Source organism: Triturus cristatus, chromosome 12 (assembly GCF_964204655.1).
Source record: "Triturus cristatus chromosome 12, aTriCri1.1, whole genome shotgun sequence".
In the NCBI taxonomy this organism is placed as follows: Eukaryota; Metazoa; Chordata; class Amphibia; order Caudata; family Salamandridae; genus Triturus; species Triturus cristatus.
The window spans coordinates 639,799,326-640,087,683 of NC_140595.1; the positions used below are offsets into that span (position 1 = coordinate 639,799,326).

A 288,358-nucleotide genomic window follows, 5' to 3' on the forward strand; every position below is an offset into this window, starting at 1 on the left:
GTCACTTTTTTCTTGTAGGCCACATATTGCTCTTGCCCAGTGCGTAATTTAAATTGAGCCGCATCCAGGTGTTTATAGTTGGCAACAATTGGGTTGTAGTTGAAGGCAGTCTGAGTTTTTCTCAGTGGGGCAGTATGGTGTTCAGTGGGGGAGAGGATGTGGCACTATGGCCAGAGCTGCTGAATTTGAAACTGGGGAACCAGGTTCAGCCTTAATAACCAGTCGACCAGACCACTCTCCTGAGAGAGCACTATCTCATGCTAGACCTTAGAAGGCTTCGCAAGACATTAGAAGCCCCGGTGTCGTAGCACCAGCAGGGGGACCCTAGCATGACAAGTGTAGGTTAACCTTCAAGGCTTGTCCACCACTATTCCTACTGAAGTTCACCTCCAGTCTTGCGGGCAGGCCTATGAAGCAGCACACCCTAGAACAACAGTGACCCTGTCACTGAGATCACAGGACCCTTGAGAAGGGCCAGCTCCTGGGCGGTGCACCCGCACCAGGTGCTGACTTTAGGTGGAGGCATCATTTTTGCAAGTATATTATGGTTTTAAAAGCGCTTGCTGCCTCCTTCCTGGCCTCCAGCAATTTTCGGTAACAATAAAAATGTCATGATGACTAGAGAGAGATCGGAATTTTGTCTAATGGAAGATTTGACTCATGGAAAGGTAGCTCAGAGGGTTAATGTACCTGCTGCAAAGAACATGTACCATGCAGATCACAAAGTGCACATAATGTAAATAGGCCAGAGGGCTACTGCTTTTGTCAGAGAGATCCTTTTGTTACTTGCAGTTTATAAGTTAAAATCCTAACATAGAACAGTTAGCTATTAACTGTCATCTACTCCGCAGCAACACAAGTGACATTTTTTATTAACTTTTGATACGTTTGAGCTACAAACAATTTATTAGTTTAAATGGTCAGATCACGCTGCAGATCTTGCATTATGGGGCAAATATGGCAGAGCCATTATTATTTAGAAAACATTTGCAAACTAGGATTTTTAGCCATTCATGTTTGAACTGCTGTTTTGGAAAAGGGAGAAGTGCTGATGACAAACTCCATGGCTCGGAGACAAATGGCTTGTGCTTCCACATTTTATCGTATTTGGGGACATTCTGTGATTAGAAGCATATCCCACTTTGTGAATACATTTTACTGTCAATAACTCCTTATAACCTTAAATAATCATGTGTATCCATTGGTTGATAAAACTGGGCAGTGAAACCAAACAAATACAAAAAATTGGGATGTTTGCTCATTCTGGCCGCACCTCTGGCTCCGCCCACTGATCCAATCCTTGGGTTATTCCCGCCCTCTGATTCTCTGCCCAAAGTTCCCCTACTTTTTTCCCCCCACTTCGACCGCTGATATATCGTGTTGCTGGATAGTGGGAACACCACACCAGTACAAAGTACCATACCTATGATATTATAAATTCCAATAAACTGTTGACTAGCAGGTAGCCCACTGTATAACCTGATTTATGAGTCATTATTACACTGTTGTTAACAGGCCCATTTTGTAAATATTGGACCTACATTTACAAACGTTACTAAGGATTCTGTATGGTCCCGTTATTTGCCAACTGTGTCCACTAGCGGACTCGGAGCAGAGGAGGTCCATGCGGTATGTCGTGAGGGGGTGACACCATGAGTTACCCGCACCGGGTGACACCAACCCTAGTGACGCCACTGCCTGGAATGGGACCACCGCGAGTTCTATCCATAGAAATGGGATTGAGTGTTCAATTAGAAGAGAAGTAACACAGTAAGGATCAGCTCTAGTTGTGCCCGGAATCGTGAGTAGGGCCACGGTACGGCTTGTTTTGCACATGTACATTATTTGGAGGTAGTCAGTGTGACCTCTAGCGTGCTCCTTGCTACTCCTGGCACTTCCTTTGCGGCCCCTTGGCTCAGAGGGGGCAAATAACCACTCTGAGGCCAGGGGCCGCAAAGGAAGTGCTAGGAGTTGCAGGGAGCATGCTAGAGGTTACAGCTGTGACCCCTGACTACCTCCAAATGACGTCCATGGATTTGCACCACCTGTTTACAAAGCATACATCCATAACATTTATCTACAACCTTACTGACGCATAGTCCGTTTCCCAGCTTTCTAAATAGTGCTGTTCAAGTGTAATCTAATATTTCAATGGTATTAGTCTTCTCTGAATTGATGGCGAATGCAAGATGAGCGGCTTTGAGCTGTTCGGCGAGTGATTGCAGCGCCGTACTTATGCATAAAACATACATTCCACCAGCCGTAAGTGAATATATCATTAGCATTCAACTAACCTCACTGACGAAGGCAGCTGAGCAAAATGCCATAGTGTGGAGTCAGGGTTCATTAATTACACATGTTAAAAGGAGATGGAAATGTCAGTTAAGGGACAAATATATACACAGCTCTTCAGGCAGCTGTTTATAGATAATACAATCTGCCCAATTCTATAATTCCGTAAAACGCATAATCTCGAAAATAGGCAACAAAATCCATTTATATTCTGTACGCACAGGGGAGTTTGGGGGTAGCGATGTGTGCTGGGTTAGAGATCTGCAATACTGAGGGCGATAATCTCTGCTAGATAAGGGGTGGCGACGAGGCTTTAAGGACTGATCTGAATACTAGAATGAGGAAGTTTTGTAGGGAATTCTGGAGCACTGTGAGCTCGCTCACTTGGTGGCTATAAGGAGCAGTGGATGCGAATGTTGATGCTTGTACCAGATATCCATGGTGAAAGGACGGTGTTTTTTGGGTGATTGGAGGAAGCAGTGAGATGATATGCAGTAGATCAGTGCATTGGGGACTAGATCCAGCTCTAAAGTCTTTTCCAAAATAGAAGGCAAGGTGTGGGTGGATTTCAATGATCTTGAACAGAAGGGGGATGGGTAATAGAACTCCGTGGAAAGTAGATCAAAAACTGAATCATTCTAGAAGCAGTAGGTTGTAAATTACTTTTGTTTTTGGAAAGAAACGGCACTATGCGACATGTGAGTGAGTCTGTGATTTAGAGGAAGGCAGAGATTCAAGGGTCATTGGCACATAAGTAGTTATAGAAATCAAACTCAGGTTATTTCACAGAGCAAGACTGTTTATAGGGGACATGATGAGCGAGGCAAGGACATCAGATTATTGCCCACAATAAAGTAACCTTATACTTACTCTGAGGCACATAGGGGGTTCCCGACCCATTAACAACCGAGTAAATGGGCAAGTTTAATAAAGAGCCCAAAGTTGTAGGTGAATTTACAGTTTCTATAAGATGCCTATTTAAATAAGATACGACTTTTGTATTTTGTCATTTGCTGTGGTTCCTGCCACTCTTCTTTTGTAGTAACACCATTCTAAGTTTTTTAGAATAGTACTACCTCACATTGGGGACTGCCTCCTCAACATTTTCACTATTACTGGCACTCTTAACTTCCAACCAGCATCTGGACATGAAGAATCACTCCCATTTTACTTAGCTCAATGTGGTAAGACCAAGAAATGGGGTCCAACTCGGGGGCTAGGTCGACGTAAACGCTTTAACATGCTTCATAACTTCCACGTGAAAATCCCACATTAATATCACCCCAGGAAATCCTCATTCATATATCGTTCTTCCACTTAGGCTAATTGAGACTGTTTTACTCAATATAGTCTTCTGCAAGATGGGCACAGTCATATTGCCATACCTACTGACAGTCCACTGTTATGGGTAAATGATAGGCCTGGGTGAAATTGTAATTACGCCAGAGTAACTTCAGTAATTACGCATTACTCATGTGATGCGAAAGTACTGAAATTAGGTGATTACGCCAGCTTGGGTAATTAAGAGTAATTTGGGACAAAAATCCTACCGCAGGAGTACAGGAACAATGAGCTAACAGATAGGGAGTTATTCACGCCTTTTAGCGCTGTTTGAATTAAACTGTAATTTTCTCTGCATTTCCGAGTGCAGGCTTTCTCTTTACGCGGAGGAACTGGGCTTGATGTTGAAAGGCATATGCAGAAGCACCCCCTTGCCTGCACCACCGACAATTAGGATGCACGCCAGCACGCGCAGAATCTTGGAGGTATGGTAAGGCAGGCGATGCCCTCGAGCACTGAACCGGATGAACGTAGAAGAAAGGTGGAGGCAGAGTCAGGAGTTTGATGCTGGGAGCTGAAGGACTACCCTTGGGGGAGACTTGGTGGTCTGCAGTAAGACCATTCTCTCAAGAACTAGAGGTTGCTCGGAGCCAGGCCCTCTGTAGTCCATTTGGTCGAGCAGAGCAACTTTGAGTGGGAGACGATTTAGTGTCAACCGCTGTTTCTATGGGAAGACTTCTGAGGAAATGAGGCTTACATGAGGATTGACACTTGTATACTGGATGTTACCAGGATTAATGACTGCACTACAGACAAGTACAATACTGCATGAACTGCTGGGCAAATGCTGGTATCGTTTTTAGTTTGATGTATTTATTTCCGGACATGTCTGAAATATGGTGTTTTCAGTTGACAAAGGCTGATTGAGAAGCCGAAACGTGTCCTGTTTGTCTCATGCGTTGTTTGAATTAAACAGTAATTTTCGCAGAGTTTCCCATTGCAGGCTTTCTCTTTATGTGGAGGAACTGTGTATATGACCCAGTGGCAGTCTCCATTGGGTAGTTATATTTAAGTCTGCGTTTCCATAGGAAATGTCTTTTTTACTTTCGTACTAAGTTTGGCGCCATTTGATGAATCTTGTCAAAACTTTCCAAACAGGTTCTCTTTTTTGCCTAGTTTGTGCATAAATGTTTCAGGGTGATATTACAATTGGGGCTGAGAAAGAGGGGGGGGTCCCTGAATGCAAAACCCCCATGCATTTTCTGTAGGCTTTTTTTAACAGCGCTACCGCAAAAAATACTGAACAGAAGTACACCAAATTTGGCATGAAGCTAGATCTTGGTCCAAAAGCATGCTTTTTATTATTTGGTGTAAATTCATTCGGTAGCTTTTGAGAAATTAAGGATCAAAATGATTTATAACAGCATTATGATTGGCTGAGGGGGGCTTTTTTTTCTTGATCCTCCTTGCTTTCAGTGTAGTAAGAATCCTGTGAGAGGGAGGGCTCTGATTAGTTGGCTGCAACATGAAAGGAACTTCGTCAATACAGGACACTGAGGACGTAGAGCTTTGTCCTGAAAATTCTGTGAAAACAAGATATAAAGGGGCAGGGTAGGGATACCCTGCCTTCTAGCCCATGTGGGGGGGTTGGGGGTCCCAGAGGGATCTCCCAAGGCCAAAATAAAAAAACAGATGGGTTGTGCCACAATCGCTTAGTACTCCTGCAGTATCTCAGCAACATTATTTGGGGAAGCACTTTTGTGAGGACCGCCTTCTTGAGCAAATTTCGGCCCTGGGACCTCTTCCCACAGAGCACGCCATTTACATCAAAGGAGGGGTGCATAGCCATCCTTCATGAGTCTGTAAAGGCCCATGGGAGCCCATCCCCTGGGGTCGCAACATAAATATAAAGGGGAATGGGTGTGCAGCCATGTAAAAGACCCAGGGACCACATCCCCTGTGCCCAGTATCAATATTAAAGAGGAAGAGTTGCACAGCCTGTGTACCAGAGCTTCTTAAGACCCAGTGGAGCCCATGCCTCATGGCTGCCTCTACTGTGGTGTCCTGTGGAGCCCAACCACGGGCCACAGATGGCCTGCCCTCAAGAGCCCAGGTTTAAAACACTTGTCTGCTTCCTCCTGGTGGGAGACTTAAAAATGCTCCCCTCAGTTTGGAGCAAACATTTGTTTCCCTGTCCATGCTCTTGTGAGCAGGGTAGCTCAGATTGCTCCTGCTCGGCTGGAGAAGTGATAAATACTTTCTCCCGCCAGGCGGGGCCAATAGTGGCTCCTGATCCACCCAGGATGGATGCATGCAGAGAGGCAGAGGGGACACAGTGGCCCTGGGTTCCCCAACATACTGTCTGTAGGTGCCCTGAGTGGGCATCAGGGCACCCACCAAAGGGCCCTGTGGAAGGGGTGTCTGGGGTTCAGGGATGGAGCGGCATGTGTCCCCCCCCTTCCCATTAAATGTATGTTTTGGCACCCAGGGGATGGGGTCCCCGGGGACACTATTGTTTCAGGGAGGGGCCCGCATGCCTTCCCTTTAAATATATGCCTTGGCTCTGGGAAATTGTGTCTCTGGGGTCACTTTTGGCTCAAGGAGGAGGGCCAGGTGCCCCCTCTGCTTTAAAGAAAAGGCCCAGGGGATTGGGGTCCCCGGGTCCTAGAGGCTGGGGTATGGGGACCGTGCACCCCTCCCCATATTTAAAGAAAACGGCCCCAGGGCATGGGGTACCTGGAGCTCATAGAGGCTCAGGGATGGGCCTACATGCCCCCTTCATATAATTAAAGAAAACGGCTTGGGTGATGGGGTTCTTGTGCTCCTACAGGCTTGTGGAGGGGTTCTGTGATTCCCCCTCCCCAATATTGTTTTGTTTTAAAGAATTGCCTGCTCCCACCGGCATCTATGATGGGTGCTGGCATGAGGCCATGGGGGCTCTGGAGCTCCCCACACATCCTACCACCAAGGGAAAGGATCTGGGTATCCAGGGTGGACAGCTGGACACCCAAAATACATTTTAAAAATGAAGAATAAATGAGTGGCAGGAGCTGCTCCTTTATCATTCTCTGCTCCTAGGAAGGAGGGCCCTATAATGCCCAAGGACATTAAAAACATCATATGTTAATGCTTTCTGCACCCCTAGACAAGGCAGGGGCACCACCAATCATTTATTTTAATGTTGTGGTGTGCTGCAGGGAGTGCAGCAGTCCCCGACAACATTACAAAATAAACAGTAAGTCTCCTAATTCATTAAATTCATGACCCTAGGAGAACTTAACATGATTTCTAAAGCTCTCCGAGCTGGAGTGCAAGGCCCACGTGTAGTTATTTTTATGATTGCTTGGTGGGGGTGGAAAAAAATGTTAAAAGAAAACATTGGTTTCATTAAAAAAGAAAAATGTCTGTGTCTTTCTTTTTATATTTTCAGTCCATAAATTGCAAATATAACAATAATGTTAATAGATGGAGTCACTGACACATTGATTTTTTAATTAAAACTTTATAAAACATTTATATAACAATCACTATTATTAAGCAATGCAGTGTGTGATTTTTCGCTTTACTGGATTTCAGTGTTCCAATACTTGCAGACTGTGTTTCCAGTCATGTCACTGTTTTTAGAATCCAGTCCTTCTTTTCCCTGTGTCCTGTCCTGTTTCTAATGTTTCTTGCTCTAGTCTCCTTTTGTCCTCTCTTATGTCAGTCAGTCAGTCAAAAGTACTTTATTCGGCAGCCAAGAGCCATAAAAGTAAACATTTCAAAAAAGACACATTTCATTGAAAGGCATTTTATACATAAAAGCTTAGGTCACATAGAAATATTACAAATATCTGTACAGAGCAATAAAAGGGCTTCCGGCTTTACTGTTTCATCGATCACATATAGACATACAAAGAGTACAACATATAAAGTTCAACAGTGCTAGGCATTAGACTAAAGGCTATAAGCATTGTCTCATAAAGTGCACATTATAATAGTTTGAAAAAACGTGTTTGCACTAAGTGAGGGAACAAGGTGGCTACTGCGGTGGCAACTTTTTCCTATGTCTGATAGCCCCTATTCGAATGCTTGCTATCCCAAAGCAGACCATGGGGGAGGATAACATTTGAAGATAGAGCAGAGCCGGCCTGACTTGGACAAATTGGCAGTCTCTAAGTAATGGTAACATTTGTTTTCTGTGCAAAGAATCGTAGTAGATGCAGAAAAACATAAAATGAAGAGTATCCTGCTCTGAAAAATTATTACAGGGGCAGGGTTTTATTGAACCAGGTTTCGAGTAACCTTGGGGAAATGCCAGAAGCCAGGGGACCAGGTTCAAATAAAATCGTGTCAAAACAAAACCATGATATGCTTTGTTGACATAAGGTAAATATGGCTGCATCTGTGGACCCCAGCTCCATATGTCAAACCTTCTCACAGACGGTTTGGCTAATTCCATCTCCTCCCTAATCCCCTGCCGCTTGTCCAGAAACTGCTGTTTGAAGTCTCTGATAGCAGTCTTGCCCAGGGACCCGGGGCACAGGAACAGGTCAGGACAGCCGAGCCATCTAGTCTGTTCCATTATGTATTTCAACCAGGGAATGTGTAATGCACCCTCCAGTGCAATGCAATCAGTAATTATAAGTTGGTTTAAGTTTGGGGTCGGACTTGCGCAGATTCTATGCCAGCGCAACAGCAGGGTGACCGCAATCTGGTCTGAAATGTAACCCACCGCCAATTCTTCATGTAAGCTAAAAACAGGGGTTGCAGTCGGGACCGCAAGGAGTTTTCGCATAAAATGATTCTCTGCCGCCTGAATTCCTTTCACATCCTTGTAGCCCCAAATGTCGCACCTATACATAGCCATCGGGATACATTTTGCATTATAGACCATCAATAGTGCGTGAAGGGGCTTTGACCCCAATCTTTTAGCAAAACCCAAGGTGGCCCCTGCTGCTCTTGCCAAGATGTTCTTTTTAAGTAAACGTTGCTCATCGAAAAGTACCCCTAAGTATGGAAACGTGGACACTTTGGTTAATTCAGCCCCCTTACAATAAACCATGGCCTTAGCCGCCTTTTGGGGAGCTATGGTCATAGTGTGTGATTTCTTAAAATTTGTAGTTAAGTCTAACAAGTCCATAAAACCTATAAAACAATTTAAAAGTCGTTGAAGGTCCATTGCGGTTCTGGCCAGTAGAACCGCATCATCGGCATACAGGAGTGCAGGGATCATCTTGGAGCTAGCTCTGGGTATGTCTTTGCAAAGGATATTAGGGATCTCCCAATTTGTTAATATATAGCTTAAACAGCAAAGGGGCCAAAATGCACCCATGCGGGACCCCCCTTCTTACTTCCCAGGAGCCTGTCAGACTGCCATCTGCATTGTACCTTACCGCTGCCATGGTGTTTTCATGGGCAGTGTGCAAGAAAGAGACCAACTCCATGTCTAACCCCAGATTGCGTAACACCAACCACAATTTAGACCTATTAACATAATCAAATGCTGAGGTTAGGTCCATGAACTCTAGATGTAAAACTCCCATCTTGGTGGTGGTGTACTTCCCAATCACTAAATGCAGGTTAAGGCATTGGTCCAATGTCCCTTTCCCCTGCCTAAAGCCATACTGCAGATCGGAAATGATGTTAACCTGATCAAGCCAAACTGTTAGGCGATCCAATATTACTTTCCCCAAAATGTTAGCCGCTGAATCTAGGAGGGAGCTCTATCTATAGCAAGCGGGGTCATCCCGGGCGCCCTTTTTAAAAATGAGGATGATAACTGCCTTTGCCCATGATGAGGGAAAACCACAGGAGCAGGCTGCATTAAAAACATGAGTTCAATTCTTGGCCCAGACTTTGGGATCGGAATAATAGAGGTCTGCTGGTACGCCATCTGGTCCAGGCGCCTTTCCTACAGAAATTGAGGTAATAGCTTTATGAACCTCATCTATGCTGATATGGAGGGGGATTCTTGGTTGGCCAGAAGCTAGTTGTCTCACAGAATCTTCTAGATTTATGTCGCTATATATGTTACCAAAATGCTGGACCCAGAGCTCAGCAGGTATCGTACAGTCTCAGCTAGAGTTTGGCATAGCATAAAAAAAGGGCTGTTGAATACCGACCAGAATCTGGCGCTGTCAGCCAGGACACTGGCTTGGCTGAGCGTCTCCCAAGCCTGCTCCTTTATCTGCTTCTTCCTTTCCAGAACTGCAAGTTTATAGGCCTTCCTGCAGCTGCTAATTAATATTGCATCCGTTGGGTTTTGCATAAGGGCCTGCTTTAGTTCCTTATGGGCAAGTATTGTCAAACCAATTTTTAGGTTTTGGGCAACTAGTTCAAGTTTTAGAGGTTAAATTGGATGCTACCTGCTTAGTGATTTTGTCAAAAGTGTCTAGGATGGCTCTATCGTGTGGGACAGGATCCATACAGACTTGGAACTCCGGGGCATAGGTGGAATACAGATTGTCTAAGGAACTCTCCGGGATGATCCTTTCCCACTTCAGTCTCCGTGCTTGGTGTTTAGTACTGATGTTAGCATTAGAGATTTGACTCGCAACCCCCCCTTTTATGGCGGCCGAAATGGAGAGATCCAGTATTAGAGGATTATGATCACTGAGGCAGTTCCAAGCAACGCTTACATTTTTAACAGCCGGCACTAATAATGCAAATAACATGATGTGATCAATTATGCTAGAGCTACCACTGCCTGCATAGGTGGGGACCAGGACAGAGGCGTCTGTTTGCTGTAGGCATTGCAAATTATGGGCTGAAAGGAAACTTTCTAAAAAATGCCCAATGGTGTGTGTTCAAAATGATTTGATAGATCAAAACCATCCCCCTCCTCCAACGTGAGAGTACAGTTAAGACAACAATGATAGATATTAAAATCCCCTAAGATTAATGTGTCATGATAAGCTTGTCTTCCTTCCCCGTAACTCTCCACAAAAATCCTCTAAGGCTAATAGATGTTCAGTCTCGAGAGATCTGGCGAAGGAGTTTTAAAAATTAACCACTAACAGGGTGGGCAGATTCTTGCATGACAGTTCCACTGCTAGCACATGGGTGATCAACCATCAATCAGTTTGGCTTTGTAGGAAAGCTTAAGAGAAAACATTAAAAGAAGACCCCTCCTAGCTCTTCCCATGTTCGAGGGGATTGCATGTTTGCAAAATGTAATAAAACCATCCAAATAAAAACAATTGTTGGCCTCCCATGTTTCTTGTAAGGCAATAATGTGGTGTGTAGCAAGAAAGTGTTCCCAAAATATGTTGCCCCTCTTTGACCTGAGATCAGCTATATTTCAGGACAATACTTTCATGAGACGGTAAATGGGAATGGCTGAGGTAGAAATAGGATTGGAGGGATTATCCGACAGAGGTGGTAGTGTAGGAGCAGATACACATAGCTTTGTAGAAGCATTCAGTGACAACTTCTTGCCCTGGGTTTTTTCTGCTGCCGACGGTAGTCAATCATTTTTGGCAAGGTGGGGGCAGCTAGAGGTAGATAACAATTAGTCAGATATAATACTGAGTTCACATTTCTGTCTTGAATAGACTTGACCAATTTAAACCGCAACTGCCATTGGAGATTTGCTAGGGGTCGTTTAAAAGGATAAAAAGACTTTAAGGGGACTGTTCTGATTTTGGTCTTGGTGTCATCCTTAAATTGGCAACCTGCCTGTGCTTTAGCCTGTCGGGGATTCTTGAAATTAACAATTTTGCAAACTCCCTCAACGTTTTTCCTAGTCCCACAACCTATCCACCCCACTCCTCTGGCCATAATGATGTTGGAGGAAATCTTAGGACCGTTAATCACATTGTTATTACACCAGTGAGTGGTCTTATGGATGAGGTCCAAAGAAGTTTCCTTGGTGCTTGGTGTGAGTGTAGTGGAACCCCTAATAAAATAGCAACTAGAGGCGCTGATTGGGGGGAGGTGAAGTATACAATGGTTATCAGCCGTGTCTGTATTGGGGTGTGTGAAAGAGTGTATAGATGGTGGACCCTCAATGAAATTTTCCTGCCATTCCGTGAGGGCCACCAGAGATACAATGATCGGCTCCCCTAATGTGTGATTATTATGATTAGTGTGTAGTATTACTGGTTAAAGACACTGCCGCCGCTTCTTGGGTACTGCTCGCCTGGTGGTCTTGGGTCTCACCACCCAATGCCAGGCAAGGGTCCCCCTCCCCCCAGCTGCTATGACATGCCCTGGGGACAGTTATTATACATGGAGACAAAAGAATTAAGTTTCAGCTCGATCTCTTCCAGTTTTGAAAATATGGGTGCTAACAGATCTTTGGTCAAACTCTCTAGCCTTACAGCGAGATTGTCCAAATTACGGTCAGCTGGAGGTGGGGTTGTTTTTGAACGTGGGTATTTTCTCAATGCTCTCTTGCCACCAGTTCTCTTTCTTTTAGTGGGTGAGCAATCCGAGTCTTCACCCAATGTCAGGATGGCTGCAGGGGTGCAAATAGATGTTTCCACCTCCACCATTTGGCCTACTGTCGATGGGGGTGGAGACATAAGGGGGACCTTTCTCCTGCCAGATCCCTCATTGCCTTCATCATGTCTCCATCCCTTACAGATGCCAATGCTAATTTCTCGGACTCTTTGGCGAGCCTTTTTCCAGTTAGGGCTATCTCCTTCGTGATGACATTTGCTGCTATAGTTAAAAAGGAGTCTATGGTCCCAACTGGCCCAGCTACGTTGATTCCTAGCGAACCCCCTTGTCCGATGGCCAGTTTCCTTTTACCCATCACTAATCAGTCGGGAGATGCTTTTTCTGACCTACAAGATAACAGTCTCTTCAAGGATCAGATGGAGAACACAGGGGGCACTTCCTGAGTTAAGATAAAGGGGCTGGAAAATCTAAACCAGGAATAACACGGTCATAGGTCCCCATACAAAGGAAAGAACTTTATTCTTGCCCTTAAGGACTCACTCCAAACAAGAGCTGTAGCCTGGGGGTAGCCTGGTCCGTTAACGAGAGCCAAGAGACCTGGCTCAGCCCAGCCTCTTCCGGCTGCTGACGGGCGCAGATGGGCCCACCCTTGCCCCACTGCTTAGCCCGGGAACGCCTGCACGCGTCCCGTGCTGCGGGAGACCAGCTACGGCTTTGTGCACCTCCTGACGTGTCTGTTTGTGGCGTCAGCCGCGTTGGTGGCTGGAGGCTGTAGTCCCCTGGGCGCAGGTTGTGGCGGCATTTCTGGTTCTTCTCTTATGGTTGTGTTGACATCTTAATTGCTATTTATAAGGGTGTCAGGGAGACTCTGAGGTTTGGTGCCTCCTGGACAGAGATGCACCCACTGCTCTACTTCCCTAAGAACTGCGTGTCTTTCCGGACGGTGTGAGATTAAATGCTCCTTGTCTTTTTTAGAAGATCTTTTACCCTAACAGTGAGATCAGCTTCCAAGGAACATTAGAAACTATCATTTATGATAGTTTGTCTGCTGTATTTTCTGTTTGTCACTTCATATTTCCTTCTTATTTTTTGTTGTTCATTATATGCCCTGTTGGTCCTAGTTTTGTTGTGGCAAGAATGGCCTATCCAGGCTCCCAATCCTAGACTGTTCAAACCTGTGCCAGGCCTCACCTTCTGTCCTGACCTTCCCTCACCAGACCTTTAGGTACTCCCTTGTGTTTATTAAACTCGTCGTCCTCAATCCCTTTTGTCCCTACAGAGAGCAAACACTACCTTTTAGTTAACCTTGTCCCAGTCTCAGCATGGTCCCTGACATTCTATTCAAATCAGTAGCAGTAACACTGACCTTACCTTTTACATTTTTATGTTCAATCTTCTTTAAATCCTCTTTGACCTTTTTCGGAATCAGTCCCATTGAATCTTCATTACAGATTTGCCAGTAGTTCCAATGTCCCACATGCTTTAGTTGAAGCAATGCGATTATTCTCAACCAATAGCGAATAAGCTTTTATAGGCAGCATGACCATCTTACCCACACATGTCACCTCTTCTCTTCCATGGAACGGGGCACACTCTGTACTTCCCGGAAGGGACCTATTCTAAATCGTGCATCTGTATTAGCAGGGTTCTAACATCCACCACCATTGCTGCTTTTTCCCTTCTTCCTCAAAAGCTTCCATTAGCCTCTTATCCATCCTTCCTGTTGCCAGGTAATGTATAATACTTTACAAAAAATGAAGAGGGGGAACAGCACTGGGTCGAGAGGCACCCCTCATAGTCACTGGGCCTCCTTGTTTTGTGGCCTGTCTGCAATGTATTTTTATAGCAATGCTACTTTAACATTACCAAGTGAAGGATCAACTGTAATGTCTTTAGCGGTATAAACAGGAGAAGCTTTCCAGCAGGGCCTGCATACCTTAGCCTCCCATGCTGCTTTTTGGGTAGATAGGTTTACAATTTTCAAGATCTGAGTTTTGTTTTCCCTCTTTATTTGAAACTACTTTAAAATGGGTATGTCTCAGCCTATGCATTAAAAATAACTAAAATAACTGATATTGGACCAACTCTAGAAGCTCATGATAAGCCTGAGAACCTGCTGCTAAAGATCTCCAACATGAACTTCTAGAACGCCTAATTTTTGAGGCAAAGCGAAATAAAGAAAGTTATTTCATTCGAGTCATAAGATCTTTTACTCGGTACAGAACAATTCTAATGTTAAAACTGGTCTGTTATATGGACATTATTTACTGTTCTTTTGATAGATTTTGTATTCATTCATGTATCATAAGCTACTATAGTCATATTAACAAATCATGAGAAATGTTTGTCTTCTGCAACCCAATTTTATTTCTTCCATAATATTTGTATCCATCTGCTAGAAACCTTTTTAAACGTTTTTAAGCATTTTATCATACATTGGTCAGTATACAAATGGTAGGTTCCGTTTGTGGTGACATACAGCAGTACTTCTCTGCTTGTACAAGCATATATATTCACAAACCTCTTCCTTTTACCTTGATGCAAGAGTTTATTTGATGCAGTACTTCCTTCTTATGAGAGGTACTTGACTGTAACTGCATAGAAGAATTGATCTTGCACCAGCTGGTCAGTGTTGCAATTCCTTAACTATACAGGGGGCAATATAGTGAGATACCAATATCTCCCACCCCTCTAAACCAAGGTATTCTTTTCCAGGCCTTGATATTCCAACTGAACAAAATGCATATTCCTGCTGAACAAAAGGTCTTTCCATTGACCTGTGTATTGAATTGGGTACCATCCAAGGAACCAGAGAAGTACTTGTTCTTTTTCCGGTGACTGCAAAGAGATACATGTAATTATGGGAAGTGGACACTAATGCTTTGGTTTATTGGTAGATAACTCTACATCACCGGGAGTGCCAAGTTCCAGTCTAATACCGTCATTTTACAAAGAGTTGTATTCTGATTCTCTTGTCTGAATTATTTTATAAAAGGGAACCTAGACAGTAAGTAACATGTAAATTGACAGAAAAACTAAATAATAGAAATCAATTTTTAAGATGGCATGTAATTAAAAATTGAACCGGTTTAAAAACACATTTATAGAAATACACTGTGGATGGAAATAATAACAGAACAATATCATTCATTTTCTAAAGAGAGAGAAAAAATATGTGTTTCAAAAATCTAAACTATGAACCCTATTTAGAATCCTGGTTAGGGAGTATAGTTTTAATATTAAAGAAAAAGAAAAATGATGGGGAAAAGGGAGAGGGAAGCAGGGTAGGGAAAGGAGAAGGAATGAGAGTACGGAAGGAGCCTCCAAAAAACTGGAAAAAAGAGGTGCACGTGTGGAGAATAGATTAATTTTAAAAGTCATTGGAGGAAGCAGTTTGGGAAGGCCCCCTACACAAAAAAAAACAAGTGGGAGTGGGGAAGGAGGATTATGGGAGGGAGCAATAGCAGTGCAAAGAGGCAAGTGCCCTTGAGGAGAAGGGACACTCTTGGAACACCATTAAAAAAAAAAAAAGAAATGTCATCCAGTGACAGGATGAGGAAAGAGATAGGGGATGAAAGAAAAAAAATCTCTTCAAACTTGAAAGTAAACCAATCAAAAAAGGCTTTTTTTTACGATTAATTATATTTCTATCTTAAAAAATGTGAAAGATAATAAAAAAAATAGGCTTTCAGTGAATTGGTAAATGTCTTAATCTTGTACATTTTGGCTAAACAGTCTATGCCACATACAATGCAGACTACGACATGCAAAATGTGCTTTTGAAACTGAGATTGGCCTGGGACATTCTAAGGCACTGGTCTTCTGTGAGCCAGACCCTCTCCATTTTCAGTTCTTTCCTCACCAGATTGTACTTGATTCTTCTTTGCACACAACGACCTTTTGTACTATATGGCTCTGTCCCCCGCATAGGCTAAAGTAAAGACATTGAAGAATACCACATCGAGAATCTGTGGTGCATTTTTTCTATTGATAACTCAGATGGGGTGTTCATTTTCTAGACTATATTTAGGAGAAAATATTTATTTCAGATGAAATTTCTTACTATATTAGCCTGGTGCCACAGTCCAGTAGCCATGAAAAGCATGAAGTGCTAGCAATAAGAGGGCCAGATTACCTAACCAGTGTGGGTTATATAAAAGATACCAAATATTATTTTGCAGCATTTTTGGTGTTTTTGTAATACACAACAGACCAAACGGATTTTGCTTATGTCCACATAAATATTTATGCACTAGGGAAAACATAGAGAAAAACAGTTTGGAGAGAAATAATGCAGAAATGCTATCAATCAATCAAAGAGGATTTGTAAAGTGCTGCTTATCGCCTGTGAGGGTATCCTGACCCTGGCTATGATGCATCTGATGCTTACCAATCATTTTGCATGCATAATGTGGTATTTAATGAATAAAAAACAAAAATCCACCAACAACCTTTGTTAAAACAAATCAAGCAAACTGATTTCGCATTATTTATATTTCATATTTATTCTTGTAAAGGCGGAGAAGTAATTATTATGTAAACAGAGCTATATTTGATCAGTTCTAATCTGCTCCATTTTTTTCCCAATGATACACAAATCCTGATGTGATATGCCTTGGCATTCAATATTATTACGGCAGAAGCTATGCAGAAGCACATTGGCTCAGTTTTTGTACCTCTCATCCCTTTTGTTATATCCAAAGTCCCTGCAAAAAAAGAGGCATTATCTTAAATGCTTTCAAGTATATGGAAAATGGTGTTCTGATATAAAAACAAAAATGATCTTGTCCATGAAAATATACATACGATTGGCAAACTTTGTTCCACATTTTTTAAAGGGATTGAAGCTGTATGTGGTTGTTGTTACTTCACAAAATGGAGGATGAACCAACAGAATAAAGCAAAATACCACCATTGCACAAAGAAAACCAATTACAAGCTAAGGAAAGTTAAAAGAAAATGATGAAGAAGAGAAGCAAACTGTCATAGAATTAGAAAAGAACTACAAAGAACGTCCTTGGTGTGAACGTTGAATGTATGTCTCTCGTCATCTTCATAAAGTGATGCCCAGGAATGTGGTTGAAACTGAGGAGATGCAGGTTAATCCTTTCAAGAGAAGACCAAAGCATTGAAGGCCCTCTCCCTTCAGAACTGCCTAGGAGAGCACCCCTATTTACAAAAGTAGCCCCATGGAGCTTTGATAATCATAAAGCACCAACAAAAAAACACCAAGAGCTAAAACACCTGGAAAGCAAATGTATGCATTAAAAAGCATGGTGGGCATTAGGGATTGTTACCATATATCATTGTGCCATTACCACAAAGGTTTTAGTCATCACAGCAAAAGCGAACCCTTTTCTCACCCTTCTCCCCTTTTATACTATTGTTCTCAGTCAAGACATACAGTCCTTGGCAATATAGTAAACTTTCTTTGGTCTAAACTCATTCTTAAGTTTAGTGAAAGGGTTGCATGGAGAAAGGGTACCCCAACCGGCTTGGTTCGCTGAATTTTAATTCAGGTCATCCCTTTGTCCATCATTTATTTTCCTGCATAGAAGTACTTGTATGTGTCCTCTGATACCAAACTCTCTGTGTCATTAAAGGTGTCGCTTTCTCCTGAGACGTTTGCGTTTGCCATTCTGGTCAAGTGACTTTCTAAGCGTTCGTGTTCTCTTTTGAGCTCAGCGTAGCAGCATGAGAAGGTGTGGAAAATGGAGGTAGCAGGGAAGGCCATGATGAGTATTCCACTAAGAATGCTGCTCAGTGCCACCACTTGGCCTGGGATGCTCCGAGGCACCATGTCACCGTAGCCCACAGTTGTCATGGAGATGACTGCCCACCAATAGGAAGCCGGGACGCTGGTGAACTCTTGACACAATCCCATTTCATTTTCCGCTAGATGAACCAAGGGTGCAAAGAGGGTGACCGCAACGCACAGGAAGAGCAAAAGAAGGCCAAACTCACGAGTGCACCGTCGAACGGTGAGGCCCAAAGTCTGCAACCCCAGAGAATGCCGGGCCAATCGCATGACATACAAGATCCGCAGGGCACGCAGCACACGCAACACCAGCCCAACCTTCTCCAAGTACGAGTTGCTGCCCTGTTTCTCGTCCCCGGTGTGCTCATCTTCCACGATGAGCGAGATGTAGAAGGGTAGGATGGCTAAAGAGTCAATGATGTTGAGGGGGCTTTTGAAAAATTGGCATTTGCTCTTCGCCTGGACAAATCGAAGCAGGAATTCCAGAGAAAACCATGCCACGCAGATGGTCTCAATGATGAACATGTTATAGCACTTCTGAGAGCATTCACCCTGGATAACAAAAGAAAGAGAATACATATTATTGTCATACTGCTGTATTCATTTTATTACCAATCATGAAATATGACAATTTGTGTACATCTATTTCAGGATTTAGGTGGAGCAGCCTGCTTCCTGAAATGAATTAATGTTGACTTGACTGAATGCCATTAATGGCCATTATACTCAGTCTGCTCTGATGCTCAAAGGTTTTGCTGGGAACTGCTTTTAGGGTTTCTACACATATCAAATAAATCATGTCTCATCGCTGTACTTTTATCGATTAGCTTCATCAGTCTAATCATTTATTGCTGATTTGATATTGGGCCAACTTTATAAATGTCCTGAAGGTAAAACTAGATTACTTGAACGGAGATAGCCTATTGGCGAGCGCGGGAAACAAACTGGAAGATAAAACAAGCACTTGCAACCACATATAACAAACTGTTTAACAAGGGAATTCACTCTGTGCCAAATATTTAAATGCAATATTTAAATATACCCAGATTTATTTAAAGTTTTGAATAGTAATCAATGGTGTGATGCAGGATTGGGGGCTGGAACTCTGTAATGGGACGGGACGAATGTGCACTGCCCAGGCCTCTCTCCTCCCACAGACACCCAAAAGGATCCTGTTCCCTCATCATCCTGTCATTAGTTATCTTCCTTTTTAACATTATAGACTGGACATACCAGAGAGGTGTGCAAAATCTGAGTAATTGTGTGAATTTTTGGAGAATTTCTTAAAATTGAGCCCAATGCAAGGCTGACATTTAACGCTATTTTTAGCGCAGAATATGTCTTTGCATCCATTTTGGATGCGAGAATGCATTTTGCCCTAATAATAGCATTACATCACGCAAGATGTTGCTCCAGTGAAAGAATTTCTTTCAGAATCTACGGAAAAATAAGCGACGTAGCATAATGTCAAGCATTTTGCGTAATAAGCACAATGTGAAATTTCAGAAATTATGTAAGATTATGCTGGCGTAACGAAATTTCACCCAGGCCTAGACAATGTATGGTGTTAGAAGCCAGCAATGTTTTTTTTAACGTGCACACGAGGGTGTAACAATTATGGATAAGTTACACCAAAACAGTTCTTTTATTTTTATGATAGTGCGAACCGACTGGCTATCTATTGCCCATACCTGAATCACTGAAAGCTAAAAGGATTTCACGATCCCTGCCCCATGAAGTGGAGGGCATTGTTTGCATCAATTTAATGCTATTGAAATCCCAGTCTCTAAGCTGCATTGACTGTTCAGATGTTCCATGAGCTGCCATTCCTCTCCTTAACATGAGGAGAATTTTCCACTCAAAAGTGACCCTAGTAACAGCCATCCCCCAAAATATCCGTCGGCGCCATCAGGTATCAAATTGATAAATCAATCAATCACGTGTTTGTTAAGTGCGACTACTCACCCGTAAGGATCTCAAGGCGCCGGGGAGGAGGGGAGGTGCAGGTTCCAGTTCATCAAGGAGGGGGTCTGTTTTGAGGTTTCTCGTGAAGATGGAGAGTGATGTTGTCTGTCTGAGGTGGAGCGGTCGGGCGTTCCAGGCTCTGGCTGCGAGGAAGGAGAACGAGCAGCCTCCTGATCTGGTCTTTCTGGCATGAGGACCTACATACGAGGCGGAGGGTGTGGAAGCAGGAGGATGCGATGGAGTTGATCTGGTGGTCCAGTTTGAGCTCGGAGTCCAGGATGATTCCAAGGGTGCGTGCGTGGTCCGTGGGGGTGGGTGATCTTCCGAGGGCGGGGGGCCATCAGGTGTCATTCCAGGCGTCGGGGCGTGGGCCCATGATGAGTACTTCTGTTTTGTCAGTGTTGAGTTGTAGGCAGCTGCTATTCATCCATTTGGTGACAGCTTCAATGCCTTCTTGAAAGTTGTGTTTGGCTGCTTTGGGTTCGTTGGATAGAGAGAGGATGAGTTGGGTGTCGTCTGCATATGAAACAATGTTGAGTCCGTGAGTTCTGACAATGGGGGCGCTCAGAGTCATGTAGACGTTGAAGAGCGTGGGGCTGAGGGAGGACTCTGCAGGTGTTTGAAGTAGGGTCCGAGAGGAAGGGAGGGAGTCTGACCCGCTGGGTTCTGCCAGAGAGGAAAGAGTGGATCCAGTAGAGGAGCCTGTCCTGGATTCCTGCGTCGTGGAGTCTGCATATTAGGGTGCGGTAGGAGACTGTGTCGAAGGACGCTGAGAGGTTGAGGAGGATGAGGGCTACAGTTTCTTCTCTGACCAATAGGGAGCAGATGTCGTCTGTTGCGGCGAGGAGGGCGGTTTCTGTGCTGTGCTTTTTTCTGAAGCCGGATTGGGAGGAGTCGAAGATGTTGTGCTCTTCGATGAAGGTGGTAAGTTGGCTGTTGATGGCTTTCTCAATGACTTTCAATGGGAACGGGAGCAGGGAGATGAGTCTGTAGTTTTTGAGGTCGGTGAGGTCCGCCGAGGGCTTCTTCAGGAGGGGTTGATCTGGGCGTGTTTCCCGTCGTCGGGAAAGGAGGGGTTCACTAGGTAGCAGTTGATGGTGTGGCGAAGCATGGGTGCAATGGTGTTGGCAGCTCTGTTTAAGATGTGGTGGGGTCAGGGGGGGCACCGGAGTGGATTGACTTCATTGTCTTCAGTGTGTTTTCAGTGCTGAGGGCTTTCCAGCTGTCAATTGTTGGCTTCAGGGTGTCAGGGTGTCTGGTGAGGGTTCAGTGTGTTGTTTGTCTGCGTCAAAGTTGTCGTAAATGTTCTTGATTTTGTGGTGGAAGAAGGTGCTGAGTTTGTTGCAGAGGTCTTTTGAGGGAGGAATGTCAGTAGACTCGCTGGTGGGTTGGGCGAACTTGTTGATGATGCTGAAGAGTTCTTTGCTATTGTGCGTGTGTGTGGAGATTCTGTCTTTGACCGCTGTTTTTCTCGTATTTCTGATGAGTTGGTGGTGGGTGTTGGTGACGGCTCTGAAGTTATTGTGGGCTTCTGTGGATTTGGAGTTCCTCCAGTCCTTTTTGAGGCGGCGGCATGTGCGTCTGGACTCTGGAAGTTCAGTGGTAAACCATCTGGCTTTCTTGGCGTGTGTGTTGTTGTTCTTCTTGAGGGAGGCTATGGTGTAGGTGCTGTCGGAGATCCATCTGTGCAGAGTTCGGACTGCGGTGTTGGGGTCGTTGTCTTCCACGGTGGTTGGGGTGGAGTTGCCGAGTGAAGAGGTGAGCTGGTCATCGGTGATTTTGGTCCAGTTTCTTCGTGGGAGCAGGTGCTGGTGTCTGTGGACGGTGGGTTTTCTGAAGGTGAAGTGGATGCATCGGTGGTCTGTCCATTGGAGTTCGGTGGTTGGGCTGAAAGTGATGGAGTTTCCCCGAAGAGGGGGTCGAGGGTGTGTCCTGCTAAGTGTGTGGGTTCGGTCATGATATGGCGGAGACCAATGTTGTGGAAGTTGTCCAGGAGGGATGTGGTGTTGGGGTCTAGTTGGTTGTCGAGGTGGAAGTTGAGGTCTCCCAGCAGGGTGTAGTTGGTGGATGCGATGGCTTGCAGGGAGATGATGTCTGTGATGGAGTTGGTGAAAGGTCCGCAGGGTCCGGGGGGTCGGTAGAGGAGAGTTCCTCGGAGGCTGGTGGTAGTACTGACCTGTATCTTGAAGTGTAGGTGTTCCATCAGGTCTGTGGGCTCGTCAGGGAGTGTGCTCAGCCGGAGGGTGGATTTGTGGATGATGACGATTCCTCCTTCCGGGCGGGTGGGGCGGTCCTTCTGGGAGATCTTGTATCCTTGGGGAATGGCGATGTCCGGTCTCGAGGTGGTGTTGGTCCAGGTTTCGGTGAAGAATGCTACGCCCAGGGTGGTGCTGTTGAGGAGGTCCTAGATCTTGGTGGCGTGTTTGTGGAGTGATCAGACGTTGAGGAGGATGCATTGCAGGGCCTTCGGTTCGGCTGTATTCTTGCGGGCGGGTTGTGCTGGGTCCGTGTTCCTGGCGGTGCTGCAGGTGTTCAACATACAAAAACGAACTGGGGGTCAATAAAGAAGCACAATGGGAAATATACAGACTAATTGAAGGATATCAATTCTATCACCCTGCAGGTGTGCTGGCAGCGGTGACAGCTGAAGGGTCCATGGGTGTCGGCTGGTGATGCAAGCTTACAGTTGTTGTTGTGGCCTGGGTTGAGTGCCTGGAGTGCTGCTGGGTTGTAGCATTGGCGGTGCAGAGGTCCAGGGTTCCTGGCGCTGGTCAAGGGAAGACAAGCTTGCCTTTGCGCGCCAGCGGCATGCCCGCTGAGCACGGCCGCACAGTGGCGGCCATTAAGTAGGGATCGGGGAGGGCTGGACAGCTGGGAGGCGGGAGCGGGAAGGGGAACTGGCTCTTGCTGGTCGCGCTGGGGTGAGGGGCCGCTGGGGCAGCAGCGGCGGGAAAAACGGGGGAAAGCAAGCAATAAAAAGAAGAGGAAAAATGTAAAGAGTAAAAGGGTGAAAAAAGAAAAGAAAAAGATATAAAGAGTAAAATGTTGAGAAGAATTAAGGGTGAAATGGAGCTGAAAGCAGAAGAAAAGTGCTATAAAGAGTGAAAGGGTGAAAAAGCTAAAGGGTGAAAATGGATCAGAAAGGGGCAGAAAGCAGTACGAGAGAGAAAAGGAGTCAGAGGTCCACTGGACCACCAGGGATGAGGCGCAGGTATAACTTGCGGGTGGAGGAGGGCCAACAACACTACGGGAGTGCAGGGGCTTAGGAGAGGCCTCACTTAATGGTGGAGTTGCGAGGGTGGGAGAGCAATTTCACTGACAATGAGTCAGTGGTCTTGGTGCGGCCTTGCACTTCTAGTTTTGAGTAAATCATAGAACTACAGATGATTATCCTCTCCTAATGGTGCAAGGTGGGTTGAACCTCGTGCCATTGCTACATGATTAACTGGGTGAGCAGTAGGGGTGGGCAAAACTCATGGAGTTTCACTCTGCGGACTAATATAAAAACTCAGAGAGATTCGATGGAGTTCTGCCAAAGGTCAGAAAATATGCATGCTGTGCGGGTCGCGCTGCAATTTAGTGCCCATTGAGCGACCAGCGCTGAAAAATCAGTGTGAACAGCACAATACAATACGCAGGACTGCACATCCACTCGAGCTAATTTTATTGCCGCTTCAGTAGAAAATCTATTAGAGTGGCAGCAAATCTACTTCAGAAGCAGCCCTCTGACCATGGCTGCTTGTGACCGCTCGTTTTAGAAAATGGCACTAGGGGATGCCAAATCTCGCCTGCTCTCGTATTTCGGTAGCCATGTGGGGAAACATTTAGCCACATGGCAATTGTCAGAATTAGGCCCGAACACCATATTACAAGAGTAATGCGTAGTCATCAAATTCTGCCTATTCCATGGCCGGAATAAACATGCCGCTCACCGCTAGTTAGCAGCATCCCAAGTTAGCAGCATTCGAGACATACTGCAAATATGGAGATATATTGCATGAACAGCCTAGCTTGCAGCATTGACACATTGTATATGATGAGTGTGCGGTCAGCTTGCTAATATATTATGGCATAGCTAGATGCCATATTAAAGTGGAAGCCTGGTGGGGAAGGGCCATCACCAAGCTGGACCACAACATTGGCCCCAATAACGGCCAGTATACTATAGCCCATGCTCAGGAGTAGACATTTTGACCAGACTTGATTCAGATGTAGCTTGGTTCTTGACCTTATAGCATGCCTGTTTCCTTGTCAGATAATCACGCTTGCGGTTGCAGTGCCATACCTCATGTCAGTGAAATGGTGGTGAACATTTCAACAGTGGAAAAGGCTGGTAAGTGATAGAACCACTAAAGTTTCTATTGTAAGTCTACAAATTAAGGAGGGGCCTTTGAGATATCCAGGTTTGCCTTAACCAGGAACAAACCTCTTTTCAATGCCTAAATTTCTCCACTACTTGCACCCTATCAATGCTCCAATTTCTCCGCTGTCCACACTCCTTCACCACCCCCACTCTTCTGCTGCACAACTATTGCCATGATAGGATTACTCTACTCCACCAGATGCTTTCAGGGTGGTTTGTTGTGCTTAACAAATAACAATAATAATGCCCCCAAACCTAGAATACCTCCAATGCTTTTACTCCTTTTTTTCTTTACTTCTCCACCTCTCCACTATCATCTGTACTCCACTGATTCAACTACCCCCCCACTATTCCACTGCCATCAACTCCATTGCCATAAGACCTTGTTGTTAATTCCTCTACTGCCCTCATTCCTCCACTGTCTTCACTCTTCCACTGCCTCCATTCCGGCTGAACACCTGCTGCCTCCACCTTTACATTACTTCTAAACCCCTTCTTTCATTCTTGCCCTGCATCTGTCAGTACACTCCCACGCTACTACAGCTCCTCTAATTCCACTGTTCCCTAGCTTTACTCCTTCAATGACTTCATTACTCTAATTACCCTACTACTACAACAACTTTGTGCCTCTAGTACTTCCATTGATGTTTCTGCTGGGAGTCTTGAAAGCAAGAAAAGGGCCTCTCGGATATCCAGGTTTGCCACAGTCAGTGTCTCTGACTATTGCTTGCAGTTCTCCACTGCCTCCATTCTTGTGTTAGCTCAATTCATCTAATGCTTCTATATCTCCACTCCTCTGCTACTCACTCTATAAATTCCCCAGCTCTCAATACATCTTCGGATTAATACCCACCACAGGCAATTCAAAAATAGATGTTTTAGCCATGCTTTTAGTCCATTACTCAAATATTTTAATCTTTCGCTCTTGCTGAAGATGCATAATAGCGTCTAGAAACGCTTTCAGGGGGATTTGTTGCACCTAACACATAACAATAATAATAATACCTTCATTTTTTCACTTTCTTTAATGACCACCTCCCCAATCTTCATTTCTTCCACTGCTTCCACCCCTCCACTTCTTCTGCTCATTTACTGCCCCACCACCGGACTCTAGGCAGGTTGTGTGGTAGGATGTGTATCACAGGCAGATATAACTCTGAAGAGGTAGTGTGGGAGGAAATATAGCTCAGGCTCCCAGGACTCCAAATACGTGCTGTAGTAGGAGATATTACTCATGCTGAAGGGATTCCAAGCAGGTCATATGGTTGGAACTATATCTGAAGCTGCTGGGGGTCTGAGCAGGTGGTGTGGTAGGAGGTATAGCTCACTATATAAGGAATTGTAAGCAGGTGATATGGTTGGAACTATATCTGAGGCTGCTGGGGGTCTGAGCAGGTGGTGTGGGAGGAGGTATAGCTCAAGCCGCTAGGACTTTAAGGATGTGCTGTGGTAGGAGGTATAGCTCACTCTGAAGGGATTCCAAGCAGGTGATATGGTTGGAACTATATCTGAGGCTGCTGGGGGTCTGAGCAGGTGGTGTGGTAGGAGGTAAAGCTCAGGCTGCAAGGACTTTAAGGATGTGCTAAGGTAGGAGGTACAGCTCACTCTGAAGGGATTCCAAGCAGGTGATATGGTTGAAAATATATCTGAGGCTGCTGGGGGTCTGAGCATGTGTTGTGGTAGGAGGTATAGCTCGGCTGCTAGGACTCTAAAGATGTGCCGTGATAGGAGCTTTAGCTCACTCTGAAGGGATTCCGAGCAGGTGATATGGTTGGAACTGTATCTAGGGCTGCTGGGACTCTGAACTGGCAGTGGAATGGGCGGTGCAGCCCAGGCTTCTGGGACACTGAGCTGGTGTTGAGATGCGTGGTGTAGCTTTGGCTACTAGGATTCAATACATGGTGGAGTAGGGTAGAGATCAGGGTGTCGATATTCTGAACATGCCAAGGAGGAATCTAGAAGTCTTTGTGCTAAACAAGTGTTCTGTTGTATATAGTGAACCCACACCATCCACCTTATCTGGCCACTAAGTGATGACACTGGCTGTAGTGTGTTAGAGGAGTTTGCTGTGTTGGGCACTCATGCCATTTCTTCTGAAGACCGGCAAGTGAGAAGTCTCCGGGTGTACACACTGCTGTTTATGTTTGTTAAATGCCAAAGCCATAGGAACCTCGCTCCCATGAAAAATAAAATACATTTTGGGCGTTGTATACTTGTTTGCTAATTAATTATTACAGTAAATATATTTTGCCCCATTTTCTGCCTTTAAGCAAGATCGGCGTCCTTCAGTTTCAGAGGCATTTAGGACCTTGTTCTATATAGTTAAAATTAAATTTTCCTTCGTTTTTAAATAACCCTATTTGGTTCTGCCTATCTATTCTATACACAAGTCCTCAAGGACATTCTTTGTTGGCCGATAAAGAAGCACTGATCTTTAGAAAAATACCTATGTCACAATGTACCATGTATATAACTCTCCCCTCAGAGTTTCGGAACAAGCGCCATAGTTCCATAAGCATATCTGACATGGTGTGAGACTCTTTTTTGATGGTGTGTCTGGGCTAGAGTGTAAGTTTCCGTTATTTGGGATAAAATCCAATTGATACAAGTAGATCCGGTTGATGTTTGTATTTTTTATTCTTATTGATAGCTGTAAACGAAAAGGATGGCACAGCCAACACGTGTTTCGCCCCCTAATTGGCCGCCAGGCCTGGGGCTTCCTCAGGGCAGGTGTCCGGATAATTCAGTATTTTTAGCGAGGGTTTATAAACCCGAAGATTTCTCTGGTCACGGCTAATGCCAGGTGCTGCTGTTGTCCATGTTGTGGTGCACATGGACAACAGCAGCACCTGGCATTAGCCGTGACCAGAGAAATCTTCGGGTTTATAAACCCTCGCTAAAAATACTGAATTATCCGGACACCTGCCCTGAGGAAGCCCCAGGCCTGACGGCCAATTAGGGGGTGAAACACGTGTTGGCTGTGCCATCCTTTTCGTTTACAGCTATCAATAAGAATAAAAAATACAAACATCAACCGGATCTACTTGTATCAATTGGATTTTATCCCAAATAACGGAAACTTACACTCTAGCCCAGACACACCATCAAAAAACTCGTTTCAATTTAGGGGGAAAGGGGCATCTCCCCCTGTCTCTGGGCAAGAACCAGCACACGAAGGATTTTCGCTTATTAAACGATGAGTAAGGGATGAGGATTTCTTTCCCCTCGCATACATACAACATGGTGTGAGACTCTGCAGAAGGTTAAGTTTACACATATATAATACGCTTTAGAGCCTTCTGACCTATCATACTGATCGACATTGCGCTTGATGGTCAAGAAATTGAGGCCTAAGTATCACATTATGATTCATGCACTTTGTATAGCAGTGTGACTGTCTTTTGATCCTGATGAATGCCTTGAACAACATTGTCACTTGGGCAGAAACATGTTGATCATTAGATAGGGCATTTATTTTTGACCCTATACTCACTTGCATTTTAACTTACTACCACATAGGCAGGAAGAATAAAGTTGTTGCCCCTATGTAGATAGTTTTTAAGCATACTTTTCTTTTTCTTTTGTACTCTGCTCCTCCTTACCATATCGAGTTGGTAGAACCAACACGTGCTTTGCACTCCCGCTCCTCCCCTCTTGGGTAAAGTCGTAGCCCACACGGGGTACCTTGCGGTCCCCGTGTGTTGGAGGAACCCTATGATGAAGCATGTCACCCTCGGGTGAGTGAGGGTTTTCGTCCATAACCTGGTTATGCCTAGCTTCATGGTTTGCTCTTATTTCTTTTAGTAGCGCTACCCTATATGATGTGTGAGTAATATACAATGTACCATGTAGCAGCAGGGCAAACAATAGTTTACATTAAATGAAGCTGAATTCAAGAGATGGTTAAACAAGATCCCTGATCTATTAAACTGGAGCCTTTTACCAATATTATCCACACTATGCCTAAAAACTGAGAAGCGCTAAACCACAAGGTCAGCTATGAGCCAATTTGCCAACAACTTCACCATCTTCCCCTATACCAGATATCAATTTGGGGCAATCTACTCCTGAGGTGTGGTGCTAAACCAGATCAAGAGGGGAATAACATGACCCCCATGAAAATAGTAGTTCTGGTCGTTTTGTCTTTACTGCAGCTAATGAAATTGAATGTTTGTATTGGATTTTTAGTATAACAAATAACAACTAAAGACAAATAAAAAATAAAGAAAGAAAAATACACATCATCTCACAGATAAGTCATTCGGCCTAATGATCTCTTTCCACTTGCATCTACTCAAACCTGTATATAAAGTTTTACCATCAGCATGCCTCACTCCACTTCCAGTCTATCTTAACTGCCTTTGTTATCAGCATTTAGGGTCCGCATGTACAACATGCTTTAGTGGTCGCAAACTGAGAATCGGGCCGTTTGCGACCCTTAAAGAGTCGTTTTGCATGTACCAACCCTATTTTGTGAGTCAGTAATCTATTACCGTATTGCAAAATAGGATTTGCGAGTCGGTATTTGGAAGGGGCGTTTCAAGGGCGTCCCTTCCTAATAGGGAGTCGCAGGGGCATTTATAAATGTTTTGCGACTGGAATGCGGTCGGAAAACATTCATATTTTACCGACTCTGTGAAGAAGGTAGTAACTCATTCACAAATGGGAACAGGTCCCTAAGGGACCCCTTCTCCTTTGCGAATGTGGTCACCAACATTTTTTAAGAGCAGGCAGTGGTCCCATGAACCACCTCCTGCTGTTGAAAAAATGAAAAGGTAACTTTTCATTTTTTTTTTTTAATGCATCCTGTTTTTCTTTAAGGAAAATGGAATGCATTTCATTAAAAAAATTGCTTTATTTAAAAAGCAATCACAGACCTGGTAGTCTGCTGACCCCAGCAGGCCACCACATCTGTGATTACAGGTCATTCTAATTGCGACCTGCCTCAAGAATATTCATGAGGCAGGCAGCCGCGGTCCATGCAGGTAACAGCGGTGGGCAGTGGGGCTGGGTTGGGGGGGATTCCTACAGATGATAACAAGGGAAAAATAATTATTTATTTAATTTTCCCTTTTCATCGTCTGTCAAAATCCCCCTCAACCCGGCCCCACCGCCCCACCGCTGTTACCTGTACGGAACGCGGCTGGAGGCAGGTCAATTGTGACCCCATTAGGAATCACAAATAGTGTGAGACACTGTTGTACATCACATTTAGCGAGTTCTCAATTGCAAGTCACAAAAATTCGCAATTAGGAACTCGCAAAATGTTTCCTTCGTACATGTGGCCCTTAGATCTGCTTCCCTGCTTCTCATATATTCTTTACAAGAATCCCAGAAGTCTCTTGGGGGTGCCTTCGTATGTGCCAGTTTACAATAGTCTTCAATTTGTGCATTACAATATGCCATGTCTTTTAATAATACCTCCTTTATGGGCTTTTAGGTGCCATCATCACCACTCGCCTTTTGGCCAGCAGCAAAGCCACTGATACCAGTCTACGCATCGTGCCTAAGATTTGCACTGTAGATTGTAGTGAAGCCATTTCCAGGGTCGGCACAATATTCAGCTCTACCCTTTCTGTGACTGTCGTGAATACCACCGACCAATAAAAGACCATTTAATTGCAACTGCAGGCAATGCCTATAATTAAATCGCTTATCTTGAACTTGTGCGCACCAATATTTCCAAGTCGCATCTGTTATGGGTTTGGCTAATTTTATTATCTTGCATTCTTTTTTTTTTCTTGTAGTTTCATATAGCGCAAACTAGACCCGAAGGTATCAGGGCACTTTACATGAGCACCACTTGCATTACAGATGGGCACATTCATTTTTCTTTTTTTTTGTTAGGCATGAGGAGATTAAGTGATTTGCCCAGAATCACAGGATGCTGAGGGTCCCTGCTGAGATTTGAACCCAGTTCCACAGCTCCGAGGTCGACCGCTCAAGCCGCTAGGCCACATCCTCTCCAACAACAGGATATTTAACGAAAACAAATGATACATCAGAAGCCTTGATTATGAGTTTAGGTGTTATTTATTGCACATAATTAATAATGATACCACAAGGTACGTTAATTTTTGTGTGCAATAAATTACACCTATATCGAGTATGTAGGGAGTAACATGCAGATTTTCGAGTTTAACGCACCATACTCTGCATGTCATGGTAACTACAGCATGGTTTTCCTCTGTTACATTTTGGCAAGTTTGACCTGCTGAAATTTAAAAAAGGTTGAGGTATTTAATGTATCTGATATTTATCGGATGCACTAAGTAACAATCAACTCATAATTCCGACCCCAGTGCAAACAGGGGTTTACGCAGGGGTCGAAAATAACAACTCACTCATATCAAGCACATGAGCTGGAACTCATCTCCACACTTTTAAATGAAGTCTGCGAACAAGAACAACCCGATTCCAAAGAAAGGCAGGGGCACAGACCCTTTTAACTTAAACATAGAGAAACCTCATGTATATCCCTGCATGGCAAGGGAGATTTAAGCCTCAGTGTTTCGCAGTGTCCTCCCCTAGCACATCCGAAGGCCCTGCCACCCACTCCCACTGCAATCACACCCAGGATACCTTCCCTGAAACCTTTGCCAAGTAGGTTAGTGAAAATAGGAGTAATATGCTTAGACATTATCTTCTTGGATGCCCTCTCTGGTAACCCTTATTACCATCTACTGAAAGGCGCCTACAAAAGAGGCCTCAGATAAACAAGCATTTGTAATGCAAAATGTTTCGCATTTGCTAGAGTTAGAGCTATTGGCGTTGTAAGCAACAATGTCTTTTATCTATGTGTTTTGGTTTGGAGTGTAGAGGATGTATGTGGTGTAGAGTGGACTTATGTGGGTTGTATTAGAATTTTAGTTGTGGAATTGTGTGGGGTGAAATTACGTGGTGTGGAGTGTATTTGTGTAGTGGACTTATGTGACATGGTGAATAGAGGAGATGAAAGCTGCACAGAATAGATAGAAAGGAAGATATAGAGGGATAGGTACTTTGTGCAGGAAGTGGGGAATGAATTGGAGACAGAGGAGCAGAACAAATGAGTGAGAGTTGGAGAAAGAAGGGGAGAGCAGACCACAAACACATAAAGAGGGAGTGCCAGTGTACGCACAAGACACCCCAAGAACAGGAGGAGAGCGTGTAATTGAGGGACGGAAACTTTGAAAGTGCACGGAGAAGAAACTGCACTCGAAGACCTGAAGTCAACCACGTGAGAGAGGCTGGAAGAGTCTTGCCTTTGGAGCCTTGTGGCTTAGCCAATGGGTTTTAGCCATGCTGCTTAGCATCCCTGATCCTATGCAGCATGGCTAAAGATTGTGTTTTTTCAAACACTCTTTAGGGCTAGAATGGTGCCGTCATTTTGCAACTGTGCGCACCATCCATTCGCGCCTACAAAATTTACCAAGCGCATTTTTTATAGACCCGATTTGGCTCAGTAACTAAAATTAAAAAATGCCACGGAGGTCAGCAGACTAAAAATGGGGGTGGCAGGTGGAGGAAGGGTTATGCAACAGGGGGAACAGAAACAACATGGCCTCAGATTTCTTTCAAATTTAACAATTTCTACAAGTGCACTCTAACCACCAAACCCCTTACCCGAAAATGAGCTGAGCATCCCCAACCCTCTATAACTCATGTACACAGCTTGTGACAAGCTGCAGGATCAATGGCAAAGCTAAAGGTTGGCACAAAAAAAACTGACCATCATTTGTAGCATAAAAGGAATAAGAGCAAATGCTGCAATATTACCAAAACATCTGATCCAACCAAACAGCGTTGGAGTTTAAATAACATCTGCAGCCCATAGTGTACAGAAAGAATTACATAATGTAATGTTACTGTAAAAGAAAGAGAACTGATGCAACGCTATACAACTAACTTCCAGCTTAATATTGCAATGAGTAACCAAATGAGCACAATCAGTGGTCATGCTGACAGCACATCCGCAAAGATTATTAATTAGTCATGAAATCATCTTAAAGGAGGAAATTCAAAGTCAAATAGGGTTGGGTACATGACACAAGAACGGAGCAAAGCGTGAAAATGTACTCATACCTCCGAGGGGAGCAAGTAGGGGAGAACAAGGGGTGTCCGAAACGCCCATAATATGCTTTAGTGTAATTAAATGAAATTTCAGCAAAGGTACTCAAAAAAATCTGTGTTTTGCACTATATTTTAGTGAAAAATGCTTCCTCATGTCCATTTTTGGAGCAAGGACACATTTAGCATACAGCTGCCTGCATTCTTTTGTTCCCAGTAGATTTTTACTGTGAATTGCATGTAATTACATTAAGTGGCACAATGGCATAATTTCAGGAGTTTTGCGTAACAAGCGCAACATAAAATTCCCAAATTTACACGTTGTAATATACATTTTGCCTTGGCCTAGAGAAAATGAACCAATTATTAAACCTGACACCTCCTCTCGTCTTAAATTTGACAATATGTTCATAGAACAGACTGCAGGTTTGTGTGAGCTGCTTTGTTCATTTCTCAAATTTAGAAAACCACCTTGCTTACGGCATCACAGGCAAAAAAATAAGAGCGCCTTACATTTTTAGGTTTCGCCTACGCAGTGCGTATGTGCTGCATAGGAAAAAGACCTTTAGCAATCGCTTCACTTTTGCAGGCAAAAACCTGCACGCATTGCATTGCTTTCAATGGCAATGCGTGCACGTTTGGCGATTCCCGTGCGGGAGCGAGCTTTGGCGCCATGTGTTAGCAATTATGCTCGCAAGGGAAACACCTTCACTTTTGCCGACACTTTTTTACTTTTCGCGCGAGGCACGCGCGCTTGTATTATCATTCAGTGGCAGTGCAGGTTGTTCTTCCCTCTGCACAATGGAAATACAGGAATATCAGGGGCAGCGGTTCATTTGTATAGTGTTCTACGTCATCCTATTAATTTTTTATGTCCCTGATTGATCTCTGGGCCGCCGCCAGACCAGACTCATTAGACGAGGTGCTGCGCCAGCAGTTGTTTATTTACTGCCTAAGACGCTTGGTTGTGACGCAGCGTGGCGGCCTCATTTGACCCGGTGTGAACTGACTTCAGGTAAAGCATGGTGTGGTTTACCTGGCTTTCCCTTATCGAGAGGATCTGCATCAGCTCCCTGCAACACTTCAACTCCTACACCGAAGCTTTGAAGTCAATTTTCATTTCCCTAAGAAGCTGCAAAATAGCAGCGTAATTCACCCTGGGCCAAGAAGTAGGCTTTAAGTCGTAAGCAAAACATTTTAAGGAGTTGGCGGAACTTAACGTAAGAAGCAGTAACTTTGGAAACATGAGCGTTGAAAGAAAGAGCACCATCAGCGATAATGCCTATGTTTCATGAACATGGAGCACAGAGGGGTAAAGAGTCAACTGTACTAGATCACACCATTCAGGGCCCCAATGTGAAGATTTTCCACAGGTGAGGACTTTGATTTTAGAGGGGGTGAGGTGAAGAGAGTTGTCGTCCTTTCAAGATGTACACAAGCAGTCTCTGAAATGGAACTGCAGGCTACTTTTGTCTGCACCCAAATATAGGTAGACTTAGAAACATCTGCGACTGCTGAGAGACTCAGTCCAAATTGGTATTCTCTGTGTTGTCCGTCTTCGCTGTCAGTCGGCCAACTATCACTCAGACTTGGGACTCAGCATACTAGGCCGCACAGACAGTTTGAGAATGGGCGGAGGAGCCAGTCACGTGATACATCTTTGATGTTCACACTGGAGGGGGAGCCGCGGCCAGAGTGCTTGTCATTTAGCCCAGGCAGCGCCCCCCCAGGGACTCGCGACTAGCGAGGATTCAGCCGCCCGCACCATGGAGGAACTGGTGGTGGAGGTGCGGGTGTCCAACGGGGCCCTTTATAAGGTATAAGGGGCACGGCCCGCTTTCCCAACCCCATGCCCTACCATCTGTGTCAGGTGCCCGGCGCTCGCTCTCTCTCCCTGTGTTGCTCTGTCACCAAATAATTAGGTGTCTCCTACACATTAGCCAGGTGTGCGCAAAGTGTGCGCGCATGATTGTCAGTAAACTGTCTAGACCCTGCAGACCACAGCCCGAGCTTGCTTGCCTCACGCCTGCTGTCCAGCAGCGGACAGTGCTGAGAGGTGCACCTCAGGGCAGTATTATATGAAGGGTTTATTTTTTGGGGCGGGTTGAGTTGTGCATGCAGTTATTTACAGTCTATTTGGAGATGGTGAATTGACCATAGCATTGTCATTTTGGGGACTCGCCCTTGTACAGTTATATTTTGGTATGCGGTCCCACGCAGCCTTGAAATAGCGCATGTTGGAATAGTTTGTTTTTTGGAGAAAAATAAGTAATACGAGGGGTAATCTCCAAGGGCAGTAGTGTTGGTATGAGGGGTGTTGAGGGGAAGATGCACCTCTTGCACTGTATCTCTTTCACTGTTAAGAGACGTGAATGCACCACTGGGGAGTTTAGTGGGCTCACTCCCATAAGGCCCGGGCACCATGCTCACCTATACTGTGGGTGTAGCTATCTATGCACACTTTAACTGTTAAGATTTAAAAAAGTGGTTGATTAACACCCTATAAGCATTTAGGGAACTGCCCCCTTTTTGTTCAGAGTCAAGTTGGAACCTGAATTATTTTGAACTATTGGCATTAGAAATGGCAATGCCTTTTATATATGTGTTGGTTTTGAAAACACATATATAACAAGCATTGGAATAGCCAATAGGTCTCACCTTTGGTACTGTATAAGTGTTTAGCCATGCAACATTTGATGTTGTTGCACCAAGGATATTGTGCTGCATAACTAAATACTTATAAGGTCCCAAAGGCAAGACCTATTGGCTATGCCAATGCTTGTTGTATGGGTTATAAACTCATCTACACTTCTCGATTCAAAAATCAGTTTACCCCAAGTGAGAGATATGCATAGTCCAACTCTGCCATACAATTTAGATTCCCGGGAATCTTTGAAGTGTCACTGCTCCATGGATTGTACCAATTCAATTAATCCGTTGCACAGGGTCAATCCTTGATGGAACGAAGAGGACACACCCTAGATTTTGGTGACTTATGCAACTGTATGGAAATGCCCATGGCCAGAACCGATTGGAAGACTTGTGTTCTATATGAACAAGATAAAAATCCCTACACATTTTTCCTGTTGTAATATAGGTTGTGCTGTATCCTTCTGAGTTCATCGGTCGAAATATATAAAAGAAAAGACTGGTCGACTTTAATATAAACCGCAAACATAGGGAGCAAAGGGTATTTATGTTCTTTTAGAAAAATCCTAATTTCTCAATCTCCATATCAATTTAAATGTTTAAAAATCTCATTTTCCGAACACTCAGCTGAATCTTGAATGTCTAGACTTAACATTGTTTGCAAATCACGTGCCTTGGCAACTCCAGACAAGAGACCTCGATCTTCACCATCTTTTGATATTAAATGTAAATTGTAAATGCATCTCGAAAGGTGTATGAAAAGGGGATGTAGGTCTGTATGACTCAGGAAACAGTAGGTACCACATCACAAAGGAGTTATCAATCTATACACAGTAATACGGGCCACCTGTCCTTTCATAAAACTTAGAAAACCAGTTTGCATTTTGCAGCCACCGGATGAATCATTCTTTACCAGTGGAAGCACTAGACACTTTCACCTTGTACTGTAGTAGGTAGTCATAATTTACTAGCAATAAGATATAAGCAATCTTTTGCAAGTGGACAAGAATGTCATGGGTCTAAAAGAGTGTGGAACAACATGACAGAGCTGTGGGGCGGAGGAGGAAATGCAACAAGAAACTCCTTTGTAAATTAATCCCACCTACGATGAACCCAAAAAAGATATACTTTGTATTCGACAAAGTACAAGTGTTATACAAATACATTAGCAAACATTAAATGGCAGCCTTTCATACCCTAATGCACACACCTAGGTTTTTTTTTTTTAAACCAGCACAAACCATGGGTCATTGAGTGTACTGATGATTCATGGATACAATTCTGGAGACAAACTGTGACATCAGAGTGCTGATTCGTAATCAGCTCAGAGGTCTTCTGTGGGGTGCAGAGCAGCTGCTCTAAGTACAGTCCAGCACATCTGCTTTTTGATGTCACCAGGAGGATCATTTCCTTCTGAAATGCTAGGTGGATCGGCATTTATGGCAGATTACCGAGACAAGTTTAACTTTAAAATTACTAAAACACATAACCACTCAAAATCTGAGAAAGAAACATACCTCACCTGATAGTTAGAATCATGTTTAGGACACCAATAACCTCCACCTAGAAACTGAGGGGGATGTGTACAATGAAGTGGTAGAGCATGTGGTTAGCCTCCTTGGCTTAAAGACATGCTCGGAAACGCAAGGCTGCACCATATTTACAAGAATGTGGTGCAGCCTTGCGTTTCCCCTTGCGATGGCGCTAAGCTTAACAACTTAGCGCCAACGCAGGCACCCTTGCACCAGAGTACAAGGATGTCTGTGTGCAGGGGAGGATTGTTTATGTGTAGGAAGGTGTCCCTTCCTGCACATAAACAATCCTTAAATGCCATTTTGTATGAAAGTTACATAATGGCATTTTAAAAAAAGGTTTGTTCATGTACAGGAAGGGACACCTTCCTGTACATAAACAAACCATGGCATTTTGCTTTTTCCATGTGTGCTGCACAAGGCAGCACACATGGAAAAAGCAAAAAAGAGGAGAAATAATTCATTTCTCCTCATTTCGCCAACTTAAGACCAGGTGTTCCCAGGTCTTAATTTTGGCGGTGCCTCCTATATATGCAATACTTGTACATGGGGGCAGCGTCAAATACAATAGGTGTTGTGGTGGAATGCCCACCACAACACCCACTGCACGCTCCTTCCACGCTAAGTTAGCGAGAAAGGGTGCCTTATGTACAAGGCAGCGTTAAGCCACGTTAAGTGGCTTAAACTCCTGCCTTGTACATAAGGCAAGGCCCCTATCGCCACAGGAACGTCACAAAAAGTGCCGCTCCCGTGGCGATAGGGGCTTGTACATATGCCCCTGAATTCTTTGACAAGACTCTTACCTTATCTCTCTAAGATTTCGTCACCAAAGATTGGTGTAAAACCTACTGAAATGTGAAATCTTACAAAGGAGGCTCAACAATTGCCTACTATTAACCCGGCTTAACACTCTCCGACTGCATATAGCACTGAGAATGTATAGCCCAGTATATTAGGTAATCACTGGAATAGCTATCATAAGTAAGTGATGAATGAACTCCTTTAGCCAGTGATTTAAATATTAAAAAGATATACTATTGCATTCACTCATGTTTTGATGTGCAAATATACATTGTCTTCTCGACATTTTCTCAAGTAAAGCACTAACATCCCTTGAGTTAATGTCTGTGCTGCAAAAGAAAAAATACATAAACTGACATAATATTTAAAAAATAGAGAAAATAAACCTCAATTCATAAAGTACGGCTAGAAAGAGTTCCTGCAGTTGCGGGACACGAGATGTCTGGGATGGTCCACGTGAGAAGGCCTGACAGAGGGCACTGCTGACATAAAACTAAAACACCACATATCTCTGTGGTCCTTACACCTCTTCCTTGTTCTGTATGAGCTACGCTGCCACTTCCCCAGCAGGCGGTGAGTGAAGTATAAAACCAGGGGCCCCATTTGCTCTATACAATAAAACAGAGGCACGCTAGACAATACATAGTTAAAACAAGCATTTGCAATGCAATAGGTCTCACATTCTTTTGGAGTTAGAGCTATTGGCGTTGTAAATGACAATGTCTTTTACCCTTGTGTTATGGAGTGGATGTATGTGGTTTGAGTGGAATTATGTGGGTTCGATTGCAATTATGTGGTGTGGGGTGGGTTTGTGTAGTGGAAATATGTGGCATGGTGTGCAGTGGAATTATGTGTATAGGAATTATGTGGTATTGATTGTTTTTTAATATTACGCCAATGAAATAGACTCATTAGTTCTATGTGAATCCTTTTTTTTAATTGTAAGCAAACAAATAAGCTAAAGCATTATTTAAATGCGGCGACAGGATGGAGACAGACATGGTGTGAATACGGAAGGGGTGAAAACTGTTGCAGCAGGGTGCTAGAAGTCCTTTTGTGTAACTTAAGTCAAATGTTCACATATGTTAATAGATGTGGTGACAGGAACCTGTGTCACCAGATTTAATGTCTGTAGACGTACCTTCTTTTTTTGCAAAATGGAAAAGTACATCAGTAATCTTGTTTTTAAAACTATTATGGTATTTTAAAATAAAGTGTCCTGTACAAGGCAGCATGTTGCTTAACATCAATCAATTTGTTTGTATGCAAGTGTGTTTGCAATGACTGTGCTTTGTAAGTAAAACATAGCACTTGTCTGTTTATACCCCAAATGTGTTTATGTGTGTGAAAAGCACAGTGATGTACATTTTTTTTAAATTAACACCATCAAATTAGTGTATGTATATTTAAAGTTTGCACCAAATTTTTTTATGTGCTGAAAAATGTAGGGTTTTTGTGTGCAATTTATTTGCACATATTTCCCTTAACGTAATACAAAAATGTTAAACATGCCGCTTTGAAGATCAAAAGAGAAAGCTTTTTAGTAATTGTATTTCAATCTCGTAGTCCTTTAGAATTGAAATGTAGTGATAAGAGGGGTTTTATGTTTTTTTCATTATATTAAAGGTTTCAGCTATAAAGCGCGTGCCGCGCTGATCAAGTCAAGCAGAACATGAGCAATTGAAGGAAGTGCTCCGACTAGTGCCTATGCATTTCACACATCGCTGTCCATTTCCAAGCAATATAATCTTTGTTGTGTAAAACAAACATGATACTTGTATTTGAATTATGCATAAAGCAATAGAAAAAACCTAAATATAATCTTGGATATTAAAGCAGCCACTGTTTCCAAAACTGAACCCAGGGAAACAAATTCAGTTTCACAAACAACAAATTACATGTCCACATTTTTTCCTTGTTTATTGCTTACTAACAAATATTGTAAAACTTACCAAAACTACATATCACCAAGTTATCATGTGCAGACCTTATAAGCTATTTCTGCACACACTTCCTGTGTGACCTCTATAGAAGATTGACCCCTTTTCTTTTTAAAGTAAGTTTTCTAGTAAATGCATTTTAAACCCATAGTGCTTTTGAACTTTAATGAAAATTGAAGATGTGGCACACACGTTTTTATAACGCTAGAGTGAGAATTTAGCCTTTACTGAGCCTATAGTAGTATAATGAATTTCGTAGAGTCTCTCCCCTTCTTTGTCTGAAGCCCGCACCAGGATGATGTCACATATGGCCTAGGAAAGTAGAGAATCTGCCTGCTTCCTTTTGAAATGAGCCAGCTGGAACAGATGAGCCAAAAGATTAGCATGGCCATAAAGATTATTATCTCCTTTACTAGCTGCATTTTGTTTTGAAACAAAGTCATAGATTAAACAAGAGAGGAAGGACGGCAGCAATGACAGGAGGGAGGGGTATGAACGAGAAGGCAACTGATGGCCAGAGATGGCCAACTAAAAGAATCAATCTGTGATGTCCCGTGGGAGGGAACAACTGTCCAAATCTACCCCATTGGTCCCCTAAACCTTCTCCCTGTCAGCTTTGGTTGCCCAAACTGTGCCAGAGTAGCAAAACTAACTTGTACGAACTTTTCAAAAGTTTGCAAACTTTAAATTGACAATTGCTTGTTTGCGGTTGAATTAAAAAGTGATAAAATCTTCAGAAATATGTATCTCCTGAACCCTCCAGTGGATTTTGCTCATCAAGGACTCTAAGCATTCCTAAAAATATAATCGATTGTTATAAATAGGTGTTGTGTTTCTTTTGTGTTGTGTGGCTTCCTAATTTTGTTGTTTGGTATTGTTCAATGATTTACACTAAGTTCCGTTGTGCATGCCTTACTGCTTAAAGCCATATCTACCCAGGGTTCAGCTTAAGGTTGTCCAAATGAGCCTGACTGGACCCAAGACAGTTCTTATGAGTGTATTCCATGGCATGGCTACACAGTCATACCATATAATGCATCCAGATCCTCAAAGCTGCTTTCTTTTCAATGATTTTTACATCTACTGGATAACCCATCCAATGCATATGCATTAAGGATGATTGACAACATGGGCAGCCCTAACTTTGAACACAAATGCCCGACCCTGACTTTGCAGCCTACCCACAAAGCTGGTCACTGCCTGGAGCTCATCTTCTCCAAGATCCCAATTCTCATCAAATTAGATAACCTCCCTGGATCCTAGTTCGGACAAACCCATATAATTTTGTCCATTGAGGGTCAATTCAACATCAAGAAGGCCTCTTCTAATTGCAAATTGTCTCTTATTCCCTTTCATGTGTAACTTCCCAAACTCTTCCAGATATTATGTCGCTGCAGGACTGCTCAAAACCAGAAATACTAAGTCTGATGAAAATGAAAGATATCATTGACTAAGTGGTTGCCTGTGCTAAGTCAAGACCAAATAGTTCTCTGAATGACTCTACCTAATTAAATAACAATTAAAGTACACTGGAAAGGTAGCTGTGTTTTTCATTGACTCCACAGAGCCTAATACCAAAAGTATACAGAACAAGCAGTTCAGCCAAAGAATTCTTCTGAACTACACACAGTCAGCCCTTCCTTTAGCATTCATCAACTTTGTAAATATGATATATTACACTTTCAATATGAAATAACCATTCTTTTGGGTACCCTTACCATCATTTAACACCCTGCTGCTGTAAACCACCAATGAACTACCCTTGCCTTACCATCTTCTGTGAATAAAATGAGTCCAGGAAGTGGATGAAACTAGTCTCAGCAACAGCTAACATCTACTACCTATCCTAATGACACTGACAATGTAAGGCCATTAAACTCTGTTAATCACCCACCATGCCTTTTATTAGGAACTATGTTAATTAACACTTCTCCAGAACAAGAGAAAGTCCTCTTGTATTTCAGATAGCTTTTTCATTGAAGAAACCCAATTCTGTCAGAGAATACTTAAGCAACTACCTATTATTTGTCAGCCTATTCTACCATGCCAAGTTACTACACAGTGGTAAATAACTCAATTATTACCCATCTGGAACAGAACTTTCATATTAATTTACAGTCTGTGTTCTTGTGGTGAAGAATTGAGATATTCCTGATGAACATTTAAGAAGAACTGTTCACAGTACTAAACCATGGCCATGGATCCACCTTAATATATCAGTGGAATCCAACACTGTGACCCAAATATCTGCAAAAAAGAAACACTATTCAATCATGCACCTCTTTACAAATGTGTCCTCCCATGTAAAATTGGTTTCTTACCTTTCCACCTCAACCAATGTTCACTGTGCGATTCCATAAGAGTTGCCATTGTCATCACTAAAGTAAATTTCTATATCATGACCTTCTGAGGCATCTTTGATAGCTTCAATATGGTTTGCCCAAATGTATGCAGGCAACAGCTAAGTCTCATAAGACTATTGAAGGTATCAGGGGATCCTGACTAAGTCATGCATTGCATACCATTCTAAAGCTAGATGAATTAGGATGGTTTGTATCTTAAAACACCCAAGACTGAGGTCCTCCTAGTAGGCCAATGACACTCCATGTTTCTTCCATACAACTTGCCACTCTTCATAGGACATAAATATCCTTATAGCTTGAGAGTCACAATCAGTGCATAACAGCAACTCCCATTTTAGACATTTGTGTTCTTCTTTCACTGATATCACAGGGACGTGGAATGATAGGGCCTGATTTAGACTTTTGTAGAGGGTTACTCCATGACAAAAGTGATGGACATCCCGTCCACCTTATTACAAGTGCCATGAGAGATATGGCACTTGTAATAAGGTGGCTGGGATATCCTTTATGTTTGTGATGGAAATACCTGTCCGCCAAATTCTAAATCAGACCCTTAGCTTTTTGCTCGTTCACCCCAGTGAAATTACAGGACCTTAGAATCCAATTACATCAAATGAAGACCCCATGACATTTGACACCAATAGCATCCCAAGAAGTGACATCAATGAAGTTAAATCTAAAAACCTACAATTAGCAAAAGGTTAATACGATGGCAAAACAATTGCATTGTAAAATACTGGATTAACTCTTTTTTTGTCAAGGCTGCCAGAAGTAATGGAAAATCATTTCTGTAGCCAGTGTGTTGCTTAACACTTCTGAATATAATGTGGATGCAATAAGCGTCTCACTGAATGGCCACTAAATACAGGAAAAGACAAGGGGCATAAAAAACATCCAGCAGGCAGGAGGAATCAATTGGAAAATAATAAAGAAACTTAGCACTGTAGCCCCGGGCTGTAGTAGGTGAGGACTAGATCCAGCTAGAGAAAGATACCTGAAGATGTAACTGCCTGAAATCCTTTAGGAGAACAAGAGTCCTAAGGGCAGGGAAGAAGGAACAAAAGACCAGGAGGGAAAACCTGCCCCCACAGTTACTAGAGCGTTTATGATGCATGGTACTGATCATTCTAGCTTCTTATATAGGGAGAAAGCGAAAATGAAGACATATAAGAAGAATGAATTGGTGGGTGTCCCCACGTAACACCCATGGCATTTGGCACATTCCCAGATTTACAACATGTTGTAAACCTGGGAATGCATCAAAAGCCTACGCCTCCCCAAAGGTGGCATAAAAGTTGCTTTGTAAAGTGTCCCTTCCCCCACAAAAACAACCTGATTTCAATGCATACACACTTGCACCATGGTGAAAGAGGGCCTGTGTTGGTGCATGGCAGCCATTAGTGCTCCAGTGCTGTTAAAGAGGACAGGAATGCACAGTATCTCATAGGTATGGTGCAATCCTGCTCTTTTCTTTTGCCATAGGGCAGTGCAGCAGGAAGGCTTGAGGCAGTGCCCTGCGCCAAAATATTGTAAATGAGGGCCAAAGTTTTCAAGTTAGAGTTTGAGAGGATAGAAGAGATTTGCCCCAACACAGTCTTTTAACAGAATGTTTAGCAAAATGGACCAGTATCATTCAAGAACCTACCTATGTGTCAGCATGCATGAAGAAAGGTAGGAATCCAGCCTTTCCGACTCTGCACAAGTCACAAAGTTATGTACCTGCCACAGGAGAGTCAAAATGACCGAAGAGTTTACCCGCCTCAACCTCAAAACTCTGGCACCCACGGAAGACTAAACAGTCATCTAATAGGTGTGCAAGGTTTATGAGGAGGAAGGAGATTGGAATCATGAGAAATAACTGGTGATCTAACGTGGAACTCTTCCTGTACTGTGGGCACACCTGATTCTTCTCAAAATATGTTTCCCTAAACCACAGAACATTTTGAATTGATTTTCACTCATCAAATCCTACTCTTCCAGCACGGACATCAACACGAGTCCAAATGGAAGAATTCAAACTATTCACTCTAACCCGAACAGAGAACCCTACCACAACCCCAGAGTCATAAACAATGACAACCTCAAGAGAGTGAACACCATTCAGACCCCTCCCCCCATATTCCGGCTACACTCAAATGCATACTACTCAACTGTATGTCTGCCAACAAACACGCCTCTGAGATCTTCGACCTCATACAACATAATGATATAGATATCATTATCCTTACAGAAACTTGGCTCAACCCCTCGTCCACTCCGATTTTAGACCTCCTGCTGCCCCCCACCCATGACATAATTCGTCTGGACAGACTAAAGAAGCTGGGAGGTGGCCTAGCCTGTATACACCGAAGCACGCTCGCGGTCTCCCTATCAGAGTCCTCTTCGCCATTAACCTGTGAATACCTTTGCCTTAACATCTCCAGTAACAGACAGCTGGTTTGCAAACCACATACATTCTATCACCCCCGGGCGACAACCTCCCATTCATTGAACAATTAATGGAAATCATCTCTGATAATGTGGATTCAGTGCAGTCCCACATCTACCTTGGTGACTTTAACCTTCATTGGTCGAACCCTAATGACCAAGCCGTAGCGTGCCTCAATTCCTTCTTGAAGGATCACGATTTGGTTCAACATTGTGACCAGCCTACCCACAGTAAAGGGGAAACTCTTGATCTCATCATCTCCAAAAGACACACCATCACATTGGACTCCATCATACCCTGCGATTGGTCATCCATCACATCATTTCCTTCCATATCAACCTGGAGGTATCACAGAGTAAAGCTCAAACAACTAAACCAAAGATCTGGAAAAGAGACTTCAGAGAAATCAATACCATCGACCTAGCAACCCGATGTAAACATGCCCTCTCCCCTCAAGTGAACTTACACGAAGTCCATGAACTCACAGACTTCTATAACTCTTCCATTTCTAGTATCATGGACGATTTGGCTCCACTACAAAAAAAAATGTACCCACAAAAATATCTAAACCCTAGTTCAACGGCAACCTAAACTTGGAACGCCGCAAGCTAAGGGCCATCGAACGTTCCTGGAGATCCACTCCATCCACGGACCATCTAAAAATCCTTAGATCAGCTAGAAGCTCTTATAACAAACAAATCAAGGCAGCCAAGGCAGAATATTTCAGATCCCAACTTAACCAAGCGGCTAATCGACCCAAGAAATTGTTTGAACTGGTTAAACAACAATCTGTGGTAGCCCCGAACCAACCAGCCTCAGATGTCAATCCTCCCTCATGTGATGACCTGGCCGACTTTTTTACTTTGAAAACTAGACTTATTAACATTGATCTAGAAACTAGAAAGACTCTAATAACACCCAATGGCCCCCTGGCCTTACCAGACAAGGCTGCTCCTTGTAGAGGGGGTATCAAGCACAACGCTTCCTGGAACACCTTTACCACCCTAAATGAAAATGATATCAAAAAAGTTCTTCAGAGTATCAACCCATCTAATCATTTCAGTGACCCTTTATCACCCACCATCTTCAAAGCAATTAAGGATACAATCTCCCCCATCTGGACAAAGATCGTCAATGCATCTCTGTCACAAGGTACGATCCCAAAATGCCTAAAAGAGGCCCAGGTAACACCGATATTAAAAAAACCTACAGCAGACAGTACAGATCTTAACAACTTCCGCCCTATCTCATGCATCCCCACACTAGCCAAACTGTTGGAAAAATGCGTCCAGTCACAACTATGTGCACACATCGAAAAATTCCATCTCCTGGACCAACACCAATCTGGCTTTCGTAGTGGGCACAGCACTGAATCGGCTCTCACTCACCTGATGGATGACATCTTACTAATTCTAGATCGAAATGAATCCTGCCTCCTTATCCTACTCGACCTCTCCTCAGCTTTTGACACTGTCAATCACGACAACCTCCTAGTTGTCCTTGGGCAAAGGATGGGCCTCTCTGGTCAGGTGCTGCAATGGTTCTCGTCCTTCCTCCAACACAGGTACCAAAGAGTTAAGGCGAACCACTCTCTCTCCCAGCCATCCCCAGTTACCATGGGGGTTCCCCAAGGGTCCTCCTTATCACCCATTCTCTTCAATTTGTTCCTGGAACCATTAGCTAATGTACTAAAATCCATGGACATTCGCTTCCATATGTATGCAGACGACACCCAACTCTACCTGAAAATCTCCTCCCCCGATAACATCACTTCACTCGATTCCACCCTGCTGACTACTCAAAATTGGCTAAGTGAGAGCCACCTCCTGCTAAACACCTCCAAAACAGAATTCCTCCTCATTTTTCCCCCGAAACACACTATGAATATTGACCTCTGGTTGAACCAACTCACAGATTTCAAATACTCCCCCCACACTATTGACTCAAATAAATCTTTAGGAATCACCCTGGACAAACATCTGAATATGAAGACTCATATTAGCAATGTGTGCAAGGGAGCTAACCATCTTCTAAGAACACTCAGGAATCTCAAACCTTTCCTACCTCAAGCAGATTTCAAGCAAGTGGTCCAAGCGCTTGTATTACCAAGGCTTGACTATGGCAGTGCCACACTTTGTGGCCTCCCCAAATACACTTTGGCCCCTCTAAAGGCATCATTGAACGCTGCGGCCAGATTGATAACGGGCACCAAGCGAAATGCCCTCATCTCCCCGGTCCTAAAATATCTAAACTGGCTGCCCTACGAAGCTAGAATTCAACTAAAGATTGCCTGCTTAGCGCACCAAGCCCTCCACTTCAAAACCCCCATCTACCTTGCGCAAAAGCTAGAACTATGCGGAGGGGTTAGACCGTCGAGGAGTGCAAAGTCCCTCCTCTTAAAACCCCAGATCTTCCGCAAAAAGAGAACATGCCAACCAGCCTTCTCGGGATCTGCACCAAAAATTTGGAACTCTCTTCCACCACAAATCCGTAGAATCTCCTCCAAGGTTGCTTTCAAACGGGAAGTAAAAAGATTCCTCATGAATAAGTTCTTACCTTAACAAAAGGAACGATTGTCAGCTCTAATGGCTCCGGACATACTACAATATTGGTGGTCAATCTTGTATTTTACTATTGTAGTTGCTCCCCTTGTCACTATATTTCAGCGAACCACCCTTCCTCGCATATCCCAGGTTTATAATTGTTCTTTTATTTGTGCACTATTTGATTCAATGCCAATGTCTATTCCGTTTTTGACTCATGTACTGATTTGTTTCCCTCAAACTGTAAAGCACTCTGATATCCTTCGGGATCAAGTTCGCAATATATAAAACTTTATAAATAAATACATAAATCTACACAACTATTGTCTAGTGGCCTATTCACTGGATGATAGGTCTATGTTTACTCTTTGAACTAACTTGAGTCAAAGAACCCTTCAGCCCAATGGTCATTACAAGTTGCACGTGGTAAACTGTTTTTGGAGAAAATCAACAATTTCAAATTATTTCAAAATATCAGCTCAAAATTACCAACACAGCTACAAATGTTTGTTATTTTCACATTTTTACTCAGTCACAAACATTACATTTTATATTACTCAATATTCTAAAAAACAAAGGATATCCCTGTTTGTTGCTCACACATTTTCCAAAAGCAATGTCCTTTCAATCAAACATCAAAGTTTTACTCATTCACAAATATTATATTTTATATGATTCAATACTCCAAAAAAGCTAAGGGTATCATATTAGTTGGTCACACTTTTCCCAAAACAATGTTATTTCAATTAAACCTCTGTATTACCCAAGAAGGTAACCTATCCTTTGACATCTTTCAAATCAATCTGGAAAACCTAATGATCATGAACTCCATGCTCCAGCATTCCTCGCTGAGATGCACAATCTTGAGCGGGAGTGTGATGAGAATGAAACATTTGAGTCTGCACCACCTTTTGTTTACACTCTGATGTACTAATATCAGTTATGTCAGAACTCTCTTAAGTCTCATGCAAAAATGGAGATACAATAGACAAAGAGTCTAAATTCGAAGGTAGCATTTGTTGTTCCCTCACCATTGAGGATCCAAGGTTTCTGGGAGAACAATTAGTCCCATGTTGAAATCAGCAGTTAAGGCAAACTTTTAGGGAATCCTTTTCACTCAGTATCATTGCCATAATGTTCCATATGTGACCATTCTTTTATTCTGGACCCCAACCCATGGATGCGCGGGAAAGACCAAGCTCTTCTCACCCCAATCAGGAGCAACACAACACCTAGACTCGGACGCAACTGCCACCAGGAGTTTGCCTGCGGCCTTGCTGATCATATGGCACGACATTCACTTAAACCGGTTATTTTACTTGCCATGCCAAGTGCATCTTCGTTCATCTAAGTACAGCAATTGTATTTAACTATAGCCTTGCATGCTCAGACACAGCCTTACATGACCAAAGGCAACCACAAATGCCCAAGTACAAACTATATATGTATTATGCAAACTTCTACTTTCATAAATTGCCTCAAATTCCCAGGCACAGCTTGGCATGTTAGATTATAGTCTCAAATGCCCAGGCACAGTCTCATATGTTATCAGTGCCATATATTTAAATACAACTTAATGTGCCTGAGACAGCTTTATTTTTTTTCTCCTAATCATCTGCAGGTTCTGTGGTACTTTTGTCTTGAAAAAGTACTCATATGATCCCAGTGAACCTACAAATGTCAGGCTATTCTCCACTTCATCTTATCCTGAAAAGCTTGTATAGTTTATTGTCTATATAGAGTCTAATGGCTTCATGAATCAATACCCACCATATTTTGAAATGGCAGTCAGGATATGTTTTCTATTTTTTTCTAGAAACACAGAGGTCAATTTTCTAGATACTATGGAACCAACGACTCAGTCGATGTGCCAACCCAAATCAGAAAACCAATTGTACTTCAAACACGCCACAAACCACTGAGCAATTTTATTTGAGCAATATGTGTTTCAGGTAATGATCAATCCAACGAGATATTATAAGGATAGTTAGTGGAATCCAAAACCCTCTGTCATTAAGGAATTAAACTTTGAAGAATAAGAGAACACAAGGGATACATTTAAAAAAAAGTATTTAAAAAAATCTAAATTATAGTCTAGTGCACACAATTTGAATTGTACCCACAATGAAAACAAATAAAATGGTAGTAGCAATGTGATTGCTGTTATAATTTGATAGCAATCCTACACTCATTTTGCTACTTCTATGTGGTAATTCTGATTCTAGGACAGCAGACAATAAAACCTATTACAAGTTTCAGAGATGGTAAACAACTGCACACCTATTTGAACAATACAGTTTATGTTCAATGCAAGTTCCACTATTTTCATCTCACAAGGCCATCTCCACTGATAAGTCAGTAAGTGAAGGCAATGTGCTTCCCATCTCTGTAGTCTTCAACTGGAACCAGAGATATAATTCTGTACAGCCTGTCGCAGTGTTGCTTGGAGTGAAGATTCCCCAATTCCCTTCACTCTTCGTGCTCGGTTCTTTAACTTATTTTAATTCTGTGAGACTATATTTTTTTTAATAACAATAAACTAGGTAGATAATTGTCAATCTTCAAGTAACTCTACAAAATCCAAATGAAAAACTGTAAAATAAAGCAGTCACCGTTTAGATTAAATACTGTGAATATATTCACATAAATTTGATTATCAAGTAGCAGAAATAATAGCAGAATAATAATATAATCTGTATTAATCACATGCATTCACTTATGATTGATTGACTAGCACATGCAACTCAAGCAAGGGAATGGCATACACAGAAAAGATGTAATATTCATGACATCCCTGGAATGGTAAGAAAAATACACACAATCAATATATTTGTAGGTTAATATAGAGCATTATGCACAATGTTGAATGAAGGAAGTAAGGCGATTATTTTCATTTTCGAATTATTGTCGCTGCGTACAAAAATGACCACACCATCTTCTCCCCTTATGCGGTAAATCATAACCCTCGATGGCCCAACATGCTGGAAATACCTAACATCCAAAATGAAGAAAAAGGCTGACATGGCATGCATTACATTAACTTAATTAACATTTTATTATAATAAAAAAGAAATGTTTACTTACCTAATAGCTGCAGCACGTTCTCAATGTTCTCCAGAGGTCCACTCCCACAGCCAACTCCGTAACCAATCCCGACGCTGCTCTCATGCTGTTAATAATGTTGAGCAGCATGAGAGAAGCTTCAGAAGAGGTTAGAGCGGGTTGGCTCCATGCTCCCTCAAGCACAGGGAGTTTGTGTCTGCTCTCCACCTAGCTAAGGGGTTTGAATTGCGCATGTTGGGCTGGCCGTCGCATGACAGTTGGCCAAACCAACAGGAGCAATTCAAACTGGAGTTGCCACCCATCCTCCCTGCCAATCACTAGCAATGGCCCATTCGCCCCGCCCTCACACTCAGCTTGGGCTGCAACGTAAAACATTAAATGTTAACAAAATCATTCTATTACCATTTTATTTTTCACTCTTTCTGCACTCGCAGCTTGGTGGGCGACGCTCCTCAGTCCTTATAGAGGGACCACCGCTAGCTTTTTCAAAGACTTCCATGGAGCTAAAACAGTCGCTGCCCCTGCAATCCTAGAACCGCAAACAGCGAGAGTGAAAGGGTTGCGCAGTAAATTACCTTTATAAATGACGTCCAAGCCCCTTCACCAGCACTACACGGTAGCTGTGTACAGAGGCGTAACACAGGCCCCCGCAGCCCCCGCGGTGCGGGGAGGCCCAAGATCCAGGGGGGCCCCTCGGCACTGCACTCTGGCCAGAGAGCTCCTGATTGAGCCTAGAGGGGGCCCCTCTTCGTACCGTGCAGGGAGGTCCCCTCAATTTTCGTTAGGCCAGTGTCTGTGTACATAATTTCAACAGTTCGACACATCCCAATTGTAATCAAATGGACTAGCCAGAAAAGAGTAGTAATGCCAGTGTGTTTGAAGTGGATATTGTAGCTGGTGTTGATTTGCTGTTCAGACTCCAGGACATCAGCTACTAAATTAGAAGCTTTTGCTTGGTTGAATATATATACACAAAATAATCTATAACATTGAAAAGTGTGCCTTTGAGATGCAAATGTGTGTGTGTTTTCAGATCTCATATACTGATGTTTTAGTAGAAAAATGGTTACATTTCCAAAATATATTTAAAGCTAAAATTTGAGTGATACATTTTGTGGTTTTGGTGAGACCTATTACTAATATAATTAGCTTGGTGTAGTAGCATTTAGCTATGACTGTCATGTATGACCCATGTAGAGGCATTACAAATTGATACAGCCTTTTTTTACATTGCAGCTGGCAACCCTGCATGATGCACTGAGGGACCCACTGATGGTAATGCTGCCTAGGGTGGCCACTAATGCAATATTGTTTGAGGGAGTCACTTTACACCACTAATAATATTAGCATATCTGATTGGTTTTTTAATTAACATATATAGGTTGGAGATTCCTGCTCCAGGAAATCCCTCTGACGCTGAGCGACCCTACAGCAACAAAAACATACCGAAATTCCATCTCGCTGACTGTGAGCAGTGATCTATTATTGTAGATTTTTAATTTGTATACTAACTCATCAATAAGTAACATGGGATGAGAGCCAATTCACCATGTCTTCATTTTTGTTGCTTTCATTCGGGGCAACTTATAAATCGCAGCAGCTGAGCAATGACCACATCAGCTTTAATGCCTTCATTTATATGCAAATTGCAGTAAAATAGCTGTTGTAATGCAATGCGCTCAGTCTCGTCGACATATACGTCCCACTGATGCAGGGGAAGCAGCTGCAGACTTACATTACCAGAGCCCCTCCAGCGTTCAAGAAGTAAGCTAAGGCTGTGAAAATATAAATTAATTCAGCTTCGACATACTGTTCACCCCAACATAGGAAGGATTTAACCGAGTCAATTCCTGGGATTGATTATCTCTTCTACATCATTTAAGATCAGAAATTTAGGGCATTTCAATGTATAGTAATGCAATGATGCTAAATATATGTTCGGGTTTATTATACAAATGAATAAGGGGCGGGTTGTGGATAGGAGTGATGGTGTGGTGGAGAACTCGGAATGTGGTGGGTGGCAATACCCCAGTCTAATAGAACTTAAGGGACACATTTAAGTGTGCAAATCCAACCTTCCAATTGGGGTACGGGATGACAAAGATTTAAAAAATGAGGCTAAATGGTCTATTTTAGAGTACAGTTTTTGAAAGTAGTTGTCTACAGAGCCAAAGGTTTTATATGTATTTCTGAAAGGTGCACCCATGAAATATTCCAATAATCGGTGTGTATTTTCTGTAAAATATTACAGGCAGGCCAAATAACAGAAGTCTTCAATATGACACTGCTGCTATCATAAAAAAAATAAAAATTAATGAAGCAATTTAGGGGCTCATTACGATGTTGGGTCGAAAGCCTCCGCCTGAAACCGTCCCAATTTCAGGACCGACCGGCTTGCGATCGGCAGTTCCACCCGCCAGATTACGATGCGACAGAACACTCTTCGGCCGGTTCCCATTGTTTCCTAACACAGGCTCCTATGGTGAAATGGGGTGTGTGTGGAAAACCCTGCACCCTGTGGCAGGCACCCATGGTGCATGCCACACAGTGCATTGTTTTGCAGGGGGTACCTTAGGTACCCCTTTGGCCAGCAATCGTAGGGCGCCAGGGTCAGGGGGGCCCTGCCAGGGGCCCCCAAAGTCAGTTTCCAACAGCCTTTCAGTACCAGACAGGCCGACGCAGAAAGACTGTAGGAAAGCAACATCATAATCCCAACGGCAGAAATGCCATCCATAGGGGCTTACGGTGCGGTTCTGACCAACAGGAATACTCCGCAAATCGGTTGGAACCGAGTCGGAATGACTGGCCTGTTGACATTCCGACCACAAACATCGTAATCGGGTGGACGGACTGTAAACCGACCGAGTAAGATGGAAGGGCTCTGACGCGGTTGCGAAGATTCCGACTGTTGGCTGGCGGCTCTCCGCCCGCCATCAAAATGAGCCCCTTAATTTCTTTCTGCCACTTGTTTTGATTTTCCCATTTGACTCCTTTCCAATAGAACCTTGGTCATGTAATGTGATTTTCAATCTTCTTGGAAGTGGTTGAATGCGACAATGAAATGTTACTTAGATATCACAGTTTCTGTTAATAGGCAGCAGAGCTATTCATTGGGTGGCACAGACAGCACAGTAACCACTAGCAGTCTGGGGAGCACACAGATAGATGGCTGCTTTTACACCAAATGTAGTAGCTCAGGTCTCAGGCAGCTATTGTAAAAAGAGATAGTAATTAGAGTTTGGCAAAGTTATTAACATTGGCCATGAAGTATGGAAGCTTGCAAAGGTGGGAGAAGATTCTTCAGTTTGCACAAGGTAAAGTTTTCTTTGTGCCCACACCAAGTCCTTGCAGCTGGAGGCTTTAGTCAAGAAGAGCGTGACATCCAGCAAAATAAAATCAGGGTTCAGGCAGCCAACGGAGAAGGCTACTTGCTATAGCTCAGGGCTGTCCTTAGCCGTGAACGACAATTAGTAAACCAGCCACTGCTAAGTAGGAACACATTGAAGTCAGAACCAAAAGTCCCACACATTGGGCATTTCCAGCGGCATGCTAAGATCAGTGCACAGCTGCTTAAGAAATGTTTTCAGCTGTTGAGCATGGCTCTCTTTCTTTCCCTTTTTAGATATTGTCTAAGGTGATTGTTGTTGTAAGTCAATTACCATAGACCTATTGCCTACAATATAGTACATAGCGATGGCCTCAAATCTGCCACTTGTTCATGATTTGAGGTCTTAATTATCTATCTCAATTCCATGCTCCTTATTCAATGCCCTTTCCCACTATTCTTGTGTTTGTCGCATCCCTTGAGCATTTCTTCTTTGCTTTGCTTCTGATTGGCTGAGTTGTATTCTTCGACTGCTGATTTGAGGGAATAATGTATTAATTTGTATTCAGTATTAGGGGCCGATTACGATGTTGTCTGGAAACTCTTCTGACAGAATTGGTTTAGAAATCGTTTCTGACCGAATCGGGTTCTGCGATTCCAACCTTACGATTACGATGCTTCAGGACATTGTTTGGTTGGACTCTCATTGACTTCAATGGGAGCCTGTGTTCCGAGTGAGAACACAGGCTCCAGACTCCCATTGACAAAAGGGGTGGTTGGGGAAAACCTTGCACCCTGTGGTGGGCACTCCATGGTGCCTGTCACACTGTGCTCCGATCCGTGTCGGAAAGGCTGTCCAAATATGACATCCTAATCGCTCGGCTGGAAACATGGTTTGCAGACCGATACGATTCGACCTCGACCGGCTCGGTTAGGCCGACTGCCTTTCGGAACCAGGTCAGACAGTCAGAACGCTTTCCAGCCATCATAATCGGTCGTTTGGAAAAGTGTCAGAGTCGGTCGAAAGGCGGGTTTCGAATTGGTTTCAGACAAATCGAATGCCATTTTTTAACCTTTCCGAATGACATCGTAATCGAACCCCATGATGGGAGCACATGTTGCTCTCTCACCTGTCTGTGTCTTCTCCCAATCATTCTTGGATCCTTGCTCTCTTTTTTTGCATTTGACTCCCCCCCCCCACTCACACTTTTGTTTTTATTTTAAATTATTTTTTCTTCCTCTAAGGGTTCTCGTGCTTATTTTCCTGCTTGTTTGTTGCTCCTGAAAGTTTCTTCACCCCCACCTAATGCAAACTGCTTCCCATTTACACATTTGTATTTATTCATTGTTTTTCGAGCTGCAAAGTTCTCCATAACCACTGGCTTTTCATTTTGATCGTAATCACATTTTATTTTTACTTAAACATTCTGAAATGGACATCAGTCCTCTTGGAACAGCAAAATATAAAAGCAGAAATGGCTATTTGTGCATCACGTATGTGCACACACAGTATCTATCTTGTAATGGCTATTTTGGAATGGTAAAGAAAAATAAATATAATGTGTGCTGGAAAGCCAACAGGGCAGGCTTTAGCGCTAGTGGCGCCCAGTGCGATTATCATTTTTTGTGCCCCCCCCCTTGACCTCCTCCTCGGATTCCCTCACTACCACTGGGCAAATGTGCCCCTTACCTCTCCATAGCCCTTTTGTCACATATATTTCATTCATTTTAAAACACTGGCAAAGGCTGGCTTTACTAATAAGAATGTATATCTACCCAAATTAACCCTTTTTAGCAATATTAGGAATAGATAATGAAAGACTATTTTATACAGTTTGCGTGCAGCTCTTTGATGACAGTTCATAACAGTATATTCGGGATGTATCTTATGCACTGCAGTAACACAAGCATCTCTGTGACAAAAGGAGTAATCCACTCAGCTATCTATTCAAAATACAGATTTTTGATCTGCACGGTACGTGTTCTTAGCAGGAGGTATTTAACCCTCTGTCCTACTTTATGCCACTAGACAAAATCTCTGATCTCTCTCTTTAACAGAAACATTAATAACAAGAGTTATCTTGACATTTTTATTGCTGCTTAAAAGCTGGATGCACAAGGAACTCTGCAGAAGGTTTTTTGAAATCGTAAGTTATTGCTAAGCAGAGCGTCCCCCCACTCCACCCCCCCAGGTCCGCGCCTCCTCCCCAGGTCCACGTCCAGTGCGGCCGCACCAGTTGTACTGCCCTAAAGCAGGCCCTAAAAGCCAATGCAAAGAAGAATTGGCAAAGCTAATAGGTCTGCACTTTTCTTTCAAATGCAAGACCTGTTGGCTTTGCCAATCCTTGTTTATTTTCACTAGGTTTACATTTTGCGTAACTAGGAACGTTTTTAAAACATTCACAGAGTTCTTAGTTGCTTATAAATGCCACTTCACAAATCCACAACTAATAATGTCATAAAAAGCTATCACTAGGTATGATGAAATGCCTCTAGACGATTCATAAAATTGTCATTGCAAATAAGTGCCCACTGGCTTCAAGAAAATTATGTTACAAATAATCGCCCCCATACTCAGTAAGTTCTATCACTGAAATAAAAGCATTACAATATTATTGAAATGCAGATCTTTTGGTCCTAAAGCACAGCTTTTCATATTTTCAAACTATACCATAGTTACAATACCTCCTTGCGATTTTTAGTAATTAAACTCATGGTCTCCAAACACTTGCCTGCACTTTCTGCAAATACACCGATTTTGCCCTCAAATATTAACGCACAATTTTTGTGAGGTAAACCCTTTTCCATCAAGAAAATCGTGCCATCTTCTGAAATGGCATTCTTTCATCAAAAAAGATATTTTTTATTTTTAGTAAATAAACTAAGGTTCCTAAAACATTTGTGTTGTGTTATGTAACGTGCTATTTCTAGAGCGTGTGTGCACCCTGAGGGGTTTCATGGCACTCTAAGGACGAGGGCAGCAGACCTCAAACGTATTCAAGCGGACAGATATTGAGAGAAGAGCCATCGATTAAGTATTTACAGAACGAAAGCAAATCTTCAGGTGTTTTTTATGAGAAAGTATTCCAGCAAGTGGGAGATAACACAAAAAGAGCACCCCACATGAACTGTTCGTAAAAACGAGGCTCACTCAGGATGTCCAATTCCTCACAGTGGAGAATATGGGCCAGAAAATTACTTACTGGTCATTATTGCAGAAAGAGGGTAGCAGAACCAAACAGCTGTTAAAGAAACCTACAGACACTTTACAAGAGCTGCTGGCCTCTAAAGTGAGCCAGCTCAGGGATCTTAGAAGCGGATGGTATGGCAGACACTATGGGGTCGATTATGATGTCGGTCGTAAAGGCTTTACGACCGACATTGTTGGTTTCAATTCTGACCAGCTTTAAGCCGTCTGGATTACTATGCACGCTTTCCGGCAGGGTTTCCATGCCGGCCTTTCCGACATGGGAACACTGTAAGAAAGCGTGTTTGGGGGCCCCTAGCAGGACCCCCTTTCCCTTGCGGCCTCCGGTTGGGGTCCGAGGGGGCACCTATCTGCCCCCCTGTTAATCCTTGCACCTTGTGGCAGGCACCTAAGAGGTGCACGGATTAACACAATCTCTCATTTCTCTATGGGAGCTTGTGTTACGGCCAGTTTATGGATGTAACACAAGCTCCTATGGAGAAATGGAAGAATGCGAATGCACCATCATAATTAGGCGGTCGGGAACGCCGACCGGAGGTCTGTCAGTCCTCTTTCCGCCATGGTGTCGGTCGGAGGAAACTCCAACTGACATCATAATAAGCCCACAGGTGATCCCAGAAAAAATCTGCTAACATTTTCAGAAGAATCTGGACCCACCTTGTGCTTCACTTGGAAGAGTCCAAAAGGATTAAAAGTGGCCAGAATATCATGAATAAAAGTAATTGCAATCCTTACGGAACGTCCTTCCTCCAAGATGATATCTACTACTTTGAGAACTCTCTGAGTAAACTGAATGGGAGAAATCTGGACAGTCATGGAAGTGAAGAATATTAGGGCATTCCGAATGAGGTTCTTTATGTGCGCTATAAGCATCTCGATGCATGTGCAAGGTGACTTTAGTTCACCTCTGTTGTTCTATTGATTGCGATTGGAGATAGAGTATGGGGCTGGTTTTTGCCCTGGGTGTAGTTATTTTCAAAAAAGTTAATGTGAGCTCTTGAGTATGTGCTTCACTGTTCCAAGTGATTTCCTTATAAATGTTCCCCTTGTTAGGTCTCGCCTGACCCAGCGCATGTGCTGGTCTGGCGAGACTTATTGAGAGGGCTCCAAAAAGTGCTACCAGGCCAGCCTAGAGCTACAGTGCATGTGCGCGGGCGCGCGCGCCGCGTTTTACCGCGATTACTTTCACTTTCGGCCGCACGGCCGCTTTGATGTTTGATCGCGATCACTTTCACTTTCACGGCCGCTTTGCATAGCCAATAGGTCTTGCTTTTGAGACCTTATAAGTATTTAGTTACGCAATTGTTGCATGGCTAAACACTTATAAGGTCCCAAAGGTGAGACCTATTGGCTATGCCAATGCTTGGTTTTTCAATATCGTCTAGGTGGATCTTTTAGTTGGAAATTCCTAACACAGAATACATAACCAATGACAAAGTAGTCAGGCTAGTCCACTGGTGATATCACAAATTCAGTGAGCATATCATTGGGGAGAGAGCAACAACTAGGTCCTACGTATGCATGGGTTCATTTAACAATGATCGAAGTTTGTTAGTGTCTAAGTGCCGAATCAATTTAGGAGTGCAGTATGAAGATTATAATTGGCCTGTATCATCACTTTCCAGGCCACAGCACAGGAAGTTATGTTGTTGAGAAAAGTCAATAAATGGCCTACTAGCTACTAATCAAAAATAAAGCCATGGGATTATATGTAGTAGGTGGAAATTACCACATTTTCCATGGTATTTCCCTGCATTTTTGCCTTTTTTAACTGAATCTGTTTTTGTTGTCAATATTTCCCTGCTCACATTACTCCTGCTAACCAGTGGGAAAGTGTTTGTGGTCTCTCTTCTAATCATGGCAAAACTAGATATAACTAATTTGCTTATAAATCCCTAGTATATGGTACTACATGTACTTAGGGACTGTAAATCAAATGTTATAAGTAAGCTGTAGCATTCATTGACAACCCACTAAAGTTGCACTGTAAAACGTGTCCTCAGGCCTGCACTTGCAGCCTGTGTGTGCAGTTTTAAGCTGCCATTTTGACCTGGCAAAGTAAACGTTTTGCCAGGCCTACACCTTCCTCTTTAATACTCATTGGTCACCCCTATGGAAGGTCCAAAATGACCATAAGACAGGTTGCTGGGTATTTAAAAAGCCAAACATGTATATTTAATGTTTTACATGTCTTGGCAGTGAAAAACCTCCAAAGTCATTTTTCACTGTAGCAAGGCTGCCTCTCCCATATGAAAACTCTGAGTTACATTATAACAATTTAGAATGCTTAATTTTAATTTGGGAGCAGCTAGCAGAGCAGCTACATTTAAATAGTTATTTAGAATCCAACTTATTGATAAATTCGACTTTTATACTACTCTTATTTTAAATTACACCTTTAGAAAGTTGTCATTTTCCTGCCTAATTCAAGGTGCCTTTTTGCCAGTGTCCAGTGTCACCTGACTGATGAATGGCTTACCAGATGGTAGATTACCAGATGGTAGACACAAGGCTTGGGTGTGGAGATGTGTTTCCAGCCTACATCAGAGTGGTCTGGCCCTTCCTTAGCTAAAGAGAGTGCCTACTCTGTCACTGGCAGATGTAGCTCACAATTAGGCCTGCTTCCCTTTTTCTTCCTATTCAACTTGGCTCCAAACACAGTAGGAGGGGGGAGCTGCCGAAAAACTGGTTTGGATTGACCACAAAAGATGGTTTGCTTATTTCTATAGCTACACCTCTGGGTGGGCAGAGAGCTCTGGTCAGGGGAAGATATGTTCTGTCATGCTGAATTTAGGTAGAGTGGGGTAGGGAGACTCCTGCAAACCTTTAGCCCATTGGTTAGGGAGTGAGCAGGAGTTTCCCCCACCCACAGGCAGGAAACTGGGCATAAACGTGGCACTCCCATTATCTTCTTCAGATCACTTCTGGACCTGTAGAAGAACATAAAAGGACTGGACCTGCTATCTGTGACTTGCAAAGAGACTTAAAGACTGGACCTGCTCTCCCTCTTGTAGCCAGGACAAAGAAGTGAACTCCAAGGGTCATAACCTGGCCTCCTATTATGTTGCAAGGACACAACAAGTTCTAAGAGGCCTTTTCCTTGTACACCCAGCTGATCAGTTCCAATTCGACCTGCCCAGGATCCTGCTACTAGCATCTGCTGGAGTGAGTCTTGAGTCCCAAAATGCTCTTCGCATGGTTGGGGTCCTTGGTTGGTGTCAATGTGTAGTCCTCCTGATGCTTCCTGGAACCTGGGACATAGAAACATTTGTCATCTTTTGCTCTGAGAACTGACGCAGTGCCAGGACCTACCTGCCAAAGCGATCCAACAAATGTACATTACTGCTGGGCCAAGGATTCAGGTTGCTCCTGCTACGTTCATCTCCACATTCATCACTGCATCTCCGATCAGGAGATTGTGTGCTATTCTTTTGCTCTTGGAGTACGTTGGCCTCAATCACTGGCTGAACTTCTTTTAATTCTTATACCTACATAGAAGCATTCAACCAGTGCCTCATTGGGTCCAACTATGGGACATCCATGCCTCTTTGACTGGGTCATTTTGCCAATAGTCGGAAGTTAATTACTCTGCTAACCAAGCACACCATTGAACAAATTCACTTTGTTCGTACCCCTGGTTGCTGCACATTCTGTCATCTGATTAACAGATGAGACCACTTTAAACACACAGCCATCCCAGGTTCATCTTAGTCCTGATGAGACCCTAGTATCTGAAACGTCATCGACAAACTTAAAAGACAGACCTGACCTTTGTATAGGTGACACATTGAGAATTCTACTCTGTGTTTATTATTATATCAAAATTATTTGACTGTCTTACTTATACAATAACAAATCAAATCAAATCAGGTGTTTGTTAAGCGCGACTACTCACCCGTAAGGGTCTCAAGTATAGATTTTCACAACTGACAACTGTGTTCTTATTGGTTTTGTTTTTCTCACACTTGAGGTTCTTCTTTTTTTTCTTCTTTTTTCAATTTTTTTTATTATCACAAATGTATTTACCAATGCTTAGATTGTTCATTGTTGTTCAAATTAAATTAAATTGGATTCAGCTGAATATAATGTAACTACATATATTGGCTGTTTTTTTTCTTTTTAATCAAATGTATGTATGGATTATTTCTAGACAGAATTTTACCTGTCGCATAATAGAAATATAAAATGTTGGTATGGAGTGAATCTACACAGAAAATTCTCTGTCATCCTTTTTTGCTTGTTCCATGTGAACACCTTTACCTTCTTCTCCACAGCAGCAAATTCGATCCAGCAGGACCTCGCGGAGAAGGTGTTCAGCCTTATACAGCCCTCTTTGCTACAGCCCTGCCCTTCTTGAACAATCCAAGCTCAAAAAAGGTGACTAAGTCCAAAGGTAGAAATCTTGCCTGGATGAAGGTGAGAAAAGTATACAGCCAGCGAGGTACCTAAGCTGAACTTGAAATTCAAATTTCTCCCTTCCTTCAAAGCTTTCCTGCTGAAAGACAATGGCTTTACCGAGATCTCCTCCAGCGACTATCCGACAACATAGAGCACTCTCCAGCTGCACCCTGCTACGTTACCCAGCAGAGGATTTTTGACTTCTTTCCGAGAGAATAAGTCTGAAAGTAAACCTTTTCACTGGGATGAGCTAGTCCCTTTATCCAGCCCATTCTCCATCGCGGTTGAACTTAAAACTTACCTTTGACCTAGTCACATCCAATCAGATGACCATGGTTGGTGCTTAATGCTTTTTGGCACTATTCTGGACCTTAAACTTTAAAATATAAATAACTCTGGTTCTACTTAATGGATGCTTGTTGTTTTGGTGTCATTTTATGTATTAATATTTATTCTATTTTTCTGATTTGGTTTGTGATTTTTATTGTTTTGTAAGTTTAGTTTATTACTGTTTGAGCGATACATGAATACATTTAACATTGCTTCTAGGTTAAGCCTGACTGCTTTTGGACCAAGCTACCAGAGGGTTAAGCACAGGTTTATTTATAGACTTTTGTGGTTTACTATGACAGGGATTATGATTATTATTTGAGATGGCTTCTCACCCCCAACTCAACTAATAGTCCAATTTCTTACAGTAGCTATAGGGTCCATGAATGATTAACATTTTACCATTATTTGCAGAAGAGTCTTAAACAAAGTACCCAATGAGTTCTCTTTGAGAATGGTAGTTACATTGCTGTCTTTAGTACTGGGGACTGGAGATTCTAAAGCCAGGAGCATATATTCCAAGATGACCCACCCAGACCACTAGGTGGGACATGTTTCTATGATATAAGTAATATCAACAGAATACTCTTATAGATGTTTGCACACTGTTCAACTCTGTTTTACTAATGAATGGCCAATTATATACTTGAGAAAGGGACTGTGGTTCTCCACAAGACTATGAGTGGACAGGCATGTAAGTAAACAGGATAATTTTACCTGTTGGAGAAAGAAGTCGGTGAAGATGAATGAATATGCTGATTGGGAACTGGCTGAGAGTGACCCTCACATAACCATACACCTCCACACATCACACATGCCAGGCATGACACCAGATGGCATAAATATTCAACATCTTGCTAACTATGTCCACAATTAGTACAGTGATGGGAACAGCTGCAATATTTCAGGTTCATCAACCCATTGAGGGGAAGTGTCAGACCTCATCTTCTTATTGTCAATGTGTTATTTTTCAGATTTGCTATCCAACAAAGAGAGGAGGTTAGGAACTTGAGAGGACTGTGCCCATGTCGAAGACATGGACATACAACATTGTTCAGGTAAACGTAATGACCCTGCGTTACCTCAATTCTTAAATACACACATGTTGAAGGGGAGACACAGACACAGAACACATTACGCTGCACACATGCAGAGGGCTTGCAGGAGGCAGATTAGTCAATGACAATGGCAGAAGTGGTGGGTCACCACCAGTCATACCCTAATGGGTCTGGTATCACTGAAAGGAGAGAAAGAGTGGGAGAAGGAGAGGGAGAGAGAACAAGAGAGGGAAGGAAACTATGAATAAAACAAAGATTGACACAGAGGGGGTGAAGGATAGGTAATGTATAGGTAGAGGGGTAAATGGAGAGTCACTGAGAGGTTTCAAGATGTCAAATTATTTCTAAATAGAATAAAAATACTTATGTTATTTGGCTTTCAATTATAGACAACCATTTTGAGAGGCCTTCTTCGCAAGAGATATTGAGTGGAGTAGAAATTAAAAAAAATATCCAAATACATTTCCAACCACAATTAAACTCTTTGAAGCTCAGGCTAGCACAAAAAACAGCCTGTGAATTATCATCATCAACCTCAATGAAGCAGCAGAACTGACGTCAAAGTCATGATATTTTTAGGTCTCGCTGAGCCCAGCGCATTCGCGCTGGCTCGGAGAGACATTTTGTATGTGAGTTTTCAAAGTGCTGCTGGCTGGCCTAGCGCTTGCGTTCACGCGACCGTGCACGCGCGAGCCGCTAGCCTTCAGCAGCACTTTGAAAACTCGTGTGTCATCGCGATCACTTTCGATTTCACAGCGATCGCGATGACGCACGTTTTCAATGCTTGTTTACAGAGCAGCACTGTCAATGTTCAGTTTCCTTTCGCTGGAATTCATGATGTGTTGTTTCAGAGAACAATTTCTTTTCTAATTAGTTTACCATGCCAAGGCTTTTCTTCAGGTATGGCAACGCGCCTTTCTTTTGTCAGGGACATCGAGGCTTGCTTTCAGTTCAAACACACTTTCACTGTCAGCGCGGTGCTCTTGAAACGGGCGCTGCGCTTTGCACTCCGCGATGGTTCTGTGTCCCTTCACCCTGTGGTGTATGTCTTCCCCGCAGCTCATGGCAAACTCTGAGCACCGGCGTAGCAGCATTTTAACCCCCTGCTGGTGTCCCAGGTAAGTATGGGAAGTTTACGTGATTTGCCCAAAGTGACACAGTATGTTAAGCCGATGCCACGACTCAAACTTGGGTATGCTATATTAAAGTCGGTAGCTCCCGGTATGCAGCGGGGATAACTCAGAGTCCACAGCTCCAGCTGCTACTCTGATACAGTGTAATATTTAGAACAGCACCACACGGCCTTGACACATATGTGAGCCGGACATGATGACTCGCACACTGAGATAGCCAAGGCGGGACTTCTTTCTACTGCTGCCGGCGGCGCGCTTCAGTTTATCATTAGAAAGTTGCAGGCTGCATTCATTGGCAATGGCAGCGCTGCTTGTGCGTGTGCACATTACATTAAATGCAGATGCCGTGACCCGTAGACCCACTGGCTGCTGAATGAACCGCGGGAGTCACTGCCGCCTTGAGGCTGACCATCACGGAATTGTTTGCCGGCCTCGCTAAGTGAGTCAGTTCCTGGTGATAACATTCTCTTTTAAATTAATAGAGGAGTCACAATAATCATCTTCAGCTGCCTGCAGGAACGTGCCAGACAGCGACGCGTGATACTAATCTATGCAGCATGGGCGAAGTTGTAAACACAGTTTTCAGAGCCTTTGTGTAGGTTTGATAAAAACCTTACATCTTGGCAACAATTGCAAATATTTCCACTTTTTTATTTCTCTTACAAAGTTATGACTTTTACGACAATTTAAATGGCACATTTACTCGGTTACCATTAGCAAATCGATCCGGTGCTCATGTCAAACTCCAAGTGCCTGCATAGCACCATTTTAACCCCCTGCTGGTGTCTCACGTCAGTATGGGAAGATGACATGATTTACCCAGAATCACACAGTATGTGGAGCTAACGCCGATACTCGGACTTGGTTACCCGGTTTTCAAAGTCGGCAGCTCTGGTACCACTGGTCTGTTATTCACGTTACTCCCACGCAGCAATGCTACAGCATAGGGCAATTGGACAAACATCCCACCTATGCCATTGCCTCCCTTCACTTTAAGTACCAATATTTTGCTAGAGTATATTATGCTCCCTGCCTTAGAAGTCGTTGTAATGTAATACAAATACAAGTAGTTCCCTTCTTTTTATTTTCAATGCCTTTTTAATTTCTTTGATTCTTCGTATTTTCTGTTTTATTGCCCTCACTCGTATATCTCAGCTGTACTTTAATGCTCGTAGCAGTCCTGGCAGCTTCTTTTCCCCTTCTCTCCTCCTTTCGCTTTTCCTGTTGGTCCCGGCATCTTCTCTGCCCCTCTCCCCTCCCCCTATGATGGAAGTCACAACAGAGTCTCTGCATTCTTTCTTTATTACACATGTTAAAGCTGCAGGTTGCACCATTGTAAATCCACCTACAGTTTGCACTGACAATCTATGCAACGTTTTAATTTTTAAATGTATTTCGTGATGTTGTAGTCCCCCAGCCTCTTAGCTTGTCTCCTCCCTGCTCTCACCCTCCCTTCCACTGAGTAGAAAACAGCCCTGCTCCTGACAGAACTTTCTTATAGTATGAAAGAATGTTAGTTAATTTATATACCTAATACAATGTTGCAACATAAATATAGCCAATTTAGAAATTGTGTTCGGTAATCTTGTGCTATTTATATAGTATTATACAATATTGTTTTTTTTCTTTGTTGTTTTGGAGTTTTATATAGCACAAACTCGACCCGAAGGTAACAAAACACTTTACATGAACCCCGAGTTTTATAGAGCGCAAACTCGACCCGAAGGTAACAAAACGCTTTACATGAGCCCCGAGTTTTATAGAGCGCAAACTCGACCCGAAGGTAACAAAACGCTTTACATGAGCCCCGAGTTTTATAGAGCGCAAACTCGACCCGAAGGTAACAAAACGCTTTACATGAGCCCCGAGTTTTATATAGCACAAACTCGACCCGAAGGTAACAAAACGCTTTACATGAGCCCCGAGTTTTATATAGCGCAAACTCGACCCGAAGGTAACAAAACGCTTTACATGAGCCCCGAGTTTTATGTAGCGCAAACTCGACCCGAAGGTAACAAAACGCTTTACATGAGCCCCGAGTTTTATGTAGCGCAAACTCGACCCGAAGGTAACAAAACGCTTTACATGAGCCCCGAGTTTTATGTAGCGCAAACTCGACCCGAAGGTAACAAAACGCTTTACATGAGCCCCGAGTTTTATGTAGCGCAAACTCGACCCGAAGGTAACAAAACGCTTTACATGAGCCCCGAGTTTTATAGAGCGCCAACTCGACCCGAAGGTAACAAAACGCTTTACATGAGCCCCGAGTTTTATGTAGCGCAAACTCGACCCGAAGGTAACAAAACGCTTTACATGAGCCCCGAGTTTTATGTAGCGCAAACTCGACCCGAAGGTAACAAAACGCTTTACATGAGCCCCGAGTTTTATATAGCGCAAACTCGACCCGAAGGTAACAAAACGCTTTACATGAGCCCCGAGTTTTATGTAGCGCAAACTCGACCCGAAGGTAACAAAACGCTTTACATGAGCCCCGAGTTTTATAGAGCGCAAACTCGACCCGAAGGTAACAAAACGCTTTACATGAGCCCCGAGTTTTATATAGCGCAAACTCGACCAGAAGGTAACAAAACGCTTTACATGAGCCCCGAGTTTTATAGAGCGCAAACTCGACCCGAAGGTAACAAAACGCTTAACATGAGCACCGGTTGCATTTTTGTTTTACTAGAAGTGTTTCCCAGCATTTTTATTGACAGCTGCCTATGTGTGCCTGCAAACGAATGAATACTGGAATTTGTTAGTTGTATGAGAATTGACACAAAGAAAGGCCTCTGGATTTGATCAAATATGTTTTGAAATATTTATAGAATAACTTTTACTACTGGATAGGCTTTGCACTGCACTGGTATGCAGACGTGGTTCAGACAGTCTGGAGAGGGCCTTTGACATAAAGAGGGAAGGTATGTTTACATGACAGACAGAGGCCTTGGCATCTGCAAGTCTGTTTTTAGGAGCTGTATGTGTTGCCAGAAGTATGCCTGAAGCATAGCTTAGATTCACTTCATGGAAATCAACAAAGTGACTATACATGCTTTCCTCACTCAGAAGTAACCTGCAATTATCTCAGGGTCTGTGTAAATCTCAGCAGTGTTGGCTCAGCCTTTAATCCTTTGGATGCTGATAACTTGAATAGGGTGTAGATGCAAACTATTCTCAAAGACAGTACATTTGTGGTGGTGTCGATGAAAGAACACAAGTATTGCAGATCTGCTCTGTGTCCCAGAAGGCCTGCTTTAAGTTAAGGACCGGCGCAATACATTTAAGAGGAAACAGACAAGGCATTTTACATCCCTCTTCGCAGCAGGTGAGGGGCGTCCTCCAGGAGTCAGTACAGTCCTTGTACCCCTCCTTGATGTCCTACCCACAGCCCCTTACCCTCATGCGCACAGCCCCCCTCGGGCAAGAGGCTCAGTTTGACAGTTCAGCCTCAGCTGAGAGCAACAACAGAGGCCAGGGAGTGACCTAACAAACGACACAACAGCAGGAGGATGTGGGAGGGGAGGGGACAACAGGCAATCAGGCCGAAATTTAGAGCTTGGATGTAAACAGATACCCTGCTCTCCAGAGACCACGCAGGGATCCCGGAAGAGAGAGAAAGTACGTAGGAGAGTCATCTGCCACAACATTACAGAGGGTAGGGGTGCTACCCAAACATGGGGCCGCAGGGTGTGCTCTAACGCTATCTCGTGCCCTCTCCTGCCACCGCCTCTTCTCTTATTTAAGGAATTCATGGAGCGTGCCACATGCTCAACGGGTTTTATATTGTGTTATTGACAAGGTCGTGGGGCGCACAGGGCCTACCGGATGCAGGTGTGTCTTCAGAAAGCCACATGTGGGCTGGGACTTTCAGCAGAGAAAGGTGAGGCATGAATGTCACTAGAACATCAGAGACAGGCAGGTACACCCCTCCTGACCTGCACTGCCAGGCAACCTGGCAGTACTAAACAAACACAAAATGATCAGCATTTCTTACTGCTCGAAAAGTGCTTTTGATGCCTCATCAAGGGTACCGAGAGCTATATAAATGCAAACCCCTCCCTCTTCTATCCCTCCACTATCCTTTTCAACCCAAATAACAGACTTGCATGTCCACTGCTCAAATTCATTTAATTTTTCCCTATAAAAACTCACCACTAATCCTTGTTGGGTTCCATAGTAATGTGCTACTCGCCGAAAAGCGCTTTGACACCACGTCAAGGGTAGTAAGCACTATATAAATACAATTACAATTACACTGGGACCGATCCACAAAAGGATTCATGATTGCAGGAAGTAGTGCAATCAGAGTACTCTTTTACATACTCTTTACCTACTCCAAGCATTGGCATAGCCAATAGGTCTTGCTTTTTGGACCCTTTAAGTATTTAGTTATGCAGCAGAATATCCTTGGTGCAACAATATCAACTGTTGCATGGCTAAACACTTATAAGGTCCCAAAAGCGAGACCTATTGGCTATGCCAATGCTTGTTAATTTTGCTAGTTGCTTCACAACATGCCAGCTGGAGCAGTTATATGTCAGCGACTGCTCATTATGCCAATGTCCTATCATTAACTAGGCTGCTCTGCTTCTCAACTTGTTGCCACATTGTGCTAAGGGACTTCTGAATGTGCATGTGTGCTACCAATCACAGGCCAGGGTACAACTGACGGAGCTATGGTGGTCATGCCGTATCATATGCCAAGAAATTACTCAATATACCCACTTAACTCAGCTGGTCAACAGGCCCAGGCAAAAACTTTTTGGTATTTATCAATAGGAAGATAGGCTGAGTAGATCTGGGCAACAATTGAAATACTCTTATTTTTTGTGTGCACACATTCTTTTAAGAGGACATTCACAATACTCATTGAGGTGGATATGCCAAGAGCACACACGTGACATCCATATGTATGGCGGCCATTATCAGAATGGAAAGTTGACCTTGATATAAAATGAATAGTCAGGGCAGCCAATTTAAAAAACGTACCAGCCACCCAGAAGATAAAGCTAATAAGTGGTGACACAGAGTTGACCTACTCTAGAAGGTTGACCATGTTCCAAAAAGACCACCAAGCAGCACTGGTACAGAAAAAGCACAGCGCAGAAAAAACTCAAATAGGGCAGCCCTGTTAGAGTTGTGCTTTCACCAAAAGATCCAGAAAAGTAATACACTGATTCCCAGACACGAAAAGCTACACAGTGAGGGATCAAGAGTGCAGGAAATACAGGCAGTAAACAGAATTAATAAAAAACAAACAAACAATGCAGCATTCATTTTAAAATGTCACAAAAATGTTCACATGTCCCTAGGACACAATTTGGATTCCAGGTGGGCTGATTACATGAAGTAATTTGAAGCATTTAAAAACATGATAAAATAAACAAAGAACAAACACATTTCATGTACCATGAAAAATGTAGTGGAGCTTGGCCACCTAGGTGTTTTTTACAGGCATGAATGGCATTTTAATGTTCTGGTCAGTATTAAAATTACAAAAATTACCCAAAACAATATTTTTGCGTTTTCACTACATACTTAATACAGTAAAAATAAGAAGAAAGCACTTTAAAACGTGTTCTAGAGCTGCCTTAATGACCCCTGACTGACAATGAAAGAAAGCACAGACAGAAAAGGAAGTGTTCAAAATGAATATAGATGAGTTTTTCTAAAGTTGTGTTTATGTATTGTTTCTGGGCCTTTGCATAATCTTAAAAAGTGAAAAAAATGAGTGGTATTATTCTCTGGAAAATCTAGAAATTCCCCACTAGAGATACATTAACATAGCAATACTTGAGAAAGGCACTCAATCATAATATGGATGTCTCAGTCTCTTCATTATGTTGAGTTGCTATCTGCTAGAATGGTTTACCTTTACTGTTTTCTTTTTCAAAGAATTGTATATGTTTATTTATTTTTAAATTTGTAAATATATATATATATATGACGAAATGGTGTGTATGCAAATTGCCTCTGACGAAGGAGCGTGATGCTCTGAAACGCGTAGGGCAGGATGACTGAAATTTTCAGATTAAGATGTCTGTTTCTTTGGAATAAATGGTTGGAAAAATCACTGACTTGTTGGAGTGGCGTCCTTTAATGCAGGACACAGTTGGGAGGATATATATATATATATATATATATATATATATATATATATATATATATATATATCACAACAACTCCTCCAGCGAGCGAAGAAGCAGAGGCCACAGCGGGGAATCTGGTGGAAGCTCTTTATTTGATGTACAGGCATAATGCTTTTCTGCCGCATATCGGCCTTCCTCAGATGCCATCAATGTTTCTGGAGACTCCTTCACCCGTTTAAAATCACCCTGCCACTGTTCCATTGGATGGAAATCGCCACACCCCCTTGTAAGGTATCTGCTCACTGCTTGTAGTTCATGGGAACTACAAGCCCCAGAGTTCATTGCCCAGGTAAGTGCTGCACCGGGTGTGTCCGTATGGATTTGCGATGTGCGGGAAGGTCACGGTGTAAATAAAGTCAATATTCAGTAAGTAAGATCACTCAGTGCTTCCTCCAGTCCCCAAACATTCCAGCCCCCCAGAAACAGATGTCAGCCAGGCAGGGGTCAGGAAGACAATGCATTCTGATCCTCCGTGTAATCACGGACCGTGTTGCAGCCGCCCTGGATTCCATCGTGTAGAGAGGCGGGCCCCAGGCTATTTCAATACCTATGGATGTCTCAGTCCCTTCATTATGTAGATGTAGATGGTGATTGAGTTGCTATCTGCTAGAATGGTTTACTTTTACTGTTTTCTTTTTCAAAGAATTGTATATGTTTATTTATTTTTAAATTTGTATATATATATTTCATATAGTTCATTATCTTTATTTTAATCCACCATTAAGCCTCCGCCTGCGAGTCAAACCAACGCGTTTCAGCCACAAAGGCCTTGCTCACGGTTGGAGGACTGTTACCCATAATGCATTATTTATACTTTTACCCAATGTAGCCCACAATTAGGCATCCTGGGAAATGTAGTGTCAACAATTACAATCAATAAGAAAATCCTAATTTTCACAGACAATTCTACCTTATCTGATTACTATTAAGCATTGTACAGCAATACGTGCTGCAAACATATTGCGTAAGTACGCAGTATTATGCTGTTACCATTACAACCCTCAAACCACACTTGGTGCCACCAAATTATGCAATTTAGCCATTAAATTGTTTTGTAACTCTGTAAATCACAGGTATTAGTTCACACTACCATGAATGTATTCCCAAGTCTAGTGACCTTGTACGCCAATGAATGCCATCGACAGCTGTAGATCATCATAACATAGATAATGAGAAGCCTCATATGTATCTAGTATACGCATCTAATGGTAATCCAAAAGCAACCTGGCGTCAAATAGTTTGTTAAGATACGGATTTTCAATAAAATCAAGTGTAGTCCAAATTAAGCTGTTTATCTACCTTCTATAATAAGTGTGCAGCACACAGAATTGGCTAAGAGGTTTGCAAAGTTGTAAATATAAATAAAAAAGAAAAGAACGAGAAAAAAGGAAAAGCAAAGCGTGATATCAAGTAGATGCATAACAACATCCGTAGTTTCTCAATGATATGATCATAAAACCAGCCTAGCACGTATGACCAAGAATTACATAACAACAATTATAGATGGACATGAAGTTCCTCATCATTATTAAGCCCCCAAGGCTTCTTGGTTCGTAGTTTAACAATGTATCTGGACTCTAGTTGTCTTAGTTTTAACTTTCTATCTCCTGCCCTTTCATTGGGTGGGATAGTGTCCAGACCAAAAAATTCCATGCCTCTCCAGTCATTATTTTGACATAGCGCCATGTGTCTCGCTGTAGCATTGTTCATATCCTTGTTTTTTTATTGCACGGATGTGTTCAAGAATCCGTTTCTTCAACATACACACAGTCGAGCCAATGTATCTTTTTCCACATGTGCACTGTGTGATATAGACCATGAATTGTGTCGTACAGGTAATTCTGTGATTGATTTTAATACAACCCCTTCGTAGTCAACATACTCCATTTTGTTCAAAGCAACTTTACATGCCTTGCATTTATTACATTTTTTTGAACCCCAGTTGTTTGTCATCCAGCCAACATGTTTTTGTTTTTGTTTGATAATGGCTTTGGACAAGGGTATCCTGTAACAAAGACACTTTCCTATATGTTACCTGCGGTCTATCACCAATCATGCTGCCGATGTCCTGATCATTGCTCAAAAGATGCCAGTATTTTTGCACAATTTTGGTAATACGCGGGCTCTCTTTACTGTAAGTGAGAATGAGTCTCAGCATCTCACTGCCAGATGCAATTAGATCTTTCTGTTTGTCAACTTTTGGAATTAGGGTGTCCGTCCTAGTCACTGTTGCAATCTTTTTCAGACTTTTGTTCAAATCTCTGCATATGTATCCCCTCTTGTGTAGCCTTTGTGCACTCTGTAATTTTAATATTATCATCTTCATCTTTTGAGCAATTCCTTCTTATTCGTATGAACTCTCCAAACGGAATGCTGTTTTTGAGGGACTTCGGATGGAAACTGGTGCCATGAAGGATGCTATTCGTTGCCGTTGGTTTCCTGAATAGCGTGGTTTGAATCTGTCCCTGGCCTATATAGACTGTTGTATCCAGGAAATTGATGGCGGTCTTGTTGGTAGAACAGGTGAATGCCAGTCCGATGTTATTGTGGTTCAGTTTATTGAAATAGGACAAAAATTCCTCTTTTTCACCGTTCCAAATGACGAATAAATCGTCAATGTAACGTGACCACAATATGATTTTGTCCAAATCTTCTTGGTTTTTAGCACCCCAGGCAATTTCCTTCTCCCACCACCCCATAGTGAGATTAGCGTAGTTCAGTGAGAAGGAAAAGCCCATGGCAGTCCCATAGTGCTGTTTGTATAGTTCTCGATCAAACAAGAAGATGTTATTATTGAGACATAGCTCAATCATAGTGAGTAGCATGGCCGAGTTTTGTAGATCTTTGAAGTTTCATTGTTTGAGAAAGTATGCACATGCTTGCAGTCCAATCATATTTTGGATCGAAGTATACAGCAATACAACCATCAATTGTAGCCATGGTGTAATTGTCATTCCAAGATGTATGTGCCAGGATCCATAAGATATTGCCAGTGTCTTTCAAATATGAAATGAGATTTTGAACCATTGGTGCCAAGAAGTAATCCACATATACAGACACATTTTCATATAGTGAATCACATGTGGATACGCTGGGGCGTCCGGGAGGGTTGAGTAGTGTTTTGTGAATCTTCGGAGGAAAATAAATTGTTTGTATTGTGGGATGTACCTTCCTCAGAAATTTGAATTCAGTTTCACTTATTAGAACCCCATCTCTCCATGCCACAGGATTCTTCTCCAATTCCAATTTCATCCCATTGCTTGGATTGTCTTGTAATTTTAAATATTTGGTTGTATCCCCCAATTGTCTATGGGCTTCTGTTACATAGTCTAGCCGATTTTGTATGACTATGTTGCCACCTTTGTCTGCGGGTTTGATAATTATTTCACTATTGTCCATTAGTGTCTTCATTGCAGTGTGTTCCTTTGTAGAAAGATTTTGTCTTTTTCCAGGATTGCATATCTTTTGTAAATTGTCTAACTCATGCATTACTGCCTCTGAGAATTGGTCAATCTTATTACCTAGTGATAATTGTGGACAATATTTCGATTTGTTTTTAAACCCACTTGGTGTATGGCTTTTTGTGTCTATACCCAGTTCGTTTAACACTTGGCTTTCAGTGGTAGTATTGTTAATTATAGATTGTACATCAAATCAAATAAATTCTTAAGGTCCAGAATCTGTTCCACAGTTAATTTGGGCAATTGATGTGAGCTTTTGTTAAATTCAATTTTCTCACGTATTTTTATATCTCGAGTTTGGTGCTCGTGTAATCAAAATGTCTCTCCGAACAAAACATCAGGCCTTTATTGAGGAGTTGTTCTTCCTCTGTCAGAGCATGGTTAGACAAATTATATATATGTATATCTATATTCACAAAAAAAACAAAGGTTGAAGATAAGACATAGTTCTGAAAACTTTACTTATTTTGCTATACAAACCAAACTTAAACTACACAAACTTTAGACATTCTAAAAAGTCAAATTATTATGTCATACTTATAACTCTCATTTATACCATGATATTATGACCATGTCATGAGTGATGTAATATGTGAGGTCATAAGCAGTGCATTGCGGGAACATAAGTTCTAGTTAGCTCAGGTAACTATAGCTGCTGAATTTCACTGGTTTTGTAAGAGTAAAATATGAGCCTAACTATAACATCACTGTAACCTTTGGTTTTTTGGGTGACTTTCTAAGGTTTTTTAAATGTTATTTCCTAACTATAATGTCCCTGTAACCTTTGTTTTTTTCAGTGAATTTCTAAGGTTATTTAATTTCAATTTCCTAACTATAACATCCCTGTAACCTTTGTTTTTTTCTAGGACTAGAAGTAAAATACCGCTCCACTCACGCTGTTTGCAGAATTCAGCAAATCCACATTCCACGGAGAATGTGGAGTTACTGATAAACTCTGCACTCCACAACGGTGCAGATTTTTTTTCTGTTAGCATGACGTCACGTAACGTTATTTTGCACATGCGGGGAGCGTGACGAGACATAATGGCCACTCTCCAGCAGCCTGGCAACCCTCAGCAGCCAAGGGGAGTTCATCCCCCAACCAGTAGTGCACCAGGAGGCCCCTTTGCAAAGTGGTTGAGACAAGAGGCGGGCCCCTGATGACGTGTAAGCAATCCCGCTCTGGGGGTCTTACTTGTCGCAGCAATAGAGGTTCTTGGCCCACAACGACAATCAGCAGCCAAGGGGAGTTCATCCCACAACCAGTAGTGCACCAGGAGGCCCCTTTGCCGAGTCGTTGAGAAAGGGGGCAGAGCCTTTAAAGACCTCTCAGCAATCCCACAGCGGGGGACTTACTTGCCACAACAATAGAGGTTCTTGGCCCCCAACGACATTCAGCAGCCAAGGGCAGTTCAACCCCCAACCATTAGTGGGCCAGGAGGCCCCTTTGCTGAGTGGATGAGAAAGGGGGTAGGGCCTCCGATGATGTCTCAGCAATCCTGGTGCGGGGGACTTCCTTGTTGCAAGAATAGGGGTTCTTGGCCCCCAACAACCCTCAGCAGCCAAGGGGAGTTCATCCCATAGCCAGTAGTACATCAGGAGGCTCCTGTGCCGAGTGGTTGAGAAAGGGGGCAGGGAACATGATGATGTCTCAGCAATCTGGCTGTGGTGGACTTTCTTGCTCCAACATTTAGAGTTCTTGGCCCCCATCACCCCTCAGCAGCCAATGGGAGTAGTGTGCCATGAGGCCCCTTTTCAGAGTGGTTGAGAAAGGGTGACGGGCCATTACCAAATAGGGGAGGGACCTTCCTTCTTGGGCCAGTTTTGGCCCCAGGAGCCCATCCCCCATTTGGTAATGGCCGGGCCAGTGGCCATTTGTCCTGGGGGCCCGCACTTCATTTTTTTCTGCAGGAGCAGCAGATCCTACGCGACTCCTGCCAAAAATAAAAAATGCTTTGTTTGACCTGTGGGACCTCCTAAAAGGGCATAGGCGGTCAGGGTATTCCTACCCTGCCCCCTTCACTTTTTTTTTACTTTTTGGGGGATGGCAGCCAAAACTTCCTGGTTGAAGTGTTGGCAGCCAATCAGATTTGAGCATGGGGACTGTTAAACCCTTGGAGGATCCGAGTCCCTAGATATACATTTGTTTTTTTATTTCTCCAAAACTACTGACCAGATTTACACCAAATACCAAAGGCCTCTCTTTCAGCACCAAGAGCTAGCTTTGTGCCACGTTTGGTGTAATTCCATTGAGCGGTTCGTGCTGTTGTCTTGTTCAAAATTCCCTATGGAAATTAACATTGGAAAAACACTTTTTTTGATCCCCCCCCCCCCCTTTTTAAGACTCCAAAATTCCCCATGGAAATTGACATTGGAAAAACACTTTTTTCGACCCCTCCTTTTTCTCAGGCCTCGCTTGATAGATCACCCTGAAATGTGCCATGCACAAGACTTACTATGGCACTTTTTCTTTTTATTTTGTGAAGATTCGTCAAGCAGTGCCAAAGATATAGGCAAGTCAAAAAATGCTTTTCCTATGGAAACATGGTTATATATGTGTGTGTGAGTGTGTGTGTGTGTATGTGTGTGTGTATATACACATATATATACACAATATATATATATATGTATGTATATATATATTCACTGAAAAAACCATAGGTTTCACACACGTTATAGTTAGGAATTAGCATTTAAAAAACCTTGCAAATTCACTGAAAAAACCATAGGTTTCACACAAGTTATAGTTAGCTGTACATTTCACTCGTAAAAAACCAATGAAATTCCCCCGTTATAGTTAGTGCACGCAACTATAACTCACGCGACCGCAATCCTCTGCTGATGCTAATACTGTATTTAGACACTTATTTGCCCATGTCTTCTTCCATTAAATTTTAGCTATACATATATTACAAATATTTTTTTTTCATAAAGACACATATGTCACCAGCAGAGGATTGCGGTCGCGTGAGTTATAGTTGCGTGCACTAACTATAACGGGGGAATTTCATTGGTTTTTTACGAGTGAAATGTACAGCTAACTATAACTTGTGTGAAACCTATGGTTTTTTCAGTGAATTTGCAAGGTTTTTTAAATGCTAATTCCTAACTATAACGTGTGTGAAACCTATGGTTTTTTCAGTGAATTTGTACGGTTTTTTAAATGCTAAGTTACTTTACGCTATTCGTGGCGTGCGCGCCCAGTTAACGCAGTTCGTTCAGTGCACGCACGGTGCGCTTCGCGCACCGCGCGCCCACTTTACACAGTTAGTGCCGTGCACGCACGGTGGTCACGCGGTGCGCCGCGTGCCCACGTTATGCGGGATGGGCCATGTACGCACGATGCGCTTCGCGCACCGTGCGCACATGGGGGACATATTATGCGCATCGTTGTGAAATGTATTCTTTATTAATTTCACAGGTGAAATTTGCCATGCACAAATGGTGCCCTGCCGGCACCATTTGCACACGGGGTGGGGAGAGTGTGGATAATTTTTTTTTTTTTTTAATTTTTTCCGTACGCGTACGGTAAGCGTAATCGGCGATCTTTCAAAAAAAAAAAAATGTTTTTTTTGGCCTTGGGGGTTGTTTGGGGAGCCCTATATCAATGCTGGGTGGTTATGATCTCAATATACTGCCCCTTTAGACATTTTTTGGCTTTATTTTTGCTGCCCCACTCAGAGTGCGAGAGAGAAAATGGCGGCCGCCGCTTCCTGGTTTCGACCGATTCGAATGGTTACTTAGATCTAACAGCCAATCAGAATCGCGCTCGCGCACGTCACCGTACGCGTACGGTAAGCGCACCGTAAGCGCACCGTAAGCGCACCGTAAGCTGGCTCAGATATATATATTGATTTAAAGGCTATTTTCTCAGAATCTACTGAACAGATTTACACCAAACCTACAAAAGGCACTTCCTTGACCTGTAGACTACCTCTCTGCCAAATTTCAAGGAACTCTGTTCAGCCGTTCGGGCTGTAGCTGTGTCTAAAAGTCCTATGGAAAAATGCATGGGAAAAACGCGTTTTGGGACCCCCCTTTTATCTCAGCCCCTGCTTGACGAATCCCCCCGAGACTTTCAGGGTAGGAGCGGAGTGCAGCGCCCCACCAATTTTGAAAATTTCGCGAGGATTCGTCGACCGGCGCCAAAGTTATTCAAAATAGAATGTTGCGGTTTTCCTATGGTAAGAGGGTCCTAACTATAACTACCTACTGGCGACCGCCAGTAGGTAATATATATATATATATATATATTTATATGTATATATATTTCCAAAAGAAAACACATGCCAATTCCGTGCCGTGCCAGGCCCAACCCGTCGTGCTTCCATGGAATGGGCAGAGTAGCTCCTTTCTATGAACACTCAACACCAACACAGACACACTAAAACTGCTCACCTCAAATGTGTTTTTCTAGCAGAGTTTTTAAGCATAGGATTAGCACAGAACATCCATGCTGAGTTAGAAAATTGACAAAGTCATTTGCCATTTTTTTAGCAAAGACTTTAAGCATAGGATCAGTTAGTGCCTTTGACGCCTAGCTGAAAAATTGCAAAAGCCTTTTACAACTCCAGGCACAGTATTACAGACTTGGATTGGTAAAATACCATCCAAGCCAACCTAGAATGAATAAAAACAGTCCCTGATATTTGTAATTTTCTTTTATTAGAGCTCATCAGAGAGACATAGGTATGTCCAGACACAAAGGAGCACCCAGTATAACCGAAAGCAATACCCTTTAAATCTTTGAGTCACATAAATTATGCAAAAAAGGAAGTGGGGAATTCTGGTAGTTCTAATGTTTCAGGTGGAAAGCAACTCCACCAACACACTAAAACTGCTTGCCTCAAAGGTCTGTTTTTCTAGCACTGCTTTTATTATGCCATGATTTGTGCCTGTGGCCATGAGGGCAAAAAAACGATTCCTAGAGTGGATGCATTCATCCACTAAGTCACCAAACCCTTCTGGGCTTCAAAGCACTCTGAAGTAGTTTCCAGTATTAATGAAGAGGTTGGCATTGCTGAACCTTGATTCTCCTAAATGAGTCACACAGAGACTTCTTTGGAAATCCTCCTATAATGTCTAGTTTGTCCAAAGCATAAGACGGCACTATACCAACCCAGTCTACCCTTCCACCAAAGAAGCAGTGGAACTACTTCACCACATGAAAGACTTGGATCATCCACAGGTTTCTGCTTCCTGTCTGTTTATTACTGGGGAGCAAACTAAATCATGGGGCACAACGAGTAAAGCCTCAATGTCTGGACACACTTGAGTTTAGGCGGCCAATTTCATGGTATTGTGGAGTGTGCAAAGTAGTACTTCTGTAATACTGTTTTAGGTACTCTTTTATGACTTTGTGCATGGTATTATAACATTTAAGATGGGAAGTAAATAACAATATTCAGCAATATTCATATGCAGTTAGTACAAATGAAAAGGTCTGGCCCCTCTTTGCACTTTTACTAAGCGGGAGTTGAACAATTAGGGCCAATTCACAAACTCATGTAGGAGTACATAAAAAAGTGCCTCTATAGTACTACTTCCCGTAGTCAGAAATGTTTTTGTGAATCTGCCTTAGGTGTCTGAACCTCTGGGAACACCTCTGCACTTGGCATGGCTCCATCTGCCTTATTTTCAAGGAGTCTAAACATCACCATTTTGCAGTAGAGAACAGGGTGGCAGGTTTGGACAAAAATTGGTTTATATGAGGCAGACTTTCTACAGTAAGTTGCATTAACTGGTAATAACAGGATAGGTTAAAATGCACATTCCCTATGACAAACATTATTGACTCTCTCCAAGGTGAACAAGAATGAGTCACCTATTTCACCTCTCCCATATCCTGTTAACAATATGCTGACAGAAGTTTAGTTGAGAAGCATGTATCAAACATTGCAAACTGCATTAGGAAGAATTTGATTGATGGTGCCATTCTCAAGATTCTAATATATTCACGAAATGGGACGTATGAATGAATCAATGAATGAGTGCATAACTGATAGCACAAAGGAATTTTAATATTGTACTATGTGTATATTGAAAACCAATCACCTCTAGAATTTGAGGTCACGTTTGCCCAAAAAATGTACCTTCACTCCAATAGAAAGGCACATACATTTGGAGTAAATTTTCAGGATTTGGGAATTCCCACGGAATTCCATAGGTATTAATGCGAGGCTACGACTGTAACAGCTTTCCAGCAGTGCTTACAATGATAAGATATGACCCGCGCGTACACGTGTATGTGTGCAAGATGTGAATCGTGAATACTTTACACAAGTATATTTGCACTTGATAACTTTTCCCTTTTTCTCCAAGGGAAACATTTTTCCATATGGAGAATCCCCTTCCTTTACACACCATCAGATTCTCTTTGTGTTCCTTCCTTTTTCTCTCCATCGAAAGAGAGTAACTCCTACCCTTGACAGGAGTGAATCTCTTCGTGTAACCAGGTAGACAATGAGCAGCACAAAAGTTTGTGTTTATCCACTTTCCATGGCATTCCCTACTCGTGAATGTCTACATACAATCCAGAAGTGCAGTTACATGTGAGTTTATCCATTTACGACTGTCTCATGTTTTGTGAACTGCACAACATAATTTGCATCTGTAAGTCCTTTTTTGAGCGTACATAAGGTGTGCGACGGCTTTGTGGCTCTGATTGATGGCTTGAACTATTTTATAGTGCTTTGGCAGTTGTCAGACACGTGTGGAATGCGACCACGTCTGTGAAGGTACAAATTAAGACAGAAACAAAATCCGCACACAGATGCCATTCTTCAGCACTCTAACCCCCTTCACCCTTTCCGCTTTTATCTGTCTCTGACATTTCATTACAATCTGGAGACATATCCCACCTACAATGCAGATCCTGAAAGAATGGAATTTCATTCCTTAGTGCTTCAGCAGAGAACTGCAGGCAGATAAGGTCTGCATGCAAGTAGAGCTCTTGAACTGTAGATAAGGCTAAGTGTCACCCAGGGAGATTAAATAGAATAAAACCGATAAAGTTATCTTCCAGTGCTATTCTTTGGAGCTACAGCATGTCTGCTACAAAAAAGTATCCTACCCGCCATTTATTGCAAGAGACCATGGGCCAAATGTACGCACATTGGATTCGCTAAAAGTGGTTGCAGTTTGTGCACCGACTTTGACCAAATTCAACGGTATGTTGTGGACCGGCCTATGTACCAATGGGTGGGTTGCAATTCGGCCTACCTCATGAATATTAATAAGGTAGGTTGCAAATTGCGACCGACTACGATTCGCTGTCATCACAGCGATGTTAGCCTACTGGGGTCAGCAGACCACCATGTCTGTGATTACTTTTAAATAAAGCTATTTTTAGGTCTCGCCTGACCCAGCGCATGTGCTGGTCTGGCAAGACTTATTGAGAGGGCTCCAAAAAGTGCTACCAGGCCAGCCTGGAGCTACAGTGCATGGGCGCGGGCGCGCGCGCCGTGCTTGGCCGCGATTACCTTCACTTTCGCGGCCTCACGGCCGCTTTGATGTTTGATCGCGATCACTTTCACTTTCGCGGCCGCACGGCCGCTTTGCATAGCGAATAGGTCTCGCTTTTGGGACCTTATAAGTATTTAGTTATGCAACTGTTGCATGGCTAAACACTTATAAGGTCCCAAAGGCGAGACCTATTGGCTATGCCAATGCTTGTTTTTATTGCAGCCTGTTTTCCTTAAAGGGGAATGTGATGCATTTATTAAAAAAAAAAAAGTTTGTTAAACATTTTTTTAAAGTATGCAATGGTCTCAGACAGGGCCAGACAGGCGTTTCAGTAGGATGGCAGTCTGGGGGCCGATTTCACTATTGTGGGTGCCGGTTTTTTGCTTGCGTCCTGCCAGCCACATTCCAACTTGCAGCCCCAAATAAATGATGCAAAAACAAATGATTTCAAAGCATGCTTAAAGCATACTGTAAAACCATTTGAAAGACGGTGAAAGGCGATTATGCGCCAAGGCTGGATATCTACAATTTATAACAACACAGTTCCCTTTAATTCTCTTTCTCAGGTGCCAATCCAACTCACCCTTGTGACAATAAGGAGCATGTTTTCATAATTCGAGATATTGAAGTTAAATGTCTAAAGAGCCCAAGACACACCTTATTTGATATTTCTCAGTTGACTCTATAGCAGAAGACGCCGGCACAGGAACATTTGCAAAGACAGCCACATAAAGCATGCTACAGGAGGTAGGTTAAAGCACAGTGGTTATAACTCTATAATCTTGCTTATAAGGTACCTCCCTGCGACTCACACCCCGAGCAGGGTGCTCATGCCTCCCAGGTGTGAATGAGATGGCACAGCATTGATGTAGAGCAGAGACACGGGTCATGAGTGGGGCAGTAGGGTTCCTAATGGCCGGGTTTGCCTCCATCCGTGGTGCCATCAGGATTACAATTTGCTTCTCCAGGCCCCCAAAGCTCTACAAGAGGGCTTACACAGGACTCAATTATGGTTTTCAGCTTTGAAAAAAACATATCCAAGTTAGGGTCACATTTTCTGGCTCTGTTAACCTCGAATGTACCAGTCTGATGGAGGTTCATCAAGCGGCTCGATGGGTGCTCCACCTGGGCTTGCGATTATCTTGATCTTTTCTTCATTTTGGTAGCAGGACCAGAATCTGTGTGGTTTGAACATTCGAAAGCAATCGACTCAGGTTCAAGGACTGGGTGGGCAATACCTATTATCCCATCAGCTGTCCTTCTCCCTCAGTTTATAGCTAGTGACACATTGCGAAACAGGGACAGAGGCATTTATTCCAGGCCGAACTCTATAGAGATAACTCCCACCACCTGGGGCCAGAGAGGTGCTACTTTAAGGCTCACTGGTCAGTCTAGTGAAGGCTCTTTCATCTTTACCCTTTATAAAGAGGATCATGAGGTAGAAGGTAGAGGGTTTATAGTTATGAATTCCAACTAATATACAAAGCCAAATTTGATTGACTAATCAAAGCAGTCCTAGAGGCTGGATCTAACAAGTGAAAGTTGAGCTAACAGTACCTTGAGGTTATGGTCTCACCGATTCAAGATGAGTGGTCCAATCTCCTTTTGTCTCTGACGGGTGACTGATGCACACAGGGCCAGTGTTGGCCAATCTGCAGCGCCAAGAGCATCCTGCATGCGCCCCGCTCAGGGGAGATGCAACTCCTTTTCAAGTGCCCAGCAGAGAGTCCCACCTCCAGGCAGCCGATCATGCCCCTCATCTTTGTGGGCGATAAAGTCAAATCCTCAGCAAAAAGGGAGAGAGTCCCATGTGGTGGAAGGGGGACATAAAGCCTTTTATTGAACTCAGCATATAATCTTGCCTCTAGGCAACAGCTGAATCCCCACAGGATTTTTGCCAATGAAGTCCAAGCCTCAGGGTTATCTTTGTGGTTTACTGATATTTTGTAGCTGTAAGTGTTGCTTCCTGCAGGAGCACCAGCGCTCAGCCACGGCCAGAGTACTTGCATCAGTTCTGGTTACAAATGCAGCTCCAGCTTCAGACAATTCCAAAAATGTCTCACTAATCGCCAGGCGGCCAATGCTGAATGCTCAGTTCATGTGGCCATTTTTGAACTCAAAAATCCTTTGGAGGTAAATTGTTGCATGACGAAAAGCGTCCAATAGGAACAATGCAGGTCTTTCGACATGTCACAGCGAATCAGGTAAACAACCTAGAGCTAGAGATCCCTCTATACTCTCAGTGGAGTAGAGCTGTGGGAGTCTCCCACAGCTCTACTCACTCTGACACTGCTCCTCTTTCGATCCCCTTCTCACTGGGTGCAATACTCTTTTGTTCACTAGATCTTTTGCTTCCTTCAGACAGTTTTTTGCGAGCAATGAACAAAGGTGGCAGTTAAAAAACTTCACTTTACTCACTCTTATGTAGGTGAGATTGTTAGAATCCTTGTCATGCATATAAATGATGAACAGGTAGCGCTGAGGTGTTTGGAAGAGTTTATTGCAGAAAATCCATCTCTGGGATTATTCCCAGGGTCAGGAGTGCACATTTCTGCACGGGAATTCACTGGGAAGTTGGTGTGCGTGCACAGATATAAATATTTTTCTGCTCCGAGCGGTTCTTCCTTGTCACCAGGGTTTCTCAGGCGCCGGTATTGCCCACGGCTCTCGCTCTTTGATACGTGACGTAGCCGCTTTTTTTTTTAACCTTTGGCGGAAGCAGGAAGCAGAAGAAGTTGCAGTGTTTCTTCCGGCACAGCGATGGCGGATCGGAGCGCGGGAGAAGACTGGCCTCAACGGCCACCGGAGGAAACCGGAGCAGAAGGTGGGGGACCAGGGGGCGATGGTCCCACTAGAAGACGAAGCAGCAACGCAGGGACCAGCCCGGAGCAGATAATGGGCATGGGAGGAGTGCTTCTACGTGGGTTCATTGAAGACCGTGTGGAGAGGACCTGCAGTAAGGAAAAGGTCAGCCAGGCAAAGCAAGAGCTGGGAGGAAATGAGATGACCATTGATCCCTCCATTAAGCGCCTGATCGAGTGTCTACGCAAAATCGGCGATGAGCTAGACGGGAACATGGAGCTGCAGAGAACGATCGATCAGGTGCCAACCAACTCTCCCAGAAAGGTTTTCTTCCAGGTTGCCTGTCAGATGTTTGCAGATGGGTCTTTCAACTGGGGGCGTGTGGTAGCACTCTTTTACTTTGCCTGCAAACTGGTCCAAAAGGCTCTCCTCTCCAATGTTCCAGAGCTGATCCGCACTATTTTCAACTGGACCATGGATTATCTACGCGATAACTTGCTAGAGTGGATTCGGGATCAGGGAGGATGGGAGAGTCTGTTTGGTACACCAACGTGGCAGACCCTTGGCATCTTTGTAGCTGGAGTACTGACGGCCTCCCTCACCTTCTGGAAGTTTTCTTAGGATTGTGTGAAAGCATTAACCTAGCACATCCCAAAGTGGACGCTGAGCTTCCTTTGCTAATGCCGGACTGTGCTGATCGGGCACTTCTGTTCATCATCAATTGCAAATGGCCCTGTGAATTCTTCATACTTTTACACAAATTCCTTGTGCCTTTTTTAAGAAGAAAATATGAAAGACATTTTTGTTTTTTAATTACTGTTTCAATTTGTTTACTTGAACAAATCCTTTTCTTGATATAAATATTTGTATCCAGTGGACCTGGTTGGATGTTTACTCCAGTCAAGGGCAGGATTATATCATCACCAGGTTGCGTATGAGCCATTAACATCACCAGCATGAAAGCATCACTATGAACCATGTTAGACCCTGACTTTAGATTGTACCAGCATCTCTGTGCCTTCTTGATCATTCTTCGTGTACCTTACACTAACTATACATCACTTCCTCCACTCCCCTTTTGACTCCTATTCGATTTTTCGGTGCAGGCGGCAAGATGGGAGGGAATCTTGTCTGTCTTCTTCTAAGTGGCTTCTGCTCCTGAATGGGGAGTAGGCATGATTGGTGTCTGGCCAGGCCAAGTGACCTTAGACTCTGCATCATGTACACTTGTGACTGCATGAGGTCAGATTTAGCCTAGCAGGAAAGGTCAATGGGAGGAGCATGGATTTTGGATATGTGTAGATAAATAATTCCGTTATGGCCACCTTAGTTTCGGTTTATATTTCATCTGAGTACCAGCTTAGATGAAAGGTTTTTGCCTCAAACATTCTGGCTCTTATTTAGATCTTTGGTGGCAATAACCCCGCACAAACTTCTGGAAAAGTTCCTTACGGGGTAAAGTTTAAGAGGAGGGAATGACAGTAAGTTATGCACCTGTGCGGCTGATGTTTCTCAGTTGAAGTGACCACCTCTGCAGTCAGATGAGCCCAGTGAACATTTCTGGTAAAAGAAAAAAACCCAGAAATTTCTGCCTCTGCTCGTCTAGTTTTCTCCTCTATGTGTGGGACTGCAAAAGTATTCCCAAAACGAAGGATACAATGTCAGTGCCCACAAATCTAGTGTTCATACCATGCTGGGGACGGTGGGTGCGCTGCACCGTTGAGGCAGCACTATGAATTTCAATGAACGTCTACCAAACTTCAACAAAGGAGTATTAATTTAATTTATTTTGCATTTTTCTATAGAACCCGCTACCAAGTGTTGTGTGGGCTTTACTTTAAAACATAACTGTGGAGAACTAATGTCTCAAATGTGATTGAATGTGTTCGTTTGCATTAAAAATAACAGGTATACGATTCTTTAGACTGTTTTAGTCTTACTAAAAAACAAAAAAACAAGCTGAGCTCTAAAAATAAACATTATATGTTACAATAGACTGACAATGCACAAAGGTTTAGGCAAAACAGTTTTGTTAGAAAATAGAAGGCGGAGGGAGCAGAAAGGAAAGATCGAGTGGAGGATAGTGGTAGCATATTTTAATATAGACAAGGAAGGGAACTGGGGTATGCAGTTAAGCAGAGAGCGAAGGCTCCAACAGTATTATTGGACTGAATTAAGAGAAGCAGCCGACTGAAGGGCGAGAAAGGTGGTGGCAGAGGCAAGTTACTCGGACGGGCATAGTTACAGATCAGCTACCCTAGCTCAAGGGGTAAAATCACCAACATTTGTAGGTCTCATCGAAAGACAACATTTAGCTGTCTTTGGTCGAATACTTATTGTTGGACATGGCCCTTGCTGCAGGGTTACCTTCCTCCTACTCTTTTTCTGACCTTTTTTGTTGGCTTTGGGACTCTGGGCAATTGACCACTGCTAATCAGGGCTAAAGTGTGTACGCTTTCTACTTTAAACATGCTAACATTGTCTTATCCACAATTGGCATATTTAATTTACTTGTAAGTCCCTAGTCAAGTGCACTGTTTGTGCCCAGGGCCAGTAAATTAAATGCTATTAGTGGTCCTGCAGCACTGATTGTGCAACCCACTCAGTAGCCCTTTGAACATGGATTAGGCCTGACATTACAGAGCCTTTGTGTGCCGTTTTAAACTGTCATTTCGATCTGGCTAGTTAACCTGCTTGTCAAGCCAAACCATTCCGTTGTATTACATGTAAGTCACCCCTAAGGTAGGACCTATGTAGCCCCATGGTCAGGGTGCGGTATATTTAATATGCAAGACATGTACTTTTGAGCTTTATATGTTCTCGTAGTGAAAGACTGCTAAATTCATTTACAACTACTACAAGGCCTATCTCTCCCATAGGTTAACATGAGGATTGCCTTAAAACATCTTTTAAGTGTAATTTCTCATTGGAAGCAGATAGAAAATTGGAGTTTGGTGTCTCTGAACTCACCCTTTAAAAACACCTGTTTAAGTAAAGTTGTTTTTTAAATTGCAGGTTTGAAAATGCCACTTTTAGAAAGTTAGCATTTTCTTACTTTAACCATTCTGTGCCTCTGCCTGTCTCTGAATACACGTCTAGGTTAGAGTGACAGATGGGCTTTGTGCTTTCCCTATAGACAGTCACACAAAGACAGCTGGGGTATGAAATTTGCATCTTGATGGCCCATCCCCAGGCTGATGAGCCTTCCTGAGGTAGATTGGGAGGGAAGAGCTGACACTTACGCCTGAATAGAGCCGTGCCTGTCCCCACACAAAGAGTTGCATACACCCCTGTGGTGTGTTTGGAGCGAGGGCAGGAAAGGCAGGGACCTTGTGGTCTTCGAAGGCCTCTTTAATGTCTCTCCCACTTCAAAGACACATTTGTGTATAAGTACTGGACCCTGACACCATTAAATCAGAACTTTGCTGGAATCAAGGGCATTCTGCCTGGAAGAAGAGCTGCGTCCTGCAGAAGGGACTGCCACTTTGCTGCTTGCTCTGCTGTGTTAGCTTGCTGCCGGCTAATTGCTGTACTGTAGGAGGGACTGCCACTTTGCAACTGGCTCTGATGTGTTGGCCTGCTACCTGCTGCTCCCTGCTGGGAGTAAGAGGGAGTGGACCGGCTCTCTACATCTTTGAACCCAGGATTCACCAAGGTCTTTCTGACTTGCCTCCTGTTCTTCTGAAGTCTCAGGGACACAAAAGACTTCTTGCAACTTCCTGGTGCTGCACAACTCTGCCATCTGTGAATCCTACCCTTGCCTGAGGTGTTCCCTCGAGTCCTCGGACTCAGAAGTGGGGTTTTCAGCTGTTTTGACAGCGATCCAATCGCTGAAGCCACTGAACGATGACATCGCAGCCTGACATCGACGCAGCATCTGTGTATCGAAAAAGGGTTCAACACTGGACCTTCCATCGAACTTTGGATTTGCACCCGTCCCTCATGTCCTCAAGTAACCTTGTGACTTCTAAGCACTGTTTTCATATTTAATGTTTAAAAACTCATATCTCGACTTCTATATATTGGACTTTTGTAGTTTTCATCTTGCTTCAATCAGATAAATATTCTGTATTTTTCTAAACTGCAATAGAGTCTTTTTGTGGTGTTTTCATTGAGTGAATTTAATTAAAGTGTGCACAAATACTTTACACATTGCCTCCTAAATTAAGGCTGACTCCTCTGTGCCAAGCTGCCAGAGGATGAGCACAGGTTAATTTAGGGTGTGTATCTGACTTACCCTGACTAGAGTGGTGGTCCCTACTTGGACAGAGTGCATACCTCTGGCAACTAGAGCCCCTATTTCTAACACGAATTATGTATGTTATCAATACTTACAGTGAGCTTTGGGCCACTCCATTGCTTACCATTGGTTGGCTTTCCTGTTACTCCTGTTTGACTGCTTCCTATTCTATGGCATTTCTTCCTCTACTTGTGTTTGTCCCTCCCTTGGAACACAGCTTCTTTACCATCCTTTAGATAATTTTCATCATTTCACAATTCACATCAGGCAACAACTTTTTTCTTTTTCTTCAAGCAACTAGTTTTTTTTTGCTTAGCACACCGTAGGTATGTATGTGTTTTCTTATTCGATCCTCAATATTGTATTTCCCCCTCATATCGCTGCATCATACACTCATTGTTTTGCTCCCAACCATTCTTAGGTCATCCGTAAAAGCACATTCACATGTATATTTTTCCAGGTTTTAATAAAGAGCAGTTTTTATAGGGTGACTTTCTCTTGCCTTCTGTGTGTTGTATGGAAGCCCAGGTTTTTCAACTCAAAGGCAGTATTTATGGTACATGAGAGGGGTGGGCTACTGAACTCATTCAGCCTGTATCTGTGGCAGAATGATTACTTACAATGACTGGATAGGAGATTTCTCTTGTCCCAGACTGCCATAAATATTCTCCCTGGACTGCTGCAGAGACCAAATTGCAAGAGGATGTGTTACAGTTCAGGGTCTTGTGGAACATAAATGGCAAGCATTTTCTTTTACATTCTGACACTTCCTCAGACAGTTGCTTTTTTAGATACTCAGAGTTCCCAGAATGAAATATGTAAAATAAAGATTGAATTCAATTTTAATTTTTGAGATACCATAAATTATACAAATAATCCAATTGCCAGCACACCAATCACTCAATAAAACAATGTCACATGCTCATTGTAATTAATTCATTTGTTGATTGCTCCAAATATTCAACATGCAGCCAGCCAACAAATGTATTGTCACAGTCTCTGTATACTGTTTGCCTTCACCAGGGCTGTAAAACTAGAATCAGTATTCTCCAAGGTGGGATTAAACTGTACATTTCCTAGGAAGTTCATAATGGTGACAGTGGATAGTTTGATCTCCTTTTCATTTACTTCTTTTCTTGCTTTCACCCTTTAGATGTTTCAAGTAAATCAGGTGTCTGTACACCTTTCAGTAAGTGGTCATGCTCTCAGTTTCTTTCCGGTTTTGTTTTATTTTGTTTTTCTGGAGTGTCCATAGCTTTCAGCTTGTTTTCAATTTTGTTTTCTTTCCACAGATACACCAGGATTCTCCTTAATGGCGAGGCAATAACTAGGGGTGGGTGATAAATTCCACTCCGCTGATGGAGTTCGCAGAGTTTTGCCTAGTCTGCTGTATGCTTGTAAAATGTGGAGTACTGACAAAACTATGCCAAATGTTGCATGATGGAGGTTTTTCTCACACACAGCGTGCCAACTGTAAGTTGGCGAATGCGGGTGAGAATTGGCATCCCCGAGTGTGATTTTCAGGTCCTAGGAGAGCACCTGGTGATATTTTCCCAACACAGGCGGTCGTCACCATTCATGGTGGGAAAGCTGCCACTCAAGCAGATAGTCTACCAGAGCGGCAGGAAAACCAACTTGAGAATCAGCACCCTCTGGCTCGCCCTGTGGTGCGGTTCACATTGATTTTTCAGCATGGAGCAAGCTGCTAGCACTAACAATCAGCACAAGCAGCATGACATGCTGATTGTCATCCATCTGCGGAACTCCACGTAATCTCGCAGTGTTTTCATGTACTTCCGCCCACCCCTAGCAATAACTTCAACTTCTAGCCCTTAATAGATAAGAAGGCAATTTCTTTTAGTTCACTTCTAAGATCCCCTTCCTGAAATCAAGTTAATGTGGAGCTCGAAGGCTCGTGATCAAAACAATTTATTTTTCCCGTGAAGGAAAGCTTCTTATGGTGAACATGCTAAATCGATTCATTTGCAAAAGTTTTCTGCAGCTGTACATTCAAGGAAAACACGTATTGAACTATAGATTCACTGGGTGTTTACCCAAGGCCTCATTTCAGTAGCAGAGGTGTTCCTGAGAACAGAAAGTTTCAACTGATAAGTGCCTCATGCTGTGCTATGAAAATATCGAATTTAAAGTAATTTATTTAAAGTAGCAAAATAGTTAGAAATAGTATATTATTAAATAGTTTTAATTAGTTCTTTATTTACATATCTATCCTATCTATCTATCTATCTATCTATCTATCTATCTATCTATCTATCTATCTATGTAATATATCTATTAAATATGCCACCAACAACTGAACAGAATGAACTTAATTTAAACTATTAACCTTAAAGTAAAACATTAATGTTAACATAACAAATTAAATGAAGATAGGAATGTTACAGTGCCACTGTTTTTACTAAGAACACAAGCCCCTCTAGCTACATAACCGCCCTCCCAGCCTTAGAATTTAGGGGTACATAGGACCAAGTGAAGGCCACTCAATCACACTTAATTCTCCCTTCCTGACCCTCCATATGTATCTGAACGCAAGAGGTTACCTCTGGGGAAAACTTTGCAAGTCCACCTCCTGTGAACATGAACTTACTGTCCTGGAACATTGCTGTGCTCAAATCTATTCTTGCTGATCTTGATTGGGGAGACTTTATAGACTCTTTTGACATTTGCATATTTCAAAAGACATGGTGCACAGCTCCTGTATTTAGAACAGGGTTCACTAATTTCTCATACAATGCTTTAATCTTGGGGAAGGAGTGCCGTGCTGGTGGGCTCACTATCTGGGTTAAAACCACGCTTACTTGTGAAATATTAACCCTACCCTTGACTTCACCTGACAGTTTAGGGCTAAAATTGGTTCCCTCTAATACATTTTCAATGTTAATACCAGAACTGGGGACCACCACAAGAAATTATTAATTGATTTTATAATACAAATATTTTAGAGGAGTACCTCTCGGATATCCTGCCGGGTGGATCGACCATTGACACGGGTAAGTTCAATGTCACTTACAAACCTAATGATTGTGAAGGTTATTGTATCTCACAGGATGAGGGTAAGGCACGAGGAATCCCCCAATTAGGCCTAGAGCCATTGAAAAATGTTTCCACTCTGGCAAGTTTTTACTAGGCCTTAGAGCGTGTAATGGTAGGTCCCCCTCAGATGTGGGGGGCAAGCATACCTTCAAGTGCTATAATTCCACTAGCAGAATCAATTATATATTTGTCTTCCAGAACTTATGGCCACTTGCACAGGACATGATGATTATCCCCAAGACAGACAGTGACCACAGTGCTCTGCATCTGGAGATGAGAGCTGTCCTCCTCACTAAGGGTGATTGCTCCCTATCTAAGCAGCAGGGGGATCTTGCCCTTACCAACAAAATGTGGGCCTTAAAATGGTCCACTGATTCTTGCCACCCCACTACTATGGTCAAGATATATGTGAAGGTCGGTGACACTATTGAACTCATGATTGAATCAGATCGTGAAGGTGACACCCCAGTGGATTGTCTAAAACTCCATGACAATATCCTCAATAAATAGGGCGTCCACTTGTTCAAAGAATATAAAGGACCTCCCAAGGGAGGGAAAAAGCACCCTGGGTTCACTAAACAATATAGCCTAGCAAAGTCTATAGTTGTAACTCTATCAAATATAAGAATAGTGACTTAATAATAAAAGCTAGAAGGAAGTATGAACAACAACAAAAAAAAGCAAGATCAGCCTGGGAGTCTGATGTGTGGGATGAACCTTGTCACCGCAGCGAGGACTAGAGACACAAAATCCTTTTGGAACATCCTAGCTAATTGCAGACAATCTGCCACAACCTATGTTGATTATTTCAAGCAGACAAAAACATGGGACAACCCTTTTGAGAAACTTTATTCCGATAAGGAAACACACCCAATTGATATCTCCAATCTGAAGCAGCCAACTCCTAGGAACAGCAAATTGCTCTCACATTTTCTCTTGGTGAGTCGCTTGAGGCCGTAGCTGTTCCACTGACATTGTGGGTTCGACACTTAGGGTGGACACTTGTGCAGGATACATAAATCCTTCTTCATTGATAGATTTGCCGGGTACAACTACTTTTAAATCAGCACTATCCAGAATAAGAAAGAACCCCTCTAATTTACTTAATGGGATGCTCTTGCTCATCCTGGTCTGTAGGGGTGGAAAAAGGCTAGTCCATCAACTAAATAGTTGTATAATCTGGAAGTAAGCGCAGGAGTTTTCAACATCATCAGGCTCTCAATTATCTTACTTTTACTCTTGTCTAGTACACCTGGATTCTGCTAGCCAACGATTATTAGTTAAACTGCGCTTCCGGAGTTGTGTGTGCAATGATGTCTGTCTGTTGCGGGTGCCAGATGCCGGAATAAACAAAAACCTCACACGCAAGTAACAGAACATCCAGAACGCCGCCGCAAGACAGATCCTCAACCTGCCAAGACACTGCCACATCTCCCAGAACCTGCGCACACTCCACTGGCTTCCTATCGAAGCTTGAGTCACCTTCAAGATACTCACCCACGCTCACAAGGCCCTCCACAACACCGGACCAGCATACCTGAACAACCGACTCAACTTCCACGCACCACAAAGGACCCTACGATCAGCCCAGCTCTCCTATTCCGTGGTCCCCTGCACCAGAAAGACGAGATCAGGCGACCACTCCTTCTCCTTCCTCGCGGACAGAGCCTGGAATGCCTCCCACTCCACCTCAGACAGACAACATCTCTCCCCATCTTCACAAGAAACCTCAAAACCTGGCTCCTCGACAGATCCCCTCCTTGATGGACTGGAACCTGCAAAACCCCCCTCCCCCAGCGCCTTGAGACCCTCACAGGTGAGTAGTAGCGCTTAACAAACATGTGAAACACGTGATTGAAACACGTGATTGAGATGTGTAGATTCTGTGTTTATGCTGGGTATGCACATTGTGTAAAATAGCATCTGCTGTGTGTGGGCCATCAACATCATAACAAAAGAAGTAATATTACTTAAGCTTCAAAGGTTTTGATCTCTTGACATCACTGAAAGTGACAACATATGGCCTTTGGACGTATTGCCACTTACTAGTGAATGAAGTGTGGGAAAGAAAATAATTAAATCCTACAATAAATGGTGAACTAATAATAATTTAAAGGTCTAAGACAAGCAGATAAAACGCAGGCATAGAAATGATAAACAAAAGCATACAGTGGCCACCCCTAACTGACCATGCTGTGCTCACTTATTGTGCTGCAGAATGGTTGATCATTAGTTCCCGGCTGGTTCCTGGGGGAGGAGGGTGATGCCAAGAATGCAATTTTCACTGCTACATCAGTGGCACAGTAAAATACGACAACTCAGAAAGGTGTCTATCTCTGGAGCATACATGGTTCTAGGGAACCCGGAGTTGTCTCAACAGTGACCTCTGGCGAGCACAGAGCAGAACTGCCCTGTTCGCAGTAGCACGTGCCACGTGTGTTGTTTGCGTAGGGATTATGAATGAAAAGGCCTTTTGTAGCAAGATGCAAAGCATTTCAAGCCTCTTCTGTGTAACGCGGAGAGGAAGCCCGCCTCCTCTAATAGAAGCGCCTAATCCCAGATTAAACACCTCCGTTCACCCTTTTTCATATTTTGTCTGTATTGTTTTGCTGTTCTGTCTTGATGCTTGCGATTCTGTGCACATCTGGTGCTTGGAAGTCTGTTTTCCCTGGCCGTAGGCAAACAACACATCAATACATATAATATGTGCATACTAATACTCTCCTCCTGTGATAGCCCCCTCAGGCGCCTACACTCTTTCTTTGAGAGACTAAAAGAATATGCAATGTTCAGACATACCGTGGACCTCTGGGGAGCTCTGTATGTTTCTGCGAGGTTGGCGGGTTTCTGATTTGTTTTCCCTTCTGTGTGCTTGCTGCATTTGTTGCTACTATGCTTTTATCCAGTGCATATCCATAGACTGATCATGGAAGCCAGGAGTTAATGACAAGGAACCCCAGCTCACTTGTTTGGCTTCGTCCAGTGGCACTCACGCACCTGTGAAAGAGGCAGGTTTCCTCTACAGAAACCGAGAGGCCCTCATCACCCTGGTGCTTCTGAAAGGCTGGCAGGGATCTGCCAAAGCCAATCAACTAGTAAGCAGAGCCTGCCGTATGACTGACTCTGCACCAGCCCTACCGATCTGTCAGCAAATCTAATGGATATTTATGATTGCTCATTTGCTTCCATCACTCTGACTTCATATGGATCTGCCTAAAATATAACAGAAAAATGCTGTAACTTTGTGCATTCTAAAAATCTGGGATTCTCTTCCGATGTCTACTCAAAAGATCTCTTCCCACTCAGTAGTATATAAAACTATTCACCTCTGCTAATTGTCATCTGGAAACACTTAGAGAAGCACGGGATACCTCTGTGAGGTCCCTCCCTCCCTACCTCCCTCCCCCCTCCCTCCCTCCCTCCCTTCCTTCCTCCCTCCCTCCCTCCCTCCCTCCCTTCCTTCCTTCCTTCCTTCCTTCCTTCCTTCCTTCCTTCCTTCCTTCCTTCCTTCCTTCCTCCCTCCCTCCCTCCCTCCCTCCCTCCCTCCCTTCCTCCCTCCCTCCCTCCCTCCCTTCCTTCCTTCCTTCCTTCCTTCCTTCCTTCCTTCCTTCCTTCCTTCCTTCCTTCCTTCCTTCCTTCCTTCCTTCCTTCCTTCCTTCCTTCCTTCCTTCCTTCCTTCCTTCCTTCCTTCCTTCCTCCCTCCCTCCCTCCCTTCCTTCCTCCCTCCCTTCCTTCCTTCCTTCCTTCCTTCCTTCCTTCCTCACCTTTCCTGAAAGAATACACCTTTTATTCCCAATGTCAGTCTTTCTTTAGGGTTAAATAATTGAACATAAGCCGGCAATATGAAAAACATAACCATCTATGCATTATGCCAAATATTACCAACATGAAATATGAGTATTCACTGTGCCACTGGATCTAAGCTACACCCAACTGAAGAGCCCCAGTCAGGGTGAATCGGGTCTTGGTTTGCTTGTGTTCCAGTTCAAGGATGACCCAGCCTAGCAGTTTGGGCTGGACTGTTCGTTCCTATTGGAGCAGGGTCAAGACTGATTTGCATACGGCTGGGTCCAAACTGAGGTAGCATGGTGGGCAAAAGAATTATGGGTTGGAATGCTACCCCGAGTGATTGCCAGTGCTTAGACTTATTGTAAGCGTTCCTCCCTTACCTTTTGTGTGTGAGAAAGGGCAAGGTCTATCCAGGATTGGTAGTAATGTACCTGAAGATAACCCCATATATTACAATTCTGGGTCTATGGGGTCTACCCGGCAGGTGTGATGGTAGAACCGAGGAATATCAAAAAGATATCCAATGAATGACCAGAAGAACCACAGTAGTGGGTCTATAAGGACATTAGAGCAAAGATGGTTGTGAGAAGTTGGCCTGGCATATGCTGGTCACTAGTTATAGTGGCCACCTTGCACCAGTCCAATTCGACTCTTATGGTAGATAGGTTTAAGACAACCTTTTAAAGAAAGCTATCCTAGTGGTAGCTGTGGAGAGCAGCCTTCAGGCTAAGTCTCTGAGGAATGTAAAGCAGCTTGTTTTACCTTATAATCTTTTGAATTACCAAATGAAAGGACACCACACAGGTATATATATCAAATATATATGTATTTATTTCTAGACATAGTCTACTAATCTCTTTATGAGATTAGAAGCCAGGAACACATTCAAATATCAACGTTTCACAATAAGTTAAGCACAAATATGGCTGGGGCCCTAGGGGCGTACCAGACCATATACTAAAAAAGAGGTTTAGGAAAGTCGACTTGCAGAATGACAAGGCCTAGGGCCTGTAGAATCGCTGGGGCTTCATTAATGCAGTAAAAGCAGGTAAGTAACAGACCCACGGGAGACGCATGCAGTGTGAGAACACAGCTGCTGGTTCCCTATTGATTACAATGGAGCAAGTCGCGGTTAGATTTTTAAAGTTTTAGGGTACTTCGAGGAAGTCTACAAGCAAGCCACTTACAAGGTAAGTAATTCGAGGGCCAACACACACTAGGGCACTGGAGTGCACGAGTTACCTCACCCAGGGAAGCCGGGTGCATAGGTGTCTTTTGGTGTCGGGTCGCGTCACTGTTTTCTATGGAGACCAAAGAAGATTTGCTGCTTGCGAAGACTGAAGAAGTGTCCGGTGGAATCCAAGGCTGGATTCAAGATGTAGAAGACCTGAAAATTGAAGGGACAGTGTTCACAGTCACTTGCCAGTGACCCGGGGCCAGGAAGATGGATGCCCACGGATGTCGGGTGATTTCAGGTGATCAAGGGTGTTTTGACTCTTTGCTCATGAGGTCCAGGAGAGATCGATGATGACCAGCAGCTGGATTCGGAGTGTCCTACAACGTCTGCAGCTGACTGCGTTATCGGCAATCGGATTGGAGCCAACAAGCCTTGGCAACAGCAAGTCTTGTGGAAAGTGAATTTAGTCAATGGTGCAGACCAGCAAGGTCTGAGGGACTCACCCAGCAAGGGTAAGTGAGGGCAGGCCTGGAAAAACCAGGGGAGCCCTATGTTTTGTTCAGAAAATCTTCGGGGGACCCACAAGCCAATGGGCAAGGGATCGCAAAGATGCCTCTTGAGGAAATGCTTCACAGGAACCCACGGTCACTCAGTGAAGGGATGCCTCTGATTTTCGCTACACAACCTGCTGGAGGCTTGGGCCACAAATGGTCCAAAGCACAAGTTCGTAGAACGTTGTGAAGGGGTTGAACTCGATAATAGTGCACGGTTCCCAGGTATTGCAGTTGCTCGTCACTCGTGGAGTCCACTCACCTCAGCTTTGCTGGGGATTCACAATGGCTATCGAGAAGTTAGGAAATATACTTCCAGGGCTGCAGGGACTTCGGACTCCAGCGGGAGCAGGAAAGTTTGTGACCGTTGATTCAAGTTTTGGTGCCTGCCAAGCAGGAGAGTCACTCCTTGACTCCAAGGGATATTCTTCTGTCTTCCAAAGGTAGAGGAACGTCGAAGGAGCAGGATTCTTCTTGTAAAGCGTCATCCAGGGCTATCTACTTTGCAATGGCAAGGTTTCCTATCTTATACTGACGATAGGGGAGGGACTAGCTCTATGATCACTCCTCTGGGAGGGTCATGGTAGGGGGTGGTTATATCCACTTCCCTTTGTCCAGTTTTGCGCCAGAACAGGGACAGGTAGCCCCTGAACCAGTTTGAGCTGGCATATGCACAGAGGAGCCTACAGCTCCCCCAGTGCAGGACTTCAAAGCACTCTAGGAGTGCACCCACCCAGCCCCAATACACTAAATCCTGTCTGGAAGGTAGTGACACCTCCCTATGACAGGATGCCTATTGTTGGGTGAGTTTCAGTCAGCAGCAGGAGGGCAGCCCAGTGTCTGTGCTGGTGGCATCCATTTTGTGATGCCAGGGCTCTTTCAGATTTCTACCCTGTTACCACAGTAGGCACATGTTGTCCCCTCTAGAAGGGTGGGATCATGCTCCCACATCATGGACTGATGTGGGGGTGTGATTCCAAGTTGTTTGACACCAAACACAACATGTTTTGATGCAGTCATTCCAAAGTTAGCATTTATAATGCACTTAAGAGTATATGGTTTAACCGCATCCACAAACAGCCACCGAGAATAGACTCTGCAAGCTGCAGAGGGGCCCTGCTCACACAGAGACACCCCCTCACATTGTAAACCAAGCACCCTGCCCTCAGGATTGATAGGGCCTGCCTTAGGGGTGACTGATAGGTTTATATGTGTGTGTATGGTGAGATAAAGAAATCTATACCTCAGTGAGGAGTGCTAACACTACCTCACCCAGGCTGCAGTAGCAGGCCTGTGGTGTCAGATTTAGTCTGCTTCCCAGGGGTTGCATAATGCCTGCTTCAGCCCCTGATAGGCCTGTGAAGTACCTATGCCCTTGGTACCTAGGGTACCATATACTAGGGGCTCATAAGGTACCACAGTATCCAATCACTAGTGCATCTAAGATGCACACCAAGTCGTTTAGAGAGAACAGAGAGACTGGGGCCCTGATTAGCAGGGACCCAGCCAGACTATAGCCAGAAACCAGTGTATACATCAGAAAAAAAGTGAGGGCGACATAAGTGCAGATCCTACTCTCCTACAATGGTGCAACCCAAAAATGAACTATAGGCACCAAAATAGTAGATCTATGTTGTCAACGCAGAAGTGGATATTGTATAACCTAAGGATAAGCACAGGCACTGTAGTAGTAGGAGGTGATGGCGTGATAGAAGTATGGGATCTGGCCTCAGGACCTTTCCAGGCACTAACATGCCCAAATAGGGAAGAAGCTACCTGGGTTGGACACATTGGGGAGAAGTTAAGTATGGATGTGGTTGTTAAGAGCAAGATTTAGTGGAAGGCAGCAACCAAGTCTGGTCACAAGACCCCAGAGGCCAAATGGGGGCAAAACACTAACAGGCTGTTTTGCCATGAAGGGGCACTGCACAAAGACCCAGAACGCCCAGAATGATAAACAAAGGCCCCATATGGCCTTAGAGACAGCCAGCTGTGCATAGCCTTCAATTAAACAAGCATAGGAGCATAGTCTAAATTCCAGAAAAATGTAGCAACATCCTATATTCATTGATAAAATTAAGTATAGAGGGGTGACCTTAGCCCATTGAGAGGACCTCATGCTTCATCCTTGGCTGTCCTTGGGACGCTTTGTGGAGGTCCAGGGGCAATTCTCTCCTGAATGACAGACACAAACAGCTGTGCACCTACTGACTCATTGCAGCTGTAGCGGTCAGGACATGAATGTGTGGAACTTAAGACCGGTGCCCTGAGGGCCATCATTAAACGAATCGCATTTTCCTAATAAGCTTCCGTCATGAGGCTGCAAGTATCTTACCCAGCATGAAGCTAATGGGCACTGGTGAACACTCTGAGTGAGAAAGTATGCTTTTAGCCCTTGCGGTCTCCCGATATTTGCATATTGCTCAGGCCTTAAGGAGGAAGGTCATTCTTAATTCCAAAGTATGAAAGAGCTCGACAAATATTACCATTGTCAATGCACTACACACACCCCTCTTAGTGTAAATATATGAATTTCCCAGATTGGTGAAAACTGCATTTGCCCAATTCTATATTTGGTTACCTTGCCACTTGATCAACACATTCCTCTAGGTGTAGTTCCTCTACTTTTATTGCTAACATATATGACCTTTTATTCTGTTTTATAACTGGGTAATTGTTTAATGATGTTTTGGTGATTTTTTTAACTGTCTCAATTTTACTGTGTTTAAGAGTATTCTTGTTATATTCTTATGATGTGTTTTATGGCCGGAAATAAACGAAAAAGTGAAGTATGCTTTATTCTTGCATTTCAGACTTTGAAAGGTAGAGTGTAGAGCTGTGTTGATCTGCCCCCCATAGGGATAAAACAGCTACATTTCAAAGACATGCTCATGCGCTCCCTGAGCGATTATTTCCCATCATAATCCAGTAGCAATTATTAAGCAATACATATATTTTGCCGCTGTTTTAGTCTAACAGCTGGAAAAGGTGCAACAGTGATTCATCGTGAGACTTTTGCAGACCGAAGGCCATGCGACATTTTTAACATTCATGAAACTTGGGAGCTCAAATTCAGCAGCACGCATGGTAAAAAATACCTCTTGGTTTGTGCCGAAAGCCATTCACAATACCGTGCCAAAAGTGAATGAGATTTTAGCAATCATTGTTTGTTTTATATGAGATGGCACACCCACTCCTCCAGCGGGCAGTCTCTTCTAAAAGCTTGTACTTAAAACTACAAGAATTTATAACCACACTTCCCACCAACAAAACCAACCAAATAACAGGAATGACCTTTGGATTTTTGTTGGAGCAGTAGGTGGGATATAGAATGTGGAAAAAGAATGTGGAAAGATAAAGCTTAATACTGGTTTGGTTCAGTTTGCATGAATTTCTGCAGCAGACACAGTGTCTCTGTCCCTGCATGTGCAAAAATATCACTTGTAGCGTCCTTACCTGAGGGATGAATTTAAAGCAGTTTAAAGGTTAATGTGCTAAACCTACCTTGCCATGTTCCTTGTTATGAATGTACAGAGCAGCCCAATGTATTAAGTTGCATTTCTCATGTTTCTGTCCAATGAAAATCATTTAGAGTAGGTGGTTTTGAAATTAGCGGTTTGATTGGTTTCTGTGTAAATTACAATTTAGTACCACCTCTCTACATGATGGCATGCCTTGAAACTGTGTGCTGTCTTTGTCCAAAGCATTATAAATGATCTGCATATCATTATGATTTTTGCTTTCAACATTTTAGACATTTTGACTAAGACATTCAGACATTTTAGATTTTAGAAATTTTTACATTTTGCTTTGCAGTATTGTACATTTTAGAAGTTCCTTTTTTAGGTCTCGCCTGACCCAGCGCAAGATATGTTTGACAAACTAAGCAGCAACAATTATGTGCGAACATAATAAGACATTTAAATGTTCCTAGAGTGTAAGGTTTAATTAAGGCAGAAGTCATGAACCTATCAAACTGAAAAAATCCAATGCAACATTCAAGATGAGCAAGATATGTACAAATTATCTCAACTGACATTAATTGTATGTAAATTTGCTTTGTATCTACCCATTGTGGAATCTTTAAAACACGACTTTTCTGTTTGGTGTGTAGACAAGCCCAGGTATGTATTACCATTAGAATTAAAATGAAAATCAGGAAAGTAAACATGAAAAATTTGCACTCTTTCAATTAATGAGAATAAAAATGATCGTTAGCATTGTTAATATTCTTCACTATTCTTTAAATGCGTACTCTAAGTTTACATTTCTTATAGCCTCGCAACCATGATTTATTTTACCTTTGGGCATGTATGTGTATATATATATATATATATATATCCAATTATAGGTACATTTCTTTTACGAAATAAACATCCAGCACTCCAGGTTAAATCTGGGCACTCGGTCTTTATTTAGCGAACGAGGTGTCACATCTACGCGTTTCAGCAGACTCACGCTGCCTTGTTCACGATGTTTGAGCGCCATTTTTTTGTCAGTAAAATACACAGCAATTGGTGAACAACATCAAAGAGGGACTCAACATATTGTACCACAAGCTCCACTTATTGCACTTTGGCCGCCATTTCTCAACATGTTAATCCTCGTTTCTTTAACACGTTTTTTGAACATTACACAAATTCCTCTCTTCTCTTGATATTCTTTTCAAGGTTATATTTAAGAGTATTACTTCTCTATAAATTTAAAAGAAAAAGAAAAGAAAGGAGGAATATTTTACAACACCCCAATGACTAAGACTTTTTCTATATAGCAGGAATACCCTCCTTGCATACATTTTTAATAGTCAATCATGATCGGATGTATCTATATATGCCTATGAAAATTCAAATTTTAAAATGCAAGTGCAAATATTATTTGTTTTTATCATTCATATTCGGCAAGTGCCTACTTCATTTTGGTGCAAAAATTGGCAATTTAAAGTGCAAGTGCAATTGTGCAAATTGTGCAAAATATCCCCACTCTACCATGTACCGATTGTTAATATATATAACATACCATGGTTTTCTACTATTAAAACAAAACCAGGAATTTATACATTTTATAGAAAAATTAAATAAGCAGAACAATTTTCCTAATGATAAATATCATCACAAATTTAAAGTGCAAGTGCTTATATAAACTTAGGCAGTTATCAGATATAAATGCCTATTTACTTCCTTCAACCCGGCACAATTAAATAAAACAAATAGGGATTGTTGTCATACATACATGCATATTTACAAATATTTAGACCACAAAAATAAAGTGCTTTTTTCAGTAGAGCAATTAATTGTGTCGAGTTCACCTCTATACTGATAAATATTCACCATTAAAAACAAAAAACAAAAAAAGGCAGGAAAAACCATATCCTCAATGGTTTACCTCATGTGCAGTTTCCTATTATCTATTTCTCTTCAAGTATTTCAAGACAGACACGTATAGAGATCCTCATCTACGTTTAGCCCCTGTGGTTCTTTGAAGTTAAATTCTAGAATAAAGTACGTTTCTAGTCTCCTTAATTCCTTTTCCCTGTCCCCTCCTCTTTTTTTTCTGGGGACTTCAGCTATACAGGAATACTGCAAAAACACAGGGTTACTCTGGTGATGGGTCTCAAAGTGTCGTGCTATTGGATATGTTCTGTCTTGGTTTACGATTGCCCTCCTATGTTGTAAAATTCGTTTATATACAGGGAGAGTTGTATCACAAAGAAGGTTAGCCAAGCCCGGTTTCAGAGCAGTTCAAGCCACTTTATTCCCATCTGCCACTTAACACCTTACGCGTTTCGGCGTTGTTACGCCTTGATCACAGGTAGGTAACATTTAGGTAATTGCAAGTGCTCCATTTGCATCATGTGACTTTCAGCAGGCACTACAGGTTCCACAATGCATTAATGTTGGTTGTACACACATTGGCAATATAGTGTTTTGCTTAATAGCGTTTTCAGCGGTAGTTGCACTGTTTCAAAATAGCATGTGGAATAAAATATCTGAGTGCACAATAAAAAATGTTTCCAAAGTGGCAGCAAATATTTTCGAAATCGCAAGATGCTCGAAAACTGTCCAAGTGAGGTGTGCCCTCACTCATCTCCCTTTCACAACTCTACCACCAACAAATACCACGGCAGTCCTGTTCGGTCTGGTGTAGAGTGAGCGGGTCATGCCCCCAAAGGTGTTAGCAGCACCACAAAAGGAATCTCCAAGCTGGGGGAGCCCAACCCTGCAGGGCGGCTTTGGCGGCACCTGGGAATGGAGAATCACGTCCTGAACATCACAAAGAAGATTAGCCAAGCTAAAAAATATATTCTGGCTTAAGGTCATGCGTTTCGATGGTCTCAGCTGTCTTTTTCACAACAATATATATATAGCACTAAAGTAAGAATTAGGTAATTTGCCTGAGGAAGAACATTTGTTTGATCTCAGGGCAAGGCTGAAAATCAGTCCAGTAAAGAGGTGTTCATGCCCCATGACAATTACAGTGTTAAGTGGACATTGTCACTCCATAATTATTGCCAAATATATATGAGTTAAAAATCATGATAGTACAGGGAAATATATAGTAAGTAAGTAAGAAAGTGATATGCTTTTTGAGTGCACAATTGCCGAGGCGTCTTGGCGCTATAGCAGGACAGGAGGAATACCTTACTTCTGCTTAATAAATAGCCACGTCTTCAGCAGCTTCCTGAATCGTGGTCTGGACGGTTGAAGTCTGATCTCATCTGGTAATTCATTCCATAATCTGGACGCATGGTATGACAGGCTCCTACCCCCCCTTCTTGCTCATTCTGGGTACCTGGACTAGACCTTTGTTGGCTGACCTAAGATTGTGCCTAGGAGTGTACTGATGAAATAGTTTCTGTAAATCAGTTGCTCCTCCACCAAACTTGGCTTTATGTACCAAACATGGATTACCAAAGGACTTGATATTCTCATTCCGAACAAATAGACTAAAGGACGTTCTACTCCATCTAATCCATGGTATGACGAGAACTTAAAAACATTGAGAAAAAAATGCAAAAGAGCGGAACGCCAATGGAGGAAAGAATACAAGGACGAGGACAAAAACTCTTATCTGACCTCACTCAAAATATATCACAAAGCTATACGCACTGCCCGCGCTTCCTTCTATGCCAAGGAAATTGATTCCAGTTCTAACCCCACAAAAACAATTTTTAAATTAGTCCAAAAGCTACAAACCGGGGGCAACCCTGCCTCGATTATTGCCTCCACCCAACAGTGCGAAGACCTCGCTACATTCTTTACTGACAAGGTGAGGAAAATGTATAATTCCTTTTCACCAAACTCCTCCACCTACACCAGCCCCCCTAACTGTCCCTTTAAGGGATCCAGGCTTACACATCTGCCAGCTATCTCTCATGATGATCTAGCTAAATTTTGTAGAAGGGTGAAATCGGGCGCCCCCTCTGACCCCATGAGACCAGCTTATTTTTTAGGAGCCCTAGATTTCTTTCTCCCCTCACTGGCCACACTTCTCAATCTTTCCTTTTCATCGGCCACAGTACCCACCTGCTGGAAACAAGCATGGGTAAAGCCTAATATTAAAAAACCCACCCTAGATCCCACTAAATCGGAGAACTACAGGCCCGTATCACTCCTCCCTTGGGTATCCAAACTGGCAGAGACCCACGCTAATACAGTACTCATGAACCACCTAGCAGAAAATAACATCTTAGACCCCTCCCAACATGGGTTTAGGCCTGGGCACAGTACGGAGTCTGCCCTCCTTTCCACCACTGAACACCTCCGGAAGATTATGGACTCCGGTCAGAGTGCTGCGCTGATACTACTCGATCTCAGCGCAGCCTTCGACACGGTCTCTCATAATATCCTTCTAAGCCGTTTGGAAAGTTTTGGAATACAAGAACTGGCACTGGAGTGGTTCCGATCATTCCTTACGGGCAGGTCCTTCCGTGTGTCTGCCCCCCCATTTATCTCCCAACCTCAGACTATAAGCCAGGGAGTCCCGCAGGGGTCTTCCCTCAGTCCATCCCTTTTTAATCTGTACATGCAGCCCCTTGCGGCAGTAGCCAGGGAATGGGGTCTCACGCTGGTGTCGTACGCCGACGACACACAGCTGGTTATCACCTTGACAGAGGTGCCCTCCACTTCCGCCACAAGATTTAGGGATGGACTGGCCGCAGTCGCCAACTGGATGACAGCAAACTGTTTACAACTTAATGCAGGGAAAACCGAAGTGCTACTCCTAGGCAAGAACTCCAGCTGCTGGAATGACCACTGGTGGCCCCCCCTGTTGGGCCCCACACCCCCTCCTAAATCTTCGGTCAAAAACTTGGGTGTATGGCTCGACTTTGCACTGAACTACCAGAATCACACAAAAAAGTAGCGGCTACTTGCATCGGGTTGCTGAGAAGCCTTAATCCTATTCTAGGCTTCTTCGACCACAAAACACGGCAGCTCATTGCCCAATCTACCATCCTGGCTAGATTGGACTATGCAAGCGTCCTACTCTTGGGCGCCAATAAAGCCGAGACAATCAGGTTCCAGCGAATACAGAACGCTGCGGCCAGAGCAATAATAGGCCTCCCTAGAAGGTGTTCGGCTAGAGCCACAATACACAGACTCCACTGGCTTCCTGTAGAAGCCCGCATCCAATTTAAAGCCTTGACCACGGCGTTCAAAATCCTGAAAATGGATGGCCCTGAACTCCTCCGCCCGCTGTTAACACCGTACACCCCCCAACGCCATCTACGCTCTACGGGGCAGCACTTAGTAGTGGTCCCCCGCACGAAATTCTGCCGCATTGGGGGCCGCTCCTTCAGACTGCTAGGAGCAAAACTGTGGAACTCTCTTCCCCTCCACATCCGTTGCCTCGACAACCTAGCCGCCTTTCGCAAAGCAATCAAAACCCACCTCTTCCCACCCCTATAAACCTTCTCCCCCCCCCCCACAGGTCATGCTATGGTTCTTAGCGCCGGGACGCCCCGTTGCTGGGGCAGCTGTCGCGCTCAACAAACCCTTAACATAACATAACATAACACAAAGCTTTAAACTTGATTTGCTTTCGCACCTGCAACCAGTGAAAAGTTTTAATGCTGCCAGTTATATGATAATACTGTGGAATGTTTAACAACATTCTTGCTGCAGCATTTTGTATGGATTGTAGTTTGGACAATTGGCGTTTGTTTATGCCCATAAAGAGGGCATTACAATAGCCAATCCTTGAGAGAATCAAAGCGACCACAACTGATATTGGTAGTTCTAGGGGGATAAAAGGAAAGATTTTCCATAGTACTTTTAGCTGGAAGAAGCAAGCAGATGTGACCTGGTTAATTTGTGCTAGGAAACTAAGTTGGTCGTCCAACAGGATTCCCAAGTTCCTGCCTTTTCCTGCGGGTACAGGACAGTTCCCTGCCTCTGCCGGCCACCATACCTGGTTCCAGAGAGGTGACCCAGCCCCAAACCCCATCATTTCAGTTTTCCTGTATTTAGCTTGAGATAGTTCTGGTGCATCCAGTCCATGATATGTTTTAAACAGCCATGGAATTTCCGAGCAATGGTGTCCGCATTTGAGGAGATGAAAATGACAAGTTGGGTGTCATGAGCGTATGACACCAAACAGAACCCATATCCTCTGGGAAGCTCAGCCAGGGGCGCCACATAGATTATGAAAAGTGTTGGGGGCAGAGCCGACCCCTGGGGAACTCCACAGGGGAGGGAAAACCTATCTGATTGATGCTTATCCCAGTACACCCTTTGTTCCCTATCCATAGAGAATGAGGCCAGAAGGCTAAAAGCCATCTCATTAATACCTATTGCCTTCAGCCTTTGAATCAGTACCTGATGGTTCACGGTATCAAATGCGGCTGAAAGGTCAAGTAGGATTAGGATGGCCTTTCCTTCACTGTCTAGCTGCCTGCGTATTTCCTCTGTGGCCATAATTAAGGGTGATTCGGTGGAGTGGTGTTGTCTAAAACCATGCTGAGAGTGGTCTAAGATGTTATTAAGCTTGAGATAGCCCATTAAGTCTAGATTCATAGATTTTTCCAGTATTTTTGCTGCTAGCGGTAGACAAGATATGGGTCGATAGTTTTCAAGCAAATGGGGGTCCAGGGATGGTTTCTTTAAAGATTGGCCTGATACATGCCTTCTTCCAGGAAGTAGGGAAGATTCCTGAACTCATGAGATTGATTATGAGTGGGGCAAGTTGGTTACTAATTTTATTCAAGACCAAATGTATGATAGCTGGCAGTCAAGCGTCTGTTGGGGACCTGGATTTTGCTGCTAGTAACAGATCATTTGTTCTGTCCATGGATAGAGGGGTAAACCTGCTCAGCTGATTTGACGTGGCAGGCCAAGCTAGACTGGCTGACTCTGGCATGCTAGTACTGCAAGGGCTTGGACGTTTTCCTACCAGTTCATCATAGATCAGTTATATTTTTGTCTGGAAGAAGCTAGCTATCTTGTCACAGAAACTCTGGTCTGGGACAAATTGATTTTCTTGGTTTAGAATATGGCATCATTAAAACACAGAAATATCAACAAAAACATATTTTTCAAATACAGAACTTTTTACCTCAAATATACTATATTGCAATATGAAATTATTATGGGAATACATCAACAAGCAGTAAATATGTTTATGTAAAGTATTACAATTTTGTATTTTATCAAACTGATAGCAAAATGTATTCTCAAGCTTATTATGTCAGGGGCACATACTGAATTCTTGAATCATATTAGATTCTGAATAAAAGTGATGTCTTATGAGGCACAAACAAACTCAAGCCTGCAGTTCTCCTCAACAGATTTACAGAAGGCTAACAAATTATTTTTCAGATTTTCCTCCTGGAAACCAGCACCATCATTGCATGGACTGCTGTAATCCTGATTCAGGCGATAAAAAAAAGTCTGTGCCTGAATCGAGATTGATGTGCAAAATCCAGACTTGATGTTTTTTCTCCAAACACATTTCGGAAGGTCAAATCTGCTGGCAATTAGGTAGGGATAAACACATATGAATTTCACAATCACAAAAGAAGGGAAAATATGCAGTATTAGTGCACCGTCCTTCATTCTAACCTGTAGGACTTGGAATCATGTAGGAATACTGCACCATGAAACCAACTGTTTGGTGTCATTAATTGCACAGATGTTTTTTCTGCATCAGTCTATTTTGGCTCTAAAATGAGTGCCTATGTGCCTAAACAGAATGTCAGACCCAACATGACAGACTGTAAATTAAACATAGCATGCACATGGAACAAAAGCTATCCAGCAAAGAATGCAATTACAACAGGCATTTCTCATCACAATCTAGTAACAAAGTTGTAAGCAATTTGCTATGCTCCTAAACTTGTCCCAAGAAAAATTCAAAGAGAAGAAACTGCTGCATAGAAACTCCCTGAACATTCAATTTAGCAAGTAAATATCAAAGAAATCCAAGGACATTAAAAACAAGAAACGCAAGGACAACCATCTACTTCAGGGTTGTTTTATTTGGAGGAGAGACATACGTTAGAGTGATAGGCACTGTGTTTTGAGAAAAAGGACAAATAGCAAAAAAGGCATTACATAATCGAATGAGAATCTTGTAATAAACCCATCAGGTTACACACCATCAGCTTATGAGGGGAGAGTGTTTCAAAACGATACAATGTTGCATTTATTATATAAAGTGCCAATGTTGAAATCGATTGTCCAGACAAGCAAAGCTCAAATGAAGGGTTATGAGAATTGTATTAGATAAAAATAATTCAAGTCACCAGTACCAGCACACTTTGTATAAATGAAGCATGATATTAAATAAATATGTTTCAAATCATAGTGATTGTTTAAAAAAATGATAACCGGGTTATAACTAAGAACAAAGGCTATCACATAGAGTATCCTACTGCATCAGGAAATTAATAATTCTGTATCAGAATGGGCTTAAATACTGGAAAGATATAAATGTTCTTTTGATGAAACTAAAATATAGGGAATTCAAAGACTTGACTTGGAAAGAAACAGTTGTAGGGCCATGTGGGAGGTTTTTTGAGAAAGTTTGATCATTATGGTTGAGACATAGGGTTAATGATGTCTTGCCATCGTTGGAATGGGTTGGTTCATAAAAACAGATACAATTTGTTCAATAAGTGGTTGGGATTTAGGTTATAGTAGTAACTAAAACCAAATGGAGGCTAGTATTATTTGAGATTTATACAGACACACAAACACATTTTTAACTGCCTTCTTAACTTTTTCTTTCTGTATGCAAATATATCTGTACTTTATTGCTCCGGAACTAACAGCAAAAACACAAAATACATTGATCTTTATCTTGTAAAAAGGATATATTCAATATTACAGGGAAGATTGACAGAAATAACTTAACAAGAGTAATCTAAATTCAAAAACAATGTCCACAAATTGGATTAAAGGTTTATACATTTCTTTTTTGACTGCAGGATTCTCCAAATTTATGGTATATCTGATTGAATGCCTATGCAACAAATGGTATATAGGGAGTACCATCTCTACTATAAAAAAGAAAACCCATAAGAGAATCACTATACCTCCACTTGTAGTACAACCAAACATTTTACAAATATGCAACAATTGTGTTTGTACAGCTATGACATATTTGGGGATTGATTGTGTAAATAAAATCCCAAGAGTTGGGAACAGTGCTCTATCCCTCTGACAAGATGACCGTCTGATTGTTACAGAAGAAATTAATTATCTTTAAAGAGGCCTACCATGTCACATGCAGATTTGGCTATACCATGGGCCTGACCCCTCTTTACTCCTGTAAAATCAGTGGGAGGTGAGCTGCCCTCAGAACTTGTTTCAAGTAACCACAGAGAATGGGTTTCTCATTTCCCTGGCGACACCTCTATGCAGGGGAAGAAAGATTCTGCTATCTTGGTTGTAGGTAGAAAGGGGCACTGTGGGATTGTTGGCAGAAGGACACACAGGGACTGCTGCAAAATTAGGAAGAGTTACCCCTTGGAACTTTTTTCCTATTCGTTAGGGAGGGCCTGGAGTCACCCCCGCCCACAGGTTAGTGCCAGGTATCAATGTGGCATCCCTGGGCACCCTCTCCAAAACACTATTGGACCTGTAGAAGACAGAAGAAGGACTGCAATGGTATCTCCATCAATAGAATATTAGAATGTTAAGACTACACTAAGGAGACCATTCACAAATACGTTTATGAGTATGTGTAGCAGTACTACTCTAGTAGTAGTTCACATGCGTATAAATGCACTTCACATATCGGTTCAAATAAATGTCTATACCAGTCCTATTTCTGATGTGTGGAATTCTCAGCAGAGAGTGTGTTGAAATAGGCACATGTAGTCATACATTTTAGGTACATATGAAACAGGAGCAAAGGAGAGTGTCTGTTGCTGTCTGATACAGACAGAAACATGTTTCTGTTCTATTCTGTGAGGTGACCACTAAGGGCTGGCACTGCTCGCACTTGTACCCAGGGCTAACAACTGGGCTCCAAGAGTCAAGTGGCTGACCTCCTGTTAAGCTACAGGGAAACACAAGCTGCAAGAAGCCCACATTCCTTTAAGGGCTCAGCTGCCCAGTTTGAACTGGACCTGCCCTGGACCCAGCTGGTGGCTTTTGTTGGAGTGAGTCCTGACCTCCAATCTCAGTTCCAGAGGTCCTAGAGCCCTTGGCTGGTGTCAAAGTGCACTCTTCCTGCCTAACCCTAACATCTAGGCCTTAGAAAGCTGTTGCTAAATCTTTCTCCGGAGATCCGTCATGGGACTGGGACCAGGCTGCCAGCCAATCCACCAGGAGTGCATTACTGGTGGGCCTGACTTATCCTCTCCTCGGCTCGACTCAGCAGCAAATCTTATTCAGTGGATCAAACGTTAACAAGCATCCAATGACATTGAACCCTCTTTGGCTATGGCCTGCAGCCTTGTCCCACTTAGGAAATCTAACTTTCTGAAATGAGTCTAAATCCAAAGGTAGAAATCTTCACCAGGCCCAATGCGGAGCAGCATCCAATCGATGTTGACAACATCCTGGCTAAAAGTCTGGACTTTACCTGCTCAGAAATGTTTGCGCCTTGGTCGATGGCTTCACTGAGACCTCATAATTTTTCAACCTGTCATTGATAAGCTCATCTTTGGATCTAGCCTGCATCCTTGCCCCACTTAGAACGCTCCCTACCTAAAAGATTATCTAGATCTGAAAGTAACTCTTTGACGGGGACCAACCTAATTCTAGTACCTGATTATTGTGTTGTGTTTTCAAATTTTTAACTAGTTTGGTACTCCTAAATGTTTTACACATTTTCTCAAGTTAAATCTGTCTGCTCTCTGCCGTAGCACCCAGGGATTTAGCTCAGGTTTAAATCCCTGAAATCCTTACTGAACCTAACAATAATAGTGACATTATTACTTATGCATATACTGATATATAGATGGAGTGTCATGCAGGGTAGTGTATATTTTCTCACCAAAGTGGTTATATCTGTCATGAGAAGAGCAGACCTGTGAGAAAAACAATGCAGAAGATAATTCACAACTGCCAGTCAATGCTGTAAGAATTCTGCATTACATAGAGCACTCAGAATCCCCATCAAAGTGGGGTACACTCTCAGTGCCAACAAAGTGCTCTTGCTTCTGTACTCAGGTTTATACCCCAGATGGTACGGGGATACTTAATTTATCTTCTCTGAAGGCCAGGGCCGGACTGGGAACCCAAAGCAGCTTAGGCAAGTTTTTTCGGACCAACACCGTACAGTGCGTAGCAAGGGAGCAAGCCTGACTACTGCTAGGGGGAGGGGGGTTGGTGGGGTTCTCCCCCTATGAACATTTTGGAGAAAGAAAGGCCAAAACGGTGCATTTTGCAATACATTTTTCATTACATATTTATTTGTATTAACTTTAAGAGCATAATAAATGATGACCTTAAAGATCACCAGGATACCCAGTAATACCTACCCATAGACATTCTTACAGAGAACACCAAAAATAGACAAAAGAGAGTGGTGAATCAGAGAACACAAGGTAAAAATCAAACTAGCCACTGTACAGTGCATACCCAGGCCAGAAAGCATGGAGATGTTACACATAAATATCCAGGCCACTGAGGCCAAAAACTGTGGAAATGTCACACATACGCACCCAAGCCTGTAAGCATAAAAATGTAACACGTAAGCACCCAGGCCAGATACGTGGAAATGTCACACAAAAGCACTCATGCCAGTAAGTGTGGAAATTTCATACAGAAGCATCAAGGATAGAAACCGTGGAAAAGTCACAAAGAAGTACACAGGCCAGAAAGTGTGGAAATGTCACACAGAAGCACCCAGGCCACAAAACTTGTAAATGTCACACATAAGCACCCATGCCAGAAATTGTGGAAATGTCACACAGAATACATATGCACCCAATCTAGAAAGCATGGTAATGCCACATATAAGTACCCAGGCCAGAAAGCATAGAAATGCCACACATAAGTACCCAGGCCAGAAAGCATGGAAATGCCACACAGGGCACCCAGGTCAGAAAGCATGAAAATGTCATACAAAGGCACCCAGGGGCCAGTTGCACTGCAACAATTTTCAGTGTGTGGGCGCTGCCATCAATCTTATATCACTAAAGACATAGGATTGTGAAAAATCCAAGCATCACACAAAGAACAAGCATAGCAAATGAACATCGCCTATTCTGGCGGAGGTAGTTAGTGTGTGGTGTGTAGGCAGTGCAGCATTTTGAAGACCACTGTTGCAAATATATTACAAAAGCATGCTGTGGTAGTACTGTCATTTACAGACAGGATATTTTCCATTGAAATGGGCAAAAACTCCCACTGACGTGACGTTTTGCTGTTAAAACTATGTGGCATTCAAGCTATAATGTGTGGAAATTGCGCATCAGAAAACATATATAATTACACACCACCAAGTAAGTGTCTTGATTTATTTGATCCAATTAAAATCATTGTTTTCATCACACTTCAAAATTACAAAATCATGTGCTTCACCTTTCTAACTGCTGATATACTTTGAAATATTTGTGCAATTCCTTTACAGATATTTCCTTTTACAAAATCCTCTAACTGTGCAGCCACATAAATTAAAGTAAACCACTCCCCATTTAAAAAGAATAAACAGCAATTTGTCAGATGACATAGCCTGACACTTGATGGTCTTTGAATGCACCATCAAGTGCTGCACCCCTACTTCCAGCCACTGGCATAACGAACATTGAGGGGGCCTCCCTGCATGGTACGAAGAGGGGCCCCCTCCGGGCTCAATCATGAGCTCTCCGGCCAAAGTGCAGTGCCGAGGGGGCCCCCTGGAGCTTGCCCCCCCCCGCACCACGGGGGCTGCGGGGGCCTGTGTTACGCCCCTGCTTCCAGCGCCTATGACCCAGGCCAGAAAGCATGGAAACGGCACAAATTAAGGTCGGACAATGCAAACTTAGCAGCTATACTCATGCTCACCACCACCTGCTCGTGACTCCCTCTATCCTCATGGCTCGACACTGGAGAAAGCCCAACACAGTCTCTCTCCAGCCTGTCTGTCACTACACAAAAGCCTGAAGAAAAGTGAAACACAGTGCCGGTCCAAAACTCGAGCAGGCGTTGGGGAAGAGGGTACAGAGGGGATGGAAGGGAGGGGCACCTGCATATCGCAGCAGAACCACTGGGGAGTCGGGCACGCATTTACATATTATTTAATGCTTATGCGCTGGGCTACACGGAGCATAAGTTGAAATTTGCAAATGTGTGCCAAGGTGACAGTGAGGGCCAATGGCGTAGCAAGGTCAGGTGGTACCCGGTGCGGAAATTTTCTGGTCACCCCCCGGCTTGACAACATGGCAAAAATGTGTGTTTAACACATTAACACATTTTTTGCCATTTTGTCAAGGGGGGGAGGGAGGAGATGGGGGGGGGGGGGTGACAAGTGTCATTGGGGTGACAAAATAGCAAAAATGTGTGTTTAAAACACATTTGTCATTTTGTCACCCCCTCAGTGATGACAACTGGGGCGGCACGCACCCACCGCACCCCCCTTCCTACGCCCCTGGTGAGGGCAGGGCAGATCAACCGGCACCAGGGCTGTCCGATTTGTAGTGCCTTTGAATTACTAGATTGAATGATTGCCGGGGTGGGGTAGGGAGGGGCTGGTTGTAATATATTTTTTTACAAAAGCAGAGCAGACTTATCCAACACGTGTGAAGTGTGAGCGCGATGAGCCTGCGATGCTACACTCTGCTTGCTGCTGGGCCGGCCGGCCGGGAGGGAGAAGAAGAGCCTGACAGCATCATGGGCTTGGTGCAGAGTGCAGACTGTCCCGGTGGCCTTCTGATGTTGTTACTGGGGGCCGAGTTTGCTAAACAAATTGGCCCCCAGTTACAAAACCAGCCACGTATGACAAAACTGCTTCCCGGGAGAATTGCCCGGTGCCCGGCATCACCAGTCAGGCCCTGCTGACGGCCTGACTCCATTTTAATAGCCTTTTTCATTGAGTTAAATGTCACACTTAATGGTCGACCTGTTACTCTGGATATGGTGATTGATCTCAGTGCTTAATTAGTAAAATATTAAGTGCCAGGGCTCTGACCAGGAGGCCACTGCAGCTTGCACCACCCATCGCCCTTGTCATCGCTGCGAAAACAACTACTAACCATCTCTCTTGCATGTAAATGCAACAGTTCAGATTATTCCAGGTCCCCAAAGCTAAAGGAATGGCTGGGGACGCAGGTATTAGCAATTTTAATGTATACTGTAATCCTTAACTACCGTTGTTACGCTTATGTCTAAATTCGATGAGCAGCGCCACCATGTGGTAGACTGTTCCAAGTATGGTGTTGACAATAAGGTGCCGGTGCCGAACACCGGAAACCAATTAAGTGCCGGTGCTGAGCACCGGAAAGCACCGCCTCAAATTAAGCACTGGCTGATCTACTACCTTGTCTGGCGAAGTCAGCTGAGGAACATGGAAGAACCGATGACACAGCTCAAGGTATCTAAATCGATGGAATATTAGAAGTTTAGCCTACTTTAAGGGGACGTTTCACAAATACTTTTATGAGTATGTTTAGCAGTACTACTCTAGTAGTACTTCACATACTCATAAATGCAGCTCACATACAGGTGTAGATACAAGTCTATACCAGTTCTATCTCTCATGTGCTGAAGTCTATGCAGAGAGTGCATTGAACTAGGCACGCGTAGTCCTACATTTTAGGTACATACGTGACAGGAGCAAAGGAGAGTGGCCCCGTGGTTCTCAGATTCGCTACAGACCATGAAATCGAACTGTAAAAAATTGGAGAGAATATGGCGGAAGGGTTACAGTCCGACCGATAAAGAAAAATACAAAAACAGCCTCTCTATTTATAAAAATCAAATACATGAGGCAAAAAAAATATATTTTACGGCGCAAATTGAGTTGGCGAGTTCATCTTCCAGAGAACTGTTCAAAACTTTAACCAAGCTCACGATCCCAGTTGAACCGATTTCTGCAACCAGTTCTGACCTTTGTGAGACCTTGGCCACTTTTTTCCAGAATAAGGTGGCGGGGATTTTTTCATCCTTTTCCGAAGTCTACAAAGAGGCGGGAGAGGCAGTTTTGAGGACGAAGGTTGGGTTAGCAGAGCCGCAGGATAAACTAAGGGGCTTTAGTCCGTTACAATCAGAGGAGGTTAAGGGTTTACTGATGGCGGCCCGCTCTGGAGCCCCCAGTGATCCATGCCCGGTGGCGGTTCTTCAGAGCTGTCCAGAGGTTATTGCCACCACACTCACTCCACTGTTTAACTCTATCATAGAGTCAGGTAGCTATCCCAGGAGGTGGAAGGCGGCTTCCATTTTACCATTAATAAAAAAAAACACTCTGGATAAGTGTGACCCGAATAGCTATAGGCCTATTTCGCGGCTCCCACTACCAGCAAAATTATTAGAGAAGGCCATAAACAAGCAACTTACCTCTTTCTTGGAAAGATCTAAGGCCCTCGATCCCACACAGTTTGGGTTTCGTGCTGGCCACAGCACGGAACTTGCCCTGATTAAGGCAACGGAGGAGATCAGAGTGGCGGTGGATCAAGGGGGTGAGGTGGTCCTGATTCTGCTAGATCTGTCGGCGACTGGCTATGGCCGGGGTGGAAGGCACTACCTGGAACCTCCTTAAGTCTTTTATGGCCGACAGATCCCAGACTATAGAATTGGGAGCAGAGGGAACTCAATCAATCAATCAATCAATCATAGGCATTTGTATAGCGCACTGCTCACCCGGAGGGTCTCAAGGCGCTGGGGGGGGGGGGGGGGGGGGGAACGCTACTGCTCGAACAGCCAGGTCTTGAGTTGCTTCCTGAAGGCGAGATGGTCTTGCGTTGTCCGGAGGTGGATGGGGAGGGAGTTCCATGTCTTGGCTGCCAGGTAGGAGAAGGATCTTCCTCCGGCGGTGGCTCTGCGGATGCGGGGGACGGTGGCAAGAGCGAGGCTGGCGGAGCGGAGCTGGCGGGTGGGCTTGTGGAAGGTCAGGCGGCTGTTGAGGAACTTGGGGCCCAGGTCGTGGAGGGCCTTGTGTGCGTGGGTGAGGAGTCGGAACGTGATTCTTTTGTTGACGGGGAGCCAGTGCAGGTCTCTCAGGTGTCCGGAGATGTGGCTGTGTCGGGGGATGTCCAGGATGAGTCGTGCTGAGGCGTTCTGGATCCGTTGGAGTTTCTTCTGGAGTTTGGCGGCGGGCCGGCGTAGAGGGCGGTCCCGTAGTCCAGCCGACTGGTGACGAGGGCCTGGGTGACCGTCTTCCTGGTCTCGGTGGGGATCCACCGGAAGATCTTTCGAAGCATGCGCAGGGTGTTGAAGCATGAAGACGAGACGGCGTTGACTTGTCTGGTCATCGAGAGGGAGGAGTCCAGGATGAAGCCTAGTTTGCGTGCGTGGTCCGTTGGCTTGGGGGTGGCTCCCAGGGCGGGGGGCCACCAGGAGTCGTCCCAGGCAGAGGGTGATGATCCCAGGATGAGGACCTCTGTCTTGTCTGAGTTCAGTTTCAGGCGGCTGTTCTTCATCCATTCGGCGACGTCTTTCATCCCTTCGTGTAGGCTGGCTCTGGCGGCGTCCGGGTCGCTGGTGAGGGAGAGGATCAGCTGGGTGTCGTCGGCGTAGGTGATGATCTTGAGGTTGTGTTGACGTGCGATGGTTGCGAGGGGGCTCATGTAGACGTTGAAGAGGGTGGGGCTGAGCGATGACCCTTGTGGAACGCCGCAGATGACTTCGGTGGCCGCTGACCGGAACGGGGGGAGGCGGACTCTCTGGGTTCTTCCGGTGAGGAATGAGGTGATCCACTCCAGGGCCTTCTCCTGGATGCCGGTGTTGTTCAGGCGCTGTACCAGGGTGCGGTGGCAGACAGTGTCGAACGCTGCGGAGAGGTCCAGGAGGATGAGGGCCGCAGTTTCCCCGTTGTCCATTAGGGATCTGATGTCGTCTGTGGCTGCGATGAGGGCGGTCTCCGTGCTGTGGTTGGCTCGGAAGCCGGATTGCGATTGGTCGAGGGATCCGTTGGTCTCGAGGAAGGCAGCTAGCTGTCTGTTGACGGTCTTCTCGATGACTTTGGCAGGAAACGGGAGGAGCGAGATGGGGCGGTAGTTCTTGAGGTCGGAGGGGTCTGCAGTTGGTTTCTTCAGCAGGGCACTGATCTCGGCGTGTTTCCAGCACTCCGGGAAGGTGGCGGTGTTGAAGGAGGCGTTGATGATGTCGTGGAGGTGGGGTGCGATGATGTGGTCGGCCGTGTTGAAGATGTGGTGTGGGCAGGGGTCCGTAGGGGATCCGGAGTGGATGGTGTTCATTGTGCGTGTTGTGTCTTCGGTGCTGACTGGGGTCAAGGTGCGGAGGGTGGCGGTGGGGGGCATCGGTTCGGTGGTGGGGTTCGTGGTTGGTGGGCCGAACTAAACCTTTTCCCCTTCCCTGTGGGGTCCCGCAAGGTTCATCCCTGAGCCCCACTCTTTTTAACGTTTATGTGAGTCCTTTGGGAGCCTTGATTAGATCGTATGGACTCCAACTCACCTCGTACGCAGATGACACGCAGATTGTGTTATCAGTACAAAGAGGGTCCCAAGTGGATCTGCCAGCAAGGTGTCATGACTGTCTTCAAGGTATCGCGAGCTGGATGGCTGCTAATTGCCTCAAACTAAATGCTGGAAAGACCGAGGTAATGATATTCGGAAATAATCCCAACATCTGGACCACAGATACGTGGCCCGATGCGTTGGGGAAGGCACCAGTGCCCACACCCAAAACTAGGAATCTGGGGGTGATTATGGACCAGAAACTGGACTTTGGAAGCCAGGTCAGTGGAGTGGTCTCGTCCTGCTTTCATATCCTCAGGATACTGAGGAAAGTTAAAGCATTGCTTCCCACGGATGGCTTCCGGCTAGCAGTGTCGGCTCTCATCCTGTCGCGTCTTGACTACTGTAACAGTCTGTACCTCAACTTGCAAAAGAAACATCTGTACAGACTGCAGTTGGTGCAGAACGCGGCAGCAAGACTGGTGACAGGCACACCTAAGCATGTCTCAATCCGAGAAGGAATGAGGAAACTTCATTGGCTTCCAATACAGAGACGCTCCCAATTTAAGGCCTTGTGTACGGTTTTCAAGGCATTGAAAGGCACTGGCCCAGAGTTTTTGAAGGCTTGTTTCAAGCGGTATGTGCCGGGGAAGGCACTGCACTCTATGGAGGGCAATCTAGTGGTGGTGCCTAGGACAAAAAAGGCCAGCTGGGGAGGAAAGCTGTTTTCCTATGGTGCAGCCACCGCATGGAACTGTTTACCAGCACACGTTAGGAAAACGGAGGAACTTTTCTCTTTCAGGAAGGGCTTGAAGACCTGATTGTTCAGGGATTAGACCCTCGTTCTCCAGGGATGCTCAGTTTCTTAGCGCCAGGACACCCTCGGGTATAAGTGCGCTTTATAAGCTCCTAATAATAATAAATAATAATAATAATTTAGCATGCAAATATCATTAAAAAGTGGAGGGAGAAAGAAAGAAATGAGGGCAGATGGAGGTACATGTAAATACAAAGCACACTAAAAAAGGTAATTAACCTGCAATTCACAAAAGTTATAACCACATCTACTCCAGTAGCTGCTCAGGCCAAACAGGCTCAAACCTACTCTATATAGTCAAAATACAAAGCCCTATTTATATAACACACAGCTACGTCAGCATGATAGGGGCATGTCACACTATTACTTCTTTATCTTCATGAGACAGGGTTTGATATCTAATCATATACCTCCCAGGTGTGTCTATTTGATAAACAAATACAAAATTACAAAGCAGGCCCAGTGGCGATTGAGGTGACTTTATCACTCAATGATTTTAAAATGATGGCTTGCTGGTAGGATTCCACATGGCAACTATCCGGTCCAGTGCATTCCTGAGGTGGAATTTGGTCCCCTTGCCCTGATGAAATTGCCACAAAATTATTTGCAATGAAACATGTCATCTGTTCAGGTTAAAATGGTCTAAATACAACACTCTTGTTTTAAATGAGTACGGACACACCAAAAATGAAAGATAGGTGTTCTGTATTTCCGTAACTCAATTTTAACCTTGTGGGAGTATCACAGTTAGGGAAGCATAACTACTTGGGTGTCTGGTTCACTGACACTTCCAAACCTACCGCCCACATTGCCTCTGTGAAAAAGAAAGGTGCAGCTATTATATAGTGTATATCGTCTGAACACAGAATTAAAATTGCCTCTGCAGCCCCTATACTTAGAAATATGAATGCGACTCTCCTTCCCGCACTACAATATGGTCATCAGGCATTTCCCGGGGCCTGTGCTACTAGCCTTGAACAAGGACAGTGTACAGGCTATAAGAAAATATTTCAACTGTCTCAGTACATCCGCAGGACAAGACTGATTGGAATTTGGGTTGCTGAGACAAACCTTAGCATGTGAGTCAGATATAGTGAAATATTACATCCGGGTCCTCAAAGTGCCAACCATCTCGCTTAAAGCCTTCCTGAAAGGTATATTTGAGACCCGGGGCAACCTCTGGCACTGCAAACACAAAAAGCCATCACCGCCATCCAAATCGAAGAGTCAAAATTATAATCAGACGACGTCTCCTACATGGCCTAGAAAAGGGTAATTAATAGGCAATTGAAGAAAATCTAGAACCACCAGGATATAGCATTCCTAAAGACTTCTGCTATCCTGCTTTCCTTGAACAACTTGTGCCTAGTAGGGAAGCCACAACCATACTTATCAGAAGCCATCAACTACTAGGCCTACCAGTGGCTGACTTCAATCCAGCACAGGTTCATCAAGGTGAGAGAGGGGAATACAGGCTATGCAACTTTAGACGTGAATCATGGCTGTATCTTCTGTGTTTCTGCCCCAAGCTCAATCTACCTGACTCAGGCGGTTCATACCTGTCTGGAGGCATCATCATTATGTTTCACTCAATCTGATGTCAAAAAGGCACTAGAGACAACATCTCTGCCTTCCTCACTTGGATCAACAGCCTCGACCCATACCTCAACTTCACAGCCAACAGCTCGGTTTCTGAAATCCCCTTTCTGGACCTCCTGATCACAAGAAAACCAAATAGACTGCTTACTACCACCTATAAAAAACCCACAGACAGCCACTGCCCCTTACTATATCAGAGCTTCCATTCAAAAGCGCTCAGGGAAAATCTTCCCTATGGGCAGTTTCTGCGCATACGCAGAAATTGCAGCAATATGGATGGATATGGAAACAGTCGTCTGAACTGAGCACCAATTTAGCACAGAGACAAAACCCAGCAAATCAAAAAGAAACGCCCAAAAAAGAGCCCAAAATACCAACAGACAGGCCCTCCTTGAAACCCAAACCAAACCGAAGACCGACCTGCTGACTTGTGTCACTACCTACACCCCAGAATCCAACATGATCAAGAAAGTGATCAACAAACACTGGAAAATCCTACACATAGGGGAGCAAACATTTAGCAAACCCAGGTTCGCCTTTAAGCGCGCAGCAAACATCAAGGACTTGCCCATCAATACAAGACCTAGGAAGCACACTTCACCCCCTAATACACTCTGGGATTTAACACCCATTACGGGTCACTACCCCTGTGGGCAATGTGTTGTATGTCCATTAACAAAAGCGACCAAAACCATCACACTGACCGACACATGGATATGGAAACAAAACAAACACACCAATTGTAACACTTGCAATTGTATTATTTGATCACATGTCCCTGTCAGCGCCAGTACATTGGCATGACAATAGACCTAGTAAAAACAAGGATTACGGAACATAGGAGTAACATCGGATGTAAAAAAAACCAAGATGTGTACTCACTATGCAGAAGCAAACCATACCCCAACGACCTTTGCTGGACCATTTTGTAATCCTGCAAAAACATCACAATAGACGCACTGTTCAGAAAAGAACAACTCTTGGTTTTCAAATTATCATCTCATATCAGGGGGCTTAATGACGATATCCCCTGGGTAGAACTCAACCGCTAAATCCAGTGTATTTAGGGCCCCCTCCACCTACGCCCTTTACTGATACTAGGCGAACTGCCCACATTTTTGGTAGGGTATTTAATAGCAAACACACACGCGCATTCCCCAGACACTACCAACCTTAGTTTCTCGACGAAACTGGACAAATCCCACACACTGACTCCTGCGCTGAGAACGCCCTCGGATTGTCCCTTCCTCAAAGATCTTGGAAGTGCCCCCCCACTAGCACTCAGGTGTCATATTTATTACGTGCCTGATACGAGCCTCTTAAAACATGTAAGCTCTCATGTCCATTAGACACTGTGGCAATACACACCACTCACTCACCCCAATGGCCCAGGAAGACAGCTTGGTACAAATAGGCGACAGTGGCCACCAGAAAACAACTCCAATTCTCTATGAGTACTTTAACACTTGAGATTCCACATCAGGCATACAATTGTGGGGATATCTGTCCGCCGCATTCCACATATACTTAATAAAGTTTTATTCCACCCAACCAACATGGCAGTGTAGGTTAGCGTTCTAGCCTTTGGACGCTCGCTCGAGCTCAAATACGTGGATCCCGGAAGTAGCAGTCACGGGGCCCAGAGCAAGGGTAGGATCACCGCTAGTTGCCTTCCACCCAGCCGTGAGTATACGCTGCCGCCGCATTGGACATTTCCGGTAAGACCTGTAACTAATTGGTTTTAAATCGGATTACTCCATTTCCGTTACAGCATCAGAGCAACAACGTGCTCTTTATTCCCTCGTCAAGCCTTAGACTTCTATACTAGGGGTGAGTAGCCATGAATAGCGACTACTTTCACGTTGGTGCGCCAAGCTGAGGCTGTCACCAAACATCTCTGCCAATAAGTGTGCAATGCATGTGTATGCAGTATACATATAGATAATTTTTAAGAATGTCTAAACCCTTCGAACCATCACGAACCTATGAAATGTGTATTTTTAACCGAGTGTACTTTTAACCGAGTGTATGCCTCCTGTGTACCAGATCCTGTACTCACAAGGATCGCTACTTAGTATACAATTGAGCTCATTGACTTACAATGGCTTCCCTAGCATCACCTCTAGGTCACGAGTGTGTCGAGTATGCTAACCGAACGTATATCATTGTCGCGTTCAGTTTTTTCCACAACGATTGCCAATTAGCGTGCATATGAGCAATATGACGAACTGGGTCTTCCTCAGCTTCCTCAGTATGCCACACGTGTGTGTCCTAGTATGAGTGTGCAGCATTTTTAAGCTTGTGAAACTCGGCGAGCCAGAACTCTCTGGCTAGCACACTACCAATTAAACAGTTACCAATGGTTTTCTAACCGAGTGCGTGGGACCGCCTTTATTTGCTCGGTCTGCGGCATGGCATGTACATGAATCTAACGACGAATCGCATGTTGTCTGTAGTGGGTTTTACTGCTCAAATATGCACCAATTTAAACATCAAATAACTCACGAGCCTCTAACTGAGCATGCGTCTCTGGGGCTCTATATCCTGACCGCCACCGAGTATACACCCAAACTACACGACGTACAATCTAAGTGGCCAGCACCATTCACCACTAGGGGAATTATCACCGTAATCATTGGTGTTTATAAGCGGCACAATGCGACTATGCCTCCACTATACAAGCACTCACATGCTATCAAGTACCACTATCCGTGCATGCTTAGGACCCATCACTACTTAGCCAGGTGTTAGGTCTTATACTCAAAAGTGATACCCCCTGTTCATTCAGGTTTTAACCACCATTGTTGTTGTTTGTTTCTCCCCTTGCCTCCCCCTACAGGTCTCCAACTGCCCAGTATAGGTCTACTAGGGCTCCAGTCTATTGTGTCTGGTTACCATACTATACTTAGGGAACCAGACCTCTAGTAGTGCACCATCCACTCACTTAGCTCCTGATGAAGTGCCACACGACTCATTAGAAGCAATAAGGGCACAAAACATGTCGACCCATCACATAGCGAAAGCCCTCTAGGAACATTGCATCCATGTAGTGCGTCCACATATATTTTAACTAAGCTGGAACTTCCTGAACCATTAAAATTATTTCTGAACAGGGCTGCTCCAGACTTATTTTAATACCCACTACCTGTGCACTACACTATCCTTGCCCTCTTACCCCTCTAACCTTTATGATTGGGAGTGGCACTTTGAGTGAGGGAGTCAAGTTTTCCAAGACTCTATTTGGGCACGTTGTGTTGTGTTGGTGGCAATCTGCTAGCCCCAAAACACATTGGCATGGTATCTTTCTTTTGAAAATACTTCACTATTTAACACAGCCCACATATGGTCATTGAGTTGTATGTCACAAGTAATGGCAGAAATGCCCTATAATAATGAAGTGGAATGCCTTGGTCTTTTATCGTGAATCGATCACTATCGTCCTATGAATTCCAATTTTCTCTGCTAAACCTGTGGGGATCCGAACTTGTGACTAGTACAACACTGCACGTCTCACCAGCAAGCTTTTTACTCCCTTAGCCAGCCTTGCTCCACTTATTTAGCTAAAATTCTCTACTTGTGGCTCTGGCCTTTGCTTTTTATTGTACATGTGTCTGAACTTTTAGTATGTTCTGGTCTATTTGTCTCCCCTTTCCATCAATGACGCTGTTTGCACTGCTCCTCTGATTCTTGATCTACATGTGCATCATGGCTTGAACATAAGGTTGGTGAGCAATACTGATACTGGGGGACATATTTATGAGATGCTTGCATCACGTTTGCATCACACAAAGTGGTACATGTTTGAAGCAAGCCTCTAGGTCAGATTTATAAAGCCATGCAGAGCCACATTGTGTGGCTTTGAATGTCTTCATAAATCTGAAGTAAGGTAAGGCAGCGCAAATCACTGTGTTGCCTCATTCTGCACAAGGGAGGCGTTCCATGGGCTTTGCGGGGGGTGTTCCCACACAAATCCCATGGTTTTTGACGAATTCCCAAATTTACCAAACCTGTTAAACCTGGGAATGCGCCAAAAAGAAAGATACGTCTTCCCAGGTGAGACGTAACGAGGAGAAATATCTTTATTTCTCCTCGTTTTTTCCTCTTTCTGTGTGTGCTGCATTCTGCAGCACAACTATGGATTGTTTTTGTGCAGCAAGGTGCACCTTCCTGCACAAAAACAATCCTGCCTACAACACAGGCCCCGCCTGCATTGGCGCTCGGCTGCCGAAACTGCAGGACGGGGAGAAAGGATGCATTTAAGCAATACTGAGCATTCCTGTCCTTTACCAGCCCTGCACCAATATTTTCATAAATATGACCCTAGATTGGTATGTTTTGCTTATCACTTTAATTATTTCTTCTTAAGATCTTTAAAGTATCACTTCTTATAGATTATTTTTATCAACATGGTTTCTGCGTGCTTCATCTGGAACCGTCGTTGAGAATTCCATAGAGTAGTTCCAGTACTTATGAACTAACTATGCGCCGCAAAAGTTCACCTTCACTGTAGCCTCAGTGCAGCAAAGTATTTCCAAACATCTCCCTTGCGGCATTCCTTTGGAGACATATATACTTTCCACACTCTTGGTTATTTTCTCACGAATCTCCTTATTCCCTCATACAATGTTTTGGGCACTCGTTTGCTCATCTGCTACATTAGTTGCCCTATGACTTTTAATGTCATTTGAAAGAGGTCTGTTGCATGTATCTTCATGGAGATAAGGGTCCAGAGTTGACTACCATCCTTTTAATCTTCGGGTGCTATTATTGTCTTTTATCAGTAAGGACTGTGTATTATCATTTTCCTTATCCTATGTATGAATCAAAGGCTTGAACCAGCTTGATTCTTAAATTGTCTCTCCACTAGGATCTAATTGATCTAGCAGTGGGTTGGGTTGACGTTAAAATGGCCATCTCTTTTTCTATTCGTTTATACTTTAGTTTTGCGATACTTCAATCTTTTACTAAAAGATATCTACTAGGGAATGGGAGTCTTACACATTCTGTCCTTTCAAAGATGGCGGACCCATGGGAAGGTTGCAGCGTGCATCAGAGTATGGTGGCCATGGCACATTCCGTACTCTGCCACTATTTCCCTTTCCAGAGTGGGGACTACGGTAGACAAATGGCTACGGGAGGAGGTTTGCCTGCTACGTTACTATCTAAGACGGTGGCTCCTTAACACAAAGCTAAATGTGTTCCCATGCTGCAAAATGCCCAAATCTGCTTTCGCTTCGTCTCCCTGGCCACCATGCAAAGTGAGAGTGAGGCATACAGAGCAGTTCTCATCCACTTGACTAGATGGGCACAGCACAAATGAGACACAATGATGCACTTCCCAACTAAGGAGGTGGTAAAGGGATTCATTCAAGGATTCGTCAGGTGATAAAGGTTGTCAAGCACCTACGCCACCAGTTTTCATAGATAGGGACTAAACTTGGTAGTCCACTTTGTTATTAATGCCGTCTCTGACACATCTGTAACTTTACTTCTGGGAAAGCGTGTCTCCTACCCTGAGTCCCTGCGCTGCTTTACCCTAGAATTTTTACTGGAAAGGCATTCGAAAGGTTTGTTTTCCCACAAAGTTTTGTGGGAGCTCCCACATTTGCATAGGCAACGTTCCTGCACCCCACTACACCCAGGTTCCCATTCCTGGGAGTCACAGCTGCAGAATTGAGTAGCCAAATGCCAGAGATCCTTATTCTGTGAAACAAGGATGCCAATTGTACTTTTTGAACACATACATTTTTCCAATGTACCCACAATGTTTTAGTATTCGGATTCAGAGACAGAATCATTAAAAATAGGTTTAAGATATTTCCCAACAAACAAAAGTTAATTATTAATTCAATATACATTAAAAATGACTATTACCTGCCTCCCAAACCATTCTTACAGCTCTGGGGGCATGGAATAGTCTCAATTGTCACACGTGTAGGAGCGTGATGTTTAGTGGTTGTGCTATTACTATCATTGGCAGCATGGCAGGGGCAATGTGTGGTGCAAGTTGCGGTGGCCTCCTGACAAGAGCCCTGGCACTTATTTTTTTTTTACAAACTAGGCACTGTTGGCTACCCACTGACTGGTGGGGTTGCCTGGGCAGCCGGCAGGCGTGGCCAGGGGAACTAAATAGGGGGCAACCTTACCTGTCGTCCTCCTTGCTTCATGAAGGACCCTGATGGACACTGGCACCTCACATTCCCAGCACCATCTGAGTGGTCCCCTCGTTCAACATAAAGGGTGGAAAAGGAGTTGTGCGTAGCTTCTAAACAGGTGGACAGCCTTGGCATCGGTTTTAAGCGCAGGTGAATCCAGGAGGGAATTGGTCTTCAGCTAATGTCCCAACCCGGGGCAGGGGTGCACAATATCTAGAGCAGGGCTGGTGACGCCTGCTACAGCAAGTGTCTATAGCCTTACATACCGCTACCCCAGTAGATGTTGCAGGGATGGGTGGGACCAGGCATGGCCTGGGCCCATCCCCCAATGGTGGCCAGTGGGTTTTCCCTTTTCGGTGACCCTGACATGGTGATTCTTGAGAGACAAGTCTTACGCTAGACCGAACTTCCTCTATCCTGAGGGACCAAAGGGGGTTTGCATTGTTAGTACATCGAATGGGACAACCCACTAGGGCGGAGGAGCGTCGCCCCACTGCTTTCTCCCAGTGCGAGAAGCAGCAACATAAAATGGTAATAGCTACCATTTTATGTTTCTGCTTCTCGCACTGTGAGAAAGCAGAACAGAAGGGTTTGGTTGCGGGCGGGTGGGTGCGCGCGGCTGCTCTGAGAGTAGGGGAGGAGTGATGTGCCCACTCCTGAGGGCGCAATGTCTGTTTGGTCAGCCCTCTGGGGCCACCCAAACCAGTCATGCGCACTCTGCTCATTATCCATGCAGGCTGCAATGCAGCCTACATGGCGAAAATGGCCTCCCCGTAAGCCCCTGGCTGGGTGGTGCGCCCATCAATCACAACGCTGCCATTGCAGCATTGTGATTGGCTTGGGGAGGGAGGCTGCCTGGCGCCGAGCAGGACTGGCGGCGAGAAAACGCAGGACCCGGCCGGCGGACAGGTATGTTTTTCTTTATTAATATATTAACCCCCCCTTCCTCCCCTCGTGACCCCCTGCACCCCCACCTGCGATTAATGCCGGCTGTGACAGGATACCACTGAAGATGTGACCTTAGGGGTGGCCAAACATGATTCTGAGAACGGAATGTATGCAGTAATTAAGATTGCATTCGTTGCTGGCAATGTTGTTACTTTGAAATTAATGTAAATATTTCCCTTTATTGCTCTATATGGCTATGATATATCCAATGTCGTTATGTCATGTTTATGACAGATAATAAATATGGCCTGAGAATTGCATAATTTGTCTAATGCATAAATGGTGTGGTCTATTGGGTCATTTTGGTGAGTAAAAGTGTGCAATGTTACTATTCAGGTTCCAGTGGGATATGACCGGTCTCAATGCGGCCCCGCACCTCTCTCTGTTATATCAGTTGAGAACCCGTGTTCGCTGCTTGAACAGAGAACATTGGTTGAGTTTTTATAGCAGAACCACAGCATCCAGAGCGTTGCTCTACATTTAAACCCTGGTATCAGCAGTGGCACTCACTGCCAGTTGCAGAGCTTAAGGTGCACAGCCTGGCAGGGATGCGTGATTTTATTTTGCGAAATTTGAACCAACACTACTTGAAATTTTTGCAATGTCACCTAGGAAAATTGAATGCAAAAGTCACACGTGTGGCCTACATGCAAATGGCTTCGGAAGAGAATGTCTCCGGAGAGACATCTTTCCCTCAGGCCTTTCTCCAATTGAGGAAACTGTGTGAAATGTCACACCTGCAAAAGTTTTTGAATTTTGTATAATGTAAAAGTATGGAACCGGAGAAGGGTCAAACAGACATCTAGGAAGATGCATAAAGACCTGACAAATGCTGAACCAAACTTTCTCCGGTGCCACAGCATTCTGGTGCTCCCTTCCAGTAGAACTAAGAACTTAACTTACACCCTTGACTAATAACAATAAGCTTACCTCTTCCAGTCATATCTGAATGATCATACCCCCCAAAGGGCATGGAGTCTAGTTCAAAAAGATACTGTTCTAACATGGTTTAACTTCACTGTTGTTTTTCTTGTTTGTGTCTTTTTCCGGAGGATGTATGTCCGGATATTGTTGACAAAACTATCATCTGAAATGAGTATAGGGGTCTAAATATCGTTTAGAAAAATATGGCTCTATTAGGTTTAGATATTCCAATATTGCCTCCAATGTGTAATATTTTTCTAAACATTATTTAGTACATAACATTTTGTTAGATGAAAGCAACAATATTCTAGCACTATAGAATTCCATTTTATTGTAAATCACTCTCATACCTTATGATGCAAGAGTGATTTATAAAACCATTAAATAAGTGCACAATTTTCTGAAGGCATTTTAAAAACATATAATTAAAGTAAAAGGGCATGGTACTTTTTCTGGCAGGTCGTTGCCATTATTTATTTATAGGCAATTTCTTTAAAAATATACGCGTGCTTAACACATAGTTGGATCCATGCACTAGTTAAACACATTATTTTAAGGTTGTCATGGAAACGTCCATAAGTTGTATGCAGATGGTATTTGGCAGAGCATAGCACTTATTTCACCGAATTAATTTAGAGCCTCCTCACTGCAGAACTTTGCGATAATACAAATAACTGTCTTAAAACCCATCGGATCTTAAAAAGCATCGCCAAAGCAAATCCGTTTGACTTTTTTGTATAGTGAAAGTTTATATCAAACTTTACTAACGCATTGCACGTGTACAGCAGCGTAAGCAGCAGTGCAAGCTTCCTTGAAGCACAGAATAGTAAAGTTGGCAAACAATTTGTTGCACCACTAAAGATGCTTTCTGCACAGCACCAAACATCCTCAGAGATCAAATATATTTTCATAGAAACCTCCATAGATATACCTTGAACACTGAAGACCATCCTGTACCCTCAGGGGCAGCTTCTCCGTTAGGCTGGGTTGAGAGTAGGTGCAGGGCTCCAGTGCATTGTGGAGCGCCAAGACAGGCCTTCCCTCCAATCAGAGCGCTGCTCTCATGCTGTGAGCAGCGCCAGTATTTGTCAAGGGAGTTTGCTGGGACCTGCTTTGCAGTTGTGACGAGGTCTGGAGCAAGGAGGTCCTGTCGTTCGATAAGTGTTATTTTTATCATTTTTTTTTCTTTTTTCGCGCGTACATGCTCACCTCCCAATGTAGATGCCAGCTGCCACTGTGTACTCTATGTCTTCATTTAGACACAACAATTTACCATTACCTAAACACATTTTGGAGAACGTATCTAGAATGCCATTTCCAGTCCTCTTGAGTCACATCTGGAGTATTTATTTTAGTGCATGGGGAGGTGGGACAGTTGCTGGAGTGGAAACAAAGACTTGCTTAAGTGCTCTGGTACAGGGGAGGACCATGCCCAAGGACTAAGGAAGGCCTGCTCTTCTTGCAACAGTTCTCTGTAGCTCTCACCACCTCCGTCTTTGGCTTATGCTGCTCTCCATGGAGCGTGAATTGTCTGATTAGCTGCTATCTCTCAATGGGCTGACACTGTCCACCTCTTTCTTTCTTTTACTGTGTGGAGCTTGTTCTGGCTCCTCTCCCTGCTGCACTATTGGAAGCAGTAACATTATGTTCTGCTGTATCTTAATGGTTGCCATTGTCAATGGCAACCTCTCTCCATGGCTTCAGCTGCCCTCATAGGCCAGCCATCAAAATGTACACTCCATCCATCCCTGCATTGTTCCAGCTGGTTGGGGGAGTGAAACTCTGCTTAAATTGGAACCACAATCCTTGTTTGGGTGAGGCACAAGCAAACCCCAAATTATCCTGTGCTCAGCCCTCTGGTAGCTTGGCACAGAGCTGTCTGGCTTAACTTAGAGGCAATGTGTAAAGTATTTATGCAGCACTTCAGACAGTAATACATTGAAAATACAACAGAAGAAAAACCCCACACCAACTTGGAAACAAAGAGTACATGTTAAGAAATACATCAAGACACAAACAACAAAATTACAATCAGTAGCCCTGGAGATATGCAATTTTAAAGATTTAAGTGAAAATAGTGCTAAAAAGCACAAAAAATCTAACTGTGGATATCTGGTCACGCTAGACCAGGACAAAGTCACAAATTAAGGCTGACTGTGAGCGAGCGCTGGCCAGCTACTGGGAAGCAGTTATGACTGCTGAACAAGAGTACCTTAAATCCTGGTTGCGAAGAGCTGCGGAGTCCCACGTCCAGGATGCGTCATGCAGCCAAGGCGATGCAAGGTCCTGGGCAGAGATGCAACACGCAGAGTCAGTTCTGTGAAGCTGCATCAAGGAGGTTGTCAAAGAAGGGGCTTGCAATGCTAAGTCCTGCATCAAGGATGCGTTGTGAACCAGCTGGTTCTGAAGAAGCTGTGGGGCTTGCGATGCTGAGTCCTACATTGTTGTTGAGAATGCTGTGGATGAGAGGCTTGAAATGCGAGGGCCTGCGTTGAGGATGCGTAGTACAGTGGCAGTTCTGAGGAGGCTATAGGCTAGGAGGGCAATTCGAAGACCTTCCTTCAGAAAAGTCCATGCAGCTGAGGAGATGCACCAGTTCTGCTGGATCCACCGATGGGCTAGCAGAGCACTTTCAGGCCCACTTCCAAGGGCCAAGTACTAGGGTGGCACCATTTGGCAGGGAAGGACTCACAGATGACAGAGTCCAAGTGCTAGGTTCAAGGTTCTTCGTAGCCTGTTATGTTCCTGAGGCTTCTATCAGGAGGCCAGCCAAATAGCAGTTGGAGTCACTCTGGGGTCCTGGGTTTAAATATGCAGGTCCATTCCTTCTCACCCAGGCAGGAGGGCAGCAGGGCAGAAGGTTAGCACAAAATTGGAGCAGTCCTACAGAGCAACAGTCCAACAGTGTGGCAATCCGCTTAGCAGCACAGCACTTCTTCCTGGCAGAGCCCAGAGGTCCAGTACTGAAGAGTTGGGTGCAAGGGCCCAACATTTATACCTGGTGCCCATGTTGAAATGGAGAAAGCTTCTAGAGGTTTCAACCCAGTGAGGTATCAGGCATCCCTTTCCTCCCTGTCCTGGCCCCTGCTTGTCTCGGGTCACGATAGACTATTGAAAAAACCTTTGTGAGAGTGATGAGGCAGAATCTTTGTGAGGTAGGTGACAGCTCCTCCCCCTCGTTAACTCAGACTGGCCCATCCTACCATCATCAAACTTCCCTTTGCCTCACTGAGAGATATACACAAAGACCAATTGCCAGCTACACCCAGTCATGTAACCCAGGGTCAGTCTGCGAGCACCAAATGGTTAGGACTCTTTCTAAAAGTGCCATTTTCTGAATTGTGATTAATATTCCAGCTTCACAATTAAAGATGACTTTTCATTACAATTTTGTAGACACCAAACTCCACCTGTCTACCTGCTCCCAATTGAAAGATACAGTTTATTAAATGTACTAAGGTAACTCCCATGTTATCCCATGTGAGAAGTAGGCCTTGCGGTAGTGTGTAACAAACGTAGGATTTTTTTACTACCAGGATATGTTTAACTCAAAAGAAAATTTCCTACTTTTTAACTATACTGTACCCTGCCCTCTGGGTTGTTCACGACTTACACCAGGAGTGACTTATATGTATTTAAAAGCAAGGTTTGTGCCTGGCAAAGGTTTATTTTGCCAGGTTGAAATGGCAGTTTAAAAGTGCACACACAGGCTGCAATGGCAGGTCTGAGACCTGTTTAAAGGGTTACTTAAGTGGGTGGCAGACCCACTAGTAGAATTTAATAGACCTGGGCACATTTAGTACATCATTACCAGGGACGTCCATGCAAATTAAATAGGCCAATTGGGTGTAAGCCAATTCTACCATGCTTAAAGGTGAGAGCGCAAGCACTAGATAGTAGTGGTAAAGTGTGCAGAGTGCTAAAGCCAGCAAACATGAAGTCAGCAAAGCAGGAGGGTTGAAGGCAAAAAGTTAGGGGAGAATCACGCTAAGGATGCCAGATCTAAAACTGTGCCATTCAAGGAACCTCTCCCAGCCAGAATTCCTCATAGAAGTGTGTGTTCATTGGTAACCAGTATTCATTTCCATTGTTCAGTGATAGAATTGATCCACTTCCAATCTTGTGAAGCATCTATTTGCCTGAAAACTTTGCTTCTATGTCACAAACGAAAACTATACAAAATCATGAAGGAGTGGAGGGTGCATAACTGCCAGGATCATCACACAAAAGAAAAGGCGTGAGACAAACCCTGAATTCAGCCACGGGAAAGAATGACTAAAGAATCCCCAGTAAGTGCCAGGATGCAATTGTAGAACAGTCCGTGGTACATCACCTGTCCCACAGCCCTAATGGATGTAGAGTCCAAATGTGCATATCATATCCGACACATTAGTACTTTCCACATTGCAGCAATCGTTCACCAGTGAGTGTCACCTGGAAGCTGGAGGAGACTTCGAACAACAATCAAGATGCACCCATATTGGCACACATAGCTGTCCAACAGGACATGACTGTGTCACTGCTATACTGAAGACAATACATTACATCAAACTCGATTAAGTACACTGAGCATTATTACACCCATTGGTGTAGTAGAAGGAAAGCCAACTTCTTGACCTGTGTTTGTGGCCTCAAGAGAGGCCACAACATGATGCATCTGGGAGATGACCCCAAGAAAAACACGCACAAAGAAAAAGAAGACAATAAACAATACATCTAAACCTTGCTTTTCCCATCTGACAATAAAGGGCTCAGACAACACAACACCCCTGGGACTTCACCAGCAATTCACAATGTGCATTGTCTGGAGAAGATGAAAAACATATGAGCAGAATCAGAACAAAAGGGATATTTTTTAGTTATTGGAAATGTTATTCTGGGGAAGGATTTAATAATTAATGAGAGGGGATGTTCTAATGGAATTGCATATGCACAGTTGTCTTAATCATTTGGGAGTTGAACTTGCAGGAGGGTTTGCTGTGCCTCACATCTGCTAACAAACCCAATGTCCCCATCTGTGCCAATAACACTAGTGTAATTTTGCTAAAAAAGATAACGTTTACACTAGTATGGTGTGAACCACCTCACAGCCCATAGATGGTTTTGGATATTTGGTCAGCTGCATGTGCTCAAATGAGTGATCCGTCAGTACTTGGTACTTCAGTTTATTGTCACAAAACGTGAGCCTTGAAGCAAGTAGTTTTGAGTCGACTTTGTGGCCCTGCAACCTGACAATTATTGGTGTATGTAGTGATTGTGTTTAGAGATGTTAGCAGGGATGGATTGAGAACAAACTGTAGCCCTGTCAATAATGTTAAAACCAGCTCCACTCCCTTCTGCCCTTCTCTCTCACTGTCTTCCCATCCATGCTCTGTCTCTCTCCTCCCTAGCTCGCTGTTCGGTTTTCATCCTCACATCGCATGCATGTATTACGACCGACCGGGAGGCACAGCCGACCCTAGAGGGAAGGTGGCTAACACCCCCTGTGGGCGGCAGAAACTGGCCCGGCAGCAGCAGGGCGCGAGAGCGCGTCAGAGGAAAGGGTCAGCAAATGACCAGGGGAGTTTGGATTCAAAGGACCCAATCAAGAAGGAGGGGCGTGGCCATATTTCGACTATCAAACAAAGTATAGTGGCATAAGAAAACCGGACAGTGACACTCAAGGAGCTTGTTAGAAGAGAAGCCTCTCTCTTGTGGTGTAGCTTTTGCTGATCGGAGGCAGTGTCATGTTTGCGGGCGCTGGAAGTGCGAGAGTGTGTGTGTGTGTCTGTGTGTGTGTTTGAGAGAGAGAGTGTGTGTGCATGTATGTGTGGGTATGTGTGTGTGTGTTTGTGAGTGTGTTTCTGGGGAGGCGTAATCACAGCTCTTAGGAAGATTTAGTGCCGGCCTCAATGTGGCTGACTGCAGCCCACACAGTGGGCCATCCAAAAAGGGCGGCCCCCTTAGTGCCAATTAGGCACAACCATCACCCCTCTAGTTGTGGGACTCGGGGAGGAGTCTCTCTGCACGATGCGCTAGTCAATCAATCAATCAATCAGGGGAATTGTAAGCGTGATACTCACCCGTGGGGGTTTCAAGGTGCTGGGGGGGAGGTCTGCTGGTATTGCTTAGCCGAAGAACCAGGTCTTGAGGGTCTTTCTGAAGGTGTTCAGGGAGGGGGCGCGTCTGAGGTCTGCAGGTAGCTCGTTCCATATCTTGGCTGGGATTTGGGAGAAGGATCTCCCGCCTGCTCTGGCTCTGTGGATGCGCATGGTTCCGGCTAGTGTGAGATTGGAGGAACGGAGGCTTCTTTTGGGTACGTGGAAGTTGACTCTGTCGTCAAGGTATTTGGATCAGTTGTTGTGTAGGCATTTGTAGGCGTGGGTGAGGATTTTGAAGGTGATTCTTTTCTTTACGGGGGAGCCAGTGGAGTCTTCATAGATGTTGGCTGATGTGTTCTCGTCGGGGGATGCCAAGGATGAGTCTGGCTGCGGTGTTCTGTATGGTCTGGAGTTTGCCAAGTAGGGACTTGGTGATGCCTGCGTAGAGTGCGTTTGCATATTCCAGTCTGCGGGTGATGAGTGCGTGAGTGACTGTCTTCCATGATTTCGGGGGAATCCATTTGAAGGTCTTGCGAAGTATGCTGAGGGTGTTGAAGCAGCTGGATGTGACTGCGTTGACCTGTCGGTTCATGGTGAGTGATGAGTCGAGGATGATACCCAGGTTCTTGGAGTGGTCTGCGGGGTGGGTGGGCTCCTGAGGGCAGTTGGCCACCAGGTGTTGTCCCATGCTGAAGGGGTGGTTCCAAGGACGACAACTTCTGTCTTCTCGGCGTTGAGTTTCAGGCAGCTGTTTGTCATCCAGTCAGCGACTTCTTGCATTTCTTTCTGGAAATTGAATTTGGTGGTGGTGGGGTCTCGGATGAGGGAGAGGATGAGCTGGGTGTCGTCGGTGTAGGATATGATGCTGAGGCCATGTTTTCGTACGATGGTTGCTAGCGGGCAGATGGGCTCAGTGATGATCCTTGTGGGACTCCGCATGTGGCTTCCATGGGGTCGGAGAGGAAGGGAGGTAGTCTGACTCTCTGGCTTCTTCCGGTGAGGAACAATCGTATCCAGTACAGGAATGTTCCTTGTATGCCGGAGTCGTGTGGTCTGCTGATTAGTGTGCGGTGAGAGACGGTGTCGAAGCCTGCTGATAGGTCGAATAGGATGAGGGCTGCTCAGTGTTCTTGATCCAGGAGGGTGCGGATGTCGTCTGTGTCGGCGAGTAGGGCAGTCTCTGTGCTGTGGTTGCTTCGGAATCCGGATTGAGAAGGGTCGAGGATGGAGTTGTGTTCAATGAACCGTGTTAGTTCTCTGTTGACCAGTTTCTCTGCAACTTTGGCTGCAAAGGGGAGGAGCAAGATGGGTCGGTAGTTTTTGAGGTCGGTGGGGTCCGCTGTTGGTTTCTTGAGTAGCGGCCTGATTTCTGCCCGTTTCCAGACGTCCGGGAAGGTGCCTGTTTTGAAGGTGGTGTTTATGATGCATTCCAGTTTGGGTGCGATGGAGGCCGCGGCTCTGTGGTAGATGTGAGGAGGGCAGGGGTCGGTGGGAGCCCCCGAGTGGATGCCTTTCATGGCTGAGGCGGTGTCTTCGGTCGTAAGGGGTGTCCAGCTGAAGATGGTTGGTTTGTTGTTGTCTGAGGGGGGCGGGGGGGAGGCTGCGGTGTCTGGAGGATGGCCTGTAAAATTGTCGTAGAGGGTTTTGATCTTGTGGTGGAAGTAGGTTCCGAGCTTGTTGCAGAGGTCTTGGGAGGGGGTGATGTCTGTGACTTCACTGCGTGGGTTGGTGAATTCCTGGATGACGCTGAAGAGTTCCTTGGAATTGGTGGAGTTAGCGAGGATTTTGTTGTGGTTGAAGTTCCTTTTGGTGGTTCTGATTTGGTTGTGGTAGTCTGCCATGGCGATCTTGTAGGCGTCGTAGTTTTAGGCTGTCTTGGTGTTTCTCCAGGCATCTGAATTGAATTGAATTGAATTGAATTGAAAAGACATTTCTAAAGCGCATGGCTACCCAAAAGCATCCCAGCGCTAATGCGACCCTTAAAGCAGGTAGAGAATTTAAGGAAACAAAAAGGTCTTTAAAAGCTTGCGAAAGATGAGATAGTTCGATTCACAACGAATCGACAACGGCAAGTTGTTCCACAGTTTAGCAGCATTGTACACAAAACGGCGTCCTCCGCTGCGTGCTCTCTTTATTATCGGGACTATAGCTAGCTGCTTTTTGTCAGATCTAAGTGACCTGGCCGGGCGATAGGGCTGAATAAGAGATCTGATAATGGGGGGACCTTTATCAGAAAGGGCTTTATTAGTGATACACAGTGCCTTGAAATGAACTCTTTGGGAGATCGGCAGCCAATGGAGCGCTGAAAGCGACGGTTTAGCTGAGATGCGCTTAGAAGAGTTAGTACGTAACCGTGCTGCACAATTTTGAATGACCTGGAGCCTTTTAATAGCTGACAGGGGGGCTCCTAGATAGGGATCATTAGCATAGTCCAGGCGAGAAAGGATGAGTGCCTGGACCAATACTCTTCTCACAGTTAGTGGGGGCAGGGGGAGGATCTTTCTGAGCATTCTTAATATTCCATATCAGCTGGCGGCTACCTTACTAGCCTGCTTCTTAAAGTCCAGGTTATGGTCTACCCACACTCCAAGACTCTTAATTTCCGCTTTGGGAGTGGGCGGGAGACCAAGACAGTTGGGCCAGGAAGAGGCTATTGTACAAGGGGAATGATTTCCTAAAAACATAAGTTCAGTCTTATCCCCGTTGAGCTTTAAATAAGAGTTATCCATCCATCTGGAAACTTTTTGCAAGCATAAAGCCAGATTAGGAGCTAAATTGTCCTCTTGACTAAGAGATACCACTAACTGGGTGACAGGAGAGGATACCTCCCTAGTGGATCCCTGCTTGGGGATCTCCTCAAGAAGACGATCCCCAAGCAGGGCTCTACCACTAGACACCAGGCAGGGGGGAGAGGCCGCTTGGGCAAGGGCCTTTGCTCCCCCCAAAATAATTTGGGCAAATTGAGTCCTTCTGCCCCCCCCCCCCCAGCAGGGGGCAGGAAGCACACCAGATATCAGGGATTACTTTTTAAATTGTATTTAGGGTTGAGGGCTCCCCAAAATGTTTGTCAGTGCACTCCCAACACCCTCCACAAACATTCTGCCCCCCTTAGGAGCCCACTAGACACCAGGAATTTTTTATTGTATTTTTTATAAAAGAGGGGTGGGACTGCCCACAAAGGACAGGACCATGCCCCCACCCAAATATATTTGGGAACAGTCTTTCTACACCCCTGGAGGGCAGATGGGAGCAGTAGCCCCCAATCTGACCCCTGAGTGAGGCAGAAAGCACACTAGATACCAGGGATTTTTTTTAAAAGTATTTAGGGGTAGTGTCTGGCCTAAATGGACATACCAATGCCCCTCCCAACACCCTCCACAGACTTTCTGCCAACAAGGGGTATTATCCCCAATCTGCCCCAGGGAAATTTTTTAATATATAAAAGTGAGGAGGGAGTTGCCCGCAAGACCATGCCCCCACCCAAATATATTTTTATCGGGAGACCTGGGAGAATGCTGGGTGGTAGGAAATGTGTGTCAGTCCGGTGATCCCACAACTTTCCTACACAGACACGTGAGAAAATTTGATTTTTTTCAGCGAAATTTGAGGTTTGCAGGGGATTCTGGGTAGAAAATCATTGGGAGATCCATGCAAGCCACACATCCCTGGACTCCCTTGAGTGTCTAGTTTTCAGAAATGTGTGGGTTTTTTAGGTTTCCCTCGATGGCAGCCGAGCCCGGGACCAAAAACGCAGGTGCCCCGCTTGCAAAACCAAGTCGATTTATGATAGGTAATTTTGATGTCTCCACAATACGTTTTGGGCATTTGTTTGTCTCAGGTAAGGGTGGGCGACAATTTCCATTCCGCTCGTGGAAATTTCGAAAATTTCTGCGCGGAACACGAAAATGTCGAAACTTCCGCGATCCGCGAGGGAACAGAAATTGTCGCCAAGGCAGGTGTGCTGCTGTCTCCCCATATCTACCATCAACAATTTGCTGTCATCCTTGATGAAGCTCTGTGCATCCAGGAGTTTCTCGAGCGCAATCCCCGTGTAGTTCCTGACACCAGGAGGTTCTGTCTCCTCATCTGCTGCTCTGATCCGTCTCTGGCCCTTTATAAACAAGAGGCACGTGAACTGCATGGAAGCCCTGCGCGTTTGGCCCCGCCCCACACACCAGTGGTGTGCAACGTCTTACCGCCCTTTCCCCCACTATGATGGACAGCTCACTCGAGGGACCCCGGCGCCCGTTGGCGCGGTGGCAACGTTACAGACACACATTGTCGCTGTAGACAACTCTTCTGGCCCTTCACGCAGCTGTAGTGTAGGAAAAGCACATACATTTACCCAACAAGGTAACACTTACTGATTAGCCAGTAGAAAGTACTCCAGTTGAGTAGAGGTATTGCACAAAACGGTGGCATCTTCTTGGGTAAATATGCAGGGCAGGATTAATTCTGGCACGATGCTCCTGTCACAAAAATTAAACCGCAACAGGAAGCACTTTTATTTGACCTTCAACTCGGGCACCTGCTTTATTTATATCTGTAAGTTTTACAGATATAATTATAAATAAAGCAGGCGCCCGAGTTGAAGGTCAAATTCAGTAACGCATTAATCAGCACACCAAAATCTCGCGTGATCGCGGAGATTTTTTGCCTTTTAGCGATATTTTGCGAAAGGCACTTTCGCTAATTCCGCCCACCCTTAGTCTCAGTGACTTGGGCCACCCACACACGTGAGGGACCATTTTTATCAGTACACCTGGGGGAATGCTGGGTGGTGGGAAATTTGAGTCAGGCCAGTGATCCCACAACTGTACCTCACAGAAACATGAGACGAATGTGAATTTTTAAGCTAGATGTGAGGTTTTGCAGGGGATTCTGGGTAGGAAAATGTTCGAGGATCCATGCAAGCCAAACCTCCCTGGAGTCTCCCTGGTGTCTAGTTTTCAGAAATGTGTGGGTTTGGTAGGTTTCCCTAGATGGCCGCCGAGCACGGGGCCAAAAACCCAGATGACCCCCATGCAAAACCAGGTTGTTTTGTGATAGGCAATTTTGATGTCGCCTCACTATGTTTTGTGCCCTTGCCTGTCGCGGGTAATTGGGTCTCCCACACGAGTGAGGCATCGTTTTTATCGGGAGACCCAGGGGAACGCTGGGTGGTAGGAAATTTGTGTCAGCCCGGTGATGCCACAACTTTCCCACACAAAAACGTGTGAAAAAGTGATTTTTTTCAGCTAAAATTGAGGTTTGCAGGGGATTCTGGGTAAGGAAACGTTGGGGGATCCACGCAAGCCATACCTCTCTAGAATCCCCTGGGTGTCTAGTTTTCAGAAATGTGTATGTTTGGTAGGTTTCCCTAGGTACCGGCAGAGCTAGGGTTAAAAAACTACAGCTAGCACTTTGCCAAAAAAGGGTAATTTTTCACTGCGAAATTGATGTGTGTCCACGTTGCATTTTGCGCCGTTTTCTGTCGCGGGCACTAGGCCGACCCACACAAGTGAGGTACCATTTTACTTGGAAGGCTTTGGGGAACGTGGGGTGGGTAGAAATTTGTGAATCCACTCAGATTCCAGAACTTTCCACCACAGAAATGTGGGGAAAAGGTGTTTTTTTTGGACAATTTTTTAGGTTTGCAAGGGATTCTGGGTAACAGAACCTGGTGGGAGGCAGTCAAGTCACCACATCCTAGATTCTCCTGGGTGTCTAGTTTTAAAAAATGTATAGGTTTGCTAGGCTTCCCTAGGTGCCGGCAGAGCTATGGTTAAAAAACTATAGCTAGGCACTTTGCCCAAAAAGGGTAATTTTTCACTGCGAAACTGAGGTGTGTCCACGTTGCGCCGTTTCCTGTCGCAGGCACTAGGCCAACCCACTCAAGTGAAGTACCAATTTTCCCAGAAGACTTTGGGGAATGCGGGGTGGGTGGAAGTTTGTGGATCCATGCAGATTCCAGAACTTTCCACCACAGAAATGTGGGGAAAATGTGTTTTTTTAATAATGTTTTAGGTTCGCAAGGGATTCTGGGTAACAGAACCTGGTGGGAGGCAGTCAAGTCACCCCATCCTGGATTCCCCTAGGTGTCTAGTTTTCAAAAATGTATAGGCTCACTAGGTTTCCCTAGGTGCTGGATAAACTAAGGTTCAAAATCCACAGCTAGGCGCATTGACGAAAAAAGTGTTAGTTTTCACAGGAAAAATGTGATGTGTCCATGTTGCATTTTGGGACGTTTCCTGTCAGGGGCACTAGACCTACCCACACAAGTGAGGTATCATGTTTATCAGGAGACCTAGGGGAATGTTGGGTGGTGGGAATTTTTTGTCTGCCCAGTGATCCCAGAACTTTTCCACACAGAAACATGAGAAAAATGTGATTATTTCAGCTACACTTGATATTTGCAGGGGAATCTGGGTAGGACATCGTTGGGGGATCCACGCAAGCCATAGCTTCCTAGATTCCCCTGGGTGTCTTGTTTTCATAAATGTCTGGGTTTAGTAAGGTTCCCTAGGTGCCGGCTGAGTTAGGGGTCAAAATCTACAGCTAGGCATATTGCAAAAAAAGGGTCAGTTTTCACTTGAAAAATGTGATGTGTCCATGTTGCGTTTTGAGCTGTTTCCTGTCGTGGGCACTAGACCTACCCACACAAGTGAGGTACCATTTTTATCAGGAGACTTTGGGGAATGCAGGGTGGGTGGAAGTTTGTGGATCCACGCAGATTCCAAAACTTTCCATCACAGAAATATGACAAAAATGTTTTGTTTTTACAAAGTTTGAGGTTTGCAAGGGATTCTGGGTAACAGAACCTGGTGACAGCCACACTAGTCACCCCATCCTGGAATCCACTGTATGTCTAGTTTTCAAAAATGTATAGGTTTGCCAGGTTTCCCGAGGTGACGGATAACCTACGGATCAAATTCCACAGCTAAGCGCATTGCCAAAAAAAGTGTGAGTTTTCACAGGAAAAATGAGATGTGTCCAGATTGCATTTTTGGCCGTTTCCTGTCGGGGGCACTAGACCTACCCACACAGTGAGGTACCATGTTTATCAGGAGACCTGGGGGAATGCTGGGTGGTGGGAAATTTGTGTCTGCCCAGTGATCCTACAACTTTCCCACACAGAAACATGAGAAAAGTGTTATTTTTTTTCAGCTATATTTGAAGTTTGCAGGGGATTCCAGGTAGGACATCGCTGGGGGATCCATGCAAGCCATAGCTTCCTGAATTCCCCTGGGTGTCTAGTTTTCAGAAATGTCTGGGTTTAGTAGGTTTCCCTATATGGCTGCCCAGCCCGGGGCCAAAACCCCAGGTGACCCCCCTTGCAAAACCAGTTTGTTTTGTGATTAGTTATTGTGATGTCTTCACAATACGTTTTGGGCACTTCCTTGCCACGTACTGTGGAAATATGGATTTTTCTGATCAGTTATGTCCCCTATCTTGGACCCCAACGGTTTCATGTATAAATCACAAGTACATGTATGTTCCCTCCAGTTCCAGTTATGAAGACGCAAACACATGTGCGTCCACCGTCAACACGTCCTCTTTCAGATCCGCCATGAATGGGCCGGATATTCCATTCCTAAGTACGAAAGGCCACCGGCTTTATATGGTTCACTTATGCTATTTTACAGTCCAGGCAAGTAGGCCCTGATTCTGTCATCAAGCTTTTCTTGCCTTCTGCCTCTGAAAGCTCCAGTCTGAGCCTGCATCTGTGACCATGAACTTTGTCTCATTCCCTGCGCGGCTCACGGTGCCTGACATCAGCTTGTTGCCTGCCAAAAACTGTATTTCACCTTCGAAATTATCTGCTCCGCTCCCTGCCCAATGCATTCCTGTCTAGTAGTTTAAGTAAACATTCTTCCAGCTACCGAGCAAAGGCCCGGCTTCTCTGTCTTTATGCAAGTAATTCATAGCCCTATTATTATGGAAGACTTCTGCCCTCGCATCTAGTGTAGACACTTAGACGCTTGTACACGCACTAACAGTCAGTATAGTCAGTATAGAATAAGATTCTACTCTAAGAGACCTCTCTTTTAGATAACATAGTTCTTTAAACATAGGATGTTAGATATGATTTGGGATTAGGTTGACTTGACCCTCCAGACATCTGTCGCCACATGTAGAGTTAAAATGTCAAATCCCCTTCACCCTCTAGTCGCACGTCAATCATACGTCATGCTGCTGCGCGCGCATTTCTGCCAAGTATTTCTGCTGACATTGCGAAATTCTTTCATGGAACCACCCTATTATGACATCATACCTGATGACGTTCTTTAATTACACCCAGTTACGCCCACTTTTGCTACGCATGTATGTTCTATCTCTACTATCAATTGTTACGCCTCCTGCATTTGCTTCACTGTAATGCCTATTGTATAAAAGTGATTACTTATCAATAAAGTATGTACTTCACTTCCTGAACCTCCGTGGTGATGGAACCTGGAGTCCACGATTTCGAAATCGTCCATTGGAATAAAGCCCATTCTTAACCTCTAATATCACGGATTGTGCCTCTTATTTTACTGAGCTATTTTTATTATTTTTCTGTATCAAATTAAGTCCCGGTAATTAAATTATTTACCACATGAATGGCGCCCGAACAGGGACACTTTCTCATCTCACGCGCCGGCGGTGCGTTGCAGGCCCGGTCTCCTGCCACAGCTGGACGGACAACAACGCGTACCAGCAGGATTTCCTGTATCTCCCTCCGGTCAAGCGGGGGCGACTGAGGCTGCGATCAACACCCAGACGAGGCGGTGAGAAGTGCGAAGTATCCCGACCAGAGCCTAGCTGAGAGAGCAAGATCCGAGGTATACAGAGGCCCACCAAGTTCCGAAGTTCCGAGGTTTCCGATGTTCCGAAGTTTCCGAAGTTTTCGAGTCCAGTCCAGTCCAGTTCAGTTCAGTTCCGTTCCGAGGCCTTCCGTTCCGAGCTACCCGGTGAGTACCATTACTGGGGAGGCGTTCTGGCGTGCACATAAGTTGTGCCGGTCCAGACGGGTTTGGGTACACAAATCCGGTCTGCACTGTTTTAGCAGTGTATCTGTACTGTTTAGCAGTATATCTAGTATATCAAGTATATAAATTCAGAATAATTCAGTTAATGCCGAGGATTATGTTTTGTGATAAAGTTTTCTTAGATCGTCATCATCATTGTTGCTCATTTAAAACGTTAAATGTTAAATGTGTTAATACGTCCTGCATATTGTGGTATGAATGACTGTTCATTATTGTGTTTTATTGTATTAAGTTTGTTCAAGACCAAGTATCAGATCAGTTCTCAATATGCCGCTCTTTTCGAAACTAAGACAGATCACAACTAGAAAAGGGGTACTTGAAGAAGCTGTTCCCATTCCTCCTAGGGACACTCCAGGGTACTTCATGTATCATAAACATGGCCTAGACGCCATATTATTTCTTGATCTATGGGTAGACTACACTAAGGAATTACCAGAAAGTCAGAGGTGGCCCGCAGCTGGGACCTGGGATGCAGATTGCATCGTGAAAGTAGAGGAAAAATTATGGAAAAGGAAAGCCAGACAGTCACAGAAAGACGCCATTGAATTATGGCGTAAAGAATCGTATAGACGTACAGAAAAAGCACGTAGACAGGAAGAGAGGAGTAAGGAAAATTCAAATAAAGTCCGAGAAAATCTATTAATTGAAGAAGGTACACGAGTGAAATCAGAACAAGTAGACAGACAAAGAAATGCCCTTATGAATGGTATGTATCCCCTTCTGGCCGAAGGATTACCTAAGGCTACTCCGGAGATACCAAAAGACTTGCCACCCCCATTGTTCCCAATAAAAATGCATCCTAAGGGGCATCCTAGAACAGCAGAAGATGTTTTTCTTTCCTCATATTTAGATGACGCAGCTCCCGAGTATGCTAACCCCGCCCCACATAGACCGTCTGCCGGGGAGGTTCAACGCCAAGATCCTGTATCTGTATCCTTACAGCATCAAATCCTGACACAAGTTCCGGCAAGCACATCTGTTTTCACATCTGTTCCTACAGCTGCTTCTACAGCTGTGTCCACACCTATAGTTGCTGTATCGCGTTCAACGAATCCTTTCACGTCCGATACCCCAGACGGGGCTACCGGAGGTGCTACCAACATTTTTTCTACGCCACCCAGAATAAATAAACTTACTTTTCAAGAATCAGCACATCCACGTACCCCCAAACTCATAAATTCCCGCACGCTTAAGGAACTTCTTGTAGATTGTAGATATGACCCTGTGCCCGGAAAAGAGGACGAAATGATCCTGGCATCATTACGTATCAGACGAGCTGCGGTGTATTTAGGAAAGCTACCAGGAATGACTATGCATCTAGACAATATATATCATTGTGTCCAAACAGGGCGAGATTCTGAATGTATTAACAGAGCTATGGAATACCAGAAAGTGGAGATACAGGGGGAACTGTTACGTTTTCTCATAAATTGTGTAATCAGAAATCAAGACCGACCGGGGGTAGATCCGGAAATAATGCAAACCCTTACCAGATGGAGCCAGAATATATCAGAAGGGAGACATGATAGGCAAAAATGTATAATAGCCATGTGCCGAAAGATCCGTAAAGAAATAGAACGCCTACACGAAGAGAGATTAGCGGTAGACGAGTTTGAACAAAATGAGGAGGAGGAAGGATCAGGACTGCCCACAGGACAGTCAGAAACCATAGCCTATGTAGGTAAAGGAAGATCTTGTAATAGTACTAGATGTTTCACTGACCCGATACGTCCGATATGTCCAGATAATAACAGGAATTTCCAAACACCTATAATAAATATAAGGTCCCCCGAGCATTCGTTCCAAGCCGCTGACAAATTACTCCGAGAACGAAGGGGTTATCATTTACTCGATTCTATGGATGAACAAGAATTAGCCAGGTCAGCCGTTCATTGGGTTGACAGTCCCGGAAAATATGGTGATGATACAGTAGCACACACATTTTTGAACCTCACCCCAGATGAACAGCGTTTAGCTGGGATTTATATGATTCAACAACTTCTTATACTTTATAAAAGCCAACATTCCGATCCTGGTCCTTTACCTGATATATTGACTGAATTACTCACGAATAGATGGAGAGGTTCAGGTACTAAGTTAATTAGAGAAATACTAGAATCAAGAAAGCAGTACATTCTTTTTGTATGCCCAGAACATGTCCCACTGCCCATCAAGGAAAGAACGACGTATTACATGGACAGACAGAATCCCTTACGAGAAGTACACCCAATAAAGGGCGAGGACAATCAGTTTAAACGTGTATATGTATATACGCCCATATCGAAAATAGAATTGTTAGAAATGAAGAAAGTAGTACCCAGTCATGACAAAGACCCAGCGGGTTTCCACCGAGAAATTAAAGACATGTTACTCATGGGAGAGTATACCTATCCCGACATTATGACAATATTAAAGGTATTAATGCCTGCTGGCATTTATGAAAAACTCAAGGAAAAAGAGTGGGAGGTGGGAGACCAAAAGATAGAATGGACAGCATTAGAAGCAGAAGAAAAGGCCCGAACTGCAGGAGCAGGGCTTGGGGATAAAACTAAAGCACTACCAGGTTTACTAGTACAGGTACTGCCACGTTTATTAACCACGAAAAAGGAAGACTGGGGTGCAATCTCAGCCTGTAAACAAAAGCAAGATGAAGACACTAGTGATTTCTATGCCCGATTCGAAAAATGTTTTGGTATAAATAGTGGTATAAAAGCAAGTAGCGAGTCATACCCACATCTGTTTGTGACAAAATTAGTTGAAAATTCCTTGCCCCAGGTGAAGAATAGAGTATTAAAATTCGAGAGTACCTGGCAAGGTAATACCCCATCACAAATGTTACAAATGTTACAGTACCATTACAATAGAATTAGAGAGGAACAAGAACATGAGCAGAGACGCATGAAAGACACAAAAATGAAAATGCTAGTCTCCCAGACAGTTCCAGCTGAAGGTCATAAAAAGGGTACGACACAGTCCGGTGATTCAGCAGGACCTGTAAAAGGGACATGCAACTATTGTAAACAACCGGGTCATTACATACACGATTGCCCAGTCTTGAAGCGTAATATCGCCACAGGTAAAACACAAGAAAGACCACGGCCACCTAGACAGGATCAGAATGAACAAGGAGCACCGCAGCATGCCCAGTCCATGCCAGCTCCACAACAGTCTATACAGTTTGTGCCAGCTGCACCAGCGCTGCCTGTTGCTGCCACACAAACCACGACACGACAGCTGTACCAGACCGCACAGTATGACTATCCTGATTATCAACGATACGCATGAACTAGCCTAGAGAGGGAAGTTGACTTACCCCTTATCGAGGTCCCTGTAGACCAAGAAGGACCTTATGTACATAGTGAACTATTAGGCCAAGATAGAAATTTTTTACTTGATACAGGGGCAAGCCGAACAACTATAAAACGTAGTGAAGTTCCAGGGGCACCCCTCTCAGGCTCACAGAATATTTCCCTTGGTTTTTCAGGAAAACCTATTGTTAATGAAGTATCACAGCCTCTTCCACTTACGATAGGACCCTTGACCCGAACTACAGATTTATTGCTTACTAAATCATGTCCAGAAAACTTGTTAGGTATAAAAACACTGAAAGCTCTAGGAGCTATAATATGTTGTTCTCCGGAAGGAGTAAGATTGTTTTTACGTGATTTCAAAGGTCACTATGTGTCTCGAGACATGGATCCCCGACTGCAGACTTTACCTACACATTTATGGGCACAAGGCCCTACTGATGTGGGTTGCATGAATATTACACCATATCGAGTCACACTAAAGGCAGGAGTGGTACTACCACGAATGCGACAATACAAGTTACCACCAGATGCTGTAGTGGCTTTACTGCAAATTATTGACGAGCTCATTGTCCAAGGAGTGGTTGTGGAAACAGACTCCAATGTATGTAATTCCCCGATAATTCCGATTCTTAAACGAACAGATCCAAAGGCCCCGCCAGTATATCGATTGGTTATTGATCTGCGCGAATTGAACAAATGCATTGTGCCACAATTCCCTGTGGTCCCAGATATCTCGTCATTGCTGACAGCTATTGATTCCGAAGCAACATTCTTTACTGTAATTGATCTCAAGAATGCCTTTTTCAGCGTCCCAATAGATCCGGAAAGCCAATACTTGTTCGGATTTAGTTTAAATGGACGTAGTTTTAAATTCACACGCGCACCTCAAGGATTTACAGAAAGCCCCAGCATCTATAGCCAAGCACTGAAACGAGAACTCGACAGTATCCACATGCCAGTCAACACTGCCCTGCTTCAATATGTCGATGATCTGCTGATCACCGCTAGAAACGAACCTGAATGTGAGAAAGCATCACTGACGGTATTACAATTTTTGGCCGAAAAGGGGCACAAGGTGTCCCCTTCTAAGCTGCAATTTTGTGTCCAGCGAGTTGTTTACCTTGGTCACTCGCTGTCCAAAGAGGGAAGGCAGCTTACACCAGATCGCATCCAGCTAATTGCAAATATGCCAATACCCAAGACACAAAAGGAGGTGCGGGCTTTCATAGGCCTCACTTCATATTGTAGGCAGTGGATCCCTCAGTATGCATTTCTAGCAAAACCACTCATTCAATTGACAACACAGGAGGCAGCCACATCGACTGTTCTCCCTTGGACTCAGGAACATGCACAAGCTTTTGAAGGCCTAAAGAAAGCCTTATGCCAAGCACCTGTTTTAGCAACACCATGTTACAATAAACAGTTTACACTTTTTGTTACAGAACGTGAAGGTACTGCCTTGTCTGTACTCACACAGGAACAAGCAGGATCACACAAACCATGTGCTTATTTTTCTAGTACATTAGATCCCGTAGCTCAGGCTTTGCCTGCATGTCTAAAATCAGTGGCAGCAACAGCTTTAGCAATCAGACAAAGCGATGCCATAGTATTAGGACATCCATTGACAGTACAAGTACCACATGCAGTAGAGGTTCTCTTGAACCGCACACAAACACAACACTTGACTATAGCACGACTCACCGGTTACGAATTAACATTGTTTCAGCCACATATAGAAATCAGACGTTGTAGTACATTGAATCCTGCCACACTGTTACCTGTAAATGGAACAGACCCACTTGCACATGATTGTATTGAAGTTATCACTATCACGACTAAACCTAGACAAGACTTGACAGACGTCCCATTGTCAGATCCAGACCTGACGTTGTATGTAGATGGTTCATGTATGAGAACAAGTACAGGAGAGTTAGTGGCCGCGTATGCAGTCACAACAGATACTGAAGTCATTGAAACAAATCGTATTAATACATTGTCAGCTCAAGCAGCAGAGCTCATCGCTCTGACACAAGCCTGTATTCAAGCCACAAATAAAAAAGTCAACATATACACTGATTCACGTTATGCATTCGGAGTTGTACATGACTTCGGCGTGCTGTGGCGAGAGAGAGGTTATTTAACTTCTCACGGTGCCCACATTCAGCACGGACCCCTCATTCATGCCTTATTAGATGCAATACATCTACCCACTGCAATATCAATTATGAAATGTAAAGCTCATACGAAAGTTACTGATATCATTTCTCAAGGCAATGATCTAGCTGACAGAACAGCTAAACAGACTGCTCAAACTCAAACATCCGACATGACAAAGACAATAGTCCCGACACCAACACATTGTATGACGATTAAGGATCCCGCTCTTGACGTAATTGACATACAGACACATGCTACTCCAGACGAAATAAAGAAATGGACTGAATTAGGAGGGATCCAAACGGATCAAGGATGGATGACGAAGGAAAAATCTGTGTGGTTCCTTCCTGATTCAATGGTCCAAGTCGTTATTAACACTGTACATAGTCCAGCACATCTAGGAGAAAAAGCTATGCTAGACAGCATCCAACACATTTGGTTCAACAAACATTTACGAGCAGCAGCTAAACAAAAAGTCCGTACCTGTATGATCTGTTGTCAGTTTAACCCAGGAAAAAGCATTCCCGTAGAACAGGGTGGATTTCAGCCTCCTGATCACCCTTTTGAAGTCCTCCAGATGGATTATATCCAGATGGAACGATGTCGAGGATTCAAATATGTTCTCGTAGTTGTCTGTGCTCTTTCCCGTTGGACAGAGGCATACCCGGTTTCAGATTACACTGCCCCGACTACTGCCAAACAGTTAGTTCGAGAATTCTTCCCACGGTACGGTTTACCACGTGTTGTCTACTCAGATAACGGCCAGCCGTTTTCCTCCGAACTAATGAAACACGTTTCACTCTTGTTAGGCTATCAGTGGAGATTCCACTGTGTCCGACACCCCGAGGCAGCAGGTCTCGTGGAACGACATAATCAAACTCTGAAAATTAGATTGTCTAAAATATGTAGAGAGAAAGGTGTCGACTGGGTAGTAGCCTTACCCGTTGCACTCTTTTACATGAGAATGGTAGCGCACTCTCGAACAGGGCTATCTCCGTATGAGGTGATCTTTGGCAGACCACCAAATATGTGGGGGACGCCTATACCACGCAAAATAACTGATATTGACTGTAATATGCTGACAGATTACTTGGCTTCCTTGATGTCTGCACTACAATCTTGTCGTTCACAGGTAGCTGCAGCTTTTCCCGACAACACTGAGGTGAAACCCCATGACGTAATTCCAGGAGATTTGGTCTTAGTGAGGAACTTTGATCGGAAGTCTCAGCTGGATCCTAGGTGGAGGTCGCCTCAGCTGGTATTGCTAACGACGAGGACAGCCGTAAAGATCGAAGGGCGAAAAGGCTGGATACATTCAAGTCATATCAAGAAATTTCATGGACTACCATCAGATGTAAACGACACACCTTGCGTGTCTTCCCCGAGTGACTCTAAACTTCCTTTGGTTGAATTGAATAGTCGTGAACTATATAAACTAAAACTCAGGTCTAACCAGTCAGGCAATTTGATTGTTTAAGTCCTCTCCAAGGTGAAGCGGTCGAATTTGTCTCTGACATGTATCCCTTAGACCTGTACAGAGAAAGAAACAAAAGGATAAAGCTGAAACGACATGCGTACTGTAAATCACTGCGTAGTCATTGCACAGTGACGTTATTAATTCTGTTTTTCCTAAGTCTTTTAATAATTACTGCAAGTATATTGTTGCACATATACTATCCTATTTCTAGACATGTTTATAATGTTACTGCTGAACATTCTTTTAGTGAATTACCTCCGCATGAATTGTCATATAGATTTGCGCTGCGCAATAACACTTTTATTAGTATGTTACATCATTCCCATCAGGTTAGCAATGCTACAAATTGTTGGATATGTGGCCGACTCCCTCCCTATCAGAATTATAAAGGAATTCTACCTCTCTTTCCATACCCGTTCACACACAACGGCTCCTGTGGAGCATGGTTTAGTTTAATTAATTCCCAAGATTCGAACTCCGCAGTTTATCAAGACAACGGGGTATGGGGAAATCTGAACTTAGTTTTACTTAAAGTCTGCCACCCCAACAAGGAGGGACTTCCCAAAAGAACAGGAACTGATCTAGAAAATGAAGTATATGGATTAGGTAATTTTACGCTTAATCTCTTACTCTTGAATGTCGAATCCGAAGCTACTCCAATTTTGCCCGCCATGTCAGTATTTCCAGTAAAAGGTGAATTATGTATAAGAAAGAATGGCTCCATACACATGGGCCATAGTAAATGCACCACTGTAATAAAATTCAGTGATCAAGGCAAGTCTACATTTAGAGCTTCTCGTCATTCCTACTTTATATGTGGTCAGACGGCATATATACGTCTACCTCTAGATTGGGATGGTACCTGCTACATCGGATTCCTTCTGCCACCTGTTTTTCTAGCTCCTCCTGATTATCACAGAAATACTCATTTAGTACACAATAGAGAAAGGAGAGATCTCCCAATAGTCGGTTACACTGAAACAGCATGGGAAAAATACACAGATTTCAATAAAGGTCTCTTTCCCTATATAGGTACCGTTACTAATAGTAAGCTGATACGTAGATTAACTAGAACCCTTGAAGCAGTAGTGAACGAAACTATTTCCGCCTTAGGCAATTTAACAGAAGAGCAGTCTGCTATGCGGATTGTTGTGCTTCAAAATCGTCTTGTCCTTGACGTCATCCTGGCCGATAGGGGCGGAGCTTGTAGGGTCATCGGATCAAGTTGTTGCATTTTCATACCAGAAAATTCGCCATCTGTATATAAAGCCATAACTCGCCTTCATAAGATTGTAAGCCAGATACACCAGAGTCCAGGCACCTGGACTTGGTCCGGTTGGTTTTGGAGTGTATTATCTACCTTTGGATGGAAGGTCCTATCCTTCCTAGGTATTGGCTTTCTCATACTATTCAGTTGCTGCTTATGCCTACAATGTGGACCAGCGATCTGTGGTCTGTGTGCCACATCGTGTATTCCACCACCAAGATTTCGTTCATCCCAGAAGAAAAAAGAAGAACAAATGATGCTATATGAACAGATCAATGGATTGATGAAGATTGATATCTCTTGACGGGCAAGTAGGGGACAAGGAGGGAATGTGGAAATATGGATTTTTCTGATCAGTTATGTCCCCTATCTTGGACCCCAACGGTTTCATGTATAAATCACAAGTACATGTATGTTCCCTCCAGTTCCAGTTATGAAGACGCAAACACATGTGCGTCCACCGTCAACACGTCCTCTTTCAGATCCGCCATGAATGGGCCGGATATTCCATTCCTAAGTACGAAAGGCCACCGGCTTTATATGGTTCACTTATGCTATTTTACAGTCCAGGCAAGTAGGCCCTGATTCTGTCATCAAGCTTTTCTTGCCTTCTGCCTCTGAAAGCTCCAGTCTGAGCCTGCATCTGTGACCATGAACTTTGTCTCATTCCCTGCGCGGCTCACGGTGCCTGACATCAGCTTGTTGCCTGCCAAAAACTGTATTTCACCTTCGAAATTATCTGCTCCGCTCCCTGCCCAATGCATTCCTGTCTAGTAGTTTAAGTAAACATTCTTCCAGCTACCGAGCAAAGGCCCGGCTTCTCTGTCTTTATGCAAGTAATTCATAGCCCTATTATTATGGAAGACTTCTGCCCTCGCATCTAGTGTAGACACTTAGACGCTTGTACACGCACTAACAGTCAGTATAGTCAGTATAGAATAAGATTCTACTCTAAGAGACCTCTCTTTTAGATAACATAGTTCTTTAAACATAGGATGTTAGATATGATTTGGGATTAGGTTGACTTGACCCTCCAGACATCTGTCGCCACATGTAGAGTTAAAATGTCAAATCCCCTTCACCCTCTAGTCGCACGTCAATCATACGTCATGCTGCTGCGCGCGCATTTCTGCCAAGTATTTCTGCTGACATTGCGAAATTCTTTCATGGAACCACCCTATTATGACATCATACCTGATGACGTTCTTTAATTACACCCAGTTACGCCCACTTTTGCTACGCATGTATGTTCTATCTCTACTATCAATTGTTACGCCTCCTGCATTTGCTTCACTGTAATGCCTATTGTATAAAAGTGATTACTTATCAATAAAGTATGTACTTCACTTCCTGAACCTCCGTGGTGATGGAACCTGGAGTCCACGATTTCGAAATCGTCCATTGGAATAAAGCCCATTCTTAACCTCTAATATCACGGATTTTGCCTCTTATTTTACTGAGCTATTTTTATTATTTTTCTGTATCAAATTAAGTCCCGGTAATTAAATTATTTACCACAGTACACTTGGCCCACCCACACAAGTAACGTACCATTTTTATCAGGAGACTTTGGGGAATGCTGGGTGGGTGGGAGTTTGTGGATCCACGCAGATTCCAGAACTTTCCGTCACAGAAATGTGAGGAATAAGTGGTTTTTTTTTACAAAGTTTGAGGTTTGCAAGGGATTCTGGGTAACAGAACATGGCGAGAGCCACACAAGTCACCCCATCATGGATTTCCCTGGGTGTCTACTTTGCACAAATGTATAGGTTTGATAGGTTTCCCTAGGTGCCAGCTGAGTTAGGGTTCAAAATCTACAGCGAGGCATATTGTAAAAAAGGGTCTGTTTTCACTGGAAAAATGTAATGTGTCCACGTTGCGTTTCGGGCCGTTTCCTGCCATGGGCACTACACCTACCCACAGAAGGGAGGTACCAATTTTATAAGGAGACTTAGGGGAATGAGGGGTGGGTAGAAGTTTGTTGATCCACACAGATTTCAGAACTTTCCATCACAGAAATGAGAGGAAAATATGTTTTTTTGAGAAGGTTTGAGGTTTGCCAGGGATTGTGGGTAACAGAACTTGGTTAGAGCCACACAAGTCACCCCAACCTGGATTCCCCTGGGTGTTTAGTTCTCAAAAATGTATTGGTTTGCTAGGATTCCCTAGGTGCCAGCTGAGCTAGGGTTCAAAATCCAGAGCTAGGCACATTGCAAAAATAGGGTCAGTTTTCAGTGGAAGAATGTGATGTGTCCACATTGCAATTTGAGCTGTTTCCTGTCGCGGCCACTAGGCCTACCCACACACGTGAGGTACCATTTTTATCAGGAGCCTTTGGAGAATGCTGGGTATGTGCAAATTTGTGGATCCATGCAGATTCCAGAACATTCCATCAGAGAAATATGAAGAAAATGTGTTTTTTGCCAAAAAATGTGATCTTTCAACGTTGCGTTTTGGGACGTTTCCTGTCGCGGGCTCTAGGACTAACCACACAAGCAAGGTACCATTTTTAACAAGAGATTTAGAGGAACACAGAATAGTAGAACAAGTGTTATTATCAATTAAATTCCAAATGTAAGACAATTTGTTAAAAAAATAAGCCATTTTGTAAAATGACCTCTATTTCACATGCTTGTGTGGGTGCTCACAATTTTGGAGACGTGCAAATAACCACTGCTTCTAAACTCTATATTTTGTTCCGATTTCAGTAATATATAGATTTCCTTGGTACCTATTTTTCACTCTATATATTTTACCAAATGAATTGCTGTATACCCGGTACGCAATGAAAAAACATTGCAAGATGCTGCTCAGTAATTGGCTCTGGGTTCCACGGGTTCTAGGTGAACCAGCAAGACCTATATATCCCCACAACCAGAAGGTTCCAGTGTATGTAATGGTATATTGCTTAAAAACTCTGTCATACTTGGAAGACGCTACAGGTGAAACCGTTGGCACAATGGCTGTTTTTTTTAACTCAATTTCAATAATTTTCATTTTCAATTGTTAGTTTCTATACAAAAAATCATTGAAGGATATACACAAATGACCCCTTGCTGAATTCAGAATTTTGGCTAAGTTTCAGAAATGTATAGCTTTCCGGGATCCATTATTGCTTTCACACCCATTTCTACCACTAACTGGAATGAGGTTGAAAGCACAAAAAATAGCAAAAATAGGCTATGTCCCATTAAAATGCTAAAACTGTGTACAAAAGTTTGCCTCTCCCTGAAAGCTGAGCAGATAGTGATTTTAGTAACCCTGGGCGTAGTGGGGCTACGTGGAGCATCGTGTAGTGTGGCCAAATCTACGCACACTTGCGCGCTCCGTGTAGCCCCACTACGCTCCGCCCGCCTCCCGCCCGCCCTCATTTTAAAATAATTTAAAGTATTTTAAAGTAAGAGAAAATGCCTTACCTGCGGTGCGGCGTCCCGGGGCTCCCTCTTCCTGGTTCAGCGGCAACTTCTTCTCACAAATGCGCATGTGCGGACGCCCTAGCATGCGCATTTCTCATGGACCCACGCAGGGCCCGTTGAGAAATTACCTTGGATGGAGCAAAGAGTCAATGCTGAGGGCTCAATGTGGTGATATTTTCCATGCAGTCGGGTCGCATCGTCGAGCTTCGTTGAAGCGAAATCAATGTGTCTTCGTTGAGCCACACAGAGCGTCATTATTGAGAACGCACAGGGTATGGAATCGCTGTTATTAGCCAGCGTCGAAGGGCAATGCAGTGGAATTTCTCATACAGTTGATGCAATGCGGTATTTGATGAAAATTGCTACAGAACCCATTTCTGAGGCCCAGAGCTTGGAGGGGGCATCTCAGGCAAGGGTAGGATTTACAGAAGGCAGAGTCCAGCACCACCATTGGAATTGTAGGAAGTATTTTGTGTCCCTGAGACTTCAGAAAACAGGAGGCAAGGAATCAAGCCCTTGGAGATCATTTGGAGGGAAGGCAGAGTCCTTCCAGCAGAGTCAGGGAGCAACAGGCAGCAGGGCAACAAGCAGGAAAGCAGTCCTTCCAGAAAAGCAATCCATTTGAGTCCTTTAAGCAGCACAGCAGTCCTTCTGACAGAGGTTCAGTTCAAGATCCAGAAGGGGTTGACTTCAAAGCAGCTGTCTGAAGTACAAAAGACTCTCTTTCAACCCAGTCTGGTCTGCCTGGCTATCTGTCGGGGTAAATCAGTGCTTTGTGTGTGGACAAGACACTACCTATTGAAGTGTAAGTGTCAGCCCCTCCTATTTCTCCTTCCCAGTAGGACCCATCAGAATACAGATGAGTGCTCATAATGAAAATGACCCTCACCTTCCTGTGTTTTTTGCTGTCTGGAGGGAATGCACAAAGCGTGGCTGTCACCCACCCCAGAAGTGTATTGGAGACAGATTGTCTCCAATTCACGTCTGGGGTGAGAAATGTCCACTTTCTAAAAGTGGCATTTCTAAAACAGTAATGTTAATTTAACTTCATCAGTAAGGAGGATTTATCATAACTGTTCCAAAGATATGAAACATGCTAAATCTACTCCTCTCTGATCAGGAATTACAGCTTAAAAGTGTGTTAAGGAATTCCCAATGCTAGCCTATAAGAAGAGTAGGCATCTCTGTAGTGAAAAACAAAATAGGCTGTTTTTCATTACCATTATATGTAAAACATTAAAGGACATGTCCTACCTTTTACGTACATAGCACCCTGCCATTAGGGCTACCTAGGGCCTACCTTAGGGGTGACATTATATTTAATAAAAGAGGAGTTTAAGGCATGGCAAGTAGTTTTAATTGTCACGTTGAAGTGACAGTAACCTTCATACATGCACTGCATTGGCAGGCCTAAGACAGGTTTGAAAGGCTACTTCTGTGGGTGGCACAATCAGTGCTGCAGCCCACTAGTAGCATTTATTGTACAGGCTCTAGGTATATAGTATACCACATTACAAGGAACTTACAAGTAAATAAAATAGGCCAATCGGGTATACACCAATTACACACATGTATAGGGAAGAAACACATGCACTTTAGCACTGATTAACAGTTGCAAAGTGCTCAGAGTTCTAAAGCCAACAAAACGAGTTCAACAAAAAGACAAAAAGTCAAAAAGTTTGAGAGTGAACCTTCAGAGAGGGCAATTTTCCCATAGACACATATTCTATCACTTTCGTTTCTTTCAATGGCATGGCAGTTTCTGGCTGTGCTGTTTTTTTATCAGTGTCCATATGTTTATACTGACAAAGGTTATTTCCCTTTTGAGAGGGTTTTATCAGTTATTATAGGTTTAAACCTAAAACAGGCTATCCTACTCATAGAACAGCTGTGCTAATAAGTAATCTTTGGCTAGTATCCTGTGGTTCAAACTGAAAAAAGTATCTTAGTCAATCCTGGATGTCTGGGCATGCACTGCCAGTCTCAGCAATGCCTCTAAAAGTATTTGGAATATACAGATACAATTTTATTTAGCCTTTGGTGTTTTATAGAAAATAAAATGTCTAAAAGGACACATATGCTCTGTGCCCCACTGAGGTCTCTGGCCTTGAACCTCTACATGTACATGGAACTCCTTGTGACTTGAAATATCCTTATAATGCACAGACGGGAGTAATGTATTCCGTATATTGTGTCAAAAATGAATACATGACTGTTAGACTGTACCAAATTACGTATAGAACTTTTGAACATGCCATCTTTCTGTGCCCTTATCTCTCCTGCCTTCCCTTTCTTCCTCCCATCTTCCTCCATTATGCATTTTCCTTTCCTGCAGTTTGATTCATATCACCCCGGTCCGGTTTCTCTCTTTTTCATCTAGTTTTTCATATCACTTCTCTCTCTTGCCCTCTCTCTCATCCATGCTCATGAACTCTTTCTTTGTTCTCTTATCTCTTTCCTGTCTCCATTTTCTGGTTATCTTTCTTTTCTTCCTGTCTTTTATTACTTGTTTCTTTCCCCTGTTTCTCCAATCTTTCTCTCTCATGCACACTTTCTCTCTTGCTTCTCCAACTTAACTGTCTACAAATATACCTTTCTCTTTCTAATGTTTATCACTTTCACTCTCTCTCTGTTGTTTCTCTGCAGCAGTCTCCTCCTCCCTCATATTCTCTTTCGCTTTATTGTCATCTTTACTCTCTCCCTGTCTTCTCTCATCCTACCGCCTCTGCTGTATAGCTCTTCTTTCTCTTATACCTTGGTCATCTAAGGGTCTGCCTTCACGCGTAAGTGACAGCAGGAAACAGAGGAACACTTGTTCCTTCGGACCTATCTCTTTAGTACTTCCTTTTCAGAAACAGCAATGCTGTTGTGCACACCATCACACATACACTGCAAATGTAGCTGAGGACCCTCTTTGTCATGATAAAACCTGCCCAACATTTCAGGAGCAATTGGGGCTTATGTCAGGCCTCTGCAAAGTGATGAAAAAGCAGATGACTGGATCAAAAGAGGGGAGGGATCTATAAGTGAAGAAACACAGAGCAAGAATGTATGTGTTGTGTAGTGAATCTAGTGCAGGTTGGAGCAGTGCAGATGTCAGTCAACCAATCAAACAGCTAGGAAAGACATTGGTTAATATAAAGCTACTGGCAAACAGAAAGCAACCTAAGGGGAAGCCTGTGAGGCACAGTTCAATAATATAGTCTATGTCGACTTTTGCTGGTATGTTTCAAGCAATGTGAAGTCTTTGCAGCTACTGGTGGCATGGATGAGTTTGGCTAGCCTAGCAGAAAGGTTCCCCCATGGAGGACAGCATTAAAACTTTGTGTGGAATGTGTCCCTCTGAGTGAGTGCTACGTGATCATTCAGTGATTTACAGTGAGTGCTATGTGATCATTCAGTGATTCCAAAGTGTGGCCCCATCTTCTCCTGAGCCTGTCACCCTAACAGAATAATTACTTTCAGAGTCATGGGGCCAGCTCAGCTAGATGCCTGAGCAGGGCCATGTGATTATTACTATTATTATTAATACGTCTTCTAAAGCACACAGCTACAACAAGGGCTTTCCCAGCGATAGACCCAGGAAAAAGCAAACCAAAAAAGAGCCCCAGTGCTAAACCAGCCAGGTCTTCAATACCTTGCAAAACTCAGTAAGGGAAAAGCAGCTTTGCAATGTTTCAGGCAGGTTATTCCATACCTTTGGGCCAAGATAAGAGAAAGACCTTCCCCCATGCATGTTAGATGAATTCTTGGCACCTTGCAAAGGGACTGGTTGAACAACTGGGGTGGCTGTGAAGGCTGGTAATATGCCACCAGCTCTTGGGTGTATTTTGGGGCCATACAAAATCTAGCCTTGTGCATATAGAAAAATAAAATCCCATGCACACCTTAGCTCGGTAAATGCTCTGTTAGCCAAAGTCTCTTTCGTCCAATTAGTGTTAAGCAGATATGATGGACACAAATGTTCTTCCAATTATTTAATCTTTACGAACACAACCAGCAACATGTGTTTCGTCACACTGGGAAGCATCCTGTGACTTTTTCAGGGCTGTCAGAAAAGCATCGGTGTCAGAAGAGATCACTCCGCCGGTGATAATTCCAACCCTCTTGTGGAGACCCTGGCTCACATGGATTGTCATGTTTTAAATTATGCCGAGGATACCCAACTCCTTATCCGGCTTAGCAACTCCCGTCAGGCTCAGGAGTCGGCCAAAAAGCTGCTCAGATTAACAGTGAACTGGATGACGGCCAATTCACTGAAAATAAATGACGATAAAACCGAAGTGCTCGTCATTCCAACTAGTAATAGCCCCTGGTGTGATCTTTTCTGGCCTCCGGAACTAGGTACCGCTCCGGCAGCAGTACCGGTTGTAAAAAGCCTGGGTTTGAAAATTGACTCTGAGTTATCTATGTCCAGCCAGGTCACCACGGTGGTTGGAGCCTGTATAGGACTACTAAGGCAGCTACGAAAACTTGCTCCTCTCCTATCAGCATCTTCATTACAGTCAATTGTCTCCACTACCGTCATCTCTAGGTTGGATTATGGGAATGCCCTCTACATCGGCCTTTCCCAGAAACTTATCAGGAGATTGCGGGTGATGCAGAATGATGCGGCTAGGCTTATTTTCAGACTTCCTAGAAAGACACGTGCTACTCCTCTGTTACATAAACTACACTGGCTCACTATAAAAAAAAGAGCTCAATTTAAGGGCCTATGCATTGCCCAGAAGGCAATCTACGGCCAGGCACCTCGGTATATAAAAGATCGCCTAGAGAAATATGTTCCTAGTCGGACACTGCGCTCACCTGAGGCCTGCTGTTTAGCTTCCCCCCGGCACACTACTAAATCTAAAGGGGGTAGAGCATTCTCGGTTCTGCAGATTTGGAATAAATTACCTGAGTACCTAGGTAGGGAACCGGTTCTCCTCACTTTTAGGAAACAATTAAAAACGTTCCTATTTAGAGAGGTGTTAACCACAGTGTAATTTTTCTGCCACCACTGCTGACTTTCCATCTGCCCTAGTGACTTGCTCACTTTCTCTATAAGCGCTTAGAGACCTGAAGGTGATTTTGCGCTATATAAAAGGCATATAACATAACATAACATAACCCGGCTGGTCTGGTGGGGATAGGATAGTTGGATAAAACCTCTAGGTGGTGTGTAATCAAAGACAGAAGTTCCGGAATGCCGGAGACCTCTGAACTGAGGAGCGGAACAAACAAGAGAAAAAGTCCGCTTGTTAATAGTAGTACGACGGGTTCGTCGTAGGAGAAGTTCTTAAGCGGATGCGCCTCAGAACACTGACAGGCACTGGTTCACCTCTGCTCTGGAAGTAGCCTTGTGCATATAGTACAAGGTTTTGAAGTGTATGCATTTCTCCATGGCAGCCAGTGGAGTTCAAGGAGTAAATTTGATAATGATGCATACTTGGGGAGGCAGAAAAGTAGCCTGGCAGCCGCTGTTTGGCTTACTTGAATGCACTGAACTCAGCCCCCAAGAATAGATTGTTCCCATAGTCTATTCTTGACAAGATGAATGCTTAAATAACTGTTTTTGGGCTACAGAAGGTGTTTTATCAATGATCTTTTTTATTTATCTCGGTACAGCAAAACAGGCAGCTGCAATTTTGGCCACTTGCAGCTTCATAGACATTTTTTGAAGCTCAAAAAGAGGCGGGTCACAACCCCAGGCAGTCCTGCTCAGGAAAAAAAAATCTCGCTACACCCAGACCTTTTGTCCACTGTCTGGAAGCAATCCACATCTCATCACAGGGAAGTCATTAACATTCATGTGATACTGAACACTGGCAGAAAGGCACATTTGGCTTAGGCAGAAAAATTACAACTTTCTAAAAGTGACATTTTCAAAATAGTAATATAAAATATGACTTGGCCATTAAGTTGTATTTTAAATTAATATTAAAATGAGTCCTTGAATTACTTTTGTAGCTACTTCCAAATTTAACGGAAGCATTTTATGTTATTATAATGCAACCCAGTGCTTTTCTGTGGAGCATTCTTAAAAAACGACTTTGAAGGGTTTCACTGCCAAGACATGTAAAAAATAAAGTATGCATGTCCAAATTTTAAACACCATGCACCTTACCTAATGGGCATTTAGGGCCTATCGTAGGGGTAACTTTGAAGTATTAAAAAGGAAGGTTTAGGCCTGGCAAAAAAGTTTATTTTGTCAGGTCAAATTGGTAGTTTTAAAACTGCTGTCCCAGGCTCCAGGGACACACCTGGAGACATGTTTGGATTGTCACTTTAATGGAGGCACAATATGTGCTGCAGCCCACTAGTGATACTTAACTTACAGGCCCTGCATAATCTTTGAAACATATACTTGGGACTTATGAGTAGGTTAAATATGTCAATTAGCGAGGGGCATGGCCAAGCAGCGGACCGCGATGGCCGACTAATTCATCTGCTCCGTTACCCATGTCTCCCCTGCATCTATCCGTCAATATAATCCGAAGTTTAAAGGAAGCAAACTGCGGCGGAAGGTAAGCGGGATCGCAGTCGGTAACTCCCGTGCTCCGACAATCCTGCTAGCGGCCGTTGCAAGCCCATTGCAGATTGGGCCTGTGGAAACGTTGCAGTAGGGACCTGGAGTGTCACTAGTGGCTGGAGGAGGAGCCAGTAAGGGCAGATCGCTGCAGCGGCGAGTCCCGGGGCCAGAGTCGCGACCCACGCAGAGTCTGAATCGGCGAGAGGTGACGTCTGGCAGCCCTCCCTGACGACGGAGTGACGAGTAGAGGGACCCGGTCCTACACGAGCAGCGAATGAGATAAGTTCACACAATGCTGTGAAGGCGCAATCACAGATAGACGGTGAGAGGGAAGGGGTACTGCTCAAGAGTGACTTTTCGGGAGTGATTGTTGCCCCCGTCGGAGGCCCCACCCCCACGTTGCCGCTCCTGTACTCGGAGAACTGAGGAGTTGATCTGGGGTGGAAGTGGCCCTCCTGCCCTGACATGGCCTTGTGGCAAGCCTGCTAGGGTGGTGTCCCTCTATGCGCACAGCATTGTGGGGTAACGAAGTTACCAAAATTCGTTTTAGTTAAACCAAAGTTCATTTATTCATGGTTGAAAAGTTGAAATTCATTATTCCATATGACAAATTATGGCATGTTGAGTCAACAAAGGTACTGATGGATATCCTCTATGCATTTCGGGTAAAAACCCTTCGTCAGGAGGAATCCTGTAAACAGAAACAGGAGAAAAAGTTGCATATCCCCTAATCGGGTTTGTATTCCATTGAAATTAAAATGTTAAAAATGTAGAAAATGAGAAAAATATGTATCCCAGATATCAAGCTCCGAAAAAGTGCACAACGGAACAGTGTTAGAAAGAACTACGCAAACCATATTGGAAATTACACCCGAGTGACCCGGTGTTTTTCTGAAAATTTACCGCGTGTGACTCAAGTAGCAAAACAAATACAATGATAGCAGCGTATTAGTTGACTACGTTAAAAGTTGTGAAAGACGTGTACTAAATTTACCGCGTGTGACTCAAGTAGAAAAACAAATACAATGATAGCAGCGTATTAGTTGACTACGTTAAAAGTTGTGAAAGACGTGTACTAAAGTCAGGTGAAATCGTCATGCCGGTGTATAAAATAAGGGCGTGTCAAAGAATAGAACCTCATACCAAGAATCGGTACAGGGCAAGAAAGTTACCTCAGTTCACCCGTTCATGTGAGCATATCCAAAGTGCTCTGGTCCGAAGAACCATTGTTGAGCATGTGGCCGGGTTAAGAGTGTGTTTGGTAAACAGAGAAAGGAGACTCTGATATTGGCGGCCATCTTAGAATGGTCAAAAAACACTTGAATAATGATTCGAAAAAAATGACTCGGGAAGTTGGTGGAAAGTAACCAAGGTAAAATGTGAATAAAGAAAAGTGTGTGGAAGGGTGAAAATAATAAAGTTATTTTTTTAAGAAACGTGAAAAACGTAGAGAAAATATGGGTGAAAGATAGATGTAAAAAACAATTTAAATGTGAAAACGTGAAAAACGATGAACAATTTAGAAATGAATTTGATGATACAGATAAGTGTAAACTTTAGGGCATTCTGACAGACATCAATACAAAGTTAAATAAAGCAACCCAGTTCGAGACGATCATTGAGTCCAAGGGGTACCATGGAGTTCATTTTATAAATCCAAAAAGTCTCTCTTTGGATCAGAAATTTTCTGTTGTCACATCCTTCCCTTAGCGGGACCGTTTCACACACTAAGAAACGTAATTGACTGACGTTGTGTTTATGTTCGTTGAAATGTACAGCTACTGTCGAGTTCAGGTTGTTGTTACGGATATTACTTTTGTGTTCGTTTAATCGAGTTTTCATTTTCCTTTCAGTTTTGCCAATGTAAGGCAGGCCGCATGGGCACTTCAGCATGTAAACAACGTTTTTGGAATCACAGGTTGCAGATACGAAAAGTTTTATGTTGTATCCTTTGGTTGGATGTTGTATGTTCGTGCCTGTGATGATGTTGTTGCAATTCCCGCAATTATAACAAGGTCTGGTACCCTTGTATTCAGAAAAAGGCTGTGAGGAGCTAGTTGATTTCAATACCTCCATGAAGTTTTTACTCCTTTCATAGGCGAACAGAGGTTGCTGCGAAAAGATGTGATTGAAGTCAGATTCCATTTGTAGTAGGGGCCAATGTTTGAGAATGGATTTCCTGATGTTATAACTTTCTGTTGAGAATTTTGTGACCATAACCATTCTCGTGGCTGTGTCTGAGGCTGTAGGTTGTTTATCCAACAACGTTCCCCTTTCTTTGTTAGATGATTTGACGATGGCTGTTGACAGTATTTGTGATGGATAACCTCGTTTAGCAAAGCGTTGTTCCATTTCCAAAGTTTGTTGGGTTAGTTGTTGTGGTTCAGAAATGATTCTCTTTATCCTGAGAAATTGGGAAAAAGGTAAGTGTCGTTTCAGAGAAGGTTGATGAAAACTCGAATAGTGAAGTAAATTGTTTCTGTCAGTGTCTTTCCTGAAGAGTGTGGTTTGAATGTGATGATCCACAATGTAGATGTGAACATCTAAAAAATTAATGTCCGTTTGACTGATGGTGGAAGTGAACTTGAGTCGATCATTGATGGTGTTGAGATTCGTGATCGCTTCAGACAATGTGGTTTTTGAACCTCTCCAAATTAAAAAAATATCATCGATGTAACGGACAAACAATAACAAATGATTCTCCCATGGTGTGGTATGCAAGATATGATCCAACTCGAATTTGTGCATAAACAGGTTGGCGTAGCAAGGTGCTGCGCAATTTCCCATGGATGTTCCATTCAATTGGAGGAAGTATTGGTTATTGTAACAAAAGTAGCTGTGATAAAGTGTGAAGTGTAGTAACTCCATTAGAAAAACCTGTAAATCAGGGGAAATTTGTGATTGTAAAATGAAATGTTCCGTGGCTTCTAACCCCAAGTCATGAGGAATTGAGGTATAGAGGGAAGTAACATCAATCGTGCATAGATACATGTCTGTATCCCACGAGATGTTGAACTTGTTATAATTGCGGGAATTGCAACAACATCATCACAGGCACGAACATACAACATCCAACCAAAGGATACAACATAAAACTTTTCGTATCTGCAACCTGTGATTCCAAAAACGTTGTTTACATGCTGAAGTGCCCATGCGGCCTGCCTTACATTGGCAAAACTGAAAGGAAAATGAAAACTCGATTAAACGAACACAAAAGTAATATCCGTAACAACAACCTGAACTCGACAGTAGCTGTACATTTCAACGAACATAAACACAACGTCAGTCAATTACGTTTCTTAGTGTGTGAAACGGTCCCGCTAAGGGAAGGATGTGACAACAGAAAATTTCTGATCCAAAGAGAGACTTTTTGGATTTATAAAATGAACTCCATGGTACCCCTTGGACTCAATGATCGTCTCGAACTGGGTTGCTTTATTTAACTTTGTATTGATGTCTGTCAGAATGCCCTAAAGTTTACACTTATCTGTATCATCAAATTCATTTCTAAATTGTTCATCGTTTTTCACGTTTTCACATTTAAATTGTTTTTTACATCTATCTTTCACCCATATTTTCTCTACGTTTTTCACGTTTCTTAAAAAAATAACTTTATTATTTTCACCCTTCCACACACTTTTCTTTATTCACATTTTACCTTGGTTACTTTCCACCAACTTCCCGAGTCATTTTTTTCGAATCATTATTCAAGTGTTTTTTGACCATTCTAAGATGGCCGCCAATATCAGAGTCTCCTTTCTCTGTTTACCAAACACACTCTTAACCCGGCCACATGCTCAACAATGGTTCTTCGGACCAGAGCACTTTGGATATGCTCACATGAACGGGTGAACTGAGGTAACTTTCTTGCCCTGTACCGATTCTTGGTATGAGGTTCTATTCTTTGACACGCCCTTATTTTATACACCGGCATGACGATTTCACCTGACTTTAGTACACGTCTTTCACAACTTTTAACGTAGTCAACTAATACGCTGCTATCATTGTATTTGTTTTTCTACTTGAGTCACACGCGGTAAATTTAGTACACGTCTTTCACAACTTTTAACGTAGTCAACTAATACGCTGCTATCATTGTATTTGTTTTGCTACTTGAGTCACACGCGGTAAATTTTCAGAAAAACACCGGGTCACTCGGGTGTAATTTCCAATATGGTTTGCGTAGTTCTTTCTAACACTGTTCCGTTGTGCACTTTTTCGGAGCTTGATATCTGGGATACATATTTTTCTCATTTTCTACATTTTTAACATTTTAATTTCAATGGAATACAAACCCGATTAGGGGATATGCAACTTTTTCTCCTGTTTCTGTTTACAGGATTCCTCCTGACGAAGGGTTTTTACCCGAAATGCATAGAGGATATCCATCAGTACCTTTGTTGACTCAACATGCCATAATTTGTCATATGGAATAATGAATTTCAACTTTTCAACCATGAATAAATGAACTTTGGTTTAACTAAAACGAATTTTGGTAACTTCGTTACCCCACAATGCTGTGCGCATAGAGGGACACCACCCTAGCAGGGATAGTGCAACTCTCGTTATTTCTTCGACCTTGGTTCAGGGGTCGCTCCTCTAGCAGCACGCCGCTACTCGAGTAAACTCAATACACATCAGAGATTAAAAGGGAGTGCGCGATATTTCAACACTTGTCTTTCTGCATCGCTCAACCACTATCGCAGCACCCATGGCTTATCAAGACATTACCAACCTCACGGACAAACGCGCCGAAACATTTGCATTCGGCGATGAAGAAACACAGAGGATCTACTCTTTAATAGGAGACATTGAAGCTACCCCCTCTGGCACAGGCACCATACAAAGCAACATCAAGCAACTCCTTTATTTAACAAAACGTGAAATCAACCAGCGTTTACATGCGAGCACAATGATTCAATACCACCGAGCGCAACGCATTCCGAGAGGCTTACGGATCTCCCTCAAACCATCCTTGTGTAAAAATGATCCTAAATTTGTAGACAGATGGTATGGTATCCTGAACAAGTGTTCCTTGGATCTTATATTGTTGATCATCGAAGAATTATCCAATATCTTGGAAGATCTAAACACAGAGATCACCCAACTCAAGAATGAATTAGCCACTAAAATGTCGTCAGATGATTTATCTCAGACTCTCAAGGACATCAATGACCAATTAGAGAAGCACAAGCAAGAAGTCAATGAGAGGAAACTCAGGAAGTTCCGACGGGACACAATTGATTATAAACTCGGGGAAGTTTATAACTGGGCGGAAGTATACGCCAGGAGAAGACAATTTAAACCACCCTTCAGAACATCTGATACTGACACATCACCGGCCACCAGTGATTCCGATACCACTCGCCGTAAACCGAAGAGTTTCCCACAAAAGGATCAACCTCAATCTCAAACCATTTCAGACACTGAGATCCCAACGACTTCAACTTCTACTTCTTTACCCTCTGCGGTTCCTTTTTTAGGGATAGGCCAAAAAGACCCCGGAGATCCAGGAGGGGCAAAAAAAGCAATTCCACCTTTGGACAAAAGAACGACAAGGAGCCAGCGATAAATGATAGAGACAACTTAGTCATCAACATTTCTTCAACGGTTCTCAATAAATCTCAAATACGCTTGTTACAAAAGGGGTCTTCATTCGTACCAACATACTCCAGCAACCCCATGGAAGCCGATGTAAGTCTATTCAAATTCATGCGGAAACTCAGACTGAGACATTTTTTTGACAATGTTCTTATTGAGCCGCTGTTTAAAACAGAAAATACCTTGAAAGGTCTTACGTCTAAGAGTACCTATGTAGCCCCAGTAAGCCACAAAATTCTTGATACCTTTGAGACTTTGGTGAAGCAAGATCTTCAGTCAGTTTTTAAACATCGTAAACCCAAACATGCAAACTTCACATCGAAGGATAAATCTCTGCTTAAACAACTGGCTGATAATCCCAACATAACCTTCCTTGATGCTGACAAAGGAGGGGCACTTGTTGTCATGGATACCACACACTACTCTCGGAAACTGGATGAACATGTGTTAGACTCTAACACCTATTCAAAACTTGATCACAATCCCACAATGACCATCTTACAAGTATTACAGAATCTTGTGGATAAAGCAGTCCTATCGGGCACCATTGGTGAGACAGAAAAGAAATTCCTTATTTCTAAATTTCCTAGAAGTCCATCCTTACGGATGTTACCGAAGATCCACAAAAATATAGTGGATCCTCCTATGCGGCCCATCGTATCAACGAGGGGCTCACTTCACGAACCAGTTGGCAAATACCTGGACAGACATCTCCAACCTCTCGTACAGTCCATGTCTACCTATGTCAAAGACACTACAGATTTTTTGAACATTCTTCTTAAGTTCAACATCTCGTGGGATACAGACATGTATCTATGCACGATTGATGTTACTTCCCTCTATACCTCAATTCCTCATGACTTGGGGTTAGAAGCCACGGAACATTTCATTTTACAATCACAAATTTCCCCTGATTTACAGGTTTTTCTAATGGAGTTACTACACTTCACACTTTATCACAGCTACTTTTGTTACAATAACCAATACTTCCTCCAATTGAATGGAACATCCATGGGAAATTGCGCAGCACCTTGCTACGCCAACCTGTTTATGCACAAATTCGAGTTGGATCATATCTTGCATACCACACCATGGGAGAATCATTTGTTATTGTTTGTCCGTTACATCGATGATATTTTTTTAATTTGGAGAGGTTCAAAAACCACATTGTCTGAAGCGATCACGAATCTCAACACCATCAATGATCGACTCAAGTTCACTTCCACCATCAGTCAAACGGACATTAATTTTTTAGATGTTCACATCTACATTGTGGATCATCACATTCAAACCACACTCTTCAGGAAAGACACTGACAGAAACAATTTACTTCACTATTCGAGTTTTCATCAACCTTCTCTGAAACGACACTTACCTTTTTCCCAATTTCTCAGGATAAAGAGAATCATTTCTGAACCACAACAACTAACCCAACAAACTTTGGAAATGGAACAACGCTTTGCTAAACGAGGTTATCCATCACAAATACTGTCAACAGCCATCGTCAAATCATCTAACAAAGAAAGGGGAACGTTGTTGGATAAACAACCTACAGCCTCAGACACAGCCACGAGAATGGTTATGGTCACAAAATTCTCAACAGAAAGTTATAACATCAGGAAATCCATTCTCAAACATTGGCCCCTACTACAAATGGAATCTGACTTCAATCACATCTTTTCGCAGCAACCTCTGTTCGCCTATGAAAGGAGTAAAAACTTCATGGAGGTATTGAAATCAACTAGCTCCTCACAGCCTTTTTCTGAATACAAGGGTACCAGACCTTGTTATAATTGCGGGAATTGCAACAACATCATCACAGGCACGAACATACAACATCCAACCAAAGGATACAACATAAAACTTTTCGTATCTGCAACCTGTGATTCCAAAAACGTTGTTTACATGCTGAAGTGCCCATGCGGCCTGCCTTACATTGGCAAAACTGAAAGGAAAATGAAAACTCGATTAAACGAACACAAAAGTAATATCCGTAACAACAACCTGAACTCGACAGTAGCTGTACATTTCAACGAACATAAACACAACGTCAGTCAATTACGTTTCTTAGTGTGTGAAACGGTCCCGCTAAGGGAAGGATGTGACAACAGAAAATTTCTGATCCAAAGAGAGACTTTTTGGATTTATAAAATGAACTCCATGGTACCCCTTGGACTCAATGATCGTCTCGAACTGGGTTGCTTTATTTAACTTTGTATTGATGTCTGTCAGAATGCCCTAAAGTTTACACTTATCTGTATCATCAAATTCATTTCTAAATTGTTCATCGTTTTTCACGTTTTCACATTTAAATTGTTTTTTACATCTATCTTTCACCCATATTTTCTCTACGTTTTTCACGTTTCTTAAAAAAATAACTTTATTATTTTCACCCTTCCACACACTTTTCTTTATTCACATTTTACCTTGGTTACTTTCCACCAACTTCCCGAGTCATTTTTTTCGAATCATTATTCAAGTGTTTTTTGACCATTCTAAGATGGCCGCCAATATCAGAGTCTCCTTTCTCTGTTTACCAAACACACTCTTAACCCGGCCACATGCTCAACAATGGTTCTTCGGACCAGAGCACTTTGGATATGCTCACATGAACGGGTGAACTGAGGTAACTTTCTTGCCCTGTACCGATTCTTGGTATGAGGTTCTATTCTTTGACACGCCCTTATTTTATACACCGGCATGACGATTTCACCTGACTTTAGTACACGTCTTTCACAACTTTTAACGTAGTCAACTAATACGCTGCTATCATTGTATTTGTTTTTCTACTTGAGTCACACGCGGTAAATTTAGTACACGTCTTTCACAACTTTTAACGTAGTCAACTAATACGCTGCTATCATTGTATTTGTTTTGCTACTTGAGTCACACGCGGTAAATTTTCAGAAAAACACCGGGTCACTCGGGTGTAATTTCCAATATGGTTTGCGTAGTTCTTTCTAACACTGTTCCGTTGTGCACTTTTTCGGAGCTTGATATCTGGGATACATATTTTTCTCATTTTCTACATTTTTAACATTTTAATTTCAATGGAATACAAACCCGATTAGGGGATATGCAACTTTTTCTCCTGTTTCTGTTTACAGGATTCCTCCTGACGAAGGGTTTTTACCCGAAATGCATAGAGGATATCCATCAGTACCTTTGTTGACTCAACATGCCATAATTTGTCATATGGAATAATGAATTTCAACTTTTCAACCATGAATAAATGAACTTTGGTTTAACTAAAACGAATTTTGGTAACTTCGTTACCCCACAATGCTGTGCGCATAGAGGGACACCACCCTAGCAGGGATAGTGCAACTCTCGTTATTTCTTCGACCTTGGTTCAGGGGTCGCTCCTCTAGCAGCACGCCGCTACTCGAGTAAACTCAATACACATCAGAGATTAAAAGGGAGTGCGCGATATTTCAACACTTGTCTTGTGGCAAGCCTGAAATACCCCACCATAATAAGCTGAATCGGGGCGAACTTCGCCATATACCCAGGGGTGCATGATCTGGGCTGTACGACCACCACCAGCCGCACAGAGTGAACGGAGCTACACCAGTCACGGAAACCAACGGTGGCTCCGGAGCAGAACTGTGAGTACACCCCACCATCTTGGGTCCCACTCGCCAGACAGCAACGCTGGCTTGCAGCGTCCAGAACCTAAGTTGCACCCGCTTTCTCCCAATCCCCAGGGACCACCGTGACCTGCTCTGCACTTTATGAGTCACGGGCAGATATAATAAAGGACAGGGTCAAGCCCACTGGGTCAAAGGGCTCCAAGAATGTCCAGACCAATAGACTTGACTGCTACACCTTTTCCAAAGAATCGCCCCAAGACCCTAACACCAGGAGTAAATCAGTGATCGACGCTGCGGGTGACTGTCCATATTTGACCCTTAAGGCTGTCATGGCAGCTATCACTGGCATAAAGACCTCCCTAGAGCACAAGATGGACACCCTCTCTATCAATGTCAATCTAATTTGTGCTGATCTTACGAAATTGAACGAAAAGGTCAAGCAGGTTGAAATCACAACGACAACCCTGGTTGGAGACGTCTCACAGGCTCAAAGTGACATTCAGGACCTTCAATCTTTCCGTAAATTCACCACACTCAAGTTGGATGATTAGGAAGGGCGACTCCGACGTAATAACCTATGCATTTTGGGTGTGCCGGAGAAAGCGGAGGGGCAGGCGCCGGATTTATTCATGGAAGACCTCATCCTCAAGCACCTGCAGCCCAAAGGCCTCAGTACGTTCTTTGTCGTCAAAAGGGCACATAGGGTTCCAAGCCAGGGGTCCCTCCATGCCCCATTTTGGCACGAGTCCTCAACTTCAGGGATAGAGATGTCATCCTATGAACTGCTAGAGCAGCGCCGCCACTCCACTTTGACAACGCTGTCATCACCTTCTTCCCAAACTTTACACAAATGGTACAGAAACAGAGGAGATCCTTTATGTTGGTGAAGAAGACTCTCCGGGAAAGGGGGTTTAAATATGCAATGCTCTTCCCGGCGTGCCTTCGCGTGGAGTCTGAGGGGCGAGCCTGGTTTTTCAAGCATCCAGAGGCGGCATCAATGGCTGGAGAGCCGGGTGCATAGTCTCGCCGCCGACCGCCGTGACAGCGATGACCCGGCCTCCCGCTCACGGGACTGAGTGAACATGACCTGCAAACTGACATCCAAGGACATGCGGGACATCATGGGACTAAGATTCAGGTATTGGTGATCGATGGTCATTTCTGGTCGACTGAAAGATCTTCTCTGAGGCCAGCTACCTGACACGTTTTCTAAGAATAGCACTTCTTTTGAAGACAACAGTACGAACTTTGTATAGGGGAGCACAGGGGACCGGGACAAGGCGCCCCACATTTTTCTACCTTTAGTTCTTTGCTAGGGCGACAGGCACTCAGCTAGTTCTTAATGGGCAGTTCCACGTCCTCAGTGCAGGTAAGCAGGGAGGGGGATTGTTGGGAAGGGGAATGTTGTTTGTTTAATGTTTTTGTTTTTGTTTTTGCATTGACAGTTCATTTAGACCTCGGTATGGAGGTCACGGACATCTATACTAGGGATCATGTGTGCGCAGTGGGACAAGAATGTTAAAATATTAAGTTGGAATGTCAACGGGCTGGGGGATAAGATTAAACGAATTGCTGCTCTCCAGCATATTAAGAGACTCACCCCCGATATCGTCATGCTCCAAGAAATGCACCTGGTTGGGAACTCTTGTAAAGCGATGCATTGATGGGGCTACACGCTGATTGCGCACGCGGGATTTACATCTAGCTCGCGAGGTGTGGGCATTATGATGAAGAAATCGTTTCCACTCACAGTATACTCCATGTGGTCAGATGATAGAGGCAGATACATTGGAATCACAGGTACATGGGAGGGGCTTACAAGCCACCACTTTCAAAGATCTTAGCTCTATTCTGTTGGCGCTACCGGATGGATTGCTGGTACTTGGGGGTGACTTAAATTCCGTAGTTTCTGGCATGTTAGATCACCCCCCCCCCCTCCCCCCCCTGGGAACTACGGTTGCCGGATTTTGGGGAGGCCATGGGATTAGTAGATGGGTGGAGAACATACAACCCAGATAAAATATAGCATACATTCCACTCCGGTGCCCACAACAGTCTCTCCAGTTTAAATTACATTATTCTCCCCACATCCAGGAAGTCAGACACTTAGCCAGGGGCATCTCCGACCATTCTCCTTTATGGGTGCATTTAGTCCTCAGCACTACACAGGTGGGGAGAATTGCCCCCATCAACCCGTGGTATTTACGTGTCCCAACAGTTCGCACTGCTCTGACTAAATCCATAGAGAATTATTTTACTAAAAATGTGGGGTCTGTGACTTCTTCTCAAATTCCCTGGGAAGCTTTTAAGTCAGTGATTCGAGGGCAAGCCTTATCATTGATTTCTGTGATTTCTGTGATGAAAAAGGACAGACAGAAGGATATTTCCCATGCAGATGCGAAGATTTATCGATTAGAACAAGCGCTAGGAACCAACATCACCGAAACGCTCCATACACTCCGCCTTAAAAAAGATTACTACAGGGAGTTAGTGATGGACAGTGCCAAAACGCAGGAGAGAGACAAGCTGGGTAGGATCTACGATCTGGGCGATAAGGCAGGGAAACTGATTGCCTGGCTGGATAAAACGGAATGGGTTAGCAGACTGGTCCCTGAGCTTGAGAGCGCAGGACAGACTTCCATAACGGACCCACAGGATATTGTCAATCAATTTGAGAACACTTCCACACCATCTACAATTCCGTAGCACCTGATAATGAGGAAGACTCGGCCAAACTCTTGAGAGATATTTCTCTCCAAACACTTTCAGTGACTGACCGTAACGTCCTAGATAGTGTATTGACAGCAGACGAAATAGCGCTTGTGATACGCTCGCTAAACTCCGGTAAGGCATTGGGTCCCAATGGCATTCCCACTGAGCTTTACAAGCTTAAACCCGATAAGCTGGCCCCATATTTAAAGACCATGTTTGAGGAAAGTCGAGAGCAGGGTTTATTGCCGTTAGACCAGAGAATAGCCACTATAGTTACCATCCACAAGGAAGGTAAACCCAAAACTGACTGTGCATCTTATTGCCCTATTTCTCTCCTCAATGCGGAACCCAAGCCAAGCTTCTAGCTAACCGATTAATAAAAGTGATAGGGGCTTGGTACACCCAGATCAATCTGGCTTTATGCCACATAGAAATACAGCGCTAAACCTACGTAGGGTCCATGGTGTGCTGGGTAGAGCAGTCACCATTCAAGAGCAAGCTATGATTGTTTCCCAGGATGCCACCATGGCATTCAATAGTATTGAGTGGCCCTATCTCTTTTCAGTACTCGCAAAGATGGGATTCGGTCTGGGCTTTATACAATGGATACGCCTCCTTTAAACCAAGCCTCTGGCACAAGTAGTAGTCAATAATAAGAAATCGGACACATTTCAACTTAGTCGAGGTACCCGGCAGGGGTGCCCTCTTTCACCTCTACTGTTTGCATTGGCCCTGGAACCCCTTGCGGCATGGATCCGGAGAGATCCAGTTATCCGCGGTCTATGCTGGTCTCCTTACTGGGAAGATTGTATTTCCCTCTATGCTGACAACATACTGCTATACCTGGCCTCCCCCAGCAGATCCCTGATTGCAGTCCTTGACATCCTGGCTATTTTTGGCAGATACTCTGGGTTCAGTGTCAATAGGCAGAAGTCTCTCCTCTATGTCCTTAGAGGAGACCCACCCTTGCCCCCGCGACATTGTCCAATACAAATTGCTACAGATGGTTTTAAATATTTGGGAATTTTCATCTCCCTAGACCATACACTCCGATAAACCCGTAATCTTGTTCCACCACTACAGCGGCTCAAACGAGACATTGCCGGCTGGAAAACGCTTCCACTCTCAATGTTGGGCAAAGCTGCTCTTTTTAAAATGATGTCGCTGCCCCGATTCCTATATGCGTTACAGAATGCGTCAGATCCAGTCCTAAACTCATACTTTAGAGAAATCGAAGGGCTCCAGCGGGATTTGTTATGGGACGGGAAACCACGCATCGCCCTCCACAAACTTACACTCAATTGGTATGATGGCTGGGGCCATCAACCTGCCTGATATCAAGAAATACTATTGGGCAGCCTATCTTGCAGCCATCAACCACGGCATTTATGGCCGCCCGGATAATCCCGGATATAACATGGACAAATGGCTCCTTCCTGGGGGGATCTATAACCGAGTGCTTTATTCCAAGTCAGGCCGTTATCCACTTACAGGACCTACTAAACATTCGGTTGATGTCTGGCATGTAGCTAACAGATCACTGAGTTGGGGGCAGAAACCAACACTTGTTACACCTTTGTGGGATTCCCAAATACTGGGTGACTTATGGAAATCAAAGGGGTTTGATAAATGGGAACTCATTGGGATCTCGCGTATTAGGGACCTTTGGGAAAAGGGAAAGGTGAAACCCTTTGTCGCTCTTCAACAACAACACAAACTGGCTGATTCAGAATGTTTTCGATACACTCAGGTTAGACACGCATTTCACTCGTTTCTGCCGTGGGGTTCCTCCCCTCCGAAGGCATCCCGGCTGGAGGATAGGATACTTGATGGTCATCTGCCAGAAAGAACTATATCTCTAATTTATAAAAATTGATTAATAACATGGATCATGGATAACCCCCTCAAAACACTGCGGGAAAAATAGGTCAGAGATGATGTTGAAATGGACGGTGAGGACTGGCAGGAGGCGGTGTCCTCCACTAGAATAGTTGCAATTCCAGCACGCCTTAGATTAGTGCAACTCAAAATCCTTCATAGAGTTTACATTACAGGACCACAACTGTTACACATGGGAGTGACCAGGGGGGGACTGTAGAAGGGGATGCACACAGTTAGGCACATTTATTCATATAATTTGGGAATGTGAGCACATTCAATCCTACTGGCGGAAGGTGCACAATGTATTTAAGGAGGTACTAGTAATCACTCTCTGACCGAAGGCCCGCAGATGCCTCCTGAATATCTGGGAACTGACAGATTTAAATTGTCACCTAACGCAATAGGCTACACTTGGGCTGATGGTAGCCAAACGGAATATTGCGCAGCTCTGGGGAGCGGCACATGCACCTAAGATTACAGACTGGGAAAAAGACCTCGACTGGTGCATGTACAGGGAAAAACAGTCTACATAGCTCAGGGTTGCCCCCAAAAGTGGTCTAAAATCTGGCGCCCATGGAACACATACCGAGGGAATATATGTGATCCACTTCGTGGCATCGAGGACAGTGATGCCCCTACGCCGTAACGTCCACTGGAAAGTAATGTTGTATTTGTAATCACTGTCTATCTCCACTGTGTACACACATGCTTAATCCGGATGTATTAAATATTTTATGTCGATGGTTGTTAATAAAAATAATTTAAAAAAAGAAAATGTGGAATCTAACCTGAGGATTCAACTTTCCGAAATAAAACCAAACATTGAAAAGTTAGTCGCCGAGACGCAGCACTAACCTTCCATTTAAAATGTTCAGATTTTTGCATATTTTTACATTATAAAATAATAACATCTTTAGTAATTTGAAAAAACAAAAAAAAACAAATGTCAACTGCAGTATAGTCAATTTAAACATGTTTTAGGATTCAGAGTACATGCTCTGGTTATCAGTGTCCCAGGGTGCAAAGTCAAGAAACCAGCAGCATTACTCCAAAACAAATGGGGGTGAATGGTCAAAAAGAGGCATTTTCTTGTATCCTATCAAATACTATATTGCTAAATTTATTTTTGCTGATTAAATGATGCACTTGCAGCAGCAGAAGTCTTTCATTTGAGTCATGAGGAAACAAACCTCATTGGATATTAAATACATGCTTCTCTTCCCTGCCAAACTAAAAAAAATCATTCTGGATACGTTTTTTTCTGTGGACCAAAGGTAGACCTGAAAAGTGTCTGCATACTGGTATTTCACCAGACAGATACTCAATTGTAAAGAAATGGTAATAGAAGGCACACAAATCTGCAATAGGCATAGTAAATAGTCACGAATAAAGATCACAATCTCAGAGGATGAGATGCTTGAGGCTGTGTTCGTGAGCAGGACCTTCAATAGTGTCATATTACAAGAGGAAGAAGGAAGAAGCAAGGAATGAGTGAGTAAAGACTGAGGAGAAGTTATATTTATCTGCCTCTGAATTTAATTTGCAGGCGAGTGGTCAATTATGTGACATCAGGGAAACTTAAGAAGAGCATAGGAAATACTGAAGTGTGTAATCAAAAGGATTTCTTTCTTTCTTTCTTTCTTCTTTCTTTCTTTTAGGCTGGGCACAACTGGACCTTAGGAAAATGGTAGTCTTTGGGTAGCTGTATGCTACTCTTCTTACTGGTTGTGTGTTAGTAAGTAAGGTCATCGTGAGTATTTTTAGTCTTCAACTCCACAGTTGATGAAATTGGTATAAGTTTAATCAAAGAAATGCATTCTGTATTTGTTAGTATAAGTTTTCTTTGCAGGGTGTGAGCCCTGCTAAAGTGCAACCACAATCCTTATCAGGGTGAGGCACAAGACAGCCTTAAATTAACTTGTGCTCAATCCTCTGGTAGTTTGGCACAGAGAAGTCAGGCTTAACTTAGAGACAATGTGTAAAGTATTTGTGCAACACTTCAAACAGAAATAAAGTGAAACCACCACTCAAAAAGGATCCCACACCAAGTTAGAGAAATAAAACAAGACCAAAGTGATAACATCCAATCAGTAGACACAGAGATATGAAATTTTAAAGATTTTAGTTAATAGAGTGCCAAAATGCATAAAGTGCCAACTCCGGATATTTGGTCGGTCCAGACCGGGACAAAGTCACAAGTTCAGGCTGACCACGAGGGAGTACAGGCCAGCTGCAGGGACACAGTTAGGCCTGCTGATCAAAGTATTTTAAATCTTGGTTTGTGGTCCATTGTGAGGTTAGGATACACCAAACTTGAACTGTTTACCTGTTCCCCTTTGGAAATTACACTTATAAACTTTAATTAGTATCCTATGGGAGAGGCAGGCCTTGCAGTAATAAAAAATTCATTAAAGAGTTTTTCACTACAGAGACATGTAAAGTAAGCTTAAAAGTACATCTTTCTTTTTAAGTACATTGAACCCTGCACTCTGAGCTGTCTAGGGCCTACTCCAGGGGTGACTTATATGTTTTAAAAAAGAATTTTTGGGCCTGGCAAACTATTTATTTTCGAAAACGATCTGGTGCACCGTCACTCACCACCCAAGATGCCCAGCAACACAAAATAAGAGTAAAGTTTTATCTGAGTAATCTATAGTAATCTATGTTTAATCCACATAGTTTAATATTTCAAAATTCATACAGAGGCTACATGATTCTGAACTTAAAATGCAAATGAAACGGGCGATCCAGGTTTCTTTCTACAGCATGTCGGAATTAATTTTTCATCCTGAGTAACCAAGATGATGTACCCAATGCATTTTGGGTAGATCGCCATTGATCAGGGGTAACAACAATGTACAAAGAAACCTATCAGGAACCATCAGTATTCTCATGACCATAACCATGCATAAAGAATTAAACAACTGTGTCATGCAATTCTTCAAAATAATGTGCAAACCCACCACCAAAACATTCTATAAACAATTGCATTTGTGCTTAATTCAACACCAGAAGATTATTTTAGGAACAACAAAACCTGAATAGTGCACAAGATTTCAGCAGCGGCCGCCATAGGCAAAAGGTGGTGTGACGGGTGGGGTCATGCAGGAAGCGTCGCGTGGGGGGTGGTTGGGAATAGAAATAAAATTAAAATAAAACTTACCTTCAGCTGCCGCCCACCTTCAGCGTCGTGCCGCTTCTCCTCCTCTTCCTGGGTGAGGTCCCAGCAGCCCCTAGGACTGACTCTCATCCAATCCCTGTGCTGCAGAGCAGTGTGCGGATTGATCTGAGCAGGCAAGAAAGACATACTGCTCAGACCAGGCAGTCTGTGTGGTTTGTACAGCCTCGCTGCTCAATGCAGCTCGGCTGGAGAAAACCTTAGTGCGCATGTATGTTTTGATCGGCATGAGACGGCCGGCCAAAACACATATGTGCACTTAGGGAGTGGAGTGCAAGTAGCATTCCTACTCCCCCCTCCTTGCCTTTGGCCTCGCCCCTCCCAACACTGCTGGCTAAGAGCCAGCAAATGTAAGTTAAAACAATGCAAGAAAATCGTTTTAATTTACATTTGCTGTATCTAAGCCAGGCAGTGGGGCAACGCTCCTCCGCCATTGCACACCGTGACTCCAAAACTGGAAGTATGTCCCACGCTAACCAACACCATGTAAAAGCCAATATGAAAAAAAAAAATGTCCAGACATAACCAAAATTAAACTCATGGTGTAGACAGAAATGTGAACGGTGTCTGCTATGATACGAAGGCCAATGTATCACGACCGGCGGTATAACCGCCAATGTATTTTCCAAAGAGCAACCGAAGTTTGTGCAGACAGGCTGATCATCGATAAAGTATATAAAAAAGAAATATGTAACCCACATTATCAAAACATGCTGTGCACCCCATGCTTTGCTTAAAAATAATAACAATGTAATCTTCAAACCATCCTCGGGATAAAAAATATTAACTCATTGTCAATATTCCATGCAAGTAAAACCAAATGATTGTAAACAATTAACAGCACAATCACAATAAACAGTATGTGGTAACACATATTGAACAATACTTGTTTAAATGTTTTTTGTTTTTTTAAAGTAACATAAACATAAAAACATGATATTTCATGAATGTTTATTCATTGTTTGAACAGTGTGAACACCTCCTAATAATGGAATTTACACAGTGCGGTATTCCCGAGTGGCCTCCCAAATGATGTTTTCCTGTTTATTTAATCCTGAGTATCAGAGTGAACCTGTCACAAAGAGGGACATCCATTTTATTTTGATAAAAAGTTTATTTTGCCAGGTCAAAATGGCAATTTAAAACAATTGCAGGCCAGAGACATATTTAAAGTTCTACGTGGGTGGGTGACACAGTCAGTGCTGCAGGCCCACAAGTAGCATTTAATTGACAGGTCCTTGGCACAGGTAGTGGCATTTTACTAGGAACTTACAAGTAAATTAAATATGGCAATTGGGTGTAAGCCAATTCTACCATGTCTTAAGGAGAGAGCATAAGCCCTTTAGACCTGGTTAGCAGTGGTAAAGTGTGCAGAGTCCTAAAACCAGCAAAAACAAAGTCAGCTAACAGGAGGTTGAAGTAAAACAAATTAGAGGGTGAACTGCACTAAGGATGCCAGGTCTAACAGTGTGCATTATTCGTAAAATGTCTAGGATGGGTGTTTTTGAGGTAATGATGTATATGGTCAATATTTTTGGAACTGGTCAAGTAGCTGTATTGCTCATAGGAAATCAGAGGGGGATAGGGGTGGACGAGGGACAACAAGGGGTGCACTGAAAGAAACTGACCCAAATACCAGTTTTAAACCTAAAGGGACCCTTAGATATATAAGTTAGGGAGCATCCAATATAAAAAAAAAAGCTTATGTGTATTAATAGTTCAAGGTATATTGGTATTGGGAGCTCATTAAATGGTGCAGGCCAACCTTCCTAATCAACTGTTACTCTTGTTATGTCCGAGTGAGTGAATACCTATGCGGTGGGTTCCCTGGAAGTACTGGCAGGTGGCGCCAGAAGCAGTAAGGAAGTCAACGCCTTTAAACAGATATCTATTCTGTATCCTGAATCTTTGTGCACCTGGAACTAAGATAATGAATAATATTTTCTGCAGAGGCCAAGGACTTCAGTGTCTATATTGATAAGGCATACCATGCATGACCCACATACGGCACCAAGACAAAACAAGCATTGACATACCCAATGGGTCTGGCCTTAGAAATGTGTTTGGTCTATTGTTTTAATGTAATTGAAAGGGAATGAACGTGCATGTACCTTTAAAGTTATTTATTAGTAAATTTGAAGTTTTGAAAGAAATACAATGCATACAGATTTGCACAAATATGTTTTAGCAGTTGTAATCTTTGTAAATTTATACCAACAACTCTGTCAATTGTAAAATTATAATGTTAATGTTTTTAGCTACAACTTTATAAGCTTGAATAGCCCGGTAAGTGAAATGAATATATGTGAGTTGTTTCAAAGACGTGTAAATAAGACAAAAGAAAGATACATATTGGTCAAAATGTGTCCTTGGCATGCTAAATAATAGGATAGCAAACACAAGGAGATGACGGACGGAGCGCTGAAACTTTTCAGCCACTCACCCCCAGTCACAGATCTGGGTTGAATCCATCATCGTTGTTTAGCTCACCTCACCACCCCAGTTCAGACCCTGCCATATGCACATCAGTCCTGACCCTATTCCTCATAGGAATAGTCCAGCCCTATTACATACAAAGAGGAGTAGAGAGAAATGAACTCAGTGGTGGCACGTGCTAAGTGTGAAAATACTGCCCTCACTCACAAAGTTGTGACATGCTTCATCATTGGACTTGCTCCGGTACACCCCTGCACAGACCAACGCCTGGGGTGGAGCAAAAGGGAGGGGAAGACAATACAAAAGACGTAAAATATACAAATATTGCTTTGCTAAAGTATAATGGGATCACCGAAAGAAAAAGTGCAGTGAAAGTTAAAACTAGCTCAGAGGTATCACTATGTGAAATTTTATTCCTGGACCCTCCAGCCAGGGCTAAAAACGTGAAGGATGGTGGTGACAGGAAAGAATTAGGAATTCCTACACCCCTCCTTACTTCAAAATTGTTGACATGTTTCTGCCGTGCTCGTGGTGCCTGCAGTGTAGCGTCACGCCGGCATTCTTCAGGACCTTTCTGATCCCAGTAGTGTTTATTCTCCCTTGATACCAGGATATGGTACCCCTAGGAACCAGTTGTTCCCACCAGGAGGGTATCCCCATATAACACACTCTTGTTGTACTGTAGAGGATCATACAGACAGGGAGACACATTACTTATGCGTCAACTATTGCCATTATTCACACTATGCTGTTTATCTACTTGCTTGCACCACCATGAATAATGTATCTGGCCAAGGTCGGCCTCTATAAATTGTATGCATACCCAAACTCAGATTTGGTAGTTGTACATAGTTGGACTAGTGTCCATTTACTGTCAGCTCAACTCATTCACACTTGTAAGACAGAATGCTCAACTCACCGAGTTTCACAAATATTATGCTAAAACTGGCGAGAAAGAAGGGGGAGACCCCCTGTAGTCACACTCTGGGGGAGACAAATAAAAACAAGGCGAGCAAATGGTCAGAAGTAGTTCATTAAAATGCAATTGTGAAGCGGATCTTTCAGGTGGATATCTTTCAAGGTTTTTTAAGAAGAGATCCCCAAGACCCTCGTGAACTAGAGGGAATCCGCCTGAATTTAGAGCGTCGTACTATTCATATAGTCCAGCCCTAACTGCCAAGCCAGGTCTTCCCTGGACGGTAAACAAGCATCCTGGGACTGGTTTCGGGGTTACACCCCTCATCAGCCAGGCTAGCTTGAATCCAGTGGCAAAGTGAGCAAGGGACCCACGTCTTGTCATACCTTACCAACTTAGGGCGAACAAAGCAAACACAAGGAGATGACGGACGAAGCGCTGAAACTTTTCAGACACTCACCCCCAGTCACAGATCTGGTTTGAATCCATCATCGTTCTTTAGCGCACTTCACCACCCAAGTTCAGACCCAGCCATATGCACTGGGTTGATTGTTTGACATTCTGCAGCATTCTGTCCATCAATTGTTCTTTTTGCTTTTGTCACCCTGAGTGGAGTGGGTATGCCCAGATATGGGTCCTGTGCTCTGCATGCCACTGGAGTCAAGCAAGCCTGGCTGATGAGGGGTGATGCCCCGCAACCGGTCCCAGGATGCTTGTTTCTAGTCCAGGGATGGCCTGTTTATCTTTATCCACATACACACTGCAAATGTAAAAGGAGCACAAGCTCTAGAAATTCACCTTCAGCATAGAAATGCGGAAATAATAAATAGTGGTGATTGGTAAACAATTTAACTTTCTGCACACATAATACATGGTCACTTCAGAAAAGCAGTTATGGTGTCTAAGCATATTCAAAATTGAAGCATAGTAACATTTTGGCTTACAAAACTTAAATAAAATAATACCAGAACCTAGATGAGAATGGTAAAAATACACACTGCGTACATTATCAGAATGTGAATTTCAACATATAACGCATTGTGTATTATTGAGACGGTGTGAAGGGATATAAAAAAATATGGATATTTGCTTCAAAGTCAATAGATTGATTACAGTATTATATGGTTTTTGAAGGTAGCACAATAATCATGATGGATGAGCAGTACCATACCGCTTCAGCCTTGTGAGCACCACTGGAAGTAATGCACATAAAACATTCATTCAATGTATTCCTATCACTTCCAGTAAAGTCTTGAAATGTTTGTGAGTTGAAGATGTCAATACATTGAAGCAGGGAAAGCTATTGACAAACACTAAAGCATTGCGCTTTCTAGTCTGTGGACAATGTTGGTAACCATCCAGATAAAATATAAATCCAGGTTCTTGTAAGCATTAACGGCTGAGGGACACCGCCAGGAATCGAAGCCCTATAACCGATATTAGAAACAGAAACTAAGAAAGGATGCATCATTGCACTAAACTACTATAAGATATGCTTGGTTAGGTGTGCATTGAAGTTGTTAACTTGATGATGCAGGAAAGATGTTTAAAACAATGCGTTCTGAATTGTGAATGCACTCGAACAGAGGCGACTCCTCCGCTATAGTGGAGGAGCGTGCACCCCCCTCCCGAGCCAGTAACTTCAAAAATGTAAAAAAAAGATAATAAAACAAGTTTGTTATTGTTTTATTTTTCAACTTCTAAGTACTGCATTCCTGGGGGCGGTGCCATCGCAGGGGTACGTCGGGAGAGGGAGTGGTGGGCAGCACTGCTATCAGTGTGCATGTGGGTTTGGCCGGCCGTCTCAGGCTGGCCAAACCCTCATGCGCACTGAGCTGTCTCCAACCCAGCTGTGTTACCGGATTGGGGAAAGCAGGCACAGGCTCCCAGCCTCCCTGGGAGCCCAAATCATCAGTGCTCAGGACAATCCTGAAGCTGCTCTCATGCATGAGAGCAGCTTCAGGATTCGCTGCAGAGGGAGGCTCTGACTGCAGAGGAGACACGAGTGGAGCAGAAGACCGGCGATGCGACGGGCTGTAGGCTGCAGGTAAGTTCTTTTTTTCTCTTTCTTTCTTGGTCCTCCCCTCCGCCCCAACCCCTGCTCCCATCCCGCCCCGCCACTCTGCCCTAAAGCCAGCTGCTACTGCCCTTGAGGGTCATTCACATAAAATGTAAAGGTCTTCAAAACATTTTCAGTACTAAATTTAGATGTACAATTAAACAACTGGTATAAAACAAAATAAATAAAAACAAAGTCTCAGATGGCTGTAAAAATACATGGATAGGGGAGAAATAATAAAGGAAGTGTGGGGCCTTACCTGTTACAGTTGTCACCGCTGCATTAAACGTTGCAAATATTTACACTCGTACATAACCTTAAGCAACACAAATAAAAGATGACAAACGTGACATTACAGAAACCTATAGAGAAGGTATAAAACCATTTAAATGAACTATAATGCAGGAACCATCCGCAATAATAGAAAATAAAAACCAGAGAAAAACATTGTAAGATACTTAGTTATCTAAAGCTCTTTAATAGCATTGGTGTTCGACCCTGAGATTTCAAGCTCAAGCAGTTGGGTAATGGCTGCCCTCTCCCATCTGTGCTGCTGGAAGAGGAAAACAACATAGTGTTTCTACTTATCTAAAATACTTTAACAGCATTAGTGCCATGTGTGTGCATCTGAAAGTTCAATACAATTATAACAGCTGTGTGAAGGACAAGTACTTTTTTGTGGAAGTACAAAACTTCCATCCAATCAAAGCATGTGCAACCTGGCTCCCAACATCTGGTCGGCGCTCCCAAGCCCCTCTCAAGTAATGCTCACATAATTGTCTGGTGACAGTTCCACTGTCTAGGCAGACTATAATGAGCAAAACTGTGTGGTGGCCAAAGACAATTTAGTGGAAGTGATAGAGATCAGGGTACCTAAAATAAACCCACTTCCACGGATAGAGTAATTTCACAGTTACACGCACATACATTCATCATACGCTAGGACCCATTTCACTAACATACGCTCAAATACTCTACCAGCATAAGACCTGTGGGAAGAAAACCCTGCATCTATATCTAGGACGATAGGACCTGATTATAGTGGTTATCCTTAATCATACTCTATACAATCTATACAACAATGATCAAAATGTACACAATAATTGACAAGAAAGAATATTCAACACCATGTTTAAAAGTTATATTGCTTTATCTAAAATTAGTCAAAGTAAATCAGAATAAATCATTTCTCATAGTTACCTATTCTAACTAAGTGTCAGAACGGGTCAGGACCAGTCTCTCGGCAAAGTCTCTCAGGACAAAGTCCTCAGCATCGATCCTCAGCAACGCAAGTTCACGCGGCAAAGGTAAAATGGCAAGTGGCAAAAACCCTCCCTAAGCTAACAATTCTTATAATGAAAAATACAATGGAAACACACATAAAGTTGGCGAAATAAACTGTATCACTGAGCAGAGCGAGAAGGAAGGGATGTAACATTGCTACATCTGAAAATCTTCGCTCAGGAAAAGTCACAAGACGTGAACTACGGAACAGGAACCAAGAAACTATCAAAGTATCCAACTTGTACAACTTCCCTCGGCAGCCAGGCCACAGTTCATTGTCTGTTTCTGAAGCTCCTTTGTTTGCCAAGGACGTTCCATTTCTTTTGGAGATCCTCCAAACTGCTGATGTCCTCATGGAAAAATACAATAAGGACCACGGTCAGTTGTCTTCGACCTTTTTCCAGCAGGGGTCTCTCTTGCCACATCACAGAATATGCCACAGCCAGGCTTCGAAATACTGTCAGCTCGGCTAAGGCCTTCATAGGCCACAATAGACCATTCTTAATTAAAGAGACAAAATAAACGTTACTACAGCATAATGATTAAACAGTGTTAACCCCACTAATACCCTTATGTGTATGTATTTATCTAGCTTTGCGACATGAAAAGCATTAATTCAGACAGCGTTTTTGTGCTTAAAATAAATAGCACACAGCAACGTTTAGACATGAAAACTTGCACGTTATTATTAGGACAGAAACAGCACAAATAAGCTAAACCCTCGTGTAACTTTCTCTTATGTTAGGACAAACGGGTTGATCAGTAAAACACACTTGCACAAAGACAAATAGTTAATTGTTAATTATTAATAAATTAATAAAACGCATAGACATGCCAGAGCTTCAAAAGCCCATGAATTTTCTAAAAGAAAACTCTGCTCCAGCAATCCCCCCTTTGGTGATTTTATCACCAAATAAACCCCCCAAAAAAAATTAGTGAAAATTTAGTCCCATTTTAGGAAAATCAGAAATGTCTTTTCCCCTTACACAACATTAAACACTAGTCACTCTTTCATCATCTCTCTTTGTCTCTAAATAAACACTCTCCCTCAATTCTTCTAGTTCAATTTCTTGAGGTTCTCTTTTCAACTTCTTATTTTTCTTTTCCTTATTCAATTTCTTTCTCCCTCCCCTGTTTTTACAACACACACACACCAATCTTATTATTAACAAAGCAACAATTATACAAGACAAAGGAAACAATATTCTACCTATAACAGTACTACCTATTTTTGCAATAAAATCCTTAACAGCTATCATTTTATTAGCTATTTTAGTCCACAAACTCCCAGCTTCAAGTGGTACTAATTCTTCATGTAAATCAGTAATATTTTTGATATAGACCTTCAGGTCTTTACTTTCGTCAGGAATGTAAGTGCAACAATGTTGAACTTTCAAAATTCCACAAACTCCACCCTCCTTGGCCAATAGAATATCAAGGGCAAGTCGATTTTGCATAGACATGGCACGTACGGCACTTAATTCCGTATTTACCAAAAGAAACCCTCCTGCGGTATTTGTCGATAAGCGATCAACCACTGTGGACAGTTTCCGAATTCCATAAGCATTTAAAGAAATTCCCACTGCTGGAATCAAAACCCCAAAAATATCACCCACAATTTCAGACCAAGTTTCTCTCTTAAAACGTGTTAATAAGTTAATATCTTCTACATCTCTTATTTTATCTGTATGAAAAATCTTAGGAAAAACCAGGCCCACATAACACGTGCCATACCAATGATCAGGCAACTTGTAATAAGCCTTGTTCCCACAAACATAGTACACTCCTGGAAAAATCGTATCTTCTCCACCTCTGAAACCCCAACCTGTCGCAATGAAGTATGTATCATGGCACTCACTAGTTCCCACAAAATATGTATCATATTGGGATCTCCTTCTGGTAATGCAAAGTTTACCCTTCTGCGGTGCATCTAGAGCTAAAGTTGGACTAGCCCCATTCTTCAATTCTTTTCCCATCTCAATGTCCCAAATTGTCTCACTCACTTCATATTTTTCCCCTTTCTCATGCATGTTCATTCTCCTTTCTTCTACCATATCCAGGAAAGCTCTCTCCTCTTTTTTCAAACTGCAAGTTAAATTATTCTTAAAAATGTAATCTAATGTTAATCCTTTTTCTTCAATAAAAATCTCACCAAAAGTGTTAGCTTCTTTAGCTGGATTCAGCTCTTTGTTCATTGGCAAGTGCCCAAAAATACTATCTCTGTTAGACATCTCATAATCTACTTTCCCTAACAAATAAAAAACACTACTTAAAATACTACAAGAAATACCATATGTAGCTGGTAAATGGTGATAAGTAACACCCTCTGAAACAGATGCAGGTAATTGCATACAGACGTAGCAATCCCTTACTTCCATTGTCTTCACATATTCATATAACAGTTTAGAAAAAACATTACTAGAAAAATTATTAATTGACCTATCTTTGTGTATGTAATTACTACTTCTAATTGGAACTACTTTTTGTGAATTCTTCTCTATATTTGTCACATTTTCTATATTCATTCCAAACTCTACTCTAAAAGTAACTAATAAGATTAAAACACCCCATAGAAGCATTAATAATCCAGTACAACAGCAGCACATTCTGCACCACCTCTTAAAGAAGGCACATCTATTACTATTATCCTCTATGTTAGCCATTTTAGTTTAGCCTCTACTACTCCACTACTGTTTGAACTTCTTCAATTCTTCAGCAACTCTTCAGCTTTCAGTTTATCCAAATGATTTTTCCGTTCACTTGATCCAAGTGAATCCTTCTTTCACTCAGTTTGGATATTTGTCATTCTTCACTTCAATTTCTTCAACATCAAATTGTATCAGATCTCCAACGTCGGAATCCTCAGTACTCGACTCTTCTCCAATGTCAGTCAAGAGTACTTTCAGAATTTCACCAGTATCTTCCTCAACCACTTTTCTCAAGACCACTTCCGGATTATCTCGAGTCACTGTTTCTTCTTTTCCTTCTTCAGACAGTGTCACATAAGACCATTCCGGTGATCTGTACTTTTGGTTGGGTCTTTTAACTCTTCTTATTTCTACTGGTTCTTTTGATTTCTTTGATTCTTCTTCTTCAGCCTTTGAAGTTTGACTTGATATTTCATTTACTTGTTCAGCTTTCGATGAATTTGCTCTTATTACTCTGTATCTCACTCTTTTAACTCGGTTGTTAGGCCAACGATCTCCTTTCACAACCTTTTTCGGCCTTAATTCTTTAACACTCTTTTCTCCAATCGAAGTTCTCTTTCTCAGAACTCGACCCTCTGTTTGTTCATCCTCATCATCTGTTTCAAGTGCCTCTTGTTTCCGTTTCCCAGTAGCTTTTCTCTTCTCCACAGATTTTTTCACCACTGTTTGAGACTTCCCTACTTCTGTCCCTCCTCGGGTCTCCAACACGCAATCTTCTTGCTGTCTACTTGTCCCTTCACCTAGCTCCTCATCAATGTTCCCTACACCTCCTCGGGGGTCTTCCGCAATCTGTCCCTCTCTATCTTCTTCTGACCCTGTTTCTTCAAGAATAATCTCAAGTGGTTCTTCAATCTCCTCCTCTTCTGATTCAGGAGTAATCTCTGTGTGATTTCTTTTTTCTTTTCTTTTCCCTCCACTGCTACTTGAAACTTCAGGCTCTTTAACAGAATCTGATCTTTTCTCTGATACTCGCAGTGATTCTCTTGAAGCTCTCTGTGCTTCTTTTCTCACTGATTCCGTATCATCAGTATCTTCATCATCGCTGGAATCTGACTCTTCAAAATACTCTTTACCAGTTCCTTCTTTTGGGTTTGGAACTCTCAGAGTATGACTTGCATGTACCCAGTGCTTCACTCCAGCACACTTTACTGCAGTCGTTGTAGTCAGAATAACTTGTCTTGGCCTTCCCCACCTTGGAATCAAGCAATTTCTTCTCCTGTGAACTTTTATCCTCACCCAATCTCCTGGACTCAGATCATGGGCTTGCTTCTTCTCAAGTGTGGTAGCTTCTTCTCCAACCTGGTGAAACACAGAATGAACTGCGTCAGCCAGGCCTTTACAGTAATCCAAAATCATGTCATCAGTTATTGACACCAATTTATTCACAGGCACGAATGCATGGCGCATAGCACGTCCCATGATTATTTCATGCGGGCTCAAACCAGTAGTTCTATCTGGAGTAGATCTCATTGTCATCAGAACTAGAGGCAAAACATCTGGCCATTTCATGCCAGTGGCTAAACACATCTTTCCAATTCTATTCTTGATTGTGCCATTAATCTGCTCAACCACACCAGAAGCCTCTGGTCGGTATGCACAATGTAGCTTCTGCTGTATTTTCAATGCTTCACAAATTAAACCTATGAGTTCATTTTGAAAGTGTCTACCTCTGTCAGACTCAACTGTAACTGGAAACCCGTACCTAGGAATCAACTCCCTCAACAGTAATTTTGCCACTGTTAATCCATCATTTCTTCTAGTCGGGTAAGCTTCCACCCACCTTGAAAACAAACAGACTACCACTAGAACATACCTCAGTCTGTTCACTTGGGGCATTTCAATGAAATCAATCTGCATTCTTGTAAAAGGACCTCCTTCTCTGCCAATTGTTCCCAGACTCACCACTGTCTTTTTCCCAGTGTTAAATTGCTGACAAATTAAACACCTTTGACAGATGCTCTCTGCAATTGTCCTGAACTTTGCATTGTACCAGGTCTGCTTGAACGACCTTACCATCGCGTCCCTCCCCAGATGTCCCTGGCCATGATACATCCTCGCCATTGACGACAAGATAGAATTAGGCATCACTGGTCTGCCATCTCTGTAGACCCATACATGGTCTGTTTCTCTTGGAGCACATCCTGCTTTAACCCAATCTTGTTTCTCTTCTTCTCCTGCCTCATCTTGTAACTGCTTTACCTCATCCCACGTTTCTAGGACATTAGTAAACATCACAGAAAGAAAAGACATTTCCTCTATTCTGTCCCGATTAATTGACTGATTTGTCTTAGCACAATACTGCGCAACATCATTGGCGTACCTGTTACCAACAGTAATAAAATCATCCCCTGGACCATGGGCAGCACATTTTACAACTGCTAACTCCTTAGGCAGCTGTATCGCCTCAAGCAATTTTCCAATCAATTCAGCATTCTTTATCGGGGTTCCACCCGATGTCAAGAAACCTCTTTGCAGCCACAACTGGCCAAAGTCATGCACCACTCCAAATCCATACTGACTATCAGTCAACACGGTTGTTCTCAAATCTTTCCCAATCTCACAAGCTTTTGTCAATGCAACTAATTCAGCAACTTGCGCAGATTTCACTCCTTTCAATGGTGATGCTTCCATGACCTCTGAAACTTTGCACACTGCATATGCTGCACATAGCACACCATCATCATTCCTCAGGCATGATCCATCCACAAACAACACATGGTCATTCTCAGGTAAGGGAATATCCCTTATGTCTGGTCTCGGTTTTGTACAGTACTCAAGCACATCCAAACAATCATGATCATCTTCCATCTTTATACCCACATTTTCAATATCCGGCAAGAGTGTTGCTGGATTCACATTCACACATCTCTCAAGAGTCACATTTGAAGCTCCCAGAATCACTTTTTTGTACTTAGTCAGCCGACTATGTGACATATGCTGAGTTCTGCTTCTTGTCAAAAGAATTGCCACATTGTGAGGTACGAATACCCTTACAGGATATCCCATTATTATCCCCTCACTCTGTTCCAGGCTTCTGCATGTTGCAGCCACAGATTTTAGACAACCTGGTAAACCCACAGCTACAGGGTCAAGTGTCGATGAGAAGTATGCAATAGGCCTTCTCAATTGTCCATGTTTCTGGATTAACACTGAAAGTGCACATCCATTTCTCTCACTGCAGTACAATTCGAATTCTTTCTCATAGTCAGGCATACCCAAAGCTGGAGCCTCACACATTTTACTTTTGAGCTCTTCAAATGCTGCCAATTGTTCTGCATCCAGATCTAATGGATCTTTCATTTCACTTTTCGTCAGTTTAATCAATGGCTTTGCTATCAGGGAAAAATTAATTATCCACTGACGACAATATCCCACCATACCCAGGAACATTCTCACTTCTCTCTGGGTTTTTGGAGCTTTCATTTCTCTGATTATTCTGATCCTGTCAGTAGTCACTTTTCTCAGACCTTTTTCAATATTGTGTCCAAGATAATGAACCTCTTTCTTGCAAAATTGCAATTTGGCTGGAGATACCTTTAACCCTCCATCTGCCAGATGATTCAATAAAGCTATGGTATCTACTTCACAAGCTTCACGTGTCTTTGATGCCACCAGTAGGTCATCAATATACTGCACTAACACTGAGTTTTCGGGCATAATCAAACTCTCCAACGATTTTTTCAATAACTGATTGAATATCGAAGGACTTTCTGTATACCCCTGTGGGATTCGACACCATGCTAAGATACGCTGGCCAAACCTAAATGCAAAAATCGGCTGGCTGTCATGATGTAATGGAATTGAAAAGACCGCATGACACAAATCAATCACTGTATACCACTCAGCATCATGTGGAATTTGATACAGAATCACTGATGGATTTGGCACAATGGGACAACATGCCACCACAATTTGATTAACTTTTCTCAGATCTTGCACAATCCTAAATTTGCCATTGGGCTTTTTCAGTCCCATTATCGGTGAATTACACGGACTACTCAGTAGTTCTCTCAAAACTCCTTGCTGAATCATTTTCTCAATTATAGGAGTTATCCCTTCAATTATTTCTGGTGTCATTTTGTACTGAGGAATGTTAGGATATGTAATTCCCTCTTTCACTGCAATTTTCACTGGATCTACATTATTCATCAATCCCACATCCTCTCCTGTAAAATCCCAAACTGCTCTTTTCACTGTGTCTCTCAGCTCTTGAGGCAAATCCTCCGGATTAAACACAGCAAATGCACCAATTAACTCACTTTCTCTATTTTCTAGAGTCATTCGGTACAAAACATCATCATCTGGTGTCTCAAAAGCTATTCCATCTGGTGTACAAAAAATTGTGCAGTTCATTTTACACAATAAGTCCCTACCTAACAGGTTCACTGGACTCGTATCACAGACAATAAATCTGTGCATGTCTGAAAATTTCCCTATCTGTACTCTTACTGGTTCAGTAAGACGTGTTCTGATTTGTGTATTGGCTACACCAACTACTTGGATTGCTTCATCCGAGAGAGGAAGATTTCTAACATCTGTTGACCTGACAGTTGATCTTGTCGCACCTGTGTCTACCAAAAAAGTAACACTCTCCTCATTTATTTTCCCATCCACAAATGGTCCTGCCTGGTCTATTTCTAGAGTTGCACCAAGTATGCACTCTTCTTCCTCTCTTCTGCACCGTCAATAATCACCCTCAGACTCACTCCCTTCACTCTTTAACAAGTACTGCTGTACTTTGTTAGAACGTCTTGGTTTGTTTACCTGCTCATCATTGAAGAATCCCGAGTCCTGATTGTACTTTTGTACCCCTCTATTCTGCGGCAAGGGCGGTTTTGGCTCCTGACTCTGTTGTCTCACAACTTTCTGTTGTTGCTGTTGATTATTCCCTTCATTCTGGTTCTGCACCTGTTGATTTAAGGATTTACCCTCATTATTCACTAATGGTGGATTAGGACATTCAGATCTCCAATGTCCCAGCTGGCCACAGTTGTGACAAGGGAACTTCTTTTTGGCTTCCTCAAGACTTCCTTTCCCCTTTCCTGCATATCTGGGTCTATTTCCTGCATTATTTCCTGGATTATTCGCCTGTTCTACTAACTGTGCTTCCTGTCTTTCTGCAACTTTTACCTGTGCCCACATTGCTTTCTCTTTCAGCTTTCTTTGTTTTGCTTCAATTTCATCACTGAAGTATTTTGCATGTCTCAGGATCTCATCTACTTTTTTACTCTGCCAATCCACTGTGTGCTCACGAATTCTCTCACCAATTTCAGGTCTTAAACCATATACAAATCTGTATACAAAATGACTCAAATCCTTGTCACCCAGGTGTTCATCTCCACTGAATTGTTTAAAAGCCAGTATCAGCCTTTCGTAAAAAGCATGAACTGATTCTTTTGCTTCCTGTTGTGTTCGATCTATCTTAACCCAGTCTGTCTCTTTTGGAGGAACTTTACTCTTCAGGTATACCATCACCTGATCATACTTCCTCATCACTTCTGGATCTGGTGCCCCTGTTCTTGGATCTCTTGGATATTCCTCAGTAGGCCAACTCACAACTATTTTACACTCAGTCCACAAGTCTGCTGGAACAATTATATCAAACAGACTATTCAGGTCAACCCACAGCACTTTTGACAATTTCACAAACCTATCTACCTGCCTATACCACTCGACGGGCTTTTCTCTCAATCGAGGGAAATCATTCGTAAATGATAAAATATCCTGTCTGGTCCATGGAACATGTACATATCCTCCTCCAGGTATTTCTCTCATGGGATAATTCTCCACTGGTTTCTCCTTTTCTCTCACTGGAAATGCCGAATAAGTTGTTCTATCTTCAGATTCCTCTCTTTTCTTATACCACCTATCCTTCCACTTTTCTACATCACCCCATCTTCGCAATAATGCCACCATTTCTTTAATCTGTCCTGTTCTACCAGAAGTATTCAAATGTTCAATGTCTTTCTCTGTGAAATCCATCCTGTAAGTTTTCTGCAAAACCTTTACTTTATCAATGTCAACTCCTTCCTCATTTGCTATTGCTCTTAGTCTATCATGAGTATTTCTTGCTCTCCATGTTATGCTCTTGCACATAAACATTAATTCACCATCATGATGACTCTTCAGAATTTCTGTTGGAACTGTTCCTGTCACAAGCTCTTCTAATTCTATACGTAACTTAACCACATCAATAACTTGTGAATCCTTATCCTTTTTCTGAAGAACCTTCATCCAATCATTCAAATCATCAACTGTTATTTCAGCAGTTTTTCTCACTGGAACCACTTTTTTCTGCGGTTCTAAAATTGGCATCCCTGAACAACTCGGTTCACTAACATCCAATAGTTCACTACATGTGTCATGTCTTGTTTGTCTCAGGTCACTTCTTTCTGTTCTTTTATCTGAATCTCCTGAAGGACCAACTGAATTTGTCAGATTATTCCCAACATATGGAATCACTAGTCCATTCTCACCTGTTCTCTGTTTGTCAAACACAGGCATAACTGGACCTATTGTTACAGGCACCGTAACAGCTTCCAGATTCTTCGTTAACTCCCTAATTTTCTCAGTCAGTTCTGTTGTCGTTTTTGCTAATTTTCTAGCATTTTCCTCACTACTTCGATTTTCTCTTTCCCTGAAAGAACTACTACTTCTTGATTCAGGTGTCATTTTTTCTTTCTCAACTGTATCTCTTATCGGAGAAACAACTGGTGTACTCTCATCTGGTTCTGGTCTATATGGAGGTGGTCTCTTGTAAATCATGTCATTTAAGACCTCATCCTCATACTTTCCATATCTTCTCATATCTGACTCAGGAACCCTTTCTACAGAAGGAGCAGAAACTTCAACTGTTCTCATTGGATATAATCCCTCTGTCATACTAGCATCTCGCCATCTTTTCATCCGATCATGATGTGTTTCACGATCATGTCTCCTCCCAAACATGTATCTGTAATACCCTCCAGATCTCTGCTTTTCTCGGTCATGAACTTCCTCTTCCCATTCCACTAAAGCCTCGAACTGTGTAGGTCTTGGCTTCGGGTCTAAGCATAACATCTTTTCCCGTAAATTTCTCAACACGGCCAAATTAAATGAACCATGTTCTGGAAATGCTAAAACACCATCTTCTTTAGTATACCTAACCCAATTTTGCAACCATATACAGGTATGTAATCCATATTTCGCAGCCATGAAGGATGCAGGTGTTTTCGCTGGAGGTAGCAATTCACCCTCTCTTGTTTTAACCTCTTTATCCTTGCTAAACTACTTCTTAACTTTTCCAAAGAAGGTCTTCTTCTTTTTCTCTTCTTGGTAATACATTTTAGCGCTTACTAAAACCCTCTACTATACAATACGAGTTTTCAACCAATAGCAGCGCGACTCACACTAACGCACCAATCCTGGAGCGTCTACGTCACTAAACAGCTCTTCCAATCCCTGCGCGACTCACACTAACGCACCAATCCTAGCGCGAACCTTTTCTGATCCACTATCCAATCAGAGCGCGGACCTTCTGACGTCAACAGTCGCTGCAGTCTCTGTCTCCTGTCTCTGTCACTCGTCTACCCAAAAAACTCTCAGTAGACTTCGTGTCAAGATTTCTACAAAATCTATTAGTTACAACATAAAAACATCTCCATTGTCTGCTTCGCTAACCACAGGATAGTAAAATGAGAGTCTATTTCTCAAGAATCAACAAACTTACATACATCTCATAACTGTTTCCTCTAGAACGTATCCAAAGAGTCTTACAATTAATAAATGTATATGCATTCACGCACATTCATACAAGAAAAATATAGTACATGCACACAGAATCCTGCTTCCCGAGAACAGCGCACAATCTGTCCCACTACAGAATTATAACTCACAACAACTAAGCAGCTTACCTCTGCCCAGTTCCTCAAACAAGCTTAGAGAATACCTATTACTCCTCCCGCAATAAGCTTTAACGGCAATCCTTACGGATCCCTGGGACTTAAGACCAGAGTTTCACAGATAACCTTCACTACGATACACACTCCTTATATACCAGAAATATATCTAATAGTAACATACGACGATGTCACTGATTCCGAACCCAGACAATGTGAACACGCAACTTCAATTGTCACACGTAATTCCTTACAATCCCGTCTTTCCCGAGAGCAGCATATACTTCCCTCTGCCCTACTACGGAACTGCTACAACAGCTTCCAAATTCCAGAAGCACTACATTTAACTCAACATGACGACTCCAACATATAGTATTAGTACATATACCAATATCATCAAAAATAAATCAATAATCAATAAGCTAATATACAAGCAATCTTATCTTATCAGATCAAGACAACCATCTATAACCATCCTCTGCTACCAGAGAAATTGATAGAGATCAGGGTACCTAAAATAAACCCACTTCCACGGATAGAGTAATTTCACAGTTACACGCACATACATTCATCATACGCTAGGACCCATTTCACTAACATACGCTCAAATACTCTACCAGCATAAGACCTGTGGGAAGAAAACCCTGCATCTATATCTAGGACGATAGGACCTGATTATAGTGGTTATCCTTAATCATACTCTATACAATCTATACAACAATGATCAAAATGTACACAATAATTGACAAGAAAGAATATTCAACACCATGTTTAAAAGTTATATTGCTTTATCTAAAATTAGTCAAAGTAAATCAGAATAAATCATTTCTCATAGTTACCTATTCTAACTAAGTGTCAGAACGGGTCAGGACCAGTCTCTCGGCAAAGTCTCTCAGGACAAAGTCCTCAGCATCGATCCTCAGCAACGCAAGTTCACGCGGCAAAGGTAAAATGGCAAGTGGCAAAAACCCTCCCTAAGCTAACAATTCTTATAATGAAAAATACAATGGAAACACACATAAAGTTGGCGAAATAAACTGTATCACTGAGCAGAGCGAGAAGGAAGGGATGTAACATTGCTACATCTGAAAATCTTCGCTCAGGAAAAGTCACAAGACGTGAACTACGGAACAGGAACCAAGAAACTATCAAAGTATCCAACTTGTACAACTTCCCTCGGCAGCCAGGCCACAGTTCATTGTCTGTTTCTGAAGCTCCTTTGTTTGCCAAGGACGTTCCATTTCTTTTGGAGATCCTCCAAACTGCTGATGTCCTCATGGAAAAATACAATAAGGACCACGGTCAGTTGTCTTCGACCTTTTTCCAGCAGGGGTCTCTCTTGCCACATCACAGAATATGCCACAGCCAGGCTTCGAAATACTGTCAGCTCGGCTAAGGCCTTCATAGGCCACAATAGACCATTCTTAATTAAAGAGACAAAATAAACGTTACTACAGCATAATGATTAAACAGTGTTAACCCCACTAATACCCTTATGTGTATGTATTTATCTAGCTTTGCGACATGAAAAGCATTAATTCAGACAGCGTTTTTGTGCTTAAAATAAATAGCACACAGCAACGTTTAAACATGAAAACTTGCACGTTATTATTAGGACAGAAACAGCACAAATAAGCTAAACCCTCGTGTAACTTTCTCTTATGTTAGGACAAACGGGTTGATCAGTAAAACACACTTGCACAAAGACAAATAGTTAATTGTTAATTATTAATAAATTAATAAAACGCATAGACATGCCAGAGCTTCAAAAGCCCATGAATTTTCTAAAAGAAAACTCTGCTCCAGCAGAAGCACCCAACTACTACCCAATCAAAACATGTACTCCTGGCTCCCAACAAGTGGCTAGAGCCAAAGTCCTTCTCCCGGTTTAAAAAAGAGCTCTTTAAACGCATCAATAATGTCATCTCCAACCTTCGCCTTGAACAACCAAAATGGGATATTATCTTGACAGGCGATTTCAATGCCAATCTTCTGCATTGCCCGGAAGAAGAGGATCACATCATTATAGCAAATGAGCAGTGGGGCGTAGAACCCAAGGAGATTCCACTTGTAAAGAAGACGGATATAGCTGGCAGGCACTTGATGTGGGACCTTGAGCATATCGGGTTAAGGGTGTTAAATGGAAGATACATGTAAGATAAACCACCTTCTACAACCTACATAGGTCACGGAACAAGTTCAATTTTGGACTACACCATAGTCACACTACCCTTGCTAAGATTGATAAAAAAAATCAAATAATCAGTTCATTAGATAGTGACCATTCAATGCAGCATATTGAAATAAAACTGACTCCTTCTAGGTACCAACAAGTACAAACAATGGTAGGCGAAGTATCTACAATCAATCTGACGCGATTGAGGTGGACAAGTACCACTCTGCCACAAATAGCGCTGGATGCCAAGAAGGAACTCCAATCCCTAGTCTTAGATAAAGATCTGTGTTCTGAAACTTGGACTGATTACCTAAATAAGTTACCTAGGACAAGTATCAATACTAAAAAGAAGGCTAACTCAACACACAGTGCTGCCTTTTCAAAAGCCACACTTACTTTGAGAAGACGCTTGCGGAAATCCACAAGACGAGCACAAGGCCAAAAGGCAAATTCCAGTTCTTGGCAGGAAGTTCGAAGAATAAGGAAACTCTATAAGAAGCTAATCTGGACGGAGAAAAAACATCAAGCCAATGTGTTTTGGACTAAACTTTTGTATAACATGAAAAAATCTGATACCAGGGCCTTTTGGTTGCAAGTCAACTCTCTGAGTAGATCAGCACAAGTTATAAGTATGACCAGCATAACCGAAAGTGCATGGGTCCAACACATAGCCGAGACCTTTTCAATAAGATCAATCTTGCAGCTGCCAGCAGTAACCTCAAGCATAGTGGCCTTGAAAGACATGCCTTGTGACTGGCCAAACGAGTACAAAATCCAACAGGAAAGTCTAGACCAATCATCGCGGATAAGCGAAGAACTTCAAATATCACAAATAATCAGAAGAAGTAGGCAAGACAGCGCGCCAGGACCGAATGGCATCCCGCAGGCAATTTACAAGGAGGACCCACAATACTGGGCTGGTAAACTTAACCACCTGTTCCGATCTATAAACAACACATGTCAGCTCCCAGAAAGTTGAAGGGGAGCAATTATTAATCCAATTTACAAAGGTGGAGATCGCAAAAACCCGGCCAATTACCGGTTGATAGCTCTCATTGATGCAGAAGCTAAATACTATGCATCCCTAGTATTAGCGGATCTTGCAAAATGGTCTGAAACCAATAAAAAAATCCCGATAAACCAGACAGGGTTTCGCCGCAGAACTGGCACGATGGCAAACATAATGGCCTTGAGCCTAATTGCGGAAGAAAGTTTACAAAATCACCAAGCACTTTATGCCTGTTTTGTAGACTTCAAGGCGGCCTTTGACCGTGTTAGCAGGCACTTACTCTGGTATAAACTGAAGCAGCAGGGCCTGCCAGACTCAATCTTAATTCCAATCATTGACCTGCACACTAACACCTGGATGCAGGTAAAGATTGACAACGGCCAGCGGCTAACTCGAAAGATCAGCACCCTTGATGGTTTAAAACAAGGCTGCGTGCTGGCACCCCATCTCTTCAACTTATTTATGGCTGATTTAACATTAAACTTGGATCAGATCAACGCTCATCCACCACGGCTAGGTCACCTGCGTGTTACACATCTATCCTATGCCGATGATGTGGTTTTACTCAGCCAGACAAAAATTGGTTTACAACGTCTATTGCAAGAACTGACCAGATACACAAAATCTAATTTATTAGAAATAAACAGTAAGAAGACAAAGATCATGGTTATAACTCGCAGTCATAAAGCGTCACCAGCATTCGCAATAGATAAGAGCAAATTGGAAGTGGTGGAAAGTTATAAGTATCTGGGGGTACAACTAGACAAGCGCCTAAATTTCGTAACGCATTTGAATGCCATCGAAAAGAAGGGGACTGCCTTGTTACACGCTTTCAGCAATTTAGCAACTAAACTCAAAGGCCCTATGTTCAATCCGCTCTTAAACGTAATGAAAGCAAAGTGATTGCCAACAATATCTTACGGGAGCGTATTACATCACGGGATGAGTGCACAGCTTATAGAAAAAATGCAAACAAAAATCTACAAGCGTGTATTTGGTTTGCCAATTAATGCATCACCCGCACAAGTGCGGCTTGAATTTGGCCTGCAAACACAAGTTCTGCTAAAACAATACGAGACTGTCAAATTTTGGTACGATGTCTGGATGAACCAGGACCCAGAGATTTATCGTGCCATGTGGGAAGCAATTCACAATAGTCCTAATTCCCAGTATGCCAAATTTTTTAAACCTCTTTAGAAACAACAGAATTGGCCCCACTTTGGGAAACCAGGCTTTCGGTATCATTGTTTAAACAAATAGCAAAGAAGGCGGCCAGCAGGCATTCGTTACTTAAGGATAAGTCATCCCTGAGTCATCGTGAACATGCCTGGATGACAATACAATCATATAAAAAGCTGGTTCCAGCAGCATAGTTACAACTTGCCTTTTCAGCATATAACAAATCTAGATATCTTACATTGAGACTGGGTAACTTACCAACAAATTTTGATCAACCAAAATGGCGGATGCAAGAAAATAAAGGGTGCGAACTGTGTGGAGCAAGAAAACAGGACTTAATTCATCTGATCTGCATCTGTCCTGCCATGAATTTGGAACGTCGGAGAAGACTAAAGGTGAAGTTCAATGAAATTGGAGTACGTACTTGTCGGTCCGCTATTATACAAATACTGTGTTCTGTGGGCCCCCAACTAATTTGCAGAGTAGTCCAATTCATAACTAATTTTGAGAAAAAGAGAGGAACCTTGGTAAAGTCCTAATCACCATCATGAACTTGTACATTAAACATGAATGCACTTCCTGTCCCAGACACAGCAATTTTTTAAAGCACGAGACTAATTTTTATATACATTTTATGACTCATTACCTGTTTATTTGCTGTTTAATGTTCATCTTCTGTCTTTTAAACTCAGGTATTTTAAATATTTGTAATGGTTTTTATTAACTGTACAATAAAGCTTATTATTATTATTCTCCCGGTTATGATTGTCAAATCACTGCACTGTCAAGCCAGACCATAAAAAACAGGCTTCAGCAACAGTGACTTATGAGCTGAAGCCAGCTTCCAATAAACCAGAGATCAGTGAAAACAGTGAAGGAACAACTATGAAGCAGATATAAGACCATAGCATCAAATGAAGATATCCAATGGGAGAAGAATACCATCAAGAACCCTGGGGGAAGAGAAAAAACTAGAAGAAGAAGCTAGACCACTATGAGCCCAATGAGTGAAGGGGAAGTATTCCCTGCAGGGAAGAAAATACCCACAGAGGAGGCAATTCAACTGTGCCTTTGGAAATAGTCACCCTTACAGTAGTTCTGCACTTGACAGAATTAACAGCACTAATGGGCTCTTGGTATATTTTCAATAATGAAGTGTTGATTGTGTCAAACTCCTTCTAGCTACTGAGGCTCCAGGGAAAGGATCTGGATGCTCCAGTTTGTATTTACAAGTGGGATCAGAGAAGACCCAAACTGAGTGTGTGTTTGAGATCATTGACAGGTGTGCATGCGATCTCTAGATATCTCACTGTTTCCTTCATATGTTAATATCACCGTTTTCCCCTGAATTCAAAGTCAGAATTATGTAAAGAGACAATGCCGAGTGAAAATGTAATTACGCTGGAGTAATCGGAGTAATTTCGGTAATTCCATGTCAATCTTTGATGCAGATTTACCAATAATAACACGATTATGCCCACTCGCGTAATTAAGAGTGATCTGGAGGAATAAATCCTAATGCAAGAGTACATTTAGAGAGCGCGAGTGGACGCTCCTGCTGCGGTATTCCATCTTTCAGACCATAAAATGCATCCTTGCACACATTTTCAACATAAGGGTGCATTTCGCACTAAGAAACTAGAGCTAAATGCCGGGATTAATTAGGGGAAAATCCTTCCCCAAGAGTACATTTAGCGATTGCTAGCAGCTGCTCGTGCTGCTAATCATATTCTGTTGCATTTCGTGCTATTGTGTAGCTCAAAATGCATCCTCACATCCATTTTCCTCACGCTAAATGCTGAATTAATCTTCTTGCATAATTCCGTGTAATCTTACTGAATTTTTAGGTAATACTGCGTGATTTCGCTACATGGAATTATGCGAGTTACGCGCACACCTGATAAGAGACTCCAAACACTCGAACACAGCAAAAGATGACCAATCAATAGAAAAAGTCCCATAGATCTCCATTAGTTAGGCCTTCAGTTACATGCTTACAGTGGGACAGGCGTATGAAGCGCAGCTCAGAATCAATCCATCTGTAGTCATAAATCTGTTCCTTTGTTCTGAATTTAAACTGCACTTTCAGTAGAATAGTTCAAACAGAAACATTTCGCATTTTATTTAACCACATGTTTAATGTACTTGTAAGATGTCCTTAGTTTAGTAGGAGGCAGCATTTCCCGTTGATCAAAAGCTGCATTTCAGACAGGATGAGATAGGGTTAGTGCTTAATTTGAGCAAGTGGTTGCAGGTGCCCCCCCGCACATGTTAGCACTCATTATTGGGACCGGCACTTATTTCTCCTCAACAGACTTTGTTGCAGAGCAAGGGATAGAAAATCACAAAAGGACGAAAGGAGGAGGGAGGAAAAAACAAAAAACAGTGACAAAGAGAAAAGAAGGGGGTGAAAAAAGAACCCACAAGAGTGAGAGAAAGAGACATGAAGTGTAGAGTGGTGGAAGAAAGAGGCATGAGGTGGAATCCAGACTACACAGCCTTGATATTTGGCAATCCCAACATAATTCAGCCCATCTGTGAGTCTCACAGAAAAACTTTGAGCACCGGTACTTATTTTACAAATTAAGGGTTGCTGGCACTGCTCTTTTATGGGAAAATAGCTGAGCCAGAGTCTGACACTTAGCGAGAGCCAGGATATGGACATGGTTGCCTCACCCCCTATAACGATTAGAAGTATATGTCCTAGCCAGTTTGGCTCTCGAGCAGCTTAGTGCATAGGAGTAACTGCAAAGAAGTGAGTTTCTGACTTTCTTTGTGAATCAGGCCCACGGTGCATGAATGAGAAGGTAAGGTAATGTAACCCTGCCAGTTTGAAGCCCACACTTTGAGTAGCACCCATCCAAGGCTTGTAGTCCAATGAAGACAAGCATTGGCATAACCAATAGGTCTCGCCTTTGGGACCTTATAAGTGTTTAGCCATGCAACAGTTAATGTTGTTGCAGTAAGGATATTGTGCTGCATAACTAAATACTTATAAGGTCCCATAGGTGAGACCTATAGGCTATGCCAATGCTTGATGCTGTGGTGGCCCGAGTGATGCTGTGGTGGTGCTTGCGTTCATACAAACGTACTTCTTTTACCACGGAGTTCCGTGGGGCGGTAAGGCGGGCGGGGGAGGGGCAGGGTGGGGGGTTCTAAAAACCGGAATATGTATAATTGCAGGTACGTAAACAATTAAATAAATAAAACGAATTTCGTAGCGCGCGCTGCATCGTTTTCTTTATTTAATTGTTTACTTACCTGCAATTATCCGGTTTTTAGAAACCCCCCACCCTGCCCCTCCCCCGCCCGCCTAACCGCCCCACGGAACTCCCTCCACGGGCCGCGGCTGCACAATAGGCACAGAACATCTCATCGCTCAATTAAGCTGCATTAGGTAAATTAGACTTCTGTGAGATAGAGGTGGTTCCTTGGCAACACTGATTAAATATATGATGCCGAAAGAAGAGCGTTAACTTCAGCAATAAATTAGCTCTAAGTACAGCGTGGAGGTAAAAGTTTGTAATGTTGGGCTAGCCGACAGTCACAGAAGTATAAAACATCCTTCTGCTGCCCCTGCCCTCATCTCTTCCTTTCATGATTTGAACTCTGCCCTGTGCACTGCGAACAGAAAATTATACCTACTGCCTGAGATAAGCATTACGTTATTTTGAAGAGGACACAGACTACGGACATAGGAGAAGGAGGACAGGTGATTAAACAACGATAGGGGAGGAGGGGGGGGGCAAATAAACGGCATGGGATGAGTCTGGGTAGATAAAAGATGGCAGAAGAGGAGGGGTCAGGGGTGAAGAAGAGAGAGAAAAGTAAACAAGTGCTGTGCAGACACTAGCTAAACAAGCATTGGCACGTCTGTAGAGCTGTCGGCGGGTGTCCAAACAGTGTGGTGGATTAATGCAATGCCTGAGATCTGATACGGTGCGCCTGTGGTGGCAAAACATAACATGCCTTGTGATTAATATTCATAAAAATAATCACTATATAAATGAAATGGCACCATAATTACAATTGGAGGGGTATAGTAACCAAAGAGTTGATGAAAAAATACACTCAGGGAACCATGCCTTCACGCAAGTGAGATCGCTTGACAAAAGACAGAAAGTGGATAATGCAGAATAAAGAATGAGTTAAAACGCTTAATGGTATGCATGAATTAAGCAGTGCACACATGACAACCTGAAAAGGCAACTAGTGGTTCGCCGCCTACCAATACATTGGGGCACCAAAATGAAGATATGCCTAAGCCAAATGAGCATAGCACCGCCCCAGGATTTCGGCCTTACCCTTGGTTTCAGGATCGGTGTCCGGGAGGAATTCTAAGACACAGAATGCAAAAAGGGTGTGGAATACCGAACATGCATTGTAAAAAGAAGTGATGGAAATAAGACACTCTTTTTAAACAGAACAGTGAAATTAACCAACAAGCCTCGTCATGATGGAATGTAGAGAGTAACCCATAAGTTAAATATACATATGACACCCGATACATAAATAATGTAAACTCACCCTCACTAGTCATATGTACGTCCAAATAAGTGTTCACAGAAGTGAGAGTACAATGAAAAAGGAATCTATATAGCACGCAATTACAACTATTCAAGTGCTGCTATAATGTGAAGAGAACATGGTATTGGAAAGTGGAAACAACACGCGGCCCCCGTCTTTAAAAAATGTAAAGTGCTACTATTAACAGTAGCTTGAAGTGCAAGTCGAAATGTGGTCAGACAGACCCAGCAATACACAAGTGTTGCGGCCCCATATCTTAACAAGCGCGCGCCTCACGCTGAAAGTTTAAAAAACAAGCATTGGCCTCGCGGCCGTAAAAGTAACGCGGCCGTGAGAGCGATCGCGGAGACGCGCTCTGTGGTGGGGGAGCGGCGGAGCGAGGCACACTGTAAGGGTGCCACGAGGAAAGCCAGATGGCGGCTGTGCGCGTGCTCGCACGCGTAACCGCAAGCTTGAGGCCAGCAAAAGCGTGTAGTCGGACTTTTAAAAGCCCACTTACTAACTGTCTCGCCAGAGCAGTGCATGCGCTGGCTCAGGCGAGACCTAAAAAAAGGGGACATAGTCAGTCTTTGGGGCCTTGAGGGCACTGTGCCATGATAAGATAATTGCGTATGATGTGGCGTATGAAAATTTAGTTGGTATAGCAGAGTTAACTACTTATAGTTCAGAAATAGACAAACTCCTCACTGGGACATTTTTGGTTCCTTGTGGGTGTAGCCTAGGGGTGGGTGGAATGTTTCATTCCACCCACGGAATTGATGGAATTTGGTGAATCTGCATTACTCTTGTAACGAGGAGTTCCAGCCAAATTCTGCCAATCACCCCATTGATGGAATTTGGTGAATCTGCATTACTCTTGTAACGAGGAATTCCAGCCAAATTCTGCCAATCACCCCAGAAACTTGAGGTGGATAGTGCAAGTGAGATTTTGACATCCCCAAGTGTGGTTTTCTAATGCCAGTGGCTCAAATAGAGTTTCTTCTCGAGCAGCAGCAAAGTCAGCTCCAATGGGTGCATGCTCTTTATAGTACATGATACCGCTTGCGCTGATTTTTCAGCGCTGCTTGCGCAACCGAACTACATTACAGCGCGAGCAGTGTGACCGGTATATTCCTCCTGTTGGCGGAACTTCTGCAGAATCTTCCATAATTTTTTATGTAACTCCGCGGAATTCCATGAAGTGAAATTCTGAGAGTTCCACCCACCCCTGGTGGAGCCTACATTCTGTCGGTTAGGTATGATTATTTTTTTGGGTGCATGAACAAGAAACCCCGTAAATAGGAGTTATCCAAACTAAGCTGACAAGTACTCAGCAAATATTTCACCAAGCAGAAACAGAGGGAATTTTGCTTCTTTTTTAACCCTGTGCAAAACGCAATGTGCCGTGAATCATTGAAGCGTGGAGTAAATATGTTCAGCGCCAAGAATATTATAACCAATATAAACAGCACCAGTTCATTTGCATTCTTGTGCAACGTTTCAGGTATACAAGTCTATCCTCACTCTCATGTACCACAGTATTCAAGTGAACCATCCTCCATCCATGCTCACCAGATTATTCCAGCCTAATAGAGTGTGAGGCAGGAGGCCCTCTGTTGGGTCTGTCCTGGAGTAGAAGGGCGAACCAAAGTCGAAGGAAGCAGATTCCCAGTGTCACGCATTAATTAGCAGCCTCTGATCTATTAGTGCGGGAAGCAGGATCCTGCTATTTTTAGGTACCAGCATGTCAGTGAAAGGTTTGTCCCCATTTATTCATTCTTAAATTAGAGCAGTCAGAAGTGGCTGGTGTTTGTGTTGCGTAATTAGCAGGAGATATTTGAGATGAGGCATTATTTTAATTGCATGTAATTTAGTAGACTATAACGCATTTATAAGGGAGCTTAAGTGGAAGAACCATGCACGAGGAAACGGTATTGTGCCTCCACCAATAGCACTGTAGATCAGAGTTAACAACAAACAAAAGCTGCTTTCGTGAATGCACACCTTTTTCTCAATATGGTTCATTGTTATTAATTGGTTTTAATCCTTTGTGTGGTGCAATGGTGTAGCCCTTTCAGTCCTAGAAACATTTTTAAAACTCTGCTTTGATGTCACCCATCACAGCCAGTCAAAATGTTCATCATATACTCCAATGTCTTGAGAGGAAACTTTTGCTCAAATATACTCAAAAGAGAAGGTATTAATTAGGCCTGGGTGTGAAATTCTGCACCACTCGCCGAGTTTGCAGAGATTTTCCTACTCTGGGCTTCACGTAGCGCTCCGAGTTTTTTCCTTGCTCATGCTCGCCAACGTTCAGTTGGCGAGTGCGAGAGAGGAAAATCATGCTCCAGACCACGGTGAGATTACTCAATGCGGGTGGTCACAGATGGCCGCTACTGCTCGCGCTGAGAAACCTTCCGCTTGCGTTGAGGAAGCTGCTGCTTGAGTAGAACATCTACTTGAGCGACAGGAAGTCGCAGCTCCCTCTTGCGCTGCACATGGTGCCATTCGCGCTGATTTTCCAGGGCAGGACAAACACCCAGCACTAAAAATTAGCACAAACAGCGCAACCTAACGCACTCCACCGCTTGCGGAAATCTGTGTAGAGCGGCAGGGTTTTTTGGTCACTTCGTGGAGCTCCGCGGACTCCGCCCAGTCCTAGTGTAAATTAAAAATGCATTCATCCTTAAAGGTTAGCACATAATTACTTCCTGGAGACGTTGCACCTCTTTTCTTTTATAGTTCTTCTGTTATACATTGAACAGACATTTTACTCGAGATTGCATATAAATTATAGAATTTAAGTTCAATGCATTTCGAACCTTTAAGTGTCCATTTTCAGGAGTAATGATAGCGAGCCGTGTCAAACCGTTAACTCAAATTATTTGAACTATTTCTATAGTTTTACCATTTTTAAGGGGTACTGTGCTGAAAAATGCACCCTGTTCCTGCCCTAAGTTGAAGAGTCGGTGGGGGCGGAGGGGAGTCGAGAATCCGCTAACATGCCAGAAGGCCTTGCTTGGTACAAGAAGGCCATTGTATCATGTGGGCAAACATGGAATTATCCCGTTGGTCGAGGCATAAAGACCAGTCTGGTTGTATAATTTATAGTTTGAATGAGTTCTAGTGTGAGATATGAGGATTAGAAGGTATTTGTCATTCTTTCTGCTTTTAGCAAATTACTTTTTTCGTTAAGAATGTATTAGTCTTGTAAAACTATTTCTTGCTAATAATTTGTACTTTAATATGTTATCATTCGATGAGTTTAGACGTGGTACAAAAAAGAGCTCTTGCTATATGTGCACATTTCCCTGTATACAGTAATGTGTTGTAATGCTGTTTTTGACAAAATGTATTATTTTTACTGTAGGAGAATGGTATATTTTTTTACTTGTAATGGTGACAACGAAGTGTTATGAACTGTGTGCTGGCTGCATTGATTTTGTAGAATTGCTTCAAATAAATCATACTTTTTAAATTGAATCGAATATTTTATTCATGCTGGTTATCACCGCCCCTAAAATTTGGGACTCTTTTAACCAACTCATTTTGAAATTTTGCAGCAAAAAGCTTCATATTGCTTGATTTAGTTTTAAAAGTTAATTGGAGAAAGAAACATACCCACACTCCACAAGGTGAAGCCAGGCTTGCAAGGTACAATTTGGGATGGTTTTTTGCAGTCACCACTTTCATTGTTCCCCATACACAAGTGGTCCAAGGAGGGTGGAAGTCGAGGTGGTTTTCTATTTACAGAAGGTCGCTGGTACTGAGCAGAATTGTCTTAAGGTAGGGTTGGATTGGGACAGAAAATAGGCCCGGGTACAGCAGTGAAAGCACCCCCCATTAGCGAACCAGATAGCTAAAAAAATGGCCCACCTTTGCAAATCAGGGCTGTTTTAAACTTTTAAAGAAAAGGTGTATAGGTGTTTTGCAAGGTATGGGAGACTTTATGCATTTGTGCTGGCTGCAGGCAATGTTTGCGGTAAAAGCTGAGAAATCAGCAGAAAAAAACTGCCCTGCAGACCATCAAACCAGCCAACAAACAGCCAAAAAGCAACCCACACACAGATCTGTCAACCACCGCTCTGGGTACTGCCTGATTGCCCTATAGTGTAGTCCGACCATTGCCGGCCTGCTAGGCCCTGCTGGCAAGCACCTCTGGTAAGCATTGCAGCAGCTTGTACGCTGCTCGGAGCAGGGCCGGACTGGCCGTAGCGGGCACCGGGCAATCCCCCGGTGCGCCGCACGGGTGGCGGGCGGTTTTGGGCCCCTGGGGCCGTTTTTTTTGCAGGCCGTTTTTGCAGCTTAGCTGCAAAATCGGCCCTGTAACAAAATCGGCTGAGAACCGGTCCTGGCAAAGAGCTCGGTGGCACCCCCGAACCCCGGGGGCCCAGCCGAGCACTTTGCCAGGGCCGGTTTTGGTTCCCAGTCCGGCCGTGGCTCGGAGGTGCGTGCCAGCAGGGCCTAACTTCAGAAACATAACATTTCTTGTAGATAGAAATGTTTCTGAAGCTAGGCTCTGCTGGCACACACCTCCTGGAAGCATTGCAGCAGCGTGTCCGCTTCTCGGAGGTGCGTGCCAGCAGGGCCTAACTTCAGAAACATTTCTATCTACCAGAAATGTTATGTTTCTGAAGCTAGGCCCAGAAGGCCCTGCTGGCATGCCAGAGGCCGCTAACCTTTCAGCCCAGACAAAGCCAGCTCGGTTGTGCAAAGAATCTTGCCCTGATGACCTCCAATAAATATTTGAAATACAATTTTCCATACATACATTTTTAATATGGGTTTTGTGTGAGACTAGAGTTTATTGCAGACATTTGGCAGGGAAATGTTGTGTTTACGTTTCCTGCAACAGCCATACACGTTTCTTATAGATCTGAACAGGAACTAACAAAGGGAAAAAAACGGGACAGTGTCACAGAGATTATTTGATTAGTGAGCTGCTACCATGTTATAATATTCGAAACACACCTATCTATACTTGAATGTTTACACATTTAGAATTTAGACGTGTGCCTGTGCACTGGCTAAAGAGGGCCTGAAAGAGCAGAAACTGGAACATAAATCCAATGCTGTTCTGAACAGGGGCCCCCAAAATAGGTTTGGCCCAGGGCCCCCTAAATCATTAAGATGTCCCTGTGGCACGCACCATTGTGACCTTGGGTGCCAATGCTCTTAGCTTCAGAAACCTTTCTATCTACAAAATTGAAATGTTACTAAAGCCAAGAGCATTGGCAATCAGTGTGTATGCTTTTCTGTGGTGCACAGAGATGTTTTCACTCTTATGAAATGCATTGGCAAGTCCCCAACCAGAAAGAGAATGGCCCGGAAGGGAGTACCCAATAATTAGCAGAGATGTGGGGTTTCTCCACAAAAAACAGTACAGTTTGCATTTGCAAAGGGCACTTCTGTAGAGTGTTTTCACATGTGTAAATGTACAGCTTATATATTTATGCATAATATTTTTAATCCTCCCCAAGCCCCCCATAGATTGTTCGGCCTCGCTCACTACGCTCGCCCACTGCGGCGCACTGTGCCGCACATTTTACACCCACCATTTCAAAATGTCACCAGCCGCCACTGCCGACCAATCATATCTTGAAGTACTGGCCTGCTCTTATAGGAGAGCACAGTCACAGCTTTTGCTGCACGTCTTTCTACATCTGCAACTTCTTCTGGTGTCCACACTTTGCTTCTATTCCTTTGCTTCAGCAGCAAAAGCCATGAGAACACAGAGGCCTGAATAAATCCGCTTCATCTTGTTCTTCCCAGGAGCTTGGTGATTACACGAGGCCCAGGCGAATTCTTTTTTAAGTGAGCCTAGTTTTACGAAAATTGCAATAATGCGCATTTTGCATATTTTTTTTCCTTCTGAATTTTTGCCCGCGGGAGACTTGGTATGAGCAGCCGTGTGAGAACCGTAAAACTGGATATCTGCCCCAGCATTACTATAGAAACTATCAGCGCTATACATGGAGCTGGTTTCTTCCTTGCCATGAATATGCGGGCGCATGCCTCAGGTCCGAATTTTCAGCGTGTGTCTCACGCATAAAATTCTAACATTTCACAGAGTTTTCACTTTTACATTCCGAAAAAAAAATCTCAGTTTTACCCATATTGAGAGATTACATTTAATAGTGAGTGGGATTGTAGCAAAAACATAATATTTAATCCTAGTGGCTGAATTCTGCCCATATCCAAATTGTAAATTTTTATGAAAACTGCTTGAGCCAGGAGTGAATTGGTCGTTGTGGGACCTAGTGTGGGTACCAGGAGTTCCTGATAGTGGGTGGGATTTAAATGATGCTGGAATAATTGGAGTAGTTTTGGTAATTCCACATTACTCTTGACGTGGAATTACCGATAATTACCAATTACTCCTGCTTGTGTATATAGGGCAGGAAACATCCTACGGTGAGAGCACATTTAGCATGAGCGAGCAGCCGCTCGCGCGTGCTGTTTCTGTTCTGCTTTATTTTGGGCCATTTCTTAGCACAAAAATGCGTCCTCATGCCCATTCTAGATTTCACTGCGCATTTTGTGCTGAGCAAATAGCGCTAAATGCCGGCAGTAAATGGAGGAAAAATCCTACTGCAAGAGCCGATTTAGTGAGCACAAGTGGCTGCTCGTGCTTGCTATTCATGCTCGGTTGCATTAAGCGCTATTTCTTAGTGCAAAATGCATCATTGCGTCCATTTTGGATGCAAGGGGGCATTTTTGCTCTAGGAAATAGCGCTAAATGCAGAATTACACTTTTTGCGAAATACTTAGGAAATTCAGCATGATTACGCTACATGTAATTACCCAATCTATACCCACCCCTAGTCACTGGGCAGCTTTATCCTCTGGGGTGCCCTTGCTAGTCTCAATGCTTAGTACAGAGGTTTGCTCCATACAAAGCTGCGACTCCGGCACATGAACAGTTGGCCGATCCTCTAGATTGACATGAGGGTTAAATCCATAGACAGTGCAAGTCTTCCTCAACTTTTCAAAAAGTTCAGTGTGTGATTCAGTCACATCCCTCTTTCTATTCTTCAGGGTATGCAGAGGCTGATGAGTAAGACATAAGGTTAGTGGTGCTGGTGCTCCCTTAGAATTGAGTCTAGTGATCTGCACCATTGGCCAACCAATGAGTCATAGTTCAGGTGGTCCCTGGCAGTCTTGGGTGCTGAGCTACACTTGGGGCAATTGGAGTCATTTACTGAACTATTGAATCCCGAACTGGATTATCAAGTACTTCTTTCTAGCACTGAACTCTCAGGATAGAGATAAAGAGTAGGGAAAGTCCTACTGAACGAGATGATTAGGGTTAGAGACTCAACGCTGTAAACCATAGTAGTACCACTCACTTAGGTTGCTACTTCATCAGTGATTTCTTTTGTAAAAGGAAATGACTTTAATACACATATGACACAATAATACCCATACAATAGGGACAGGGAAAGAAAGCCAGCAGTCACTAACTCATTCAAAGACATGGATCTGACCCCAAACTTTATTATAGCAGCTACACCCTAAGTGCTACCATTTCCTTCTATGCTGGAGTCTGCAGCCAATGCTGTCTATGAATTGTGATTAATTTGTAGAAGAATGAGTGCTGTGCCCAAAGCCCTGCTCAGAAGCCCACAGCAATCACTATTACATGTCAGTGTGCTGAATGCCAAGGATGCAAAGTCTGGAATCCACATCATTCTCCTTTATTGCACTACCACTAACTCACTGCACCGTTAACTCTCTGTCTTTCTCATCCTCCTTCTTTTCCCTTAGTGTGTGTTTCTCTCTCTTGTTCTCTTGAAATGTCTAAAGAGAAAAAATAACTGCTGGTCCCCCCAAAAATGAGTGCTGGTGGGCCCCATCGGCCACCACTGGCTCAAATTAAGCATTGTCTATTTAAGGGTTTGCGATCAGTTCCCAGTTTTTCAAGCATGGAATTACCGTTCAATCTAGTAACATGAGACAAGGTCCACAGATCTGTGACCATGTTCTTTAATGGGACCAGTTTACACCCAGTACTTATCAGCATGGCACCCAAGAGTCAGAGATGCCACACACAAGCTTAGCCTTTTACTAGACAGGGTTCAATGAAGCCATGCAGGCAGCCACCCGCCTTATTACACTACAGCAGGAAATGTATCTCTTTGTTTCCTATGTTGAGATGTGTGCTACTATTCAATGTCTCATTTTACAAGGTTTTTACAAGATTTGACATGGTTCGAATGCAGCTGCAACTAAACCACCCACGCCTAAAGTGGTGCCAAGAAACCCTACCAAAATGGCTAGAGGAGCCCTTTCGAACCCCAATAAGTTAAAAGGTAAGAAATGGGTAGAAAAGGGCAGTGTCCAGTGCTTGGAACTGGGAACCATAAGCAGCCCTACCAAATGTTGACAGACCAGTCCCAAGCTGCATATAATAACAAGTGAGATCCGCGAGCAGTCCTGGCAGTTGGGCTTGGGCGTATTCTCTGCCCAAGAATTTTTTCAGAAAAATTGCGGATATGATGCATTTTACAAAACATTTTTATGATCGAACCGTGATCAATCAATGAATGGATCAATTAAGATTGGAGATATGGCTACATGACTCAATGAATGAATAGCTGGATAGGGAGGAGTGAGTTGATGAATTATTTCAAGAATGGATGACAATCAATAGACATTTAGCTGCAGGGACCAAATGGTCCAATGCACTGACTAAGGATGGGTGCTCTGGGTTTCATTTTAGCTTCAGCATTAAAGTATCACACTCCACACACACTACCACCACAAATACTTATGAAACATGCATAACTGGGATGAATTTAACATAATGCACTGATTTAGCTCCTCATAGAAGTACACACAGCGCATTAAGTTTGATCTCAAACATGAGAGAAAATGAGATAACCATGCTTGGTTGAATTGCTTAAAACAGAATCCCAGCTTCCACTTGACCACATTGTGTGATTCTAGGCATTTACTTTTATTCACACTGCCTCCTTTTCCTTCATGATCTCATGAGAGCACCTTGAAATACATCCCGGGGGTGCACCCCTTCAAAAGCAAAAGACTACAATGTTACCCCCCTATCATAATACAATACCCAAAGATAGGGGCTTTCCTCTTGGTCCACTAATAGCATCGTCGTCAGAGCAGTGGTGGTGGGGGCATAAATGTTTCTAAGTTAATGAATAGAGGCGATCACGCCTAAACTATAGCATAGCTCCTCAATGCAATGGTATAATTTAATATACTAAAATGAAATACATTGTAAAGATCACATTATAAAGACATGCACTGTTTTTAATTTTGACAAGACCTTTTCATGTATCTACTGTACTCTCTGAGCCAGGCAACAGAGGTTCCTTGATCCCATGCCCTCTCAAAGCCCCGATGATCAACGCTGATTGTGAAAACCCTGCAGTAGATAAGAATCCCAAAAATGCAAAAACAAATCTTTTTAAAGCATGCTTTAAAACTATTTCAGGGCATTCCACTTTCAGGGCATTTCAACCTAATTACTATAAAACAGGATGGAAACTCAAGTCCGCAGCTGACACGCCAAAGGCAAGCCCGTCTGCGCCCGTTCGCACTCAGACCGCGCTCAGCACCAGCCGCTCTGTCGGTTTTGAATCAGTTATCTCCTTTTTGAAGCCTAAATTTCAGTATAGTAGGGACACATCAATGGTGTTGAAATGGTCTGGTAAGACCTGTTCTGGTCCATGTTATGACCCATACCTAGCTTAGGGCACATCGCAGTTCTTTAACTGTGGCCTAACTTTCCAGTACCTTTCACTATCTACCAAAATACCTGCCATGATGACAGCTCCTCCCAATGGGGTATCATGCGTACTTATGAATGTGATGTTGTTAGTCAAGAATGCCATTGCACTTCGAGAGTTTTTAGAATTTAATCAAATAGATATAGCCTTCATAACTGAAATTTGGGCGGATGCCTTCTCTGACCCAGATCTACTTTTTGCCATACCGGCTGGTTTTAAAATTCATAAAGTAAACCGAGCAGGGAGAAAAGGCGGAGGCATAGCCCTCATTCTTAAATCAAATTTGAAATCTTGCATTAAATTGAACTTGGATAATCGGGAATGCGCAGCACTTGATTTTAAAATTGAACTATGTTGTCAATATTCATTTAATGGCATTTTATTTTACCGTCCACCTAGATTTAGGGCCACCTTTATTGATAATCTAGGTCTCCTTTTAGCTCGCAAAGCTGAACACTCTAATTTTTCTGTGTTGGGTGACTTTAATTTTCACCTGGAAAATGTCACCGACCCAGATACTGAAGTACTCATTGAACAGATGAGTAGCGCAGGGTTGGGTCAACTTCTTAAGGGTTCAACTCATACTGCAGGACATTATTTAGATGGGATTTTTTCAGATAACTCCCATCTGGACCAGATCTCTGCCTATGATCTGGTCTGATCACAAGGCAGTCCTTTCTGAAATATTACTGCCTCATAAAAATGCTCTGAAGTTCCCGGGGAACCTTTTGTCAGTCGTCCTTGGAATAAATTAGAGGCTGAATTACTAAATCCTCTTCTTTTAGAAACCTTGCCACATTTGTCTACTGATTCTTATCAAGCGGCAGCAAAATATCATTCTTGGCTTGATTCAGCTATGACCCAACAAGCTCCTCCTAAACATTGTCGACGCTCTAGGAGCTCACCTTCTGAACCGTGGTTTAATGATATTTTGAGAGATCAGAAACAACTAATTCGTAAATTAGAGCGAAAATGGAGACTTGAGAGTAATTCATTCACCCAACAGCATATAAGAAACTCATCCTTAGGGAAAAGGCTTCCTCTTCTACCGAAAAAATCATAGCGGCCGACAGATGCCCTAAAGCCCTATTTACTATTGTAAAGAATCTGGCCAAGCTGCCAAGTGCACCAGACATTAACATCAGTCAGGAGTTTTGCAACTCCTTAGCGGAAGCCTTTCAGCACAAGGTTAAGTCGGTTTTTAACACTTTTGTGCCTCAGGAAAATTGCCTAGCGCAATCCACAATTCATGACAAGATACAAGGTTCACCAGAGTCAGGTACCCCAATCCTTTCTTCTTTCACTGCACTGACTATTGAACAGACCTCTAAAATTATTGGTGCAATTAAATCAGCCTCTCCTTCAGATCCCTTCCCCCTAAATATTTTGCATATGTCTCCAGATATCTTCGCAATTCCACTCACAATGATTTTTAACACCATGTTCACAACAGGGCGCTTTCCAATGGAGTGGAAGAAAGCCACCATACTTCCGTTATAAAAGAAATCTAATCTGGATGCTAAGGAGACTCTCAACTATAGACCTATATCTAGACTCCCTTTTCCTGAAAAAGTGATCGAGAAAGCCCTTAACATCGAACTGTCTTCCTTTATTAATGATAGTGCTATTCTGGATTCTTCCCAATTTGGATTTCGTGCTTATCATAGCACAGAGCTAACCCTTATCGCAGCTACTGAGGAGCTCAGGCAGACTTTAGATGGTGGAGGGAGCGCTGCCATGATCCTTTTGGACTTATCAGCAGCTTTTGATATAGTCAATCATGAACTGTTGCGGGTCCCTGTAGCTTCCATTGGGATCAGGGATAAGGCGCTCTCCCTGCTGGGCTCCTTCCTATCCGAGTGGTCTCAGGCCGTTGCGTTAGGGAACTATGTTTTACCTTCCTTTTTGCTGTCGTGTGGAGTTCCTCAGGGATCTTCCCTGAGTCCAGCGCTTTTTAATCTTTATGTCACACCCCATTGCCAGACTAGTAAAAAGTGATGGTTTTGCCCTTGTATCTTATGCGGACGATACACAGATTATTTTCTCTGTAAGCAGTCCATCCAGCCATTAGCTTTCATTACTGTATGAGCCATATAGCCAATTGGATGAAGTTGAATTCATCCAAGAATGTGGTTTTGGTGTTGGGGAACAATCCCTAATTTTGGACAAATAGTTGGTGGTCGGTCCAACTTGGTCTTTTACCTAAACCAGTGCCCAAAGGAGTCATCTTTGATACTAAGTCATCTTTTGAATCGCAAACCAATTTGGTCACCTCAGCCTGCTTTTTTATCCTAAAATTTTTGAGGAACATTCTTCCCGCAATACCTATAAATTTAAGGAAGATCGTGGTATCTGTACTGATATCCTCAAGATTGGACTATTGCAATGCCCTTTTTACCAGTGCCCCTAAGCGCAGCATTCAAAAGCTACAGACTGCTCAGAATGCAGCAGCAAGAGTACTCCTAGGTATTTCTAAATTCAACTTTGTCGCCACAGTTTTATTCCATCTACCCTGGTTACCGGTAACAAGCGTATCCAGTTTAAATCACTTAACAACTTGGGTCCAACGCAGCTGGTGAATTTTTTAAAGCCATATATTCCAGCAAGATCCCTTAGATCTGCCGAACTTGGAAACCTAATTGTTCCTAGAGTTAGTAGGGCTAGGTGGGGTGGCAAGAGCTTCACTGCTACAACAACTAAATCATGGAACTCTTTGCCAACCTCGCTTAAAAAGGAGACTCGCCTGTTCAAATTTAGAAAGGGCTTAAAAACATGGCTTTTTAAGGCATAATTCTCATGCTTAGTCCAGTCTGATCTGTATGTATTAAGGGCAGCGCCTAGACACCCCAGAGTATTTGTTGCGCTTTATAAATTCTTCATCATCATCATTTGTTTTTCATTGGATATTTATGTGTTCTACAGGAAAGAAACCAGCGGCTGTCAACCGCAACAAAACTGCCCCCCCCCCCCCACCAACAGTTAAACTGGCCCCCACCCTGCCAGCCTACTGGCAAAATATCCAGTTCCTGGTAGCACCAGTTCGGGCCTGGGTACCTGGTGCCGGGACATGGTTTCCCAGGGTCCACAGTTCCACAAGCCCAAAGGCTCCAGGAAGAGACGTGGGCAGTGAGAATACAGCTGGTTCCGTTTGCTGTTCATTTAAATCCTCGAACTTAGCATGAATACATGTCAGTGTTATATCTTATAATTGAATGTTTTCAGTTCTATGGTGTCCACTGGACCAGGAACTGGCTACAGCAAAGTTGAAGACAGACAGTCTTTAGGGTATGGATCTGGGATTAAAATGTCTATTTTCCCCAAACTGCACTATGGATTTGGACCTGGTCAAAGGATCCTGCATCAGTGCCCTAACCTCCAGTTTCCTCTTTGATGACCCAAGGCCAGAGGGGAGTTGAGGGAGCACTCAAAGGTCTATGGACACACTGGTTATCCTGAAGTACGACAGGTTACGAATTAAGCAGGATCCTCGGCAATGCTTGATGTGAAATCTCTTAACTCAGGCCCGAAGGTCATGCAGGTAGATGAAAGTTGATGGTATCCTCGAGAAGCTGGATGGGACTGCCTTATGCACTGGAGTTGGTGCAGTCCAATGTCGAGCCAAATGCTCTAAAGTTGGTGCAGTTCAATGTTGAGCCTCATGCTCTGGAATTGGTTCAGTCCAATGACAACTTTTACACAACCATTACTGTAGCTTATCCTACGTTTCCTGGCAAGCGAACACTCTTCCTGATGGAGTGTAACACGGCATATCCTGTTGACAGGCAATTGTACTCTTGTAACACAGAGTCCAAACTTATTTCCAGCTTGATGGGGAGCACAGTAAGAGGCAAAATAATTCCCTTGGAACACAAGTCTCAGTGCCACACTGATGTTCAGCTGTGTCCTGGATTGATGAGAAAAATTGAAAAACTTACTGGTTAAGGGGACCACCACTTACACTCAGAGCTGACCAACTGGCCATCTTGCAATGGTCAAATTCAAGGGCCTCCTCCAGTCAAAGACTACTTGGCCACACACATGAAGAGTTGATGTTAGAGTCAATGCCAACAGAATCTCATCTTAAGCTGGTTCCAACTGGCCGAGGGAAAAGTGTTTATTGGGTCCCAAGTGCAGTCCACATCGAGCAGTTGATGCCGGAAGGAGGGGAGCAACAAGTGCACTGATAGAGACAAGGCAGTAAGCTTAAACAGGGAGAAGCCCTGATGCTCCACCAACAGGGACACCGTAACCCGCCACATTCTAATCCAGGGGGGCATCTACCTCAGAGCACCACTTGAGGGTTTTAATCTATTTTACTATTGAGCCCTTCAATGAGCTTGCATGATTGCTAGGCTCACTGGGAAGAAAATGAAAAACAGAGATTGCACAGAAAGCATGAAATAATCTAAGGGAGTGTGCTCTCCAGAGCCATGCAGGTGACCTCTGGCCTAAAACGTGTGGACCACTTCAGAAATTTAGGAAAATACTTAAAGTCCTGCCTCTTCCATCAAGTATGCAGAATTTATTCAGAATGTCTTTTGCCCTACATCCTCCATTTGCCACCTCACTCTTCCTCACTGATCATCCGGTGATTTGGAGAAATGGTCAGAAATGCCAGCATTAGAGAAAAGCAACAAAAATGTTATTAATTTATAATAGCTTTATTTCCTATGACACTTTAACTATGTTTGGCCGTTCAACTGTTGTAATGACAGTTGCTATAATGGTCTAATGCACTAGTACTGATAGTATCAACCGCAATAGAATGAAAGGCTGAGGGGCCTATTCAAAAGCTGCATGCATACTACTAAATGGGAGGGGTATAGGGAGGAGGAAGGATGGACTTAGGGAGGGCTAGGGAACAGTTTAGAGAGGGAAATGCACCCACTCACAAAAGAATAAGCCAATTGCTATTCACAAGTTGCACTTCTAAAGTTACTACAGCCAAAATGGACCAAAGGCAGTAGTAAATAACTCCAGCTCAGAGCTAAAGTAAGTCTAGCACCTCAAATGGCCAACCACTGGTATTGCAACCACCTTCCATAGAAAATAATAAAGTTAGGGACTTAAAATGAAACCCCATTTGAAATAATGTTTAATTAAATTAAATTATGTAAAGTAGTTAAAAATATAACTAAATATAACTTAATGTTAAACAGAATTTATAAAACTAGTACATATTTTTACTTTAATTATAACATATTTAATCACGTATTGTGCATTTAAAAATCGATGTAACATTACATTTTATTCAAATTTGATAAAAGTAACTTTACTTAATTTCACAATTTACTTTTAAAAATATTTGATGAATAATATTTTTAACTTAGGTGGGAATTTGTTTTTTAATTCACACTTCAGCAAGCTTATTTTAACTTAATTTATTACATTTAAATAATTTAAAGATTAAGGGGGTAATTACGATGGCCGTGACCATCATGAGGCCATTTTTCGCCCGCTAGATTTTGATGGCTGGAGTTGTGCTGGCGGGCGGAAAGCCCGACCGCCATGGGCCCGACAGTAGCAATCATTCTGATTGCCTGTCAGACCGCCCCGCATTCTCAGAATGGTGGTGGTGCCTAGCAGGCATCGCCGGTCTGATTATGATGCTGGATCCCCACCAGCCTTTCCATGGCAGTTCACCCACCATGGAAAGGCTGGCGGGATGGAATTTTAGGGCCGGTTGAGGGCCCCCCCATGAGCAGGGGCAGTTCGTTTTGCACTTGGGAGGAACCTATGGTGCCCCCCTACATTTCCCTGCACCATGTGGCAGGCAGCGCGTGGTGGCTGCCACATAGTGCAGGGGAATGCAAAACTTGCATTTTTCCATTGCAGGGTGTGTTGCAGCCAGCAGCACCCGCCACAATGGAAACCATGGCACTTGCGAACGCCGTGGTGGCGGCCGCATTGTAATGCCATATGTGAGACCGCCCCTTATAGGCAGGCAGTCTCCAGCACCGAACGATGGCGGATGGACAGAATCGTAATCAGGCCCTTAATTTTAAATTAAGGTAATAGTGCAGTAGCATTTTCTTTACTTTTACATTCAAAATAAATATACAAAAGTAAGTTACTTTCTTATTAATCGTAAAATATTTTAATAATTATTTTTAAGTTTAATAAACTTTTTTATTTGCCCTATACTTTACCATAGGTAGACTCCACAGCTGGGGCAGAGATCTACACATGACAAAGAATATGGATTTTTTCCCTAATACTATACCATACAGAGCCATACAGAGACATACTCTGACCTGACTACACAGATCTCCCTATGGCATAGCAAAAATGTTTAAAGTTTATTTAAATTGGGAAAAGTTTGTAAAAATATTTTTATGCTTTATTTTAAGTTCCTAATTCCATTACTTTCTATGAGAGTGTGCTGCAGTTACTGTAGTTGGTCATGTGTAGTGCTGGACTTAATTTTGTTTCGTTAGAAGCCATTTTCATTTGTAAATTCAACTCCACTCCCTTTTTCAGGGGGAAGAGATATTTAAGTCTACACTTTTGGGTATATTTACAGTATGATTTTGTGAATAGCCAAAAATAGTAAATTTACTCAAAAGTGTAAGGGTAAAATCCAGGTGTAGATTTACTCACAAGTGTCATTTACCTTTGTGAAATAGCCCAGTGAGTCTCCTCAGCAGGTTTCTAATCTGACACACTGATCTCTCTAGCAGTTGCATAAATCCAATGTGGTTTCCTTAGAGTGTGGATATTGCAAATGTGGGTTCATTCTGTGTCCTGGCTCTCAAGGACCTGATTCTACGGTTTGATAACATTGGCTACTGTGAACAAGATGAATTGGTGTAACGAGTAAATGATGCAATCTATCAGAGTCCAAGCCCCTCGACCCTGATGTTTCTGATGGCAAACATCTATTCAGTTTCTATTTGCATTAGAGATTTAGATCTTACAATGCGATCTACAATATACAAAATTGCATCCATTAATGCAACTTTAAAAAGGAGCTAAAAAAAATAACAATTTTACAGCACATTAATTCATTAACTGGGTAATTTATCATCTCCATAGCAGCTTTTACCATTAAAATTTAAAAATCTCTGTTGATAAATTTTTGATCAAGGACAAGCCAATATAACATGTTCAATGGTCTGCACAACATTACGATATAAAGTTCATATTTTCTCCTCCCAAATTACATTCTGCCATGCATCCGTCACAGTTTGTAATGGCAAACATTTCAATCTACATAGCATTATGCATCTATGTTCTCTATGTTCCAGAGTCCAGATCAGATAGACTTGAGAAACTGCTGCCTGACATGATTGGATCATACTACGGAAACAATATGTTGTTCTACATATCTCTATATCATTTTTCATGGAGCGATTTTTCATAGTATAGTTTAGATAATTTTTAAGATGAAAGAATAGTGCTGAAGTGAAGTTAAAATATTATTTAAAAATGATCCAGTCTCCATAGTAGTAGCAAGACATTCCAAAGCCATAAGACTCCTTTAGGACTTTTTTTAGCATGCAATTGACAATGATACCATCATAAAATAGCAGCCAGTCCTTCTATAAAAGAGCTCACCAATCCTAATTCCAACCTTAAAGCTTGTATTGAGGCCATAGGGTTTAAAGTGAAAACAGTGCACGGAATCTTCCCCTCCACCTTATGCATAAAGTCCCATTGATTAATATTTTTTGTCTGTATTGCATACAAGAGTGTCAGAGGAATCTTCATTTCATATACTTTTAAGAGATTATTAAAGTGCTTGTGACCTGTTACAAAGGCAAGCCCGTCTGCGCCCGTCCGTGCCTGGCCGGGACCAGGGGCCATGGCCCCAGGCAGTTTCCAAAAAAATAATCTCACCTATAGTGCTCAGACATTGACTGACATGAGAGGGGCCACTGGCATCAACTGTCTACACTCACTGAACATTGCTAACAGTCCCTCCTGCTGCAGTAAGGATGCACCTTCACTTGTTCCTCTCCTAAAACTCTTCCTTCTAAACTGCCGCTCTCTTCCTAAACACTCAGTAGAATTTGCACTCCTACTAGAAGACCTCAAACCAGATGCTTTATTCCTGACTGAGACCTGGTTACAAGATGAAGTTGACCCAGTCATCACTCAAACCCTGCCACCTGGGTATCTAATACACAGAGTGGACCGTAGGACTGGAAGAGGTGGGGGACTAGCTTTTATATTTAAAGACAACTTCTGTTGCCGGTCTTCTACGGACGGGTTACCAGACTGCGAAAGCATGAATTTCTCCCTAGAGTTTTCAGCTACAAGCACCTTCTCCAGTTTACTGCTCTACCGACCCCCAGGACCCATAGGACAATTTCTCAGTGCACTTCCTACACTTGTTGCCAACTTAGCACTAACCCCAGCTAACTTCACAATACTGGGGGATCTTAATATCCATTTGGATGACCCCTTCAATCATCTGGCCAATGAGTTATTAACAAGCTTCACGGTACTTCAAATTAAGCAGAAAGGCTCTTCCCCCACGCATGTCAAAGGCCATCTCCTTGATCCTGTGTTTAGCAATGAGCAGAATCTTTCGGTAGGCACTCCCATCCCCCTCCCCTAGACTGACCACTCATTAATTCCCCTGGTCTGTGAGACTTTGGCTCCCACTCCTCCCCAGAGCGCTACTTTGTCGCTAGAAAGGAAATGGTTGAATCTCTCCATCAGCCAATGGACCACAGTTCTTGATGCCACCAGACCCTATAGTGATCCTAACCCTAAGATGGCAAATAATAACTTCAATCTATGGATCCAAAGTTTATTGGATACAATACTTCTCAAAAAACCCTCTCACAAGATATTCAAACAAAAATCGGCACCATGGTTTTCCCCTAAACTAAGGGAGCTTAAGCAAATCTGCAGAAAATTTGAAAGGAGGTGGAGACTGAATTTTGCAGAAGAGAGGAAAAATGATTACAGAGAGGCAATCAGGAGTTACAAGGCAGAAATCAAAAACGCCCAAACCACCTTTTATGAGGAGAGGATCAGTGCAGCTACGAACTCACCTAAAGAGATTTTTCGTATCGCTAAATCCCTCTCCACCATGCCACATAAACCTCCCAAAATGGAGGAAGCACCAGATCGTTGTACTAACCTGGCAGAATATTTTCATCAAAAAATTCGTTTGATATGCCTGCCTTTTCTTCCCCATCAGACTGAGTCTACAGCTCTCAGCATCAGAAATTTGCACCATGAACTACAGTGCTCGCTAGGAGAGTTTCCTCTGTTAGACGCTGATTCCCTGGATACACTTATTACTAGGGTAACCTCGGCCTCTCCTGTGGACCCCGCTCCTCTGCGTTATCTCTCACTAGTCACTAATGCCATTCGCCCAGTTATCTTGGATACTCTAAACTCCTCCATTACTTCTGGCACGGTACCCCTGGCCTGGAAATGTGCTCAGGTTAGAGCCCTTCTGAAAAAACCCAATTTAGAACACTCCAATATGGCCAATTATCGACCCATCTCTCTCCTTCCCTGGCTGAGCAAGCTGATTGAGAGACACATAAATTCCACGCTGGTACAGTACTTGGAATCCAACAACCTGGTCCATGTCTCTCAAACAGGATTCCGTCCTCAGCTCGGGACAGAGACGGCCCTTCTGGCTGTCACAGAGGATGCAAGGAGACTTCTGGACCAGGGCGGCTCAGCAGCTATTATTCTGTTAGATCTCAGTGCCGCTTTTGACACTGTTGATCATAACATCCTGCTTGAGCGACTAAAAAATCTTGGAGTGACAAATTGGCACTTACCTGGGTCCAGTCCTTTCTAAAGGATCGGTTCTTTAAGTCTTTGAGGGAAATGCCACATCAAACCAGTAGACTCTTAGCTGTGGGGTTCCCCAGGGTTCCTCCCTGAGCCCCACGCTTTTTAACACCTATATGGCTCCATTGGCAGAGATAGTCCTTCCATTTGGCATAAAAATCATCACCTACGCAGATGATACTCAATTGGTTGTGGCATTAAACCACCCTGAGGGATCATCTTGCTCTCTAGGTACTTGCCTACATGTGGTAGCCGAATGGATGGAACTCTCTCACTTCAAACTAAATGGGGACAAGACCGAATTGATGTTTTTGGGCAAACCTCCATCACCCTCCTCAGCACTTATATGGCCGACTTGTCTTGGCCCAAAGCAGCAGATTAAGAGCCTGGGCATGTGGCTTGACAGCTCCCTCTGTTTTAATCATGAAGCCACTAAGCTCTCTGCTACATGTTTTGGCCTAATGAGAATGCTAAGAAAGATCCTTCCCCTGCTCCCTTTCCAGACGAGAAGGATTATGGTGCAAGCCCTTATACTGTCCCGCCTGGTTTACGGAAATGCACTGTATCTGGGCGCCCCTCAGTCCACAATCCAGAAACTACAAGTGATCCAGAATTGTGCAGCTCACCAACTTCTCCAGATTCCTCAGAGACAATCAGCGAAACCTGCACTGAGGAATCTTCACTGGCTCCCAATTTGGGCTAGGATACATTTTTTTTAAGGCCATGTGCCTGTCCCATAGATCTATTTGGAAATCAGGCCCAGCCATCATCCAGTCTCTGGTCACCCCATACCAACCTTCCAGGAGTCTTCGTTCTAGCTCCGCTTTTCTCGCCACCCCAAGGAAAGTACGAAGATCTAGATGGGATGGACGCTCTTTCTCCCTGAATGCTTCCAATTTCTGGAATTCTCTCCCCCCTACTCTCTGAAGGGAACCAAACATACTGGCCTTCCGTAAACTTCTCAAAACCCATCTTTTCAGTACTTTGCACTAACATGACGTGCCTATCTGTCTGCCTGCTCCGAAAGCGCTAGGAGGCCTCAGGGTAGCTGCGCGCTATAGAAATTTAATTTTATTTCATTAATCCATAAATTATATTTAGTGCATTTCCCTGGGCAAGCGCCTTATTTGATATATGTGAAATATGATCGCTGTCAGTCACGTTAGCTGACATATTTCTTCCAAGATAAGGGTAGGATTAAACTACTTCGATGGGAGATTTATTAAAGAACCACATATATTCTGTGGGCGAAACCTCATGACCTTAGTTTCATTTATATTTACCTTCAAGAACTGAGAATCTGAGTGTAATGCCAGAGTATCAAGACGTCTCTGAAGACCTGTAGGAGTCAGGTCTAACAGGACAATATCTTCCGCATAGAGGATTGTGCCTAAGGGATACGAGCCTAATTTTGCGGCATCAACAGGTACCTTACTTAACACAACGGGCAAGGCTGCCATAGAGAGCGAAAAAAGGAGGGGGGCCAACAGGCATCCCTGTTTCAATCCATTTCTGGTAGGGATTTTTGGATCATACCATGTCTGCCTCCTAACATCACATGAAAAAAGAGCAATAATGAGTTTCAGAAATCCCCCTGGTATTCCCATGGCACACAAGGGGTCTGACTGTCTATGCATTCAAAAACAGTTGAATAGTCGATATAGGCCGCATAGACAGGCATCCCCCTTCGTTTCATATATTTCTCCAAAATAAGGGTGTGTTACAGTTATATTATCTTAAATCGGGTAAGCTTCTCTAAACCCTGCCTGCTCCAAGGGTATAATAATTTTTTCTTCCATCCATTCTTGTGGGTTAGATAGTGCACATTTAGAAAACATCTTTCACGTGGCGTCCAACAGGGTAATTTGTCTAAAATTGCTAGGAATATTTAAAGGGCCTTTTTTATGCAGCCGTAAGATAACACTGAGCCTCCAAGTGCTAGGGACAACTCCTGTACAATAACAGTAAGGGAAGTGCGCCTCTAAGCAAGATGCCCATAGGTACAGATCCAATTTTATGATAGTAATGATAGAATTGATCTGGGCCCCTTGCACCTGTATTCCTGACAACCTTAAGATAATGCAACACCTCCTGTCTATAAGCAGCGGAGAGCATCTCCCATCTGATATTTCATCTAGGGACTCCGTTACATTGTTACTTTCCATCTGAATATTCAACGCACAGAGAGAAGTTATGTATTTTTGCCATTCCATGCCAGTGATACTATTTATCTTGGGTTGAGAGAAAGAGTCAATATTCTCCGCAATATTTTCCAAAAGGCTTTTTGATTTTTAAATTTCACTGCTTCAGTTATTTTTACCCAGATGTCATCAGAGATAAATATTTTTTTTTATTGTTACCTACATATGTCCTCTTCTTTTCAATTGTGAGATCCACTTATTATGCTCTTTGGTGTAAAAAGTATATTGCCTTCTTTGTAGGTGATTAATAAAAGTATTGAAGACAAACAACATATTGAACATTTTCGACTGCCTAATGGATTTTATAGATGGGGTCCTACCAAACTCGGGGTTACCCTCACAAATGTTTCCATATGCTCCTTGAATAAATCAACCGGTAGCCATGCTTATGGGGGAAGGCTTTCAGTAATTTTCTTAAATTCTTCTGATAGCGATTGCTTATCTTTCTTGGTCCATAATATCCTCCTGTTCACAGCAATAACAAACACGTCATCATCATCAGGGACCTGTCATGAGTGTACCTCATCAGGTGTTCCATTCATAGCAAATAGATTATGATCACTCCAAGTATTATTTATCACTTTTAAATCCAATCATCAGGGCAAGATCACATATGAGATGATAACATAATCAATTTTCGTAGTTGTTGTTGTTGTAATATAGGTGGGGTGAGCTGGAATATCACTCTGTAATCTCCCATTAAGGATAATTAAATCTTGCTCCCTGCATGCCTCGAGGAGCAAAGCACCTCCTTTATGTGCCCTAGAGCAGGGAGGGAATACATTAGTTGGAATATTAACAGCATTTTCCCGTTCTTTGTCCTCAAACAAGGTCAGTACATAATTTGAGACAGTGGCATTAAGATCTCCCATCTTTAAGACCTTTGAAATACCTACTATCGACATGGACATTTTTATTAAATGAAAAAACTCGCTTAGCAAGTGATTATTTTTATGACCAGGTAATATGTAAAGAGTTGCCAAAACAAAAGGGAAAACAGAGCAGTGACCCAAATTCTGCTTTGGGAATACAATACAATGTAACAAATTCGACTGATGGAAATACGCCTGATATAACCCAAATTAAAATGTGTGGATAATAATGGTGCTAACCCACCACTAGTAAAAAACTTCATACCAATAGTTTCTTCAGCAAGAAAGATTCTGAGAAAGTCTGAGAGCAGGCATGCCCCAAAGATTCATAGTGTACGCCCCTTGGCGTGTCCTTGCATATGCAGAAATAGTATATTGTCAGTGCAGCTCCGCTCTGAGATTCAATCCTTGCAGCCTTTCAACATGTGTTCACGAGAATGAAATCCTCCAGACAATGGTCTAATCTAAATCCTGAGAGCTTCTGTGGTGCTGTTGCAGCTGGACCAGACTGAAGAGTGCATTGGGGGATGGGAGATACCACAGCATGGAATCCGGGGGAGGCAGGCAGCACAGGGTGAGATATTCTGCGGTATATTTCAGCGAATTGTCTATGTGTTTGTCACTGTATGGGTTATAGTACCAGAGTGGCAGATTATTTTTAAAACAGAAACATCTGCTGTCCGTAGGTTAGCCAGCAAGGTATTGCAGTGCATTGTTGACATCACCAGGTGTGATCTGTATGTCACCATGCCAAATCCTGGCACAGTCAACTCAGCTTTTCATCCTTCCAAGGTTGATAAACAGAGTTCCTTAAGGAATGATTACAGGCGCTCTGTTAAAATCGCAATTCCTGTGCAACACAAGTTTGTTCAGGGTTTGCAACTATGAATGGTTTACTGCACCACATGCGATACATTTTGTCAAATAAAACTTGCCAGATTTTAACAGGTGAAAAGATGCATGATTGAAAGCATAACGTGAGGATTTTGATGCAGTAAGTACCAAAATCTGTATCTTGTGCAACATTTTCATCACAAAACTCATGCTAAGTGAAATTTAGCACAACTGATCGACTTAAAATCCAGCGATATCAGATTTCACTACGACCAATACATTCTGTTTGTCCCCCCAGAGCACCCCAAGCAGGCCCTTAGCAACTGAAAAAATGTGCTAAAAAGCACTGTCTAAAAGCAAGATATTGGCCTTGTACTGACATCAGCTGGAGTGTGATGGAAAATATCACACTTGCTCTGACATGAGAATGCATCACACTCTGTTTCCAGACTCATCATGTATTTCTCTTAACAGGCAGAGATGGACTCTGTAAACACATAACACATGTGGTCCAATGATGCCTAGAAAACTCTTAATAGCTTACATAATTATTTCCGCAACTTTGGGAAATAAAAGGAAAAATGCCTAACTCAATAAAAGAAACTAAGGAAAGAGAAAGCCCAGATATTATACTGGAGAAGACAACTCATAGACAGGGCAACTGAAATTATGTAGCAGGGGAGGGCCAAATTATGTGGCAGGTCTGAGTAAATTATGCGGCAAGAAGTGGCAAATTATGCAACTTAATGGCGCACATTTTACAATAATATTTCTTCATTATTTTGTCATTTTTATATTTTTCAACACCGTCTGAGCATTTGTTACACCTCATTAGTACCAGTTTAACACCCAAATATAGCACAAGAAAGTTGATCAGCCAGCATTTGCAAAGGCTCTTCCACCATGCGGCAACACATATCAATGAGGTTTTAGTAACTTTTGAACCGTTTGAGCTAAAAACAACAATCTTTTTGTTACAACCTGCAGACTACACAGCAAATTATGGATTATGTGACAAATGCGGGAAATGTATATCTATGCAAAAAAATTCACCGACGCACAATCACATCATTCCAGTGGCCCTCCTCATAGAAAGCAAAATACCAGTGATTATGGTGCAGTGACAGACCATCATACTCACTAAATGGATACATAAAAAGGGACATGACCACATGCACACAACCAGATCCCTGAGGCGCCAACAGGCCGACTTCCACCCAAAAGAGAACAAAAACAATAAAAGAACAATGACTTCAAAACAATAGACTGGCAGGCATGCACACACTAACACTGTCCCACAAAGCACAGTACTGGATATTGGTGATTACATTGAGCATTAAAGTTGCCAAACACAGTCATTGACACACCCGCCTCCCCCACACCATGACAATTAGAGACTGACACTCACCATGGCCATACATAGAATACATTACTATGCGGAGGCATCTGACATGCTACAGAAGGTCTCAGCCAGGGCCTGAACAACTATAATCACATTGCCCCCATCCTGATGGAACTCAAATGGCTCCCCGTACAGGACCACACCATTTTCAAAGGATGTATGACGTTACAACGCATACTTTTACAACACATGCACTTACAACGCAATTTTTACAACGCAACATCCACTACAACGCATTCCATTACATCGCATGACACTACAACGCATTTTTAAAAACTACCTTTACAACGCATTCCATTACATCGCATACTACCTTTACAACGCATACAATTACAACGCATAATATTACATTGCATTTAAGGTAAGTATTGGATAGTATAGGGGTAAAAATTACTATTCTAACTCCAGGGGGTGCAACAGTAGGGTAAGTGTTGGATAGTATAGGGGTAAAAATTACTATTCTAACTCCAGGGGGTGCAACAGTAGGGTAAGTGTTGGATAGTATAGGGGTAAAAATTACTATTCTAACTCCAGGGGGTGCAACAGTAGGGTAAGTGTTGGATAGTGTAGGGGTAAAAATTACTATTCTAACTCCAGGGGGTGCAACAGTAGGGTAAGTGTTGGATAGTATAGGGGTAAAAATTACTATTCTAACTCCAGGGGGTGCAACAGTAGGGTAAGTGTTCGATAGTATAGGGGTAAAAATTACTATTCTAACTCCAGGGGGTGCAAAAGTAGGGTAAGTGTTGGATAGTATAGGGGTAAAAATTACTATTCTAACTCCAGGGGGTGCAACAGTAGGGTAAGTGTTGGATAGTGTAGTGTAATATTATGCGTTGTAATGGTATGCGTTGTAAAGGTAGTATGCGATGTAATGGAATGCGTTGTAAAGGTAGTTTTTAAAAATGCGTTGTAGTGTCATGCGATGTAATGGAATGCGTTGTAGTGGATGTTGCGTTGTAAAAAATGCGTTGTAAGTGTAGTGCGTTGTAAAAGTTGCGTTGTAAAGGTTGTTCCCCTTTTCAAAACTAGCTGCATCATTTAGAAAGCCATCAGGACCAGAAGCCCGCGTATCTTGTATACAAGCCTCCAGTCTCTGCTGGATCTCAGCACAGCCGCAGCCAGGACACCATTAGAAAACACACTAAAAAGTGTGTAAAAATAAAAACAAGAAGTGAGCCTTTTCCATCTATGATCCATCAGGATCCTTCCAATGGTGTTCCAATTTAGGAACGAGTTGAAGGCTCACCACTCTAGAGAACACCACATCACAATGCATTAACCATCTACCACCCAGCTTCCTTTCCTCTTACTTGTTCACTTTATGATCGTTTTTGATCATGTATGAAGCTTTGTAGCCATTGGGCTAGGTTTGCGCTATAGAAATGCCATATGCACACATACATACATACAACCCTTTCTATTAAGTTCTTGACTTTCCTTTTATCCTTCAACAATCTTTCACCTGGGGTGCCATATGGATCTGCCCTATCCTGACACTCTTCAACTCTTGTCTAGTCCCACAGCACACAATTTTATGAAATCACAGTTCGGGGTTTTATGATCTTATTTTTATGGCACCCTTATTCTTCCTAATTTGCTGCCTGTTTCAACGAAGGCCCAGTCAGCACAGCAGGCCTCAGGGGCCGAGACCCTAAACTGGACCGAGGAGCAGGAGCCAGTTGCGCAGAGCCCAGAAGAATGGTAGGCGGTAAGATATGCCTTGGCCCTAAATGCTTGCGGCAGCAGGGCGGGAACAAAATTGGCATAAAAGGAGACATCTCCTGATTGGGCATCACCTTAAAATAGGGATCTGCCCCTATTTCTTCATCACAGCAGGTCACAAGACACACACCCACACGTAGAGCCCGATGGAGAGACAGCAGGAGTCACAAACACCTGAGTGCCAGAGGGTCGATGGTCACTTTCCAAGGTCACGGCACAAGAGTAAGCAAGGGGGGTACCTTGATCGAGGGGTCCTTGGGATTCAGATGGTGGTGTCCCTGGTGGAGAATGGGATGAACAAGGGAAGACTCAAGGCAGGCACTGAGCTTGTGGCATGGCCTGGGACAGAACAGGCTATTAAGCAGATATTAGTAGCAAGATTAAGCCCGATACCAAAGAGTGTCCCCTAAATAAAAATCAATTTACTACTGAACTGATAACTAAGGTCTTATCAATAAGTGTGCCGCCCACAGGTGGGTGTACTTGTGCAATGAATGATTGTTAATGTACTGTGCTGTGCCATTTTTTTTCTCCAGAAAATGAGTCTGTGTAATGTGTGGTAGTGGGGTTGGTTAATGGAAAGAGGGGAGGGACGAGTGACACATGTGAATGGGCAAAGTCCAAATCCCCTTTTCTCTGAGGAAGAACTGGCTAAGACTAAATCATGCTAAGACTGAACTGGTGATCATTGGTCGGGGAAGCTAATCCCTTACTGACAACAGACCCCTCGAACAGTCGCACTCCAGGTCTGCAACCTGGATGTTCGATGTTTTTGTATCTTATATTTTATCCTACATGTACCCGGCATAACAAAACACTCCTTTTAATGTCACTGACTCCTAAGCTGTATACTTTAATTCTCAAGCACCAAGATATTCTGCTCATTTTTGAGGTGGCAATATAACATTTGCAATGTTCTAATGACATCTGTGCAGGGCTCTCAGGAGAGACAATTGTGAAGTATTGTGCTTATTGCATAGCACAGTACACAAACATGCTTGCTCCTACGTATTTCACCAGACTTGTTGAACCCGACTTGTTAGCCAGATATCCGCATACAGCTTTCAGAAGAGATATCTTTCCACCCTGCGAACGCCAAGTGTTGAGTGATAGATTAATGAACATATAGTACGCTTCTTTCTTTGAAACTTCCTTCCTCAGTTGAGCATCGTACTAGACTTTTTGACAGACTAGTTTACTCTTTTACAAAGGAATATTTGAGGATGGCAGATCAGTGCAAACTCATTACCATCCTGTAATGTTAATTGTTAGAATCCTTTCGGGTCGGGCAAGAATAAAGCTATTGTTTTATGTTTCAAAAAAATGAATCCTTAATTATATTACCTTGAGCTCTCACTATGTGGTTGAGCCCATCTCAACACAATGATATGATGAGGATGAGAGGAAATCCCGATGATGAAGCATGCCATAAGATGTGATGGAGGACTTCCTCTCCTCATTACAAAACCCTTGGTGGCCCTTGGTAACAGCTGGAATTAGTTATCAGTTTGAGGGCTTGGTGAACTGATATATGATCACAGTAATGGCAAACTTAATCTCAATCAAGCAAAACAATTGCTTTTATCTCAATCTGTTAAAGCTAATATCACAGCTCAGAAAAGTACCCTTCTTCAATATAAATCGTGGAAATGTAGCTTTATTGAGTTGTTTTTCATACTAGCCACCGAAAACCTAACTCCACTCTCACTTAATGTCCCCTGACTCTTATTACACGCCAACTTAAGTCAAAGTTCTTTGTTGATATTCTGAAAATCTGATTTGTGTTTCATTCAGTGAGATATCACATCTCTAAATGTGTCCTTAATAGATTCTTGTTAGCTTTGATGCAAACAAAAAGAAGTAGCTTTATTATTTTGAGCCAATTGTAATCTCGGTTGAGTAGCTCTCGCCTCAATCAAGCAAAGTTAGTTCTCATATTGATGAAGTAAAATTAAGATCCATATCAATGAATTTAATGTGGCTTGATCTCGATTAAGTAATGTTGAGCTTTGATGGCAAACAAATGAGGATGGCTTGATTTCAACCAGTTAACTTTAATAATAAACACAATCAAAACAAACATTTGATTTTTTGCAAGTAAAGTAACTCCTATTGCATTCAATAAAGACAGCTTTAATTTCGGTCAAGAAACAAAGCTTTGATTAAATTGAATAAAGTTGATCTTAACCAAGTAAAGATTAACCCTGAGCGGTGAACTCCGCTCCGCTTGTGGAGTTTGCGTAGTTTTCTGCACTCCACGTTATGCACAGCTCACGGAGTTCTGAAAAACTTGCCCCGTGTAGCGGAGCGGAGTTTTTTACTTCGCTCGTGTTCGTCAAAGTCAAGTTGACGACCGCAAGCGAGGAAAATCAACCTTCCGCGAGATTTTTCCTCGTTTGTGATCGCCAACATCAAATTGGCGAGCAAGAGCGTGGAAAATCAACCTCCTGGCAAGATTTCTCAACGCGGAGGGGTCCGGTTTCTCATTTCGAGCGGTCACGTATGCTCGCAACCGCTTGCGTTGAGAAACAGCCCGTTTGCATTGAGAAAGCTGCTGCTCAAGTAAAAATCTACTCAAGCAGCAGAAAAGGCAAGCAGGGACCGCTTACACTGTGCATGATGCCGTTCGCAATGATTGCACAGTGTGAACAAGGATCCGGCATTGTGCAATCACCGCTAATGGCATTTTTTTAAATCGTACTCCGCCGCTTGCGGAGCTCCACGTAGTGCGGCAGAGGTTTTTTTGCACTTCGCAGAGTTCCACGTAGTGCAACTCCGCGAACTCCGCCCAGGGTTAGTTAAGATGGCTTTGGTCTCAATCTATAAAAATTACCTTTGATCTCGAATGGGCAAAGCAGGGTTGAGTCTCATTCAAATGAAGTTAGGTTTGATCATAATCAAGTATTTTGCACTTTGATCTCAATTATGGGTTTTACCTTTATTTCAGAGGTTGGCTTCATGTTCAATACAGTAAAGTTACATTTTGAGTCGTTCAAGTAAAGTTAGCTCTGATCTTAATGAAGTTTAACTTCAATTTAAACCAGGTAAACGTTACAGTGTTTTCAGCTGGGTTAACAAAGTATTGGTCCAACTCACAAAAAGTATGTGTATAATACGTGTATAATTCCAGTCAAATAAAGTTGCTTTGATTTCAATCAATAAAAGGAAGCTTTGATCACAACCACAAATAATTAGCTTTTGTCTAGATGAGGTAAAATAATTATTCTACCCAAACAGGAATAATGTGGTTTTTATCCAACCCACATAAGGTTAGCTCTTATACAAATTACAGAACTGTATCTTCGAATTCAACTAACTAAAGTTAGATTTAATCTCAATAAAGTCACTTTGGCTTTTATTTGAGTGAAGAACAGTTAGCTTTCATGTTAGTCAAGTGGGTGAACTCTTATACCACTTATATGAAATGATCGTCTGTCTCTTTCAAGAGGCTATTTGCTGGTTTAGCAAGAATTATATTTCTTCAGAACCACTAAGCAATTACAGATTTATGTGATTAAGAGGAACTTACCCTGTCTTCTTCCTCCCTTAAATCTGGCATTGTGCTAATGCAGAGACTCACAGTCGTGGTGGCCACAAAAATGATGGAGAGGCAGGCAAATATTTTCCCAGGCAGTCCTGACTGTGGGTTTTCCACCATATCCCTCAGTTTGGTCATAAATTGACCCATCCGCGTGTCATCGTCCAAGACACAGATAGTTTCCCTGTTCCTCTGCATCTCCTCTTCTTGGCGGACTTCCGCTAACTCCTCGAGTTTTTGAAACAATTTTCTCAGGCAGCATTGCTCCAAGTTGGACTCCTCAATGCCCCAGTACCTGAGTTCATCCTGGAAGGCTAAGGCACACATCTCTCGCAAAAGCCTCAGCTTCCCTGCTGCCAGGAAGCTCATGATCATGCTGAAAGCACATGGGTTTCGGTCGAAGAAGAACTCATTGGTGTCTTCGTCGTAGTCATCACACAGCTGGATAATCTCCTCATAATTGCTGCAGAACCTCAATTTCCCCAGCCTGGTCATGGGAAAGTCATCCAAGGTGCTCCACGGCACCAAGTATCTGATGCCTCCTACGTTGACGATGAGCTCGTGTTTCTGGTCGGCTGTATAGAGATCTTCGGGGCGGTATATCCTCCAAGCCCTTTCATAGTGGACCCCTTTGATGGTCTGTGACTCTACAGCCACCGGGAAGAACTGGTTCAAGGTGCTGCTGGAGGTGTAGCTAAGGTTACTATAATCTTGTTCGCTACCTCCAGAGATAATCGGCATGGCGGTGGCATGTGCTTGTATACCTCATCGAAGATCATAGCATTGGATGGGACTGTCAGAAGGAGGAAAGGAAACTCACTGTCAGAAAAGAACATCAAAAGGAAGTGACAACTGACAAGTGCAGTTACGAGAACACAATTAGCATGCGATATGCCTCTGGTCCCAATTCAATTTGAATGCAAAGTATCTTAATATCTATTTAAAGAGTGACTTTACTATATAAGATGTGAAATGATTCGTTTAAATCCTTTCCTGTTTCCTATTTACCGAAAAAGAACATGCATCGAATCACATGTTGGAACACAAAACGAACAAATACACACGCGATACAATTGTAAAACCTGTTTCTTTACAGTACTACGAAGGCAGACAGGTATATTTAAAATTAACTGTATTTCCATGTGCATCAGTGTCAGTAGCCACATGCATTTTCACATACATCTAAACACACACACCCATACAGTCACGCAAACACCTAATTGACTTTTGTCAGCACATGAATTGATTGATATTCCGACTTACTCTGTGCTCAGTCAGCCATACGCCCGACGTAGCTCCCCGACACGTCCCGGCGGTGAAGTGCTTTTGCAGTCCCCATCAGAGAGAGAGGACGAGGCATCTTTTGACTTGCAGTGACTTCCCCCAGTCAGCACAGAACTTCGGCAGCCCCGCGCGTTGGGGCGGGCTCCGGCATGCCAGCAGCTCCCCCTCGCTCCTGTGTCAGCTCTACATCCTCCCGCACGCACACGGGGTGTGTGCATCACTAAGAGAAGGCATGGCATCAGCACGGAGCAGCGCGCGGACGTGTGTGAGTTCACCTGTCAGAGTGCGCATCCCCAGTCAGCCCCGGCGCACCTCACGCGCGCTGGCTGTGCACGGAGCTCTGTGCTGCACGAGCACATAGGGACTCGACCCTCCTCTGCACACTGGGCGGCGCGTGGAGGGGAGTGCGAGTGCTTTTACGCCCTGCGGAGGAAGCAACCTCCTCAATGAGTCTGGGGCTCTGGCGTGCGTAGAGGCATCCGTGCTGCGAGAAGCTGAAAGTGCTTCTTCCACGCCTCAGCCTCTCTCCGGGCAAACATTAATCCTTCCTGGAAAGTAGCGCCTCCTTTCGCTAACTAAGTCCAGCCACGCTTCGAGCTCTCACGTGCCAGGAAGCCCTTCCTCGAAAGCTGTCCCTTCACAGGCGGCGCATACGCGCAGCGTGGGTAGGAAGGGGCGCCCCCTCGCTCCGGGGCAGCGGCTGCGTCCCGCCTGGTCTGTGGAGCGTGGCTTGGGGCGCGGCTCCGTATGAAGTGCGTCCCATCCCGGGCGGTCTGAGAGGACGGCACACAACCGTGCACCTCACCCCGCGGGGCTGCAGCCCTGTGTGTGTGTCATTGTGCTACTGTATTCTAGCGCTGTATGTAGTGCACGCAGCACAAAGCGCTCGTCACTCATACTCGGGAAGAGCAGTGCAGCATGAGGGCGCCACGCGCGCACCGTAGTCCACATGCAGCTATATATTTTCAAATAGATGTCCTTTGCCATATATCACTATGTTAGTTTTGCAATGCGGAATATTTCTGCACTGTCCAAACTGTCAGTCTTTTAATGGTATCAACTCCCACATGCCTCTGTCTCAGCTGATTGTTCTCGACCTCTCTGCCTACTTTCTTGGCTTTCTATGGGCAGTCTTAGCCTTCTCTCTCTCTCTCTCTCTCTCTTTCTTTCGCTCAATCTTTCTCCCTCTTTCCCACTCTAGATAAACGAAGGGGCATTTGGCAGACCACTGTGTTTTTTTAGTTTTTATATTATTTCTATTATTTTTTGAGGGGGAAGGTATCTATATAGATGTTGTAATTTGTCTTTTTTTTCAGTTTTACGAACCAGGTCTAGAGGTTCATAAACCACGGTGGGCCAGGATTACTCTAATGAGGCTTTTGGTTCGGGACTTAGGCTCTGGGTTTGTGAACCAATCTTTGTTCATGAGCTGAGTCATCACAACCACTGGACAGATGGCCCTGGATCATACAGCGCTTAATGATGGCCTTGAACCTTATGTGGTTGTAATCATGTTTGCTTGATGGTATCTTTGCCTTTGACCCTCTCCAGGGCTCTGCTGTATTTCTTCAAAGATTTCACTATACAAACACCACATCCATCCATGCACACATGCACTTGATTTGTGAACCACTGTGCTCCAGTCTGTAAGATGTGTTTAGGGCAGGCCATAATTTGGGGCATTTTCCAAACATCAGTTTGTGACCAGATTTCTGTGGTTCATAAACCATGTGTTTGTTTCACAAACCATGTAAGCCTGGCTAGAGAGTGACACAATATTACTTCTCATCGAATCAGAGAAGGTTTGGCTTCCGAACTGCAGATGTCAGATCATGAACAGCCAATCAATTCTTGTTATCAGTTCTCAAAACTAATGGCAGAGGTATGCCAAGGTTAGCCTTCTCAAGTCTGGATTGTTGGTGTTTTTAAACACAAGTCTCTAAAAAATACTCAACAAGTTTACACCAAACCATACCAAGGATATGTTCTGGCACAAGGCGTGTCTTCTGCAAATTCTGGCATACATCTCTCAATTAATCTTTGCTCTACACAAATGCAAAACTTGTCTGTGAGATTTTGCATGCACATCGACAAAATTTCTTTCTTTAATAACATTTAGACCCCTTCAAAAATATGTTACATTTCGAAAAGATAGCCCCGAAGTAACATAACTAGGAATCTACCCAATTTGGTTCAGATTTATAAAGGGACTCACACGGTATTACAAAATAAGTATATCGTATTTCTTGTGGATTCAGTTTAGAAGCCATACTTACAGAGGAGCTGCAGACGAACACTTATCTTGAAAGAATCATGTAAACAGCTTAGGGTTAGTTGCCGTGATTCACCTAAGTGCAATTAGAAAACGGAGAAATGCACTAATATGATTTTGACTATTAAGGATTTTGAAAAAATTATAGGCATACTTTTGGATTTCCCTTTGACAAAAATGCTTTCCCCTACAACCATATCATTGTACCCCCTCATTAGAAACCCCAAAACATTTACTCCTGCCCATGGCAGGCATAAATGTTTTCTGGATGGGAAACTGCATTTCCAAAATGCTTGCACCCCCACAGATTAGCAAGTTTGTGGGTTTTCTCCAATGAATGCAGCTGGTCTTACCTAGGAACAAAGATAAATCACCCCATGCGCACATATCCTCATATGGAAATTCCACCACATTGGGGGCATTTTTATGCAATTAAATTGCTTTTGCAAGGGAACATTTCCACTATTTCTGTTATTGTGAACCAAGATTGAGATTTTGCTCTTGCCAATGCCTTTATTTAGTACCTGTGTTTGAATTAGGCGTGTAAGTACTTTTGTGAACCTGGTTTAGTGATACGGAGTCATACAAAGTATCTCGGTTGTAGGAGTGGACAGGAAAAAAGGGTGTGCGGACAGCATGATAAGCAGTTTCAAGCTGTGAATGCCCAAAATCAGGATTATTGGACAAGAGGCCATTTCTGTTTTTTCTGACTTTTCAGTGAACACTTCCTTGATGATTGGTGATTGGTGAAGACGTTGGTGACTGAGGTGTCAAGACCGAAGCAACTTACAGAACAGGCTCACTTCCATATAAGAGCGTGTCACCTTTACTTGTGCAGGTCCCCGATGAAGAGAAACGCAGAAAGGTGGAGCGTGAACCATATATGCAAGTACATCAAGCACAATAGGACACTGTCTACCTTGAGGAATGGAAGGGCCAATCAACACCTTCAACAATAATAACAATTAGAATATGATACATAATGCTCACAATCTCTGTGTACAAGCCTATGTCTACTTTTGTTATCACAGTCTAGATGTGACACTTGTAGTCACATGTAATAAGAAATTGAGGTATATGTTCAACAGTAATAACTTATTACAGGTGAGTTGAGTGTGCGGGAGCCATTGGATAGAATAAAAGGAGGGCACAGAGCAGAATTACACTTTTTCACTATACATTCTGCATTCTATGAATTTGCAGGCATACCCATTCGCAGGCAGGAGCTCAACACCAAAGATGTCACTTTTTCATGAAAAGGCAATGGTGTGACCCTGTATCAAAATTAATGAACCACACAATACGATAGTGAAAGTCACCTTAATGTTCTACAAACTCTTTATGTTCACAAAACTCCTCAGTCACCAGCAATATCCTTATAATGTATGTCAAAGGGATCTTTATGCCATAGATTGTAAAAAAGCATATAGTGTCTGTACGTTTGGGAGCTTGTGTGTGTTCTGTGTATGTCACAAACACCGAATAAACACAAGCTCACAAACGTACATGTCTGTGTTGTGTATGTGTGTGCAAGCATGTCTGTATGCATGTCTATGTGTTGTGTGTGTGGTGTCTGTGTACACGTCTGCGTTGTGTATATGTGCATGTGTGTGTGTTTCTGTGTGCGAGCATGTGTGCCTGCATGTCTATGTGTTATATGTGTGAGTGTGGTGTGTGTGTGTTTTTTTGTGTGAGCATGTGTGCCTGCATGTCTATGTGTTCTGTGGGTGAGTGTGGCGTGTGTGTGTTTTTTTGTGTGAGCATGTGTGTATGTATGCACGTCTATGTGTTATGTGTGTGTGTATGTATATTAGCTTGTCACTTACCTTCAGCCTTCTTCGTTTGATCATTTTATAACACTGTTCCAGGAAGTGTGGCAGCATCATGCCAGTGAGAGTGAACTAACAAAACATGTAAAGAAAGAGCTCTATGTTGCTTCACGAAATCTCAAAGAACAACCCCGGCCTCTATCACAGCAGCCCGGACTATTTGTAGAGCGACGGGGAGGGAAGTGATCGGTTTGGAGGGGCACACTTAAGCCCCGCGTCATTGCCGTGTCGTCAGTGATGAGTGTATCCTGGATGGTTCCCGTTCTCCATCACTGCTGGATGCACGCGTCTCTCTCACCACGAGCATCTGTTCTCTTTGGATTAAGCTCGCAGAGTGGATTTTTTCCCTGGAATTACCGTAAAGTCATAAATAACATGATGCTGGTTTAATATGTGTCTGCAGAGGCCATCAACGCAGCAGCAAAAATTGATTGTTTTTAGGGAAACTGTCCACTCGAATTCTGCGTTGTGATTCCAGGGAAAACCCTTCACTTCAAAGTCACGTTCTGCATTTATAAAAGGTATCCTGGCCCAGTATCATCGAAGGACGATCATCCTAGAAATGCACTGTAGCCTATACCGACTCTAACAGTACTGTTGTAACTTGAAACAGCAATGTGATTAAGCATTTACCAAAGACATTAATGCTTCCCTTCAGATCATGTTTTCTCCGTTATGTTGACCGAAGTTTGGACTCCATTTTGTGTTGTCATGCTGCCACGTGTTCGCCACGAGGAGAGTCCGACCTCTGTTTTAGTTGCCCTTGTAATCTGCCCAGTAACAGTCTATAAATAGCCCTTCTGTCCATCTGGCGCATGCCCAGACTTGACCACATCTGTTATTAGTTAGCCTTGCTTGACCATGTGTTCGCAGACTCAAGGAGTGTGTTGGCTCCGCCCATGTATTGATTCAGTATCGAGAATGACCATAAATGGTAATGTTCTTCGGCCTCATGTTGTATCCACCCACTTATGAGCCCCTCTAATGTGTATAAAAGGGGACCATGTACGCAGGTTCTTTGTGCTACTCTATGCAATACTGAAGAGTGTTGTGTGGATTGTAGGACCACCCTTAAGGGTTAATAAATGCTGTTTTTGTACTTTGCAGTTTCCGTGCCAACTTCCTTATAGATTTCCGTTACAGGAGAGCGAACCCTTGTGTCTTGCGGGCCTAGCTGGGGCTTGAATTCATCAGTACAATGGATGTAAATATAGATAACACAGATGCACCTAACTCCACATAGTGGTACCTTGATGAGATATATATATTCATGTTATCAGGATGTGGATTTAAGGTTAGTGCATCTATTCTTACCTATCTATGCCTATCTTCACCTTATTGTGGTTATCAAAATTTAGGACATAATATTTTTGTCCGATATCATTTCAGTCCTTCATAGACTGACAAACAACCTCACAATCCTCCCTTCTGGAATGCACAAATACATTCAGGTGTGGTGGTTTCATAGCTGTGCAGTGTGCGATTCAAGATAGTTCATTGTTGTGTTGTTGTTCTGACTGCAGTAAACTGTCCTGCAGTTGGAGGGGGTTGCATCTTGCTTGGCCATTGACTTAAATATTATAAGTGGACACATGGAGTAAGGAGAGCTAAGTAAGGAAGTAAGTGTTTATTGTACAGGTAAATAAAACCTTTACAAACGGGCATCTCATGTCAGTTTCCAAAACATCAATTTAAAAGGCAGTTAGCCACTGTTAAGAACACAATAAAATAACATTAAGAATCAGCACCCCAAACCTTAGTGGGCCAAAGTCCAGATTAGCGACTTTTATAAACAGAAATTTAGCAGCAATGTAGAAAATAAGTTGTCCTCCTTAATCAGAGTCTTAGCAGCAAGATGGAGGAAACAGCAAGAAGAAGGTGCCAGAGTGTGCAGATGAGAGTGCACAGTGCAGCAGCGACCTCTTTAGCTCAGTGCAGGGCAGCAAAAGTTAACCCGCTCTTATTTTCTTCATTTAGCACTCAGGGTAGCCCAGCGGCAATGCTAGAGGTGCCAGGGCTGGACTGTGCAAGGGTTCTCGGTGCAATAGAGATGCGGTCAGAGTATTTCGCATGGTGGGTCAGGGAGCCGGTCCCAGCCCAGCTGCAATGCCACCTCTCAGGTAATCAGGTTGTTTCTTGATACTGAGTTCAGCGGCGGTTAAGGATTTTACCAGGCGACAGCTTAATTGAATGTCTTCACCAAAGAAGCTTGCTAGCACCGCTTGCCTACAGGTCCGTATATGTTTCTTACTGAAGAATGGTCTGAGGAGGGACTGGCGCTCCCGTATTAATTCCCTACATATGGTGATGAGGTGCACTATGTCCTCATCTCCTTCCCCACAGAGTCGACAGATTGCTGGCTTCGGAGGGCGTATCACAGGGGCATGGACGTACTCTAAGAGGGATGGGGAGAAATCTGAACATATGAATGGGGCAAGGGAACTTGTCTCACACACACACACACACACACACACACACACACACTCTACACACTTACACATACACAAACACACTTGTCACTTTCAACCTTCTTTTGATCATTTGAGTGGAGCACTATGCCACACACACACATACACACACACACACACTAGTGTTCATTTCAGATTTGGGCTGAGGGCACTTCAGAGTTCGGGTCATTTTCCATTGAAGACCTTCTCAGAAAAAATCCACAACCCACAGATAATGCTGACAATGCTCATGCACTTCAGAGAACATCAAGACCGCCACTTCCTTCCCCCAAACAATCACTTGGAGGACCCACAGCCTAGAGGCAGGCTGAATTTTAAGAACCCTAAAAGCGGGAGATGCTCAGGAAGTAGTGAGCACCGCCCTATTTAAAACTATCTTGCATAACAAAGTATAACATAAGTTATCATAAAATATAATAACATAAAAGATCAGAAAATATATCATATAAATTAACATAACGTAGAAAATGCACTGTAGACAAAACACGACATAACATAGTATATAACCTAAAGCACGATTGAATAGCTTAATGTTTTCCATATCACCAAACCTCCGCTGACTTAGCAAGTAGGATCCTGCTCAGCAAGGGGTCTGGTGACATTTTACAGGTCTTGCCCCATCCGGGGCACTGCTTTCCTCTGATATGCGGGGCTGCTTCTTGGCGTTCCAGCAGGGCCTCTGGGCATTGTGGCTATGCCATTTAATACATCCGTTTGGTCGTTCTTTCGGCATTCCTGCAGCGCCACAGGTCCTTGCCCTGGTCCTGTTTTCAGAAGGATCCCTGCGGTCCTAGTTTTCTTTATTGGGAATAGTTCCTCCTCGCCACTTCTTGTTATTTCATTGCCCAGGCCCATATGTAGGGAGTCTACCTTCTGGGTTAAGCTTATCTCTTCGTGGGAACTAGGTTTTTAAAGAGGAACTAAGAAGCTGTCGGATGCATCGCAGGCCTTCTGCTCTGTGGGATGTTCACTTCTGGTTCCTGTTTTTGACCCATTATTATTTCCTCAGGATTCCTGGACATTTTAGCATGACCTACGGCTTTTGGCCTGCAGCCTTGTTTACTTTTTTCTGTTATAAGTTTATTTCCCTCCCAAGATCTGTCTCTAATTTTAGGGGTAGCCTCATACTTGTAGTACCAGAAGTCTGATACTGCTTCCTGAGGCAGTAGGCCTTACCTCTGCTCTAGGAAGCCTTTCATATTTTTGCCAAGAAGATCTGTTCACAACAGTCCTGTGACCAGTTCTCTAGAGGTACAGCTGATGGGCAAATCAGTGGAATCTGGGCAGGGGGTATGGCCTTTGACCAAGCCTTCTGACCATCTCCCTGTCTCCAGGCCCAACTCTGCATGACATTAGGCCAAGCTCAGTGGTCACAATGTATGGAACGTAGCATTCTAATACACTTTCCTGCAGCAGGAGCCTTCTAACATGCTTTTCTGCAGCAAGAGTTTTCTAACATGCTTTTCTGCGTGTGTATCCAGTAGACTATTTCCATAGAATGTGGGCTTTCCCACCCATTCCACCCAGTCCCAGCCCCTAGAGGCTGTTGGGAACAGTCTTTCAACATGCTTAGTGGGCCCTGGTTCACGGCCTTTAGCTAAGCCCTGCATTGAGGTCCTGCACCCGAATTATTGGACACAGGATTTAGCCATGTTCAGTTGACTCTGGATGCAGAATGTGGACTTTGACCAGTCACCAAGTTTAGCACTACTTCTCACTAGCCATCCAAGTGCAGCCCGTGTAAAATCCCATAAATTATTATTAATATTATTTTTTAATTCTGTTTACAGACCACATAAACTAATTGTTGAATGGGACAAACACAATTCTAGCATACTGAATTGTATTTTACAATTTTGTCTTGTGGAATAAGTGCATCTCTGGCCTGTTGGGTTGTTTCCTGTTCCCCAGGAGACTTGAGTGTTTTCACTTTTCACCCTTATGGCCCTAGTAATTTTTATATTTTTAGAATTAAGGCTCAGAATTAAGTTTGTATTTTTACTTTATTTCCTAAATACAAATTCTTCTCCCTTGTGTGTGTCCTGATACAGTTTAAAATAAGGTGTCCTCAGCAAAGCCCCCAAAATTTTAGTATAGTTTATTGAAGATTAAGAAATAAATACATCATCCAATTTCATCAGGTCGTAAGCAATTCAAGCAATTTTTGATAGATATACCAAAGCTCAAGAGTTCAGGAAGGGACATGAAATATGACAGTTCGAGCAGTCTCCCAAGAAAGGAAGAGACCACTAGGACGCCTATGTCATAAGCATCAGTTCGAAAGGGAAGCCAGGTGAGTATACATTCGACAAGTTCAAAGATGCTAAAGAGTTCCGTCAAATTCTCTGAAAATGGATAATCAACAACCCATTCGTCGGCATCAGCCAGCAGAACTCCAATCCTGCAGGATACAGCTGCAGCAGCGACAGTAGTTAGCAGTCTTAGTAGACAAAGAGACTCTTGTCCTCGTTTTTCCAACCAGTCAATATTACATTCTTAAAGTTCCAGGGGTGACACCTCCGATGTATGATCATTTGACATATGTTCACAGAGAATATGAAGATTTCATGATTCTAAAATAATTCTGATACATTTGAAATCATTTAGTGTGGTCAGTATAATGTATTACTACGTTGAAAGTACTAACCTGTAACAGTTTTTTAAATCAAAGTATATGTAAGTAAGTGTTCTAGGCATATAACATTAATAGATGTGTAAAATACATTCTCTGAAAGTTTCCCAAATACATCATTAATTAGGGATGTGTCGCACCTATTTTCTTTTGTCACTTCAGGTCAAACATTTACACACAAAATATAGATTCTAATTGAATTCGTCATTATTCAGGTTGAATCTTGATAATTATCTAGTTTCCATTAGTTATACATGCATACACGCATATACTTGGGAATAAAGGATGATCAGAAGTAAACTCCTTTAACGTGAGAGTTCACCAATTACACATTTCTAGCACGTTATTGGAAAATAATACTTTATCAATTAGCAAATCACAATCTATATTATGAAAATGTAAGATTTCACCTGGACTACATCTTTCTCTGCATGCTTTTACGATGCAGTAACTAAAACTCACTTGTCTTGTCATGTTTTCTCAAATTTATAGTTGGTGCACGTTATTAATTTTCTCTTAAAAATGTTCAGTTTCTCATTTCCATAACATTTCAAATGTAATTTCCTCTCCAACAAAGTCTTGGTGACTAACAGGTCACTCCAAGAACATTGTTATGCCTGATGAAACAAAACATGAGCATCTCTTCACACTGAATCTTATTACAGACTTAAGGAGCTTCTGGTATTCTTAAACCTGAAAGGAACATTTTTCGGGCTCATCAAATCAGATTCTCACTTTGGTTGGAATGAACCGGTCGGTCCTCAACCAAACTTGCAATATAGCGTTGCTCACAGTACTTTACATATTTACACCAACACACAGTAAGATTACATTTTGCACCATCTACAAATTCTGTTTTAAGTTGGATATAAATAAACATGTACAGTAGTTTTGTCTCAGTGTTTGAGCAAACATTTTAGGGATTTTTAATAGGAATTTTATGTATTCATTTTGTGTTTTTTAGTGCTTCATTCCACTTTGCTCTTCCTTAGAGTTCCCTAAACTCATTGTGCCATAGAACATAAGTTGTGTCTCACTGAAGAGGTCCAACAAAGACAAACATGCGTGTGATTGCTTGGGCAAAAGGTACATGGCCTAACAGTTTTGGTGAGACTATTTTTGTTGATTTTAGAAAAAGAAAACGTACAACCGTACTTTCTCCGGAATAACACCTAGAATCTGGAATGCCCTGCCACATAAATCAGAATGATCCCTTGTAGCACTTCATTCAAGAATGAAGTCAAATTGCTTCTAATGCACAAACTCCAACCCAACACCAACACTTGACTTAGCTCAGCAAACAGGACTTTCCCTACTATCTACTCTAATTTTTGTACCTAGAGTACTCATTTGATGTAACTTTGTAAAGTGCTCTGATACCCTTCCAGGGTCTAGTTCGCGCTATATAAAACTTTAAAAAAAAAATATAAAATAAATAACAAAATAAATACCAACATTGATTTTTATTTTTAGATTCTTCTTTTTGTTGGCACAGTGAGGGAAAAAAGCAATGGACTGATATGTGGCCTGGACTCATACAAGTATTCTATCCTTCACCATTTTGTTTTTGTCAGTGCTCACGAAAGCACATACAGTTAAAAATGGGGTTTCTGGTTGGCTACGGTATGCAACTAAGCCAGGCAGAACCCACCACTCAAGTCAGGGTTAAGGGAGTTACACACTCGAGATAACCTCTGCTCACCCCCTTGGTAGCTTGGCAGAGCAGTCAGGCTTATCCCAAAGGCAATGTGTAAAGCATTTGTGCAACACACACACACACACCAGTGACACAACAAATTCACCACAAAAGAGACTCCACACATTAGTATATAAAAACATCTCTTATATTATGTATAACACATAGACCACAATCCAATAAATCATAAATAACTTTGACGACTAGGCAATTGTCATAACATTACAGTCAGTGCAATAAAGTAAAGACTTATAAGTTGGAACACGTTATAAAAGCATATTCACTGCCGCCTTCGACACTGTCTGCCATCGCACCCTAAAAACACGCCTTCAAGAAGCCGGGACTCATGAGAAAGCCCTCAGCTAGACCACATCCTTCCTCTCCGGCAAAACCCAGAGAGTCCGACTCCCACCCTTCCTATCCGAAGCCACCGACATCATCTGCGGCGTACCTCAGGGATCATCACTCAGCCCAACGCTGTTCAACATCTACATGGCCCCCCTCGCACAAGTAGCCCGTCAGCACAACCTCAACATCATCTCCTACGCCGACGACACCCAGCTCATCCTCTCCTTCACCAAGGACCCACACACCGCCAAAACGAACCTCCACGAGGGAATGAAGGCCATCGCCGAATAGATGCAGAGCAGCCGCCTGAAACTGAACTCAGACAAGACGGAGGTCCTCATCCTCGGATCCACCCCCTCGGCCTTGGACGACTCGTGGTGGCCTACAACGCTGGGAACGGCACCCACACCTACCGACCACGCACGCAAACTCGGATTCGTCCTTGACTCCTCCCTCTCCATGTCGAAGCAGATCAACGCCGTCTCCTCCTCCTGCTACAACACCCTCTGCATGCTCCGCAGGATCTACAAGTGGATCCCATCCAAAACAAGGAGAACTGTTACACAGGCCCTCGTCAGCAGCAGGCTGGACTACGGCAACGCACTCTACGCAGGAATCCCAGCCAAACACCTGCATCGACTACAACGCATCCAAAACGCCTCCGCACGTCTGATCCTCAACGTACCCCGACGCAGCCACATCACCCCCACCTGAAAGACCTGCACTGGCTCCCCGTCGTCAAGAGGATCACCTTCAAACTCCTCACCCACGCACACAAAGCACTCCACAACACCGGACCAGCCTACCTGAACGACAGACTCAACTTCTACACCCCCACCCGCCAGCTCCGCTCAGCAAACCTCACCCTCGCGGCCGTCCCTCGCATCCAGCGAAAGACCACCGGCGGCAGATCATTCTTCTACCTCGCCGCCAAGACCTGGAACACCCTCCCCACCCACCTACAGCAGACCCAGGACCTGCTAACCTTCAGAAGACATCTCAAGACCTGGCTCTTCGAGCAGTAGCGGTTCCCTCTCCCTTCAGCGCTTTGAGACCCTCATGGGTAAGTAGTGCGCTTTACAAATTCCTTGATTGATTGATTGATTGACATAATCTGCAGGTCCTAAAATGATTATCCTATCATTGCAAGGTATGAATGGCATAACTCATAACATCAGGGCATGAGAATGCAGCAGTTAGGAAGGAAACACATGAATCACCATATGGGGGCAGGTATGTCATCACAGGTCATCACAAACACATAATCACGAATCCTCAGCATAAACCCCCATCAGTAACAGTAAGCCCATGTAGGCAAATGACTCCCTGCAAAACCCTGGAGCCTGGTGCACTGGTGCTCCTGTGAGGCAGTATACTTTGAGCTTGCATGGTTTTACCCGGCCGTGGCCATTTTCATACAGGGGGGCCTCCATTGAGGACACACCTGGAATGCCACAACTACAGGGTAACCATTACCCGAGTGTGTTGGAACAAACCCACCTGTCTCATGGCACTGTGGGTGACTTTACTGGGTCTCCAGTGCATAAGTGATGAAAAAAGCAGCTGCCTGTGTTCGCACTATGCAGCCGCACAGAAAGCCTCCGTTTCCCTCACAACAGCCCCAGTGGACTTGGCCAGTCCCGTGGCAACGCAGCTCGGCAGCACATCCAAAACAGCTCCCACCATACCTAGGATCAGTGGCCTCTATGAGGGAACAGGTGGACCAGGCTGGGCTTCCTTCGCTTCTTCTAGGCGGCCTCAGCAGTCCAGTAATCAGCGCACAGGATCCCTGAACTGGCATGTTAATTCTACGTTGGGGAGTTTCTTCTTTGCTTGGCTTGTGGTGTGGGCGTGGCCCTGGTGGGTCAACTCAGGTCGCGGCGGTGATGCACAGCTGAGGGGAACGTCACTTCGCTCTAAGCCTCAGCTACGAAAACGGGTGCCTGCTTATGCCCTAGGGGCACTGGACAGGGCGCGCTTCAGGCTGTACACCGGTTCTTCCACAGAGAATGCTGTAAGCAATCAGGACACCATGGAAAAGCTCTCACTGGGCACTTCCTTTCAATAGTATAAAGAACAGTCAAGTCCTTGTTCTGCACAAGACAGAAGCAGCAACTGCAGGCCAACCCATTCCAGACACATCAAGGGGCAGTGCTCCACACACAGTTCTTCCAGCTCTTCTTCCTGGCAGGTTCTTTTGGGTCCCACAGCGATCTTCTGTAGTCTTTGATTTCTCTGAGTCTTCCAACAGGAGGCAAGCACACACAAGCCCTTGAAGATCTTCTCAAACAGGATACCACAGCAGGGCAAACAAATTAAGTCCTTTTCCTCTGCCGACAGATAGAAGCAGCAACTGCAGGCCAATTAACCCCTCACACAACAGAAAGGGTAGCGCTCCTCACACATCTCTTCAGCTCTTCTCCTTGGTAGGGTCCTCTTGTTTCCATAAGTGATATAAAGTTCTGGGGTTTTAAGTCCAATATCTATACCTCATTTTCTCACTGTAGTCTTTGCTTCAGAGTCCCTGAGCTCAGTCCAAACCAGTTCTGTCTTCCCTGGTCCAGCTTGACCACAGGGGGTGGAAACAGCATTGTGCAGAGGAGACACAGCCTATTCAGGTGCTAGTGACAACTATGAGTCACCCAGGAAAGGCAGGACACACCTCGATCCCCCTTGCGACTGTCTAGAATGAATGCACTTCCTCAGCTCCTGTCACTCCAAAGCCAGATGGTGAATACACAAACAGGCAGAGGCACACAGAATAGTAAAGAAAGAAAATGCCCAATTTCTAAAAGCGGCATTTTCAAACACCCAACTTAAAAAGCACCCTCAGTAAAAGGTGTGTTATTAAATTGTGAGTCCAGAGAGCCTACACTTTATATCTCTATCTTATCCGAATGGGAAAGTATACTCGTAAGATGTTACAAAGTATCTCCCCTGCTATCCTATGGAACAGATAGCCTTTCAACAGTGAAAACCGAAATTTGCAGTATTTCACTATCAGGACATGCAAATCACACCAGCACATGTCCTACCTTTCACATACACTGCATCCTGTCCATGGGGATACCTTGGGCCTACCTTCAGGGTGCTCTACATGTAAGAAGAGGAAAGGTTATGGCCTGACAAGTGGGTGCCTTCGCTAGGTCGACATGGCAGTTAAAGACTGCATGTGCAGACAATACAGTGGCAGATCTGAGACAAATTTACCAGGCTACTCATCTGAGTGTCACACCAGTGCTGCAAGCCCGCTAGTAGCATTTGATTTACAGGCCCTGGCACACTCAGTGCACTTTACTAGGGACTTATCAGTAAATCAAATATTCCAATCATGGATAACCAATCATAATCACAATTACACAAAGAGCATATGCACTTTAGCACCGATCAGCAGTGGTAAAGTGCCCAGAGTCCTAACGCCAACAAAAAACAGTGCCAAAAAAATAGGAGGCAGAAGGCAAAATGTTTGGTAATAAACATGCAACAATGGCCAGGTCTAACACATACAGTGTCAGAGAGAATCAGGAGTAAACAGGAACATGGATGTTTTATTGGTGTTGAAGAGATTAAACCTTTGCATAAACCTAATAAGCAACCATTTGTCTGACGCAATCACAACTGAAGTGGCTAAAGACATCAAAAGGTTTCACTCCTTGGTCTTCCCTTAGAGAAGTCACTTTTACTGGGTGGTGGAAGACTTCAGTGTCCCTGCCCATGTAATCCCTGGCTGTTTTAAGGAGCACCTCTAGGCGCCAATACAATGGACTATTCATACCGATTCGATGCTTGGCCTCTTTGGTATAATCAGGCATATATAGTACTATAATTCAATACCCTAATCTCATAGGTCTGACATTAAGATTGCCAGATCACTATACGTACACCAACCACCCAGCATATGGTTCCTGCTTTTGCTTTTTTTTCAGATCTTTATTCAGTGCAAATTTGACACGAGGGTTTCGGATATCAGAGCGCTTTACATGAGCACCAATTGCGTTACACAAGGACACATTCATTTTTGTTAGGCACGGGGAGATTAAGTGATGTGCCCAGAATAACAGGATGTGAGCATCGTTGCCGAGACTCGAACCGAAACTCGAACCTGGTTCTCCAGATTGGGGGTCAACCGCCCTAGCCATTAGGCCACATCCTCTCCCCAGTTAATTGCTATTAAGTGTGTTTGCCCAACTGAGTTGTATGAGATCCTCAATGCTAAATGAAAAGCCCAGTCCTAGAAACGTGTGATTTGGATTAGAAATGCTTGAGTGGTACCACAATTACATTTCCACAATAAGCATACATTTGGTGTTGACAATGTTGAAAAATGCACTTAACTATATGTTCTGCACTGAAATGTGCTTCTTTTTTGGTATTTTCTATCAATACTATTGTATACACTATAAATTATATTATATTATTTTTTATATTGTTTTGTTTTAGTCTTTAAACCAGTGAATCTTTATTTCTGTGTTTACCTTTCGCTGGAGACTTGAGGACCCAATGCAGTATTTTGTCCTGGTGGTTAATTAAGGAAGAGCTGCTGAACCTCGCCGAATGTGATGACTTTACATTCTGATTTATGCACATTTACAATATTATAGATACAGAATGTCGAATGCTAAAAATCATGTGAACGAAAAAGCCATAACTGACAGTACATACGAGTTCTTGTTTAGCTCCACTAGAACATATGTGCACAGATTAAATGGCAATAAAATGTTTAAATGTGGCTGTAAGAACATGCTTTCTATAGTGCATAAAGTTAGCTTAAAAAAAAAAACCTCCCTTTTTTCCTGATTGAATGTTCAGCTCTTTGAAACTGGATGCTTTCTGCCCTCACTTGATGGCATATTCTGCCTGGGCTCATTATCTGATGCGTTTCAGCTTAACATGCCATGTATGCATCTTATGTACTAAGGCACCACAAAGTGCAGTGTTCATGGTGCAGGGACCCTGTAATGAAAGCATCAGCCTGTGCGGTGGTTAGGAAGGGAAGGCTGAACACACTGTCTGACCCCGAATTAAGCATTAGACGCTTGAATGGGAGGTTCTGCCCCAACGCCTAGCGCCAGATGCCCTGCTAAAACCTGAAACATATACAAACTTGCAGGTCAATTTATGTGGTACATGAGCTGTTTTTGACAACGACAATTCCTTTGAAACATACAGTCTAAGGTGAACACATTATTAGAAATGTACCTGATCCCACAATGCAGAGGCAGGCTCACATTTCCCAAGCTACGAGTTAGGACTTTAAAAGAGGCGGAGAGGTTACCTAACCTCCTGGATCAGCCTGGAACAGGGAAAGAGGGGTCTTTGAGCAAGGGAATGCGAGAGAGAAACCTGCAAGTGGCCCCTCTCAGGAGAGTCCCTCTGCACCCCCGAATAGATGGAATTGTAATACAAAATCTTGGGGCTCAATCTCTGAAAGAATAAGTGACACATTTGAATCTATTGGTCATATATATATTTCAAGATATTGAAAACTGCCAGACCACTGACGCCTGGGAATAATGGGAACCTGCTGAGTCTGTCGGACCATGTCTGCATGCAGAGGCGCAGTTTAATTAAAGCTGTGTTTTCAGCTGTGTTAATCCTGGCGAGAAGTGGCTGGACGCAGGAGATCACAGAGCCCAAATTTATTTTAAACCGTGACTTTGGGGCACCAATGACGAAATTGAAAAATGTGGCAGTATGGGATTGACAGTCCCATGTTCACAACAGCCCGTACTCACTGGAGAACTGCTATGAACAATTAATAGTAAAGGGCTGGCACAAAAGGAAAATAAATGACAAATAACACGCGAGGAAGAGACTTGAATGTTGGGACAGTTAATCTTTCCATAGAGGCCACAACGATGCCTCCAATAGGATTGAGGAAGCGTGCATATAAATGATGTATTTGAGCCTCAGGGCCATTTTGCATTTGATAAAGGCATTGGGCGAAACGCATTATGCTGGTTGGAATAAAGGCAGCTCTGTGAATCCGCTGTGTTCCCTGATATGTCTCCGTACGGGAGTGATGCTGTTGGGATATATATATATATATATATATATATATATATATAGCTTAGAGATGCACTCCACAACAGCGGGTCTACAAGACAATTTATTACGGAGGAACCAACGTCTACATGCCTGCGTGAGTTGTGCGTGACCAGTTTCGGAGCCTCCAGCTCCTTAATCATAGGTGTGCCTGCAGGTGAACGGTCTTCTCCATGGTGAATCCAAGAGACAGCATGCTTTCTCATTCCTTTTAACCATCCATTGGGCGTTTATATCTCTCAGGTGAGTGATCACAAGACCACTATGCATGCTGGAGCTTGTGGTTTCGATCCACGGCATATCACTTCCCTTCGGTGGGTTCCGATACATCTGCCATCATGTTTGCATGCTTTTTGCCCTCCAGTGGGCCCCAGGCATGTATGCGCTGATTAATTTTCAACAAACGCTGCTGTGCTGCCAACGAGTCTGTATCAATTCAAGCCTCAGCAGGCACATCGTTGATTTGATGGTGGTGCAGTCCCTTGCGGCTTGGACGTGCCGCATACAAACTTTCCCAAAAGGTGTCCAACAGCTTAGAGACGCACTCCACAACAGCGGGTCTACAAGACAATTTATTACGGAGGAACCAGCGTCTACATGTTACACAATGTGATTCAAATTGGCAGCGCCTACAACAGCAGGTGCAGACGTAGGGGCTGAATCCAAGCCTCAAATTGAATTTTGAAACAAAAAAAGCTGCACTCTGGAATCTGATATTTCAAGTTTTATTACATTTGTAACGCTCAACCAACGTGTTTCAGCCTCGCATGGCCTTTGTCACGGTTAGTGAGTCTTTTTTCCAATGTACTATTTATACATACCACTTAAGCCTTTAATGTGGCATTGTGGGTAATGTAGTGCAACTCATCTTTTCAACTTTATTTACAATTATTTACAAACAATGGAAATGTTGACTGTTGATGGTTAGTAAATTCGGCAGTGTTAGTTCAACCAGGATCACGATCAGTATAGTACTGTGTCCCCTGAGAGTCAATAGTTTCTCGTAAAGCAACTGCTATGTTTTCCAATCGTCCCATATTTTATTTAGTATTCATTAGAATTAATGAATCATCGTCCATTATTTAAAATGGCATTGTTTACTGTTTATTTTACAGTTGTCTATTGCCTTTGCGGCTTAGGTATAGTACCCATGTTTCCCTTCATAGACAAGGGTTTCTATTCTCATCGTTCGTGCTGATTAACAAACTCATATTCTTTCATTGTCTACGATTTTCAGATGGAAAGGCATATCTTGCACATTTGTGTCCCTGTACAATTGTTTTTATAATTTCCATTTGTATTCAATCCAGGTGTACATATAATTCTTCATTATTATTAATTCCTGATGGTGCCTTTGCTCTCAATCTTATTATATAGCGCGATTCCATCTGTTGAAGTTTTTTTATCCTGTCTCCGCCACGTTCTGATGTTGTCACTGCATGAATGCCAAAAACGTTCATCACTTTCCAGTTACTATTTTGGCATTGCGCCATATGCTTAGCTGTTGCATTTGTCATATTCTTGTTTTTCACGGCCCTAATGGGTTCCAGGATTTTTTTTTTCAACATGCAAATGGTGCTCCCTATGCATTGCAAACCACAATTGCATTTGATGACATATATCACAAATTTTTAGTTTAGTTAGTTGTGTGTGTGTGTATATATTTGTGAATATCTCGCGCTGCCAGACCACAAGAAGAGTCGCACTCAGAATTTCAATTTAGGAGTTGTATTTAATGACTTGACGCGTTTCGACAGCACGGTCTTTGTCAAAAAGTCATACAAAGACCAGGAAGTGGCAGTGTCTATTTAAGCATTTTCTGTTTAAATAATAGACATAGGCAAAGTAAACATTGCATATGATGATCGCCTGCCTTGTAAGTTTAGAAGACAGACTTAGAAAAACGTTATCAACTCATACGTGAAAACAATTCATAAATATGACAGTTGAATCAAACATATGCAGAGTATCAGTGATTAAAATAATTCACGTGTGGCAATGGGTGAAAAGCTCCAATTAAATTAAATCGCCTAGTGGCAGAGAACACTGGTGTTGTATTACATGTGTATTGAAGAGGGAGGAGGCGCTGCGCTTTAGTGTACTGGATGCCTCCGGCAAATTAACCGCCAAGAATTAGTCAAGGAGCAAGGAATCTAGTGATGGAAGGATAGGCGATACATCAGTCGTGCATGGTGGGGGGTTGGCCACAGTGCCTTTCTTTTTTAAAGGGGAGAGGGCTGTTTGGCCCCCCTACCTAAGTCTTGTTAGACCCTGGGGACCCCCATCCCCCAGGGGCACTCCTTTACATAAAGGGGAGGTGGCGCTCATGGCCCTACTCCCCAGGCTGATTCCTGACCCAGGGAGCCCATCTCATGGGGCACTTCATGATTTTCAGGGATAGGGGAGCATGTGGTCCCCCCCACTGGCCGATTTTGCCACCGGGGACCTCTTCCTCCAGGATCCAGTGCACTTTTCAAGGGGAAGGAGGGCACGAGTCTCCCCCCCCGGGCCAATTTCAGCCAGGGGACCTCATTCCCCAGGGTCCAGCATCATTTTCAAGGGGATGAGGACATGCGCCCCCCCTCCCTGTGCTGATTTCAGCTCCATGAACCCCATCCCTAAGCATAATTTCTAGGGGGGTGGAGGCATACGGCCCCCCTCCGTGGGACGATTTTGGCCTAGAGGACCTTATCCCCAGGGACCCTAGCCTGTTAATTGTTGTGGGCTGCAGGTGGAGCACCACGACACGAGGAGCCCCAGCGGGCTCTCTGCATACAGCGGGAGCCGGCATTGCCCCTAAAGCTGCTCCCTCCAGGTGGGAGCAATATTTTGATCTGTTTCCCTGCCCGCACTAAAGCTTAAAACAGATCAAAAGTCCGCTCCCAGAGGAGGAACGACAATCCGTGGTGCGCGCAGTCACGAGTGTGCTGGTAAAATTTTATAAGTCTCGGTTTGCCCCTAGCCCAGCGTTAATTTTAACCATACTTTTTGTGCTTTACTGCTTTTAATAAAACTTGCTCAATTTGTTTTTACTCACCTTGCTGCTACTCACACATTAGCACTTCCTCATTCCTGACCACGCCCACACCTCAGTCCACCGCGGGGTTTCCCCGATTGCTCAGATCTTCTGTATCTCTGATTGGTAGGGGTTTCGGGGGCAGAGCTTGGACGGTTATTGACACAGAGTTAGCTGCCTACTTAAAATCGATGCCTACCCTCTCGCGCAGCGGACGCACGCTGTCACGAGTGTGCTGGTAAAATTTTATAAGTCTCGGTTTGCCCTTAGCCCAGCGTTAATTTTAACCATACTTTTTGTGCTTTACTGCTTTTAATACAAACTTGCTCAATTTGTATTTACTCACCTTGCTGCTACTCGCACATCAGCACTTCCTCTTTCCTGACCACGCCCACACCTCGGTCCACCCCTGGGTTTCCTCGATTGCTGTGGAGGGTGCTGGCGTGTCAGATCTTCTACATCTCTGATTGGTAGGGGTTTCGGGGGTGGAGCTTGGACGGTCATTGACACAGAGCTAGCTGCCTACTTAAAACCAATAAAAGAAGGAGTACACCCTCAAAGTTAATTTTAATGCTTCGGAGATGGAGAGGTGCACTGAAAAGAAAGGCTTTTCCTATCTTGTAGAAGACCCCTCACTCACCAACCTGGTTGGTGACATGCTTCATCATCGGGGTCCCACCCGGACAACCGAGTGTCATCCGGGTGTGCTACGACACCTGATTAAAGTGGAGCTGGTTTTGATTTTTTGGTGTAGGTGCAAGTGCAAGAAGTGATTTAAAAATTGGTCAGTATTAACTCTCTATCAAAAAATTATTTAATCATGGAGCAACTGGACAATATTAAAAAGGATTAAAAAGGATTAGGCGAGATACCATATCAGGTTAAATTGACCCACGGTATCGACAAAAAAGTGAAGTGAGAAATAGTGGAAGTAGGTCTACATGTTTCAACCTTAAAGGAAGTTATCCAGGTTTTCGTCTTTTTGGATGTTGAAATTACAAAAGAAATGATCGCCTTGAGACAAAAACCTACTATAAACCGACAGCCAAAAACAACCTATTGAGGTTTGAAAGCTTCCACCCTAGGCCTCTGAGGGAAAGCCTTCCGTATGGCCAATACCTGCGACTACGACGTAATTGCAGTAAAACCCAGGATTATAAGAAACAAGCCCTGGACCTCACCGACAAACTTTCATCTAGAGGCTACCCTGAGAGGATTCTCAACAAATGCCAGAAACGGGCACGCAATCAACCTAGAGCGGCACTATTGGAAGACACTATTAATAAAGAAGTCACATCACCATTGACCTGTGTGACCACATATAACACAATATCGAATCTGATACTAAGTCCATTACCAGACATTGGTCAATCCTCAACAGTGGCAATTTTAACTAGGAAAAACCTCTGTTTTCATACAAGAAATCCAGAAGCTTGCGGGACACTTTAGTGAACACACGCCCAAAAATGATGGCCCTAACTAAACAAACTACTGTCCTCAATGCATGGGGTTTACCTGAAATCACAGGACACTACAAGTGCGGTAACTGCAGCGTCTGTCACCTTACAGAAAATACAAAAACCCCAGAACTCGAACCTGGTAAGGTATGGACCTTAAGAACGCATACAAACTGTAACAGCACACACGTAGTCAACAGGATTATCTGCCCCTGCAAACTTCAATATGTGGGGATGACAAGCAGGAAAATCAAACAGCGAATCTGTGAACATCGCAGCACCATTCGGTGTAAAAAATCTATGACGAAACTAACAGAACATTTTCTTGCACAAGGCCATACAACTAATGATCTGAAATGGACCATTATTGAACAAATTAAGACAGGAGAGAAAATGCAGGAGCGATTATTTGAAAAAGAACAACGTTGGGTTTATAGACTTTCTACCCACAAAAGCGGATTAAATGACAATATCCCATGGAACTCTGTTCTTGAAAAAAAGATTGTCAATCATCTGGCTAACTGTTAATGATATTGGTGTATCCAGTGCTACTGCATTATAAGAGAATGCTTGGTTTGGTTGCCTGATGTATTCTATTATTTTCTTCTCAACTCCTTTGTGTGGTTGCTTTACATATGGGACTAGAATTTGGGTTCTGTTTTTAACCCTGTACGCTCCCTTGGTCTCTGGGGTTCTGTCCCCTTTCGATATGCCTGGCCTGCCCTTTATTTGTACCCTGGACCTTCGGTCCATCTTGATCCACACGTTGTCTATTTACGCGTGTTTATAGACATTTTGGTCTTTTGGGACTCCTGGCCCGTTTTTAACTCATCTCTGGACCTTCTGTCCTCTTGACCTACACGCCGTTTTTCAACACGTGTTTGTAGACCCACATGTTGTTGTTTTACCAGCGCCCGTAGTTTCCACTGGTTCTCGCTTGTCTAATCTGAAGCGTCCCTAGTAACCAATCACGCTGTGTATCTCCGTGAGAGATACTTTCTCATTTCTTTGACCTTTGATGATTGGTTCTTAACCCGGAATGAGCTATTGCTGATTGGTTCCGGGTCCTCCTATTGCCGCCTATCAGTCACTATTTTACTTCCGCTTCTTAGTACAACTGTATCTCGGCAATTGTCGAGACGCGGTAGCGGTTGCGGGTCACGGTTCTAGGCATAACAGCGGATCCGTTTTTTTCCACAAAGTAAGTTCCTCCCGTACATGTGGGTGGGCTCCACACAGCATGCCCGCTTTTCTTCAGGTAACTTGATTTAATCACTGTCCTCCTTTCTCTAGTTTGTGGGAGGACTTGGTAACGTGACCTCGGCATCCTCGAGGCACGGTTCTTTCGCAACACCAGTAAGGCTGGCCATTTCGGCTTTTCTTTCTTTCTTCTCCTCAGCCCTGTCCCGGCCCGTTTTCGTTCAAGTGCGCATGCTTCCGAGAGTGATTCTGTGTTGTGGAGCACTTTTAATTGTAACTTAGCACGCCACCGTCAGTACGGAATTGATACTGGCTATGTCTGTTCTCTTGTGGGACGAATGGCATCCGTGCTAGACACCTGACCACTCGTCACGTTTTATGTGCACCTCGGTATTTACCTTGTGAGTGCATAATATCACTTGTTTGTTTCATTTGGATACACGGAGTGATCACGGGTGAATACAAGCCCGGTCCAGTGTTTACGTCTTGCGAGACACAATTGAGCACGGTCATACTCACTCACTGAAGGTGGCAATACAGTATGACTGTTGTGTTTAGTCATGTACGACAATATTCCAACATTGCTTGATGATTGAGAGGAGCTTGAAATGATGATGTGTACAGAACATATGCAGGTGTGTATATACTGTTTCCTTCTCTTTTTTCCAACAGGTACTTTCTCCTTATGAAATATGAGCAAGGATTTTCCCGCTGACAATACAGCAGGGTTTTTTACATCCTAACCAAGGGTAGGGTACACCTTAGCGTGTGTAGACCGCCCTGGTTAGCACCGGTCCTGACGAAAACCTGGATAACTTCCTTTAAGGTTGAAACATGTAGACCTACTTCCACTATTTCTCACTTCACTTTTTTGTCGATACCGAGGGTCAGTTTAACCTGATATGGTATCTCGCCTAATCCTTTTTAATATTGTCCAGTTGCTCCATGATTAAAGAATTTTTTGATAGAGAGTTAATACTGACCAATTTTTAAATCACTTCTTGCACTTGCACCTACACCAAAAAATCAAAACCAGCTCCACTGTAATCAGGTGTCGTAGCACACCCGGATGACACTCGGTTGTCCGGGTGGGACCCCGATGATGAAGCATGTCACCAACCAGGTTGGTGAGTGAGGGGTCTTCTACAAGATAGGAAAAGCCTTTCTTTTTAGTGCACCTCTCCATCTCCGAAGCATTAAAATTACCTTTGAGGGTGTACTCCTTCTTTAGTTTGTTTAATTTGTTCCAGGGGACTAGAAGTACCCCAAGTAACAATACCCTTCCTCTCCTTTTGTTTTTCTAGTATAGGCAGCGTACAGCTGTGAGAGATACAATTTTTTGTCTTTCTCATCATATTGAGCACTCTCGAACTGTATGCGATCATGGGCGAAAATCAGGGACTTTCATACTCCACGGAAGAAGTGGATGCTATCCTGGCGGATCCTTCCCTTTTTGCTGACGCCAGCATAGCACAAACAATTTCACAGACCACAGACTGGGAGAAACTCACTGAAATAAAGCGTAACAGAATAAGAACCATACTGCATGGAACCATCTTGAAAGAATATTTAAGAAATAATATGGCACCAAATGGTCTCCTAGTCACGAATGCACCACGGATTTTTTTAGATGACCCCACCTTCAGAAAAGATTGGGTACAAATCGCGTGGCATTGCACACGTGACTGGATCGTGTTGATTATAAAGACTGCCCTACGACTCTCAGAGACAATATTAATTGAAATCCAACTCACTGAAAGCCATATAAAGACCAGTATATCAGGATACAAAACAAGATTGGATGAAATTAACAAGGAGATGAATGAGTATAAAGACCACCTTACTCAACAGAAAGTACAGAAGTTTCAGAAAGATCTAAAACGATTCTCATATGTTAAAAGTTATCCATATTCAGATCCTGATTATACCCCTCCTAACAAACTAGATCAGGACTCGGAGGTGTCCAGTAATGACTCTACTACGAGCAGTAATTCGAGCACAAACAGTTACCGACAGAAACAAAGAGGAAGGAACAGAACCCAGGGTAACTGGCCTATTTTCAATCCCCAAATGATGCCGAATTTTCAAGGGCCCTTCAATCAACCAAAACACTATCCAGTGTATGGATGGCAACCACCCTTCCCTCCCCCTGTTTCCTCCCAATACATACAGGCCACCTTTTTTAGGCAGGGGCAGAAGGGGAAGAGGTCGAAGACAAGAGATGAACCAAGTACATTGGGAAGACGAAGATCCAGTGGGCCCCAACACACGGAGCAGAACATTAGAAGCCAAAGCGGGGACCAGCAACAGTCGAACCTAGTTACTAATCTGGCCAGCAGACCACTGACAAATGTGGAAGAAAAAGTACTTAACAAAGGTTTAGGCTTTGTCCCGACTTCAAGACTTGACAAATTCCAACTTCACTGTGAACTTGCAAGCTTTTTTCGGAAACTGAAATTGAAAGCATATTTTGAAAAACAAGGAGAAATAACATTAGAAGAAGATCCCAACTAAACAGGTCTACGACCTAAATCTACGTTCATACCTCCACCTCATACTATACCAGTTGAGATTTCAGCTTTCGAGCAATCAGTTTTCAATGACATTGAAAAATTTGAACCCAAACAACCCTTTCAAAACATCAGTAAGGAGGAAATCACGAGAACTGCAACACTATTGTTATAAAACCGTCCGACAAAGGAGGGGACGTTGTGATTCAAGATAAAGAATCCTATTGCAATGAATGCCTCAGACTGCTGTCAGACAATAGGAACTACCGTATATTAAGCACTGATCCATCTGCTGATTTACAACAAGAGATTAAGTCTCTGACAGACCAGGCAGAAGCCCAGGGGCACATCTCTAAACAAGAGGTGATTTTTTTGTGCGACAGTGAGGGGAAAATTCCATACTTTTGCACACTACCTAAAATGCATAAGAACAAACTCCCCCCTCCGGGTAGACCCATTGTATCGGGTATTGGGTCTCTGTTGGAACCGTTATCACATTTTTGTGACGTTTTTCTGAAACCAATTGTTCAGAATACCACCACATATTTGAAAGACACAAAAAGTCTGCTTCAACATCTTGATAACATCAGAGTCAATGATACCACGATATTGGTGAGCTTTGATATCGAAAGCCTGTATACCAGCATCCCGCAGGATGACACCCTCGAATTCTTAAAAAGCACCCTTGATGCCACGAACTGGACACATCGAACACCAAAGAACTTTGTTCTGGAATGTGCCAGATTGGCTTTAAATAAAAAAAAAATTGAATTCAAAGGTACCCTTTATCTCCAAACGGGGGGTACTTCGATGGGGAGTGCATTTGCGCCGAGTGTGGCAGGACTCTATGTGTATAATTTTGAAGAAAAATTTATACTCACTGAACAGAACCCTTTTTCCAGACACATTACCTTCTGGAAACGCTATATTGACGACGTCCTTGCCATTTGGCAAGGACCAGAAAACACCTTGTCAGATTTCTGTCAATGGATTAATACCTGTGATCAGAATTTGAGATTCACTCACACTAAAGATCTAAACACCATGATCTTTTTGGATGTTGAAATTACAAAAGAAAACGATCGCCTTGAGACAAAAACCTACTATAAACCGACAGCCAAAAACAACCTATTGAGGTTTGAAAGCTTCCACCCTAGGCCTCTGAGGGAAAACCTTCCGTATGGCCAATACCTGCGACTACGACGTAATTGCAGTAAAACCCAGGATTATAAGAAACAAGCCCTGGACCTCACCGACAAACTTTCATCTAGAGGCTACCCTGAGAGGATTCTCAACAAATGCCAGAAACGGGCACGCAATCAACCTAGAGTGGCACTATTGGAAGACACTATTAATAAAGAAGTCACATCACCATTGACCTGTGTGACCACATATAACACAATATCGAATCTGGTTACTAAGTCCATTAATAGACATTGGTCAATCCTCAACAGTGGCAATTTTAACTGGAAAAAACCTCTGTTTTCATACAAGAAATCCAGAAGCTTGCGGGACACTTTAGTGAACACACGCCTGTTAGAACCGGCGGTCTCTAGTTGGCAGAGGTATACACTTCTGACAAATAGGGACCTACCAACTCTAGTCAGGGCAAGGGGATTACACACTCAGATAACCCCTGCTACCCCCTTGGTAGCTTGGCAGAGCAGACAGGCTTATCTCAGAGGCAGTGTGTTAAGCATTTATGACCACATACAGTAATAAAGTGAATACACTACAGATGGACACGACACAGAAGTTATTATAAAAATAGTATTTTTATATAAGGCTTAGCACAAGACCAAATAACGACAAAAATATACCACAGTCTTAATAAATACTCTTTGGAAGGAAAAATGATAGTTCAAGTAAGGTTTCTTCTTGGCAAATAGTTCCTTAGCAACAAAATTAAGTATTCTTCTGAGCACAGTTCTTTGGCAACAATGTGACCCCCACAGGAGTCACACGACAGGATTCCCAAGGTTCGGCGTCGACCGCGAGGAGCGCTACGCCGAGCCTGGAGTTGCAACAGACCCCACAAGTACAGTACCTTGAGAAATGAAGAAAACGATGATCCACGGCGTCGAGATGTCGGCGTCGAGGTAGGCGTCGATCATGCCTGCAGCGGCGTCGAGGGATGTCGGGCCGGAGCAGTGCTCACGGCGTCGAGAAGGGCGTCGAGTTGATGCGATCAGCAGCGGCGTCGGGACGGGGTCGCTTGGAGGTGGAGCCGATACTCACTCCTCACTGGTGTCGATACCGGCGTCGAGACGGGGTCACTTGGAGCCGGGGCCGATACCCACTGCTCACTGGCATTGCTGCTGGCGTCGACCGGGCCCGGCGGCCGGCGTCGAAGGCTCGGGACACTGGAGCCGTTACTCACGATGTCGAGCTGGATTCTGCGGCGTCGGCGGCGTCGAGACTACAGATTTTCCCTTGTGTACTGAAAACAACACTTTCCAGCAATTCAGCAGATGGTGAAGTCCTTTGGCCCTGTGACTTCAGCAGGAGACTGGCACTCTTCCAGCCCTTGGAGATTTCCTAGCAAGTGTTCAGAGAGTACACACCAAGTTCCTCTCTCCTTGTTCCTTGGCAAAAATAAAGAAGCAGCTTTCAGGTTCCTCCACAGCAAAACAGCACTCTGGCAGAAAGGGGAGGCAAGTCCTTAGATCAGCAGGCTTCTTGTCCTTGGTACAGGTTTCCTTGTCAGAAGTGATCTGAGTCTTTGGTTCAGGGGTCCTTCTCTTATACCCCTTTTCTCCTTTGTTCCCTTTGTCCAAGCAGGGAAATTCCCCCCATCTCAGGTTCGTTGTGGGTGTTGCCAGGCAGAGGCACCTGGCCTATTCACTGAGTAGGGCAGAGTCGTCAGCCGCTCAGCAGGAGGCGGAGCCAGTATTGTCACTGGCAGGAGCAGGGCTATCAGTCGCCCAGCAGGAGGTGGAGCCAGTATTGTGTCAGGCAGGGCAGGCTACTCTTCCCTCACTCTATGTGTAAATGCCTCATTCACCCCACACTGACTCATTCAGACCTCTGGAGCCACCCAGCCCCTGACACACACACCAAACCAGCAGAGACCGGTGGATAGTTGGACAAGAAAATAGCCACTTTCTAAAAGGGCTATTTTCAAACATAGAATTTAAAAACCATCCATCCTAAAGGGTGTGTTATTAAATTCTGAGTTCAGGGATACTAAACTCGACCTGCTACCATGCTCCCTGAGTCAGATAGATTATAATGGAGTTAATAATCAGTCTGCCCAGTCTGGCCTATTGGAGGCAGGTAGCCCTTCAATAGTGAAAAACGAAAATGGCTGTAATTCACTATTAGGTCATGCCACACACATCAAGGCATGACCTACCTTTTACCAACAATGCACCCTGCCCTAGGACCTACCATAGAGGTGTCTGAAATGTGGCAAAGTGAAGGTTTAGAGACTGGCAAGTAGGTTTCCTTGCCAAGTCGACATGGCAGTCAGGGACTGCACGCAGGCGCTGCAGTGGCAGGCCTGAGACACTTTTTACAAGCTGCTTCTGTGGGTGGCACAACCCGTGCTGCAAGCCCACCAGCAGCAGTCAACTTAAATGCCCTTGGCACACGCAGTACACTAGACTAGGGTCTGAACAGTAAGTCAACCAAGCCAATCATGGTAACACCAATCAATGTAACAATTTAACATAGGGAGCACTTGCACTGTGGCACTGATCAGCAGTGGCACAGTGCCCAAAGCAATAAACCAGCAAAAACATCGTAAACAGAGGAGGCAAACAGAAAAAAATGGAGGAGAGACTCATGCCAATGATGCCAGGTCTAACACGTGTCCCCTCCAGCTGAAATGTGGGGAGAACTACCCTTCACCAAGGGAGTCCTCATCACTAAGGCGGAAAAATCTGGACAGACCATCAGCATTGGCGTGATCTGTACCAGGGCGGTGTTCCACCGTAAAGTCCATCCCCTGTAGGGAAATGGACCACCTCAACAGCTTTGGGTTCTCACCCCTCATCTGCATTAACCATCTGAGGGGCCTGTGGTCTGTCTGAACCCGGAAGTGAGTCCCAAACAGGTAGGGTCTTAGCTTCTTCAGCGCCCAGACCACAGCAAATGCCTCACGCTCTATCGCACTCCACCTTTGTTCCCTGGGAAGTAACCTCCGGCTGATGAAGGCTACAGGTAAGTCTCTGCCCACCTCATTCATCTGTGCTAGAACAGCCCCCACACCATGCTCTGAAGCGTCTGTCTGGACAATGAATTCTTTTGAAAAGTCGGGTGCCTGGAGGACCGGTGCTGTACACATTGCAGTTTTCAGGGTGTCAAAGGCGTTCTGACAGGCGTCTGTCCAGATCACAAGTCTCGGCTGCTTCCTGGAAGTCAGCGAGGTCAAGGGGTGCACAATGTTGCCATACCCCTTGACAAACCTCCTGTAGTAACCCGTGAGACCCAAGAAGGCTCTCACCTGAGTCAGGGTTTTGGGCGGTTCCCAAGCCAGGATGGTATCTATCTTGGGTTGCAGGGGGCCACCTTGCCGCTTCCTACTTGGTGCCCCAAGTACACCACTGAACCCTGCCCAATCTGGCACTTACTGGCCTTGATTGTGAGGCCTGCTCTGCGCAGGGCCAACAACACTTCCTGGAGGTGGCGCAAGTGTTCCTCCCAGCTGGCGCTGAACACTGCTATATCGTCCAGGTAGGCGGCGCTGAAATCTTCCAGCCCGGCCAATACCTAGTTAACCAACCTCTGGAATGTGGCTGGGGCATTCTTCATCCCAAAGGGCATCACACGGAACTGGTAGTGCCCATCTGGTGTGGAGAATGCAGACCTCTCTTTTGCCCCATCAGTCAAGGCGATCTGCCAGTACCCAGACGTTAGATCAAACGTACTAAGGTACCGGGCAGCCACCAACCGATCGATGAGCTCATCAGCTCTGGGGATGGGGTGCGCGTCAGTCTTGGTGACCGAATTGAGTCCTCGGTAATCCACACAGAACCGAAGTTCTGGTGAAGCACCAGGCGCTGCAGCCTTTGGGACCAAGACCACTGGGCTGGCCCAAGGACTGCTAGAGGACTCAACCACCCCTAAGGCAAACATCTTGGAGACCTCCTCCTTGATATATGCTCTGACCTTTTCAGTCACCCTGTAGGCCTTGTGCCTCACAGGAGTGCTGTCCCCAGTGTCCACATCATGGACACACCACTGAGTGACACCAGGGATTAAGGAGAACAGATCAGGGAATTGTACCAACAGATGGCGACAATCTTGCTGCTGCTCAGGGGTCAGTGTGTCAGAGAGGACAACACCATCCACTGACCCATCTTTTTCTTTTGCACACAGGAGGTCAGGAAGAGGCTCACTCTCCTCCTCCGTCCCAGCATCTGTGGCAAGGAGCATGCCCACTTCGGACCTTTCTAAGTGGGGCTTTAACCGGTTGACATGCAGGACCCTTAAGGGGTTCCTGGGAGACTTCAAGTCCACCAAGTAGGTGACATCGCTCTTTTTCTCCACAACCTCAAATGGTCCAGTCCACCTGTCCTTGAGTGCACAAGGTTCCACAGGGGCCATGACCCAAACTTTCTGACCAGGTTGAAGCTCAACCAGAGTGGCATTCTGATTGTACCACCGCTTCATCTCTTCCTGGCTGGCCTCCAGATTTGCCTGAGCAAGATCTCTGAAGCGCCGAGTCTGGTTCCTAAAGGCCAGCATGTAGCTATATACATCCTGGGGAGGTTTCCTGGGAGATTGCTCCCAGCCTTCTTTAACCAGACTCAAAGGTCCTCTTACCGGGTGACCATACAAAAGCTCAAATGGGCTCAACCCTAGAGACTTCTGTGGCACCTCACGGTAAGCAAACAGCAGGCATGGCAAGAGGACGTCCCATTTACGCCTCATTGGTTCTTCAAGACCCATGATCATGCCTTTGAGGGTCCGGTTGAATCTCTCAACCAGCCCATTACCTTGATGGTGGTAAGGAGTGGTAAACTTGTAGGTTACCCCACACTCCTTCCACAGAGACTTCATATAATTAGAAATGAAGTTGGTGCCTCGGTCTAACACCACCTCTCTGGGGAACCCTATGCGGGAGAAAACACCCATCAGTGCCCGTCCCACCACGGGGGCCGTCACTGTGCGGAGAGGGATGGCTTCCGGGTACCGGGTGGCATGGTCCACCAAGACCAGGATAAACCTGTTGCCCATGGCTGTCTTGGGGTCCAGTGGCCCCACAATGTCAATTCCCACTCGCTCAAAGGGGGTACTGATGACGGGAAAAGGTTGGAGGGGAGCCTTCTGCTTCCGCCCACTTTTCCCACTTGCCTGGCAAGTTTGACAGGTCCTACAATGGATATCTGAATCCCTTCTCATCTGGGGTCAGTAAAAATGGGTGACAAGCCTGTCATAGGTCTTGTCCTGCCCCAGATGTCCAGCTAACGGAACGTCATGAGCCAACCCCAGTAGGAAGGCTCTGAAGCGCTGGGGTACCACCAGCACACGGGCTGACCCAGGCTCAGCAGCCTTAGGCTCGCTATACAGGAGGTCGTTCTCCCAGTAGACCCAATGTGATCCTGACTGATCACCTGTCATTTGGGCTGAGGCCTGCTGCCTCATACCCACAAGAGAAGGGCACACTTTCTGTTCAGCACAAAATTCCTCCCTGGAGGAACCACCATCCTGCTGCCAATGGGTCAGCTCGGGCAGGTCTCCCAGTTCGGCCACTTGTTCTCCTGTCGGTTCCAGGGCATCCCCCTCAGGGTCTGCTCCCTCCTGGACCGCGGGAACGATGGGGGACGGTTTCCCGCGCCCCCTGCCTCTTCTCTTCACGGTTGGGACCTGGGCCATACTTTCAGGCTCCAGGGCCTCATCAACACCCTTACTGACTGACATGGACCGGGTGGTCGCACACGCCCACTCAGGCAGACCCAACATTTCCAGATGCGATTTTCTCTCCACCTTAGACCAAGGGGAGTCCTCCAAATCATTGCCCAGGAGACAATCAACAGGCATGGCGGGCCTCACAGCAACCTGAAGAGTACCTGAGACCCCCCCCACTCAAAAGGAACTTGAGCTACCTCACACTGACTCTGTGAGTTGTCAGCAGCTACAACGGGGTAGAATGCATGAGGGACCACCTGCTCTCTGGACACCAAGTGACACTTGACAGCTGTCACACTCGCTCCGGTGTCTCTGAGAGCTTCCACCCTATGGCCATTAATGGTCACCCACTGCCTATATTTTTTTGTGTTATTAGGCAGAGGGGTTGGAGGGACCATTTCCACGTTTCCTAAAGAGACCAGGGACATTTCTGCGGGACCCCACCCACCGGGGGCACCCATCTCATTCCCTCCCAGGGCTACATTCGTCACCTGACGAGGGGGTGCACGTGGTGGTGCATTGGAATCCTTCATGGGACACTGGGGATCATAATAACGGTGTCCCACCTGCTTACAAGCAAAGCAGGTCCTGGGGCCCCTTGGAACAGGTTTACCTGTCGGGGCCTCTGGCTTCTTTACAGGGGGAGGCTGGGAACCCTTCCCTTGGTTCCCTTGGGGATTATTTTGGGGCCCTTTCTGAAACTCCCTCTGTTTACCCCTGTCCCCCCCACTCTTCTGCTGGGGACCCTGCCCACCTTTGGCTGAGTCTCCCACTGGACCCTTGTGGACCCTGGTACTGACCCAGCGGTCCGCCTCCTCAGCAAGTTTTCTAGGGTTAGATATCTTGCTATCAACAAGGTGCTGGCGTAGCTCTGGAAAACAGTTATTAGACAAGTGCTCCCAAGCAAACAAATCATAAAGAGCATCATAACTATCAACCTTGCTACCCTTTACCCAACCATCCATGGCTCTGCAAAAAAAAGACACATATTCAACCCACGTAGTACCAGGCAACTTCTTACATTCTCTAAAGGTTTGTCTGTACTTTTCTGGGGTTAAGCCATATCTCAGCATTAAAGCATTTTTCATATGAGTATAAGACGCCCTTTCCTCTTCAGGCATGCTCAACAAGGTATCTCTCCCTTCATTTGTAAAGCGGCTCCACAACCCCGTTCCCCAATCTTTCTCAGGGACCCGGTGGGTCAACAATGCTAACTCATACGCTTTAAACCATTGGCTAATATCTTCATTCTTACTGTAATCTTTGATCACATCTTTAGGAAAATAAAACCTACTTTCTGCAGGCACAGATGGAGTGCTGCCACCAGAGGGATTCAACTCTAAACTCTTTTCTTTAAGTTCCATCGCCCTCAACATTTTCTCACGTTCAAATGCTAACTTCTCTCTCTCAAAATCTAATCTTTTGCTCTCCATTTCAGCTTCTCTCTTGCTTCTTGCATTCTCTAATTCCAACTGCCCTCCTAATTTAAGTTTTGCCATTTCTAACTGGTGTCCCCTCTCCCTCTCCCTGTCTTCCAACTCTTCAGGAGAAAGGCCCTTAGAGGAAACACTACTGCCGGGAGATGACACTGGCCCACCTGTGGGCTCTTCCACTTCCTCTTCCTCCTCTTCTTCCTCCTCCAGTACCACCACCGGATCAGAGGGATTTCTGGCCTCTAGCCAGGCTTTCAGTGCCTTGAGGAAGTCGTCTCTCACTCTGAGACCTGTGGTAGGAACTTTAAACTGCTTGCAAAATTGCTCTAGCTCCTTTTTCTTGTACTTATTGATCAATTTTTTATCAAATTCCCCCACAACACTCTCAGCAGGTGCAGCAGCTCCGGCATTCTCCATGGTCAAAACTGGCAGTGTTTAAAAAATAAGCTCCAGGAAAGCGGAGAACAAAAATTAGAATGTCCTACCAAACAGACTGTGGCTGCGTTATGGTCTGCTTTCACTATGTAGCGTACACTAATCACTGCACATGAGTCATAAATGCAAAGTTCAATCCTCACCGCTGCCCACCAATGTTAGAACCGGCGGTCTCTAGTTGGCAGAGGTATACACTTCTGACAAATAGGGACCTACCAACTCTAGTCAGGGCAAGGGGATTACACACTCAGATAACCCCTGCTACCCCCTTGGTAGCTTGGCAGAGCAGACAGGCTTATCTCAGAGGCAGTGTGTTAAGCATTTATGACCACATACAGTAATAAAGTGAATACACTACAGATGGACACGACACAGAAGTTATTATAAAAATAGTATTTTTATATAAGGCTTAGCACAAGACCAAATAACGACAAAAATATACCACAGTCTTAATAAATACTCTTTGGAAGGAAAAATGATAGTTCAAGTAAGGTTTCTTCTTGGCAAATAGTTCTTTAGCAACAAAATTAAGTATTCTTCTGAGCACAGTTCTTTGGCAACAATGTGACCCCCACAAGAGTCGCACGACGTCGAGTCTACAGGATTCCCAAGGTTCGGCGTCGACCGCGAGGAGCGCTACGTCGAGCCTGGAGTTGCAACAGACCCCACAAGTACAGTACCTTGAGAAATGAAGAAAACGATGATCCACGGCGTCGAGATGTTGGCGTCGAGGTCGGCGTCGATCGTGCCTCGGAGTCGGGTCGATCTGCAGCGGCGTCGAGGGATGTCGGGCCGGAGCAGTGCTCACGGCGTCGAGAAGGGCGTCGAGTCGATGCGATCAGCAGCGGCGTCGGGACGGGGTCGCTTCGAGGTGGAGCCGATACTCACTCCTCACTGGCGTTGATACCGGCATCGAGACGGGGTCACTTGGAGCCGGGGCCGATACCCACTGCTCACTGGCATTGCTGCTGGCGTCGATCGGGCCTGGCGGCCGGCGTCGAAGGCTCGGGACACTGGAGCCGTTACTCACGATGTCGAGCTGGATTCGGCGGCGTCGGCGGCGTCGAGACTTCAGATTTTCCCTTGTGTACTGGAAACAACACTTTCCAGCAATTCAGCAATTCAGCAGATGGTGAAGTCCTTTGGCCCTGTGACTTCAGCAGGAGACTGGCACTCTTCCAGCCCTTGGAGATTTCCTAGCAAGTGTTCAGAGAGTACACACCAAGTTCCTCTCTCCTTGTTCCTTGGCAAAAATAAAGAAGCAGCTTTCAGGTTCCTCCACAGCAAAACAGCACTCTGGCAGAAAGGGGAGGCAAGTCCTTAGATCAGCAGGCTTCTTGTCCTTGGTACAGGTTTCCTTGTCAGAAGTGATCTGAGTCTTTGGTTCAGGGGTCCTTCTCTTATACCCCTTTTCTCCTTTCTTCCCTTTGTCCAAGCAGGGAAATTCCCCCCATCTCAGGTTCGTTGTGGGTGTTGCCAGGCAGAGGCACCTGGCCTATTCACTGAGCAGGGCAGAGTCCTCAGCCGCCCAGCAGGAGGCGGAGCCAGTATTGTCACTGGCAGGAGCAGGGCTATCAGTCGCCAAGCAGGAGGTGGAGCCAGTATTGTGTCAGGCAGGGCAGGCTACTCTTCCCTCACTCTATGTGTAAATGCCTCATTCACCCCACACTGACTCATTCAGACCTCTGGAGCCACCCAGCCCCTGACACACACACCAAACCAGCAGAGACCGGTGGATAGTTGGACAAGAAAATAGCCACTTTCTAAAAGGGCTATTTTCAAACATAGAATTTAAAAACCATCCATCCTAAAGGGTGTGTTGTTAAATTCTGAGTTCAGGGATACTAAACTCGACCTGCTACCATGCTCCCTGAGTCAGATAGATTATAATGGAGTTAATAATCAGTCTGCCCAGTCTGGCCTATTGGAGGCAGGTAGCCCTTCAATAGTGAAAAACGAAAATGGCTGTAATTCACTATTAGGTCATGCCACACACATCAGGGCATGACCTACCTTTTACCAACAATGCACCCTGCCCTAGGGCCTACCATAGAGGTGTCTGAAATGTGGCAAAGTGAAGGTTTAGAGACTGGCAAGTAGGTTTCCTTGCCAAGTCGACATGGCAGTCAGGGACTGCACGCAGGCGCTGCAGTGGCAGGCCTGAGACACTTTTTACAAGCTGCTTCTGTGGGTGGCACAACCCGTGCTGCAAGCCCACCAGCAGCAGTCAACTTACATGCCCTTGGCACACGCAGTGCACTAGACTAGGGTCTGAACAGTAAGTCAACCAAGCCAATCATGGTAACACCAATCAATGTAACAATTTACCATAGGGAGCACTTGCACTGTGGCGCTGATCAGCAGTGGCACAGTGCCCAAAGCAATAAACCAGCAAAAACATCGTAAACAGAGGAGGCAAACAGAAAAAAATGGAGGAGAGACTCATGCCAATGATGCCAGGTCTAACAACGCCCAAAAATGATGGCCCTAACTAAACAAACTACTGTCCTCAATGCATGGGGTTTACCTGAAATCACAGGACACTACAAGTGCGGTAACTGCAGCGTCTGTCCCCTTACAGAAAATACAAAAACCCTAGAACTCGAACCTGGTAAGGTATGGACTTTAAGAACGCATACAAACTGTAACAGCACACACGTAGTCTACAGGATTATCTGCCCCTGCAAACTTCAATATGTGGGGATGACAAGCAGGAAAATCAAACAGCGAATCTGTGAACATCGCAGCACCATTCGGTGTAAAAAATCTATGACGAAACTAACAGAACATTTTCTTGCACAAGGCCATACAACTAATGATCTGAAATGGACCATTATTGAACAAATTAAGACAGGAGAGAAAATGCAGGAGCGATTATTTGAAAAAGAACAATGTTGGGTTTATAGACTTTCTACCCACAAAAGCAGATTAAATGACAATATCCCATGGAACTCTGTTCTTCCAAAATAGATTGTCAATCATCTGGCTAACTGTTAATGATATTGGTGTATCCAGTGCTACTGCATTATAAGAGAATGCTTGGTTTGGTTGCCGGATGTATTCTATTCTTTTCTTCTCAACTCCTTTGTGTGGTTGCTTTAAATATGGGACTAGAATTTGGGTTCTGTTTTTAACCCTGTACGCTCCCTTGGTCTCTGGGGTTCTGTCCCCTTTCGATATGCCTGGCCTGCCCTTTATTTTTACCCTGGACCTTCGGTCCATCTTGATCCACACGTTGTCTATTTACGCGTGTTTATAGACATTTTGGTCTTTTGGGACTCCTGGCCCGTTTTTAACTCATCTCTGGACCTTCTGTCCTCTTGACCTACACGCCGTTTTTCAACACGTGTTTGTAGACCCACATTTTGTTGTTTTACCAGCGCCCGTAGTTTCCACTGATTCTCGCTTGTCTAATCTGAAGCGTCCCTAGTAACCAATGACGCTGTGCATCTCCGTGAGAGATACTTTCTCATTTCTTTGAGCTTTGATGATTGGTTCTTAACCCGGAATGAGCTATTGCTGATTGGTTCCCGGTCCTCCTATTGCCGCCTATCAGTCACTATTTTACTTCCGCTTCTTAGTACAACTGTATCTCGGCAATTGTCGAGACGCGGTAGCGGTTGCGGGTCACGGTTCTCGGCATAACAGCGGATCCGTTTTTTTCCACCAAGTAAGTTCCTCCCGTACATGTGGGTGGGCTCCACACAGCATGTCCGCTTTTCTTCAGGTAACTTGATTTAATCACTGTCCTCCTTTCTCTAGTTTGTGGGAGGACTTGGTAACGTGACCTCGGCATCCTCGAGGCACGTTTCTTTCGCAACACCAGTAAGGCTGGCCATTTCGGCTTTTCGTTCTTTCTTCTCCTCAGCCCTGTCCCGGCCCGTTTTCGTTCAAGTACGCATGCTTCCGAGAGTGATTCTGTGTTGTGGAGCACTTTTAATTGTAACATAGCACGCCACCGTAGGTACGGAATTGATACTGGCTATGTCTGTTCTGTTGTGGGAGGAATGGCATCCGTGCTAGACACCTGACCACTCGTCACGTTTTATGTGCACCTCGGTATTTACCTTGTGAGTGCATAATATCACTTGTTTGTTTCATTTGGATACACGAAGTGATCACGGGTGAATACAAGCCCGGTCCAGTGTTTACGTCTTGCGAGACACAATTGAGCACGGTCATACTCACTCGCTGAAGGTGGCAATACAGTATGACTGTTGTGTTTAGTCATGTACGACAATATTCCAACATTGCTTGATGATTGAGAGGAGCTTGAAATGATGATGTGTACAGAACATATGCAGGTGTGTATATACTGTTTCCTTCTCTTTTTTCCAACAGGTACTTTTTCCTTATGAAATATGAGCAAGGATTTTCCCGCTGACAATACAGCAGGGTGTTTTACATCCTAACCAAGGGTAGGGTACACCTTAGCGTGTGTAGACCGCCCTGGTTAGCACCGGTCCTGACGAAAACCTGGATAACTTCCTTTAAGGTTGAAATATGTAGACCTACTTCCACTATTTATCCAGTTGCTCCATGATTAAAGAATTTTTTGATAGAGAGTTAATACTGACCAATTTTTAAATCACTTCTTGCACTTGCACCTACACCAAAAAATCAAAACCAGCTCCACTGTAATCAGGTGTCGTAGCACACCCGGATGACACTCGGTTGTACGGGTGGGACCCCGATGATGAGGCATGTCACCAACCAGGTTGGTGAGTGAGGGGTCTTCTACAAGATAGGAAAAGCCTTTCTTTTCAGTGCACCTCTCCATCTCCGAAGCATGAAAATTACCTTTGAGGGTGTACTCCTTCTTTTGTTTGTTTAATTTGTTCCAGGGGACTAGGAGTACCCCAAGTAACAATGCCCTTCCTCTCCTTTTGTTTTTCTACTTAAAACCAATGCCTTCCCTCTCGTGCAGCGGACATGCGCAGCACCGAAGGCGTGCCTAAGGCAAGCCTGTCTGTGCCCATCTGTGCCCGACCAGGACCAGGGGCCACGACACCTGGTCCGAGTGGGACGCACAGACTTGTTTATTCATCAAGCCAACTAATAGCTTATGGGCCCCACGCTTGGGACGCCAATTGTTAAATGGTAGCGGCAGTTTCAGTCGATAACCTTTCAAGTTTTGCCCGGCGGTAATCGCCTCTTATACCATTCGATGATTTACCAATAAAGAGGCAGGCGCTGAAGACTGGAAGGCAGGAAACGAAGTTTTATTCCGTCGGAGCAGAACACATCAAATCGGACAGCAAAGTATCGTCTCGAGGTACTCTAACCACATCTCTGAGGCCTGGCCTCTTATACACAGGTTTATTGCTTTATTACATGTTACACATTCTTGTAGAGACTTTGATGTACGGAAAGACATCCTTGGAATCCCCACTTCAAGCTCGTTCCCACACATATCTACAGTGGAAGTCCCCACCCCACCCACAGTAGGAGATGGCTATCACACAGCTGGACATTCCGCCAATTCCCGGGGGTGTGTGCGACTGGTCGGGTCTCAGGGGGTGGGGGGCCTTGATCTACTGTAATCCCTTTGATGTGGGGTGTTTCCCTTACAGTAGGGGCAATAAACTGCATCCGCAGGGCTAGGTGATGGCCTGGGATCGGTTCGGACAATCGGGCGCAGAGGAAGGGGGTTATCAAAGGGATGTATGACCATGTATGGGATGAAAGAAGGTGTCGGTCAGGCGTGGGATGTGGTTCCATGGCAGGGTCGTGCAGAAGGAGAGAGACTTTATGACCCATGTACGAGAGAGCGGGGATGGTCAGCGCGCGGGGGGATGTTCGCAGCACCAGAGGGACGCGCTGGCGATCGGCAATGAGGTCATGGTGCCTAAAATGGCCGTCGCGCGTTTTCTGCGTGTGGCGCTTGGGGAGAGACAAGATGGCGCAGATAATGTTCAGTTACGAACTAAATTTCCACAGTCCTCCCTTTTAACATATCTCGCCAGCTTGTTTAGTTCGGATCTATCCCCATAATACCACGAACTTCTACCTCGTATAAAGCTTTCATATGTTCTGCTTCAAAGTTTAGAGTCTCAGGGCAGATGCAGTTCGTGAAAAGTGAACATAGAGGTGGCAAGCATTGAATCCCCAAGCAGCATCCACACAGTACCACAATCGGTATTAGGATAAATGTAAACAACCTCCACCCCCAACTTTTAATAGTGTCCCAAAACCAACTCCTAAGCGACCATCCTTCTTGCTCCTGATGAACCTCTGCGGAAAGTCTGTGGAGGTGTTCAATCGCCTTGTAGACTGAAGGTGAGTTATCCGGTACGTAGGTACAACAGCTGGACCCAATGATGCGGCATGCTCCTCCACGATCAGCCAGAACCACGTCTAGAACGAGGCGGTTCTGAAGAGCTACCAGGCGGACGGCCTGAAGCTCAGCGGTGTTGTTGGCGAGGATGCCGGCTGTAATGTTCATTGTGGTTTCGACTGCCTGGGTTAGGTGCCGGATGGCACGGCTGTTTACCATTGGTCCCCACAGTGGAACAAGTCCCTTTACTGCGTCCATGAACTGCGCTCCAGTGGAGTCGGCTTGTACAATGTCCTTTGCACGTTTCTGCCGGTGATGGTTTGCTGGAGCCACATATGTTGGAGGAAGGATAAAAGCGATGTAGCAGGTGCCTCCCCAACCTTTCGGAAGCCAGGTGTAGGCCTTAGTACCACAGACGAAGTACATATTTGGGGAGGTAACAAAGGAGGGTGGGTCAACTGAGTCCAATGTTCGGGTGATGAGACAGGAACTGTGGCCTACCGGCTGTGTTCCTAGGCCTTCGAGGCACACCAGACCTGTGATGTTGACGACGGATAGGGCCACTGTTAGGGTGGCGGCCGTTCGTTTGCGGAGGTAAGAGAAGGTGGGTCTGGCTGGGTTGTTGAACACCTGCATTTCAACTCGCTCTTTGGCAGGGATGTCCATATGGAAAGAGGTGGTTGATCTCAGAGGACAAAAGGGGGCAGAGGTTTTCCCAGTTTGGTTCAGCCAGAACCCATGGTAGAAGTGCGACACAGTTTTGCCGGAAGTGGCATTGTCCTTGTAACTTTCTTGCAGGAGGATTAGCCAAGCGAGGCAGGAGCCATGGACAGAGAAGGGCGAAGGGATGACAGGGATGGAATGTCCAGTGGCATGTGGTAGCAATCCACAGATCCAGCAGTTAGTGGCATTGGCGGCAAGGTTGTGTTGGTGGAGCAGTTGCACAAAAGAGTTATTCCAGAACTCCTTACGTCTTTCTCGGAGTTGGGGTGAAAGTGAAATCAGATGGTGTTCTTTCATGGTGGTGGGTTGGGCAGTGGTCAGCAATGTCTTATGAGCGGGTGCGTTTTCTTCCAGGATCCAGAAAGTGACCATGAGAAGGAGGCAAAGGAGAACGGTAACAAAAAGTGCAATGGTCTTTGAGCTGTGCATTTTGTCAGTCTTTGGATTTTTGTAGTGGATCTTCGGACGTCCGGTTGCTTCCATCATCTTCATGTCGGGTGCTTCCATCACCTTCAAGGGACTCGGTAGCGGGCAGAACCACAGACTTTGTTTAGTTTCTCTCCTGGCGGCCTTTGAATTGACTAGGCAACCTCTCTGAGATTTCAACTTAGTTCGTGGTCTGCTTAGCCGAAGTTCCCTCCTTGCATCGTACGTTATACCTAGGCTTTCCTGTTTTCAGTTTCTATTTTTGGTATATTCTGGTGGGGTTTTTTCAGTGTTTTCCAGTGATTTCAATACCTTAAAAAAACAGTGGTTATCAGTGGTTACACATTTTCGCGCCATTAAAAACTATACAAACAGTGTTTTACCGGTGTTTATGGAACGTTTCGCTTTTATTATTGCTTCTTTGGTCATGTGCGCTCGCTCTTTCCTTCCCAAGTAAACTTCTGTGAAAAGGCCCTTTCAACATTCGCATTTGAGATGGGCAACTCAAAAACAGCCAGTACACAATTCGTTAACTCTGGCCATTGACATAGCTTTCCATGCCAATACTGGTTCACTTGAAGAATGGAATTCTCAGGGCAGGTTCTGCAACATTTGCGCTGATCTGGCCGGGCGCTTATTCCCTCAGAGTTATTGTAGCAGTCAAAAATGAAGAGGCACTTTTGAAACTACAAAGGAAATTCCCCTTTACGGAAGGGATCTAGAACAGAGTACCACAGTGAGGTTTCATTGACTTCAAATGCCATTGGCGGTGAAGGGACTTTTCTAAGCATCATTGCAAGCCATTTCTCAAACATTGTAAAATAAAAGTTCCTGAATTGCTCTTCACCATTGCTTTGCTTACCAAGTGCCAAGCACTCAAACATAGAACATGTTGCAGTGCCAAAGTCACTAAAGGTATCACCCAGCCTATTCTCAAGGAGATGTTTCACATCTACAACAATTATGCTGAATACTTGGCAGACAAGGGTGTTTTCAGACTCTAGTGTTTTATTGTGGCCACTACAGCAGTCATGTTTTCCTGTAAAAATCTAAGAATGCAGTAGAGTGTACTTTTTTTCACATCACTATCAATATGTAACCAAAGATCCTCACATTTCTTGCCTTTGGCATCATCACTCAGCCAAAATTCTGTAAATGGTTGCCACATGGATAATATAGAATTCATAGCCCCTTGGACTGAGAACCATCAGCTAAGGGACACAGTTGGGATGACTCTTTCTTTGATGCCACACAAAGCACAAAATGGTAAATATTTGCGTTTTAGTTCCTGTGCATAGGAAGACAGTGCACCAGAATGCACTAAAAAAGCCAATAGCATTCCTCATTAACTCTGAAGATTGTAAAGATGCTTTCAGCATACCATCTAGCAAGTGGCAAGGATCTCTTACAGGAAAGCACGTAAGCTCAGGTGTCAATTTTGACAGGTCATCAGACAACTTTTTCATATACGTAGCTGAATCACTGCAAATACATACAATATCACTCCAATCTTTGTTGAACTTGGAAAGAACCTTTTTTTGCAGAGCATTCCAAGTGACACTGCGTTCCGTGTTTTCCAAAAGTCTGGTGTCATGTTTTAACCACTATCCCAGATGCTTGGCGATAGCGCTCTTTTCACATATACTTGTCACTATACCTTGCACTCAATGTTTAAAGCCTGAGGTGTTGGCAGTTCGCTTACTATCAATACTGACTCACTAGTAATTAGGGGCTGATGTTTTAAGGGTTTTTACCCATACTCTGTGGGTAAATGTTATGACACATATTAGGAAAGATTCTTATGAAACCAGCCATTTTGCCGATCAGTGAAAGAATCAAACACAGCCAAAAAATCAAATATGATTTTGATATTTCCTGATTCTCTACAGTTTATAAAATAATTAAACAAGGCCTAAAACATGCTTCTAAACCCTGCATCTTTAGACCAAAGACCACAAAACTGAAAAAAACAAAAGGAAGAAGAAACAATATTTTAGTGGCATCCCTAACCAACATAAAAAATTACTCTTTCACTCTCTTCTTGCTTTCTTTGAATGGCATTTAGATTGTGGTGGTGCAGGTGTTTTTTCAGTGTTTATATGTTTTCACTGGTGAGGGTTATTTCTCTTTCAGTGGGGTTTTATCAGGTATTATAGGTTTAAACCTAAAACCGGACAGCCTAGTTATACCCTTCTTTGGATGGTACAGTGGGATCGGGATATTCAGTCAATTCAAGTGTCTCTGTATTCGGGCAGCAGCTCAGGGATGGTCGGTCCTTGTCCAGAAGTTCCTCTTGGGCGGTGATGTTGTCGGTGGTCGTCAGGGTCGATGATACCTTCTTGCAGTGGTGTGCATGCAGCCAATTACGTTTCCCCTCCACTCGAAGAGCTGTTCGGGTGGTGATCAGGACTTGCAGGGGGCCCGTCCACCGGGGCTCCAGACTCTTGGTGCGCTGGAAGTTGCGCACTAGGACAAAGTCGCCGGGTTGGATGTCGTGTCCGGGGCCCCTGGAAGCATCGGGAATGGCTTGCAGCACCTGCTGATGGATAACAGACAACGTTTTAGTTAGATTGTACAGATAGTCAGACATGAGGACGTCCGGGACGTCGTGAATGGATGCTGGTTTTGGTGCAGTCCAAAGGTTCATGGGTCGCCCGAAGACGACCTCGTAGGGGGTTAAGTGGTGTTTGGTAGGAGTGGAACGCATTGATAGCAATGCTAGTGGGAGGGCGTCTGGCCATTTCAGTCCTGTGGTGGCAACTATTTTGGCTAGTTTGAGTTTCAATGTGGCATTATGTCGCTCAACCAAGCCTGCAGATTGGGGGTGGAAGACCGCATGAAATTTCTGTTTTACACCCAACCCTTTTAAGATGAGTTGGATAACTTCGGCTACGAAGTGGGGGGCCGTTGTCGCTCCACAAAATTCGACAAAGGCCGTAACAGGGGAAGAATTCTTTCAGTAGTATTTTTGCGGTAGTCATAGCAGTGTTGTCGCGGGTTGGGTAGGCTTCCACCCATTTGCTGAAGGCGCACACGATGACAAGCACGTACTTCAGGGTTTGACACCTTTCTAACTGAATGTAGTCCATCTGTAGGACCTCAAAGGGGTGACTAGGAACCCCAAACCCTCCCCGGGGCACAGCAGTTCCTTTACCAGGGTTGTGTTGGAGGCATATCAGACATTGTTGGACTAGGCGTTTAGCTGAGTCTGGGATTTTGTCGTTGTGCCAGACTTTGGAGATGAGTTCAATCATGGGGGCAGACCCTATGTGTGCGGGGGTGTGTGTCATGGTCAGCATGGGAATCAGGTATGAGTCAGGTAGCAACCATTTGTTCGTGTCTCTAGTTCGCCAGCAGCCTTCATCATCTTTCAATCCCACCCGTGCCCATTCAGTCAATTTGTGTGGTGAGCTGGCCAATTGTATGTCTCTAATGGTTTCCCTAGCATCCTTCAATTTTTCAGTTTGTGACCTGGTCACGTACATGTGTGTTGTTGACCTATTCTCGGCTGTGGTTCGGGCAGTGATGTCAGCCAGCGCATTTCCCTGTCCTATAAGGTCCGTCACCTTTTTGTGTGCCTGGCATTTGATCACAGCTAGCCGTGTGGGGAGGAGGACTGCTTCAGTCAGGGCGGAGACTAGATCTCCATGTAGGATGGGTGTGCCATGGGAAGTCAGGAATCCCCTCTCCTTCCATAGGAGCTCAAAGTGGTGAACCACCCCGAAGGAGTACTGGCTGTCGGTGTAAATGTTTGCGGTTGTCCCCGCTGCTAGGATGCATGCTCGGGTGAGAGCAATCAGTTCAGCCGCCTGTGCGGATCGCTGTGTGATGCGGGCTGTCTCAACAACTGTTCGGGCCGTGGTGACTGCATAGGCGGCTGAGGTGGTGCCGTCGGGGAGCTTGATGCATGAGCCATCTACCCACAGCTCTCCGTCATGATCTGGGAAGGCAGTATCTCGGAGGTCAACCCTACTCTTGGTCTGTTCGTCGGTGAGGGTTACACAGTCATGTATAGGGGACGCATTGGGGTCATTGTTAGGGAGAGGTAGCAGAGTTGCTGGGTTCAGAGTAGTGCATCGTTTCAACGTGATGTGGGGTGCAAGCAGAGTCAGTTCATAACCAGTTAGTCGTGCGCTAGTCAGGTGTTGAGTCTTAGTCTGGTTCAGGAGGGTGTCAACTGCATGGGGTACTAGCACGGTGAGGGGGTTTGAAAGCACGATCCCCTCACTTTGTCGGATAGAGACAGCAGCGGCGGCTACCGCTCGAAGGCAGGCGGGCAAAGCTCTGGCTACAGGATCAAGAGTGGCAGAGAAGTAGGCACAAGGGCGTTGCTTGGGACCTATGGACTGGGTTAGAACAGACAACACGCATCCCTCCCTTTCGTGGGTGAAGAGGGAGTAAGGTTTAGTGTAGTCTGGGGTTCCTAGGACTGGTGCTGAGCAAAGGGCATCTCGTAATTCTTTGAAGGAGGATTGGCATTCGGGTGTCCAAGGGAGGGGGAAGGGGACATCTTTAGCTAACAGGGAAAGCAGAGGTTTTACAATAAGACTGAAGTTTGGCAACCACTGTCGACAGAAGGAGGTGAGGCCTACCAGAGACCGCACTTGCTTCTGAGTTTTGGGAACAGGGGTTTCTAGGATGGTCTGAATTCGGTCAGGTGTAAGCTTCCTCCCATCTTTGGATAGGAGGTGGCCTAGGTATGTCACTTGGGGTTGGCAGAACTGCAACTTCTTCCTGGAGACCTTGTGACCGTTCTCCGCAAGGAAGTGGAGGAGGTGAATGGTGGCTGTGACTGCGAGCGGAGTGGTGTCAGCCGCCAAAAGAATATCGTCGACATACTGTATTAACACCACTCCGTCCGGTAGTTGAACTGCATCCAGTTGTCTCTTGAGGGCCTGGCTATATATGCTGGGACTCTCAGTGTAGCCCTGTGGTGCCCTGCAAAATCTGTACGAACGGGCTTTTAAGGTGAAGCCGAAAAGGTAGCGGCTGTCTGGGTGGATGGGGATGGAAAAGAATGCGTTCTTGAGATCAATAACGGTAAAGGTAGTGGCAGTGGACGGAATCAGGGTGAGGATGGTGGTGATATCTGAGACTACGGGGTACTGAGGTATGACTACTTTGTTAACCTCTCGTAAGTCGACAATGAAGCGGTATGCTTTCTCATCTCCCTCGCCTTGCTTCTTAACAATGGGTAGGATAGGGCTGTTGCAAACATTACTAACTACTTCTTCTACCACTCCTGCATCGACTAGGGACTGGATGATTTCCACCAACGCCTTCTCGCCTTCGGGCGATATCCGATACTGCGGAAGCTTTGGGAGCACTGCGTCCGGTCGGACAGTTATGTGTACAGGGTCGATCACCATGCGTCCTACGTCGGAGTCGGTTTTAGCCCATAGATGTGTGGGTAACGTGTCAAGTAGGGACAGGTCAGCATCGGTTATGGAGAACATACGTCGTGTGAGACAAGGCCTGAACAGATCTGGGTTATCGTGCAGTATGACCCGGACTCCGTCTGGGGAACATCTGATGGTAGCCCGGAAATGTTTTAGTAAATCAAGACCCATAATGGCGTCGGGGGTGTTGGAGGAGAGCAGAAATGTCGTGTCAGTGGTGTTATTTTCCAAGTCAAAGGAGATTGGTGCGGACAAGGGATTAGTGGAGGGCGTTCCATCAAAGCCTATTGAGGTTACATGTGAGCCAGACAAGGGTGCTCTTGGGATCAGCCGTTTAGATAGCGCACTACGTGTTGCCCCAGTGTCTACCAAAAATGGAGACTTTGTGCCCAAGACCTTAGCAGTGATGTAAGGACCTTGTTGGTCAACACGGAGTTCGACTGGACCCCTCCCTTGCCCCTGGCGGTCCTATGCAAAGTCATGGGTGTTGTCGTAGTCGGGCGGCTGGCACTGGTTCTGTCGGGGGCGGTCGAAGGTGTTTGGTCTGTATGGCCTGTCATTGGTGGTGTCGTTCGTGTACCCTCGTCCCTGTCCTTTATTTCTAGGGCTGTTTGCTATGTCTCTTGTGTCCCTATTCTTGTTCATATCCAGAAGGACCGGGCACTGGGATTTCCAGTGTCCGAACCCTTTACAGAACGCACACTGATTCTCGTCTAAGTCCCTGCGTCCAACGTAGGGTGCGGGTGCATGGTCTCTAGGGGATGGTTTCCTAGGGGCAGTCGGTTGGTAGTTTCCCTTGGGAGGTTCCCTATGGTCACCCCTTGCAACTGTGCGATCATTACCCTTTCCTTCAGCTCCTTTTTCTTTCTCTCGGACGCCCTATCGTTCTCATTCTTTTGGTGTTCGTAGTACTGGGCCATCTGGAGGATAGCCGCGGGTTTGGAGGCTGCCCAACTACTCTCACTGGTCTGTAGCTTCTGGGAGACTTCCTGTGACAGACCCTTCACATAATTCTGGACAAAGAGGTGATGTCCGGTTGCAGTGGTCATGTCCTGGCCACTATAATCGGAAAACACTGTCTCGAATCGAGAGAAGTATTCGGATACATCCTCCTGGGGTTTCTGGCGGCAAGCCGACACTATCGACCAGTCTACTTTTCTTTCTGGGATTAGGGTCTTTAATTTCTGAACAATCCTGTCTGGGAGTTCCAATATGGCTTTTAGAGGTTTCTGTCCAGGTTCTCGCTGCTTGTCTATGGTATCGAGTTGCACCCAGGTATATCCGAACGGTTCAGCGTGGTCGACTTTCCGGATTTGCTTCCACACATCAGCCGTCATACATAACCCGAAGAACAAATCGATATCCGCCAAGGTCATTATAGTTGAACCTAAGGCCGTACCTAGTTCTGTGTAAAAGGCAGTCGGGTTCTTTCTTAAGTCGGGTAGAGTTTTTCTAAAGGTCAGGATGTCTTGTCGGTCCCATGGCTGATAGACCCAGTTATATACAACCCTTCCCTTCGCATCTTGGTGGTTGATGTCATCGTGTGTTCCCTGACCTCGTGGGGGGACCCAGTAAGGAGCGGCTTCCTTGATGGGCATCATGGTATCAGCCTTTCCTGCCTGGGGTTCAGTCGCTATGGGGGTTTCTGTCTTGGTCGTCAGTCTGTGTTCTTTAAGATGTCGGAAGACTTTGAGTGTACGTGTGAAGAGGTCCGTCACATCGCCCTCTCCCCCTTCTCCAATATCAACCTTTCTATACAAGGTTGTTAAGCCTTCGGGACCTCTATCCTGGTACCTATCCTCATAGGCATTCAGAGCGTGATAGCAAAGTCGTACGACAAGGTGTCGTCTATGGTTGTCGGCATATGAGTTGTACATATCTGTCACATATTCCTCACTTTCCTTCCGTTCTACTAGTGTTCTCACTGCCTTATCGATTCCGTCTCGTTCACCCTTTGTTAGCCGATTCATTTTGCCGGAATCTTTCTTTCTCGTCTCGGGGTCATCTAACGTTATTGCTAACGTCGTGTTCAGTACAAGAGGCTCGGCCGGCGCGGAGGCCGTGAGGACCGAGGCCCTGGTACTGTTTTCGCTTGCATTCGGGGGTTGTGGGTGCTGCACTATAGGTTAGGAGGGAGCGTATGGAGGGGGCATGTAGATGATCGGAGGACCTAATAGCAATTCATCGTTCGCCCGTTGCTTGGAAGGCAACTCAGGGTAGAGCGTAGAGGGGGTCCTAACAGGGCATTGGCCTGACGTTTCAGATTCTTGTCTTTGTTTAGCTTCCTTTCTCTCGTTTATTTCTTCCTCTAACTTTCTAGCGACAAGGTGAGCTGTCTTTCGTAGTTCTTTTTCTGCCTTTACTTCTTCTCTCTTCTTCCGTTGCGTTGTTTCTTTGCGCCACATGCCGAAACTGTCGAGCATAGTGGGCGTCGTTTTATTGCTACGTAGAGCTATTTCTAGCGTTTCTATTTTATGGTCATCAAAGGATCCCATCAGTGGCCACTGACTTTCGGAGTCCTTCTTTGTATATTTATGCCATAGTTTGCTATAAGCTACAGCGACTAGTCCATATTTAGTAAACATGTCCTTATTAGGGGTGCCTTCTAGTGGAGCCGGATGGTTCATCTCTAATAAGCGGTCCGGGCAGAACCAACTACCAATCAGTGGGGAGAAGATAGGCATGACGGGTTACAACGGGGACAAAAGTCTGCACTACCTATCTTTTCACTGCTTGCAAAGACTAAACAGAATATCTCTATTCCACGTTATTTGTAAGCAGAGAATACCTCCAAAGAACCAATATCGAACAACCAGTGTTCGGACAATCAATCAATCAATGGTGAGAAAGAGATAGGCACGACGGGTTACAACGGGGGACAAAAGTCCGCGTTACCTACCCTTCACTATCTGCAAAGACTAGACAGAATATTTCTATTCTACGTTATTTGCAAACAGAGAATATCTCAAAAAGCACTATTCGTCATAAACAATCAATGTTCTGACAATCAATCAGTGGGGAGAATAATAGGCACGACAGATTACAAAGGGGGACAAAAGTCCGCGTTACCTACCCTTCACTATCTGCAAAGGGAGAGAGTATCCCCGTTTGTAGACAGCAAATATCTCAAAAAGAACAATCAAATAAGCAATACTAGTATTTTCAATCAATCAATCAATCGTTTCGCAATTTGTCGTGTTATACGACCTTACCCGGACCGCATGGACAGTTTCTCGTCTTCCGCCTCCAGCGCCTGATCGTCCTCTACTCTCTGTATTTGCCACGGCACTCCTGATGGTTCCCAGTCAGGACCGTAGATCACTCGAGAGAGGTCTGCTCGGAACCAGTGAAGTTCGGATGATCGGCTGCCAGACGAGGGTCTATCAGGCAGGAGCTCTCCCGATCGCTGCAGTCGTTCACTCTGTCGTCGGGACCTCTCCCACTGGATCCACGTGTCGCTGATGGGCCCCACGCTTGGGACGCCAATTGTTAAATGGTAGCGGCAGTTTCAGTCGATAACCTTTCAAGTTTTGCCCGGCGGTAATCGCCTCTTATACCATTCGATGATTTACCAATAAAGAGGCAGGCGCTGAAGACTGGAAGGCAGGAAACGAAGTTTTATTCCGTCGGAGCAGAACACATCAAATCGGACAGCAAAGTATCGTCTCGAGATGCTCTAACTACATCTCTGAGGCCTGGCCTCTTATACACAGGTTTATTGCTTTATTACATGTTACACATTCTTGTTGAGACTTTGATGTACGGAAAGACATCCTTGGAATCCCCACTTCAAGCTCGTTCCCACACATATCTACAGTGGAAGTCCCCACCCCACCCACAGTAGGAGATGGCTATCACACAGCTGGACATTCCGCCAATTCCCGGGGGTGTGTGTGACTGGTCGGGTCTCAGGGGGTGGGGGGCCTTGATCTACTGTAATCCCTTTGATGTGGGGTGTTTCCCTTACAGTAGGGGCAATAAACTGCATCCGCAGGGCTAGGTGATGGCCTGGGATCGGTTCGGACAATCGGGCGCAGAGGAAGGGGGTTATCAAAGGGATGTATGACCATGTATGGGATGAAAGAAGGTGTCGGTCAGGCGTGGGATGTGGTTCCATGGCAGGGTCGCGCAGAAGGAGAGAGAGTTTATGACCCATGTACGAGAGAGCGGGGGTGATCAGCGCGCGGGGGGATGTTCGCAGCACCAGAGGGACGCGCTGGCGATCAGCAATGAGGTCATGGTGCCTAAAATGGCCGTCGCGCGTTTTCTGCGTGTGGCGCTTGGGGAGAGACAAGATGGCGCAGATAATGTTCAGTTACGAACTAAATTTCCACACTTGTATAACGCCCCCCCAGGCCCTCCGCTCCTTGGGCCTCATCCTTCCCAAGCCTTATAACCCCCCTACTCATGAGCTCCGCCAATTTCTCAATCCTGGGCGATCTAAGCTTACACCTGGACGACCCAGTATGTAAAATAAGCACAAATTTCATCTCTGATTTGGCTGGCCTAAACATAAACTTACTAAATTCTGGCCCCACGCACGAGTCAGGCCACTTACTAGATCCTATCATCTCCAACCTACCCAGCATTTGCTGCTCCTCTGCGCTCCCCCTATGTTGGTCGGACCACTTTATCACCAGGTTCAATCTGGTACTCCCTGACAAGTCTGTGTTCGCTACTCCTACCTTAAGGACATTAACAAGCGTTTGGAAAAAACTTGACCTGACTGCCTTAAACAAAATCTTGTGCACTAACATGCCCATCACCAAACATAGGGTGAATATGCTTTCTGACATTGTGCAAAAATGGCTCCTCGATGCCATAGACATTTGTCTTTCTCTTTCTAAAAAAAGGATCAGTTATCATCGCCCCCCAGCGACATGGTTTACTGACACTCTCAAAATTGAGGAAAGCCAAATGTAAAGCGTTGGAACGTAGATGGAGAAGGAATTATGCTCCTGAGTCTAAAATTATCTATAAAAAGGCCAAAAAAGTTTACCACAATCTCTGCAAATCTGCCCGTACTGAGTATGTTTCAACAACTATCTCTGATCCCCTGAACTGCTCAAAAACACTTTTTAGTATGGTAAAGGAGCTCGCTGGTTCTGCCACCTTCGTTAGGACCTTGCATCCTTCTTCCTCCTTAAAGTCGAAAAAATTTACTTGGATATTGCAAGCGCGCAATGCGACAACCCCCCTCCTGTGCAACCTGCTAGCTCCCCACAAACCGTATCTGCATTACCCGTAGCGGACTCTACCCATCCTGGCCAGGACATGGAGCCATGCGCCCACCCTAACAACCTGGACACTTGGCCCCTACTAAATGCAGCCTCCTTTACAAGACTCCTTGATAGTGTCAAATCTGGATCACCTAAGGACCCCCTGCCTATCTCTGTGCTCAAGCAGCTTGAATTACCATCTCTGCTTGCCATTATGGACCTTTTAAATACCTCCCTACTGGAAGCCACAGTTCCTCAAGACTGGAAGCACACCATGGTGATCCCACTCCTAAAAAAGGCCAACGCCGACCCCGATTTACCTTCCAATTATCGGCCTATCTCCTTACTACCGACTTTTTCCAAAATCTTAGAGAAACACATCCACTCTCAGCTCTCGAATTTCGTCGAAACTAATAAACTCCTTCACCCATCACAATCTGGCTTCAGAGCTGGTTTTTCTACAGAAACAACTTTACTGGAGGTAACGGAAAGGCTACAGCGTCATCTGGACCCTGATGATACGGTCGCCCTCATTCTACTCGACCTAAGCGCGGCATTCAACACGGTATCCCACACCATACTAGTAAAAACGTTAAGATCTCTAGGCATCAGCGGCCCAGCCTTGAACTGGCTCATTTCCTTTCTTGGCACCTGTACTTTTCAAATCTTTTCCCCTACATCCAGCTCCATCCCTCACCTTACTGGATACCTCAGGGCTCTATCCTTAGCCCTTTAATCTTCAACCTATACATGAGACCCTTAGCCGACGTCGCGGAGAGGCAGGGCTGTCCCTGTTTTCCTACGCTGATGACTCCCAGATCATTTTTTCTCTCTCCATGGGGAGTGCGGCCGGGCCATCCCCCCTGCTGCTTGGCTAGGGTAAAATTGCATCATGGATGCAGAATAACTACCTTAAGCTCAACGGAGAGAAAACAGAGGTCCTGATGCTTGGAAAAAACAAAGATCTCTGGGGCCCACAACTCTGGCCTGGTGAAATGGGAGTACTCCCTCAGCCCTCTAGTCAAGTCCACAACTTAGGTGTCATCATCGATGACTCGCTCACTATGCACCATCAGGCAGTCAAGGTAACCGCCACTTGCTTTACCATCCTGAACTAGCTAAAAAAGATCATCTGGATGCTGCTCGAGTCCACTCAGAGAACAGTAGTCCAAGTTCTTATTACCTCGAGACTGGATTACGGCAACGTTCTCTACCTCGGATCCAACAAGGAAGTGACTTGCAGGCTGCAGATGGTGCAGAACTCTGCAGCAAGACTACTCTGCAGAGTCCCTAGAGCTACCTCCATCTCTAGTCATCTGTGGGACCGACATTGGCTCAGGGTGGAGAACCGATTCAAGTTCAAAGCCCTGAGCTACATGTTCAAAATCAAAACTGGAGTTGC

The 288,358-nt window shown here is 43.9% G+C and overlaps 1 protein-coding gene and 1 pseudogene across 3 annotated transcripts; one reads left to right on the top strand and one right to left on the bottom strand.

The window, feature by feature from the left end:
- Window positions 1-16,297: 16,297 nt before the first annotated feature.
- Window positions 16,298-238,941, bottom strand: LOC146776460 (voltage-gated potassium channel regulatory subunit KCNG4-like). 2 transcript variants are annotated; one of them, XM_085639566.1, is made up of 3 exons: window positions 238,815-238,941; window positions 233,424-234,225; window positions 16,298-18,268 (listed from the first exon to the last, which is right to left on the bottom strand). In XM_085639566.1, exons 2-3 carry the CDS (start codon window positions 234,171-234,173, stop codon window positions 17,498-17,500), a joined length of 1,521 nt encoding a protein of 506 aa, XP_085495692.1. In that variant the 5' UTR covers window positions 234,174-234,225; window positions 238,815-238,941; the 3' UTR covers window positions 16,298-17,497. The 2 variants fall into 2 exon arrangements, with proteins under 2 accessions (XP_085495692.1, XP_085495691.1); XM_085639565.1 differs by lacking the exon at window positions 238,815-238,941 and adding an exon at window positions 234,696-235,488.
- LOC146776461 (apoptosis regulator BAX pseudogene) lies at window positions 82,598-86,824 on the top strand (annotated as a pseudogene). Its single transcript, XR_014972362.1, has one exon. The product of XR_014972362.1 is annotated as an apoptosis regulator BAX pseudogene (transcript).
- Window positions 238,942-288,358: the final 49,417 nt, after the last annotated feature.

Bases quoted from the DNA above. Each gene is read 5' to 3' on its own strand.
- LOC146776460 (XM_085639566.1), bottom strand. From the start codon at position 234,173: ATGCCGATTATCTCTGGAGGTAGCGAACAAGATTATAGTAACCTTAGC. The intron at 18,269-233,423 runs GTAAGTTCCTCT...TTTGTTATCCAG, and splicing joins TAAGGGAGGAAGAAGACAGG to GGTGAATGCTCTCAGAAGTG.